The sequence below is a fragment of the Bos javanicus genome, chromosome Y (genome assembly GCF_032452875.1).
Source record: "Bos javanicus breed banteng chromosome Y, ARS-OSU_banteng_1.0, whole genome shotgun sequence".
In the NCBI taxonomy this organism is placed as follows: domain Eukaryota; kingdom Metazoa; phylum Chordata; class Mammalia; order Artiodactyla; family Bovidae; genus Bos; species Bos javanicus.
Window position 1 is genome coordinate 877464 of NC_083898.1, and position 280949 is coordinate 1158412.

Consider the following 280949-nt stretch of genomic DNA (forward strand, 5'->3'; position numbering starts at 1 on the left):
GTACACACCTCCAGCATTCTCAGTTGCTGGGTCATGGACATCACTGCAGCATCTCTGTTGCTGATGCTGGCATGCCCTCTTCACCTGGTCTCCTGGCCCTATGCCAGAGGGGAGTACATTTACTCCAAAGACCCTAACAGTGCCCTTTTAAGATCTGTGTGACTGCTTCAGGGATGACCCCTCATCCCTTTCTCTTGTCTCTCAGACAAGGTACCTAACCCATCTCATCTGGAGTTAATGACATTTTTTTCTTAAAGAGATGGCAAACTATACATGCAGGTGTTAGCAGCAGTGGTGCCCATGTTGGGGAGACTGAACCGGGACAGACCAACGACAAGAAACAAATTATGAAACATACCCTTAGTTCACAGGAAACACCCGCTTCCTGTTGAGTCTTGGAACACAGATGCTCCACGGGAGTATGGTGGTACAGACTAGATAAGTTAGCTGCTAAGATAGGGGAGAGCTTCAGATGGGACTTCTGTAAGAAATGAGACATCATGTCAATGAGCCAGCAGTGAGGACTACATTTCACATACAAGTCGAAATGCCACTGGAATCCTCTGTGAACAACTTTTCTGTAACAAATGTATCCCAAGGAAATGAGCAGAGAAATTACAAACCTGTCAGTGAAACACACATACCCAATGAGATTTATAACTGAACTTACAATGGGGACAAATAGGGAGAAGAAAAACCCAGGCATAGAATATGTACAGTAAACCATTTTATAAACTTACAATGGGACATAACACAACAATTCCACATTGGGAAGAATAAAGAAGAAAAAACTTCCTAGTACTGCTAAGTAAAAAGCTGATTTCAAAAAGACATAGTTAAAAATGCTGGAGAGGATGTGGAGAAAAGGGTATCCTCCAACCCTCTTGGTGGAAATGTAAATTTGTGCAGCTGCTATGGAGAACAGTAAAGAGGATTCTCAAAAAGCTAAACGCAGAATTACTATATGATCTAGCATCCCACTCCTGGGAATATACCCAGACAAAACTGTAATTCAAAAAGATACATGCACCCCTATGTTCCAGCAGCACTACACACAAGACCCAAGACATGGAAACAACCTAAAGTCCAGCGAGAGGTGAATGGACAATGATGACATGATGCCTATTAAACGGAATACCACCCAGCCATAAAAAAAAGAATGAAACAATGCATGAGTGTGGATGGACCTAGAGATTATCATGGGGTTCCCAGGTGGCTCAGTGGTAAAGAATCCGCCTGTAATGCAGGAGACCCAGGTTTGATCCCTGGGTTGGGAAGATCCCCTGAAGAAAAGACTGGCTACCTACTCCAGGATTCTTGCCTGGGAAAGCCCATGGACAGAGAAGCCTGGTGGGCTACAGGGCATGAAGCTGCAAAAGAGTTGGACATGACTCAGTGACTACACAACAACAAAGAGACTATCATATTAAGTGAAATAAGTCAGACAGAAAAAGACAAATACCATATGCTATCACTTATAGTTCCACTGAACTGTGGAAGCCAGTTAAGTTCAGTCACTAGTTGTGTCCGACTCTTTGTGACCTGATGGACCACACCATGCTAAGCTTCCTTGTCCATCACCAACTCCCAGAGCTTGCTCAAACTAATGTTCATTGAGTCGGTAACACCATTCAACCGTCTCATCCTCTGTCGTGCCCTTCTCCTTCTGCCTTGATCTCCTGATTTGATCTCCTTCCAATCCAAGGGACTCTCAAGTCTTCTCCAACTCCATAGTTCAAAAGCATCAACTCTTTGGTCCTCAGCTTTCTTTATAGTCCAACTCTCACATTTGTACATGACTACTGGAAAAACCACAGCTTTGACTAGATGGACCTGTGTCAGTAAAGTAATGTCTCAGCTTTTTAATATCCTGTCTAGGATGATGATAGCTTTTATTTGAAGGAGCAAGCGTCTTTTAATTTCATGGCTGCAGTCACCATCTGCAGTGATTTTGGAGCACAGAAAATAAAGTTTCTCACTGTTTCCATTGTTTCCCCAACTATTTGCCATGAAGTAATGGGACTGGATGCCATGATCTTAGTTTTTTGAATGTTGAATTTTAAGCCTCTACTCTTTCACTTCCATCAAGATGCTCTTTACTTCCTCTTTGCTTTCTCCCGTAAGGGTGGTGTCATCTGCATTATCTGGGGTGGAATCCAGAATATGGCACAAATTATCATACCTGTAAAACAAAGAAAAGACTCATAGAACACACTTGTGGTTGCCAAGAGAGAGAGTGGAAGGATGGACTGTGTGTAGGGGTGTGGTAGATACAAACTACTACATTTAGGATAAACAACAAGGTCCTACTGCAGAATGCATGGAGCTATATTCAGAATCCTGTGACAAAGTGTAAAAGGCTATAAAACAAGAATGTCTGTGTGTATCACTGAGTCAGTTTGCTGTACAGCAGAGATGGGCACCACATTTTAAAGCAACTAAAACTTCAACTTAAAAAAAAAAGACAAAAATATGTAGTTAAGAATCTTGTTTCTTAAAAAAAAAAAAAACAACAAAGAAAATGGAGAGATGTGAGGGGAGAGATGGGATATGCCAACACCTTACCTGACCTGGCATGGTACATCCCGAGAGTCTTGGCATCCTGTCCTGTACAGGGAAGGAAGGACTCAGGCAAAGAAACAGGAGAAGGGAGTACCTGTGAAGGGCGAAAAGGAACCTCAGCTCGCTTGAGTAGATCCTGGTGCTGCTCCTGGGGTGGCTGGAAAACCACAGGGAGAGAGCTCTGAAGAGTGGCCTTAAGGGATACGGGGCGGTCCCCTAGAGGAACAGTGGTCTGCAGCTGGCCTGTCAGTACAGGCAGATGGTTCTTCATCCAGATGAGAAGGCCGGCAAGTATGCATGCACGCAGAGCTCCAGTATTGCTGTAAAACTGTCAGCTAGTGCCATTCACACACATGCATCAGTCTGTACACGTGTGTGTGTTTCCCCTATCTTCTATCATGCCAGAAAAAAAAAAAAAAAAAACATACCTGGATCCGAATGTACACACAAATCACATGTCCAGACCAGGGTCCCATACCGAGACATCACAGGACCACCCTTCACACTCCCAGGGGCCTGGAGGCCCTTGTATCCAACACTCCAAAGAGTCCCGCAATGGCCACCCGGAGTTGCAATTCCCCTGGAACGGTGCCTCTCGAGACATGCGGGAGTTTGATCGGCATTCAATGTTTAATCACAGGGTGCAGGGTAGCACAGGGGGGCAGTGCAGTGGCAGTCCAAGGGCACATGCGTTCGGGAAAACCCCGAGCGTAAGGTTAAAATCTGGTGCCTTGGTGCAGGCTTGCTGGGAAGCGAACTGCGCTCAGACCGCAGGGCGTTTGCGTGCCAGCTCGAGCGCATTACTGCTTTCCAGGAGGAACCATGCTCCCCACATGCTGCCCGACATCCTGGGGTTTTTGAAATGGTGAAATGCCGGCCTCCCTTCCCAGGCTGCCGCCCCGCAACCAGCCACGCCCGGAGTCAGAGCTTTACCTCTTTCTCGCCTCAAGGCTGAGGGTAGTACCCCCAGGCCTGCCTGAGGGCAGACCTGGACATGCACGTCCCCTGCGACACCTCCCCCTCGTCCCCCCAGCATAGAACTGGGACGGTGAAGGAACTGCACCTCTGCCGTGAGGGGCTAGCAATCCTGTGTTTCTTTTCCCCAGCACTGAAATCTGCCCTCTGAGCACCCAGAGCATGGCGTTTGCAGCTTGGTGCACGTGCCCTGCCTCTCCGTACATGGCTTTGAACACCCCACCCCACACCCCTCCCCCAGCCCCCATGGGCTCGCGGCCCACACTCACTCCTCCTGTCAACATCCACTACCTGGACAAGCACAGCTAAGCACCCTCCCCAGCACTTACTGACGGTCTAAAGCAGGAGTCTTCTGAAAACCCAAAAGGTCTAAGGTTCCCAGCTCGGCTCTGGCCTTCCTGTTATGAAGAACTATTTCGAACTCAGCTTTAAAGCTCCCCTTACACACGGGAAGAAAGTGCTCGAGTGAGAAGCCACAGAAGGAAATCCTCCATTGAAATTGTGGAAAGCAACCAGTTGAGCACCTTTTCCATCGGAAAAAACTGTTAGCTTCTGGAAAAAAAAGAGAGAGAGTAGCAAGCAGCACATCTCCACACATTCTTGCAGGAGACCTCAGTTCAATTCCTGGGTTGGGAAGTTCCCCTGGAGGAGAGATAGACTACCCACTCCCAGCGGTCACAGGGCTTCCCTGGTGGCTCAGATGGTAAAGAATCCGCCAGCAATGTGGGAGACCTGGGTTCGATTCCCTGGGTTGGAAAAATCCCCTGAAGGATGGCATGGCAACCCACTCCGGTATTCTTGCCTGGGAAATCCCATGGACAGAGGAGCCTGGTGGTCTACAGTCCATGGCGTGGAAAAGAGTTCAACACAACTGAGCGACTAAATGCCACAACAAGAGCACATTCTTCACCCAAGATTAAACAAGTGGAAATGACACCAGTCACCACACTATGATGCTGGGAATCAAGAAATTCACCGTGACCTCCACTAATTATTAAAGAAATGCAAACCAACAGTGAAGTGACTTATCGCCCATTGTTGCTAGCCGCGTTAGGCATTACTGACAAAATGGAGGCACAGCCCCAACCCCCTCCCCTCATCCCGCAGGCAGGGTCCTGGGATGAAGGAGTTAGGTCTTGTGATTCTGACTTGTTCTTTCCTTTCTTTGGTTGAGTTGGCTGGAAAGAATGTTAAGGTACTTGTTGTTCTTGAGACAAGCATGAGAAAGCACAAAACCTTCTGCAGTTGTGCCCAGAAAATAATGTATAAAGTAACCGTTGACATTTGTTCAAGGACCTTTACAAAGAATATTCCAGGTTGAGCATGTAGGCCGCAGCTCGAGGCCATGGGAAGGATTGTTATCTGAGACCTGTTTGTGAGGGAAATATTTATGGCAAAAGAAGTTTGCTGAGTTTAGGGTTTAGGAGTAATTAAGAATAGTTAGAAGGTTAAAGTTTAAGGAATGTTGTAGTGTTAGCATATTTTACTATAGCTTATAGAGATTAGGAATTTGAGAGATATTAATAGCTAGAAGCTTTTTTAGGAGATAGTAATCTTAAGATGCTAGGGGCAAAAAGGATTTAGAAAGATAAGAAATAAACTGAGGAATGTAGCATAAGTTATAATGTAATCACAAGTTAAGTATAGGACACATAAGAGGAAGTAGATTATAGATAGTAAAGCCGAATAAAGTCCTGGAGCAGGACTCTGTTTGTAGGGCAACCATGATTTCTGGAGACAATAAATCTGGGTGGGGGAAACTAAAAATGTCAAACCTCTGACCTAATGCTTTCCTCAAAGTATAAAAGAAAACCTGAAGCTTAAATAAACATGTAGCCCCACCCCTTGAGTCAGAGGCTACATCTTTGTCCACAGACACCGCTCACCCCTTCAGGCTGATTCCCTGGCTGCTGGAGCTGGACTCCCGCAGCCCATACTGGTTAGAATGGTCATCCTTAAAAAATGTACAAACAATGCTGGAGAAGGTATGGAGAATAGGGAACCCTCCTACATGGTTAGTATGAATGTAAATTGGTGCAGCCATTATGGAAAAGAGTATGAAGGTTCCTTAAAAAACTAAAAATAGAGCTACCATATGATCCAGCAATACCATCCTTGGGCATATATCCAAACAACACTAATTCAAAAAGATACATACATACCCATGTTCATAGCACTATTCACAACAGCCAAGCCATGGACTCAAACAAAATGTTCAGCAGCAAATGAATGGATAAAGAAGATGTGGCACATATATACAGAGAAATTATTACTCAACCATAAATTTTAAAAAATGCCATCTGTACCCACATGGATGGGTCTGATCATACTAAGTCAGCAAAAGCAAGTCAGCGGCAGAAAGACAAATACCATATGATATCACTTAGATGTGGAATCAAAAATACAACAGAAATAAACTTATATATGAAAGAAAACAGACTCAGAGATCAGACTTGTGGTTCTCAAGGGGGAGGGGAGGGAAAGATTGGGGTTTCAAATTAGCAACCATTTATATATATATATGATGGATATGGAGAAGGCAATGGCACCCCACTCCAGTACTCTTGCCTGGAAAATCCCATGGACGGAGCAGGCTGGTGGGCTGCAGTCCATGGGGTCCCTAAGAGTCGGACACGACTGAGCAACTTCTCTTTCACTTTTCACTTTCATGCACTGGAGAAGGAAATGGCAACCCACTCTAGTGTTCTTGTCTGGAGAATCCCAGGGACGGGGAGCCTGGTGGGCTACCGTCTATGGGGTCACACAGAGTTGGACACGACTGATGTGACTTAGCAGCAGTAGCAGCATGATGGATAAACCTATATATACATACATGGGGAAACAGTGGAAACAGTACCAGATTATATTTTTCTGGGCTCCAAAATCACTACAGATGGTGACTGCAGCCATGAAATTAAAAGACACTTACTCATTGGAAGGAAAGTTATGACCAACCGAGACAGCATATTAAAAAGCAGAAACAGTACTTTGCCAACAAAGGTCCATCTAGTCAAGGCTTATGGTTTTTGCAGTAGTCATGCTTTGATGTGAGAGTTGGAATATGAAGAAAGCTGAGCACCGAAGAACTGATGCTTTGGAACTGTGGTGTTGAAGAAGACTCTTGAGAGTTCCTTGGACTGCAAGGAGATCCAAGCAGTCCATCCTACAGGACATCAGTCCTGGGTGTTCATTGGCAGGACTGATGGTGAAACTGAAACTCCAATACTTTGGCCACCTGATGGGAAGAGCTGACTCATTAGAAAAGACCTGATGCTGGGAAAGATTAAAAGCTGGAGGAGTAGGGGACAGAGGATGAAATGGTTGGATGGCATCAGATTCAATGGACACAGGTCTGGGTGGACTCCAGCAGCTGATGATGGACAGGGAGGCTTGGCGTGCTGCACTCCATGGGGTCACAAAGAGTCAGACATGAGTTGAGCAACTGAACTAAACTGAACTGACAAATATATATATATAGGATGGATAAACAAGATGGCTCTGCTATGTAGCATAGGGAGCTAGCTATACTCAGTATCCTGTAATAAACCATAATGGAAAAGAATACAGAAAAAAAAAGTATGTGTTTATATATAAGTGAGTTATTTTGTGGTACAGAAGAAATTAACACAACATTGTAAATCAAGTATATTTCAGTAAAATTAAAAAGAACTTCACATTGACCACATGGTGATCTATACACCTTTTTCAGACTTCTCCCACCACCAGGCTGCTGGGTTCTCTTCTCTAATTAGCTCAGGGAGGGGGGATGGTGGTGGTGCAGATTCTGCGTTGTCACTGTGGTCAGGCATCTTCATTCCCTCCAGTTTTGAGCTGCCCCTCTGGTGGGCTTTCATCGCCTCAGTACCTTTGAAGGGAACCGGTCAGCTATATTTTTTTTAAATAAAAAGCCTCTCCCACACTTTGGGTTTGTCTGATGCATTTTGGAGAGGACAGCTCTGAAGGGAGACAGTGTCCTCTGTTGGCACGTCCTGTGGACAGTGTCCGGCCTTGCTCCTAGGACTGTTGTGCGTGGAGGGCCCCTACCCACAGAGTCCAGGCCTGCTTACATGATGCCATCAGGTAGGCCTCATGCTTGACTTTCCTAAGTGAGTATAAACTAGAAACAGGCTGACCTTGAGCTGAAAGGGGCAGGCCTCCCCCTGCATGACCCTTCCAAGATGGGGGGTAAGAGACGGGGCCTCCAGCGATGTTCCTCTGCCCTAGGCTTTGCTGAGAAAGGAGGGTTCACTGCCAGTGGAAAAAAAAAACACCAAAGAATGCATGTAGCATTTGTATACTTCTTAAAGTCCCTAAGTTCATGAAAATGTTTTAAGGGCCTTTCCTCTTTGCCTTCCTCTGCACCTCATTTCCTAAGTTTCACACAAGGGGAGGGCACCAGAGCCATCATAGGCATTTTGGGGATCTGGTGGAAGAGGGGAATGACACGGGTTGGGGTGTCGTGGGATGTTTTACCTGGCTCAGTGTGACTCAGCACACAGTCTATATGTGTATACACGCAACGTGGGAGGTTCTCCTCTTTTGATGGGAAATGCAGAAAACATTCCCCTCTCCCCCTCCTCCAGAATGCCTGGGCTTGCAGGCTGTGGTGGCCCTGCAGTGGTCAAGCCAACAGGTGTGAGGATGCAGACAGCATCTCCCATGCCCCCATGCCCCGAGACTGATTCAGCATGCCCAAGGTGGCTCACCCTGAAGAAACAGAAGTCTGAGCATCTCAGTCATGGAGCATGGAGTCATGGAGCATGAGGACCACTGGCTCCCACAGCCACACCCCCACCACTCGAGCCTACAACTGCACCTCCGCCGCCCTCATGGACAAATCCCTCCATCCTTTCAGAACTCACAAGACAACCAGGAGTGGCCCTGTAGAAGCCAAAAAAAAAAAAAAATTAATAATAATGTATGTAGCATTTGTGTACTTCTTGAAGTCCCTAAGTTTGTGACAATGTTTATTTCCCCTTGCTGCTACTGCTGCTAAGTCGCTTCAGTTGTGTCCGACTCTGCGACCCCATAGATGGTAGCCCACCAGGCTCCCCCATCCCTGGGATTCTCCAGACAAGAACACCGGAGTGGGTTGCCATTTCCTTCTCCAATGCATGAAAGTGAAAAGTGAAAGTGAAGTTGCTCAGTCATCTCCAACTCTTTGCGATCCCATGGACTGCAGCCCACCAGGCTCCTGCATCCATGGGATTTTCCAGGCAAGAGTATTGGAGTGGGGTGCCATCGCCTTCTCCGTTTTTTCCCCTTATCCCAAATAAAAATTCACCTCCTATGTTTGAGTAGTTCTTACTAAGAACACTCTCTCAGGCTCCCCTGGTGGCTCAGTGGTAAAGAATCCACCGATACAGGAAAGAGTTTGATTCCTGACCTGGGAAGACGCCACCTGCCGCAGAGCAACTAAGCCCACGTGCCACAACTACTGAGGCCCACGTGCAAGAAGCCTGCACACCACATCCAGACAAAACCCCGAGCAGCGAGCAAGAGCCAGAGCAGCCAAAATTCAACAAGCAAAATTATTCAAAAAAAAAAAAAAAGGAAGACTGCTTCTCTCTCAACTGATTAACCTCCGGGTCCCACCAACCTGCTTCGAAAACAGAAGCATTTGTCCGCTGACGACAGAGGAACTGCCATCTGTCCTCTGGTGGTTCCAACAGGGGTGTCTGGGTGCAAAGAAAGCTTTTCCTCCAGACCCAGGCTGCAGTGATGGCACCAGAGGTGCGAACGCCCCTCCCTCTATGTGGCATGCCTCTGATCCGGTGTGGGTTCTAAGCATGTTGACATTATCAGTTCGCTTGCTCTCCCAAGGGCTGGGAAGGAGAAAGCTGAGGGGTGCAGAGGCTAGCGCCTGCTCACAAGCATATGATCTTCAAGTGACAGAGGTGGCTTGGCTCTGGGAACTTGGCTTCAGGTCCTGGACCGCAGGGTGCTACTCCATATCAGCACCCAGCGTGGGAGATGACAGGGCTCCACCAATGGCCCCAGTGTTTCACAGCTCTCTGCAGTCACCGGGTGGAGCACACGCCACACCTTCTGGATTCCAGGTTGGGCTGTGCGATTTGCTGCAGCAATGAAAGGTTAGCAGGTGCAGCAATGGAAGGTTAGCAGGTGTACCATAACCACACCCGGGGCAAGCACCGATGTGACTGGGCTTGTTCTCCGGTCATGTGCCATGGACGTGCCCAGGTCAAAGGCCTGGTCCCGGGAGGCAAATGACAGGTGCGTGGAGCAGAATGATCTACCAATTCCTCCTCTAAAGGAGTTACTTCTCCCTGCACCCTGCTGCGATTTTATAGTGGTTGTTACACAGCATGGCTGTGGCAACAGCTGACTGATACAACCAGTGCCCCTGATGCTTTTCCCCGGCTGCAGACTGACTGGCCTGAACTCAACAGTCAGAAACAGTCGAACACCTGTGTACACAGATTCAACCCCACAATTTATCACTGGCTGAAGGATCTGACATACAAGAAGGATGTTCCAATTCTTAAAAAAGATGCAAGACAAAGACACGCTCCATTCACTGAAAGACACCATTTATTGTATTAAGGTCAAGCAGGATGATCTGTTGAGAGGTAAGTGTTAAGTGTTGAGCATGAAAACAGTACACATCTTCCATGGTGGGCGGCATGATCAGTCTCCGGCAAGGTCCCTGACTGCAACCTTGAGATACAGAGAGCACTTCTCAGCTGAGCAATGACCCGGGGTGAGCCATCAGCCACCACCCAGGAATGCCATGGGAGAAACATTAGCACCAGATTGTTTGCATATGCTGTAATACAGCTATACACAAAGTTGTGCACACTGACTCACTGCAATCTCCATGTCCCCACCACCAGACATTTATGAGGCAGGTGGGGAAATAGACAGGACCGTTGTGATTCTATGGGCTTTGTTGAAAGGACACCAGTGCCCTGTGTATTGCTGTGTAGAAGACCACGTTCTCAAAAGACACCGAAAAGCTGGATACACGCAAGAACTCTTATTTTCACATTTTACAAACGTATCATCAAAATGATCACAATACTGTATGACAAGGGCAAGAATCACAGATGAAAGCTTTGTGAAAATCAAAACACACTGACATCTCTGTGGTTGTCTCCCCAAGGGAGGAAGGTGGCAGGGAGCGGGGGCAGTCCATGGACAGCCACTTTATCTTTTCTGCCATGACCCATTATCACAGCAAGTGACCATAGCGTGTGGGGTGGAGGATGACGCTTCACTGGCAGAAGAGGGGTTTTTCAAGTCAGGAACAGATTAATTTTAGAAGAATAGAAAGTGCAGAAAAAGGCTTTTCTCTTTGCCATGGGTGGACTGCCAAAGGAATTTTTACTGCCAGCATCACTGAAGCTTGCCAGGTCAGTTCCCCCCAGGGCTGCAGAGATATCACCGTGGCCAGTACAGCTTGTCCTTCTGGCTCCGTAGGTGTGGAGTAGTTTCCTTTAATAAGACACTGTGTCCTTCCATCTTTGGTAAGGTGCCGACCACTGGTGACAAAGGGCTATCTCCCTACCTGTCAGAAAACTCCTTTCACAGGCGTAAGAGGAAACAAGGAGTAACTTGATCTGACCTCCAAATATCAACCCAACATGAAGTTAGTTACCTTGGGGCTTCTCCCGCCATTATGCAGGCATCTCACCCAACTGGGACAGAACAAAGACAATCAGGTTAAAAATCAGATCATGAGAACCAAGCTAGGAGGGGGTGAACACCTATCGTGCCTACTGACATGCATATAGCCTCTCTGGTGAAGTGTCTATTTAAAAGTCTCTGGCTCATGGTTTAACTGAGCTGTCTGTTTTCATACTGTTAACTTGGAACGATCTTTATATGTTCTGGATGCAAATGCAACACTCGGGATCTACAAGTTGTATTCTCCTAGTCATGACTCGGGCACTGGAAAACAACAGCTCGACAGTGTTTTTTTTTTAGTGAACAGACTCTCTTGATCACCTTGCAATATCAAATGATAAAATGGGGAAGAGACAGTGGTCAACTCTGTGGCGAAGAAAGACCAGGTCTGGGAGTTGTGTGGTCCACTAGGACCTCTGGAAAGCCAGAACCACGAGTTCTTAGAGGAAACCTGGCCCTGACACTGCCATAACTAATCCAGACAAGCAACAAGAGAGGAGCTGCCAATTATAAGCACGATAATTGGTATATACATACCAAACAAATGTTCTTGGGGTGGGGGGGGGGGTGAGGAGGGGAAAGTAAATGAGGAAAATATCTCAGGGACCTTAAGAAAACAAAAACAAAAACAGAACCTCGGAAGCACATACCTTCCAGACACACTTTCAGCAACGTAATCTCACTTTGTAGGATAAATACCATTTGCACGCGGGAGGTCCCAGAAGAACAAAAGGCGTTATGTCCCTTCTGCGTGCACCCTCCTTAAAACATGCACACTGTGCAAGTGGCGATTTCACCGTGAGTGAAGCTAGAGGGCTGAGAGCTCATTGCACAGCTGGTCTTTAAACCGCATGGACAACTATTCTCCTTTCTAACACATTAATAAATAATGCTCATCCTCATTATTTTTATGCTGGTCAGAGGTCATCCTTATAGGACAGACACAACCAACGATGTAACACTTCTGGCACCTACCGTGATCCACAGGACAGCTCGTGCTCCAGGCGAACCGCGCCCCCCTCAACTCACATGTACCTTCTTAGAGACGCGCTCGTTCCTTCCGGCGTGGAGGATGCAGTTCAGTGCCCGCACGCACGGCGGGCAGAGGCCACGTGGGTGACCCTGGTGCGCAGGCGCGCACGGCGACCTGAGCCCCCTCGCCAGTGGGGATGCTTCTGGGCTACCGCGGCGAAGGAGCGGCGAGAGCCGCTCTGCTCAGCATTCCAAAAGGGAACCCAAGGATTAAAGAACTCATCCCAAACGCAGACATGGAAGTTATTGTTTGCTGACCGCCACCTGGCCGTTAGAGGACCCCCCTCCCCACCTCTCAACCCTCATCGACAGAGCGTAAATACAGGCTGCGGTTTTCAGCTGCAAACACAGGACCTGAGCTGATGACTCCGCCAATCCCATCCGCATCCTCCTCCTCCTCCAGGGAGGGCCGGATGGGGTCGGGGGTGAATGCGCCCTCATTTGCCTCTCTCCGGCTGCAGGCTGTCCAAGAGGCACTTCAGCTGCTCCTCACCCAGGTGTATTTTGTCTTCCAGCTCGCGCTGTTCGATGATGAGCGCTGACTTCATCCTGACGAAGTGCTCGTAGTCCGCCAGGCTCTCGGGGCCCAGGTAGCTGGCCAGGATGTCGAAGACGATGCCCTCCCGGCGGTCCAGGTTCTCCTTCAGCTCCCTGGCGTCCTCGTGCTGCTGGATCAGGACGCGCTGCTTCTCGAGCAGGGATTGCTGGACAGACAGAAGACACACAAGCCTGCTGGGGACCCGGCGGGGGGGGGGGTGGGGTTGGGGGGATTGGTGCGGCTGGCCAGCGCCCCCCACCGCTTGCGCAGCAAGGCACCCGGATACACCCCAGCCCGAGGCATCTGGATACACCCCCGCCCTCACAAGGTACCCAGATACACTCCCGCAGGAGGCACCCAAATACACCCCCCCGACGAGGCGCCGGGATACACCCCGCCACGAGGCGCCCAGATACACCCCTGCATGAGGCACCTGGATATACCCCTGCAGGAGGCACCCAGATACATCTCCCGCGTCCTCGCCACGAGGCACGCAGATACACCTGGCCGAACATTAGAGCCATCCACGCCCGGAAGAGTCCAAAACTGGGAGATGCGTGCAGGCAGCGAAGGATTTGCGGGGTCCGGGAGGCGGGGGGACGACCTGTTGTGCGCCCAAGGCGTTTCCCTGACAACAAGGAGGATGGGGGCAAAGTGGGTCAAAGCAGTGCATTTAAAGAGATCGCCCAGGGCAGGATTGCGAAACTCTTCTGGCCCCAGGAGAGGCGGACGGTGAGGAGGACAAGGGGCTGGAAAACGAGGCGGAGGCTGGGGTGGGTGGGCCGCATAGCTGCCCTGGCTCCTTACTCTGGGGCACACAGACGCCCCCACTCCTAGATAGGGGGCGCACACCTACGGTCCCTGCCCTCTTGTACATAACCTACTGTGAAAACAAGGCAGGGAGTGAGGAACGGCATTAAACAGTCTCCAAGTGGCGGCTGACGCACGCTAGGCAACGCCCCAATCTCGGTCCCAGTTTCCGACTCCAGCAAAGTCTCCCATTCCTCTGCCACCTGGTGACCCGGACGGCCTCCCCCAGTCCCGTCGGAGCATCACGGGGGTGGAGGGGCCCCGAGGAGAGGCTAGAGTCACAGGGCTGCTGCTTGGTGGGCGTGGGGGTGTGGGGGTGTCAGGGCAGTGAAAACAGAAACTGCTTCCCTGGTCTGGAGTCTGGGAAGTATCCCTGGCCTGTGCCATCTTTCAGGGCCATCTGCCCCCTGCTAAAGGACACCGTGACCTGGCAGTTTGAATTAGAGTAGGATTAATTGCAACTGATTAATTCCAATCAAAAGACAAAAGAGACCTCAGTTGATTCTCCGAACAGGGTTATAGAGATCAGTTGGCATCCCTGCAGACTACAAGCTTCCAATTGAAGGGAGGGTGTTCTGGGTCCACGTCTGGCCCATGTGTCCCGCTTTCTATCTGGAAAGACAGGGGGAGCCTCCCACAGCCTGATGCTGCCTCTTTGCCCTTGTTAGCGTGACAGTTTCCCCCAACGCAGTGGGGATTCACAGTGGAGTCTGAGCCCCTACACTGAACTTGGAGGAGGCTGTAGACTATGGCTGCCTCTGGTTCTAGGAAGGTGCAGCTCATCAAGCATTCCCAGCATGGACCTATTGTGGAGAACTTCGAGGGATATCATGAAGGCTCAGGAAGTCCACAGGCACGGTTCCCCGGGAGAACTCCTTCAGTGTCCCCGATGCTAACTAATAAGCCTGTTGATGGCATCACCGATTCAAATGGACGTTGAGTCTGAATATATAAAATAATGCTAGCATGTTCTGGTCACCTGATGCAAAGAACTGACTCACTGGAAAAGACCCTGATGCTGGGCAAGATTGAAGGCGGGAGGAGAAGGGGACAACAGAGAATGAGATGGTTGGATGGCATCACCAACTCGATGGATGTGAGTTTGAGTAAAACTCCAGGAGATGGTGATGGACAGGGAGGCGTGCTGTGGTCCATGGAGTCGAAAAGAGTCGGACCCAACCAGGTAACTGAACAAAGTGGGGAGTCTCGGGGCGACCGCCCACTACAAGAAGGAAGAGAGCCAGAAAGAAGACCTTCTGGGACCAGCTGGACAACCCGCCCAGTGAGGCTTCCAGTCGTTCACTCCGCACCCTGCGGGCCCTACCCCCCATCCATCCATCCCTCCTCGGGGGGAGTACCAGATCGCCCGGAGGCGTGCTGTCGTCCAGGTTGTTGAGGGCGTTCTCCACACGGGCCAGGCGGCCGGCCAGCGACAGCAGGAGGTTCACCACCTTGTCGAGGTCCCCGATGAACATGCGGAACTTGTCAAACTCATTGGGCTTGCACACGGCCTTGACCAGGGCCTGCACCTCGTCGCCCAGCGCGCTGTTGGCCTGCATGTCCTCCAGCAGGCTCTCCCGCACCTCCCGCAGCACCTGCAGCTTGCGGCCAAGGCTCTCAATGAGCTCCTGCTGTGGGTACAGCGTGTGGGACTCAGTCACGGCCCTGCTGACCTGGGCACCCCCCTGCACCCGCCTGCACCTCCTGGCCTGTGGGCCCGTCAGCAGCTTGTTGCACATGAAAAAATGTCAAGGCAGCATCGAAAAAATCTGCAAGCAATAAATGCTGGAGAGGCTGTGGAGAAAAGCAAAACCCTCTTGCACTGTTTGAAACTGAAAGTCGCTCAGCTGTGTCTGACTCTTTGGGACCCCACGGCCTATGCAGTCGATGGGATTCTCCAGGCCAGAACACTGGAGTGGGTAGCCTTTCCCTGCTCCAGGGGATCTTCCCAACGCAGGGATCAAATTCAGGTCTCCTGCCTCGTGGGCGGATTCTCTATCAGCTGAGCCACGAGGGAAGCTCCCTTGCACTGTTAGTGGGACTGTAAATTGGTACATCGATTATGGACAAAAATATGGAGATTTATTAAAAAAAAAAAGAAAAAACTAGGACTAAAACAACCATATGATCAAGCAAATCCCAGTACTGGACATATACCCTGGACGAAAGCATGACTGAAAAAGACACATGTACCACACTGTTCACTGTAGCACTATTTACAATAGCTAGCACATGGGTCAGAGAGGGCAACGGCACCCCACTCCAGTGCTCTTGCCTGGAAAATCCATGGACGGAGGAGCCTGGTAGGCTGCAGTCCATGGGGTCGCTAACAGTCAGACACTATTAAGCGACTTCACTTTCACTTTTTACTTTCATGCATTGGAGAAGGAAATGGCAACCCACTCCAGTTATTCTTTCCTGGAGAATCCCAGGGACAGAGGAACCTAATGGGCTGCTGTCTATGGGGTCGCACAGAGTCAGACACGACTGAAGCGACTTAGCAGCAGCAGCAGCAACAACAGCAGCACATGGGTGGAGAAGGAAATGGCAACCCACTGCAGTGGTCTTGCCTGGAGAATCCTGTGGACAAAGGAGCCTGGTAGGCTGCCGTCTGTGGGGTCACACAGAGTCGGACACGACAAAAGTGACTTAGCATGCACACATGCTTTGGAAAAAGAAACAGCAACCCACTCCAGTGTTCTTGCCTGGAGAATCCCAGGGACGGGGGAGCCTGGTGGGCTGCCGTCTATGGGGTCACACAGAGTTGGACACTACTGAAGCGACTTAGCAGCAGCAGCACACGGAAGCAACCTAGACGGTTGGATAGATCCTAGATGGATGGATAAAGACGCCGTGGTACATATACACAGTGGAATATTACTCAGCTGTGAAAAGGAACACCTCTGAGTCAGTGCTAATGAGGTGGATGAACCTGGAGCCTACTACACTAAGTGACGTAAATCAGAAAAAACAAATATATATTAACATATATACAGAATCTAGAAAGATGATACTGATGAACCTATTTGCTGGGCAGCAGTGGAGATGCAGACATATAGAGAACAGATGGGCAGGGGGAAGGATGGTGGGACTAATGGAGAAAGTGGTGTGGAAACACACACATTACGATATGGAAAAAGCCAGAAGGAATCTTCGGGATGACACCGGGAGTTCAACACTGCCATCCTACTCCTTTTTTCCCCCCACAAATGCCCATCACGGGTCCCTGATGGGCCTCCAACCCTCCTTGTCCACACATCCCAGCCACTGGTCCCTGACCTCCTCCTCTCCCAGCGTCTCTCCTCGTCCTGTCTGCACCGCTCCCTGACCTCAAGTCCCTGAGCACATCTCCCAGCCCCCTTCCCTTTGTTTACGCAGCTGCATCTGGTAGTCAATGACCTTACATGCAAGCCGCCTCCTCCCTGTTCACACAGCTTCCAGCACTGGTCCACCGCCTTGATGTGCAGTCCTCTTCCTCCCTGTCAACACACCTCCAGACACAACCCATGCCCCTCGATCTCATCTCCAGTCATTCCTCTGACGTTCAGCCACAAGTCCCTGCCCTCTGCAACCCTGTCCCATTCGTGTCCACACAGGTCCAACCACTGATCCCAGAATAGTCCACCCCGATAATCCTTTTCTGTGTTCACGCAGCTCCAGCCTCATCCCTCACTGCCTGTAAGCCTGTGTGCGTGCTCAGTCACGTCCAATGCATTGCCATTGAATAATGGGCTGTAGCCCGCCAGGCTCCTCTGTCCACGAGGTTTCCCCAGCCAGAATACTGGAGGTGGTCACCACTTCCTACTTAAGGGGATCTTCTAGCCCCGGGAATTGAACCTGTGCCTCCTGTATTGGTAGGCGGATTCTTTACCAATGAGCTGCCTGGGAACCCCGCCCCCCACCCCCCAACCCCACCCCACTAGGTGTCTGTCTACACAGCTAAACTAGCGGTCTCTGACCTCAACTACTATCCTCCTCATCCTTGTCCACACAGTCCCAGGCACTGGGGCCTGCCTTAATGTACAACAAGCCTTCCCATACTGCTCACATAGGTCGGGCTGCCTGTCCCCGACTTTATCTCAAAACCTCCTCCTACTTGTAACACCCTGTTGCAGCCACCAGTGGCTGACTTTATCTGCGAGCCTCCTCTTCCTCGGACAGAGTTTTCACCAAGGGTCGGCAATTTCTCTTCAAGTCCTCGGCCCCTGGTCTGCACAGCTCCAACCATGAATCCTTGACCTTATCTGCTATCCTCCTGATCCTTGTCCACACAGCCCCCGACCGACTTCATCTACAAACCTCCCCATCCTCCTTCACGCAGATCCGGCCGCCTTTCCCTGACTTCATCTGCAGCCTTCCTTCCACTTGAACACACTGCCCCAGCCACCGGAACCTGACTTTATCTGCACTCCTCCTTGTACAGAGAGTTCTAGCCATGGGTCCCTGTCCTCCCATACAATCGTCTTCCTCCTGGTAGAGAGAGCCCTAGCCACTTGGTCTTTGACTTTGCTTTCTGATCCTCCCACCTCATGTTCCCAAAGCTCCAGCCGCTGGTCCCCGATCTCTTCTCCAGATGTCCTCCTCCTTGTCCACACAGCTCCAGCAACAGGTCACTGAACTCATCTCCAGTCCTCTCCTTCCAAGTCAGCACAGCTCGAGGAACTGGTCCCTGAACCCCCATCCATTCCTGCTTGTGTTCACATAGCTGCACCCATATGTCCCTGGCCACTCACAAATACCCTCTCCTCCTTTTCCACACACAAGGCCAGGAATGGGTCCCTGATCTCCTCTCTCATCAGTCTTCCTCTTTTCCACACAGTTCCATCTTGAAGTCACTGACCTAAACTGCAAACATCCTCACCCTTCAGCTCAGTTGCTCAGTCATGTCCGCCTCTTCAGGACCCCATGCGCTGCAGCATGCCAGGCCTCCCTGTCCATCACCAACTCCCAGAGCTTTCGCAAACTCATGTCCATTGAGTCGGTGATGCCATCCAACCATCTCATCCTCTGTCGTCCCCTTCTCCTCCCGCCCTCAATCTTTCCCAACATCAGGGTGTTTTGTAATGAGTCAGTTCCCAGGACTGATCTCCTTTAGGATGGACTGTTGGATCCCCCTGCAGTCCAAGGGACCCTCAAGAGTCTTCTCCAACACCACAGTTCAAAAGCATCCATTCTTTGGTGCCCAGCTTTCTTCACAGTCCAGCTCTGACATCCATACATGACTCCCTTGTCTATACAGTGCCATTCCTTTCGTCTACACAGCACTGTCCAGCATTGCCATTCCTTTTTGTCTATGTGGCTGTGTAAGTGAACTGATTCAACTGACCTGAACTGCACTCCTCTTCATCCTTGTCCTCACAATCCCAGCCACTGGTACCTAACCTCATCTCCAAAATGCCACATTTTTGTTCACACAGCTCTGGCCTTATTTCCCAGACTTTATACCCAGTCCTTCTCTCTTGTGCTGGGCTTCCCTGCTGGCTCAGTGGGTAAAAAATCTGCCTGCAATGCTGGAGATGCAGGTTCAAACTCTGGGTCAGGAAGATCTACTGGGGAAGGGCCTGGCAACCCACTCCAGTGTTCTTGCCCTGGAGAATCCCACGGACAGAGGAGCCAGGCTGGCTACAGTCCTTGGGGTCACAAAGAGTCAGACATGACTGTGTGACTAACTTTCCCCCGCTTTTTCTTCCCCCTCTTCACACAGCTTCCGTGGCTAGTGCCTGACCTATTCTCCAATCTTCCTCCTGCTGGTCCACACAGCTCCAGCCACTGGTCCCCTAACTGTGCTCCGTGACTACTCCTTGTGTTTTCACAGCTGCCTCTATAGGTCCCTGGCCACCTGTCAAATCAACCTCCTCCTTGAACACAAAGCTCCCATCAAGGGTCCCTCACCTTATCTCTCATGGGCATCCCTTTCCCCCCACATCGCCATCTAGTGGTCAAAGGCACGAAGTGCAGCTGTCCTCATCCTTGCACACAGCGGTCCAGCCACCAGTCCTTGCCTTGACTACGAATCATTTCCTCCCCGAACACTGAGCCCCAACCATGTTTCATGGCCTCCTCTGCGCGCCTCCTGTGCCGAATCCACACAGCTCCAACTTACTGGTCCCTGCCCTCACCTACCATCCTCTTCCTCCTCTGCAAAGAGAGCCAGACACAAGTTGCTGACCTTGTCTCAAATTTTCCATCACCCTAGTCTACATACCTCTGACCTCTCCAATCTATTCTTGCTGGTGTTGGTTTAGTCGCTAAGTCGTGTCTGACTCTTGCAATCCCATGGACAGACGAGCCTGGCAGGCTACACAGTCCATGAGGATTCTCCGGGCAAGAATACTGGAGTGGGTTGCCATTTCTTTCTCCAGGGGGATCTTCCCAACCCAGGAATCGAACCCAGATATCCTGCATTGTAGGCAGATTCTTTACCAACTGAGCTACACGGGAAGCCCATAATCTATTCTTAGTCCATCTCCAATAACTCAAAGCCACTGGTCCTGGCCCTCCTTCCCATCTTATCAAACCCTGTCCACACAGCTCCAGCCAATGGTTCCTGACCTTCTGGTATTCACAAAAGCCACACCCATAGGTCCCTGGCGACCTCACAGACCCACCGCCCTGTGCACGTAACTCCACGCATTGCCTCTGACCTCGTCTCCCACAATACATTGTCTTTTCCACACAGGTCCTTGTAGTGGTTGCGGACCTAAACCGCAGTCCTGCTCATCCTCGTTCACACAGCTCCAGCCACCAGTCCCTGACTTTGTCACCGGAGGTCCTCCTACCTGTACAGACATCTCCAGCCACCTGTCCTTGACGTCCTCTACAATCCTGCCCCAAGTCCACGCCGCTCCAGTGACCAGTCCCTGACCTCATCTGCAATCCTCTTTGTCCGTGTCCACAAAGATATAGCCACGAGTCCCTGACTCCCTCCAGTCTCCGTCCTCTTCTCCACATATCTCCCCGGACAAGTCCTTCAGTCTTTCCTATGCCTTCTCAACACCGGCCAAGCCACTGCTGCCTGACCTCCTCTCCAGCTTCCTGTCCACACTTCGGCCACAAGTCAATGATCTCCTCTCCAACCCCTCTCCTCCTTGTCCACGCAGCTCCAGCCACTGGTCCCTCACCTTGCCTCTCACTCCCCTTTCTCTCTGTCTACACAGCTTCATCTCGGAGATGGCAATGGCACCCCATTCCAGTACTCTTGCCTGGAAAATACCATGGACAGAGGAGCCTGGTAGGCTGCAGTCCATGGGGTTGGGGTTGCGAAGCGTCAGACACGACTGTGCGACTTCACTTTCATTTTCACTTTCACGCACTGGAGAAGGAAATGGCAACCCACTCCAGTGTTCTTGCCTGGAGAATCCCAGGGACGGGGGAGCCTGGTGGGCTGCCGACTATGGGCTCGCACAGAGTCGGACACGACTGAAGCGACTTAGCAGCAGCAGCAGCAGCAGCACAGCTTCATCTGGTGGTCACTGACTCGCACTGCCACAGAATGGACGCTTTTGAACTGTGGTGGAGAAGAGTCTTGAGGGTCCCTGGAATTGCAAGGAGATCCAACCAGTCCATCCTAAAGGAAATCAGTCCTGAGTGTTCATTGGAATGACTGATGCTGAAGCTGAAACTCCAATACTTTGGCCAACTGATGCAAAGAACTGACTCACTGGAAAAGACCCTGATGTAGGGAGAGATTGAAGGTGGGAGGAGAAGGGGTTGACAGAGGATGAGATGGCTGGATGGCATCACCGACTCAACAGAGATGAGTTTGGGTAAACTCCAGGAGCTGGCGATGGACAGGGAGGCCTGGCATGCTTCGGTTCATGGAGTCGCAAAGAGTCAGACACGACTGAGCGACTGAACTGAACTGAGCTGAACTGCACTCCTCCTCATTCACACCCGTGAAGTCCCAGCCAGTGGTCTGTGAGTTATTAATTGATGAACCTCCGCATCCGTGCTCACACAGGCGTGGCCCCCTGTCACTGACATTATCTCCAATTGTCCTTTTTGTAGACACAGCTCCAGCCACTGCTGCCCTTCTTAATCCGCAGTCCTCCGTCTCCCTGGACAGAGAGCCTACCTAGCCACTGGTTTCCTTTCCGCGCCTCCGCTTCCTTTCCAATCCTCCTGCTCCATGTCCAAACAGCTCCAGCAACTGGTCCCTGACATTGTCTATGTGTTCCCTCCTCCTTGTCCACATAGCTCCACCCATTGCCCGACTGCATCTCCTATCTTCCTCCTCCTTGACCAAACAGCATCAGGCACGGCCACCTGAGTGCATCTCCAGACTTCCTCCTCTGTCCCCAAAGCTCCAACCACGGCGCCCCGACTTCCCCTCCACTCCTTGTCAGCCTTGTGCAGAGGGCTTCCAGCCATTGGTCCCTGCCTTTCTTCCTATCCTCCCGCTCCAGGTCAATGCAACTCCAGCCACCTGTCCCCTGACTTTCTCTACAAGAGTCCTCCTCCCTGTCTATACAAGCTACAGCAACTGACAAGGTCCCTAACCTTGTCTCTCAAACCCCTTCCATTCTGCTGACACGGCTCCATCACGTGGTCACTGACCTGAACTGTGATCCTCCTCATCCTGGCTCCCACAGTCCCAGCCACAGGTCCCTGATTTCCTCTAAAAACCCCCCTCATCCTTGTTCACACAGGTCCAGCCACCTATCTATGACTTTATCTTCCCTCCTCATCTATATAGTGACAGCTATGGGACCCTGATCCCTCTCTCCCATCCTGCTCTTCCTTATACACACAGTTCCACTCACTGGTTCCTGACCTCCTCTCCAAAATTCCTCCCCCTTGTCCACAAAGGTCCAGTTGCTGGTCCCTGACCTCAGGCCAAAGCTTCTTTCTAGTCCAGTAGCTCAAGCCACTGGTCCCAGATTGCCTTTCCATTCTGTCTCTTCTTTGTCACAAAGCCCCAGCCCCTGGTCCCTGACTTAAAAATCTCCAAACCTCCTAATCCTTATTAATCCAAGTCTGGCCTCGTTTTTGCTGACTTCATCTCCAGCCTTTCTGCTCCTTGTGCACCCAGGTCCAGCCACTTTGTCCCGACTTTTATCTCCAACCCGCCTCACCCTTCACACAGCAGCAGCCACTGGTCCCCCTTGACTATTGATCACAAATCCTTCCACCTGCTTGTTGAAACATCTCCAGACACAAGTCCCTGACCTCCTCTGGGGTCCTTCTCCTCCTTGTCCACAAGGCCCCAGCCACTGGTCTGGCCACATCTCCAATCATCCTTGTCCACACAGCTCCAGCAACTCACTTTATGTCTCATTCACCTTTGTCTACACAGCTCCATCTAGTGGTCACCGACCTGAACTGCAATCCTCATTCTTGATTACAGGGCTCTGGCACCCTGTCCCTTGCAATTGTCTACAATCCTCTTCCTCCAGCCAATCCTCCGGCTCCGTGTCCACATGGCTCCAGCCAACTGGTCTCTGACTTCCTCTCCAAACCTCTGCATCCTTGTTCACACGGGTCCAGCCACTTGTCTTACGATATTATGGCCAATCGTCCCTCCTCATCTACAAAGCTACAGCTCAAGCAGCCTGACCGTCTCTCCAGTCTTGTTCTTCTTTATCCACACGTCTCCAGTCACTAGTTCCTGACATCCTCTCCAATCATCATCTTCCCCCCTGTCCACACAGCTGCAGCCACAGGTCCCAGACTGTTATCTCCAATTCGCCCCTCCAATCTCCATGGAGCTCCCGCCACAAGGCCCTGACCTCCTGTTCCATCTTCCCTCCTTGTGCACACAGCTTCAGCCACTGCTCCCTGACCTCACCTCCCATCCCCCTTCCTCCTGGTCCACCCTCTGGCTCCCTGACCTACATCTACAACCACCCCTCCTCCTTTCCAGTGTTCCAGCCAGTGGTCTCTGCTGCCTTCCCAACATGTCACATACCTCTTACCCCAGGGCCTTTGTACGTGCTGGCCCAGCCCCCCGGCCCCAACCCAGTCCCTGACAGAACCGGACACTCCCTCATGTCCCTCCAGGTTTTTCTGCATCATGACCTCATCAGAGCCTTCTCTACAATCACACTCCTATTATCTCTGTATGCCTTCACTGTTTTCCTTTTCTGACCGATTACATTATATGTGTGCAAACATTTTCTGTAAAGAGCCAGACAGTGAATATTTTAGACTTCAGAGGCCACACAGCCACTACTCAACATCACTTATAGTATCATAAATGTAATACCATATATAATACAATAGAACCATAAACGTAAAGGCCATATGTAATACAGTATGTTGAGGCCGTATGTAAATGAATGAATTGGCTGTCTTTAAATAAAACTTTATTGACAACAGCAGGTTGGGGGCCGGGTGTGGCCCGTGGGCCGTGTATGGTGTGTTTGTTTTTGTGCTGCAAAAACACAGTGCCTTCAGGGAAGGAATGACTATTTGTGTGTTGCTGCTGTATCCCCAAGGGCCTGGTTAGTTTCTGGAGTTGAACAAGGGCTGCTTTTTGGTTAACACAGCCCTTTATGACCTGCTGTTGAATTTATTACCTGATCACAGGAATTTGAAACTGATACTCAGAGACGGTATGGACCCTGCTGAAGGTGATATAGTTAAGCCCCTTGGGTTTCAACTGGGATAGAAGAGACATTATTACCAGTTGAGCTTAAAATGAAAGAGCCTGGTGGCCACCAAGTTCTCTTGACACTGGATCTTATGACAGAGCGACAGCACAGAGGTCCTGTGGAAAGACCTCCTTAGGACAGTAGACTCTTCCACAAAAGGCTTCACACGCAGGCCCAAATGTTAGCATCGCGCCCAACACAAATGGTGCATGGTGCAGGGCCAGGCTGGGGGTGGACCCGAGGGCCACCATCTGCCTCCCACCAGCACATTCTCATCCGGATTTCGGCCTCCCTACCTTTTTGACTGACAGGTCATGGTCCAAGTCACTGCCTGAGTCCTCCTCTGGCTCCTGCTGCTCCTGCAGGTCCTTCGTCTTTATCAGCAGCTCCGCCTTGGGAGCCGAGGTGCTGTAGTAGGTGGAGTTGGTGGCCAAGGGTGCGGCTGCCAGCACGCTGGTCTCCTCCCTCCTAGAGAACAAAACAGCAGAACATCCACATTAGCTCCGATCATGTGCCCATAGACGCACCTGAAACCTGGGCTGGGACCTGCGAACCATGGGGCTGATGAAAGGACACGAGCCAGAAGAGAGGAGACAGCAGAAGCAGGGACAGAGTGGGCTTCGCTGGTGGTCCAGTGGCTAAGACTCTGCCTTCCAACGCAGGGGACAAGAGTTTGATCCCTTAGTCGGGAAGTAAAGACCCCACATGCTAGGGGGTATGCCAAAAAAAATCAATCAACCAAGCAAACAAAAGTGTGGAAAGGGCAGGTGCTGAGGCCAGAACTACAAAGTTGCTTAGTCATGTCTGACTCTTAGCAACCCCACAGACTGTAGCCCCCCAGGCTCCTATGTCCATGGGATTTTCCAGGCCAGAATACTGGAGTGGGATACCATTTCCTTCTCCAAGGGATCTTCCCAACCCAGGGATCGAACCTGGGTTTCACACATTGCAGGCAGATGCTTTACAGTCTGAGCTACCAGGGAAGCCACCGAGAACTAGAACCCCCTGCCAATGGTACCCAAAGCCCCACCTGCGGGGGAGGAGGGCACAGATCATTTTCTCGGGGAGCCTGAGGTCTATGGGGAGCTGTCTGTTGCCACTCTAAGTGTGGCCACAGGCCCCAAGTTGACTGGGCTTCCTTCCACCAGCAGCCACATTTGCGGCCTCTGAGCCCCTGTCTGCTACACGACATTCGTGCTCCTGCCTACTATCGATCAGCGATGCTCACTGAGACCACGTGCACCAACAGGACAGATGTAAGCAGGTGCACCTTTGTGGGCAGGTGACTGAATACAAGAGGCTAGAGAGGGTCCTTTACAGAACGAAACACGTGAAACTCTTAGTCACTCAGTCGCATCCCATTCTTGGCGACCCCCGGGGAGTGTGGCCCACCAGGCTGCTCTGTGTGATTCTCCAGGCCAGAATACTGGAGTGGGTGGCCATTCCCTTCTCCAGGGGATCTTCCCAACCAAAGATCCCCTGGAGTAGTCTGAAATGATAATATCTCCGGTCGTAACAACAAGCAAGAAATGTCACTGCCATCTGTGACTTCCAGCCTCCAAATGTGAATGTTAAGTGAAAGCAGCTCAGTCCTGTCCCACTGTGTGTGACCCCACGGACTGTAGCCCGCCAGGCTCCTCTGTCCATGGGATTCTCCAGCCAAGAATACTGGAGTGGGTGGCCATTCCCTTCTCCAGGGGATCTTCCCAACCCAGGGATCAAACCCAGGTCTCCCCCATTGCAAGTGGATTCTTTACCATCTAAGCCACCAGGGAAGCTCCTCCCCAGCCCTCTATACAGAATGCTGCTGCTGCTGCTAAGTCGCTTCAGTTGTGTCCGACTCTGTGCGACCGAATTACAGCAAATTCACCCCCTCAGCTAAATACATAACAGAAGGCCTCTTGTGTAAACACATATCCTCCGTAGCCTCAGCTTTCACTTCTCTGTAACAAGCCTCTGCACCTCAGCACTAGTGACCTTTGGCCTTGGACCGCTGTTTGTTGGGGTGGGGGGTCGTCCTGTGCCTCGTAGGTCAATGAGCACCATCCCTGACCGTGTCCACTCACCCAGGGGCGACAACTAGAAGCGTCTCCGACATTGCCAAGTGTCCCAAGGGCAGACAGCAGAGAAAAAGCCCCATGGGCATTGCTAGAAACACGGCTTTTCCCTCTTTGCCCAACTGACGTCACGGGCCCCAGAATGGTTAGAACCGCACTCAGGGAAGGACAGGGGCGGAGGTGGGTGGGGTGGTGTACTCACCTCTCCTCCGCCGTCCTGGGCGAGGGCCCCTTGGGCAGCAGCTTCCTCCGTTGCTGTGCGCCTTCCAGGAGGTGCTCGTCTTTGGGGAAGATGCCCTCCATGAGGTCCATGGTGGTTCTCATCCTCACGCCCGGGTCTAGGATGTCCGCCAGCGACTTATCCCTGCCTGCGATCTCTCGGGCCAGCTCCTCTGACTTGAGGTCGTCGGCGGTCCTGTCTTTGGCCTTCAGGTAGCTGAGCGAGGGAGGGGAGGCCTGGCTTTCCTTGGCGGGTGGCCCTGGGGCGCCGGTGGCGGGCTGGGGCTCGGCACCCTGGTGGCTGTAGGGGCAGAAATGTGAGTAGGACTGCTCGGACGTGCTGAATGTCTTGATCTGATCCCGCTTGAGGCCCCGGGGCAGCGGAGGTGGCTCGGGGACGCGGGCCAGTGCCTGGCGGCTCTCCTTCTCCAGCTGGCTCTCCGAATGCACTATCTTGATGGGCACCATCTTCACTGTGGTGTTGTTGTCCATCACCCGCTCGATTCTGCCAAGACAAGGGTCGTCCTCTAGAGACACGTCGTGGCCCCAGGCACGGCTCAATGATCAGAACTCAGATGAGCCAATTGGCTGGTCCCATGGTTGGGGGAGAGGGGGCCTTCCAGACAGGGAAGCCCAGCTCAAAAGATGGACCCATGCAGGTCACAGGTTCCAGGATTGGGGAGACAAGATCTAGGAGTTCCTGCCCCTGGCCCCTCAACTTGGGTCTCTTGACCCTCCTCTGCCTCAAGGTGTTCAACTTGAGAAGGAAAATTCCAGCATCGCACCCAAGCAGGAAAACATACGCAAGACCCCTCTTCATTGCATGCTTTTCCCTCCACGCATAGAAACCCTCCCCACCTACTAGTGACTTAGTGAAGTGAAGTGAAAGTCGCTCAGTCGTGTCTGACTCTTTGCGACCCCATGGCTATACAGTCCATGGAATTCTCCAGGCCAGAACATCAGAGTGGGTAGACTTTTCCTTCTCCAGGGGATCTTCCTAACCCAGGGATCAAACCTGGGTCTCCCACATTGCAGGTGAATTCTTTACCATCTGAGCCACAATGGAAGCCCAAGAATACTGGAGTGAGTGAAAGTGAAAGTCGCTCAGTCGTATCCGACTCTTTGAGATCCTCTGGCCTACACAGTCCATGGGATTCTCCAGGACGGAACACTGGAGTGGGTAGCCTTTCCCTTCTCCAGGGGATCTTCCCAACCCAGGGATCGAACCCAGGTCTCCCACGTTGTAGGAGGATTCTTTACCAGCTGAGCCACCAGGGAAGCCCTACTAGGCATGTATTTACATCTCCACCCCAACCCTCATTTTGTGGGGAAAGTTGATTGGGGAAAAAACAACAACAAAGCAATATAAACAAGTTCTCTGCAGCCTGTAGATACCCTTTCTGACAAAGCAGGTCTTCCAGGTCATTCCTGATCACAACTACCTCTCCTCTTGAAATCCGTGCAGACTTCCACGTTCAGGAAGTTTGATGAGCTGCTTCCTCTACATGAGGACAAACCACACAGCAGACCAGACCTTACAGCCACCTGGTCGCATCCATTCCTGCCGAGAAGCAGGACCCGGGAGGGGTGGAGGACGCAGTGTGGGCTGGGCCCTGGCCACTGTCCAGGTTCCATCCAAGTGAGTCTGGACGGTTCCGCCCAGAGGGCCTGATCCCCAGCAGCACCCCCAAGAGAGTCCTCAGCCCACGTGCCACCGTCTCATTCTCTCTCTAGTGACCCCGTGGACTGTAGCCCTCTAGGCTCCTCTGTCCCTAGGATTCCTCCAGGCAAGAATACTGGAGTGCGTTGCCATGCTCTCCCCCAGTGGATCTTCTTGGCCCAGGGATGGAACCTGGGTCTGCTGCATTGCAGGCAGATTCTTTACTGCCTATGAGGGAAGCCCCTGGCATGCCACTCTAAGTCTGATAAACCACACTGCTCACAGGCAGATTCTCATAGCCTGAGATGCCCAAGGTGACTCAGTGACCCTGAAGTGGTCCTCCTGGGTCCCTCCTCACAGACACACACACTCCAAACCCACAAATAGGCTCCAGGAAAACTCCTGCCAATGCTTTCGTGTGCCGTCATATCTAAGGCTCGCGCCTACTGCTGGGCAAGGTCCCCACCTTGTAGCAAACACACAAACCAACCTCAGAATGTCCAAGATTTCAAAGGAAGCTTCCTGCTTTCGGAACCAGAGTGGATGCATTTTTTTTATTCCGAGCGAGTGACTACTCTCTAAAATCCCCCCAGGGTGGGAAGGCTGCACTTTCCTGCTCTCTGCATACCTGCCTTGGACTGGCACACAACAAGACTGCATGACCCGCTTGCTGAATTCGAGCAGGCGTGTCTCAGGACAATGGAGATGCTCTGTGCCCTGGCTGGCTCCCCAAGTAGAGGTAACTGCAAGGGGAGAGATATGGGATATGGAGGGAGATGAGGCAGCACTCAGTCAGCAGGCACACAGACAAAAGACGAGTGTCTGTGTCTGTCTATGTTAGTCGCTCAGTCGCGTCCGACTCTCTGTGACCCTGTGGACTGTAGCCCGCCAGGCTTCTCTGTCCATGGGATTCTCCGGGCAAGAATACTGGAGTGGGTTACATTTCCTTTTCTGGGGGGAATCTTCCCAATCCAGAGATCGAACCCACATCTCCCGCACTGCTGCAGGCAGACTCTTTACCGTCTGAGCCACCAGGGGAGCCCTGAGCGTCTCTGAGCTCTGCACAAGCACCAGGCAGCTCGCAGGCCCTGTCCCATGTGTTTTACTCCCTGTCGGGTTGGTAGTTGATGACAGGCATGGAGCAGGTCTCCATTGATGAACCCTGGCTCAGAGTTCATGGTAGATCTCAAAGGCATTCCACTCTCTCAGGCTGCCACCAACCTGTAACATCAGCCCTGGGGACAGGGACACTGAACTCAGTACAGGGTAAGCCACCTTTCTTGGTAGGAAACTCCTGAGTGGCATGGTTACCATCTGCCCCACCACTGTGCTCCTTTGACCAGAACCCGGCCTTCTACAATGGCTAGTGCAGCAAAGGACGCTGGTTCAAGAAAACCTCTGTGGTCCCCAAAAATGACATACAAAACAGGAGACCAGTGGATGCGTCAAGACGCCCCCACTCGGTACTGTCAAGAAGTACTGCCGCTGCTTGTGGAAACTCCTCTCAGACTCTTGGAAAAGACAAGAGTGAGAAAATCCACACTCTCTCAGGGCAAGAAAAAAAATGAAACACCCCCTCCCAACTTCCTAAAGTCAACAGAGGTCAGGAGTACTGAGCACTCACCCACGTTCCTCAGAGGAGCCCAAGTCCCAGACCAGGGCCCGAGAACCAAGAGGCCCACGTCAGCTCATCAACAACATTCCCACAAACTCCACCTTCCACTCAAACCACAGCATCATTTCTCCTCCTTTTCAGAGCTCCTCAATGTGACCAGTAAAAAGGATCTCTAAGTGCCAACTGCATTCAGAATGACTGAGGGCAATGCTGACCCCCAGATAAGCTGTACCTGTAGCTCCACCCATGGGGAAACTGAGGATGCTATCAGTTAACGTCCATGTGGCGCTGTCTTTGGGGGTAAAATAAAGTTCAGGAACCTCCCCAGTGGCTCAGTGGTACAAGAATCCACCTGCTGATGCAGGAGACACGAGTTCGAACCCTGGTCCACAGAGATCACACATCCTTCGGAGAGATAAAGCCAGGATGTGGCAACTACTGAGCTCGAATTCTGTAACAAGAGAAGCCCCTGCTAGCTGCTGCTAGAGAAAGCAAGCGTGACAGCAGTGTTGTCAACCTGACAACCCAGCACCACCATAAAGGCAAGCATCTCAAACGGTAGAGTCAAGACTCTACAGCGGAGACATGCAACAGAATTTTCCTGGGACAATGGAAACAGCCATACTCTGCGCTGCCCAGGGTGCTAGTGGCTAGCCCCACAGGGTGCAATGGAGCAACAGGTTGTATTGCATTGTCATTAACTTTTGACCTGTGGTGTTGGAGAAGACTCTTGAGAGTCCCTTAGACTGCAAGGAGATCCAACCAGTCCATCCTAAAGGAGATCCATCCTGAAAATGCACTGGAAGGACTGTTGATGAAGCTGAAACTTCAATATTTTCTGGCCACATGATGCAAAGAGCTGACTCATTGGAAAAGATGCTGATGCTGGGAAAGACTGAGGGCAGGAGGAGAAGGGGACAAAAGAGGATGAGGTGGTTGGATGATATCACCGACTCAATGGACATGAGTTTGAGTCAACTCCGGGAGTTGGTGATGCAAAGGGAGGCCTGGTGTGCTGCAGTCCATGGGGTCTCATAGAGTCAGACACGACTGAGCGACTGAACTGTGACCCTCATGCTGACCCTCTGGTCCTTGGGGGCCCGGAAAGTCGACACCAAGTTAAAAATCCAAGTGACCACTGGAGTGGGTAGGAGGTTGTGGGGGTCTTCTCGTGTTAGTCCCAGGTACCAGCCTGGGAAGCGGGGTTAAAGCCGCCAGGGAGCGGGGCGAGGCGGGGACGCATGTTCACACCCAGGGAGGATGCACGGGATCCTCCCGCAGTTGCAGGGAGCCCTAAACAGGGCAAGAAGGTAGGGAGAGATATTACCTGGCAGCATTCTCGTCCTGCATGAGCAGCGGGGTCTTGTCCGTCAGCTTCTGCGGCGACAGCGACAGCGAGCGAGAGGTGTTAATGGCGGAGGTCAGCAGGTGCCGGAACGGGGCGGGGAGCTGCGCCTTCCGCCGGGACCAGGCGGCATCCACGCGACGTGCGCTCTGCATATTCATCGCCTCCGAGGAGACCACCGAGGTGCGAGGCCGGCCGGGCGCGCCCCCTGGCGGCGGCTGGAGCTCGCGCTTGGGCGGCGGTGGCCTCTGTAGGGCGGGTCTCCCGGCCGGCGGGGCGGCTCTTAGGGGCGTGCGCAGCTCCGGGTACCGGTAATCGCGAGGGAGAGTGACCGCCCGGCCGTGGGCCTCCAGGGACACCTCGGGCCCTTCCCTGCAGCCAGGGGGTTCAGAGGTTTGCCGGGGGTCCCGCAGGGCTCCTGGGTGGTCCTCCGAACGCTGACCATCTGCTTGTCTAGGGGAAGCAAGGAAGAATAATGAGCCAAGGGTTCCAGGGAACTCTCTCCTCCCCAAACCCGACTGCGCCCTTCCGTCAAGGGCATGCGTAACTTCCTTTCAATGACTTTAAGGAATTAAATCCACCCATGTCTGCCCACGCCAGTCCCCGCTGCAATTGCAAACGGGCAGACATCAGGTGCAAACACACATGAGGCGGTACTCTGGCACGTCATACCAGAGAAGTGGAGGTACACAGACGGCGCACACACATGGGCACACACACTGCCATATGGGGGCAAAATACAATTCACACAAACATTAAACAAAACATGGGTGTGAAAATACTCAAACGGTGATACGGAGAAATACTCATTTCACATTGCAACAGTATTTTTATGGGACTTATTTCAGGAAATTGTTATATACAAAGGGATAAAACCTTTTCTGGGGAGGGAGAAGGAAATGGCAACTCACTCCAGTACCCTTGCCTGGAAAATCCCATGGAAGGAGGAGCCTGGTATGCTACAGTCCATGGAGTTGCAAAGAGTAGGACACAACTGAGAGACTTCACTTTCACTTATACAACTTTTTAAGACAGCAGCAAATACATTAACAAAATCTTTTAAACCAGTAGCCTATGATTAAATATCAGAAAAACAAAGACTGCTTGTTTGGAAGCTTCACCAAGGCATTGATCTTTTTCACACTCTTAGGCATTTGGCTCAGCAGGTAAAGAATCTGCCTGCAATGCAGAGGACAAAGGAGATTCCAGCAGGTAAAGAATCTGCTTGCAATGCAAGATACCCAGGTTCGATCCCTGGGTTGGAAAGATCCCCTGGAGAAGGCAATGGCAACCCACTCCAGTATTCTTGCCTGGAGAATCCCACAGACAGAGGAGCCTGGTGGGCTACACAGTCCACGGAGTCACAAAGAGCCGGGAACCCTTTCACTTTTCACCCATTTCCATATCCAGTTCTAGCTTTCCCTAACACATACTTAACATGCATACAGACACACACATACACACATATACCGTGGCAAAACACACGCAGGAATTCTTGTACATACATATGAAAGTAAAAGTGAAGTTGCTCAGTTGTGTCTGACTCGTTGTGACCCCCATGGACTGTAGCACGCCAGGCCTCCCTGTCCATCACCAACTCATGGAGTTTGCTCAAAGTCATGTCCATTGAGTCAGGGATGCCATCCAACCAACTCATCTTCTGTCATCCCCTTCTCCTCCTGCCTTCAATCTTTCCCAGCATCAGGGTCTTTTCTAATGAATCAGCTCTTCATATCAGGTGGCCAAAGTGTTGAAGCTTCAGCATCAGTCCTTCCAATGAATATTCAGGACTGATTTCCTTCAGGACTGGTTGGGTCTCCCTGCAGTCCAAGGGACTTCTCGAGTCTTCAACACCACAGTTCCAAAGCATCAATGCTTTGGTAGCCGTTCCCCCCTCTAGGGGATCTTCCCAACCCAGGGATAGAACCTGGGTCTCCTGCATTGCAGGCAGATGCTTCACCATCTGAGCCACCAGGGAAGGTGAAGCTTTATGATGTATATTGTACAGGTTTATATGTATCTAGGCCATAATTAAAGCTTGTGGGTGTTACAAGAACCAAATTCCCAACAAATGAGCCAGCCATGCGTCTGCTGCTTTGTCCTGAAACACTCTTCTGGCCTGAGCCATCAAATGAGCCTTGGACGGACCCTTCCGTCCACTGGAAGAGCTGTCTTCTGTTGAGACGACCTCAGGACTGTTAGAGGAGACTCCACGAGATGGCAGTGATCAGCCAGCCAGCAGGCAGAGCATAAGCGCAAGAGGAGCTGTCACCTACTGCCTGACGTGCGGGACGGGATACTTCTGCACACACAACCAGCACCCGCTCAGCGCCCAGGAGGTGCATCTGCTCTAGACCTTGCCATTGCAGCCGGCCCCACCCCATCCAGGCGGCTTCGCTGAAAGCTGAGTTCCCTAGGCATGTTTCTCTTGCTGTGTCCTCCGGAAAAAGGTCCCTTCCGGGTTCCATGGATGATCTACAGGAGACCACCGACTTCCTCCCCCAAGTTCCCCAGCGTCCCCTGTCATCTAGCGGGAGCCGGACTCTGCAACCACCACACTCATGAGCCCAGAGACAGTAGCTCGAAGGGTTCAGTAACTGGATGAGGACATCAGATCACCAGTCACCCCCGGGACCCCACAAATGGGCAGGTTTGTTCTCCACTTCCAGCTTAATTGACTTCCCTGGTGACTCAGATGGGTAAAGAATCTGCCTACAATGTGGGAGACCTGGGTTCGATCCCTGGATGGGGAAGATTCCCCTGGAGAAAGCAATGGCAACCCACTCTAGTACATTTGCCTGGAGAAAATCCCATGGACAGAGGAGCCTCGGACCTCTGTGACCATGGGGTCACAAAGAGTCAGACACAACTGAGCAAGTTCCCTCACTTCTCGATTAATAAAATATTAGTCCAGCTTAGGGAATTTAGTTTAGAACAAGTAGAAAAAAAAAAAGAGGCCAGGTATTCCCTGGTGGTTCAGTGGTTCGGGCTTGGTGCTTTGACTGCGGAGGGCCTCAGTTCATTCATGGTCGGGGAACCAAGATGGCACAAGGCACACGGGGAGGCCAGAAAAACCAATCAAAATAGGCATTATGTTGAGAAAAGAAACGTTCACATATTGAGTGGTCTGGGGAAGTCAGTCTGCTGAAACGAGAGTTAACTTGAATGTTCTGCCAACTCAAACAGCCTAGGAAAAGTACCCTTGTGTATCAGCATTAAATACTAAAAGCAAAGGGCAAGTGGCAGTTGGAAGGTAAAGTCTTTCCTGCTGGGTCCAGGGGTTAAGAATCCGCCCACCTATGCCCGGGACACAGGTTTAATCCCTGGGGGGCCAGGAAGATTTCACCTGCCGTCGTGGGGCAACTAAGCTCGGGAGGCCACAACTACTCAGCCTGGAGGTTCCTCGACAAGAGAAGCCAAGTGTCACACCTAGAGAGTAGCCCCCCATGTCGCTGCAACTAGAGAAAGCCCATGCAACAACGGAGAGCCAGTGTAGCCAAAAATAAAGTCATTGATTTTTAAAAATAAGTCATCCAAACAGCTTGAACAATGCAATGGATGGTTCAGAGGACAATACAGTCCAGCAGGTATCTGCATACAAAAGACAGAACAGCCTGTAGACAACAATCAGAGAAGGGTGACTCTTGGCTCAGATGTCCTGTCACCCACTATCACCTCTGGTTGGCCAGGGAAAAGCCATCCTTGGGCCTGCCTCCTGTTGAAGCCATTGCATTTCTTACAAGACAGTAAAACTTCATTCATGGCAACTCACACACACCAGTGTTTCATTCCAAAGACCAGAGCAAACACTTGAACATTTTTTATTTTCTTACTAAAACTCCTAAAATCTAGCATCTGAAGACCCACTTGAAACCAGCCAGTACCAATTTTTTTGTTTTCCTAAAAAAATGTTTTTTTGATGTGGATTTGTTACAATACTGCTTCTGTTATTTATGTCCTGTATTTTTGGTGGCCAGGCATGTGGGATCTTAGCTCTATGACCAGGGATTGAACCCACATCCCCTACGGTGGAAGGCCAAGTCTTAACCACTGGACCATCAGGGAAGTTCCAGTGGTACCTATTATTTAATAAATATCCACTACCTCACTGAAACAGAGAATTAAAGTAGCTACAATTTACTGCTAGTATCTAAGTGCCTTTGTGCATCTGGATTCACATTTAAAGATTAATTAAAAAGGAGCTCTATTTACAAAGTGCCTTGGGGCTTCCCAGGTGGTGCTAGAAGCCACGAACCTGCCTCTCAATGTAGGAAACACAAGAGACGCAGGTTGGATCCCTGTGTCAGGAACATTCCCCTGGAGGAGTGAACGGCAACCCACTGCAGTATTTCTGCCAGCAGAATCCCACAGACAGAGGAGCCTGTGGGCTACAGTCCATGGGGTTGCAAAGAGTTGGCCGCAACTGAAAAGCTGGAGATAAGTGACTTACTGCACATGTGCAAAGTGCTTTAGACAGGACACTGTCTAAGAAGGCCACGGCAACCCACTCCAGTACTCTTGCCTGGAAAATCCCATGGACATAGGAGCCTGGTAGGCTGCAGTCCATGGGGTTGCGAAGAGTCGGACACCACTGAGCGACTTCCGTTTTTTTCCATTTAGACAGGACATGCTGTGGTCTCCCCAGAGAAGGCAGCGATTCCACCTGTGTGAGCAAAGCTCCTCTAAGAGGGATGTGAGATTAGTATATTTCCTGCCATATCCAGGAAACAAGGATGGCACAGCCATCAGGAATTCCAGCCTTCCAAATGCAAACGTCTGAGCCAATCCTATCTCCTGAATCCCACTTCTCCAATTCTTAACGGTGTCCTGAGGGAACATGTGTGATGATTTTAGACACGTGCATCTAAGCTCTCCTCAAACTTTTCTCCATCACAAAGCCAGGTCTGGGCGGACAGACAGAGTGGACCGGGGACAAAATGCACGCCTGTAGGGGCATCCAGGAGAACGCCCCAAAGCATTTGGATGTCATGCCTCTGTTGGGAGGCTCTGCTTTATGGATCCTTCCTTCCCCAATTCCTTCTCATTTGCTTTTCTACCCACATTGGATATGAAAAGCTACTTGCAGTTTTCATCCTTGGTGTGGCATTGTCTCTCCCCAGCTAGATAGATCTTCATTGTGTAAAAAACACAGTGAGGTACCCCCGGGTACCAAGCTGGCAGGGACCAACATGTAGTCCTTCACTGGGACAGGCTTCCCGAACCCTGGCCCAGGGCCTTGGGCTGGAGTCTGCTGAGCCCTGGTCCAGAAGTTAAGGAAGATATTAATTTCTGCAACATACAAACACACTCCTTTTGGGAGGCACCCTGCAGGCAATGAGGACAATGTTAGGGGAGGGGTTTCATGTGGGGGAGGATCTGGGGAAGTTTTAAAACAACAGTTTTAGTTACTTTTCTGCCCCTCTCTGCTGCACTGCTAGCCGAGAGCAATAGTTCCTTGTGACCATCCACTTGTGAACCAAGTGCACCCCAACAGATTGTCATTCAATGTCCTGACACTCCCAGGGGCAGGGGGGAAAGTAAATTCCCTGGTGGTCCAGGGGTTAGGATTCTGTGCTCTCACTGCTGTGGAAAGTGAAAGTCGCTCCGTCAAGTCTGACTTTGTGTGACCTCATGGACTGTACAGGCCAGAATACTGGAGTGGGTAGCCTTTCCCTCTTCCCGTGGATCTTCCCAACCCAGGTCTCCCGAATTGCAGGTGGATTCTTTACCAGCTGAGCCACCAGGGAAGACCTCAAAGCTATGGCTGGGGGTTCAATTCCTGGGCTGAATTGAAACTCAGATCTTGCAAGTTATATATAGCACTGTCAAAAAAACCCAAAAGCTACCATATGATCCAACAATCCTACTCTTGGGGATATGTCCAGAAAAGATGAAAACTCTAATTTGAAAAGATACATGGACTCCAACAGTAGCACCGTTTACAACAGCCAAGGCATAGAGGCAACTTAAATGTCCACTGGCAGATGAACAGATAACAAAGATGTGCTACACACACACAAACACAGTGGAATATTACTCAGCCATGGAAAAAAAAAAAGAATGAAATGATGCCATATGCAGCAACATGGATGGACCTGGAAATTAATGAAATAAGTATGCCAGAGAAAGACAGATACCATATATCACTTATATGCAGAATCTTAAAAAATGATACAAACAGACTTACTTGTAAAATAGAAACAGACTCACAGACATACAAAACAAAATTAAGATTACAACAGGCCACAGCAGGGATAAATCTGAAGTTTGGGATTAACAGATACACACTAGCATAAACAACAAGGACCTACTGTATAGCACAGGGAAACTGTATTCAATACCTTATAATAATCTCTATGTATAACTGAATCCCTCTGCTGTACACCTGAAACACTGCAGAGCAACTATCAGATCAGATCAGATCAGTCGCTCAGTCATGTCCGACTCTTCGAGACCCCATGAATCGCAGCACGCCAGGCCTCCCTGTCCATCAGCAACTCCCGGAGTTCACTGAGACTCACATCCATCGACTCAGTGATGCCATCCAGCCATCTCATCCTCTGTCGTCCCCTTCTCCTCCTGCCCCCAATCCCTCCCAGCATCAGAGTCTTTTCCAAAGAGTCAACTCTTCGCAAGAGGTGGCCAAAGTACTGGAGTTTCAGCTTTAGCATCATTCTTTCCAAAGAAATCTCAGGGCTGATCTCCTTCAGAATGGACTGGTTCGATCTCCTTGCAGTCCAAGGGACTCTCAAAAGTCTTCTCCAACACCACAGTTCAAAAGCATCAAGTCTTCGGTGCTCAGCCTTCTTCACAGTCCAACTCTCACATCCATACATGACCACATGAAAAACCATAGCCTTGACTAGATGGACCTTTGTTGGCAAAGTAATGTCTCTGCTTTTGAATATGCTATCTAGGTTGGTCATAACTTTCCTTCCAAGGAGTAAGCATCTTTTAATTTCATAGCCGCAGTCACCATCTGTAGTGATTTTGGAGCTCAGAAAAATAAAGTGTGACACTGTTTCTACTGTTTCCCCATCTATTTCCCATGAAGTGGTGGGACCGGATGCCATGATCTTCCTTTTCTGAATGTTGAGCTTTAAGCTAACTTTTTCACTCTCCACTTTCACTTTCATCAAGAGGCTTTTGAGTTCCTCTTCACTTTCTGCCATAAGGGTGGTGTTATCTGCATATCTGAGGTGATTGATATTTCTCCCGGCAATCTTGATTCCAGCTTGTGTTTCTTCCAGTCCAGTGTTTCTCATGATGTACTCTGCATATAAGTTAAATAAACAGGGTGACAATATATAGCCTTGACGAACTCCTTTTCCTATTTGGAACCAGTCTGTTGTTCCATGTCCAGTTCTAACTGTTGCTTCCTGACCTGCATACAAATTTCTCAAGAGGCAAATCAGGTGGTCTGGTATTCCCATATCTTGAAGAATGTTCCACAGTTTATTGTGATCCACACAATCAAAGGCTTTGGCATAGTCAATAAAGCAGAAATAGATGTTTTTCTGGAACTCTCTTGCTTTTTCAATGATCCAGCGGATGTTGGCAATTTGATCTTTGGTTCCTCTGCCTTTAGTAAAACCAGCTTGAACATCAGCAACTATACTTTAATTAAAAAAAAAAATCTAACTCTAACCAACCATCCCTGGGGTAGGAAAGGGTAACCCACTCCAGTATTCTTGCCTGGAAAACTCCATGGGCAGAGGAGGCTGGTGGGCTACAGTCCGTGGGGTGGCAAAGACTTGGACACAACCGAGCATGCACACATACAACCAGCCACCAGTGTTTAGGTTCCTCCAAAAACTAAAAAAGCTAGTGTATGACTGTGTCATCCCACTCCTGGGCATATACCCAGAGAAAAACATGATTTGAAAGGATACACACACCCCAATATTCATTGCCCCACTACTGACAACAGGCAAGACATGGAAGCACCCTGAATGTCCACTGACGGATATATGTGATACATATATACAATGGAAGATTATTTGGTTTAATGAAATGATGCCATTTGCAGTCAGACAGAGAAAGAAAAATCTCAAAAATGATATTGCTTACACGTGGAATCTAAAATAAAAATGGTACAAATAAACTGATTTACGAAACAGAACAGACTCACAGACTTAAGAGAACAAACTTAGGTTGATCAGGGGGAAAGGGTGGGAGAGGGACAGACCGACCGGGAGGTAGGGATGGACATGTACACACAGCTACATTTAAAACGGATAACCGACAAAGACCTATTGTACGGCCCAGGGAACTGTTCAGTATTCTACAGCAACCTAAATGGGAGAAAAGAATTTGAAAAAACAACAGACGCACGAACGTGTATACTGAATCACTCTGCTGTATACATGAAACTAACGCATTATTATTAATCAACTATGCTCCAATATAAAATTAAAAAAAAATAAAGGCCCCACTGTCAGCAGGAAGACAAAGTGTAATGCATACAAGAAAAAATACAAACGTGCAGATAATAACACATGAAGAACTCTGCTAGTCACCAAGGAAATGCAGGTCAACAATGAAACACATTTGCCTGTCAAGTCACAGATTTAAAAAAGAATTTTTTTTTTTAATTTATTTATTTGGCTGCCTGGAGTCTTTGTGGTGGCATGCAGGATCTTCAAGCGCTGTGCATGGGCCCTCCAATTGTGCTCTGGTTTAGCTGCTCTGAGGCAGGTGGCACTCTGTCCCCTGACCAGGGATTGAACCCGCGTCCCCCGGCATTGCAAGGCAGTTCCTTAACCCCTGGACCACCAGGGGAGTCCCAAATCTTTTCCAAAAGACTGCTTGGCAATTCCACGTCCAGACTGTCCTCCTAAGGAAATGAATGAGAGCAGGAGTATTTCACCACGTACGCCTGCTGCGGTATTACTTTCCACTGGGAAAGACTGGGAACACATCCCTACAAGTCCACGGTGTTCCCACTGGGCGGCCAGATCTTAAGAGTGCCAGGCATCACAGGTGTACAAGGAAAAAAACGCTGTTTACATCAAGTATATAAAGGTGATCACATGTCCCAAAGGGGACACACTGCTCTCTCTGGATGTGATCCTGAGGACAATTTTCACTGTCTTCCTTCTGCCTTCCAGGCCTTCCATATGTTTTTATATTTTATACATTCAAATTTTGGGGGGCCATACAACTTAGCATGTGGGATCTTAACTCTTCAACCAGGGATCGAACCTATTCCCACCTGCAGTTGAAGGTGAGAGTCTTAACCACTGGGCTGCCAGGGATGTCCCTCTGTTTTTAATAAAAATGTTCTAATATTAGTAACACAGATTTTTTTTTTCTTTTTTAAAGAAGTAAATGTTACTAAAGACTACAGAACAGCCTAGGGAACCGAACCCCCAGATAAATATAAATCCTGGCTCTCAAAAACAAACCTCAAGCTTATGAAATAATGGGCCACTTTTGAACTCTGGGAAACTGTGTGGGAAAACATATTAAAATACAGATAGGGTTTCCCTGGTGGCTCAGACAGTAAAGAATCCATCTGCAATGTGGGACACCTGAGTTTGATCCCTGGGTTGGGAAGATCCCCTGGAGAAGGGATTGGCAACCCACTCCAGTATTCTGGCCTGGAGAATTCACTAGCCTGGTGGGGGGCTCCAGTTCATGGGTCAGAAAGCACTGAGAGACTAACACTTTCAGAAGAGCGTTAGCATCTCTGTAAACTAAGAGAAAACCATCTGCTTTAAGTGTCTCCCTTTTAGCACAATGCAGGTGACCCCAAATTTCTGAAAATACCATTTCTCAGAATACTGATTGTTTCTCAGCTGAACCATATTTAGAAACATGTTATTTACTCAATAGGGTTCAAATTTATTGTACATGAAAATTTTATTTTATTCCTATATGTCTATCAGTCATATGCACTTATGTGTGCATGAGTACATATACTCACACGCTTGTGTGAATACATATATAACATGCATGCGTGTATACATATAGATGCAGGTGTGTCTGTATGTATACATGTTAAATACTTTCTTTGAATTTCCAGTTATTCTACTTAAAAAAATTGTACACTTTATCATTATTATTATTATTCTGGCTGAGTCACAAGGCATGTGAAACCTCAGTCGCCTGCACCAGGGACGGAACCCACACCCCCTGCCTTGGAAGGCAAAGTCCTAACCACTGGACCACCAGGGAAGCCCCATCGTTATTTTATTGTGAATGGCCTCCAAATATGTGTAAGAGCCCACCGGCTGGACTTTGTTAACAGTCCTTAAATAACACGGGGCATGTAAAGCTGCACCCAAGAGAACTTCATTTGCTAGCAGCTAACTTGATCACAGAACAGCTAAGTAGGTGTATCTGGCAAGCACGCTTGCAATGCATCAAGCACCTCTTGCAGACAGAAAAGCCCAGTCTGCTGACAAGAGCCCATTTTATCTATAATTGGATCTCAAAGAAAACACACACACGTGTGTGTGTGTGTGTGTGTGTGTGTGTGTGTGTGTGTGTGAGATATAAGTCTTCACTCACATGAATATCAGTAGCAACTGACCTCAACAAGATAACCCAGGAATCTGGATGTGTTATGCAAGGGGAATTTAAGCTCCTGGCTTCTCTCCCTGAGAATCGAAAATGATCACGGCTGTATGGGTCCTTAGAAATAATTTAACCCCAACTCCCTACTTCACGGATGAAGAAACAGAAGGTCACATCCACGAGGGCTTGGGACCTGTGTCCGCAGTCTTTCAGCCTGTCCAAGAGGTGTCTGTATCTGTCTCGTCGCCCCGGAAACCCACGTGACAATTCCTCGACACTGCGCTGCTGGTGTGCTGAACTGCTGACCCTGAGACATAACAGCAAGTGAGAAAGCAGGTCTGGCGTCCAAAACAGGTCGACACACAGGCAATGCTGGTGTGCAAGACCTTTCATCACCAGACATGCCAGGAGCCAGCAGGTACCCCCACCCAGACAAATGTCCAGCCTGTGTGAATCCACACCGCCGTATTTGCAATGGATGACCAACAAGGACCTGCTGGACAGCACAGGGAACTCTGTTCAGGGTCATGTGGCAGCCTGGATAGGAGGTTTGCGGAGGGGAGAATGGATACAGGTATATGGATGGCTCAGTCCCTTTGCTGTCCACCTGAAACCATCACAGCATCGTTAATCAGCTATACTCCAGTACAAAATAAAAAGTTAAACACACACACACAGAAGCTGTGTGAATCCACTCTCTTGAGCCCCCGTTTGTTTCCTACAAAGTGAACATGTACTCCACTTTGTGAGGTCCAAGATAGATGGTGAAAAACCTTTGTGAACCTCTATGGAACGAAATCCTGAGGATTCTCAGAGTCTTTAAAAGTGAAAAACTGTCAACTTCAGGCTCTCTTTCAGATATCCAGGGATGTCTACAGGCCCTCCCAGAAATGACTTGTCTGTTGAACCGACTGGTAGGAAAGTCAGAAAACACAACTGGGCACAGACCGGGGAAAGGCAGGCTCACCCTGGCGGACACAAAACTCCAGCTCTTTGTTTCTAGTGCTTCCCCACCTACACCTTGCTAAATTTTCATACGTACAAGAGGAAGAGAATTCAAGGCAGTAAGGGCTAATCAAATGCATGCTGAGGGTCACACGGAGTAGTAGCTTCCCCAACCCGCAAAACCTCACGCAGCTAGAAGAACCGTCAGTTTATGCCAAACACCCACCTGTCGGCATATGTGACAGGGTCACATGTGACCCCAGCTGGGCAGGACAAGCCTTATCCAACCTGTATGGTCAACACCCATATGGATGGTCATTTCTAACACTCCTTTAAAAAAATATAATTATTTTTAATTGGAGGATAATTGCTTTACAACATTGTATTAGCTTCTGCTGGACAACAATGAGAAATCAGCCATTTGCAGTATATATATACATCCCCTCCCTCTTGAATCTCCCTCACTTCCTCCATCCCACCCATGTAGGTCATCACAGAACACCAAGCAGAGCTCCTTGTGTTATATGGTAGCTATTTTACCCATGGTACGGTATACATGCTAATATTCCTTTAATAAATGGCTTTTCTGTGTTTTGTCCATGCATTCATGAATGTCCATGCATGTCATTCATGAATGACAATATCCCTGCAATATCCCCCATTTTTCCATAAGGGGTATATGTTTGTTGGCTTCGTGTTTGTGTGTGTTTGTTGGGTTCGTGTGTATGTGTGTGTGTGTGTGTGTGTGTGTGTGTGTGTGTGTACGTGAGAAATACGGAAAGGATGAAATGTCTCTCCACTATGCTTGACAGAAAGAATCACAGAGACATCCAAGTTTCTGTTAGGGGAAGCACACTGACTGAAACCGCCCACCCTGGCTAGGCACCATAGTAACTATCTGCATGAGTTGTTTTATGACAGGAGATCCTGGTAAGAAATAGGGAAATAATAAGCCACCCCAACCGGAAGAATTCAGGAAAAGTTGAAAGGAGACACTAGTTGTCTGTCCACTTCCCAGAATCCCTCTGGCTAACATCCATCTTGGCTAAGCGATGCGTGCGCCACCAGGAAAGACTGAATTAGAGTGATTGGCCAAAGACCACCAGGAAACTAATCCCATCACCATAGCACCCGAGACTGCGAGCCACGGGGCAGAGCCGTTCTCCTGGGTTCCCTTACCCTACTGCTCTCCAATTGGCTGCCCTTTCCCAATAAAATCTCTTGCTTTGTCAGCACATGTGTCTCCTCATACAATTCATTTCCAAGTGTTACACAAGAGCCCAGTTTCGGGCCCTGGAAGGGGTCCGCCTTCCTGCAACATTTCTACCATCCGGAAAATATGCTTCTGCAAAGTAATGATAAAATATATATATTTCTAATATACACCCTCCAAGATTCTGGTTTCCAAGGGAAAAGAAACTATGTCTATACCATTCATCAAAACTCAACCCAATCTTTTATTTATTTTATGACATGGTAACATATCATTTTTCCTTCATTCATTATGTAGGTCTTCAGACAGTGCATATGGCAGCAGGTTGTTACGAACGTTGCCAGGTAGCTTTCTGAAAACCTTCCTCCAAACCCCCTTTCCCCTTGACGGTTCACCTAGGCATGACCACCACTTCAGGCATGATCCACTTTCAAGAAGACTCCCACCCAGGGGAGTCAGTTCCTGCAGACCCAGACTGCGGCAGTTTCTCTGTAAAAATGGCATCTTCCTGACACACACATCAAAGTGTATTTGAGCAAAGCAAAACCGTTTCAATCAGTTAGAAATATAGCCAAAATTAGTAACATCTTTCATTTATCACAATTAAAAAAGTAAAAAAAAAAAACAAACCAAAAAACCAATCCCACAGCATATATGCAGCAAAACCCTGTAAAGACTGCACGTCTTTCTATGGGCACAATCGAAAAAGAGCACAAATCTAATCACTGCAAAATGCTCACAACCAACCTCAAGCACTTTTCTCTATTTACATTTTATTTTTTTCACTGCAATCAGCAGGCTAGGAGCGAATTCACCCACCAAGCACTTTTTTTCATGACTCAACACGCACATCTGATTTCCCTGCCTTTTCTTTCCCCCCATTCTGCTGCGGCTGACTCACCATTTCCTTTCTGCATCCACATTCAAAGCCTCCTATTGTGAAAACGTTCTTACTGCTATGGAAAAAAACGGCACAGCAAGCAAGTCTTCATGCAGGGCTGGCGCCCTCCCACCAGCCTCCTGGGGGATCCCTGGGGACCCTTGGGCAAGGGAAGCAGGTCTGCAGATTCCACTGAGGCGCTCGTGGCCCCCTGTCCCGCCATGCCAAAGGCTCCCGGTCACCCCGGCTCGCCATCAGCAGCACAGTCCCAAAAGCGCACGTGTACACACACACATACACACACTACAGGCTCGCGTGCCCCAAGAGCGCATGTGCCTACCAACGTGCGTGCGCACACACACACACACAGAGTACAGGCTCGCGTGCACACACGCACACACACACACACACACACAGAGTACAGGCTAGCGTGCCTGCATGCAGACTGAGCTCCAGCGGACTCTGCACCCCCTGTCTGCACGGTTTAACCACCGGGCAGAACAAAACGCAGGGAGAGCGTCTGCCGGTCTCCCTCAGATCCACCCCCTACCCGCAATCCCCGGAGCTGGCAACTTGCTCTTCAAGGCAGAAGAACAAAAGGGGCGCGAGCAGCTTGCAAGCCCGGAAGGCAGCCTTGCCCTGCAGACGCCTGGAGATGGGAGGTAGCGGGGGTACCCGGCTGGTTCACCCGCTCTCCGACCGCCGCGAGCACACCTGGCTGTCCGGCTGCGTCCGCTGCCGCCTAGCGATGGACAAGTCCACGCATGCTCCCTCCGATTGGAACCCCGGGGGGCCTCTGGGCTCCTCGGTGACTTCGCTGGCAAATCCCGAGGCTAAACCCCCAAAGCCTGGCCCTCCCAAGCCTGTCTTGCTCTTTTTATCACTTCAAAGTGATAGGAAACAACAACAAAAAAGCTTCCCTGTTATGCAGCTCTGTCCTCAAACTTGTGACCATTCCTCACAACCTTAAGGTCAGATGGAACAATAAAGTTGAAAAAAAAAAACAAAAACCCAAAGCCAACATTCAATAGCCCATTTCGCGTCTATCTGTGTTTTGGGGGTTTATTACACACTTGGTAGGAATGCGATCAGAACAACTAACAGAGTGTCTCCAGAAGTTTTACTGCCTAGAAGGCATCGTGTGCAGACCACCAAGAGGTCGCAGGCTGACCCTGACCCAACCCGTCCCTTCACAATGATCTGTATTTAAAGTCCCCGCACCACCCTCCCCAGACAGCCTGAGACCTTGGGTGCTCACCACCCCCTAAACACTCAGGAAGTGCCCCCCACCAGGGTCCTTAACAGCCCCTTCCCACACAGACTGCCTTGACCCTCTCCAGCCCAGCACTTACCCTTCAGGTCCAAGGTTCACCACCAGCTTCAACCTCTTCAAAATGCACCCCAATTAACTTTCCATTCTTGCTCAATGAAACAAACAACCCACACCACTTTCAATATCCCCTGAATTGTGGCTATTTTTGGCTCCCCTGGTGGCTCAGACAGTAAAGAATCGCCTGCAGTGCAGGCGATGGAGTTCAATCCCTGGGTTAGGAAGATCCCCCCACCCCCGGAGAAGGGAATGGCAACCCATTCCAGTACTCTTGCCTGGGGAGATTCCATGGACAGAGGAGCCTGGTGGGCTAGAGTCCGTACACTTGTAACAAGTCAGACACCACTGAGAGACTAACACACACATGTGGCTATTTTAACTAAAGGTGACTTTCTTTTTGCACCTGCTTGATCTTAGACACTGTGCTGCTCCATTACTGTTACACACATTAAACTTTCACATGAATCTGCAAGGAAGGTCGTTGCTATGTTTATCTCCAGGCCAGCATACTAGTGAGTGAAAGTCACTCAGTCATGTCTTTGTGATCCCATGAACTATAAAGTTCATGGGATTCTCGAGGCCAGAATACTGGAGTGGGTAGCCTTTCCCTTCTCCAGAGGATCCTCCCAACCCAGGGATCGAACCAGTGTCTCCTGCATTGCAGGTGGATTCTTTACCAGCTGAAGCACAAGGTAAGCCAAATAATGTATTAAGTATGCTATTCACCCCCATTAAATTTTAATAAAATAGAATTAACCAACTGAAATAATGTCCTAATGTCACAGTAAGTTGGGAATTGCTGAGGCAAGCCACAAATATCAGGAAGCAAACTAAAGACAGGTGGGCATGAAAGAATTCTGATGGTGACAAGGCAACCAAGTACGTTAAGTAAGTCTATGCAGATGCTGAATATAAAAGTTAATATCTGGGAACTCTGGGGTTTTCATGTTGCTGTTTAGTCGCTAAGTCATGTCTGACTCTTGTGACCCCCTTGGACTGTAGTCCACCAGGCTCCTCTGTCCATGGGATTTTCTAGGCAAGAACACTGGAGTGGGTTGCCATTTCCTCCTCCAGGGGAATCTTCCTGACCCAGGGATCGAACCTGGGCCTCCTGCATTGGCAGGCGGATCTTTATGGACTGACTCACTAGGGAAACCATGTTCCAGGGAAGACTAGTTATTGGGACGTTATTAGCAAGCTTAGCTGGCTTGATGCAACCACAAAGAAAATAAAAGAGTGGATTTGAACCTGTTTTCTCCCCCCAAAGCCCACATTCTTCACACTTGTTTATTTTTTAAAGTAATTTTATTTATTTGTTTTTGGTGGTGCTGTGTTTTCACTGCTGCAGACTTTCTCCAGCTGCAGTGATCTGAGGCTACTCTCTAGTTGTGGGGTGTGGCCTTCTCGTTGCCGTGACTTCTCTTCCTGCAGAGCATGGGTTCTATGGCACACGAATTTCAGCACTTGCAGCTCCTGGTTTTCATCTCCGTGTATTATTTTACCAAGCCCAGGACCCATCACTACCCGAGGGCGCCATCCTCCCAAGGTCAGCCGCATATCTCAGGGCAGAACCCAAGGCTGTCCATATTAACAGGCATCCACGAAGAGCCTAGTGGCTTTCCTGGGGGCTTCTCTGGGTGGTCCAGAGGCTAAGACTCCACGCTCCCAAGAAAGGGACCTAGTTTCAGTCCCAGGTCAGGGAACTAAGATCCCACATGCCATCCCTAAGAGTTCGAATGTGCCCCACTAAAGATCCCACATGCCACAGTTAAGAGCTGCTGCTGCTAAGTCACTTCAGTCGTGTCCAACTCTGTGCAACCCCATAGACGGCAGCTCAGCAGGCTGCCCCATCCCTGGGATTCTTCAGGCAAGAACACTGGAGTGGGTTGGCATTTCCTTCTCCAAGGCATGAAAGTGAAAATCAAAGTGACATTGCTCAGTCGTGTCCAACTCTTAGCGACCCCATGGACTTCAGCCTAGCAGGCTCCTCCATCCACGGGATTTTCCAGGCAAGAGTACTGGAGTGGGGTGGCATCGCCTTCTCCAGTTAAGAGCTGGTGCAGCCAAATAAATGAGGTTCGCACCTGACATTTACAAGCTAACTCGAAACGCCGTGAGGAAAGCTACTCCAACACTTCCTTTCAGAATGCTTTTAGATTTACAGAAAAATTAGAAGAAGAGAACATTCCCTACACCGGTTTCCCCTGCTGTCAACACATTAGTACATTTGCCATAACTGTATGCCACAATTAGTACAATTGCCAAAATTGCCATTAGTACGTTTGACTAAGTTGCTAAGTTGTATTTGACTCTGAGACCCCCCAGAACTGCAGCACGCCAGGCTTCCTTGTCCTCTGCTATCTCCTGGAGTTTACTCAAACTGAGTCCACTGAGTCAGTGATGCCATCCAACCAACTCATTCTCTGTCGTCCCCTTCTCCTTACCCTAAATCCCATCTTGGTACATTAACTGGTGTTCATACCATATTCAGACTTACTTCATTCTCACCTACTATTCTCTCTACGTTCCAGGACACCCCATTTCATTTACCAGTCACAGGCTCCTCCCATCCAAGTGACAGCCTCTGAGACCATCCTTGTTTTCCATGCCCTCCAGAGTTTCCAGAAGGACTGTGCAGGCATTTGCAGAATGTCTTAGCTGGGATCTGTCTGATGTTTCTGTTGTGATGACTGACCCAGGAATTGTGGATTTGAGGGGCTGGGGGAGTTGGAGAACACAGAGGTGAAATGCCCTTCTTATCCTCAAATACAAGGACTGTGCTGTCAATACAATGATCTCTACGGATGAGCTGGCAGGGTTAGCTACACCAGCTTCTCTGCAGTCACAGAGCCTCACCCCACCATTTTACCCTGGCCCCTGTGGAAGGAGCTCACCAAATGCAGCCTGAAGTATAAGACAGAAGGGCTCTACTCCCCACAACATACCTCATCCCACCCTCCAAGGGCAGAAGACCTACAGAGATTCAGAACTTTTCCGTACAGATCTCTTTCCTCCACTTCTAATGTACTTGATCACTTGTCTATCAGTGTGGACTCAGGAATTGTTTATTATTTTTAATGTTTATTTCAAAATTTGGCTTATTTTTGACTGTGCAGGGTCTTCATTGCTGCACGGGCTTTCTCTGGTTGTGGGAAGCGTGGGTTACTGTCAAGTTATGATGCGTGGACTTTTCACTGTTAGTGGCTTCTCTTATTGGCAAGCACAGGCTCCAGGGCTCCTGGGCTTGAGAGCTCAGTAGCTGTGATGCACAGGCTTAGTTGCTCCATGGCATGTGAGCTCTTAGTTCCCGGACCAGGGATTGAACCAGTGTGCCAGCACAGGAAGGCAGCTTCTTAACCACGGGACCATCAGGAAAGTCCAGGGATATTTTATACACTCCTTCATATTCCACTTGATTTCACAGCAGTTTTGGTCATAGGAAACTCCAAGCTGACTTCTGTATCCCTTTGGCAAATCCTCGTTACAGGGTTTTCTCTGTGTATGTGTGTGTCTGTTTGTTTGAGTACTTCCTTACTTTTTGGGCACAACACACTGCAGACTTCATTTGTATACTGCCAGCCCCAACCCTAGACTTGTCTGTTCCTCCAAGGAGCCCTGGATCTTTTGATGGAAAAGCAGAGACATCACTTTGCCAACAAGGGTCCATCTAGTCAAAGCTACGGTTTTTCCAGTAGTCACCTTCGGATGTGAGAGTTGGACCATAAAGAAGGCTGAGCATTGAAGAAATGATGCTTTTGAACTGTTGTGTTGGAGAAGACTCTTGAGAATCCCTTGGAGAGCAAGATCAAACCAGTCAATCCTTAACAAAATCAACCCTGAGTAGTCACTGGAAGGACTGATGCCGAAGCTGAAGCTCCAATAAGTTGGCCACCTGATGTGAAGAACTGACTCATTTGAAAATACCCTGATGCTGGCAAAGACTGAGGGCAGGAGAAGCAGGTGACAGAGGATGAGACAGTTGGATGGCATCACTACTTAATGGACATGAGTTTGAGCAAGCTCTGGGAGATGGTGATAGACCGAGAAGCCTCGTGTGCTGCAGTCCATGGGGTCGCAAAGAGACTGAGTGACTATCACCTTCACTTTCATATTAGCAACCAGAACCTGGCAGCTGCTTCTGTACTAGGAAATCCATTTTTAAGAGACAGCCTCAATGAATGATTTCTAAAGAGAAAGTATTTTTATCCGGTTGAGGTTTATCATTGGGTTTTCCTACATTCACGTTTCCTACAATGAGGCCAACTTATCAAGCATATAAGATGCTCAGAGCTTACGCGTGGTGAATGCCATTAAGACTCAAAGTTGTAAATTTCTGTAATAAGTGGAACACACATCTGTTTTTACCTGATAAGACATTTGTGCCCTTGAAAAAGTCCACAAGTAAGAAGAGAACAGAACACAGTAAGCACTCTGGTACGCATACATCCCAAAGGAACTGTTGCTCTTATCTTAGCCTCTCAGACGAGCTTGATGAAGCCTCAACCTGTACCCAAGTCACTCCACGTGAACGGAGGAGCCCTTATGGTCTGTAAATCTCAGAAAGGAGATTCCGTTCTCAGCATCTTTAGCTGTCTTATTACACGTCCTTGCTGTGAATGGGCCGTAGCCACATTAACCAAGCCAGAGACCAGTGAGATGAAAATGATGAGAGGCGTGGGTATCAACACTGCAGAGAACAACATCAAAAACATCTGGATAGACGACCACACAGGCCCCACCTCCCGTCCTGGAAGCATCCTCACTGATTCCCATCCTTTAGCCCCCTGGCCAGGTCCCAGGGCTGGCAAGACCTCTCAGCCTGGGCTTTATGGGAGCATAGGCACACCCAGCCCTTCAGGGACCGTCCACACCTGCTCCCAGGTCACAACAGCAGAGCTGTTCACATGCCGGAAACACTGAGTTCCCTGAGGGCCAAGTGTTTACCCGTCTGATCCTTTGCAAAGCTTGTTGACCTCTGAGCTGGAGCCAAGACTCGCAGACTGGAGTCACACACGACCTTGTTTCTTATTTTTGTTTCCAACCTCCCAACAGAAATTTTATACCAAAGCGGGTGTAACTAATTTACATGCTCACGATCAACATGTAGAAATTCTATTGATCTACACAGAACACACAGTCTCAGCTGGGTTAGATGTGCAACAATTTAATGAGTGAAAAGCAGCATTTTTATTGCAGTCTTTCTTTTAAAACTGTATTCAAGGGCAGCTGATTTACCATGCTGTGTTAATTTCTGCTGTATAGCAAAGTGATTCAGCTATACATATAAATACATTCTTTCATATTCTTTGCCATGAGGGTTTACCACAGGATATTGAATACAGTTCCCTGTGCTCTACAGTCAGTTCATTTCAGTCACTCAGTTGTGTCTGACTCTCTGCAACCCCATGGACTGCAGCACGCCAGGCCTCCCTGTCCATCACCAACTCCCGGAGCTTGCTCACACTCATGTCCATCGAGTCAGTGATGTCATCCAACCATCTCATCTTCTGTCGTCCCCTTCTCCACATGCGTTCAATCTTTCCGAACACCAGGGTCTTTTCCAGTGAGTCAGTTCTTCACATCAGGTGGCCAAAGGACTGGAGCTTCAGCATCAGCCTCAGTCCTTCCAGTGAACATTCAGGACTGATCTCCTTTAAGATGGACTGGTTGGATTTCCTAGCAGTCCAAGGGACTCTCTCAAAGAGCTGTCTTCTCCAGCACCACAGCTCAAAAGCATCAATTCTTCGGTGCTCAGCTTTCTTTATGTGCTCTACCACAGGACCCTGTTTATCCATCCTGTATAGAATAGTTTGCATCTTCTAACCCCAAACTCCTAATCCTTTCCTTTCCCACACCGACCCCCTCTGTAACTACAAATCTGTTCCTACATAGCATCATTTTATATTAATTAAAAAACAAAAACATTTTTTGTGGATTTCCAGCATTGATGTGATTTGAAAAACGCTCATATACCCAAAAAAGACGAAGCTCATATACCCAAAAACTCACCCTCTGGCAGTGTCCGGTTTAGCAGCTTTTAGTAAACTCACAGAGTTGGGCAGCATGACCACCATCTCATTCCAAAACGTTCCCATCACCCACACAGGAGCTCCACACCACTGGGACAGACAGCCATCCTCCAAACCTGCACCCATCTCCCCTGTGTCTCCACGGATCTGCCTGTTCTGGGCAGCATCTACACACAGAATCATGCAAGGAGAGGCTTTTTAGTTTTCCTCGTTTTTACAGCTCTTAGACGTGAAACACAAAGTGTTAGTTATTCGGTCATGTCTGACTCTCTGTGACCCCACGGACTGCTGACCGCCAGGATCCTCTGTCCATGGGACTGTCCAGGCAAGGATACTGGAGTGGGTAACCATTCCCTTCTGCATGGGATCTTCCCGACCCAGGGATCAAACCTTGGTCTCCTGCATTGCCGGCAGAATCTATACTATCTGAGCCATCAGAGAAGCCATAAAACATAAAACAGATATGCAAGTGACATTAGAGCAGAGCATTAAGCCAATGTTTATGTAACAGCTTTGCTGGAAATGAACTGTTCCTCTCGTGGCCCCAGACACCCCACTTCTTGGAGATGCAGTTTCCATGGCTTCCCACATGCCATGTAAGGACTCACTGCTCCCCTCTGCAAGGACGGGAGCTACAGCTCTGCTACCAGGGCACCCTGAGGGCTCACCCCTTGTGTGTGGAGACAGCTGGGTTCTTGCGTGAGCCTGGACTCAACTTGTTGTCCCTGCTGGGGACGTCCAGCTCATCACCTCCAACAATGTGACCCAAACACACACAAGGCGTGACTGTGCACACTGTCCAGAACATCCTGGTAATAATTCTAAGATTCCTCAATGGGTACAAGCCTTCCCTTTGGGGTGATGAGAATGTTCTGGAAGTGGATGTTGGTGATGGATTAACTAATTCCTTCAGGGTGATGAGAATGTTCTGGTAGTGGATGGTGGTAATGGATGAATGAATCCCGCTAGGTTGATGAGAATGTTCTAGAAGTAGATGGTGGTGATGGATGAACTAATCCCTTTGGGGTGGTGAGAATGTTCTAGAAGTGGATGGTGGTTGCAGATGAAGTAGGCCTTTTGGGGTGGTAAGAACGTTCTGGATGGTGGTGATGGATGAACTAATCCCTTTGGGGTGGTGAGAATGTTCTAGAAGTGGACGGTGGTGACAGATGAAGTAGGCCTTTTGGGGTAGTAAGAATGTTCTGGAAGTGGATGGTGGTGATGGATAAACTAATCCCTTTGGGGTCATGAGAACATTCTCAAAGGGCAGTGTGATGATGGATGATGAACTAAGCCCTGGAGCCCTCCGACTACCACCCTTACAATGCTCCCTTCTGATTAACAGGGAGTCACAAGACAAAACCAGGCAGTAGGCAAACCTACCCATCCCTCAGCCTGGCTCTGCATTTCTGGAAGTTGCCTGGCTATAAACACAAGGACAGAATGTAGTGACAAATGAAGACATTAAAACCAGCACCAGATGCTGAGCCCAGGACTTTCCCACGGCCGCTGCTTCTCATCTCTGGAAGTCGGTCAGCAAGGCTCCTTGCACAGGAGATGCTGCACCACCCGAAGGAACCTGGACTCTGCCCTGGAAAGTTCAAGCTTGGCCTTCACCTTGTGATCGTCCCAGCGTGACTTCCTAATTACCCGGCATGGTGGTTCAGAAGGGAAAACTTCAACTGCCACCTTAGCTCACTGAATTCAGCCCAAAAAAGCAAGCAGCACATGAGGGTGGAACACTCTCCAATTATGAAACCTTCTCCTGAGCAGCCTGTGAGTGCACACAAGGTCAGTCCTGTGTGTGGAAGGAACGTATGAACACCAAGGGGGAAAGGGTGGCTTGGGGGAACCGGGAGATTGACACACACACACCACTGATGAAGAAAGTGGGGAAAAAGTAGTGAAAGCGTTAGCTGTTCAGTTGCATCTGATTGCAACCCCATGGACTATAGCCCCCAGGCCCCTCTGTCCATGGGATTCTCCAGGCAAGAATACTGGAGTGGGTTGCCATTCCCTTCTCCAGGAGATCTTCCTGACCCAGGGATTGAACTCATGTCTCCCAAGTTGCAGGCAGATTGTTTACCATCTGAGCCACCAGGGAAGCCCATACACTATTGATGGAAAAGTGAAAGTTGCTCAGTTGTGTCTGACTCTTTGCGACCCCGTGGACAGTCCATGGAATTCTCTAGGCCAGAACACTGAAGTGGGTAGCCTTTCCCTTCTCCAGGGGATCTTCCCAATCCAGGGATTGAACCCAGGTCTCCCACATTGCAGGTGAATTTTTTACCATCTGAGCCACCAGGGAAGCCATACTCTATTGATAGTATGTATAAAATATATAACTAGTAAAAACCTATTCTATAGCACAGGGCACTGCCTGCTCTGTGGGGATCTAAATGGGAAGAACTTTTTCAAAGACAGCATATATATCTATCTGCATCTATACACATGGCTGATTCATTTTGCTGTACAACAGAAACTAACACAACACTGTTAAGCAACTATACTCCAATAAAAACTAATTAATAAAAAAGAAGTCAGACTTGGCATTGGTCTCTGGACACCAAGCCACCTCTCAGGGGAAGTCGGACAGGGAGGTGACCCTCAGCTGGATTTAAGTGTGTTGATGGATTTACTATGAAAACATGCTTTTCCCTAAAGAGTGTAAATCACGCTCCACCAATGTAAAACACATTTCACCTTCTGGCTGTTACTGGGCTTAAGGATCCATTATAAAGTCTCCACCGCGACCCCCCCTTCTCCCACATGTCCCAACAAAACACAAGCCTGCAGTTCAGAGCTGGTCTGCTGGCAGCAACTCCTCCTGGAGGGGGCGGAGGGGGCCAGGAGGATCGGGGTGGGAACCTGCCAGAGGCCACAGCGCCAGGCTCCACCCCACAGTAATACTCTGCAGAACCTCCCAGAACAGAATCCTCTACAGTTTTTCCACATACCAAGAGGTGGGGGTGGGGGTGGGGGGTGGGGGGCTGGGGATGGTTTCTGGATGATTCAAGGAGATGGCAAGTATGGTGCACTTTCTTTCTGTAAGTATCCCATGTGATAAATAAAGGAAATATTTTTCTACCATAAAATTTCCTTGTGATAAATAAGGAAATATCTGTATCACTCACCCTAATGTACAATTAGTGGGAGCTGTAAGCTTGTCTCTCTGCAACTAGATGGTCCTATTTGGGGGAGTGATGGGAGATACAGACACCTGAAGGGTGCTGCTTATGTCCAGTCTAGTCCATAACTGAGCTTCCCAGGTGGCTCAGCAGGTAAAGAATCCGCCTGCAATGCAGGAGATCCTGGTTCAATTCCTGGGTGGGGAAGATACACTGGAGAAGGGGTAGGCCATCCACTCCAGTATTCTTGGGCTTCCCTGGTGGCTCAGCTAGTAAAGATTTCGCCTGCAAGGCAGGAGACCTGGGTTCGATCCCTGGGTTGGGAAGATCCCCTGGAGGAGGGACAGGCTACCTAGTATTCTGGCCTGGAGAATTCCATGGACTGTATAGTCCATGGAGTCACAAAGAAACAGACACAACTGAGTGACTTTCAGTCACTCACTCCATATATCTTGCTTTGGTTGTTGTAGGTGACTCAGTGGTAAAAGAATCCGCCTGCCAATGCAGGAAACACACAAGTTCGATCCCAGGGTAGGGAAGATCCCCTGGAGGAGGGCATGGCAACCCATTCTGGTATTCATGCCTGGAGAATCCCATGGACAGAGAAGCCTGATGGGCTATAGTTCATGGGGTCCCAAAGAGTCAGACACGACTGAGCACACACACAACACACTGCAGAAAACCCTGCTTCACAAAGATATTGCAAATGGAAGCAGGCTTTTCAGTGCTTTTACGGAAATTTCAGGATATTCCGCCTTGACTTGAATCTACAATGTACAGACATTTGAAGCTATCTCAAACTTACTTTCAGGGATACCGTTATTTGCTACCTCAGGCAGTAAAGTGAGCAATGTGGAAGGGCTGTAAATACAGATAAAGCTTTGGTCCTTCCCTCCCCTCTCCTGGTTCACTTCCTGCTGTGTGGCTGAGGGAGAGGGGTGGGGGTTCCTATATGATCTGCAGCCACCCTGGGCGTTGGTGACCCCCTGCTCTACAAGGCTCTCATGTGCAAGGAGCAAGAATCCAACATGGTTAAAGCTTACAAGGGTTTGATGCATGGTAGAGGCCAACTTCCCTGGGGGCTCAGATGGTAAAGAGTTTGCCTGCAGTGCGGGAGACCAGGGTTCGAAACCTGGGTGGAGAAGATCCCCTGGAGAAGGGAATGGCAACCCATTCCAGCAATCTTGCCTGGAGAATCCCCTGGATTGAGGAGCCTGGAGGGCTATAAGTCTATGGGGTGGCAAAGAGTCGGACACGACTGAGCGACTTCATTTTCTTTCTTTCTTTAGTGGCCAACAAGTTTATGGTACCAAATTTGACATGCTGATGTCTTCACTCCAAAAAGCAAGGAGAGCCTGCTGCTTCATGTACTGCCAGGTCAACTAAAATCGTCAATACAAGTTCGGCAGTGGGGTTCTGCCAATGGACAATCATCCAAAAGGAGCTGAGTCCCACCTCCACTCATGGTCTGGTTAACAGATCAGCAGTTAGAGAGTGTTAGTTACTCAGTCCTATCCGACCACCTAATATTAAAAAAATTGACAATTATGCGTCATCCCCCCAGTTGTAAGCATGGGTGTCTTTCCTTTCCTCCTATGATAGGAGTCCCTGTGGAGGTGGAACACCTGTCCTACTTGATCCAGAACCAGAATTCTGAACCTCAGAAAAATGTTCTCAATTTGGAGAGTTGGGGGGAGAATGGATACATGCATATGTAGGGTTGAGTCCCTTCGCTGTTCACCTGAAACTATCACATTGTTAATTGCTTACAGTGAAAGTGAAGTTGCTCAGTAGTGTCTGACTCTTTGCGACCCCCTGGACTGTAGCCCACCAGGCTCCTCCGTCCATGGGATTTTCCAGGCCGGAATACTGGAGTGGGTTGCCATTTCTTTCTCCAGGGGATCTTCCCAACCCAGGGATTGAATCCGGGTCTCCTGCATTGCAGACAGGCTCTTTACCATCTGAGCCACCAGGGAAGCCCAATTGGCTATACTCCAATATAAGATAAAGTTTTTTTAAAAGTTCTCAATTTGATTTACATGAATAATTATCTTGGTACTCTTCTGGCACCCTAATAAATACAACAAAAACCAGTTTTCATTATCATGTTCTGGTTAACAGATCAGCAATTAGAGGGCGTTAGTTGCTCAGTCCTGTCTGACTCTCTGCAACCATACAGCCTGCCAGGCTCCTCTGTCCATGGGACTGTCCAGGCAAGAATACTGGAGCGGGTAGCCACGTCCTTTGCAAGGGGATCTTCATGACCCAGGGCTTGAACCTGGGTCTCCCGCATTGCAGGCAGATTCTTTACCATCTGAGCCAGGGAAGCCCTTATACAGATGGTTTTATATTAATTTATGTAAAACACTGGGCATCTTTAAATCTTTGCATTATAGATCTCAAAGGACAGTCCCTTGCCTGCATTTTCATTTATTTTATTCTCAAATTTAAATGTTTCGAGGGCACTGTCTTTGGCCAGTTACTTCAGAAAATAAAACATTTTCCAAAAGCAGCTGACCACACCTTTTCGACATTCCCATTCTAGAATTTCACTTGAGTCTCGCCGCTCTTTAAAAACCCACAGGATGATTCTGAAAATTGTTAGATTGGTCGCGCAAAAGCGGGAAAGCTTGTGGAAGTCATCCTTCAGAGTGGTGAAGTTACCTTCAGAGTGGCAGGTTACAGCCTGCCAGAAGCCAAGTCTTGATGCACATAGCACATGATTCCCTCTTTCCTTCCCACCGCCATCTCCCCCCACCCACCCCCATCCTCTTCACACCCTCGCTGTTGACCATGCCATTGTAACACACACACACACACAGTATGTACAGTGAAGCCATTTATTACAACTCTGAACAGCAGAGGAGCTGAAGTCCAACCAGTGCAGCAGCAAGAGCTCTGCAATTTAAAGGCCCGAGGCCAACGCTGGGCAGGAGGGAAGCCCACCTGGGTGTGCTGCCATGCAGGGAACAAAGCCCTCCCATGTGTGCAGGGATGCCCAGAGCAGCCCCCAGCCTCTCCACAATGCAGCATGCTTGGGACTGCAGCAGGGCGAGGAGCCGCTCTGATCAAGATGACAGTTGGCGCTCTGCACATGATCCGCTCAGAACCCAGGGTCACAAAGCCCCAACCGTACAACTTACTTCTGCAGGTGTGTCCCTCACGGCAGCTGCATCCCACACCAGCACACGCAGACCACTGTGCCTGCCCACTCCGAGCCACCGTACCCTTGTGTGATGCTGCCAGCAGCCAGTTTTAGAGCCAAATGAAATAAGACCCCAGCACACGAGGCTGGCAAGAGCCAATATTCAACTCAGTCGTTTCTGAGACATAACCTTCAATTTTGAGGTTGTTTTAATCTGAGCAACCCCCAGAGACCCTCAAGGCACAGAAAGATCTGTACTCAGTGACCCTACCACGCACGAATCGGCTTCCACTTCTCCATGAGTGTTTTTTTTTTTTTTTTTTAAATATGTATTTACTTGGCTGTGCCACGTCTTCAACTGCGACACACAGGATGTAGTTCTCTGACCGGGGAGGGAGCCCAGGTCCCCCATACTGCAAGCTCCGTGTCCTACCCACTAGGGCACCAGGGAAGACCCTTTTGTCAGCCGTTTTGCAAATAAGGTTAAAGCCCAGCTCCTGCAGTGACCTGCAATGTCCTCTCCTGCAATCCTCAAGGATAAGGGTCCACACAGTGGCGTGTATTTCACCTAAATTTCACCCTCACTGCAGGAAGACTACTACTCCGGACACATTTTAGAATGTGGGCATATAATCATGTTAACACTGCAGCCAGACCATTTTTTCATGCTCTGACCTGCTCTGGGGGAGCTAACTGAGTTGATTTCTATTTTTAAAGCTCAAAATGAACTCATTAAAGAAGGCCTAACCCCCATCCTTTCATTAACAATCCTTCCAGGCAACCTGGATTCCCTGGCTGGCAACCCAGCTGCGCCTTAGTCATTAAAGGGTTCCTTCATTTTGCTGATCTGCATAAAGCACTCCATTCAAGCCCATCACAGTGGGTTTCTCTGTCATCAGAAAGAACTCGACTGTATGCAAAACACAGCAGCTGTCTGATGAACCAAAAAAATGCCATAAGGAAGGCATTCACAATGTCCCTGCCCTGGGTTTGCTGGTCCCACTGGCAGTGGTGAGGGGCCCTGGACAACCCCAACTGGTGACCAGCCACTTCAGGTCTGGCCGAAATCACATGCATGACCACACTATCCAAGTCCTCACCCCCCATAAAGCAGCTCCTCCGTGCCCCCAAGATGCCTCCTCAGTGACACCAAGTAGAAGATTCTACTACCTTGGGGTGGTGCCTCTGTCCTCGGCCAGTGCCACCGAAGAAAGTTCTGTGTGCTCCTCCAGGCCCCTCACTTGCCATGGAGGTTCCATGGAGGCGTCCTGCCAAGGGTGAAACAACAGGACACCCAGTCATTAAGCGGCCTCCCCCCTGAGAACCTCTGCGATCACGAACCCCTTTATTGTGTGCGCGCCCTGTGAGCCAGCACCCCTGAACTGGGTGACATGGCCTGCGGTCAGCTCAGCCCTCGTCAAAATGACTCAAGAAGACCTCAGTCCCCTTGGGCTCCCCAGCAAGAAGAAGGACTCCGACATGAGGGCCGGAAAACTGTGTGACATGGTGGACCCCAACCCCACCCAGTCAAATCAAAACGCTGCTGGTCACACAGCTCACCACAGTCAAAACTCAAGCCCTGGGACCTGGAGTCTGGCAGCGTGGTCTCTTGACCTCAAGAACATGGAATTCTCGAAGGTTACGTGGCACAGGGCACCATGTCGGGGGACACACATGCCCTAGGTGTCCACAGGCCTTTCTGTACTGGGGGCCACACAGAAACCAGCACCTCTCTTCAAACACGCACACCCATGTTCATAAGTGTATAACAAAGCCATCGCTGGTTCTATTGTTTACAAAAGATGCTTCAGGAAATCTTTCCTCTGAAATACACCCCTGCAGAAGGAAGAAGCAGAAAAGGCAGAGAGAGGGAGACTGACTATGAACCCTTAAGCATGAACACAAGCACGGAGATTTTTTTAGAAAGCTTAACGTCAGCTTTCCCCATCAACATGCCTAAGGAAAGTGCAATAGTTTAAAGCATTGCACTTTCAGTTACACTTGACCCAGAGCAATCTTTAAAAATATCTGACCCCATAAAGTAAAAACCAAACGAGAACAGTAAAAGTATGAATTGACATCAGTATTCGAAAAGTGTCTAACATGTGTTGCTGCTGCTGCTAAGTCACTTCAGTCATGTCTGACTCTGTGCAACCCCAGAGACGGCAGCCCACCAGGCCCCTCTGTCCCTGGGATTCTCCAGGCAAGAACACTGGAGTGGGTTCTAACATGTGTTAAGGGTGGACATAAAGCATCCTTTTTCATTTCAGAAGACAACTTAACCATTTTCTATTGTTTCCCCCACTTTCTTCCCTTTTTATCAAGGGCAAGATAATCAAGGGGGAAGACAGCTTCAGCTAGAGATGAGGCTGGGAACTCGAGATGTGAGGGAAACCAGGGCACTTGCAATTGTCATGAATGTGTGGACCTGGTCCCCAGGTACCACTTGCAGGAGCTGATATACTGGCTGAGCCTGGTGCACAGAAACGCTTGGACATCAGGACACAAGTTACCACGACACCGGGTCATGCTATTCCGTGGGTATCCCATTTGTGCCTTGGGGTCCAGGGGGTTGCATCTGGTCCCCTGCAGGATGCTTACCTGTTTGTAGAGGTCCGTGGAAAGCGATGACCGGGCCTTTTCGTGGACGTACTGCGGCCTCTCCTCCTGGTCCACACCCACGTCGAGGATGTTGTCGGCGGAGTCGTACCCTCCGCCACGCCTGGCTTCCGGGACTTTCCTCTGTTCCCTCCAGGAGGCTGGATACTCAGCGAAGGTGCCGAGCCGCTGTGGCGGGATGGGTCTCCCCGCCTTTCCGTCTTTTCCAGGGCCCGCTGTCCACAGCATCTCCGGCTTCTCCCTGGGGAAGGCACAGGGTGCCGGCCTCGGCCCGGGCTGGCGACCCACGGGCTTGCTGGTTTCCTCAAAAAACTTCCACCTGTTGGCAAAGGTGCGCACCGTCTCGTGGCGGGGTACGGGGCGCTGGTCCACTGTCAGTCCCACCACGTTCATCTTCTCGGGCTCCGAGTAGGACTTCAGTTTCTGATCGGCAGTGAAGCGCCTCCGGCTCCCGATGCGCGCGCTGCCGCTGCCACTGCCGGCAGCGCACAAGGGTGGCCTGGCACCCGGGGCCCCCTCCCAGACGCGGGGGGCTGGCTCCGGGTCCGCCAGGCTGAGATCCAGGTCGCGGCGCCGGAACGACGTGGCCCTCAGGACGCGGGCCTGCGCCTCCTTCAGGTGGTCCTTATAGGTGCCACCGGGGAAGGTGGTCTCCAGGGCGCCCACTGGCTGCGCCCGGAAGCCGCTCGCCTCAGTCTCCATGTCGTCTTCCGCCTCCCCCTCCTCCTCCGTGGAGCTGGCCAAGGTGGTCGTACTCCGGCTCTTCTGTAGCCTAGCTTGCAGCTGCTGGATCTCGTTCCTCAGGGTGGTGGCGAAGCAGTTGCTCCTCCGGGGGGGCTTGCCCACCAGGGCTTCAGGCGGCACCGTGTCCTCATGGCCGATGTCGGGCTGGCACGCCCTTTCCCAGCTCAGCAAGTGCAGCACGGACGTCTGCAGAGGGCAGATCTCGCTGCCCCTGTCGTTCAAGCTGCCTGCCACCCTCTTCCTGCTGTCTTTGTCCAGGAGGCCGGCCCCCGGTGGGTCCTCAGGTGCCCTGTCCACCGGTTCCTCCCTGCCTCTCTGCCGTGTGCCCGGGGCGCCCTCATGCCCGCACGGGTAGCAGAGGGGCTGGAGGGCTGGGGCGCCCCACTGGGGACCGGGTCTGGACATCACGCAGTAGTAGTGGCTCTGCGCGCCGCAGTCGCCCCTCTGGTCTGCAGCGCGTGGCTCTCCGACGACAACGGCAGCAGGGCGGTCGTCGGCGAGGCGGTCAGCGGGTAGGGGCACCCCGAGCCACGTGGCGGCCCTGGGGCCCTCGTGAAAGAAGGAGCCCTCGTCGCTCGAGCGGCGAGGGTGTTGGCACATGGTTGAGAGCTGCGGGCGGCGCACGTCGGTGCTCGAGAGAGAAGCCTGCAGCCGGCTGGGGGCCCCCAGGAGGGCCCGGGACGCGCTGTCACAGGCCAGCCACCCACAGTCCACATGCGCCCCTGGCGTGCACCCCGAGCTCGCGGCTCTCTGGCTGTTGCTCAAGCGCGCCAGCCTCAACGGCTGATCAGCAGGTTCGGGTATCTTCCAGTCGCCACCGTGGGGCTGCACGCGGGCTGCGTCTGCTGAGAACGCGTGGCCCTGGGTCTGCTCGTGGCTTCTGGTGGCAGGGAAGCTGTCGTGGCGGAGCGGGGGAGGCGACGGAGGGGCTCGTCTCTTATCTGGAGCATACCAGATGGGCCCGGGGCTGGACCGCCCGCAAGCAGCTAGCTTGGGCTCGGGGCCGTCCTCGGGTACCCGGGGCGGTAAACACCCCAGGGGCTCCTCGGCGCACCAAGTGTCACCAGCCGTCAGGCCCGGCCGGCTGTCCACTGCAGCGGAGGCCTCCCACAGGCCCAGTTTGTAGACGATATTCTCGGCCGAGGACGCGTCCGTCTTGGGCAGGTATGGTCCGGGGTGCTGGAGCACGTGGAGAACGAGCTATAGGCCGAGTCCCGCTTGCTGGAGCCGCCCAGGTGGTTGATGCTACTGCTGGACTTGGCTGCCGAGAGCCGCCCCGATGGGTCGGGCTGGGAGGATGGGTCCAGGCTGTCAATGCTCCCAGCGAGCTGAAGTGGTCCGAGGTGGTGCTGGAGGTTTGCTGGCTCCCAGGCACCGCCCAACAGGTCTTGGGAGGAGGAGCTAGGAAAGGAGAAGAAACCACAGGCAACAGAGGGGGGCTTTAGGGCCGGGTTAAGGCTCAACATTCAGAAAAGGAAGATCATGGCATCTGGTTCCATCACTTCACGGGAAATAGATGGGGAAACAGTGGAAACAGTATCAGACTTTATTTTGGGGGACTCCAAAATCACTGCAGATGGTGACTGCAGCCATGAAATTAAAAGACGCTTACTCCTTGGAAGGAAAGTTATGACCAACCTAGATAGCATATTCAAAAGCAGAGACATTACTTTGCCAACAAAGGTCCGTCTCGTCAAGGCTATGGTTTTTCCAGTGGTCATGTATGGATGCAATAGTTGGACTGTGAAGAAAGCTGAGTGCCGAAGAATGATGCTTTTGAACTGTGGTATTGGAGAAGACTCTTGAGAGTCCCTTGGACTGCAAGGAGATCCAGCCAGTCCATTCTAAAGGAGATCAGCCCTGGGTATTATTTGGAAGGATTGATGCTAAAGCTGAAACTCCAGTACTTTGGCCACCTCATGCAAAGAGCTGACTCACTGGAAAAGACTCTGATGCTGGGGGCAGGAGGAGAAGGGGATGACAGAGGATGAGATGGCTGGATGGCATCACCAACTCGATGGACATGAGTTTGAGTGAACTCTGGGAGATGGTGATGGACAGGGAGGCCTGGCATGCTGCGATTCATGGGGTCTCAAAGAGTTGGACATGACTGAGCAACTGATCTGATCTGTAGGGAAGGGTAAGAGGAGAGGGTGCATGTGGGTGCAGCTGCCCTTGTGCAGACATCACCTGCACTAACCACTCTTCCCCCATGGAGATCCTTGGATGGGAAAGTGAATATGAGTATGCGCAACAGTGTCCCAGTCTTTGCAACCCCCATGGACTGTAGCCCACCAGGCTCCTCTGTTCATGGGATTTTCCAGGCAAGAATACCAGATTGGGTTGCCATTTCCTTCTCAGGGGGATCTCCGGGGGATCTTCTGGACCCAGGGATCAAATCTGCATTTCCTGCATTTGCAGGTGGATTCTTTACCACCTGAGTCATGAGGGCGAAACCCAGGGAAGATGAGCGCACCGCATATAACTTTTCACATTTCAAAGAGCAGCTTTTCCGAAGCAGGCTGAAAGGGTCAGAGTCCTACCCACTGGATGCCTTTTCCCAAACAGAAAGCCTTCAGTGTTGCAGTATATTTCCGGAGACAACACCCACAGGCTGGGCAGAAGTCCGCAGCATGCAGAAGTATCCTGGATAGCAAACCGCAGCCCACAAAGCTAAGGATGGCTTTTAGGTTTTCTAGTTGGGGGAGAGAGAAAATTCAAAGAGTACCACGTGATCCATAAAAATGATCTGAAATTCAAATTTCAGTGCTCATAAATATAGACCTTGAGGGCAACGCAGTCATGGCTGTGTGCAGGGCTCCAAACCCAGAGCTGAGCAGCTGCCAAAGACACCTGCCCGCCAGCTAGAAAGTGTATATGGTCCTTTGCGGAACAAGTTAGTGAGCCTCTAGTTTAGTGCATGAAATAATTCATGCTATGCACTGCTATCATGAGGAGGGCCATCAAAAGAGAAGGATCTTCAACTTAAAATGGCAAGTTCAGAGATAAGATTATATTTGCAAAACCCAAATATTAAATTACAGGCATTCCTCATTTTACTGCACTTCTTTGACACTGCTTCGTCCCTGCCCCCCAAATTGAAGATTTGGGGCAATTCTGCATCAAGCAAACCTATAGATGCCATTTTCCTCAACACCATTCACTCTGCCACATTTTTTAAGTTATTGCAGTATTTCAGAATTTTTTCATTATTATTTCTCATGGTGATTTGTGATTGTTCATGTTACTATTGCAAAAGGACTGCCACTCACTGAAAGCTCAAATGATGATTAGCATTTTTTTTAGTATTTTAAGACCAAGGTGTGCACTTCTTTTTTTTTTTTTGATAGGACAATATTGTACACTTAAGCTCCCAGTGGTGAAACTATTTATCCAGGCATGTAAAATGCTTTCATTAAAACTCAACAAAGCTGGAACATTCATGCTTCAAGGTTGGGGGGGGACACTACATCTACTTGAGGTTTGAGAGATAAGAAAGAGATAAGAAAGAAAAATGTGTGACATGGGAAAAGACAGAAGAGTGTGAACTAGCTAAGTCACGCGACGGGAGGGGGCGTGCAATGAACACTGGGCTCCACACCGTGTCCTCAGAGGACAGACCAGGTCCCCTCCCAGAAACAGAGTATATTTCTTTCCATCCTGTCTCCTCATTCCTGAGTGGATTTTTCCGGGAGATTGTAAGTCGACGCAGACAGAAATAAAACTCAGCACGGTTTCTAAAGGGTACATGGGTGTCTTAGTCAAATGGGCTTCATGGAGATCCTGTTACATGAAGTCACTGTCATAATGCACTCCGCGGCCCACTTTTTCACTTAAGTGTCACCACTGGGATGATAATCTGGGTTTTTCCAAAGTACCCCGGGCTCCAAATACTACCATGTTCTACGGCTGTAAATAGGTAATATTGTACTTATTTATGTAGCTGGGCCATGTCTTAGTGGCAGCCCATGGGCTCCTTAGCTGCGCCATGCCAAGACTTAGTTGGGGCATGTGGGATCTAGTTCCCTGACCAGGAATCAAACCTGGGAACCTTGGAGCTCAGAATCATAGCCACTGGACCACCTGGGAAGTCCCAGGAAGATTCAATTTAAGACACATTTTCCTTTAGAGCAGATATTTATTAATAGTCAAAACCTGACTTTGAGATATTTATGTTAGCTCTGAATACACACACAGACACACACAGTCATGCATATCACACATACGCTCAGATGTGCACACACACATTCACGTACATATACAAACAAATACACGTACACACTCACACAGGCACTTGTGCACACACTCCCAAAGAGGCATACTACTGGCTGTTACCATTATCCTTCTAACAGACTATCAAGGACACTGGCCACTAACCAAGGTGCCTGGTCAGCTCCCTGTGGCCAGAAGCATCTCTAAGCCAACACCCCCATGGTGCTGTCTGGGGGTGGCATTTGCCCTTCTGACCCTGAAATGTGGGCTCCAGGTAAGCCATGTGGACCAGCCTGCCCCCTTCTACCAACTTACAATTCTTAGGCCCTCTGTCTCAAAGTCACCAAGAAACCACCAGGCCAAGGCTGGTCCCAAGCCTGGCACATGGGCTGTGAAGGCCCCTGGTTTCCCCTGTACCTCCACAAAGCAACCTGGGAGAGAGGGTGCTGGTGTAGCACAGAATCCCCTGGGGAGCTTTGGCAAAATACACCTGCTCAACACGTAAGTGACCCCTGCCTTCTAATCTGCAAGTAAACACCTCTAAAGAAGGGTGGTATCACACCATCCCTTGGTGTGGCACAGCCATCCCATTCAGCTGGCTCAAAGGCATTCGGCCAAAACCAACTTATCAATTAGACGACATAAATGAGAAAGCACGCTTGCCCATCCTTTCTCCTGGTTTTTTGTTTTGTTTTCTTTTCAAGTATTATACATCTGCTACTCAGTGAAAAAAAGTTAGAATCGTTCCAGTAATGATGCATCCTATAGACTTTTCTCATCAGAAAAGGAACATCATTCTGAAGTCAAGAAAGGCACCATACAAAATAAAATAATCCACAACCTACGGGATGCAGAAATAGCAGTTCTAAGAGAGAAGTTTACAGCAATGCAAGTTTATCTTAGGAAACAAACAACCTCAAATACTCTAACCCTATATGTAAAGCGACTAGAAAAAGGAACACACAAACTCCAAGAAATCATGAACATTAGAGCAGAAATAAATGAAATATGGACTAAAAAACACTAAGAAAGATCAAACTAAAACCTGATTTTTGAAAAGATGAACCAAATTGATAAACCTTTAGTCAGATTCAAGAAACAAGAGGACCCCAAAAATCAGTAAAGTCAGAAATGAAAGAAATGATAACTGATACCACAGAAACACAAAGGATCTTATGAGATATTTATATGAACTACATGCCAATAAAATGGACAATCTAGAGAAATGGAAAATGTTCAAGAAATGTACAATTTCCCAAGATCAAACCAGAAAGTAGAAAATATGAACAAACTAATTAGCAACAATAAGCTCAACCTAATTTAAAAATAAAAAAAAAACTCCCAAACAAAAGTCCAGGACCAGATGGCTTCACAGGTGAACTCTACCAAACCTTCAGAGAAGAGTTAACACGTTTCCATCTCAAACTACTGCAAAAATTGCAAAGGAAGGAATGCTTCTGAACTCATTCTACATGGCCAACATCACTGTGACACCAAAGCAGAGACATCACACACATAAAATAAAATTACAGGCTAGTATCACTGATGAACATAGATGAAAAGTTCTTAATAAAATATTATCAAGCCGAATAAAAAAATACATTAAAAAGATCATACACCATGATCAAGTGGAATTTATCCCAGGATATACCAAGGATGCTTCCGTATCCGCAAATTAACCAATGTGATACAAAATGTTAACAAACTGAAGAGTAAAACAAACCATATGATCATCTCGAGAGATGCATAAAAAGCTTTTGATAAAATCCAGCATCCATTTTGATAAAAACTCCACCACGTGGGCATAGAGGGGATGTACCTCAACATAATGAAGGCCATATATGCAAAATCCACAGCAAAGATTATACTCAACAGTGAAAAGCTGAAAGTATTTCAGGAACAAGGTAAGGATGCCCACTCTCATCACTTTCATTCAACAGTTTTGGAACTCCTAGCCACAGCAATCAAAGAGAAAGAAATAAAAAGAATTCAATCTGGAAAGGAAGAAGTAAAACTGTTTCTGTTTGCAGATGACATGATATTATTATACATAGAAAATCCTAAAGATGTCACCAAAAATCTCCTACAACACATCAATGAATTTGGTCAAGTTGCAGGATATGAAATTAACATAAAGAAATGTGTTGCATACTAGCAATGAACCATCAGAGAAACTGAGGAAACAATTCATTTACAACTGCAGTAAAAAGAATTAAGTACGGGGACTTCTATGGTGGTCCAGAGCTTAAGAGTCCTACCTTTCACTGTGGGGGGTATGGGTTTGATCCCTGGTTGAGAAACCAAGATCCCACGTGCCCCCCCAGTGTAGACAAAAATAACAATAATAACACACGTATATACATACCTAGGAAAAATCTAACCAAGGAGGTAAAAGAAATAGTCAGAAAACTGTAAGACACTGATGAAAGAAACTGAAAATGCCACACACAGAATGGAAATATATACCATGGACTGGAAGAATATTGTTAAAATGACCATACTGCTCAAAGCAATGTACAGATTCAAAGCTATCCCTATCAAAATACCAACAGCACGTTTCACAAAATAGAATAAATCAATTTTAAAATTTGCATAGTAACCTCAAAGACCCTGAAGAGCCAAAACAATCTTGAGAAAGAAGAGAGATGGAGGTATCAGACTACACTACAAAGCTATGGTCATCAAAATAGCATGGTAGTGGCACAAAAACAGACACGTAGGTCAGGAAACAGAATAGAGAGCCCTGAAATAAACCCACGCACTTATCAACTAGTCTATGACAAAGGAGGCAAGGATATAAGGGAAAAGACTGCCTCTCCAATAAGTCATGCTGGGAAAACTGGATAGCTACATGCAAAAGAATGAAACTAGAAAATTCTCTAACATGGAATTAAAAAAAAAAAAATTTCGAAATGGTTTAAGGATTTAAATTTAAGACCAGAATCCATGGAACTCCCAGAGGAAAACACAGGGAGAACACCCTTTGACATAAATTGTAACAGTATTTTGGGGGATCTGCCTCCTATGGCAAAGTAAAGAAAGGCAAAAATACACAAACGGAACCTAATTAAAATGAAAGGTTTTTTCGGAGGAAAGGAAACCATCAACAAAATGAAAAGACAACCTACTGAATAGGAGAAAATATTTGCCAATGACACGACCAATGACAGGTTAATGTGTAAAAAATAAACAGAACCAACTCTATCTGAAAAATAAATACCTGATTAAAAAATAGGCAGAAGGGACTTCCCTGGCAGTCCAGTGGTTAAGACCCTTCCCTTCCCCTGCAGGGGTGGAGAGTTCTATCCCCAGTTGAGGAACTAAGATCCCACATGACTCACATGGCCCAAAAATACATTAATAAATAATGGTTAGAAGACCTGAATAGACATTTTCCCAAAGAAGATATACAGATGGCACAAAAAGTTGCTCAGCATCGGTAATCAGAGAAATGCAAACCAAATTACAATGAAGTATCACCCTCACACCTGGCAGAAGGTCTGTCATCAACGAGACAACAAATAACAAAAGCTGGTGAGGGTACGGAGAAAAGGGAACCCTTGCTCACTACTGGAAAATAGCATCCAAGTTCCCAGAAATCTAAAAAGAGAACTACCATAGGCTACAGCAATTTCACTCCTTGGTAAATAAACCGCCCCCCAAATGAGAACATTAATTCAAAAAGATAACATGCACCCCATTGTTCATAGCAGCATTATTTACAGTCCTCAAGATACGGAAGTAACCTAAAAGTCCATCAACAAATGAATAGATTAAAGAAAATGTGATATATGATATATACCACACAAACACATACAATGGAATACTACTCAGCCATAGAAAAAGAACCAAATTTTGCCATTCGTATCAACAAGGACGGGCCTGGAAGGCATTGTGTTTGATGATCTAAGGTGGAGAAAAACAAATACTGCATAATGTCACTTATATGTGGAATCAACAACAACAAAGAGAACAGAAGCAGACTTACAGACATACAGAACGAACTAGTGATTACCAGTGAGGGGAGGGAAGGGGGAGGGGCAGGATAGAGGTAGGGCTGCTGCTGCTGCTATGTGGCTTCAGTTGTGTCCGACTCTGTGTGACCCCATAGACGGAAGCCCACGAGGCTCCCCTGTCCCTGGGATTCTCCAGGCAAGAACACTGGAGTGGGCCGCCATTTATTTCCCCAATGTGTGAAATGGGAAAAGTGAAATTGAAGTCACTCAGTCATGTCCGACTCTTATCGACCCCATGGACTGCAGCCTACCAGGCTCTGCCGTCCATGGGATTTTCCAGGCAAGAGTCCTGGAGTGGGGTGCCACTGCCTTCTCCAAGAGGTAGGGCAGTAAAGTACAAACGATAAAATAAATACACTACAATGATATATTGTACGGCACAGGGAACATAGTCAATATTTTACAATAACTTTCAATGGAGTATGTCTGTACTGTGCTTAGTTGCTCAGTTGTATCCAACTCTCTCTGACCCCATGGATAGTAGCCCGCCAGGGTCCTCTGTCCACGGGGATTCTCCAGGCCAGAATACTGGAGTGTGTTGCCATGCCCTCCTCCAGGGGATCTTCCCAAGCTAGGGATCGAATCCAGGTCTCCCATCCTCTCGAATCCAGGTGGATTCTTTACCAGCTGAGCTACCACGGAAGCCCAAAAACACTGGGGTGGATAGGCTATTCCTTCTCTACGGGAACTTCCCGACCCAGGAATTGAACTGGGGTCTCCTTCATTCCAAGAACACTGGAGTGGGTAGCCTATTCCTTCTCTAGGGGAACTTCCCAACCCAGGAATTGAACCAGGGTCTCCTGCATTCCAAGAATATTGGAGTGGGTAGCCTATCCCTTCTCCAGGGAATGTTCCCAACCCAGGAAACCCAACCAGGGTCTCCTACATTCCAAGAACACTGGAGTGGGTGGCCTATCCCTTCTTCAGGGGAACTTTCCAACCCAGGAATTGAACGGGGGTCTCCTGCATTTAGGCGGATCCTTTCCCTGGCTGAGCTACCTGGGAAGTCTATTAGATGGCAGTAGCAGCTAGAAAAATTGGGACTCGCTATGCTGCAAAGCAAAAATGAAGACTACCATAAACGAACTACACTGCAATAGAAAGGAAAAGAAAGAAATGCGTGGTGACAACAGGGCAGGGCTGTCAGCAGTGTGGCAGAAAGTGAAAGCAGCTCCCCAGCCCCCCAGGGGAGGCAGGGGAGAAGGCAGAAGGTGCGCCTACCTGGTGTGGTACCGGCTCGGCTGAGAGAGGCAGGGAAACAGAGGTACAGCTGGCTCGGACTGGCTATCGGAGAATTTGGTGGCATGCCAGGAGTGTGGCCTCCAGCTTAGCTCATTCCTCCTGGGGGTAGAAAAAAAAAAAAAAAGGATGCAAACGACTCAGGGACATCACACCAAGGACCGCTTCGTGCCTAGGAAGGACTGAGAGGCTGCATTGCGGTTCGGCGCGGTTGCTTCCCCTTTAACATCTGGGCACCAGCACTCCTGATACAGGTTCCTTACTGGAGAACTGGTCTGAGCGCAGAGTGACAATCACTGGTTTCCAGGTGCGAATTGGCCCTCGGGCTGCCAAAATGATTCTGTTTCTTTTTAAACATGTTTTCAAAAAAATTTTTTTTTTTTTGGCATAGTGGAATCCTGGTTTCCTGACTGGGGATCAAACCCATAGCCCTTGCCCTGGAAGCTGGGTTGTAACCACTTGACTGCCAGGGAAGTCCTCCAGATTTCTTCAAAGTAAGAAGATAGATACATCTTGCCTTCCCTTTTCCGTCTCCCCACCAAAAACCACAGCAGCATCTTTTGTCTTGCCCATGTCAGTGCAACTTTGCAGACACCCCTGGCCTCCTTGAGGAGAAGGTGTGGGCTGGGTGTTACCGGATTGGGTGCATTTATTTACCCACTCACTTAGGCAAACATGGCTGTCCTGTAGTCAGTGGGCAGTGTGCATGCATGTGTCTGTGTTAGTCACTCGGTCGTATCTGAATCTTTGCAAACCCATGGACTGTAGCTTGCCAGGTTCCCCTGTCCATGGGATTGGGGTGTGTGTGTGTGTGTGTGTGTGTGTTTGTGTGTGTGTGTGTGTCTGTGTCTGTGTTAGTCATTCAGTGGTATCCAACTCTTCGCAACCCCATGGACTGTAGCCCGCCGGGCTCCTCTGTCCATGGGATTGTCCTGGCAAGAATACTGGAGTGGGTTGCCATTTCCTTCTCCAGGGGATCTTCCTGACCCAGGGATTGAACCCGTGTATCTTGCATTGTAGGCAGATTCTTTACCATCTGAGCCACCAGGAAAGCCCTAACAGAGACCAGTGGACACGTATTGCTCTGAGCCTGTCAGAGTTCAATGGGGACTCTGTGTGTGTATGTATGTGTCAGTCACTCAGTCGTGTCCAATCTTTGCAAACCCATGGACTATAGCATGCTAGGCTCCCCTGTCCATGGGACTGGTGTGTGTGTGTGTATTTATGGCTATGTGTCTGTGTTAGTCACTCAGTCATATCCAACTTTTTGCAAACCCATGGACGTAGCCCACCAGCTTCCTCTCTGTCCATGGGATTCTCCTAGCAAGAATACTGGAGTGGGTTGCCATTCCCTTCTCCAAGGAATCCTCCCGACCCAGGGATCAAACCCGGCTCTCTGGCATTGCAGGCAGATTCTTTGCCATCTGAGCCACCAGGGAAGCCCTAAAGGGGATCAGTGGACATGTATTGCCCTGAGCCTGTCAGAGTGTCTGAAGTCATCTAAAGGTCCCCCATGGTGGGCATCACCATGCCCTAGACCAGCGGGCTCCAGTCCATTCCTGCCAGGGCTTCTGAACGTCACAGGCGCCTTCTCTGCCCCCGCCACAGTCACCATCATTCATGAGGGCTTATTAGGGTTTGACCACACCTGCCCAGGTGTCGGAAATCCATGCAGCTGCCATATGAACGTCACAAAGCCTCCAGGGCGAGCTACTACGTGAGGAGATGATGCACACTTGCCTCTCCTGCTCCTGCAATTCAGGACGGACCTAGTCTCGCCACAGGCAACTCCAGATCAGAGCTGAAGGGCACAACTGAGCCTTTAAGTATCTAACAGATGTCAAACATTCTTTCCAACAGGCAAGAACCGTAAAGACTCTTATGCAATAACAAATAGTAATGAAAACCCAGACCTTCTGATGACTCAGATAATTAACAAGGAAAAAAAAACCCATAGGTGGCAAAAATGTGGAAGGTGTTGACTTGATGACAACTGCCTACGAAGTGAAGCATAAGATGGATGAATCCATCCCACCTCAGGAGTAAAGCGATTATAAAAACCAAGACTGTACCTCATAGAGTTTCTCAAGATCCTCGTAAGGAAGCTTGTGGCCACATGAATTTCATTTTCAGAAGGCTTTTTCTGTGCTATAATATCCAGTACATCTTTCATCTTCCTTCACAGGTAATTAATGAAGGGAGGAACTAGACAGACTGCAGGCAAAGGAAAGAGAGGCTGGGAAAAGGAAAGGCCTCACACTGTGTGGTAAATTATTGCAACTCCATAATAGGAAAGAGTGGGAAACTAGCTGGTTTACTGGGGCAGTCCTGCACCCTGAGAGGAGTAATGTCTCTCATCCCATTTTAAAAGATAATATAAGCAGATCTCAGAGAGATAAAGCTAGCCACATGAATGCTTTGGTTTCCTAGTGCATATAAACATTGTGTTTACACTACACTGGAGCAATAGCATATTTACGAAAACAATGTACAGACCTTATTTTAAATTAAAAAATGCTAACTATCCTTTGTGGCACCCCACTCCAGTACTCTTGCCTGGAAAATCCCAGGGACAGAGGACCCTGGTGGGCTGCCGTCTATGGGGTCACACAGAGTCGGACACGACTGAAGCGACTTAGCAGCAACAGCAGCAACAGCAACCACCCTCTGAACCTCCAGAACCTAGTAGTAATGCAAGTAAAATCAAACATCACTGACCACAGAGACCGTAACAAATGTGAGGGCGGAAAAGTTCGAAACACTGTGAGAATTACCAAAATGTGAGACACAAAGAGACAAAGTGAACAAGTACTGTTGGAAAAATGTCACCAACAGGCTAACTAATGGCACTAATGGCTTGAGAGGGCTGCCACAATTTTTAATTTGTAAAAAACAAACAAACAAACAAAAAAACGCCAGGATCTGTGAAGCACAATACAGCCAAGTATGTCTACACACGGGTTTCCCAGGTGGCTCAATGATAAAGAGGCAACCTGCCAATGCAAGGAGACGCAGGAGACGCAGGTTCAATCCCTAGGTTGGGAAGATCCCCTGGAGGATGGGATGGCAACCCACTCCAGGATTCTTGCCTGGAGAATCCCATGAACAGAGGAGCCCAGTGGGCTACAGTCCATGGGGTCACAAAGAGTTAAACCCGACTGAGTGACTAAACAATGTCTATACACAGATACATGTTTCTACTTTGAGAAGACACAGCCAAGGGTCACAGTACTAACTAGGGCTTTTAAAAACAAATGAAAGCACAGTGGAAAGGGTGGTACCCACAAGCTCTAAGTAAGGAACTGGGGCTACTGGGGACAGTGAAATTTTCCTAAAATATGTCTGCTTATGTCAGATCTTCAGACTTTCCTAGAGCATAGTAAACATATTTGGGAATCAAGGGAGGCTCCCTGATAGCCCAGCTGGTAAAAAATCCACCTGCAATGCAGGAGAATGGTTCAATTTCCTTGTTCGGGAAGATCCCCTGGAGAAGGGATTAGCTAGCTACCTACCCACTCCAGTATTCTTGGGCTTCCCTGTGGCTCAGCTGGTAAAGAATCTGTCTGCAATGTAGGAGACCTGGGTTCGATTCCTAGGTTGGGACGATACCCTGAAGAAGGGAAAGACTACCCACCCACTCCAGTATTCTTGGGCTTCCCTGGTGGCTCAGCTGGTAAAGAACCTGCCTGCAATGCAGGAGACCTGGTTCCAACCCTGGGTTGGGAAGATACCCTGGAGCAGCGAAAAGCTACCCACTCCAGTATTCTGGCCTGGAGAATTTTCCATGGACTCTATAGTCCATGGGGTTGCAAAGAGTTGGACACAACTAAATAGCTTTCTCTTTTCAGATAGTTTGCCAGCCCCTCTAGTGGCTAAAACAGCAGGGTTTTTTTAATTTTTCTTTTTTTTTTTTTCTTTTTTAAGAATTTATTTATTTTTTATATTTATTTATTGGGTCTTGATTGTGGCACACCAGGATCTTCATTGCATCTGGTGGGGCATGCGGGCTTTCTTGCTGCCCAGCATGTGGGATCCTGGTTCCCCAACCAGGGCTCAAACTGGCATCTCCTGCATTGCAGGGCAGATCTTTAACCACTGGACCACCAGGGGGTGCCCCCTGAGGTTTTCTGGATGAGAGAGAGGCGGGCGACTGGCTGAGAGCTAATCTCAGGCACCACAGTCTTTGGGAACAGCTGCTGCTGCTGCTGCTAAGTCGCTTCAGTCATGTCCAACTCTGTGAGACCCCACAGACGGCAGCCCACCAGGCTCTGCCGTCCCTGGGATTCTCCAGGCAAGAACACTGGAGTGGGTTGCCGTCTCCTTTCCAACTCTGTGTGACCCCATAGATGGCAGCCCACCAGGCTCCCCGTCCCTGGGATTCTCCAGGCAAGAACACTGGAGTGGGTTGCCATTTCCTTCTCCAATGCATGAAAGTGAAAGGTGAGAGTGAAGTTGCTCAGTCATGTCCGATTCTTAGTAACCCCATGGACTGCAGCCTACCAGGCTCCTCTATCCATGGGATTTTCCAGGCAAGAGTACTGGAGTGGGGTGCCATTGTCTTCTCCGCATTGGGACCAGACTGGGCAGCAAAGAGCAGGGGACCAAACGCTGCTCTGGCTCCACCTGGAGTCCCCAGGTGGAACAGAGAGAGGAGGGGCAGATATAAGATGCTCATCTGAGGAGAAGACTTATGTTTCTTCCTACACAAGATAAACACTTGTGTGGCTTTCAACCACTGGGAGCCTGCCAGCGTGGGGCCATGAGGGGTGCAGAGGCCACCAGTAAGCTAGTGGGGTTGCTCAGTAGCATCCAGCTCTTTGTGATCCCGTGGACTGTAAGCCTACCACCCTACTCTGTCCATGGGATTTTCTCTAGGCAAGAGCACTAGAGTGGGTTTGCCATTTCCCTTCTGTGGGGGAATCCTCCCAATCCTGGGGATGGAACCCAGGTCTCCCTGCATTGCAGGCAGATGCTTTTGCCGTCTGAGCCACCAGGCACGGGCCACGGGATGCGTCAAAACAAGACACCCCAATGTGAGGGAGCAAGGGATACCTGCTCGGGGTTAACTGCCTCATGTGTATGGGTAGGGAAGACCCACACAGCAGCTAAAGTGCCCTGAGCCCTTGGGGACGGGGAGCCCCCAGAAGACATCAAACAGGAGTGGACCTGAGTGCTATGGAAGGAACACCCCCCTCACGGCCCCCATTTCCCCCACCACGGGCCCCAGTCGGACACAAGCCAGCTTGGCTGAGGGAAACCAGCAAGGACGCCCCTTTCCGGGAGGGAGGAGGCTGGCATAGCTCAGCCCAGAGATGCCCAAGGCTGTGCAGGCAGGGATGCTCAGGAGAAAAGAGCCCAGATCTGACCAGGACAGGGGGTGCTAACGCCACACCCCCACCCCCGGTGCTGGGAGCTCTGAACTCCAGCAGTTCCGGAAACGCAAGGGGGCTGAGTCCAAGCCATGCCCACCAGGAGACTAATACTGTGACTGGTCACCCCAGCAAATAGGAGAGACATCCTTTGTACTCCAATGGCTACTGTGGCTAGGACAATTTTTTTTAAAAATATGTGTATTGTAGAAAATGTGGCACATTTAAAAATCAGAAGGCCGGTAAGACAACAAACAGCTTCCCTGATGGCTCAGCTGGTCAAGAATCTGCCTGCAATGTGGGAGACCTGGGTTCGATCCCTGGATTGGGAAGATCCCCTGGAGAAGTATTCTCCAGTATTCTGGCCTAGAGAATTCCATGGACTAGTAGAATAACCCGTAACTTAAAGATGACCGTGAGTAACATCTCTCTGCATTTCTTCCCCTGTTTTAGATAGTTCAGAGTCCTGCAGACCCGGTGGGGCCTTTTTCTCTGCAGCCTACTGGGTTTGGTGGGCATTTCTGCATGTCACTGTCACTCTTCTAAAATGTCTTTTTTGGGGGGCCATGTGGCATACAGGATCCTAGTTCTCTGACTTGGGATCAAACCTGGGCCCTCTGTCATTGGAAGCACGGAGTCTTAACCACTGCACCACCAGGGAAGTCCTGTAAGTGTCATTTTTAATATGGCCTAATATTCCTTCCACGTAAATGCTAAAAAGCTACCGTGTTGGTTAGCAAAACACTGGCTTGTCTAGTTTCCAAATCAAATTATCCATCCTAAGGAAGGTTCCCTGAAACCTTTTCTACCAGGTGCAAACCAAAATTAATCTCAGTTTGCAAAAGAAACTGTAGCCTGTCCGGCTCCTCTATCCATGGGATTTTTCAGGCAAGAATACTGGAGTGGGTTGCCATTTCCTTCTCCAGGGGATCTTCCCCACCCCAGGGATTAAACTCAGGTCTCCCGCACTGTGGGCAGACTCTGCCCTCTGAGCCACAAGGGAATCCCAGTTTACTTCAATATTAAAAATAATTTTATATGGCAGGTAGTCTTTTTCTTTTTTTTTTAAAGAAGAGGTTTAGATCAGAAATATTAAACATGCTAGGATACTACTGAATATTAAGAATGGATCTAGATCTTGAAAATGCATTTTTTAAAACGGAACTTTTTTTGAGTGACATTTCACTTGAGTGAAATATTCACAATCTCAGACAATTCTTCTCTCAAACAAAATCAATAAATAAAAATCACGTGAATGCTGGGTTATTTTCCTAACCTTTCCAAATGCAGCAATCAGCGGCTGCCTCAGAAAATAAACACAGCCTGCATGTGGCCCCTGCAAGCACGGTGGGCCTGAGAATACAGGGTCTGCACGCTGGGAGGCCAGAGGGGAAGGCAGGGCCTTGGCTGGACACCGTGACAGGGGAACCACAGGGTGTGCGGGCTGCAGGTGACACTGGCCATGGGGAGACTTCTGGGGGAATAAAACCCCAAGTGACGCTCGGAGCCATCTTAAAAGCAAGAGCAGGAGTGGACAGCAGTGGGAAGGGCCTGACAGATAAAGGAGAGCCTGGAAAGTCCTGCAGATGCTTCCCACTGAGTACTGGGGTGGCCAAGATGAGCTCCAGGCAGGGAGACCCCAGAGCTTCCGGTCGCAGTGGGACAGAGGTCTACGTGATGCTGATACTGCACCCCAGCTAGAAGAAAGCCAAAACCGTAAACATCCTTTTTATTAAGTTTTTTGAAACCAACACATCCAAAAGCACCACCCTACAAACACTAGGAGAAGACTCTTGAGAATCCCTGGCACTGTAGGGAGATACAACCACTCCATCGTAAAGGAAATCAGTCCTTGGAAGGACTGTTGGTAAATCTGAAACCCCATACTTTGGCCACGTGATGCGAAGAGCTAACTCACTGGCAAAGACCCTGATGCTGGGAAAGATGGAAGGCGGGAGGAGAAGAGGGTGACAAAGGAAGAGATGGTTGGATGGCATCAGAGACTCGTTGGACTTGAGTTTGAGTAAACTCCGGGAGTTGGGAGATGGACAGGGAAGCCTGGTGTGCTGCAGTCCCTGGGGTCACCAAGAGTTGGACACGACTGAGTGACTGAACACAACAACAGACACTGAATGAAGCCTCACCCTGAGCTGCAGCTGCCTTCCTGCCCCGGTTAAGCCTCTCCATCTCCAGAGCTGTCTCTGCCTCCAAGCGCTCTAAGGTCCTTGCAACTCAGCTCTGCAGATCAGGCCCTTGCTCCACAACCCTCAGCGGCTCCCACAGGCCAGGGAGCGACACACAGGGCCCCGCAGAGCTGTCATGTGCTCCCTGGGTGGGCAGCCCGCACTGGCACAAGGCCTTCTGGCCATTCAGAGGCAAACTGGGGTCTAAGATGCACAGCTCTAGCCCCAGGCTAACCACACACCCCTGGAGCATCCCCTTTGCCAGCCTCTTTAGGAGGTCCTGGCATTGCTGACATGGGCCACGTCTCTGTCTCCAACCTGGCTCAGCCTTCATAGGACAGCTCGACGTGGGGTCGGCTTTTAGCCCTCCTTCCTTTCACCTTCCTTCCATCACCGCTTGTCAGAGCTTTCCGGGTCCCTGCCCATCACCCACTCAGCTGCCAGCCCCCAGGAGGGCAGGAACCAAATGGATGACGTTGGCCACCTGGCTGGAGCACTTCCGACATACGTGAATGAATAAAAAACGCATGTCAGGGCATCTGTTGAGTGGTGGACTGTTTCCCCCCACCCCCCACCCCTCCGCAAGCAGTGACCTGACAACACGGAGCTGTGGATGCTGTGGAGCTGTGGACATCATTCTTGATGAAAGGTGACTAAGAGGCCAGTATTTCCTGCCTTTATACAGAAGGAGAAAAGAAGTGAAGATAAAAATTCCCAAGCGACCTCAATGGCTGAAAGTGACGCCAGACATCAAAGCAGCATTTTAGGCAAATGCCGTGGCCGAGGAGTGTCCGCATGGGATCAAAGCTTCAGGGTTCCACTAGACTGGGGCACCTCTTACCTGTCCCCTAGCCAGGACAAGCGCATACTTGTCTCGGCCACTCGTGTTCCCCAGATGTATTCACAGGGAAGACCACACAGACACGTGACACAGTGAACACAGACAGAAGGGGGACAGACCCAGACGACTGGGCTGTCTTTCTGTTAACTTCTGTTAACACCCAGCACCGTTGTTGCTGCTGTTGTTTACTGGATTAGTTGTGTCCTACTCTTTTGCGACCCCAGGGGCTGTAGCCCACCAGGCTCCTCTGTCCATGGGAATTCTCCAGGCAAGAATACTGGAGTGGACTGCATTTCCATCTCCAGGGGATCTTCCCGATCCATAGGGATGGAACCCTGGATTGGCAGGCAGATTCTTTACCCACTGAGCCACCAGTGAAGCCCAACCCAGAACCAGCAATGCTAAAAATGCTTTGTCCAAACCACCACAAATCATAGCGCATATCCCCAGTTGCTGAACACATGGTTTCGTTCAACTTGATGTTTTTATAAAGGTACCAACACAGCTTTCTTGGCTACATTTCAACCCTACAATGGGTATTTTGGTCAAGATACCACAGACACTCAAAGCTGCAACCGTTAACATAACTAAATATAAGTAAAAAAAAGGTACAACCATTAACATAACTAACTATAAATATAAATTAACATAACTAAATATAAGCAACAGAGTTGGTGAGTCTTAAGGGTGTACAAACAAAAATATGTACAACATTCTCTGCCTGCCTTAATATATTAGAAACCATCACCTTTTCCACACCACATTTCATCAACATCACTTGCATGCCTTTCAACGAAACACAAATCTTAACTGTTTACCACTCTCTTCTTGGTTCAGAGTAGGAAACATCTCACATAATTCACCTGATTCACTTGCTTAAGCCATACACTAAATCTACATCTGAAAAGAAGCAACCTTTCCCCAAATAAAGCAATTCAGTTCTGTGTGAGTTCCCTACCCCCCATTTTATTTAATAAAAACAAGTCTGATCTTTGTGGTGTTTTTCTTTTTTAACCCTCCTGGTTTTATGTAATAAAAATGACAGAAAACAGCCCAAGCAATTCAACATCTGTGCAATACAAACCTGTGGGTCTACTCTATTTTAACAAGCAAGCAAGCATAGTGGCTAATGGCCATAAAGCCCCCAAACGCTCAAAACAGAAACTTTTCCACTAAAATGTGAATGATGTCTCTCAGACCACTCTGCATAAGCATCCTGGGTAAGACAGACACCCCGAACACACAGAGTTTCCGCCCCTGGAAGAGCTCTCCAGAAGGGAAAGGGGAGATGGGGGGAGGGGGAGAAGGGAGGGGAGTGGGAGAAGAGAGGGGGAAGCGAGAGGGGAAGGGAGGGGAGAAGGTAGATGCAACAGGAAGAGAGAGGAGAAGAGAGGGAGAAGGGGAGAGGAAGTACAGGGGGAGGGGGGAGGGAGAGAACCAAGAGGAGAGGGAGAACGGGGGAGCGGAGGAGGGGAGGGGAGAAGGGGCGAGATGGGAGGGGGAGAGAAAGAAGGGGAGGGGAGGGAAGAAGGGGTAGGGGGAGAAAGAGGGTAGCATCTCCAGTAAGGTACACATACCCCTGAACAAACAAAGTTTCTGTCCCAGGAAGAGCTCTCAAGTGGGAAAAGGGGCTGGGAAGAAGGGAGGGGAGGGGGATAAGGGAGAGGAACAGGAGAAGGGTCAGGGGAGGGGAAAAGAGGGAGGAGGAGAAGGGGGAGGGGGAGAAGGGGAGGGGGAGAAGGGGAGGCGGGAGAAGGGGGAGGGGGAGAGTGAAAGAAGGGGGAGGGTGAGAAAGAGGGAAACATCTCCAGTAAGATACACATCCCCCTGAACACACAGAGTTTCTGACCCAAGAAGAGCTCTCAAGGAGGGGAGAGGGGCTGGGAAGAAGTGAGGGGAGAGGGGAGAAGGGGGAGGGGAGAAAGGGGAGTTGGGGAGGAGGGATGGGGAGGGGGAGAAACAACCTGCCCAGTCCTAGCCACTCCTCAAGCTCCTCTTGAAGCTTCAGGAGCATCTCTCCGCTCATCACTGCTGGGGCCACGCACAGAGCCGCCTGCTCAGGACAGCTGCCTGCTCAGGACAGCTCCGAGGAGCCAGAGGCAGATGGGAGGCCAGATATGATGCTGGCTCAGTGCAGCCCTCAAGGAAATACTGCTGCCCATATACCTCCCACACCTGCCCATCAGACCCTGTGACCCTTCTTTGTTCCCTGACAACACGACCCTGGGAGGGAGTCAGTGTCAGCACTCATCCATCTGGGAAAGAAGCTTGGCTGCAGACAGACAGTGATCAGGGTTCCGGTCCCCTAAGGCATTGCCCTCTGGGCTCTGGCTTCTAAATGATGACAAGATTTGCAGGGCCCGAGAAACCAGATGTCTCCACTTTGTGACTCTCGGCAAGGAGGAGAAAGACAAACACAGCCAGCAGACATCACCAGCGGGAGGGAAGTATGTCAACCACAATTCCCATTTTGGGACTGCCCTGGTGGTCCAGTGGTGAAGGATCATCCGCCTGCCAATGCAGGGGACACGCGTTCAATCCCTGGTCCAGGAAGATCCCCCAGGCCTAGGAGCAACCAAGCCCACGTGTGACAACTACTGAGCCCATGCTCCAAAACAACAGGAGCCACTGCAATGAGAAGCCCACGCACCGCAAACAGAGTGGACCACCGCCCCCCAGCTCCCCACAACTAGAGACAAGCCTGTGCAACAACAAACCTAGCACAGACCCCTCCCCTCAAAAGAAAACAAAAAACAAAAAGACCCAACCAACCAACCAGAAAAAACTACGCACGGTGTTCACAAAGCCTGTTTCACCTTGAGGTGCATACATGCCTTTCCGCAGATCCTCCCAGAACAACCCAAGCTGCACTGGCCACTCTCACCATCAGGACCCTAAGCTGTCCTCAGTCTTTATCAGAAAAGCCACCTTTTTCTTAAGGTGCCTGGGGTGGTTAGATAATTAAGGGTTAAGGAAGTGCCTCTGCCATCTGGTCAACCTCCAACATTGGATTACTTGTGTGTTGGTGGCTTAGTCAATGAATTCACTGTAGAGTGCCTTTATAATCACTTAAAAAACAAAAAACAAGTATGTGATCTATTGTGGAGTTCTACATGGAATCTGGGTCTCCTGCATTGCAGGCGGTCTCTTTACCTGACTGAAGCACCAGGGAAGCCCAAGGCATAAAACACTAGAAAACTGCTCTTCTCAGACATACAAGTCAAAGTAGTGATTGCCTAGGGATGGAGACAGATGAGAATGGGGAGATTAGACAAAGAAGGATACGGGCTTCCTAGGTGGTGCAGTGGGAAAGAATCTACCTGCCAATGCAGGAGACGCAAGACACTGGGGTTCAATCCCTGGGTTGAGAAGATCCCCTGGAGAAAGGAACAGCAACCCACTGCGGTATTCTCGCCTACCGAATCCCATGGACAGAGGAGCCTGGCGGGCTACGGTCCGTGGGGTGCAAAGAGTCAGACATGACTGAGTGACCAAGCAGAGAAGGATATATGTTATTGACTTAATAACTCAATTTTAAAAGCACTCACAGGACTTCTTGGGTATACCTAGTGGTTAAGACTCCATGTTCCCAATGCAGGGGGCCCAGGTTCAATTCCTGGTCAGAGGACTAGATCCCACATGCCGAGACTAACACCTGGCACAGCCAAACAAATAATAATTTAATTAAAAAATATAACTTAGAATGGAGTTTTAAAAGTCCTTACTGTGTGCACCATCTCACACGCTAGTAAAGTAATGCTCAAAATTCTCCAAGCCAGGCTTCAGCAAAACGTGAACCATGTACTTCCAGATGTTCAAGCTGGTTTTGGAAAAGGCAGAGGAACCAGAGACCAAATTGCCAACATCTGCTGGATCATTGAAAAAGCAAGGGAGTTCCAGAAAAACATCTATTTCTGCTTTATTGACTATGCCAAAGCCTTTGTGTCGATCACAATAAACTGTGGAAAATTCTGAAAGAGATGGGAATACCAGACCACCTGACCTGCCTCTTGAGAAACCTGTATGCAGGTCAGGAAACAACAGTTAGAACTGGACATGGAACAACAGACTGGTTCCAAATAGGAAAAGGAATACATCAAGGCTGTATATCATCACCCTGCTTATTTAACTTATATGCAGAGTACATCATGAGAAACGCTGGGCTGGAAGAAGCACAAGCTGGAATCAAGACTGCTGGGAGAAATATCAATAACCTCAGATATGCAGATGACACCACCCTTATGGAAGAAAGTGAAGAAGAACTAAAGAGCCTCTTCATGAAAGTAAAAGAGGAGAGTGAAAAAGTTGGCTTAAAGCTCAATGTTCAGAAAACTAAGATCATGGCATCCAGTCACATCACTTCATGGGAAATAGATGGGGAAACAGTGGAAACACTGTCAGACTTTATTTTTGGGGGCTCCAAAATCACTGCAGATAATGATGGCAGCCATGAAATTAAAAGATGCTTACTCCTTGGAAGGAAAGTTATGACCAACCTAGATAGCATATTCAAAAGCAGAGACATTACTTTGCCAACAAAGATCCATCTAGTCAAGGCTATGGTTTTTCCAGTGGTCATGTATGGATGTGAGAGTTGGACTGTGAAGAAAGCTGAGCACTGAAGAATTGAGGCTTTTGAACTATGGTGTTGGAGAAGACTCTTGAGAGTCCCTGATTGGACTGCAAGGAGGTCCAATCAGTCCACCCTAAAGGAGATCAGTCCTGGGTGTTCACTGGAAGGACTGATGCTGAAGCTGAAAATCCAATACTTTGGCCACCTCATGCAAAGAGTTGACTCACTGGAAAAGACCCTGATGTTTGGAGGGATTGAGGGCAGGAGGAGAAGGGGACGACGAGGATGAGATGGCTGGATGGCATCACTGACTTGATGGACGTGAGTCTGAGTGAACTCCAGGAGTTGGTGATGGACAGGGAGGCCTGGAGAGCTGCGATTCATGGGGTTGCAAAGAGTCGGACACGACTAAGCGACTGAACTGAACTGAACTGAACTATGTGCATCGTCAGGATTTAAAGCAGGAATTCACCATGTGTCAGGTGACGGTAACAGATTCTAATATTAACTAACTCCCTGGTTTGTGAAATTCACCCGTTTATAAAATTTTATGCATATGTCTAGGAAAAATCTATTTCAGAGTTTTCCAATAGGCAAAATAATACCTCCCTGTGTGTGTGCTCTGTCACTCTGTCGTGTCCAACTCTTTGCAACCCCGTGGACTGTAGCCCACCAGGCTCCTCTGTCCATGGGATTCTCCAGGCAAGAATACTGGAATGGGTTGCCATTTTCTCCTCCAGGGGATCTTTTCAACCCAGGGATCGAACCTATGTCTGCTGCATTGGCAGGTGATTCTTTACCACTCAGCCACATGGGATGCCCAAATAATACCTACACACAGCATTAAAATTTAATATAAAATAACTTAAAATTTTCAAAAATATCTAAGCTTGTCATTTAAAGTGTGTTTAAAAAAAAAAAGCATCTGAATCAACCACTTGTTTCGGTTTTATAACGTGTTACATGTGTTATGTTACTTAGATTCCTAAGTTCAGTCACTCAGTTGTCTCTCAGTCTTTTTGACCCCATGGACTGTAGCCCATCAGGCTCCTCTGTCCATGGGACTCTCCAGGCCAGAATACTGGTGTGGGTTGCCATTTCTTTCTCCACATTACTTAGATTACTAAGCCATTCCGAACTAGATAATCATTCTGCACACCTGTCACTTAAAGAGAACCCGGGTATGCAGAATGCAAAAGTGACAGTCTATACTGGGGGCTCCCCTCCACCCTTCGGAGTCCAAATCTGACTGTGTTCCCACCGTTCTTTGAATATCCACTTGTCCCCACCAGCAAGCAGGCCCCCAGGCCTCTTCTACCTCCTCTCACAACCAGTTCTCATGGCTTGTGCTCCAAACAGAACTCAGATCGTCTTGTTTTAAGACCCTTACATATGTTCCTTGAATTCAGAACAAGCTTCTGAACACATGGAAGGGTGTTCCACCTCACTCCCATGGACAGAAATGCCTATTTCAAGCAATAAAAGCATCTGTCATCTATCCCATCCACAAAGGCAGCGAAAACAAACTTCACAAGGCATGTACTTTCTGACTCAAAACCTCTCACATGAGGAATGGACCACGATGACTTACACACACACGGACTTGGGTGCAAAGGCGCCACAGCACAGCAGTGTCTGCTGCATGAATACTCTGGAAGCACCATAAACATCCATACAGAGAGGATCTGTTACCCACACAGTGGACCATCCAGACCTCGGAGCATCGTGGGGTCATTAGGACAAGTCATGAGTCAGACCTCAGGGCGCTCAACAAACTCCACTTTCATGTGTAAACACATAAGCGCCTGTTTCTCCAAGGAAACCTAAGAGCGTAGTACTGACACGGCCGCTCTCCGGAGAGGCAAAACGAGGGGATGCAGTTGGGTGGGAGAAAGGCTGATGGACTCCATGCAATTCCCTTTTGAAAGTGAATATTGGGACTTGCCTGGTGGTCCAGTGGCTAAGAAACTGCGCTCTGAATGCAGGGCGCCAGGGGTTCCAGCCCCGGTCAGGGAACTAGATCCCAGGTGCCACAACTAAGACCCGGCACACCCAAATAAATAAAAATAAATACTTAACGACGACATGAAAAGTGAAATGGTTTCCCACATCCATGTGTCACTCTCAGTACGGATAAATGCAGAATAAAAAATCACACTTGGAGAAAACTGTAGCTGGTATTCCAGCAGCCACCCCTGAAGAGTGCTTGTTTTGACCACTGCGCAGTGAGCAAACCCTTTGAGGGCACTGCGTAGAACCCTTTGGGGTCACTGCAGCTGACCGCTCTTGAGGGACCAAGCTGCTGCTGACCCTGGGAACACACGACACCGAACCCTAAAAGCTTCTCCTCTTTAAAAGTGCAGAGGTCGATGAGGTGACCCCAAAGAAACGCTACACCACGACAGCATCTCTCTTGTCCCCTCCACCCCAAAGGGCTCAGAAACAGCCATGCCGGGACACTAGTTTTCTGATGTACAAGGACAATCGCCTATTCCACGGAGCAATGAGGCTGCTCCGTTAATGCGGCAAAGAAAACTTTCTCCTTCTTCACTTTCTGAACCTCCTCCATGGATGCTATTTTGCTTCCCCCCCAAAAAAATCCTTTGGGATATGTCTTCAAGTCTGTACTAAAAACTGAAGTGCAAGGGCAGGTCATTTTACTTTTTAAAATTTACAGCCAATCTTGGAAAAGACTGGACTAATTCTGTTTAAAAAAGGCAGGTCAACACTGTACTGTGAATGAGCTAACTGTGAAATACCAAGTGGAGGATTATTTCTCTATATAAAAGCAGTCACGGGAATTTCTTGGCTGTGCAGTGGTTAAGACTCTGGTGCCATCACTTTGGGGCCCTGAGTCTGATCTCTGGTCAGGGAACTAAGATCTTGCAAGAATTCCATGGAATGCTCTAGGCAAGAATACTGGAGTGGGTAGCCATTCCATTCTCCAGGGGCTCTTCCCAACCCAGGGATCGAACCCAGGTCTCCCACATTGCAGGCAGATTCTTTCCAAGCTGAGCCACCACGGAAGTTCAAGAATACTGGAGTGGGTAGCCTATCCTTTCTTCAGGGGATCTTCCCAACCCAGGAATCGAACCATGGTCTGCTGCACTTCAGGCAGATTCTTTACCAGCTGAGCCACCAGGGAAGCCGGCAAGCTTTGCAGCCAGCGTGGCCCAAAACAATCACCAATACCTCTGAGCTGCCCATCTGTACTGTTCTAGTTCCTGCCTGTAAAAGCATCAGGTCCACAATTTCGCTCCCTGACCCCCTCAAATTATCCCAACTCCTATTAACAATTTGCTTTCTAAACTAGTATGCTTGCCTGCCCCAGAGCTCAGCACAGTGCTAGAAACACCTGGATATCTGTGTACATCACTCCACGTTAGCATGAGATCCGAAAATCCAGTAGCCTGCCGCCTTGTGTTAAAACTGGGCCATGACACTTTGATTCATTTAGAGAATCAGCTATTGCCAGGGATAAGATTTAAGGAATCAAAATCACTTCACAAGTCAAAAATTAACACTCAGCAGTAATGAAAGAAGGAATCTTGTAAGAACTGACTGTTACCAGGAACTCTACTCAATACTCTGTGACAAGCACAGGAAAACAATCAAAAAAAGAGTGTGTGTGTTTGCATATATATATATATATATATGTATGTATAACTGATTCAATTTGCTGTCTTTTCCAAAGAGTCCGCCATTTGCATCACATGGCGAAAGTATTGGAGCTTTAGCTAAGTTAACTATGCTCCAACATAAAACTAAATTAAAAAAATAGAAAAAGAGAAGGAAATCTTTCAAATTTGTGAAGTTGGATTCATCCTTGGCCAAGAGATGAATCACTCATATACTTCCTAAGTGTACACGCTCAAATATGTATGCACACACACACACACACACGTCCACATTAGGACTGTCACAGTTGACACAGGGCAGCCAATAGACTCCAAGCTTTGCTGACCTGCTCATCTCTGTCCATAAACAAGGCTTGACGCCTAGGTCTTACCTTTTCACCACCAGCTTCAGGGTCTTATGAGACCCCTTCACCAAGCAGATGGCCTCCTGTCTAAACCCAGACAGACAGATGTCATTGATGCCCACGATCTCGTCTCCGGCCAGCAGTTTGTCCACAGACGCGGCTTTGCTGCCTTCTTCAACCTGCAACGCAGAAAGAGGGTCCATGAGCTCCCCCCACCAAATGAGCAAACCAGTCCTCAGGACTTGACAAGGAGGACGTGTAGCTCCGTGCTACCCACCAGTTCTTGGACTGGCTTTAGGACGACCTAGGAGTGAAAGGATCCAGCTTGGGCCCCAATTCCCTGTGGGAGACCAGGGATCCACCCCTCTCCTGGTCTGTACTCCTCATCTGGTCAGCATCTGCAAAGCCTACCGTTTACAGAAGGGGCAGCAGAGTACAGACACTAAAAAACACACGGGAAACCACAGGTCCAGACGGACCCCTTTGCTTTCTGGATCTCCTTCCTCCAAAAAAACACAAGATGGGTGTTTTAAAATCATTCACAAGTTATGTCTCACCCATCAATCCTGCACCTAGAGCTTCCCTGGGGGTCCCATGGTTAAAAAATCTGCCTGCCAACGCAGGAGACATGGGTCAGAGCCCTGTTCAGGGAAGAGTCCATTTCCCACAGTGCAAGAAAGCTCGTGTACGACAACCGCTGAGCCTGGGCTCCAGAGCCCGGGGGGCCACAACTACTGAAGCCCGTGCACTGAAGAGCCTGTGTTCTGCAACAAGAGAAGCCAGCGCAATGAGACGTCCACAGGCTGCAAGTGGACAGGGGCGCCTGCTCACCACAACTGGAGAAAGCCCACGTGCACCAACAAAAGACCCACCAGAGCCAAAAAAAAAAAAATCTTTTTTTAAAGTCCTGCACCTAGGACTTTTTCTGTAACAGGTTTCTTTCAATGTTGTTGTTGTTGTTGTTTTTTAATTTCTGTAACAGCTCTATTTAGCTATAAGACGAATACAAGCCAATCCGCCCACGTACACATGAATGAATGGACTGTTAGTTGTATTCAGACTCGTCCAACCATCACCACCCACCCAGCTGAGAACAGGCTTCCTAAGCCAGAAGAAACCTCGTACCTGTCAGCAGTCACTCTCCAGCCCTCCCCGGAGACCATGTACATGTACACGTCGTACTGTGGACACTTGATACACACAGTCATACAACAGGTGGGCTTTTGTGTCGGGCTTCTTTCACTCATGATGTGTTTTACAGGTGTGTCCGTGTTGACCCCTGTGTTGGAACTCTGTTCCTTTTTAGGGCTGAGTGATACTCCATCGTACCAATCGACCACATTCAATGTATCTGTTCATCAGGGATGGATATATTTACTTTGTTTCTACTGATTGGGCTATTCAGTCAGTTCAGCTCAGTAGTTCAGTTGTGTCTGACTCTTTGCCACCCCACAGACTACAGGACATCAGGCCTCCCTGTCCATCACCCACTCCCGGAGTTAACTCAAACTCATGTCCATTGAGTCGGTGATGCCATCCAACCATCTCACCCTCTGTAGTCCCCGTCTTCTCTCCCCTTCAGTCTTTCCCAGAATCAGGGTCTTTTCCAATGAATCAGTTCTTCACATTAGGTGGCCAAAGTACTGGAGTTTCACCATCAGTCATTCAAATGAACATCCAGGACTGATCTCCTTTAGGATGGACTGGTTGGATCTCCTCACAGTCCAAGAGACTCTCAAGAGTCTCCTCCAACACCACAGGTCAAAAGCATCAATTCTTCAGCGCTCAGCTTTTTTTAGAGTCCAACTCTCACATCCATACATTTGGCTGTCAGCGCCCCATGAACACTTGTATACACATGTTTGTGTGTGAATATGCATCCTCATTTCCCTTGGGTGTACAACTAGGAGTAGAATGCTGGGGTCATATGGTAACTAGGGTAAACATTTTGAGGACCTGGTAGACTGCTTTAAAAAAAAAATATTTATCTGTTTCGCTGTGCTGGGTCTTAGTTGCAACACGTGCCATCTTCCGTCTCCATGGGATCTTAGCTGTGGCAAGACCACAGGTCTCAGCTGTTCCTGACCATAGGATCAAACCCGTGTGTATAAACACTCCCTACTCAGAGTTAGACACAGTATGTACACAAGTGGACTGACTGACTCCTTAAAAGAATTTTACAACTTTTATCCTGAAAATTTTCAATCTATAAATCCTTAACTCAGCTTTTCTTATATAGTAATAATCCAACTAAGCATCGAGTAAGCCATCAATTAACCACCCTATTTTTCCTACCATGTGCCATGTTTACCCTCTCAGTTGTTTCCAGCTCTTTGCTACTTACTCCATGTACTGCAACCCACCAGGCTCCCCTGTCCATGGGATTCTCCAGGCCAGAATACTGGAGTGGGTTGCCATGCCATCCTCCAGGGGATCTTCCAGGAGATCTTCCCAACCCAAGGATTAAGCCCAGATCTCCTGCACTTCAGGCAGATTCTTTACAGTCTGCACCACCAGGGAAGCCCAAGAATACTGGAGTAGGTAGCCTTTCCCTTCTCCAGGGTATCTTCCCAACCCATGGATGGAACCCAGGTTTTCTGCATTGTAGGCTGAGCCATGAGGGAAGCCCAAGAATACTGGAGTGGGTAGCCTGTCCCTTCTCCAGCGGATCACCCAGGAATCGAACCAGGGTCTCCTGTACTGCAGGCGGATTCTTTACCAGCTGAGCTACCTGGAAAGCCCTATGACCCATGAATCAAACCCAGCCAGCTAGGACTTCCCTGGTGGTCCAGTGGTTAAGACTCCGTGCTCCCAATGCAGGAGGCCTGGGTCCCATCCCTGGTCAGGGAAGATCCCACATGCTAGGTGGTATGCCCTCCCCTCACCCTCCCTGCAAAAAATCCAGCCAGCTGTCTTTTTTTTGTTTGGGGTAAATAAAATTTTATTGGAATACAACCACACCCATTTGTTTATACACTGCTACAGGAGAGAATGGAATAGTTTGGGGCCCATAAAGCCAAAAATATTTACTACTTGGCTTGTTACTTAAAAAAAAAAGCTGCCAACCGCTTTTCTACACCAAAAAGCCATTCTTTTTATAAACTGCTAGGAAAACTAGTGAAAAAGATGACTGTTTATGGGCATGCTGCTACTGCTGCGACTAAGTCACTTCAGTCATGTCCGACTCTGTGCGACCCCACAGACGGCAGCCCACCAGGCTCCCCTGTCCCTGGGATTCTCCAGGCAAGAACACTGGAGTGGGTTGCCATTGCCTTCTCCAGTGCAGGAAAGTGAAAAGTGAAAGTGAAGTTGCTCAGTCGTGTCCGACTCTTCATGACCCATGGACTGCAGCCCACCAGGCTCCCCCATCCATGGGATTTTCCAGGCAAGAGTACTGGAGTGGGGTGCCATTGCCAGGGTACAATTTTGGAAGTTCACTGTGCTCCCACTATATGCCAGGGCTGACCTGAAAATCAGTTCCAAACCTCACCAGGCACTAAAGCAAAGAAACATTCCTCCTCTGGCAGTTGCAGAGCTGGAAATGAAGCCACTGAAAGGCTCAAGGATGAAACCACACCATACTTGGACCCGTCTCTCTGCCTGCACCCGAGGACAACTCAACTCCTCCTTAGGGTAACAGAGTAATTCTTTATTGCAAGTTGACACCATAAACAAAACATAATGAACAAAATGACCATTCCAATCAGAACTATGAAGCAATTCGTTCGGCTAACAACTGGTTTCCAAGTCTAGACTATTTTTAATCCCAACGTAATGACAGATCCCATTACGTTTCAACGCTTCAACCCGGCCAAGATTACACACTCAGCCAGAAACAGCCAAGGTGAAGGATATGTGGTGGAGAGTTTAGGTTTTGACATGCCCCAGCTGGGGGTGGCCAAGGGCTATGTCCAATCAGAGGGTTGGTGGGCAGTTAGCTGGGGTGGGCGGGAGGCGGGAGTTCTTGGAGGAAAAGATGGAGTGAACAGCAGGGGAAGGAACTTAAAAGACTGGAGAGGCAGGAATGGAGGCTGTCCACACAGAAAACAGACCTAGGAACAGCAGAAGAACCCTTGGGCTGCCTGGCAGAAGAGGATGAAAGAGCAGGAGACGGAGGAGAAAGAAGGGATGGATGTCCCCAAAGAGACAACAACCAGACATGCACAGAGCTGGTGAATCTGAGCATCACGTTTTTAGAAAGCCTTTAGGTGAAACCATGATGATGGAGGAACCTGCAGGGTCTTATGACAGGTTCTGAAGGTAGCCCTTCTTACAGGCAACTCATCACCTGTTAACGACTCGGCCATGACCTGGTGAGCTTTTCCATCTCATCCCCTTGAACCCTTGCATGTGAGATTCTCTCAAAGCGCTGTCATTAATGTCTGGCTAAGGGACTCGCCTGGAGGTCCACTGGCTAAGAATTTGAGCTTCCAAATGCAGGGTGCCCAAGGTTCGATCCCTGGTCAGGGAACGAGATTCCATGTGCCACTACTAAAGATTCTGAACACTGCAATGAAGATGGAAGATCTTCAATGAAGATCTGGCTCAGCCAAATAAAATAAAAAATTTTTGAACAAAGGTCTGGCTTCACCCCAAAGCCCAAATCACATTGTGTTGCTTCCCTTCATCTGCAAAGACTTCCCAGCTCCTGCTCCAGCCACAAAGACCACATTCCAAGGCAGCCCGTCTGCCTCGTCCAAACCACACTCCACCTACACTCCCAGCAAAAAAAACTGCTCCAGGTTTGGGAGACAGAGTAGCCGGTGGTGATCTCTGCCTATCCAGGCTTCCTCGCCAAGACAAAGCGTTTGTCCGACATTTTTCATGTTCATGGAGAAGAGAGTTGCAAACAAGGCAGCTTTGAAGACCTCAGGTCTGTACTCTTGACCCCATCAAGCTTCTCCTAAGTCTTCCCTAAGGAAGACTTCATCAGGCTTGAACCTAGTGAAGCCCAGACCTGAAGCTGGCCCTAGGGTCCCAGGAATACGGCTCTGCCCATCAGCTGTGTATGGTCTATTGTGCATTACACGTGATGAGTCACGCCTCGAATGCATCGTGCATTGTACACATGCAGGCTCCTTTTATTGCCATCCTCTGTTTAACAGTCATGATAGTGCTGGGCATTGCCAGTCACAGAGGGCACTGTCTGCAGGAGCCACAAACAGGGCAGTCCTGTTCTACAACCACCGGGCAAAGTTCTCAGTGTTCCTTGCTCAGGGGCAAAAAAAAAGAAAACTCCCTTTACAAAAAGGCAGGCAGGCAAGGACAAAGGAATCCACGCCCACCCACGATGCCAGTCCGTGTACCCCGGTCAGAAGGAAAGCCCCAAGCTCACTCGCCAGGCCGAATATTCCGGTTTGGATTATGCACTGGAATTCTGTTTGGCAAACTCCTGTTGAGTTTTTAGGGCTTAGAAGTGTCCAAAAATGAGCAGACTGCCTTGCTGTCCTGATGGAAACATTTACTCTGGAAACAGCAAGAGGGAGGGAAGGGAAAAAAACAGAACAAAAACTAGTCCATGGAACTCTTTTTGGAAGCAAGCTTTCATATTTCATCCAACAGATGTTGTTACTGATGATTGAAGATGACACCCACCAAGGGCGGAGGGGAACCCTGATTTTTGTGGGAGCTGGGACTCATTCAGGAAGGGACAGTGTCACGGCAGAGTCAGGGCAGTGGGGGTGACAGGGGAGGGGCTCAGGGCTGGAGATGAAAGACCTTCACCCCCAGACAGCAACTTGAAAGGGCCAGCAGAGATGGGGGTGGACATTCCATGGGAAGGGGTCAGGACCCGGGCCTGTCTGAAGAATGTCAGCCTGAAAAGTTGTAGCACCCTGGCAAGGGGAGCCTCTGAAGATAAGGCCAGAAGGAGGAAGATGAGGAATTTGACCTTTAGTTTCATAAGCCTGAATGATATCCTGGAGGCAGTGGTGGGGCAGGTTGGGGGAGGGAGTCCCAGAAGGCCCGGCAGGGAAGCAGGGGAGTGACTCTGTATCAAGTGAGCAAATGCGTCTAGCAACTTCATCCTCTAGGTAGAGAGGAAAAAGCATCTCTACTGCCCAGAACACATCACAGATCAGCAGCCACACATGCTCAAACCAAGACAGGGCAGGGAACACGAACATAAGCAAGGACTCTGGCAGCTGGGAAGGCAGGTCAAGGGACATATTCATTGATGGACATCAAGGGCCACTGCAGGAAAGGGGTGTGCTGTTGCTGCTGCTGCTAAGTCGCGTCAGTCATGTTCGACTCTATGCAACCCCACAGACAGCAGCCCACCAGGATCCCCCGTCCCTGGGATTCTCCAGGCAAGAACACTGGAATGGGTTGCCATTTCCTTCTCCAACGCATGAAATTGAAAAGTGAAAGTGAAGTCGCTCAGTCGTGTCTGACTCTTCGGGACCCCATGGACTACAGCCTACCAGGCTCCTCTGTCCTTGGGATTTTCCAGGCAAGAGTACTGGAGTGGGGTGCCATGTGCAGTAGAGCTCAGATATGGAGCTTAGATGGACTGGGAAAATCGCAACCACTGGAGATCAGAATGGAAATGGGAGAAACGTTTAGGTCTGGGATCAGATTTCAAAGGCCATGAATCATACCCACGACTTATCAGCTATGACTAGAAAGCCATCCAGGGGACAGTGTAAGACATCACTGGCTTCTACGAGCTACAACAATCACTGATGTCACCTCCCCGGTCACCCTCCTGAGTTCCCTTGTCTCTGAAGAGAGTTGAGTCATCCAGGAAGAGGATCTAATTGCGAAGCAATCGGAGAGCACATCTTTGGTAACAAAGAAGCCCGTGGTGGGGGGAAAAAAATAAAAAAACATCCATTGAAATGTATCCAAACTTGCACATACTCTCATCACTGGTCTCTGTCTCCTTGGACAATCTCGTGGAGTATCTTATCAGCGATCTGTGGCATTCAAGCTTCCCAGGAACTCTCAGTTCAGTTCCCATTCTTCGCACTCCCATGAACTGCAGCATGCCAGGCTTCCCTGTCCATCACCAGCTCCTGGAGCTTGCTCAAACTAATGTCCACTGAGTGGGTGATGCCATCCAACCATTTCATCCTCTGTCATCCCCTTCTCCTCCTGCCTTCAATCTTTTCCAGCATCAGGGTCTTTTCCAATGAGTCAGTTCTTTGCATCAGGTGGCCAAAGGACTGGAGCTTCACCTTTAGCATCAGTCCTTCCAGTGAATATTCAGGACTGATTTCCTTCAGGATGGACTGGTTGGATCTCCTTGCAGTCCAAGGGACTCTCAAGAGTCTTCTCCAACACTGCAGTTCAAAAGCATCAATTCTTCGACACTCAGCTTTCTTTATAGTCCAACTCTCACATCTGTACCTGACCACTGGAAAAACCATAGCTTTGACTAGACAGGCCTTTTTTGGCAAAGTAATTGACTTTGTTTACAAAGTAGTTGAGTGGAGAATCCCATGGACAGAAGAGCCTAGCGGGCTATGGTCCACAGGGTCGCACAGAGTTGGACACAACTGAAGCGACTTAGCACAGCACACATGTCCTGAGCGTCAGCTGACTATTTCACTGGGGGTAATTTTTTTTAACACAAAACATACTCAATGGCAATCTGGTGTCACAACTGTGCACAAAATATGTCTTGAACATTTAAAATGACTTTGACTCCCAGGTGTTTTAGAAGACCCACTTCCCAAAGAAAAGTATTTCTTGATCCTGGCTCTTTCTTGTCCCTCATCATGACATTCCAGCTTCCAATAATGTGCCATGAACATGCCATGAAAAATTGCAAATTGAGCATGCAGTGCTTATGATATTAAGCAATGAGTTAATGGGACCTATATGATGGCACAGCCTATCAGTATTTGGTATTCTCTTAAGGAAAAGTAGCTTACACATTTTAGGCTAGAAAAGTAACTGGAATATCTATTTAGAAACTATGTGGTTTTTAAGATCTTTAGTACATATATTAAGAAGGGTGTACACTGTTTACAATAGCCAGGACACAGAAGCAACCTAGATGTCCAATGGCAGACGAATGGGTAAGAAGGCTGTGGTACGTATACACAATGGAGTATTACTCAACTATGAAAAAGAATGCATTTGAATCAGTTCTAATGAGATGGATGAAACTGGAGCCTGTTATACAGAGTGAAGTAACTCAGAAAGAAAAACACCAATATAGTATACTAACGCATATATATGGAATTTAGAAAGATGGTAACGATGACACTATTTGCGAGACAGCTAAAGAGACACAGATGTAAAGAACAGACCTTTGGACTCTGTGGGAGAAGGCGAGCGTGGGATGATTTGAGAGAATAACATTAAAATATGTATATTATCATATGTGAAACAGATTGCCAGTCCAGGTTCGATGCATGAGACATGGTGCTCAGGGCTGGTGCACTGGGATGACCCTGAGGGATGGGATGGGGAGGGAAGTGGAAGGGGGGTTCGGGATGGGGGACACAGGTATACCCATGGCTGTCAACGTATGGCAAAAACCACTACAATATTGTAAAGTAATTAGGCTCCAATTTAAATAAATTAATTTTTTAAAAAAAGGGTGTACACACTGAACTGTGTACAAATCCTCAAAACAGCCACACTTCAATTAGAGAGGAAAATTACTTTCCTTGTGCTTGACAAAATGTTATCTCAAAAAACAAGAAAAGTGGTAACCACCTCCACGTGCAAAAAAAAAAAAAAAAAGCCTAAGAAGAAACCCCCAAACCCACCTCATACATTTCAGATTCAGATGAACAAATCTGCATTTAGTCCCACACATAAGAACATATGGATGCACCCTGAAGATTCTAACACACTTCCTCCACTCATTGCCAAGGTAAGGGCTACATCACATGGGGCCCCAATATCAAGAAAGGCAGACGTGGCCCAGAGAAATGGACAGAGCCAGGCTGATGGACAGAGCAGGCCAAGGAGAAGTCTGAAAGACCTGGAGGGATCAGAGGCTGCAGTCAGCAACCAGAAGTCCACAGAGAAACAGGAAAGATGCTGACTGCTCAAAGACACCTTTTGAAAAACAGAGCGGGGAAGGCGGGGCGGGCGGGGGGGGTCCTTCCCTGGTGGTCTGCTGCTGCTGCTAAGTCGCTTCAGTCGTGTCCGACTCTGTGCGACCCCATAGATGGCAGCCCACCAGGCTCCCCTGTCCCTGGGATTCTGCAGGCAAGAACACTGGAGTGGGTTGCCATTTCCTTCCCAAGTGCATGAAAGTGAAAAGGGAAAGGGAAGTCACACAGTCGTGTCCGACTCTTTGCGACCCCATGGACTGCAGGCTCCTCTGTCCATGGGATTTTCCAGGCAAGAATACTGGAGTGGAGTGCCGTTGTGGTCTAGTGGATAGGACTTGCTTGCCAATGGAGGGGAGGCAGGTTCAATCCCTGGTCTGGGAAGATCCCACACATTGCAGAGTAACTAGTCCCATGGGCCACAACTATTGAGACTGTGGTCTAGAGCCTGGGAGCCACATCCACTGAGCCCACATGCTGCAAGTATGGAAGCCCTAGTGCCCTAGAGCCCATGCTCTGCAACAAGAGAAGCCATCACAGTGAGAAGCCTGTGCAAGAAAAATGGAAAGTGACAATGTTAGTTGCTCAGTCATCTCTTGACTCTCTGAGACCCCGTGGACTGTAGCCCACCAGGCTCCTCTGTCCATGGGATTGGGTTGCCACGCCCTCCTCCAGGGGATCTTCCCCACCCAGAGATGGAATTTGGGTCTCCGTAATTGCAAGCAGATTCTTTACCGTTTGAGCCACTAGGGAAGCCCACCTCAACTACTGGGTAGCCCTTACCTGCTGCGACTAGAGAAAGCCCTTGTGCAACAAGGAAGACCCAGCACAGCCAAAAACAAATACATTAATTGTTGTTCAGTCGCTCACTCCTGTCCAACTCTGCGACCTCATGGAATGCAGCACGCCAGGCTTCCCTGTCCTTCACCATCTCCCGGTGTTTGCTCAAATTCATATCCACTAAGTGGATGATACCATCCAACCATCTCATCCTCTGTTGTCCCCTTCTCCTTCTGCCCTCACAATCTTTCCCAGCATCAGGGTCTTTTCTAATGAGTCAGCTCTTCCTGTCAGGTGGCCAAAGGATTACGAGAGCTTCAGCTTCAGCATCAGTCCTTCCAATGAATATTCAGGACTGATCTCCTTTAGGATGGACTTGTTGGAGTTCCTTGCAGTTCCAGGGACTCTTAAGAGTCTTCTTCAATAGCACAGTTCAAAAGCATCAAATACATAAATAAAACAGTGCAATTTTTAAAAAAGAAATGCAAAGGGAAGGAAATTTGCATCAGGGGGTCAGAGGTAGCAATTGAGAACTCAATCCAGACTTGACAGGGAACCCGATAGGACTGTTCAACTCTGAGCCCAGAGCCCACAGCCTCCTCAGGCGAAGACGAAGCCCAAGGTACATGGCTGCTCTCCAGGAGGGGTGAACATCCAGGGCCTCAGGGCTCTGCGGAGTCCTGACCCTCAGGGACAGCACAGCACTTCGGAGAACACAGGCCAACCCGTGGAGGGGACACTGTCTGCAGGGCAACACTCAGGGGGCATTTTCGGAACACCCCTGCCTGGCGAGGGGAAGTCACAATCCAGGAAAAAGGTGCACAGAGGACACCCTTTTCAGTACCATGCCAGTTAGCAATATAGTGCGTCTTAAGTGCAAATCACCAGTCACCAGCTGAGTGGTGATACTGGGGCTGGACGTGGGGACCTTTGGCGGCGGGGGGCGGCAGCCTGTGCCTCAGGAAGTGTTGTCAGCAGAGGGCACCAGAGGGACACTGGGGGACAGGGCTTCCCTCTGAAACCAGCCCTGCTCCAGAGACAAGGCAGCGTCTTGACTCTTTTCATACCAAAGGACTGCAGCACGCCAGGCTTCCCTGTCCAACACCTGGAGCTTGCTCAAACTCATGTCCATTGACTCAGTGATGCCATCCAACCATCTCATCCTCTGTTGTCCCCTTCTCCTCCCACCTTCAATCTTTCCCAGCATCAGGGTCTTTTCCAAGAAGTCAGTTTCCTGCATCAGGTGGCCAGAGTATTGGAGTTTCAGCTTCAGCATCAGTCCTTACAAAGAATATTCAGGACTCACGTCATTTACGATGGACTGGTTGGATCTCCTTGCAGTTTTGTTGCTCAGTCGTGTCTTGCCTCTTTTCAAACCAATGGACTGCAGTGGGCCAGGCCTCCCTATCCACCGCCAGCTCCCAGAGCTTGCTCAAACTCGCGTCCGCCACGTCGGTGATGCCATCTTCATCCTCTGTCGTCCCCTTCACCATCCCGCCTTCAATCTTTCCCAGCATCAGAGAGGTCACCGGCCTTGAGTCCAGAAGTGGTGTCACTGTTCCTTCCAGCTGCCGTCCTCTTCAGAGCTCTCTTTACCCCAAGGAGCACCTAGTTAATCATTCTTCACTAAGTTAATGATAAGGAATCGTCTGCTGACAGTAATTCTTTACACCCAGGGTGGCAAACTTCTGCACCGAGACAGCCATATGGTAAGTATTTAAGGCGGAGTTGGGGGGGCCCCCCCGCGGTCTTCTGGTCTCCATGGCAATGGCACAAACCCGCCCGACAGAGGAGCCGTAAGGGGTGTGTTGGAATGTGGCCAGTGCCCGGAAGCCTGCCTTCTATTAAGCAGCCCCGGTTCCAATTACTGCGCGCTTTCTGCTTCCCAATGAGACCCTGCTGCTGCTGCAGCTGCTAAGTCACTTCAGTCACGTCCGACTCTGTGTGACCCCATAGATGGCAGCCCACCAGTCTTCCCCATCCCTGGGATTCTCCAGGCAAGAACACTGGAGACCCTGAGGGATAGACAATTCCATGTGACAAGCACAGGGATGGACGCATTCATGGGCCCCAGCATCACAGAGCAGGGAGCAGTCAGACCAGAGGATTCCAGGAGGGGCTGACGATCAGGGATGTTTTCACAGAGATGAGGGGGAAGGAGCTAGGACTTCAGACTGAGCCCTACCACTTCACTGCAAGTTGGAGAACTGAAAACATTCGTGACTCATCTGTGTCCGACTCTTTGCAACTGTATGGACGGTAGCCCACCAGGCTCCTCTGTCCATGGGGATTCTCCAGGCAAGAATACTGGAGTGGGTTGCCATGCCCTCCTCCCCCAGGGGGATCTTCCCGACTCAGGGATCGAATCCAGGTCTTCAGTATCACAGGCAGATTCTTCACCATCTGAGTCCAGCAGGGAAGCCCGACTGGAGAGAACTGGAGAATGAAGCCCACTTTATTGTTCTCGTTCTCAGTTTTCCACTCAAAACAATTCGGACAACAGTTGTGCTGGGGGAGGGGGGTGGGCCTGACAACCCAGGACCATGAGAAGAATAAAAGGGAGACAAATTATGAAAATATGTTGCAAATTCAGAGTCTTATGCAAGTATTATTTACAAAACAGGTTATTTAGAATTTGCTGGCATTCCAATCAGGACTGCAACCCAGGGGAGGATCCTGGACTTTCAAGTTCAGTAACAAATGGTCCCCACTCCTAATTAATAACACGAGGAAAGGAGATGCTTAAGTGGCAAAGAGAGATTGCTCTGTTTACAAACACCCCAAAGCTATTTGGATAAACTGGTTTCTAAGGTCTTGCATACCACAGTGTTTGGGGGGAGAGTAAACCCCAAAGTTCAGTTATCCTAGAAGCTCTTACTGTTTATTCTCAACCTACAGTTTCTTTTACCCGTGATGAGCTACTATACAGCTTTACAGAAAACTTTTAAAATACAACACGTCACCATTCACAAATGGGGGGGGGGTGTCTTACAAGAGTTTCACTTAAATGGGTTATGTGGAAACTAAACCACACGTCCCCCATTTGAAACACAAATGCAATTTAAGTTCTCCGGCTAAGACACAAATGCATCTCTACAAAATGTCATCGTTTATATGTGTATGCTCACGGTTGATCGGGCTTCCCAGGTGGCACTGGTGGTACAGACCCTGCCTAGTTCTTTACTGGCGCTAAAGAACGAAGGAAACATAAGAGACGGGTTCAGTCCCTGGGTGGACAAGATCCCCTGGAGAAGGGCAGGGCAGCCCACTCCAGTATTCCTGCCTGGAGAATCCCATGAACAGAGGAGCCTGGCGGGCTACAGTCCATGGGGTCAGACAGTCACACACGACTGAAGTGACTTTAGCACACACGCATGCATGGCTGACTCAAGTTGCTGTATGCACCACACAACATTGTGGTGCAGTTATCCACTAATTAAAGGGAAAAGATGTTATGGTTTACAGTCTGTGGTTTTTGCAATCAAGGAAAGGGAAAAAAAGCAAATATGCCTTCTCCACAGTTGGCTCTCTGATATATGTGCTATATGCACAGGTCAGGTGTTCCTAACTTGGGCATAGTTCTGGGTCCTCTTGGTTAGAATGGGGACTATGTTTTCTAGAAACTCTATTTCCATATAGTTCATTAGATTGGATACAAAGGAAACTTTGTCCAAGGATAGAAGGCGGAAGCTATGGTTTTCCCAGCAGTCATGCATGGATGTGAGAGTTGAACCATAAAGCTGAGCGCCGAAGAATTGATGCTTTTGAAGTGTGGTGTTGGAGAAGACACCTGAGAGTCCCTTGGACTGCAAGGAGATCCAACCAGTCCATCCTAAAGGAGATCAGTCCTGAATATGCATTGGAAGGACTGATGATGAAGCTGAAACTCCAATCCTTTGGCCATCTGATGTAATGAGCTGACTCATTGGAAAAGACCCTGATGCTAGGAAAGACTGAAGGCAGGAGGAGAAGGGGACGACAGAGGATGAGATGGTTGGATGGCACCACTGATTCTATGGACATGAGTTTAAGCAAGCTGATTTCCTTTATGATGGACTGGATGGATCTCCTTGCAGTCCAAGGGACTCTCAAGAATCTTCTCCAACACCACAGTTTGAAAGCATCACCCGATGTGAAGAGCCGACTCACTGGAAAAGAACCCTGATGCTGGGAAAGATTGAAGGCGGGAGGAGAAGGGATGACAGAGGATGAGATGGTTGGATGGCATCACTGACTCCATGGACCTGAGTTTGAGCAAGCTCCGGGAGATGGTGAAGGACAGGGAAGCTGGGCCTCTCCTGGGAGGAAGATAAACAGTGATGGGGGGTGAAGAGAAACTGGAGGCCACGGGGCACTTCTGCATCACTTTCAACTTCTGTCCTTGTCTGTGGGGTCACAAAGAGTTGGACACAACTTAGCAAGTGAACAAGTTTTTTTAAACTGTGCTTTAACCCACCCCACACAAAATTTATGGTCACCATTTTTTTCAATATACAGAAACTTATTTACTTTCTATACGCTATGAACAAACAACCCAAAAATAAAATGAAGAAAACAATTTCATTTACAGTAGTCTGAAGAGGCATAGACATTCTAGGGATAAATTTGATTAGAGTGAATGTCGCTCGGTCGTGTCCGACTTTTTGCGACCCCATGGACTATAGACTCTGTGGAAAATTCTCCAGGCCAGAATACTGGAGTGGGTAGCCTTTCCCTTCTCCAGGGGAATCTTCCCAACCCAGGTCTCCCACCTTGCAGGCGGATTCTTTACCAGCTGAGCCACAAAGGAAGCCCAAATTTGATTAAAAAGAGGAGGGCAAAACTTGAATCCTGAAAACTACAGAACATTGCTTTGGAAGAAGTTATCTAAATAGCCGACAGGGCATGCCACAGTCATATACGGAATTGCTGACGCTGTTATTTAATAAGATGCGTCGCCCATTTTTAAGCGTACTGTTCAGCAGCATTCTTTATAATTACATGATGTCTAAGTGAGCCCTCGGAGAAGGCAATGGCACCCCACTCCAGTACTCTTGCCTGAAAAATCCCATGGGTAGAGGAGCCTGGTAGGCTGCAGTGCATGGGGTCACTAAGAGTCGGACACGACTGAATGACTTCACTTTCACTTTCATGCACTGGAGAAGGAAATGGCAACTCACTCCAGTGTTCTCGCCTGGAGAATCCCAGGGACGGGGGAGCCTGGTGGGCTGCCGTCTATGGGATCGCACAGAATCAGACACGACTGAAGTGACTTAGCAGTAAGTGAGCCCTAGGAATTCACCTTGCAAAACCGACACCGGGTCCATCAAGCGTTTCTCCCAGTCCTTGGCAAGAGCCATTCTGCCTTTCTGTTTCCAGAACCCGACTCCTGTGGATGCCATGTGTAAGTGAAGTCCCACGGGACTGTCCTCTGGGTCTGGTTGTAGCCCTGGAGGTTAACGCACATGATCAAAGGCCGCGTGGAGCACCCGTTATCTAACACTAATATTCTACCGTATGTATACACCACCTTCCCTTTATCCTTTCACCTGCCGATGGAAACCTGGGCTGCTTCAAACACCGGCAACTCTCATACACAGTTTATTATTGTTCTGTTAGTCTCTCAGTCATATCTGACTCTTTGCCACCCCCATGGACCGCAGCCCGCCAGGCTCCTCAGTGCATGGGGCGGATGCAAAAATTGCTATGACCAGTTGGGAAAACAGGTGGAAAAACCTTCAAGTCTCCTGAGTGTCCACCAAAAGACCTGTTTAAGAATGACCACACCAGCACCACCCATACCAGCTAAAACACAGAAAGAAGCCAAATGTCCAGCCAAAAAAAAAAAAAAACCATGGGATACAGACTTCCCTGGTGGCCCAGTGACAAAGATTCTGAGCTCTCAATGCAGGGGGCTAGGGGTTTGATCCCCGGTCAGGGAACAAGGTCCCACATCTCACAACTAAGATCCAAGATCCTGTGTGCCCTGCAACTAAGACCCAGGTACAGCCAAATAGATAAACATTTTTCTAAAAAATAATAAAATAAAATATGGATGAGCTAGCTGAACACTGGGATACCTCAGAACATTTCTTCTCTGGGTACCAGTGATGTTCAGGGCTGGATATTCCTCTGTGACGGGGCTGTCCCCTACCTGGAGGATGTCTACGATCGCCATTCCTAGTCTCTGCCCACTGGATGTCAGCAGCATCCCCCACCCCCACCACTGCCCCAATAACATCTGGAATGTCCCCAGATACTGTGCAGTATATACTATGAGGGACAAAAGCTATCATTCCCAACTGGGAACCTCCGCTTGAAAAAGGATAAAGTGCCTGCCACACTCATGACAACCCTCGGTGGAACACACCAATAGGAGACGGGACAGCTGTGAAACGCCCTTCCGACCTCCTGCCCTGTGAAGATGCATCCACCACGGCAGGATGCCAGCAGCCTCCTGCCTCCCACAGAATGTCTTGCGAGAATTCCCCTGGCAGTCCAGCGGTGAAGGCCCCGTGCTTCCGATGCAAAAGGCATGGGTTCGACCCCTGGTCAGAGAACCAGACCCCACAGGTCACGCCACTGCCATGCAACTTGGCCCCCAAAATCAAAGATCTCCCACCAGCAACGAGAGAGAGGCTGGCTGATCAGGCCGAGTGGAGGCCCTGCATTCAGTCCAGTCCCACCATTGACCAGGAAAACTAACCACTGTCGCCTTGCTCTGGACACCGTGCATGCGTGCTAAGTCACTGCTGCTAAGTTGCTTCAGTCGTGTCCGACTCTGTGTGACACCACAGACGGCAGCCCACCAGGCTCCCCAGTCCCTGGGATTCTCCAGCCAAGAACACTGGAATGGGTTGCCGTTTCCTTCTCCAGAGCAGGGTCTTCCCGACCCAGGGATCGAACCCCCATTTCCTGCATTGGCAGGTGAATTCTTTACCACTGAGCCACCTGGCAAGCCTCTGCACATTATGAGCTTTTGCCTGAACATCAAAGGCCGGAGACAAAGAAGCATCTGTCATTTCTCCCCAGAGAAATGGTCCTTTCTTGCCTCCCGGCTGTGTTGGGCTGGGGTCCCTTCTACTCACACCTGCACCCCGTGTCTGGCTCACTTCCACTAACCCTCCTGGGCCCCCAATACCACATCCACTCTGGAACCAACGGCCACCTCCCAGCCTCCCGAATACCCTGCTACATTACCACTCGGGGCTCCAAACTCTCTGCTCCCCACACCCCACCCCCAGGTGGCATGCAGGACCTTAGTTCCCTGACCAGGCTTCAAACTCATGCTTTCTGCAGTGGGAGCTCGGAGTCTGAACCAGGAGACTGCCTTGGCAAGTCCCCTGAACCCTGCTGACGGCTCTCTGCTTAAGCTACCAGCCCCAGTCCAAGACTCTAGTCTCCTGAAGGCCAAAGCCCAATGGTTATCTCTGTTACTTCCCCTCCGATACCAAACTCTGTCTCACAACATGACAGGCAACGCTTCTGGCAAGGACGAACTGAGAGGAGGAGGGGAAGAAAAGACGTCAGCAGGGGACAGCAGGGTCCCTTGTCCAAAGCCTGCTTTCATCCCATACCATGGGAGGAACACAGCATGGCCTGCACCCCCTTTCGGGGTTGGTTTCACGCCTTATCAAGTCAGGGTGAACGCAAGCAGGCTCCCCAGCCGTCTGGGAACACAGTTCTGCCCTCAATTGCAACTCTGTTCTCAGACACCTGAAGGAAACGAGTAGTGGGGATGTTCAAGCACCGGAATGACTGGAACCACTTAATCATTCAGTTTTCAAAGCAGAAATGCAGCCTGCAGGAGCTGATAGGCCATCAAGAGGCAGGAAGAGGAACTGCTGGACACAAGAACAAAAGTGCCCCCGGCTTGGGAGACGGGTGGCTGTTTCCTCTGCAACGGATGGACGGACTGGCCCCAGCCTCGGGGCCGCTTCAAAGAACCCAGGGCACTTGTTCAGATAAGGCTGCCTCTCTGTGGCACGACGGATACTGATCAGGGGCGGGATCCAGCAGAGGAGGCCACCTCACCTTCCCTTGCGATGAAGTCAGAGCTCCTTGCAAGCCTTCATCTTTTTATCAGGTAAACACATGATCTCACCCATCACAAGGGCTGTGCTTCTGGAACAAGTCCTTTCATGGATATTGCCCCAGGAAAAATGTCCTCCTGAACCCCAACTGCACTGCCCCAAGGCAGTTCCCTGGTGGTCCAGGGGTTAAGACTCCCGTGCATGCAGTGCAGAGGGGTGCATGGGTTTCATCCCTGGTCAGGGAACTAAGATCCCATATGATGAGGCCAAAAAGGAAACGAGAAAAAGAAACCCAACCCCTCCAGTGTGATGGTCGAAGGGGCTAGGGATTGTTGGGAGGAGACTGGGCCATAAGGGTGGAAAGTGAAAGTCGCTCAGTGGTACCTGACTCTTTGTGACCCCATGGGCTATACAGTCTGTGGAATTCTCCAGGCCAGAATACTGGACTGGGTAGCCTTTTCCTTCTCCAGAGGATCTTCCCAACCCAGGGATCAAATCCAGGTCTCTTGCATTGCAGGCGAATTCTTGACCAACTGAGCAATCAGGGAAGCCCAAAAGTAGGGCTGTTTAATTGCTTTAAGTAATCAAACATTACTTCTGTTGCTTTGTACAATGGATCTTCCCAACCCAGGAAATCGAACCTGGGTCTCCCACTCTGTAGGAGGATTCTTTACCAACGAGTCACAAGGGAAGCCCATGAGGGTGGAACCTTCAGAGAAATCGGGGCTGTTATATTGCACCAAACATTCCCAAGACCTTCCTGACGCCTTCCACCATGTACGGCCACCAGCAGATACCGCCTATGAAACAGGTCCTCACCACACATTGAATCTGCCAGCAACCACATGGACTTCCAGACTCCAGACCATGAAAAGTAAAATGTTTGTTGTTTACAGGTGTTTTTTTTTTTTTCCCCAATCACAGCCTAAATGTTACCACCAACTCAAATGACATGACTTTGAGCAAACTCCAGGAGATGGTGATGGACAGGGGGAGCCTGGCATGCTGCAGTCCATTGGGTAGCAAACAGTCGAACAGGACTGAGCAGCTGAACAACAACAACAAATTGGACAAAGACAGACGTCAAAGGTGCAGCTCAGACAGCCTAGCTAAGCACTGCGGCGAACACAGAAATTTCATGATTTCTACATGCTAGTGCTCAGAGCGTAGGGAAGGCTCCGGGTACAAAGACACCAGCCCTCCAGAGGGGCCCTGGGGACGGGGCAGGGCGCTCGTCACTGAAAGCACAGTGCTATCCGGGCCTGGCCTCTGGTTCAGGTCAGTTCAGTCGCTCAGTCGTGTCCTGATCTTTGAGACCGTGAACGTCAGCACGACAGGCCTCCCTGTCCATCACCAACTCCTGGAGCTTGCTCAAACTCATGTCCACTGAGTCGGTAATGCCATCCCACCATCTCATCCTGTGCTGTTCCCTTCTCCTCTTGCCTTCAATCTTTCCCAGCATCAGGGTCTTTTCCAATAAGTCAGTTCTTCGAATCAGGTGGCCAAAGTACTAGAGCTTCAGCATCAGTCCTTCTAATGCATATTCAGGACTGATATCCTTTAGGATGGACTGGTTGGATCTCCTTGCTGTCCAAGGGGGACTCAAGAGTCTTCTTCAACATCACAGCTCAAAAGTATCAGTTCTTCGGCACTCAGCTTTCTTTATGGTCCAACTCTCACATTCACATGTGACTACTGGAAAAACCATAGGTTTGTCTACACAGGCCCAAAGTGGGCAGATCCTCTAGTTGTTGTTACTGTTCTTGAAGAGGCTGGACATGTGGATTTTTTATGGGGAGTATCCCTGTGTCCTCAAATTGTTGGCATGCTTTATATTTCAAGACTTGTGGAGGTCCAGTCATTAAGCATCCACCTTGCAAGGCAGGGGATGTGGGTTTGATATCTGGCCTGGGAAATAAGACCCCACACGCCACAGAGCAAGTAAGCAGGCACACGGCAACTACTGAGCCCTTGGGGCACAACCAGAGAACCCAGGCACCACTACGAAAGATCCCGCGTGCCACAACTAAGACCCAGTGCAGCCAAGTAAGTGTGTGTATGTGTGTGTGCGTGTGTCAGTCACTCACTTGTGTCCAACTCTTCAACCCCATGGACTGTAGCCTGCCAGGGTCCACGGGGATTCTCCAGGCAAGAATACTGGAGTGGGTTGCCATTCCCTGCTCCAGGGGAATCTTCCTGACCCTGAACCCAGGTCTCCCACATTGCAGGCAGATTCTTTGCCATCAGAGCCATCAGGGAAGCCTTGATGCAGCCAAATAAGTATATAAATGTTACCAAAAAACACAACAAAACTCGGTGAGACTCTTCCCCCACCCCTCAGAAAAAAGTTGCAGGGAAAAGTCACATCCATGTAGCCCTCAGTGGGCAGCCTGTGGCTTGGGTCGTTCCCATTATACCCGCCTTGTCTCTGCAGGTAGAACCCCCTGTCAGTGAAGTGCCCTGCACACCAAGGCGACCCCCTCAGCACCCAGCCTCCAGTTCCTCTCTGTCCCTCCCCTACTCTGCCTGACTGACCTTCAGGGACCTGCTTCTGCCCAGATTCCTTGGGATTCTTTGGTTTTTTTTGAGGGGGGGCACCCTCTGTTACTGCCAGGATCAGGCCGTCTGCTATGGCTAACAGCCCTGCTGTGCCCCAGCCACCATCCATATGGGCACGGGGGCAGAACACAATCTCTGACCAGCGAGTGTGTGGGGGCCAGGCTGGTCCTAACCAGAGATGGGAGCTGGCCGAAGTGGACTGAAGCAGACGTCAGCTAGATGCCTCTGGGGAAAGCCTTTGTCTCTGCATCAAAGGGGCAGAAACATCCGGTCTCACCCTTTCTTGGGGCACTGAACAAAGACCCTTGCTGTGGATGCGGCAGCTGGCGTGCAGCCGTGGGGCTGCAGAGACCCTGAGGGTCTCGGGGCCCTTAGAACACCGTACCCATTCATCCAGAAGACGGCGTACTTCAGAACGAGCCTGAACTCTTTATAAACCCAAATCATTTCTCCTTTTAATGCTTATAAGGTAAAAAAAAATTTTTTTAACATCCCAACATGGAAAAATAGTTTAAAACAATAAAACTTGGTTGAGCTTTCTTATTCAAAAAGTATTAATGGGGTACCATTTATTTTCATGTCTGAGAAACAGGCTACAAAAGCCTATAATGTCTTGCTATGCTCATCCTTTTATTTACAACCAAGACATACTGTGGCTTCTCCGGTGGCTCAGATGGTAAAGGATCAGCCTGCAACACGGGAGACCTGGGTTGGGTCTCTGGGTCGGGAAGATTCCCTGGAGAAGGGAATGGCTACCCACTCCAGTGTTCTTGCCTGGGGAATCCCATGAACAGAGGAGCGTGGAGGGCTACCGTCCATGGGGTCCCTAAGAGTCCGACAGGACTGAGCGACTAACACTTTCACTTCTTTCAAGACATACTGCATGTACTCTAGAAATCTATCAGCTTCAAGTCATTACATTTTTCCTCATCTAATCCCCATACTGCTGACAGACGAGTATAATGCATTTGAAAAATATATCATGGGAGGGAGGGGGACATCCGTGGAGGTCCAGTGGCTAAGACTCTATGTTCCTAATGCACAGGGCACAGGTTCAATCCCCAGTCAGGTAATTAGACCCTGCATGCTGCAACTCAGATCAAAGATTCTACATGGCACAACTAAGACTCAGTACAGCCAAATTAACAAATAAATTTTATAAAAAAAAATATATATATATATATACACACACATACATATATGTCTTGGAGGAGGAGAGTAAGGCATTCCCAGGTAGCACTAGTGGTAATGAACCCTACTGCCAATGCAGGAAACCTAACAGAAACCTAACAGACCCAGGTTTGATCCATGGGTCAGGAAGATCCCCTGGAAAAGAGAATGGCAACCCACTCCAGGATTCTTGCCTGGAGAATCCCTATGGACAGAAGAGCCTGGGGGTGCTACAGTCCATGGGGTCACACAGAGTTGGACACGACTGAAGCAACTTAGCAGGCAGGCACACAGGGGAGTGAGGACTGATACTTGTAAAATCTAGATAGTCTAAATCAATGAGACCACATGAACAGAGATTTTTCACCAAACATACTCCACACCTCCACAGTAATACTATTTCTCCACACTGAATTAAAGTTTAGAATCAAAGCAAAATTGTTAAATTATTATGCATCTAACTAGCAATCTTCCTCTGCCATCTAAAAATAGAAATAGAAAACTTTTTAACTACTCCATGCACCAAGATAATCAAAGCAATGCTGTACACAATTAGCCAAGACACAGAAACAGCCTAAATGTCCATCAACAGAGTGGTGGATAAAGAAGATGTGGTACACATACGGTGGAATACTACTCAGCCATAAAAAAGATTGAAATGATGCCATTTGCAGCAACATAAACGATCTAGAGACTATCGCATTAAGTCAAACATCATATGATATCACTTAGCATGTGCGATCTAAAATACGGCACGAATGAACTCATCTACAAAACAGAAGCCAACTCACAGGCACAGAGAACCGACTGGCTGCCAAGGGGGAGAAGGGGTGGGGAGGGGCGGACTGGAAGTCTGGGGTTAGCAGACGTAAATTACTAAATATAGGATGATAAACAACAAGGCCCTGCTGTAGAGCATGGGGAACTATATTCAATATCCTCTGATAAAGCGTAATGGAAAAGAACATAAAAAACAATGTATATACATATGTACAACTAATTCACTTTGCTGTACAGCAGAAGTGAACCCACCACTGTAAATCAACTTTAGCTCAGAAAAAAAAAAAAATTTAAGCTATTCCAATTATGATGAAACCCCCCCCAAAAAAACAAGCAACTTTTTGCTGCCTTTTCAGCAGCCAACTTTCACAGGCGAAACTCTCATTCCTTAACATTATGTTTATTTCTCCCAGGTTCATTCAAAGCTTTGGAGGTGAGAGGAATGAGAACATTCCTTTTTTTAATGCCTATGTATTTATGTTTAAAAATTTATTAATTTTAATTGTAGGCTAATTACTTTACAATATTGTCGTGTTTTTTGCCATACATTCACATAAATCAGCCATCGGTGTACATGTGTTCCCCATCCTGAAGCCCCTTCCCACCTCCTTCCCCATCCCATCCCTCAGGGTCATCCCATTGCACCAGCCCTGAGCACCCTGTCTTATGCATCGAACCTGGACTGCCCATCTATTTCACATATCCGCTGGATCATTGAAAAAGCAAGAGAGTTCCAGAAAAACATTTATTTCTGCTTTATTGGCTATGCCAAAGCCTTGGACTGCATGGATCAAAATAAACTGTGGAAAATTCTGAAAGAGATGGGAATACCAGACCACCTGATCTGCCTCTTCAGAAACCTATATGCAGGTCAGGAAACAACAGTTACAACTGGACATGGAACAACAGACTGGTTCCAAATAGGAAAAGGAGTACGTCAAGGCTGTATATTGTCATCCTGCTTATTTAACTTCTATGCAGAGTACATCATGAGAAACGCTGGGCTGGAAGAAGCACAAGCTAGAATCAAGATTGCTGGGAGAAATATCAATAACCTCAGATATGCAGATGACACCACCCTCATGGCAGAAAGTGAAGAGGAACTAAAAAGCCTCTTGATGAAAGTGAAAGAGGAGAGCAAAAAAGTTGGCTTAAAACTCAACATTCAGAAAACGAAGATCATGGATGGCATCTGGTCCCATTGCTTCATGGGAAACAAGATGTGGAAACAGTGTCAGACTTTATCTCTGGGGGCTCCAGAATCACTGCAGATGGTGACTGCAGCCATGAAATTAAAAAACGTTTACTCCTTGGAATGAAAGTTATGACCAACCTAGACAGCATATTCAAAAGCAGAGACATTACTTTGCCAACAAAGGTCCATCTAGTCAAGGCTATGGTTTTTCCAATAGCCATGTTTGGATGTGAGAGTTGGACTGTGAAGAAAGCTGAGCACCGAAGAATTGATGCTTTTGAACTGTAGTATTGGAGAAGACTCTTGAGAGTCCCTTGGACTGCAAGGAGATCCAACCAGTCCATTCTAAAGGAGATCAGTCCTGGGTATTCTTTGGAAGGAATGATGCTAATGCTGAAACTCCAGTACTTTGGCCACCTCATGTGAACAGCTGACTCATTGGAAAAGACTGATGCTGGGAGGGATTGGGGGAAGGAGGAGAAGGGGACGCAGAGGATGAGATGGCTGGATGGCATCATCGACTCGATGGACTGAGTCTGAGTGAACTCTGGGTGTTGGTGATGGACAGGGAGGCCTAGTATGCTGCAATTCATGGGGTCACAAAGAGTCGGACACGACTGAGTGACTGAACTGAACTGAATATCCATGGGGAACATGCTCTTAAGTTAAAAAAAAAGAAAAAAAAAAAAAAAGACTCAAATTAAAATAACTTAACTCTTATGACCCAGCCGGGTTTCAGCCAAGACAGAACACATCAAGAGATTTTCCAGGGCAGGGCGGGGTGGGTTCCCTGGTTGGCTCAGTGGTAAAGAATCTGCCTGCCAATGCAGGAGACACGGGTTGAATCACTGATACGGGAGGATCCCACATGTCACAGAGCAACTAAGCCCGTATCCTAGAGTCTGTGCTTTGCATCAAGAAAAGCTAGTGCAATGAGAAGCCAGACCACAACTAGATAGGAACCCCCACTCACCACAGGTACAGAAAAGTCCTCGAAGCAACAAAGACCCAGCATAGCCAAAAATAAAAAAAAAACTTACTTTTTTCTAAAGAAAAGAGAGGTTTTTGGTTGTGTTCCTCGGGAAGAAAGGTAAGCAACCTTTCATCAGGGTGTCAGAACTTGCTTAGTTGCCCACTTCTAATTCTTCCCCAGGTAGACTATAATATTCACCAGTTAAGTGAAATCAGTTAATCATAAGCCAGTTTACACTGGGCTCTACAAGTGGCCCAGTGATAAAGACACCTGACTGCCAATGCAGGAGACAAGGGTTCAATCTCTGGGTTGGGAAGATCTCCTAGAGAAGGGCATGGCAACCCACTCCAGTATTCCTGCCAGGAGAATTCCTCCGACAGAGGAGCCTGATGGGCTAGTCCCTGGGGTCGCAGAGAGTTGGACACGACTGAGCAACTTTCACTTTCATACATTTATCTGCTAGGAATGATGTGCAACCACAGGGAATTTTTATCAATATGCTCAAAAAAGGAAGGAGACAGTTATGTCCCATGGCAGGCTATCAAGACATGCTTCTATCCAGAATACCACATGGCGTCACTGATACGTGGGGTCCAAAACATGACACACATGAACTGACCGATGAGACAGACTCCCAGACACACAGGCTTGTGGCTGCCCAGGGTGGGGACTGGGGTGGGGAGAGAAGGACTGGGAGTTTGACCTTAGCAGATGCAAGCTGTTATACAGAAAATGGGGAAACTAAATAATAAAGATGGCAGAGGAGTAGGACGGGGAGAACACTTTCTCCCCAACAAATTCATCAAAAGAACATTTAAATGCCGAGTAAATTCCGCAAGGAAAATGGGGACTTCCCTGGTGGTCCAGTGCCTAAGACCCCAAGGCAGGGGGCCCAGGTTCAATCCCTGGTCAGGGAACTTGATCCTACATGCTACAAGGGAGACCTGGCACAGCCAAAGAAATAAATACATATTAATAATGGAGAAGCAACAAGGACCTGCTGTCCAGCGCAGGGAACTCTGCTCAATACTCCATAATAACCTTATGATTACCAGGCATGGATGTGGACACATGGCTGTGTTTAACACAGAGAACCAACAAGGACCTGCTGGACAGCACAGGGAAGTCTAGTCAATATTCTGTAGTAACTTATATGCAAAAAGAATCTGAAAAAGATGAATAACTACCATTCCAATAAAAATAAAAAGATGACACTTATATTCTAAATATACACATACACAGCAGCAAAAAATACCATTTGCCCCCAATTCCTATGACAATTGCGTAAGAACTTCTTATGGCACCCCACTCCACTACTCTTGCCTGGAAAATCCCATGGACGGGGGAGCCTGGTAGGCTGCAGTCCATGGGGCCACTGAGGGTAGGACACAACTGAGCGACTTCACTTTCACTTTTCACTTTCATGCATTGGAAAAGGAAATGGCAACCCACTCCAGTGTTCTTGCCTGCAGAATCCCAGGGACGGGGGAGCCTGGTGAGCTGCCATCTATGGGGTTGCAGAGAGTCGGACACGACTGAAGCGACTTAGCAGCAGCAGCATGCAGTTTTTATGCAACTTCTTGCAAAGAGAACAGAATTTTCCATTTTCCAACTGAAGTTATTAGGAAATGCTGCGGGGGATTATTAGGAAATGATGCAGGAAATGCATACCTACAAGTAATTTTAGCCTCGATTATTCACATATTTAAATTTTTTTGCAACTGCAGGTGTACAATCATTTATGCTGTGGGTCTAATTCAACACTTCTTAAAACTGCAATTCATAGAGATCTGTGTACTTAGTAAGGTATGACGTGTGTCCCAGGGGACACTAGGCCTAACAGAAAAGAAAGTCTTTGCCGGACTCAGTTCAAATACCAATTCAAGACAGCAGGGCATTAAGAATGAAGCCTCAGGGACTTGCCTGGTGGCCCAGTTTGGCTAGGACTCCAGCACTCCCAATGCAGGGGGCCCGCAGTTCGATCCCTGGTTAGGGAGCTAGAAATTAAAAAGATCCTACATGCTACAATGAAGATTGCAGATCCCGAGTGCCGCAACTGAGTACCTGGTACAGCCAAACAAAATAAAAATAAATAAATAAATATATATGAGGGCTTCCCTGGTGGGTCCAGTGGGGAAGAATCCACCTGCTAATGCAGGGGACACAGGTTCCATCTCTACTAGTCTGGGAGGATCGCACACGGCCTGGAGCAACTAAAGACAGGGCACCAGAACTACTGAGCTCAGAACTAGAGCCCACGAGCCTCTACTAACTGAAGCCCTCGCGCCCTAGAGCCCACGGTCCAAGAAAAGACAAGTCACTGCAGTGAGATGCCCTTGTGCCATCAACTAGACAGGAGCTCCAGCTCGCCACAACTAGACAAAAGACCACACAGCAGCCCACCAGAGCCAAAAATAAAAATCGATCTTTTTCTTTTTTTTTTAATAAAACAAACCAGAAACTGAAGGGTCAAAAACAAGATGCTCATCACCTGGGAAACATCCCAGGCTCTACATTAAATCCCAGGTGAGACGGTCCATCGATGACTGCCAAAAGTTTTACTGCAGGATAAGGTTCGGAGCATTATCGAGGTGGCTTTTCATCTTCATCAGAGCAGACGCTGAAAGAGCACAGAGTCAGAAGAAAGGGCAGGAGGCAGTGTACTGACAGAGCAGAAGGAAAAAATGAGTCTGTTCCTTGGTACTTTTCTGTTTTCCACGCCTGAGACAGCAGCACTGTCTGCACACAGAGACTCCAGAGAGAAAGACTGCAGGACCCTCGGAGGAACAGCAAAGATCTGACTTGGCAGGCAGCCTGCAGAGTTTTCTCTGAGGTCCAGTCTCCCAAACGGCCACCTGGCTCAAGGTGGGGCATGTATGATCACGTAATTACTGGGTTCTGGATCCTTGCAAGTACTGATGGAGAGACTCTTGGTTCTTCAACAGGAAATGGAATTTATGACAGGGAGGTGGAAACCAAAGGACCGAGAACTGCCCCAGTAGGTTCCAGAGCCGGCAAGGACAAGGAAAACCACCAACAGCTCCAAGGCAGAAACCAGCCAAGGAGCTGGAGGCACCTGCTGGCCTGAGTCCCAACCCCTCCCCTTAATTCCTCATGAAAGGACAAAAAAGTCCTAGGATTTGAGAGATGAGAAACTGGCCCAAGGTCACTCGGGGAGGGGAGTGATCAGCATGGAATACGACTTGGCAATAAATCCAACTACACACATGCCTGAGATCTCAGTCATGTCTGACTCTTTGCAACCCCATGGAGTATAGCCCACCAGGCTCCTCTGTCCATGGGATTCTCCAGGCAAGAATACTGGGGTGGGTTGTCATGCCCTCCTCTAGGATTCCTGACCCAGGGATCGAACGTGTGTCTCTTAAGTCTCTTGCATTGGCAGGCAGGTTCTTTACCACTAGTGCCACCTGGGAAGCCATATATATGATATATGTATGTGTGTCTGTGTGTGTTACTAACTCTGTGTCTGAATCTCTGCAACCCCTTGGACTGTAGCCCAGAATACTGGAGTGGGTTGCCATTCCCTTCTCCAGGCTATCTTCCCAATCCAGGGACTGAACTTGTATCTCTTATGTCACCTCCAGTGACAGGCAAGTTCTTTACCACTAGTGCCACCTGTTTTATTTAGCTAAAATAAAACAAACAAAAAAAAAACACGCAGAGACGGGCTTATATGGCCACCCATGTTGCCCCAGGGGCCGAAGTGAAGGAATCTGGCTGGCTGATCCTTGAAGGCTATGGGGACTGGTAGGGCCCCCCAAGCCAAGACTTAACAACGGGGAAGCGATTTTGATAAACAAATCGGGGTGCTCCAAGGAAGGGCAATGGGAGTCTGGAACTCAAATGCCAATGTCCACTCATCTAGGGACATGAACTCTCACCCTGCAGCCATCAGCAGGCCACTCACTTTATGATCTGAAGCCACTTTAACAAGTTTGAGAAAAACCACTACCCCAAGTTCTATTGCTGCAGCCTGCTCAGTACTTCCACTCAGTAGCAGACAGTCAGCAACTCAGCCCAAGGAAGAAAACTGGCACTTACAGAGATCAAAAGCAACAGAGTGGTGCGGTGGTTAAGACTTCAGCTTCCAACACAGGGGTTGCAGGTTCGATCCCTGGTCAGGGAGCTAGGATCCTATATGCTTCATGGCCAGAAGGAAAAAACAAAACATAAAACAGAAGTAATACTGCAACAAATTCAATAAAGAATGTTAAAAACGCTCCATATTAAAAAAAAGTCTTTATAAAAGAAGAAAATTGAAAACAGACGGGAACTGTAAGCATGTGGAACACAGTGCCTTCCTGTCTACAGCCATCCTAGGCAGACAGAGAACTTGGGTTTAAATCTGTGTCATTAAAGGCACTCAGCATCTATTACAAGCAAGTATATCTTCCATCTTGACAGACGGCTAGACACTGACATCACTTACACTTCACTGATGTGAATTCATCTAATTCACTTAAACAAAACCCTGGGAATAAGATGCAGTGTCCTTCTGCACTTAACAGAACCATACGGTATCTATATGGTATGAAACTGGCAACTATACACTCATTTGAGCACATAAGTTAATGCGCAGTTTTTAAATGAACAGGCCCTTGAGGTCAATGAAAGAAAATCAGGTTTGTCCTGGCTTCTTTTGGGTTGACTACTAAAACAAACATCCTGATGGTCAGCTCTGAAATAACAGCCGACCGCCGAGGTCAGGACACAAATTTCAAAGTGAGGCTGCTTTGTGATGACATACCCACATGAGAGGGCTTCCGTTGTGGCTCAGTGGGTAAAGAATCCGCCTGCAATGCAGAAGACCTGGGTTCCATCCCTGGGTTGGGAAGATACCCTGGAGAAGGGAAAGGCTACCCACTTCAGTATTCCTGGGCTTTCCCTTGTGCTCAGCTGGTAAAGAATCCGCCTGCAATGTGGGAGACCTGGGTTCCATCCCTGGGTTGGGAAGATCCCCTGGAGAAGGGAAAGGCTACCCACTCCAGTATTCCTGGGCTTTCCCTTGTGGTTCAGCTGGTAAAGAATCCGCCTGCAATGTGGGAGCCCTGGGTTCCATCCCTGGGTTGGGAAGATCCCCTGGAGAAGGGAAAGGCTACCCACTCCAGTATTCTGGCCTGGAGAATTCCATGGACTGTATAGTCCATGGGGTCACAAAGAGTCGGATACGACTGAGTGACTTTCATTCACATCAGAACCAAGCCCTCTTCCTAGAAGTCTCCTCAAACCTTCCAGCACTGAACCTGGGTTATAGGAAAGTGTTAGTCACTCCATTGTGTCTGACTCTTTGCGACCCCATGGACTGTAGCCCACCAGGCTCCTCTGTCTATGGAATTTCCCAGGAGTGGGTTGCCATTCCGTTCTCCAGGAGATCTTCCTAACCCAGGGACTGAACCCGTGTCTCTTACATCTCCTGCATTGGTGGGCAGGTTCTTTACCACTAGCGCCACCTGGGTAGCCCAGCTTATGGAAAGGGCCCACCTATTTTCTGAACAAAGACCTCAAACGGTGTATGACTGAGGGGTCACCCCCACCATACTCAGAACCCACAAGCAAGTCTTTGTGTGGAGCATTTTGACAACAAGCCTCTTGAAAAGGTTCAGTGTAAAGGCCAAGTTCGAGAATCAGAACAACCACATTTCCGCAGTCAGGGTTGGAGACAAAGGCAAGGTCACGCAAAGCTATCTTGAGTTCAGCTCACCAAACGTGGACTCATCTGGAACCCTGAAGACATGTGCTGCAAAGGCCTGAGTGGGGTTAACCTCCTTAGAACAGAAGTCCTTCAACACCACAATATACTCCTGCTTCCAGTCCTTCCCTGCACTCAGGAGAAACGCAGGCCACAGATGCCAGAGATTAAAGAGGAGCAGTGTTTTTAAACTGATCGAGTCACAGGGACTCGGTTAAGTCGAATGGAAGAAATCTTTAGAAAGAACAAGGTGGGAACTTCCATGGTGATCCGCTGGCTTAAGACTCCTTTGCTCCCAGGCTTCCCTGGTGGCTCAGTGGTAAAGAATCCGCCTGTCGAAGCACGGGACGGGGATTTGATCCCTTGGTCCAGGAAGATCCCACATGCCTTGGAGCAACAAAGCCTGGGAGCTGAAAGTACTGAAGCCCGTGTGCCCCAGAGTGCAGGCTCTGCAACAGGAGAAGCCACCGCAATGGGAAGCCCGTGTTCCGCAACGAGAGGGTAGTCACCACCTGCCCCAGTTACAGGCCAAAAAAAAAAAAAGCCTGAGCAGGAACAAAGACTGAAAACAGCCCAAAAATAAATAAATAAAAATGAAGTCTCTGTGCTCCCAAGGCAGGAACGTGGGTTCCATCCCAGTCGTGGAACTAAGATCTTGCATGGGGGCTCACAGTGGCCAAAAGTAAATAAAAATAAAAAGCAGAGTTTGTCAGAATGGATTAAAAAAAAAAGGGCAACTCTTGTGCTGTCTGCAAGAGGGGGGAAAAAAAAAGACCCAAACAAGGCAACACTGAAAATGGAAACGTGGACTTTGCTACAGCAGTCTGCACACCGAAGTTAACACAAGCAGGTCCCCTAATCACTTTCTGAGGACAAGAACACCTATGAGAACAACCCCCAGAGAACACTCATTTTGGGACTGGCCACGCCTCACCCCACGGACTTCTTAGGAATAGCGTCTTTTATAGAACTGGATACTGGATCAGTTTTTCTCACAACAAAACTTGTTTGGTTATTTTAAAAGAAATGTTTACTTATTTATTTGGCTGCACTGGGTCTTAGCTGTGACATGTGGGATCTAAGTTCCCTGACCCGGAACTGAACCTGTGTCCCCTTGTACTGACAGCACGGAGTCCTAGCCACTGGACCAGCAGGGAAGGTGTTCTCCAGGTGAATCTTTCACCAGATGCTTCCTGCAGCCCGCTCATATCGCTTTCCCCAACTCCTCGGTATGCAGACGCCCCGGGGCACTGCGGCTCTCACGTCCATCTGTGCTGAGCCCCTTGGCAGTACGCTGCTATGTTCCCGCCACGTCTGGGTTCACACGGTTACTGTGACTCCTCTTCCTAAAATTCCTACAGTCCTTTGGTGCATGCTGCTTCTCACCACACCACGGCTTAGGAAATAAGACTTCTCACCCAGAAGACCAGGAGGCAGCCCCAAAGCCCCCCAACATGACCATCACACGCCAAGCACTATCTCGTGATCAAACCAAAGTCCTGACCAGTGACGGGCCCAGAGATGCATGTACAATTTCAAGGCCCCATTCCTTGCCCTTGGCCTGCAATGCTATCATTCTGGCGTGCTGGGCTTACTCTATGAGATTGTCTGGTTCAACAACACTGATCTGAAGTCGAGGGAAGCACAGAACCATTAACACAGTTGCTCAGTCGCTAAATCTTGCCTGACTCTCTGCGACCCATGGACTGCAGCACACCACGCCTCCCTGTCCATCACCAACTCCCGGAGCTTGCTCAAACTCATGTCCATTCAGTCAGTGATGCCATCCAACCATCTCATCCTCTGTCATCCCCTTCTCCTCCCGCCATCAATCTTTCCCAGCATTAGGGTCTTTCCCAATGAGTCAGCTCTTCACATCATGTGGCCAAAGTACTGGAACTTCAGCTTCAGCATCAGTCCTTCCAAAGAATATTCCCAGTTAATTTCCTTTAGGATGGACTGGTTGGATCTCCATGCAGTCCAAGGGACTCTCAAGAGTCTTCTCCAACACCACAGTTCAAAAGCATCAATTATTCCATGCTCCGCCTTCTCTATGGTACAATTCTCACATCCATAGATGACCACTGGAAAAACCATAAACACGGTAAACAGCCTTCAGAAATCCAAGTGAGGACATCCCACAGGTCCAAGGCCATCTTCTGATAGCTGGAGTGGGAAGGTAATGTGTACTGGAGAGCAGTCTTCATTTCTGAGGGCCCACGACCTCCAAACCTTCACACAGCAGCAGCTCGCTTTAACTCCAAAGGCTCTAGTGGGACTGTCACTGCGCGGCTGTGGACAACAATGAGTCTTCTGGAAGGCAGACACCAACCGCAAGAGCAGCCAGGCACAGGGTCTAAGGGGACACAGATGACCAATCTTTGTGCAAGACGGCTCGTCTACAGGGAAGGATATAAAGGACCACAACAAGGTCGAAGCCACTAAGAATTTCCACCAGCACCCTTAGAAAGACAAACACTAAAGTTCAACAGAGGACAACGGGCCAGGACTGCCAACGGCAAGATCAAGAGCGGATCTCACCAAAGACTGAGAGTAAAAGACGCCAGACGCAAATGAGTGTCCTATTATTCCATTTACATAAAGGTTCAAGAGCGGCTGATCTGGGGAACGAAACGGTGAAGACAGTGGTACCTTCGATGGGAGACGCAGGGGGACCTCTGGAAGACTAGGACATTTCTAGAACAGAGACAGGAATGTTCCACTTCTTGATCTAGACAGTAGGTCACACGGGGGCTGATCCCATGAAAATCTACCCAGCTGTTTATCATTTCAAGGTCACTTTTCTGAATACAAGTAACATTACCAAAACCATATACATTAAAAAAAAAAACAGACGGTGATGCTGAGGCTGAAGCTCCAATCCTCTGGCTACCTGATGCCAAGAGCCGATTCATTGGAAAAGACCCTGATGCTGGGAAAGATTGAAGAGGGGACGAGAAGGGGACGACAGAGGATGAGATGGTTGGAGGGCATCACCAACTCAATGGACATGAACTTGGGTAAACTCTGAGAGTTGGTGATGGACAGGGAGGCCTGGCATGCTACAGTCCATGGGGTCACAAAGAGGCGGACACCACTGAGCAACTGAACTGAACTGAAGGACCAGAAACCTCAGGGCCAGAGAGAATCCTGCCAGCTTCCATAGACTTCCTCATGATGGGAACCCTTGGAAGCCTGGAATGAACCAAAGGGTGTGGTGAGCGCCATGATATGACACACAGCCTTCAGACTCAGCCAGAAGGGGGCCTCCTTCTGCCCTGTTAAGGGCCCACCATGCTTAAGAGTTTAGGACTAAAAGTCACCCCCCGGCAGCAACAATTCTCTACAGAGGACCCCAGGATAGGCGTCTGGCTGCCCACATTCCAAGGACAAGTATGAGGAGATTTTCACAAACCGCTCAGAATTCCACAGGGACCCTTCGGAATTCCTTTAAACACGTTATCAGTCATCAACCGGAACACTAGGTCAAGACGAAGAAAGGTCCAAACTCCCTAAATATACGCTGCTTTAAGAAGAGCTGAAAAAATCTCAGGAAGTCATAAATAATGGACATTTTACAGCACAGAATGTTTACAAAAGAAGTTGCCAGGACTTCCCTGGCAGTCCGGTGGCTAAGACCCCATGCTTCTGATGCTTGGGACATGGGAGTTCAATGCTTGGTCGGGGAACTAACATCCTACACACCACTGGACAGATAGATTTCAGGAAAAAAAAAAAAAAAGCCAAGTTTCAATTCCATGCAGAAACACACACACACACACACACACAGCATCCGGATATCAGATTCAATGACTATAGTCCGTTATTGAAAAGGCTCTGGTGTTTTGTGCACATAACTCATGGGGCTTGATTACTTAGTCGTGCCCAGCAATGTCTCCAGCAAACACTGGGGCAACTCAGAATCTACTGCCAGCGCCCTGCCCAGCTGGGTGACCTTGGGTCAAAGGGGAGTACTGACTTTGGGGGGCGCAGGATGGTGCAGAGAGCCTCCTGCGTCTGGTACACAGAAGACCAGAGAAAGAGGAAGACGCCATCATTCCACCCTCTCTCCCTGCTTCTTGTCTCTCATGGACTCCCCATTCCCTCCCTAGGAATGCACCCTGGCCGCAGCTGGAAACGCCACGGGGTTTTCGTCATTTATGACATCAGCCAAAGGGAGAAGGCAGCAAACACATCAAAGGCGTGTATGATAATTTATACTTCAGTTATTTACTGCATCATAAAAAAAAAATCCTTGCATACACATTTTAATTATAATCACTTTTAAGGTGTCCATCTGCAAGGAACTCTTAGTTGGAAAGGCCCAGTTGTGCCAAGCAGGCTGTGTATAACACATCTTTGCTTTCTTAAAAATTAGTATCCAGGGAACTTCCTTGGTGGTCCAGTGGCTAAGACTCTAAGCTCCCAATGCAGACAGTAAAGGTTCAATCCCTGCTCAGGGAACTAGATTCCATATGCTGTAGTTAAGACCCAGCACGGTTCCAAAATAAGTATTTTTTAAAAAATTATTCACTACAGAAAAGTTTTAAATACATAAATACATGTATTTAAATATAAATATATAAAGAAATAGGGAGAGCGGAGAATTCACCAATATTATGCAATCGAAAGACAAACACGTAACATCTTGCTGTACTTTTTCTTCCTACATTGTTGTGCAGTCGCTGAGTTGTGTCTGACTCTTTGTGACCCCTGGACTGCTGCACACCAGGCTTCCCTGTCCTTCACCATCTCCTGGAGTTTGTTCAGACTCATGTGCATTGAGTCAGTGATGCCATCCAGCCATCTCACCCTCTGTTGCCCCCTTCTCCTCCTCAATCTTCCCCAGCATCAGGGTCTACGTTGCACATGGAATTTTACACTCAGTTATAACCACCTGTCCTCCTATAAACTCTTCATAGCTGTGAACTGCTGCAGACTACTCCACGGGCTGAATATTTGCAAAGATTTCTGAATGTGTTTTCACTCAACAACCCTGCAAACAGCAGATTTTAACCCTGAGGTTCACAAATTTTTGTTTTCTAATACATAGTCACAGGAATTTAAGATAGGAATCAACTATTCCCATGAGTTCAACTGAGAGTATTTTCTGTATGAAAGACTGCCTTTAAGTGGATCTACAGACATTCTTTTAATTTTTTAAAACAGAAACTAGCATAGCAGCAGGGCTTGGGAATGGTACCTGCAATGGGTGTGCAAGGCTCTGTGAAGAACCATATTCTCCTCCCAAACCAGCATCACGCCCTTTAAGGGTCACCTAGCAACCTTCCACGGGGGACTTCCTGGTGGTCCAGTGGCTACAAACTCCCAATATGGAGCTTCGAGCTTTGATCCCGAGTCTGAAGCTCCAATACTTCCGCCACCTGATGAGAAGAGCCGACTCACTGGAAAGACCCTGATGCTGGGAAAGATTGAGGGCAGGAGGAGAAGGGGACAACAGAGGATGACATGGTTGGATGGCATCACTGACTCGATGGACATGAGTAAATTTTGAGTAAAGCATTGTAAATAAACCAGGGAATTGGATGAGGCAGAGATACCCTTCTCGCCTTCCATCAAGAGCGGCAAGTCTTCACACACACGTCAAGTCGGCTCTGTTCTCAACAATTCTTTCAACCATTTCTAAAGATCATCCTCTAATATTAAAATATATATACATTTCCACCACCATGTAACCTACAACTTGCAGTGCAGGAACCACTCAGCCAAAAAGACAAATGAACTACTGGTATAATCATCAACATGGGAGGAAAAAAATGTCTACTAATTATTCAGTGAGAGCAGCCAGGCTCTCAAGTACCAACCAAAAAGTCCATTTATATGAGATTCCAGAAGATACACACTCACCCAAAGGGGCAGAAAGTGGGCCAGCTTCGGGGCTGGGGGATGAGGCTGGAGGAGGAAACTGGGAAGATACAGTGAGACGACACTTTCTGGAGGTGGCTGCTACTCAGCATTTTGAAGCTGATTGTTTCAAAAATGTTTATGTGGGCATTCTGTTTACATACATTCATGTACCGAAATACATGCATGGATATAATATATATATATATAAAAATATATATATGGAGAGAGATATATATATATATTTATATATATGTATATAAAAGCAATTCCCTGATGGCTCAGATGGTCAAGAATCCACCTACCAATGCAGGAGATGCGGATTCTATCCCTGGGTTGGGAAGATTCCCCTGGAAAGGGAATGGCAACCCAATCCAGTATATTCTTGGGCTTCCCTGGTGGCTCAGATGGTAAAGAATCCACCTGCAATGGAGGAGACCTGAGTTTGATCCCTGGGTTTGGAAGATCCCCTGGAGGAGGAAATGACAACCCACTCTAGCATTCTTGCCTGGAGAATCCCATGGAAAGAGGAGCCTGATTAACACTTTCATATATATATATATCAGCTCAGTTCAGTTCAGTCGCTCAGTCGTGTCCGACTCTTTGCGACCCCATGAACTGCACTGTCTACAGCATGAACCACAGGCCTCCCTGTCCATCACCAACTCCCAGAGTCTACCCAAACTCATGTCCATTGAGTCCAAGATGCCATCCAACTATCACATTCTCTGTCGTCCCCTTCTCCTCCTGCCCTCAAACTTTCCCATATGATACCAAAACAAACAAAAAATGAAACCTCCATTGACTCATTCAACTGAATTCTATTCCTTCAAGCCTTTTATCTTATTGTTTGGCTGTACCCCTTATCTTATTGCAAAGAGTCAGACATGACTGAGAGACTGAACTGAAATGAACTGAACCACTTATGTTACAGAATCTCAGTTCCCGAACCAGGGACTGAACCCAGACCAGGGCTGTGACCATTTAGAATCCTAACCACTACATCAATGGGGAATTTCCCTTAAAGTCTTGAAATAAATCTTTTTTTTTTTTTTTATTGACGTATAGGTGATTGCAATGTTGTGCTAATCTCTGTGTAGACCAAAGTGACTCAGTTATACATATATAGGTGCTTTGGGTTTTTTTTCTATATTCTTTTCCATTATGGTTTTCACAGGATACGGAATCTGCTTCCCTGTGCTGTACAGTAGGATCTTGAGTCATAACAAGGTCCATTAAAGCCTTTCAGAAGAATTCCACTTGGGACTTCCCTGGTGGTCCACTGGTTAAGACCCCTGCATTTCTAATGAAGGGAGTACGGGTCCGATCCCTGGTCAAGAACTTGCAGCGAGGCAGGGTGAGTATGAGGGACCTGGTTAAGGGTGGGGAGAGAATTCCTCTCCAAGGGCATCTACAAGGCCTGGTGGTTGGGTTGCAAAGCCATTAGGAAGCACAGAAAGCCCTAGGAATGCCAGCTGTGGTTTTCAAAGACTGACCCTCAGTCACTTGTTTTCTGTGGGGACTGAGTGGGGGGAAGCTCCCAAACCTCAGATGAACACACAAGGTTTCCTTTCTGGCCAGATTCCAGACCACAGCCAAGAAACTCATCGCTTGAACACGCTGCAACCCAATCTGCAGCAGAAAACCCTCCCCCACCCCTAGCCCGGATGTTGCTATGGAAACCCAGCATCCTTGAGCCCAGGAGGTGGGAAAGGCTGCCAGCCTCAGGCACACCTAGGGAAATGACAAGAAAGCATCACTCTTCGGGTGGAACCTGACACCGCGCTCTCTGTTCAGCGATCTCAACACCAGGAGCCACCTGGTGAAATTTCAGTCTCAAAAAGGCTGCCCGTTCCACGCATCCAGGCTTCCACGCATCCAGCCCTCAGCTATGTCTTCTGTTTCTCCTCCACAGAAGACTCATGTTGCATCTCAGGGGCCAACTGCTCCCCTGAGGTCCCAGGACCCAGACAGCTCCAGGACAAAGCACAGAGAGCCCTCTCTGACCATCCCACATGGACGTTCTCCAAACTACACTGAGGAAGGATGTGGAAGACATTTTAACATTCTCTAAAGTTTTGCTTCCTTCCGGCTTGCTTGTTTTTTTGTTTGTTTGTTTGGCTTGTTTGTTTCACTCTTGCAGGCTTAGGTTTGCACTGGACTCGACGTGACAGTTTTCTGAAGAGGGGCTCCCCTGGGGGTTCAGTGGCTAAGACTTTGCACTCCCAGGGCAGGAGCCCCCGGGGTTCAATCCCTGGTCAGGGAACTAGATGCCACATGCTGCAACTAAGACCCAGAGCAGTCAAATAGATTAATTAAATACACTTTAAAAAAAAAAGTTTTCAGAAGTAACAGAAAATGTTCCAGAATGAGCTGCCGGCTCGTGTGGAAACTTGCAAACATTCAAATGACTCTATGCCCTTCCCCAGTGGTCAAGACTAGATTTATGCTGCAGGCTTTGGACACCCACAGGCCCCCTCAAGGCACACGTGCAGCCTAAGTCGACCCAGTCATGTCCAACTCTGCGACTGTAGCCCATCAGGCTCCTCTGTCCTTGGAACTCTCCAGGCAAGAATACTGGAGTGGGTGGGCCATGCCCTTCTCCAAAGGAATCCTCCTGACCCAGGGATCTAACCCACCTCTCTTACATCTCCTGCATTGGCAGGCGGGTTCTTTACCACTGGAGCTACCTGGAAAGCCCTCGAGTCTCAACCGATCAGAATAAAAGCAGTTTCCAGCTGTGATGAGTACGAGTCAACTCCAGGCAGCCCCCCACTTCACTCCAACCCCACTTTGCACCCCTGGTCCCCTGGCAAGCCTCCGGGACCACCCAGTTCCCATGCATCTATTAATGAATCGTGCCCACCATCTCCGGGTGGCCTGATTGACAGCCCGGAGACAATTGTAACACACCGACCTGGGCTAGGGACTTGCTCGAGGCCCCTTATTGCGGAGGAGCAGGACTGGGGACACAGTGTTCCTGACCACTACGAGCCCCGCTCCTCGCGGCAGAGAAGGCACAGCAGGAGAGCAGGAGACATTCAGTCTGCAGGCACCCTCCCACCCTCCAGACACTCCGAGACCCGCCTCCACAAGGCACACATTCCACACTCGCACAGACAGGACCAGACACGCGTGCTGCGCGCTTTATCCCAAGAAGAACGATCCACCAACAATGCCTCCCAAAGCCCGTCTCCACTGAGCTGTCAGCTTAACGGAGCCAGGGATTTTTCCTCCATGTTACAGGAATTCAGAGGTGCTTCCTGAGGGTCAGGCAGACACAACACGGAACGCATTTTTCAAATATTTGGTCTATTAAATTTTTCCCAACGCGTTTGTGACATTTTCTAGAAGGCCTGCTCCCAAGTAACAGAACTGACAGGCAGTCGGAGGAAAGAACCGAGCTGCCTGCCCCGCAATCCAACCCCGCGCTGCCCCGCCCACAGAGCCTGACCACGCCTCCAGGTTTCCGCAGCAGGAGGTGGGGACACGCCAACTCGGAGAGATGGTGGGGCACACACAGGGAACCGAGAGAATGTCCACCAGCTGATGAATCAATGAATGAACAAATGCAGTCTGTCCACACCATGGGCTCCTGTTTAACAAGAAAAGGCAATGAATGACTGACACAGGCTACTACACCGGTAAACCTTCACAACATCAGCTGGAAGGAATGGAGCCAGACGCAAAAGGCCACAGGCTGTACCTTTTATTTGATTCCCACAGAACCCGTTTATATCAAGTGTCCAGAATGGGCGAATCCAGAGAGACGGAGAGGAGAGCCCTGGTTGCCTGCGGCTGGGGTGGGACTGTGGAATGAATGGAGGTGTGAATGAATAAATGCATGGGTGTGCATGCTCACGTGTGCTCTGTAGCTTCAGTTGCATCCAACTGTTTGCGACTCCGTGGACTGCAGCCCGCCAGGCTCCTCTGTCCATGGGATTCTCCAGGCAGGAATACTGGAGTGGGCTGACATTTCCTTCTCCAGGGAATCTTCCCGACCCAGGGATCAAACCAAGGTCTCTGGCATTGCAGGTGGATTCTTAACCATCTGAGCCAGAAGGGAAGCCCAAGAATACTGGAGTGGGTAGCCTATCTCTTCTCCAGGGGAATCTTCTCAACCCAGGGTTCGAACCCACGTCTCTTGCATCTCCTGCACTGGCAGGCGCGTTCTTTAGCACTAGCACCACCTGAATGGGCACAAAGGATCTTTTTCAGGTGAGTGTTCTGAATCACTGGATTGTCGGAATGGACGCACAAGTCTGACTTTACCAAAAGTCACTGCACCAGACACTTGAAACAGGCCATTATCTAGCGTGGAGATGACACACACCTACTGAAACCTGCAGAAGAAAGTTGGGAGGAGGAGGAACAGAGAGGAAGAGGAGGAGGGAAAGGAAAACAGAGGTAAGCAAGGAAGGAGCCAGCACCGAGGGAAGACAGACACACAAATGAGGATCAGAGACGGCCCCCATGCCTCATGGTTTCAGGCTCCGATCCCCTGAGCACTGCCTGTGTGTAAGGCAAACACATCAGGCGGCCCTGTGGGTCCCGGAAACAAGGCCACAGGGAGGGTTTTCCACCCATTTTACAGATGAGCAAACTGAGGACTCTCCAAGGTGGCTCAGTGGTCAAGAATCTGGCTGTCAACACAGGAGACGCAAGTTCAACCCCAGGGTCGGGAAGAGCTCCTGGGATAGGAAATGGCAACCCACTCCAGGATTCTTGTCTGGGGACATCCCATGGACAGAGGAGCCCAGGCAGGCTACAGTCCCATGGGTTGCAAAGAGTCAGACATGACAGAGCACGCACGCATAAACCGAGGCAAGTGGTGAGCTATTTTACCTGAGTTCACCTGTCAAGAAAAAAAAAGGGGGGGGTGGGATGAAGGCACCAGAACCCAGGAAGAGGAGAGGGCTGGAAGTGGGGAGACAGACAGACTGGTGCCCAGGCATCTGCCAGCTGCACAACTACACAGGACAGTATGATCCACCCTCCTTCCTACGGACTCCAGGTCCTCCAATCAGCCACAAAGTGCACGTGAGATGTGTTACCGAGGTCACCTGCCAGGGATTAAAAAACGAGCTGCACTTAAAGCTCTCCCATTCCCCAGTTTGGGCCTAGTAGCAACCACTGTAGGTCACCATATTTACAGTAAATATTGGGATTGTCCTGTTTCCATCAGTGAGCTATTTCCAAGGCTGAAGGGATCCAACCAGCTTTCCGTAACAACAAGCTCTCCACAAGAAGGGAAAAAATAATAGATGGGGAAACAATGGAAAGTGTGACAGACTTTATTTTCTTGGGCTCCAAAATCACTGCAGATGGTGGCTGCAGACATGAAATTAAAAGACACTTATTCCTTAGAAGAAAAGCTATGACAAACCTACACAACATATTGAAATGCAGAGACATTATTTCACCGACAAAGGTCAGTCTAGTCAAAGCTATGGTTTTTCCAGTGGTCATGTATGGATGTGAGAGTTGAACTATAAAGAAAGCTGAGTGCTGAAGAACGGATGTTTTTTAACTGTGGTGTTGGAAAAGACTCTTGACAGTCCCTTGGACTGCAAGGAGATCCAACCAGTGCATCTTAAAGGAGATCAACCCTGAATATTCATTGGAAAGATTGATGCTGAAGCTGAAACTCCAATACTTTGGCCACCTGATGCGTAGAACTGACTCATTGGAAAAGATCCTGATGCTGGGAATGATTGAGAGCAGGAGGAGAAGGGGACGACTGAGGATGAGATGGTTGGATGGCATGACCGACTTGATGGACATGAGTTTGAGTCAACTCTGGGAGTTGGTGACGGACAGGGAGGCCTGGCGTGCTGCAATCCATGGGGCGCAAAGAGTTGGACATGACTGAGCAACTAAAGAACGATAACAAAAGTCTTAAAAAACACCCAGGAATTCCCTGGTGTCCAGTGGTTAGCACTTGGTAGTTTCACTCACGAGGGCCCAGATTCAACCCCTAACCAGGGAACTAACATCCCACAAAATTTTAACTGGAAAAAAAGATGCCACATAATAAAGAGACTCAGAGCAGGTAAGTGTGCATCTATTTTGCACAACTCCCTGAAATCTCAGGCTGAATATTTAATCAATATCCACCACCAATGTTTTTATAACTCTTTAGAAGTAACTATATAACTCTGTGTCATTCATACTATATATTTTTTTAAAGAAACAGCTCCCAACCAAACCTTTTCAGCCTCCTTCTGTTCATGTAAGACATTATCCTGCCCCAAACCAATGGTGGGACCTTGGGGAGCAGTCTTTACTTCTCTGGACTTGGGTGTTTCTTCCGTCCCAGCAGAGTGGGTATCCCCAAGTCCCTTCTTGCTTCGAAGATATCACCAGGGTCTGCAGATGATACATGAAGAAAGGGAGAGAGTTAACTAAGAAATGATACCTACCAGGCAGCGGGAAAAAAGTGGGTGTAGAAAATAGCTGACAAAGGAAGTGACAAGTCAGTACAAACAAAACCAAGGTGGAGAAAGGAGACTGGGGAGGGTACTGATGAGCACCATCAGCTGACTTTTCGGAACTCAACAATCAGGGCTTCCTTGGTTGTCCAGTGGTGAAGAATCCGCCTGCCAATGCAGGAGCCACGGGTTCGATCCCTACCCCAGGAAGATGCCACATGCCAAGAAGCAACTAAGCCATGTGCCACGACCCCTGAGCCTGCCTTCTGGGGCCTGTGAGATGCAACTACGGATGCTCTCGAGCCTAGAGACCATGACCTGCAACAAGAGAATCCACCGCAATGAGAAACCTGCACACAGTGAGAGTAGCCTCTGTTCACCGCGACTGGAGAAAAGCTCACACACAGCAACGACTCAGCACAGCCAAGTATAATTAACATTTTTTTAAAAAGAACTATCACCCTTGCCTGATCTCTCAAATATGTCCTCAAACACCTAAGCCCTGAGCCCAGCAGTAAACGCTGCGCGATCTCACCCTGTCTGGAGAACTCTACATGCACTCACAACTTTCAGATTTTTTCCAACTGGACTCAGATTTCCTGACTTAGCTGTTAATTTCAGAAAAGACCCTCTTTTGTGATTCATCTTCAGACAAAAGCAGCTTCTCAACCCTGAAGTTCTCTGTTTCAGTTCTCATATTAGAAAAAAAAGAAATCTGGAGACTTCCCTGATGGTCCAGTGGTGAAGAACTTCACCTTCCAATGCAGGGAATGCTGATTCCATGCTCCCGGAGCAAGCTAAGATCCCAAGAGGCCTTCTGGCCAAAAAACCCAAAACATAAAAGAGAAGCAACATTATAACAAACTCAGGCTCCCCTGGTGGTTCAAATGGTAAAGAATCTGCCTGCAATACAGGAGACCTGGGTTCAATCCCTGGGTGGGGAAGATCCCCTGGAGGAGTAAACAGTAACCCACTCCAGTATTCTTACCTGGAGGATCCCATGGACAGAGGAGCCTGGTGGGTTATACAGTCCGTGGGGGTCACAGAGTCAGACACGATTGAGAAACTGAACAACCCAGCCCAATGCACAAGGAGGGGTTGGGGTCCACTTCCTAACTCAGACAGAATTCTACCTTCTTTATCCTACCCCTGCTGAGGTCTCCTATTTGCCTGTTGAAATGGAAATAACCAATTGCTTTACCCTCTGCACACAGACCTGTGTATGTGTATACACAGGCCACGGTTTTGTTTAAAAAGCCCCAAGTGCTACAGTCGGGCATAAAGCAGAAAGTAAGTCCTACCCACCAGCGCTCGGGTAAGTGTTACTTAAAAGCTGACACCTACTTTGGCCACCTGATGCAAAGAGTCAACTCACTGGAAAAGACCCTGATGCTGGGAAAGACTGAAGGCAGGAGGAGAAGGGGATGACAGAGGATAAGATGGTTGGATGGCATCACCGACTCAACGGACATGAGTTTGAGCAAGCTCCAGGAGTTGATGATGGACAGGGAGGCCTGGTGTGCTGTGGTCCGTGGGGGTCGAAAAGAGTCGGACACGACTGAGCAGCTGAACTGAACTGACACCTATGAACACCAACTGCACGCTTTCATACTCACCTTTTATTTCATCCTGTAAGCTCAGGAAGGAGAGGTGGCAGAGGTTGAGAGACTTGGGGTTCACCAACTTCACAATAGGGCTCCCCAAGTCCTGGAGCTTGAATGCTGAGCCTCAGGGCACCCCGCCGACTCCTGCTCCACCATCCACTAACACGGCTACCAACGGATGCCCAAGCCTCCATTTCCATCAGCAAGGACCGGGAAAAGCAAGATTGCCTTAGCTTTAACAGGTTGAAAAGTAAAAAGGGCTTCTACAGAGCAGGCGTGAGGAACAAATCAAAGACAGAACATATGGCTGAGGTTCCCGACTTGAACCACCAACATGAGCCTCTGGAGGGGACTTAAGGGCACCTCTCGGAGCTCCCCCCAGGGCCTCCCAAGTGTCTGCGGCAGCAGGGGGATGAGCAGGCCTGATACTCTGCATTTCTGACAAGCTCCCTGGAGAGGAAATCACTGCTGGTTCAGAGATCCCTTCCCCCAACCTGGAGAATGCCCCCTGGAAAGCATTTGCCCCAGCACCTCCCAGGTCTGCAACTGCTAAGTTAGTACCCCAAAACACAGCTCACAGCCCCATCTCTCTGTCTGAAGTTCCCTCGACTGTGGCCTCAGCACAGAGGCTGCCCCTTCCCTTCCCAGGACCCCGTGGCCTCCAGAGCCCAACCAAACCTGGACTTCATCTCCCTGCCCTGGCTGAAAACATGCCTCCTTTTGGGCTCTGAAAATCACACCTGTCAGGGTACCCAGGGACCCTCTTGCTTGATTGACTGAATTTTATTTCTGAGTTTTGCAGAGAGCTCTTGGTGCTGTGCTGAGTTACTCAGTCATGTCTGAATCTTTTCGGCCGCATGGAGTGTATAGCCCACCAGGCTCCTCTGCCCATGGGATTCTCCAGGCAAGAATACTGGAGTGGGTTGCCATGCCCTCCTCCAGGGGAATCTTCCTGACCCAGGGATCGAACCGTGTCTGTTGCATGGATTAGAGGTGGATTGTTTTCCACTGAGCCACCAGAGAAGTCCTGAATTAGCTCTCCGTACACATTTATCCTCCCTTTCTTGGAGTTACCTCTCTGTCCGTCTGTCAAATGCATTGGTGCCTTTGCTTGATTACCAAAAACTTCCTCATCTTGTGAAAAACGGGAATCTATGCAGTGATTTTATTATTGTTATGGTGTTTAAATGATTCAATAAGAGCTGGAAATACAGTTATTCTTAGAAATAAAGATCTGAAGCAAGGAAACTGATAGCCATCAAAGAAAGAGAAGTCATTTGGAATAAACGTTAGATGTTACAACTGATTACTTTACATTGTTCACAAAGCCTTTCAGTCTCTTCTGTCACCTGAGCCCAGCAGTGATGCACGAAAGTGCAAGTGAAAGTCGCTCAGTCAGAGTCCGACTCTTGGCGACACCATGGACTGAATTCACCATGGCCAGAATCCTGGAGTGGGTAGCCTATCCCTTCTCCAGTGGATATTTCCAACCCAGGAATAGAACTAGGGTCTCCTGCATTGCAGGAGGATTGTTTACCAACTGAACTACCAAGGAAGCACACGGTTAGGTTATTCACAAAAAGCTCGGTGTGGATGACCACAGAGCTGCTTGGCAAGAGCTCCCCTGCTGGTACAATGGATAAGAAACTATCTGCCAATGCAGGACAATATGGGTTCGATTCCTGGTCCAGGAAGATCCCACAGGGCAACAAAGCCTGTGCACAACTACTGAGCCTTTCCTCTGAAGCCCTTGCTCTGCAATTACGGAGCCCACGAGCCACAACTACTGAAGCCCGAACACTCTAGAGCCTGTATTCCACAAGAGAAGCAGCCACAATGAGACACCCGCCCACCACAATGAGAAAATAGCACCCTCTCACCACAACTAGAGAAAAGCACACACAGCAACAAAGACCCAGCACAGTCGTAAGTAAATAAAATTATTTTTTAAAAAAGACACGTTGCCACACCCAACGTGCAAGGAGAAAGGCACAGAGAGACTATGCTCCCGACCTGGACAAAGACCAATGCATTCCATACTCCCCAAGTCGCTAAAGCATCCTCAGGCGCAGGGCAGTGGGTGAGGCGGAGATGCTGACCCAGGGGAACGCTCCCCACAAGCCAGGCCCTGGAGATGCTAGGGCCGAGAGCTGCAGGAGGCCACCAAGGAGGACGCACCTGGAGAGCTTCAAACACACCTTCGGGTTCCTCCCAGTGGGAACAGAGCCTTACTTGATCTGCTGAACACAGCCTGAGCATCCAGGGGTGCAACAAAAGCAGCTAAGGAACATCCGCTTCTCCAAGACTGTGCAGACAGTCCCCAGCACGCGACGCCTGAACGATGAGCTGGGATGCATCGTTATCCAGGTGGATATAATCACAGGAAGACAAGAAACTGTGAGATATCACAAGCTGAGTCACTCAGTCATGTCCGACCCCCACAGACTGTAGTCCTGCCAAGCTCCTCTGTCCCGGGGATCCTCCAGGCAAGAATACTGGAGTGGGTTGCCATCCCCCATTCCAGGAGATCTCCCCCACCTTGGGATCGAACTTGAGTCTTCTGCATCTCCTGCAACAACAGGACTATTTCTGAGCCCAGGGATCAAACCCACATCTCCTACATTGCAGGCAGATTCTTCACCCTCTGAGTCGTCAGGGAAGCCCGTTCTAAGTCTTCCCAAAGTGCCAGCCCATGAGTTTTCTCATTCAGTCATGTCTGACTCTTTGCAACCCCGTGGACTGTAGGCCACCAGGTTCCTCCGTCCATGGGATTCTCCAGGCAAGAATACTGGAGTGGGTATTCTTCCCGACCCAGGGATAACCAAGTGGACTATGGGAAGAAAATACCAAATTCTCATCCCTTACTGAGAACCCCTCATAACTATAAAAACTAAAATGTCATGCTACCAGGATCATATTTGTACAGATGATATTCTTGAAGCAAAACCTAATACATAATGCATAAGCTCGCTACTCAGGAGAAAGAGTCATGGGGTAATTACCCCCAGTGAATGAGGCATGCTTTAAAGACATTCCTGGAAAATTCCTTTTACTCTGTTCAAGAGCAGTCTGCTTTTTTTTTCTTTAACACAGAGTGAAGAGAGAAATTTTTTAAAACTTTACATTCCTTGAAAATTCCTTTTATTCTGTTCAAGAGCAGTCTGCCTTTTCTTTTTTTCTTTAATACAGAGCTGCAGAGAGAAATTTTTAAAAACTTGGAAGTTTCTAGATCGAGCCTTTAAAGCGATTCCAAGCACATAGTTTTCCATAAACTCTGCATTTTGATAATGAGGGGTGATTTTTTCGAAAGCTCCAGGTGTTAAGAACGGCAACCTTTCCTTCAGGAGAAATCTCTCCTGCTTTTAAGTCCATCACATCTGAAAACGATCCAGAAGTGATAAATTGCCTCACTGCTTTCAGGGCACCATCTCCAGCAGCGGAGATGCTAGCTGTCCCGGGGCAGGGAGGTGTTGCTCCCTTGCACCCCACCTTCCCCCTGTACCCCACCTGGGATGTCTGGGAATGTTTGGCTTGGAGCATCTTCCCCACACCTCCGACCCTGCCCAGGTTCTGAAGCCTGGTACAGCGTCCAGGGATGAGGGGGAAAAAACAGCCCAAATGAACTGGCCGGCAGGACCTAGCCAGACCCTGCTGGGTTCAAAAGGGCAGAATTCTTGTGTGCTGGGATCACAGAAGCACAGCGGGGCTATTGATCTGCTGGCGCACATTCCTGTCCACAGAATCCAACTCTGCTTCCCAGCATTGTTCCCTGGACTCAGAGGCTCCGACTCCTGGGACTAACAAGGGTTTACGGCCATTACGTCAGCCATTACACCTGTCATTACTTGGATGGATGGAGAATCGGAGGAAGCCGTCTAAGTTTTCTGCATCTGAACTTACAGTGTTTTTTCCTCCTCTCTGTAGAAATCAATGTTTTTTGCTTTTTTTTTTTTTTTACTGCTTAAACAATTAAACTGGAAAGAGTGGAGGGAAGAATCCAGAATGCACTCACCGCATTCACCTAAAACCTAAATATTGTCTCTCCCTTTGCAGCTGAAACTTGGTTTTCTGATTCCTATCAAGTGTTAGTCACTAAGTCGTGTCTGACTCCTTGCAACCCTGTGGACTGTTCCCCACCAGGCTCCTTTGTCCATGGGGATTCTCCAGGCAAGAACACTGGAGTGGGCTGTCATGCCCACTTCCAGGGGATCTTCCCAACTGAGGGATCGAAGCCCCGTCTTCTGCATTGCAGGCAGATTTCTTACTGTCTGAGCCACCAGGGAAGGGCCATTACTACCAAGAACGCAAAGCAAAAAACCCCCAAAAAACTTTATACAGATCCTTTCCTTTTCTTAGAAAATACCTGATTACGTTTTCACGCCACGTCACCTAATTTTACATGAATGGAAGGCATAACTACAAAACTATAACAGTGACCGTTCAATCACAATCTACAACTGATATATAACAAGAAGGACTTCCCTGGTGGTCCAGTGGCTAAGACTCCGCACTCCCAATGCAGGGGGCCTGGGTCTGATCCCTGTTCAAGGAACTAGATTCCACATGCCACAGCTAAGAATCAGTGCAATCAAATAAATTAATTAAATAAACAAACATTTTTTTAAAAAAGAAGAAACAAAGAATAACAAGAAAGGTAAAAGAACAAAGCGTGGGAAAGATTTATTTGATATAGTGTTGATTTTTATCCTAGAGTGCAATCAGTTTGGCAGTAGTAACATGTGCTGTGGTTATCCGCTCAGTTGTGTCTGACTCTGTGGGACCCCATGGACGGTAGCCCACCAGGCTCCTCTGTCCATGGGATTCTCCAGGCAAGAATACTGGAGTGTGTTGTCATTCCCTTCTCCAAGGGATATTCCCAACCCGGGGATCAAACCCAGGTCTCCCGCATTGCAGGTGGATCCTTTACAGTCTGAGCCATCAGGGAAGCCCAGGAATTACATAACCAGAGTGGCTGATAAACTGTGCATAATTAGGCAATCGACTTGATGAGTGACAGTTCTGTGGTGATTAATATTATTTATACTGGGCTGCAGCTTGGGGCTCAATTACCAGGAAGGTGTGGTCTTCAACACTGCTACTGGAACTGGGTCCCCAAAGCACAGGCCACTCAATCCAGTGCTGTTTGATATTTACTGAACTTTTAAGTTACATTCTTTTCTATTCCACACAAAGGTGATTTCTACACACAGTCTGTAAGCCCCTCAATGCAGAACACACGTCCACGTAGAGACATTCGTCCTAACTTCTTTAATGACAGGGACATCTCACCTTTCGGCTACCTGTCACTTCTCAGTTCAGTTCAGTCGCTCAGTTGTGTCCACTCTTCGCAACCCCATTGACTGCAGCACACCAGGTTCCCTGTCCATCACCAACTCCCAAGTTTACTCAAACTCATGTCCATCGAGTTGGTGATGCCATCGAACCATCTCATCCTCTGTCATCCCCTTTTCCTCCCACCTTCAAACTTTCCCAGAATCAGGGTCTTTTCCAATGAGTCAGTTCTTCACATCAGGTGGCCAGAGTATTGGAGTTTCAGCTTCAACATCAGACCTTCCAATGAACACTCAGGACTGATCTCCTTTAGGATAGACTGGTTGGATCTCCTTGCTGCCCAAGGGACTCTCAAGAGTCTTCTCCAACATCACAGTTCAAAAGCATCAGTTCTTCAGCGCTCAGCTTTCTTTATGGTCTAACTCTCATATCCATACATGACCACTGGGAAAATCATAGCTTTGCCTAGACAGACCTCTGTTGGCAACATGTCTCTGCTTTTTAATATGCTGTCTAGGTTAGTCATTTCTAGAGTTACTGAAATTAATCATTATGACATTGAATCTTCACTAGGAATCACTGATATTTTCAAACTGTGGTGTTGAAGAAGACTCTTGAGAGTCCCTTGGACAGCAAGGAGATCAAACCAGTCCATCCTAAAGGAAATCAACCCTGAATATTCATTGGAAGGATTGATGCTGAAGCTGAAGCTCCAATACTCTGGCCACCTGATGTGAAGAGCTGACTCATTGGAAAAGATCCTGATGCTGGGAAACATTGAGAGCAAGAGAAGAAGGGGACAACAGAGGACAAGATGGTTGGATGGCATCACCAACTCAATGGACATGAGTCTGAGCAAGCTCTGGGAGTTGGTGATGGACAGGGAAGCCTGGCGTGATGCAGTTCATGGGATTTCAAAGAACTGGACACAACTGCTCGACTAAACAACAACAAGGAATCACTGGCTGCTTGTCATTTAAAAAAATAAAAGGAAAGGACTTCCTTGGCAGTCCAGTGGTTAAGACTTCACTTCTCAATGCAGGAAGTGCGGGTTCCATCCCTGGTCAAGGAGCTAAGATCACACGTGTTTTGAGGCCAAAGGAAAAACAGAACATAAAACAGCAGCAGTAATATAACAAATTCAATAAAGACTTTAAAAATGGGGGACTTCCCTGGCCGTCCACTGGTTAAGACTTTGCCTTCCAATGCAAACTGTGTGGGTTCATACCTGGTCAGGCAGCTAAGATCGCACGTGTCAAAAAACCAAAATATAAAATAGACATAATACCGGAACAAAGTCAATAAATACTTAAAAGAAATAGTCCACATCAAAAAGAAAAAAATCTTTAAGAAAAAAATTCAAAAATGGTCCACATCAAGAAAAAAAAAAAGGAAAACGTCTATTCTTCCCTTCCCAAGAAGCCCAACCAATAAGGAGCCTCTGTTGTGACAGGATTACTTTGGGCAATGTTTCATAAGGAGAAAAGTTGACTCTAAGTGACTCATGTGGTTGAACTAGATAACTACATTTCAACAGTCATCACTCAAGAAAGAAAAGAAAGTGAGGTCACTCAGTCATGTCCGACTCTGCAACCCCATGGACTGTAGCCCACCAGGTTCCTCCGTCCATGGGATTCTCCAGGCAAGAATACTGGAGTGGGCTGCCATACTGTTCTCCAGGGGATTTTCCCGACCCAGGGATTGAACCCAGGTCTCCCGCATTGCAGGTAGATGCTTTACCATCTGAGCCACCAGGGATGTCTTATCACTCAAAGGGAGGTTCCCCCCACCACCCCAACTGATTCCCTTACACACAGCTAGGACCGAGCAAGGAAAATAAAGCAGCAAAAAGCAAGTCAAGTGTCTGCAGGGAGCCCTCTGGAAGAGACAGAGACTCGGGAGGGCCGTGCCCTGAGCACACCTGCTCCACGTGGCCCCCAGGGGTGAGTGGAACACCTGCCCATCACCCCCAACCACACCTGGGCGAGGAGGAGCTGCCGGGTCTGCCCTGGAAGCAGCTGCTCCCACCCCTGGGGCTTTCTGGAAGGGGCCACGCGCATGTGGGAGCTGGGTCTCCCATCCCTGCCCAGCCCTGGGCCCCCGCCAAGTGGGAGGGGAAGAGGCAGCTGGTACCTGCAGCCACATCTCCTGCATCCTCCAGCCAAGCGCTGGGATGGGGGAGAGAGGACCCTGCCATGCCTTGGGGTACCACCCAGACCCCTTGCCTTTTCTCTGTTGGCATCAGCCCCAGGAGCTTCCAGATGGCTCCAGAAACTCCTGCAACCATGTGCCTTCACTGCAGAGAGACACCCGCTGCCAACTCCTGCTTCACAACTCTCCCTTGGCTCACAGGGGACCACTGCACCCACTGTGGCCCCCTCCTGGGGTAGCTGGGTACCCCCACTCCAGACTCTCCCTGGACAGGGAACACTGACTCTCTTCCCCAGGCTGACTTCCACCAGTAGGCCCAGCCAGTTGCAGCAGAGAAAGACCTGTGACAGCAAGGCATCCCACCCGGAAGACGAACCTAGAAAGGCCTTGTCATCAGCCTCCTCCCAGCTGCGTCTGGGCGACTCCAGGATAAGGCGGAACACCTCGATCAATTTCCTTATGTTAAATTACGACTTTATTGAGCTATGAGCCACATACCATAAAAATTCACCCTCTCTAAAGACTGGTTGGTAGTCAGGGATTCTCTGGTGGCTCAGACACAAAAGAGTCCACAATGCAGGAGACCTGGGTTCAATCCCTGGGTTGGGATGATCCCCTGGAGAATGACATGGCAACCCACTCCAGGATTCTGACCTGGAGAATCCCATAGACAGAGGAGCCTGGCAGGCTACAGTCCATGGGGTCACACAGAGTCAGACCACATACTGTAAAATTCACCCGCTAAAGTGTAAATGCATATATAAGTTAGATAACTAACAAGGACCTACTGTACAGCACAGGGAACTGTACTCAAAACTCTGTAATGGTCTACACGGCAAAAGAATTCAGAAAATCCAAAAAGTAGTAGATACCTATATAACTGACTCACTTTTCTGTAGATTCAGTTTCCTGTACCACTGAAACTAACACAATATTGTCAATCAACTACCCTCCAACAAAAGTTTCCAAAGTTTTTTGTTTTTTTTTTAAGGAGCTTTAATACACGTCTGCCTCAAAGGCCCCGGCTATAAACACAAATGAGCCTCCCAGCAGGCTTGTTATACAACAAGGAGGAAGAGAAAAGACACAACAGAAAACTTGATAAACTCCACCATGAGGCATGCAGATACATCAAGGCACTCCCAGCCCCGGCAGAGTTAAGTTCATTGACGGATTCTCCTGCAGTCTGGGTTCCTTCAATAATGGTTTTTGAGGGGCTTTCCTGCCGGGGCAAGGGTTAAGAATCTGCCTGCCAAAGCTGGGGACACGGGTTTGGTTCCTGGTCTGGGAGGAGCCCACAAGCCCACACCGAGCAACTAGGCCTATGACCCAAACCCACATGCACTGGAGCCCGGGAGCCACAACAGGAGAAGCCGCCCATAATCAGAAGCCTCCGCACCGCAACTAGAGAGGAGAACCCGCTCTCACCAACCAAAGAAACCTCCTGGGCAGCAAGAAGACTCATCGCGGCCAAAAATTAACTAAAAAAGAGTTTAAAAATTCAAATAATGATCATGGTTTGAGACCTGGAGGTTTTCATTTTTTTCATTCGCAGTTGGGTTGCCTGCGAAGAGAGGAGAAAAGGGAAACAGAGAAGCTCATTTGTCAAAGGGCTGGTCGAGGGGAAGGTTGGCTACAGAGAAACCCTGGCTCTGCGTCTGCACCCCATGTCTCCCCGCCGTCGCACCCTACCCCAGACAGGCACAGGGCAGCCTCGACAGAAGAATTGAATCAGCAGAGTGCCACAAAGGAAAGACGAGGTCTTCCAAGACAAGAGGTTCACCATGGCTTGGGGTGCTGTGGAGGCTGGTATGTGGCAAGTCCAGAGGTCATGCAAGGAAATGACAGGTCCTGTGACTGTCCTGGGCAGGCTTTCATACACAACTGTCCTCAAAGGCCCCGGCTATAAATGCAACTGCCCATGGTCAAGCCTCCCAGCAGCCTTGCTACACAACACACAGGAAGAGAAAAGACTCAACAGAAACTTGATAAACTACACTATGTGGCATGCAGATACATCAAGGTACCTCCAGCCCCAGGAAAAGTGCAGTTCACTGAGGGCTTCTCCTGCAGCCTGGGTTCCTTAAATAATGGTCTGAGGCCACGAGGAGGCTGTGTGACACCACGGGGTTAAGAGGGAAGCTAAAGACACGGGATGTGTAGGCTCCAGGGACTAGGTGATCGGTCAGCCACACAAGTTCAAGGAGAGGCAGGCAAGCATCCTGGATTTGGGGAGAAACCAGTTGGGCCAGCCCCGGAAGTGCAGGAGAATTAGGGAAGTTTATGGAAGATGTCCATCCATATCAGGCTGAGTGGGAAAGGGCTCAGGGAAGCATCCACTGGGCGGGTCTGGAAGCTGGGAAGGCAGCGGAAACCTGAGAGCATCAAGCAAGCACTGGAGACCACCTAGAGGAGAGAGGAGGAGTCTGTAGCAGAAACCAACTCTGCAGGTGAGGGCCAGGAGAAAGGGCCAGGACTGGACACTTCCCTGAGGGTCGCCAAGAAAGAGAAAGCATTGCTGTGTGAGAGGGACGTCTACGTAGATGGCCCATCACCGCACAGGTAACCGAAGAATTATACTCTGGGAATTAGTTCCCTGTGGTCCAGTGGTCAGGACTTGGGACTTCCAACTGCAGCGGACACGGGTTCGATCTCTCGTCAGGGGGAATTAAAGTCTGCAAGTCAGCAAGCTCGGCCAAATTAAAAAAAAAAAAAAAGAACTACACTCTGTAAAAGCAAACCCAGTCCCTGCCAGGAGCATATGAAGAAGTGTCCTTACTGACCAGCAGAGAATGTAAATTTCACCTTTGGGAGTAAAAATTTCACCACATACGCAATGGTATGAGGTTCTAATTACTTTTCTGCAAAATACCAGCTTCCCTAGTGGACCTCCCTAGTAGTCCAGTGGTTAAGAATTGGCCTTGCAATGAATGCAGGAGACATGGGTTTGATTCCTGGTCAGGGAAGATCCCACATAAAGAAGGCTGAAAGCCAAAGAATTGATGCTTTTGAACTATGGTGCTGGAGAAGACTCTTGAGAGTCCCATATGCCAAGGAGTCAACTAAGCCTGTGCTCCAACAACTACCAAACTCTCTCGACCCCTATAGCCCAAGAAGCACCTACTCAGCCTATACGCCCTAGAGCCTGTTCAGTTCAGTCGATCAGTTCAGTCGATCAGTTCAGTCGATCAGTCGTGTCCACAGACGTGTCCAACTCTTTGCAACGACATGAACTGTAGCACGCCAGGCCTCCCTGTCCAGCACCAACTCCTGGAGTTTGCTCAAACTCATGTCCATTGATCCGGTGATGCCATCCACCCATGTCATCCTTTGTTGTCCCCTTCTCCTCTTGCCTTCAATCTTTCCCAGCATCAGGGTCTTTTCCAATAAGTCAGTTCATCACCTTAGGTGGCCAAAGGATTGGAGTTTGAGCTTTAGCATCAGTCCTTCCAATGAATATTCAGGACTGATCTTTAGGATGGACAGCTTGGCAGCAAGAGAAGCCAGTGCAATGAGAAGCCCACATACCTGAAATAAAGGCTAGCCTGCAATCACTGCAACTGGAGAAAAGTCCATGCAGCAACAAAGACACAGTACAGGCAAAAATAAATGGACAAAAACAAAACAAAACCCCAGGCCCCTAAAAATGGGGAGTGAGAGAGGGAAGACTTCCCCCACCTCAGCTTGCAAAGTTGCAGCGGCCTAGGTTCTGTGTGATCCCCATGCTGAAATCACCATAGAATAAATACAAGTCAAGCAGCAACAGGCCTGTCTTTTCAAGTCCAGATGCTTCCTTTCCAAACTTTGATTCGAGATTCAGGGCATCTAAACATGAATGACAATCAAGAGCAAAGCTGCACGTATCAAAAAACCCACACAGCTGTTTTAAAGACCGACCTATTTGATTAATACGAGTTAATTATTAAATATTAATTATTCATTTTCCAAGGCTTCCCTGGTAGCCCGGCTAGTAAAGAATCTGCCTGCAATTAATTGCAACAGGCCTGGGTTTGATTCCTCGGTTGGGAAGACACCCTGGAGAAGGGAACGGCAACCATTCCAGTGTTCTGGCCTGGAGAATTCCAACAACTGTGTAGTCCATGGGGTTGCAAAGACACCACTGAGAGACTTGCCCTCACTTTGCAGTTCTGCAGAAGTTAAGGTTTTCTTCTTTGTTATATGCCTGTCTAAAAAAAGCTAAATGATAAAACTCAGTACATGCCACAATTAACAAAATATATCTTTTTTAAAATTCCAAGTGGCATACACAAAGCTAAGCTTCCTCTTACGCTTGTATCTGAGTCCAAAGACTGTTGACAATGTAACTCTTTTTTAAAATATTTTGGCTACACCAGGTCTTCCTTTCAGCATAAGGGATCTTTCAGTTTAATCACGTGGGATCCATTTCCCTGATTAAGGATGGAACCTGGGCCACCTGCATTGGGAGGAAGAAGTCTTAGTCACCGGACCACCAGGGAACTTTCTTTTTTTTTTTTTTTTTTTAATTCTCCTTGGTGGCTCAGCTGTGAAGAATCTGCCTGCAGTGCAGGAGACCTGGGTTCGATCCCTGGCTTGGGAAGATCCCCTGGAGGAGGGCACAGCAACCCACTCCAGTATTCTTGCCTAGAGAATCCCAGGGACAGAGGAGCCTGGCGGACTACAGTCCATGGGGTCACAAAGAGTCTGACACAACTGAGCAAACTTTCATCTCACTTCATAGTTGCTTTATAATGTTGTGTTACTTTCTTCTGTACAGCAAAGGAAATCAGTTACACATATACCTATATCTCCTCTTTTTCAGGTTTCCTTCCCATTTGGGTCTCTAGAGACCACTGAGTAACTCTTAAGAGAATTACCCTCAAACAACGTAATTAGCTCTATAATGGTACAAAGCAAAGAATTCCAGACTGGGGAAGGGGGAGCGGATTCAATGTAGCTTTCCAACCAAAAACAACATTATTACGTGCTTTGGGCTGCTGACAATCTTTTCCTTTACTTTCAGTTTTTTCAAGATGGTTTGACTGTTTTTGCAACAAGAAAAAAAAGTTTCACTAAGCCAGTAATTGACAAGCACATGGACAATTAGCACACATAAATATCATTGTGTTTCAGTTCAGTTCAATCGCTCGGTTGTGTCCGACTCTTTGCAATCCCGTGGACTGCAGCATGCCAGGCCTCCCTGTCCATCACCAACTCCCGGAGCTTGCTCAAACTCACATCCATCGAGCGGGTGATGCCATCGACTGTGTGTACACTTTTACAAACCTGGCACAGTTCACAGAGACAGAAGCAGAGTCGCCCCGGCAGCATCGTCTCGTCAGCTGGCAGCATTGTCTCATCAGCCTCGGCATTTACAAGCCACAAGCAAAGAACCTCTTCACCTCCTCTGAAACTCTAGGACCTTGAGGCCCCTGAGCTGTTATTTTCTTCATTAGCAATGATACATTGACCACACCCCCAAACGCCTTGGTGATGGTTACTAACTCATCCCGAGTCCATCATCCTTGAGTTTTCAAACTGGACCCTAAGGTTCTGGTCAGCCTAGATCCTCTCTCAGGGTTATGACTTTTTAACACATCTACCATCTTCTCCTTGGCCCTTTTTTTATGTGAGTCCCCTCTTCCTCCCATCCTTCTAACCTTCAGGGGTTCAATGACATATTCACATGTCCACCTTCCTTCACCTTCCCAGGCTTCCCTTAAGCATGTCAACAGAAGAGGCTCTCCCTTGCTCTCTCCCCTCATCACCGCCTGCCCCTAACCCTTAAGGTGCCCACCCCAATGCCACCTTCCTCTGGGCACCCACTTTACTCTGCACTAGTCGTTATCTCCCTTTCCTTGACAGTCTATTTGGCATCTACATTCCATTCCCTGGGAAAAAAAACAAGCTGCCCGTCAAGATCATCATTAATTAATCTGATAGAGGTAGCCCGGTTAATGAGGATTGAAATGCACAGTCCTCCCCAGGCAACACCGTCTGCCCTGGAACCTACGTGCCTGCTAAGTCATTTCAGTCGTGTCCAACTCTGTGATCATATAGACTGTAGCCCACCAGGCTCCTCTGTCCATGGGGATTCTCCCTCCAGGCAAGGATACCGGAGTGGGTTGCCATGCCCTTCTCCAGATCTTCTCAACCCAGGATCGAACCCGGGTATCTTGCATTGCAGGCAGATTCTTTACCAGCTGAGCCACCAGGGAAGCCCTAACAGGGACCAGTGGACACATATTGCTCTGAGCCTGTCAGAGTTCAATGGGAATTCTGTGTGTGTGTGTGTGTGTGTGTGTGTGTGTGTGTGTGTGTGTGTGTGAGAGTCAGTCAGACAATGGTATCTGAATCTTTGCAAACCCATGGATTGTAGCCTGCCAGGCTCCTCTGTCCATTGGATTGATGTGTGTCTGTGTCTGTGTTAGTCATTCCGTCATATCTGACTCTTTGCAACCCCATGGACTGTAGCCCGCTGGGCTCCTCTCTCCATGGGGATTCTCCAGGCCAGGATATTGGAGTAGGTTGCCATGCCCTCCTCCTGGGGATCTTCCTGATTCAGGGATCAAACCCATATCTATCTCCTACAATGGCTAGACGTGCCACGTGCACTTGAACCAAAGCAATTTAGTAAAGGACAACTCAGCCAGGTAGAAGGTGAGCTCCCTAACATCATGGCAGCCACCCTCCTCTCCTCTGGCCAGCCCTCCCTGAGAGCTAAGTAGCTGAACCAGGGATTCTCTCTGCTCTGACTCACCACCATCCCCCTGAACAGTTCCCAAGCAACTGTGTGCAAGAAGGGGAAGGCAAAGCAACCCAGTGAAAATTAAATTATTGGTGGAGGGAAAAGCTAAGGTGGAAAGAAGCTGAATCTTAGAATGTGCACGTCTCATTTTTACATTCATAAATGTGCAGGAAATAAGCTACGTGCTAACTGGACACCCACGGTGACCCCTAGGACAAGGTAAGTGGTCATTCCCTTTTGCCAAGGGTGTAAATTAGGCATTACATTAGGAGAAGGAAATGGCAACCCACTCCAGTATCCTTGGAGGAGCCTAGCAGGCTACAGTCCATGGGGTCGCAAGAGTCAGACACGACTTAGCAACTAAACCACCACCACCAAATTAGGCCTTATTTACTTAGTTTCTTAAGGCTAGGTGCATTCGTTATAAAGAACACATCTAGGGATTTCCCTGATGGTCCAGTGGTGAAGACTCCGAGCTCCCAGTGCAGGGGACCCAGGTTCCATCCCTGGTCAGGTAACTAGATTCCACATGCTGCAACTAAGACCCAACTAACAGCCAAATTAAAAAAAAAAATTAAAAACAAAAAAGGAAAACTTTTGGAAACAATTTATGGTTACCAGGGGGCAAGGTGGGGCAGGGGCAGGATAAATTAGGAGACTGGGATTGACACATACACACGTATTAATACATATAAACCAGATAACTAATAAAGACCTCCTATATAGCACAGGTAACTCTAGTCAATACTCTGTGATGGTCTATTTGGAAACAAATCTCAAAAAGAGTGGATATATTAGTATAAGCATAAATGATTCACTCTGCTGTACACCTGAAACCAACACAATATTGTAAACCAACTGCACACCAGTAAAAAGTCAAAAGGAAAACTTCCAGTTTCTCTCCAGATTTCCTTTGTTGGAACAGTCTAACTCTTATAGCAAGTAACTGAAGAAACATGCAATGGTCCAAACACAACAGAGGCTTATTCCTCACTCACGTCCTAGTACTACTGGGAGGGCAAGGGGCACTGTGGACAGCCAGCTTCCTCCCCAGGTGTTCAGGGACCTGTGCCCATGAGGCTCTGCTCCGGAATCATGTGCATCCCAGACAACTAGGAAAGGGGAAAACAGTACAGGTTGGAAACAGTCCTGCCTGCATCACTTCTACTTGCATCTACTTGCATCTGATTGGGTAGAATTGTCACATGGCCTCATAGCCCTCAAGGGAGGCTGGGAAGTGTAGTCCAGCAGCACATTCAGAGGGAAGAGGAGACTCTGTCTTCAATGAGCTGATAGCATCACTACCAAACCTGTAGGTCCAACTCCATGCCGTCAAACATCTTCTACTACCAGAAACCCAAGCAAGTAAAGAAATGGAGTTTGCTGTCATGGGAATAGTTAAACTTCATCTTTCCTATTTTCCCTTCCCAAACCACTTTTTTAAAATCCCATTTTTATGGGAGGGAAGTTCAGGATGTACACCCATGGTTGATTCATGTGAATGTATCGCAAAAACCACCACAATACAGTAAAGTAGTTAGCCTCCAATTAAAATAAAATATAAAAATAAATTTAAAAAATCTCATTGGTATTGAATATCATATTGGTCTGAAAGAGCTACCTTTCAAGAATATTACAGAAAGAAAAAAAATCTATTTTTCTGAACAAGTTTTGGTGGAGAAGAGGGAATAATCACTTGCAGCGAGCTGTAAATGGCACAACTAATGTACTGGTGTTGGGCATTAGATGAGTTTCTGAATTAAATGCTTTTCTACAAATCCAATACTAAATGGTCAAAATCAGTAACAAAATCTCTAGGAGACCTACTAAAATGCTGCCACACAAAATCCAGGTTAAAGCCTTTCCATGGTAAATTACCAGTTCAATACATTAACACTACTTTCCATAGCTTTCCAAATTCTTTTTTTTTAAAAAATGTTTTATTTTGTATTGGAGTATAGCTAATTAACAAACAAAGCTGTGATGGTTTCAGGTGAACAGCAAAGGGACTCAGCTATACATACACACGAATCCACTGTCCCCCCAACACCCCTCCTATTCAGGCTTCACATAATACTGAGCAGAGTTCCCTGTGCTGTACAGCAGGTCCTTGTTGGTTCTTCATGTTAAATACAGCAGTGTGTCCATGTCCATCCCAAACTACCTAACTATCCCTTCCCCCATCCTAACCCCTGGGAACCAGAAAGTTATTAGAATACTGAGCAGAGTGGGACTGCTGTACAGTAGGTCCTTCTTGGTTATCCATGTTAAATACAGCAGTGTGTCCATCCATGTCCATCCCACAGTTTTCCAAATTCTGAATAAAGCAGAAAGAGGTGGGAAGAAGGGAAGAAGAAGGAGGAGAGATGGAATTTAAATCTACCACAACTAGCTTTCTTTACTGCCTCATTTCATCCCCATGTTAATAATATACTTAAGTGGGAGTGATTCTAGTTTGATGGCCAGAACAATTAAGGATCAACAAAGGTTCAGGATGAACAGTAAGATCTAGCTATGCCTGTAAGACGTTCCCTCCCAACTGGAACCACCGTGGCCAGGCCAGCGACGACCACTCTGACCTCACCAGGCAGGGCAGGGTTCCTCTAAACTGGCAAACCTCAGGTCGACTTTCGAACCTGCCCTACACCAGAAAGCTGTTCTCAATGGAGGAAAATAGTATCTGACAGGGATGTGCCTGGCCCCAAAGAAACAATCAAAGCAGTGGCCTTAAAAGAGAGCCCTGGGAAGCAGCCTGGCTAGATCACTCACCTGGGTGTGGGTGACTCACCCTGAACCAGGTGGTCACCCTCTCTTACACGCGGGCAGACAGCAAGGTCCCTCCACTAGACATTCAGACTGAGCCTCCAACAGGGCAGACAGAAGCCACACACACACACAGCAGCAGAGCTCAGAAATGGAATCTACGCAGAAGACATTTTTAAAAGCCAGTTTAATATACTCACAGATGTGAAAGAAGAACCGTGAAACAGGATCAGTATGGTATCAAAAAGGAACATTCGAGAGCAATAACACAGGGCTTCCCCTGGTGGCTCAGCGGTAAAGACTCCGACTGCAAATGCAGGAGACACGGTGCAATCCCTGGGCTGGGCAGAACCCACAGGCGGTGGAGCAACTAAGCCCAGGCACCACAGCTACTAAGCGTATGCTCTCAAGCCCACACTCTTTTAAAAGCACACATTTAAAACTTATTCAAGGGGCTTCCCTGATGGCTCAGTGGTAAAGAATCTGCCTTTCAATGTGGGAGTCACAGGTTCAACCCCTGATATGGGAAGATCCCACTCGGCGTCTGAGCAACTAAGCCCGTGAGCCACAGCTACTGAGCCTGTGCTCAGCAACAAATCATCGCAATGAGAAGCCCACACATCACAACTAGAGAAAACCCAACGCTGCATCAAAGACCCAGCACAGCCAAAAATAAATGAAATTTTTGAAAAAGAAAGAAAAAATACTTGAGAAAAACTCAGTGGTTTGGAAGACACAGTTGCATGCCATCTCCCCAGATGAATAGAAGTAGAGAGAAGAGCTTTTCATGAAGATGGCGCCAAAGGCGAAGAAGGAAGCCCCTGCCCCTCCTAAAGCTGAAGCCAAAGCAAAGGCTTTGAAGGCCAAGAAAGCAGTGTTGAAAGGTGTCCACAGCCACAAAAAAAGAAGATCCGGACGTCGCCCACCTTCCGGCGGCCCAAAACACTGCGCCTCAGGAGGCAGCCCAAATACCCTCGGAAGAGCGCCCCTAGGAGAAACAAACTTGACCACTATGCCATCATCAAATTCCCCCTCACCACCGAGTCAGCCATGAAGAAAATAGAAGACAACAACACACTGGTATTCACTGTGGACGTCAAGGCCAACAAGCACCAAATTAAACAGGCTGTGAAGAAGCTCTATGACATTGACGTGGCTAAGGTCAATACTCTGATCAGGCCTGATAGAGAGAAGAAGGCATATGTTCGACTGGCTCCTGACTATGATGCTTTGGATGTTGCCAACAAAATTGGCATCATCTAAACTGAGTCCAGCTGGCTAATTCCAAATATAAAAGTTTTCACTATAAAAAAAAAAAAAAAGAAGTAGAGAGAAGAGAAAAATAAGACAAAAAAAATCAGAGCCAGCCCAAAGGATGAAGAGACAGAAGGGCTTGTTGTCTTCCCAATATTACTGCACACCAGCAGAGATGAGAACACCAGCTGCAAAGAAAGTGCAGAGGGAAAACTGTCTCCAGCTCAGGCCTCTACACCGAACAATCCCATTACTGTCAAGGTACGTTAATGACATTTTCAAACAAAGAAGGTCTCAAAAAACGCTCCCCCACCCCTGTGTGTCTGAATATAGAAAATGATTTTTCGCAATTCAGGAAGATGAGGAGAATAAATTAATGATAAAGCACTCAGGAAATTAGGCAAAGAAACAAAACCTATCATTAACCTCAGTGATAATGAAAACTTTGTGCAGGGAAAAAAAATATTCAGAGTTTCCACCATAGGTTCAGCAGTGTTGGCACTGGCATTCAAAAACCATACCCAGTGAAAACTGCTAACCTGGTGCTTCTCAAAGTGGGAACTTTTTGTGCCCCTGGCAGGGGATACCCGGCGAGGCTTTTTTGATCATCTCAACTACAGGAGATGGAGATGTGTGTGTGGGCGTCCCATGGGCGATGTCAGAGGTGTTATTCACCAGCCCACACTGCACAGGACAGTGCCCACCACAAAAAAATTATGTGGCCCCAAAGGTCAACAGTGCTAAGGCTGAAAAAAATCCCTCTTCTGTCCAAAATTATGATCGTAGGTATCTGGGAAATTCGGGGCCCCAAGATATGTGTCTGTGTACTTGGTGGGAAGGAGGTGCATGGAAAAGAGACCACATCCCAAGTGGGAAGTCGACAGTCACCCAGAAACGGAACAAACAAAAGCAGCAGCAAAACAGAATGTAAGCAAATGCCCAAAGAAATCAGCTGAAAAGTTTCAACAGCTTCTCTAAAGGAAGAGGAAACGGCAAGTGGGGAACTGCTGGGTTTAATAACAAGCCCCGAAGAACTATTTGATTATTTAAGCTGTGCAAGAGTCACTTTGATAAAAAATAAAAACAAAACTCAAAAAAGATACACTAACAACTGCGGCCCTTTCCTTCCTGAAGAAGTAAAAATGTTGCCTTTAGAGCCCTGGCTGTAATCTACCCTTCCTGGGTTCTCTTTGACCTTCACAATTCGCCTGTGATCTGAAAGTCTTGGTCACCTTTGATGCTACCCCAACTCTTTCCAATTCATCCAACCAAGGTGGTAGATACTGCCTCCAACCAATTTTATAGACAGGAGATTAAAATGTGACTGTGCAATTCAGAACATCCTGGTTTTTCACAACAATCTGATTTGTTCAAACCTGAAATAAAGTTGTTGTTCAGTAAGCCGTGTCCAACTCTTTGTGACCCCTTGGACTGCAGCATGCCAGGCTTCCCTGTCCTTCATCAGCTCCCAGAGCTTGCTCAAACTAATGTCTCTTGTGTCGATGATGTTATCTATCTCATCTTCAATCACCTCCTTCTCCTCCTGCCTTCAACCTTTCCCAGCATCAGGGTCTTTTCCAATGAGTCAGCTCTTTGCATCAGATGGCCAAAGGACTGTAGCTTCAGCATCAGTCCTTCCAATGAATATTCAAGGCTGATTTCCTTTAAGATGAACTGGTTTGATCTCCTTGCTGTCCTGGGGACTTTCGAGAGTCTTCTCCAGCACCACAGTTTTAAAGCATCAATTCTTCAGCGATTAAGCCTTCTTTATGGTCCAACTCTTATGTCCAAACATGACTACTGGAAAAACCATAGCTTTGACTATACAGACGTTTGACAGCAAAGTGATATCTCTCTCTTTTTTTTTTTTTAATGAGATTTATTTATTTATTTGGCTGTGCCAGGTCTTAGTCATGGCATGTAGTTCCCCATGGGGGATTGAACCCAGGCCCCCTGCATTGGGACTGCAGAGTCTTAGCCACTGGGCCACCAGGGAAGTCCCTCTGCTTTTTAATACACTGTCTAGGTTTGTTATAGCTTTCCTTCCAAGGAGTAAGTGCCTTTTAATTTCATGGCCGTAGTCATTGTCTGCAGTCATTTGGGAGCCCAAGAAAATAAAATCTGCCACCATTTCCACTTTTCCCCCCATCTATTTGCCATAAACTGATGGGACCGGTTGCCATGATCTTAGTTTTTTTGAATGTTGAGTGTTAAGCCAGCTTTCTCACTCTCATCTTTCACCCTCATCAAATGAGTCCAATTATTTTTTCAGTGATAACCTAGTGTGCTTGTACTTAGACAAGTTCCCCCAAAGAGGGGCCTTAATTAACATCCCTACTGGTCGATGCAAGAGGTTCTGTGTATCACAGAGCCATGCAGATATCTGATCCACCCAGGTAACAGGAAAACAATTGTTCCACAAGTTACACCCTCCCTCTCTGGGACACTGGCAAGTTTTTTTTAAAAAGAGACCAAAAAAGAACCACGCAAACCTGAGCACTTTCAAAGTCCTTCGTGTGGGTGGAAGGGTCAGCCTGGGAGAGCTCAGCTTGCAGAAATGTCTCCTCAAAGGATGGCCTGACTTCGGTGTGTGAAAAATAAAAGAGGTAATGAGACTGAATAAAAAGTCTGTTCAGCCTTCAAATCCTGAAATAATTTTGTTGGCTGTTTACACTGTGCCCAGTGTACAAGGAGCAAAGCTCCCCAGGGCCCCAAAGAAATCCACAGACCCAAGTTTATTTGCACGCTGACACAAAACAGCTTTTGCAAGAGGACTGCTCCAAAATGCTTTCACCAAATAGAAAAACCAGCCGTCTCCAAGCTGGGAGCCCAGTTTCTTCAGCTGCAAAATAGAAAGGTGGGTGAAGAAATCTCAGCTTGTTAGGACAAGGTGAGAACCACTAATTTTTTTAAGTCTTTCATTCTCCTTTTCCTTTCTACATTTAGCTTTCTTTTTTTTTTTTTTTCCAAAGGGTGAACGTTAGGACATGTTCCAAACTACTCATAACTGGACCAGGAAGGGCAAAATCCTTCCCGGTGGGGAAGCGTGATGCAAACCTAAAGTTTACAGCTTTTCACGCTTAGAAGCCTCTGGGTTTATGGGTGAGTCAAGATGAGTTGGGAATTCCGAGGTGGCGCTAATATGTTAAAGGACCCGACCACCAATGCAGGAGACTTAAGAGATGCAGGTTCGATCCTTGGGTCAGGAAGATCCCCTGGCAACGCAAATGGGTAACCCACCCCAGTATTCTTGCCTGGAGAATCCCACGGACAGAGGAGCCTGGCGGGCTACAGTCCATGGGGCTGTAAAGAGTCGGACATACTAAATGACTAACACATAACAAGCTGAGTTAATTTCTTGGAGAGGAAGAAAACACACACCCTCCTCCTCCATCCTCTGCACCTCAAGCTCCAGCACCAGAGCTGGGGATGGGACCAAAGGTTTTTTGCCCAACTTCCCATCCCCACATGGAAAACACGTCATGAGGATCAGAGGTGAGAACTTGCAGGACCCAGAGAGGAAGAGGCTGGCACAGGGGGAGAAAGACACACCTGAAGGCCAGTTGGCAGGCAGGTCTACCAACTGCAAACGTATTTCAGCACAATGGTGGTGGTCGGGGGCGGGGGGAACCTCACCCCCTTCCCCGCTTTTTTTTTAAACCACACAGTGAATTTTTCAATACAAACGTGTGTTTGGAACTCCACTCTTCTTCCAAACAGACGCAAACTGCAGCTAGCCTCAAAGTGGCCAGGACCTCACCATGCCCAGGAGTTGCCCTGGCTACCAGAGTACCTGAGCTAGCTAAAGTAGGGGTGTCCAGCCTTCATCCACCCACCTTTTCTGTCTATGGAGCCCTGGTAAAGTGGCTGTGGGATTCTGCTTCAACACAGACATCAAGCAAAATGCAGAGAGGCTGAGATAAATCAGCTCCCAATCCATAGCTCGGGGCTTCCCAGGTGGGCTCAGAGATAAAGAATTTCTCACCTGCCAATGCAGCAGCTGCAAATTCAATCCCAAGGGTCAGGAAGATCCCCTGGAAGAGGAAATGGCAACCCACTCCAGGATTCTAGCCTGCAGAATCCCACGGACAGAGGAGCCTGGCGGTACGTGGGGTCGCAGACAGTCAGACAGAACTTGTGACTAAACAAAAATTCACAGCTCACTGACATGAATGAATCAGCCATGGGTGTGCATGTGTCCACCATCCTGAATCCCCTCCTCCTACCTCCCACCCCATCCCAACCCTCTGGGTTGTCCCAGGGCACCGGTTTTGCGTGCCATTTCACGCATCAAACTTGGACTGGTCATCTATTTCACATATGCTAATATACATGTTTCAAAAACCACCACAATATAGTAATTAGCATCCAATTAAAATAATTTTTTTAATGAAAAAAAAATTCACAGCTCACGTCTACAGCTGCCCTGTTTTCAAAACCTTCAAAGGTCATTGACAAAGAGCTTGGCTTTTGGTGGGGCAAATATGGGGGCATCAGTGACAACAGCTTGTCTGGTAACCCAGAGGTTACGGGGCCATTGATCAGCATGACTCAGCACAACCCATAAAAAACGAAGCCCCTTTCAGACACAAGGTGACCCACCAATGGCTCTGAACCTTCAGTATCAGAAAGACCTCTGAACTGGGACATCATTCACCTGGGTGTGTGGGCCAACTGCACCCACCTCGATCCCCCAGTGTGTGTCCTGATTCTCCCCCCATCAGCCTGCCTTCGGCTTGCAAACCGGGAAGGACATTTAAAGATGTAGCCTTGCGTCCAGCGAGGGGTTTAAGGGTCTGGAGACCCGGGAAAGGGGGCACACTGGCCAACTCCCTGCCCCCGCACCTCCCCAGGAGGTCCTGGTCCCCAAGAGGCAACCTGAAACTCATCAAGGTCCCAAGGGAGCCGCCCCTGGGACCGGGGAAGGCCCGGATGACTGTCTTTCTTCTGGGGGCGCTCACGGAAAGGCTCCGGCATTCTCAGTTGGAGGGAAAAGGGGAAGGAGGGGAATCTAAGACGCGATGAGAAGGAGAAGCAAGGCTTCATGCCTTCCCGAGGTTCACAAACATTCCTGAGGCCGCAGGACACCCAGCTGGTGCGCTTCCGGCTTCCCAGTGAATCCCCCGGGTGGCCCTTCTGGAATCCGAGCTCCTCTGCAGACATTTCAGAAGTCAGGCCCTTCCCCAACCTCCCCCCACCGCCCTGCCACACCCAAGTCTTCCCACTTGCTGAGCTGAAGGAGAGAGGAACTCCCACCAACTGCAGCACTCAACCTACTGACAACGGTCCTGAGAGGGCCTGCATCAAAACACAGCCTTGGAGACGCAGACACGTCAAGGTCTCTGGAGTTCCTTAGGGCAGGAATGTTATTTCTGCTGCACACACACAAAAAATGGCCTTTTGTGTGTTTTTTTTCCAGCTCTGGTAAACTTCAAGCTTACAAGTCAGTGTCAAGGTGTTGAACGGTTACAAATCTTGCTCAGTGCTTTTCTAGGGGACTGACTCCATGTGGCTCAGCTGGTAAAAATATCCACCTGCAATGTGGGAGACCTGGCTTCGATCCCTGGGTTGAGAAGATCCCCTGGGGAAGGGAACGGCTAACCCACCCCAGTATTCTGGCCTGGAGAGTCCCGTGGACTGTTTAGTCCAGGGGGTCACAAAGACTCAGACACGACCAAGCAGCTTTCACTCCGCTCACTACGCATGCACTTGAGATTCCAACAATGCCACTCTGTGGGAGTCAGGGTCCCTTTAACCTCAACTCCAACCCAGAGAAAAGGCAGTTCCTCGGCCAGCAGCCCCCACCACCGAGTGCCCATGAAACACAGCTCTCAGGAGTTCCTGCTCCCATTTCCTTTTTTCCAGCCTCAAAAAATGCAGATGAAGCAAGTATTTGTTTGAGTTTTACTATGTAAATAAAGCCTATTATCAGGGCCAGCGCCAAGAAAGAAAACAGCCTTCCCCACGCAGGTTGGCTAGGCTAGTGGCCTCCCGAGCACCTTCAGAAAGAATAAAGCACAGCTTTCCAAGCTAAAATCCTTTCAAAGCAAAAGTGGAGTGCAGTTCATCTGCTGCTGCTGCTGCTAAGTTGCTTCAGTGTATCTGACTCTGTGCAACCCCATAGACGGAAGCCTACCAGGCTCCCCCATCCCTGGGACTCTCCAGGCAAGAACACTGGAGTGGGTTGCCATTTCCTTCTCCAATGCTCTGTTGAGGACTATTTTGTACCAGGGGGCATGCGGCAGTACAAGACACTTTCAGTTGTCACACATGGGAAAGGGGGTTAACACTGCCAATGGGTACAGGCCAGAGTTGCTGCTAGGCACCCTACAATACACAGAAAAGGACCACCCCACATCCCACTCAGCAAAAAAGGATCCAGCCCAGAACATCAGACATACCAAGGCTGAAAAGCCCCTGTGGTGGTGGTGGTGGTGGTGTTGATTTCACCTCTCAGTCGTGTCCGACTCTTTTCGACCCTGTGGCTTGTAGCCCCACTAGGCTCTTCTGTCCCTGGAAATCTCCAGGCAAGAATCCTGGAGTGGGTTGCCATTTCCTTCTCCAGGGAGATCTTCCCCACCCAGGGATAGAACTCATGTCTCCAACTGGAGAAGAAGCAGAGATATGCAGGACCAAGATATGACCCTCAGGGCCCTTCTCAAGATGTGACCTCAGGGCTGTTCCATCTATAAAATGGGCTAATAAAACTCCATCAGGAAATCAGGGACTGAGCTGGCTTTGTTCTTGGTATCACCACCAGCTCGAAGTTGTACACTCCCAGGAGGCTTTCAATCAAGACACTCATCATCATACATCTTACACGGGATCAGGCTTCTTCCAAGTCAGATTCTGTTAGAAATGAGCTGTAAAATACCTCAGTGCTCTAATTTGTAACCATGTAATTTCTTAAATGCAAATAAAACTAGTAGAAGACCCATTATTTAATGAACCCTAGAGATGTTTCAGTAGCTACTGGGAAAGAAAAGATTCAAACCTTGGATTAATCCAAATTCTGGTGGTGGAACATGCTTCCTCAGTCTCTATCACAACCACCTACTTTCATTTCTTAAGAGATTATAATGGGCACACTTTTCTCCGTCCTTTCCCAATAAAGTGACAGTTAATTAGTTGTTAACAACCAGCTGTTGGATCATGAGCAAACATCACTGATGACTTAACCCAGGAGAAAATGCAAGCGGGTGAAACATTGCCAATACCACATGATACAACATGTGGTTAAGAAACACACATGCACATGTGTCAGCATACACGTGTGCATGTATATACACAAGTGTGCATGGAAATTTAGCACGGGCATCCAAACTGTCCTGAATCCTCTCCATCCTAAGCAAAGAAACCACATTATTTCCAGTCACAGTATAACACCTATAAAAACCAAGCAGCAGTTTAAGGGAGGGACATAGGAGCATGTCAGGTTAAAATCACAGGCAGCTTTATTTCTGCAAAACCCTGAAGCACGATCTGGAAAGGCAGAGTGCGTACACTGCCACCAGTCTAGCCACACACAGACACACACACAGACACAGTGTGTACACTGCTACCTGTCTAGCGACACAGACACACACATACACACGCAGAGTGTGTACAATGCTACCAGTCTAGCCACACAGACACAAACACACACCCCCCCCAAGGCACACACACAATCCCACACCAGACACACACACACCCATACACCCAAACCATAGCAACTACCTGGAGAGCCCTGCTGCTGCTGCTGCTAAGTCGCTTCAGTCGTGTCCAACTCTGTGCGACCCCAGAGATGAAAGCCCACCAGGCTCCCCTGTCCTTGGGATTCTCCAGGCAAGAACACTGGAGCGGGTTGCCATTTCCTTCTCCAATGCATTAAAGTGAAAAGTGAAAGGGAGTTGCTCAGTCGTGTCCAACTCAGCGATCCCATGGACTACAGCCTACCAGGCTCCTCCATCCATGGGATTTTCCAGGCAAGAGTGCTGGAGTGGGGTGCCATTGCCTTCTCCAGACGCAGGAGAGCCCATCAGGGGCTAAATCAGGAGCCAACAGCCCCCAGTGGTCTGCACAGGCCCTGGTTTGTGTCCACAGGCTCTACCGCCCCAGTCCATCGGTTTGTAGAAGGGTGCCCTCTTGCACAGGAAGATGTAACGCCAACAAGAACTCGGGGGAGGGGGTGTTACAACTTGGGGTACAGAGAAAGGAGGAGGTACTCCGAAATCCTTTTCCCCAGCTTCCAATAAAACAACTGAATTTTTAGGCCAGTTTCTTACCCAGTGGAAGCCCCCAAAGCAAGATGCTACCTTAAACAATGTTGTATCACTTATTAGATCTGCTCTAACAACAGATCCCAGGAAGACAGCTTGAATTGGATCTGCGTGTGCTCTTTTTTAAAAGAAACACCTAAAGTTCTAAAGGTTTGGGGGATTCACCTGGTATCTTTTTAACCTTTACCATCCAAAATGTCTGGTAAAACTCATTTAAAAGGCTCAAGCTACTATGCTGTAAGGTATGCAGGGAGCATCAGACCTGCACAAGATCTGCCCACTAAGCTGCCTCCCACTTTTCAAATAATTCAGTGTATTAATAGGTTGCACCTGGGTGAAATTTACAACAAAGACAGCCTCAACCCCCAGTTAAACAAAAATTCAGTGCACGTTTCCCCTCAGAGTCTCTAGTTTATACCCATAAAAAAAATAAGAGAAAATAAAAAGATTAGTTCAGTGTCTCATTTGTTATCTAGGTAACAAACCCACACCACCTCCTAAATTCAATCCGGTGGGGCAGGTTAGAAGTCAGTTCAGTGCTTCCAGCCACGGTGAAGCAGGAAAGCAGAGAAAAAAATTGTAACCTTTAAACCCTTCTGAGAGCCAAGAATTTTTTTGCATTTTAAAGAGAACTTTGTTCCCAGGAATGGCACAGCCCAGACATTCCAAGAGAAACTGACCAACAGACAGTTTTAACCAGGGGAAAACCAAAGGACTGGTTTTGTGTTTTTACGGGTTTATACAGGCTCGGCTGCTAAGTCTCAATATGGGTTTTCTATTTCAAGGCAAAAAAAATTCAAAGTTCTAAAGTAAACCCTACACACACACACATACACACACACACACACACATACACACACACATATACACACACACATACACACACACATACACACACACACACACACACACACACACACACACACTCAGTTCAGTCGCTCAGTCGTGTCAGACTCTTTGCGACCCCATGGACACACACACTAGCATTTATTATCAAATCCCACTTCTATAAAGGACTTTGAAAACCTTCAGGTTTTTGTTTTTTGTTTTTTTACAAGTATCCAGGGCGCCGCGGATCTAGGGCTGGAAGCCAAACGTCAGTAAATATTGATGGGCTTTTGGGAATGGAGAAGCTGGCCTGCCGGCAGCTGCTCGCCCACACATCCTAGAGATAAGGGGTGCGGGTCCAAGGCGAGGTACAGAAACAAGCATCCAGACAGGCTAACACAGGAGGAGCAGGCTCTGTCCACCCGGCGCACGTGGGAACATTCCCCCCAGACCTCTGGGCTGGTCCACAGGTACAGGCCGCCACTAGGGAGGCCAGGAGTGACAGGGGACCTGGCCGGGCCCCTTCCAAGAGGGGGAGGGGAGAGATCCGAAACAGGAGCCAATGGAACTATCGGCGGCGCCGGGAGCCAAAAAGAGCTGGGAAAGAAAGCAGGGCGGCCCAGGTGGCGCCCGGACCAGACACCTAAGGCGGGTCCCAGCGCCCCACGTTCTCTAAGGGGACCCAGGCAAACGCGAGTCCCGGGCCCCGGGCGCCACCCGCAACCCCCCCAACCTCGCCCGGCGCTCCTGACCTCGACGAATCCCCCGCCCCCCGAGGCCACCTCCCGGCTATCACCGTGCAAGTCCCGCGCTCCCCCTCACCTTGGTGATGACCAGCGGCTCGCCGTGCTCGCGGCCGCCCTTCAGGGTGAAGCCCCAAGGGGCGCCGCCGCTCAGCTGCACCTCCACCAGACGCCCGCCATCGGCCGCCCGTGCCTCGGCCGCTGCCAGTCGCTCCGGCCACGCGCGGGGCTCGGCGCCCTCCATGGCGCGGGGCGCAGAGGCGGCGCTGCCTCTCAGGTCCCCGGGGCGCCCGACCCATACGTAACGGAGAAGCCCAGCTGGCCGAGGGCGAAGAGGCTCTCGGTGCCCCAGTCGTCTGCCGCAGGCAAACTTGCACGGCAACTTGCAAGGAAAGTGCCGGTCCGGGGCGGGAGGGAACACTGATATCGCGCAGCGCTACGCTGCGCACTGGGGAAGGCGGGCCCCGGAGGGGGCGGACCCAGAGGGAGGAGGCGGGGAGGGAGCGGGGAGGAGGCGGGGAAACGTGGGAAGTGGGAGGGCCGGCTGGGAGCTGCGGGGCCAGGCGCGCGCTCTTGGGAAGGGAGCGGGCCGCGTGAGGCGGGGTTTGGCTCGCGCCGCGCGCGAAAGAAGGGGGGCTCGCGCCGCGCTCGCAGGAAGTGGGACTCTCGTCGCGCCGCGCGGAGACCTAGACCCCCGGGCGCAGGAACCGGGGTCTGGCGCCGCGCGTGCCGGGGGGAGGGCTGGCTAGCCGCACTCAGAAACGGGGGGACTCACGCCGCGGCAAGCGCCCAGAAACTGAGGAGTCGCGCCGCGCGCGCAGGAAGTGGGGGATTTCTCGCGCCGCGCGCGCAGGAAGGGTGGGCTCGCGCCGCGCGCTCCCGGGAGAGGGCTGGCCCCGCGCGTGCAAGAACCGGGGCGCTCACGCTGGCGGAGGAACGGGGGACGTTCTCGTGCTGCGCGCACCGCGAGCACCGCGGGGAGGGCTGGCCCCGCGCGCTTAGGAACGGGGGTACTTGCGCCTCGCGAGACGGGAAGCTCCGCGCGCGCAAGAAGAGGGGGCTCGAGTCGCTCCGCGTGCGCAGGAAGGGGCGGGGCTAGCTCCGCGTGCTCCCGGGGGAGGGCTGACCCCGCCGCGGCGCGCGCCCAAGAAGCGGGGTCTCGCGCTGCCCATGCCGCATGTGGCTCCGGGCACGTAGGAAGGGGCAACTAGCGCCGCCGGTGGGGAGCAAGTCGTGCGCGCAAGAGGGGAGGCTCGCACTTCGCCGCGTGGGTAGGAACGGTGGGGCTGGCACCGCGCGCGCTGGGGTAAGGAAGGGTTGGCCCGCAGGAACGAGGGTGCTCGCGCCGCGCCGCGCGCAGGAAAGGGTCGTGTGTGTGTGTGGAAAGGGTGTGTGTGTGTGTGTGGAAAGGATGTGTGTGTGTGGAAAGGGTGTGTGTGTGTGTGGAAAGGATGTGTGTGTGTGGAAAGGGTGTGTGTGTGGAAAGGGTGGGGGGGAAACTGTGTGTGTGTGTAGAAAGGGTGTGTTTGTGTGTGTGTGGAAAGGGTGTGTGTGTGTGTGGAAAGGGTGTGTGTGGAAAGGGTGTGTGTGTGTGTGTGGAAAGGGTGTGTGTATGTGTGTGGAAGGGTGTGTGGGTGTGGGGAAAGGGTGTGTGTGTGGAAAGGGTGTGTGTGTGTGGAAAGGGTGTGTGTGTGTGGAAAGGGTGTGTGTGTGTGTGTGTGTGTGTGTGTGTGTGTCCAGTCTGGCCAAGTAGTCTCCCCTTTCTTCAAAGATTTGCTGATTTCAAGCAAAAGTCCTAGCTCTCTGGGAGAGATTTCCCAGGCGGAGAGGGGCCATAGAGAAGCAGTATTTTAATGCAAATCATGGCTCAGTCACATTTTATGAACTGGCAATGGATCAAAATGAAGGATGTCAGAGACCCAGACCGGTCAGACCTGGCAAGAGCGCGTGGTTTCTGGGGCAGATGGATTAAGATGAGACAACACTGTTGAGGGCTCCAGGTTCTGGAGAATTAACCCGCCCCCTAGGAAGGCCCGAAGAAGGCGATGGCACCCCACTCCAGTACTCTTGCCTGGCAAATCCCAAGGATGGAGGAGCCTGGTAGGCTGCAGTCAATGGGGTCGCAAAGAGTTGGACACGACTGAGCGACTTCCCTTTCACTTTTCACTTTCATGCACTTGGGAAGGAAATGGTAACCCACTCCAGTATTCTTGCCTGGAGGATCCCAGGGACGGCGGAGCCTGGTGGGCTGCCATCTATGGGGTAACACAGAGTCGGACACGACTGAGTGACTTAGCAGCAGCAGCAGCAGCAGCTGGGAAGGGCTGCTGACGGGCAGAGAGCGGACTTCCCCGACCCTGAGCTCTCCGCACCTCACCCCTCCTCGCTGCAAAGCATCACCCTCGTGAGGCCTCGTGGCGTTCCGCGGTGCCGTCACCGAGCCTGGTGCCTTTTCTGCCAGCGCGGGCGGAATCCCGCGGGGGCCGCGGGGAGGCCCAGGGCACATGACGCCCCCTTCCCGCGGTCTCCGCGTCCAGCATATAACCCAGGTCGGTCGGCAGACCCGAGCCGCGCGCGTCCCCAGCACGACCCGTGGCCTCCCCGCGCCTCGTCGCCTTCTGCTGCCCCACGAGGGACGCCGCCACGCAGCTGGTGCTGGGCTTCCAGTCGCGGGCCTTCCACGCGTTGTGCCTGGGCAGCGCTCCGGCTGGCGCTCGGCCTTCTGCAGCTGCGGCCGGAGCGCTGGCCCGCGGGCCCCGGGGTCGCCTGGGTCTCGCCACCAACCACGGCCCGCGGCCCCGCCTCCTTGGGCATCATGCGCGCCGCCACCACTTGCGACGTGTTCGGCTGCCTGGGTGAGCGCGCGACCCGCGCTGGCGGGTGGCGACCTGTCGGTGTGTGAGAGAGAACGCCCGGGCCGTGGGTGGGGACTCGAGCGTGCGTGGTTCAGGGCGCGGGGCCCGCGGGTGGGGACCCGACTATTAGTAGTTGAGGGCCCATGCCCCGCGGGTGGGGACCCCCTTCGTGGTAGGTGAGGGTGCGCACGGCTCGCGGGTGGGGACCGCTCCGTGCCCAGTTGAGGGCGGGCGGCCCCCGAATAGGGCTTCCTCTGTGGGTGAGGACATCCGGTCCCCAAGTAGGGACCTGTCTGCGTTTTTTCAGGGCGCGTCTACCTGCGCGGTTGAGAGCCCGTGGGGCTTCGTGCGAGGTTGATGGGATGCGGCCCGCGAGTGGGGTCCCCTTCGTAGGAGTTGTGTGCGCACGGCCGGTCGAAGGTGGGGACCACTGGGCGCGGTTGAGAACGCGAGGCTCAACGGTGGGGACCCCTCCGTGTGAGAATGAGGACGCCTGGCCCTCGAGTTAGGGACCCGTCTGTGCGTTTTGCAGGGCTCCCATACCTCGGTGGGGACCTTGCCGTGGCCAGTTGAGGGCTCGTTGCCCGCGAGTGGGGACCGATCTATGCGTTTTCAGGATGCGGGTAACGCCGTGGGGACCCTTCCCTGTGCGACCCACGGGTCTGGACCCCTCTGTGCCCAGTTGAGAGCCAGCTGCCTGCGAGTGGGGACCCCTCAGTGCGCGGTTGAGGGTGCACGACCCACGAGTAGGGTCCTCTCCATGTGTGGATTAGGATGCCAGACTCACCAGTAGGGACCCATCTGTGCATTTTTCAGAGATCGGATCCCGCGGGTGAGGACCCTTCCGTGCCCAGTTGAGGGCGCGCTGCCCGCGAGTGGGGACCCCTCCGTGAGCTGTTGAGGGCCCAGTGGGGACGCCCTTCATGGGCTTGGAGGGCGCACAGCCTTGTGGTGAAGACAACTCCGTGCACGGTTGAGTGTGCAGAGTCCACGGGTGGTGTGAAGTTGAGGGCGCGCGTACAGCCTTGAGGACCCAATCGTGCGCTGTCGATGGTGCGTGGCCTGCGAGTGGAAACCACTGCGTGAGCGGTTGAGGGTGCACAGCCTTGTGGTGGGGACCACTCACTCACTGCATGCGCAGTGGAAGGCACACGCCCGCGGGTGAGAAGCCCTCCGTGTGTGCTTAAAGGCGCACTGCATGAGCGTGGGGATGCCTCTGTGCGCGGTTAAGGGCGAACGGCAGGCAGGTGCAGACCCCCTCAGTGTGCTGTTGAGGGCGCACAGCCCAGTGGAGGGGACCACTGCACACACAGTTAAGGGCACACGACGCGTGGGTGGGGACCCCTGTATGTGCCGGTGAGGATGACAGGCCCGCGAGCTGGGATCCGTCTGTGTGTTTTCCTGGGAGTGCGCAGCACGGGTCGGGACCCCTGTATGCCCAGTTGCGCCCCGCGGCCGGCGAGTGGGGACCTCTCCTTACGCGGTTGAGGGTACACGGCCCGCGGATGGGAACCCCTCCATGCCCAGTTGAGGGCGCGGGGCCCGCGAGTGGCGACCTGCTTCTTGGGAGTTGAGGGAACACGGCCTTCAGCTAGGGAACTCTTCGTGTGCGGGGAAGGACACCCGTCCCAGGAGGCCCCGCCCACGCAAGAAGTGGGGGCTCGCGCCGCGCCCCCACGAAGCGGGGGCTCGCGCCGCGCAGCGTGAGCAGGAGGAAGGGCTCGCGCCGCGCGTGCTGGGGGGCCCCACGCGCGCAAGAAAGGGCGGCTCCGGCCACGCATCCAGGAAGGGGGCTCGAGCCGCGGGTCGCAGGGGCCCCTGAACGCGCAAGAAGTGAGGGCCTGCGCCGCGAATGCCGGGGGACCCAGCGCGCACAGGAAAAGTAGGCTCGCGCCATGTGCGTAGGAAAGGTCCAGCTCGCGCGGGGGAAAGGGCTGGCCCCGCGCGCGCAGGAAGTGGGGGCTGGGGCCGCGCGTGCCGGGGGTCCCCGCGCGCGCTGGAAACGGGGGACTCGTGCCGGGTGGCGGGGCGAGGGGCGGCGCACAGAAAAGGGGGTCGCCCACAATGGGGGAAGAGCTGATCCCGCGCGTCGAGGGTTGGGGACTCGAGCCTCTGTAGGTCAAGGGGCGGGACGCTCTGGGGCTGCCGTGAGGTGCCCAGAGGGTGTGAGGAACGGGTAGAGGCCGGCGCACGGTGGTGAGGGGCCCTTGGGTGGAGGCGCGCTTGGGACTTCCTCCCGCCCGCGGGAGGTAGGAAGCTGCGGGCTTGGCGGCAGCTCTGGGCTCACGGTGACATGGCGGGGGCGGGGCGGGGCGGGGGAGGGGGCGGGTAAGTGAAGGGGGAGGGGAGGCGGGGCGCGGAGGGTAGTGGCGCTCACTGTCGGGCCAGAGGTCTGGGGCGGCGGCTCGAGGCCCAACCCTTTTCGCGCCCGGACAACAGGCAGGAGACACCGCGGACACTAAGTTTCATCCCTAGATGGGAAAGACACCCTGGAGGAGGGCATGGAAACCCGGTCCAGTATTCTTGCCTGAAGAATCCCTTGGACAGAGGAGCCTGGTGGGCTACAGTCCATGGGGTCGCAAAGAGTCGGACAGGTTGTGCGATTGAGCACACGATCAACCAAAAGATGAAAGACCATATAAATGCACCTACAGTTTTTGGATGTGCCCTGTCCCAACACCGGGCCTCCCTTGTGGCTCAGCTGGTAAAGAACTGGGCAATGGGGGAGACCTGGGTTCCATCCGTGGGTTGGGAATATGCCCTGGAGAAGGGAAAGGCTACCTACTCCAGTATTCTGGCCTGGAGAATCCAATGGACTCTACAGTCCATGGGGTCACAAAGAGTCCAACTTTCACTTTCACAACACAGTGCTGCTCCCCTCACCCTCCCACTGGTCGCCCCCAGCCCAAAAACTGGTGTTGACTAAAAAATCTCAATTTAAACCTTATATCTTACCTAGGGCTGAAATTCAGACCACTCAGTCCACTAAAGCATGAAATCCTTGTCTCCATAAATCACAGCAGCAGTGGTCTATCACATTTTCATTCACTTCATTCACTGTGTAATCCTTGTCTGATCACCCATCTGCCACTCAGAGGGGTTATACTGTCATTCCTTGAATTCAGGTGTAATTTTACCTACATCCTCACTAAACATCATGCTGCTGAGCTTTTGTGTTTTAATCTTCACATAAGGCATTCCTTCCAGCTTCATTCAAGCAGTTCAGTCATTCAGTTATGTCTGACTCTTTGCAACCCTATGGACTGCAGCACGCCAGGCCTCTCTGTCCAACTCCTGGAGCTTGCTCAAACTCATGTTTATTGAGTCAGTGATGCCATCCAACCATCTCATTCTCTGTCATCCCCTTCTCCTCCTGCCCTCAATCTTTCCTAGCATCAGGGTCTTTTCCAATGTTTAAGTTCTTTGCATGAGGTGGGTTCAGCTCAGTATTAGAGCTTCAGCTTCAGCATTGGTCCTTCCAGTGGACATTCAGGACTGATTTACTTTAGGATAGACTAGTTTAATCTCCTTGCAATCCAAGGAACTCTCAAGAGTCTTCTCCAACACCACAGTTCAAAAGCATCAATTCTTCTGCACTCAACTTTTTTCATGATCCAACTCTCACATCCATTCATGACTACTGGGAAAACCACAGCTTTGACGAGACGGACTTTTGTTGGCAAAGTAATGTCTCTGCTTTTTAATATGCTATCTAGGTTGGTCATAACTTTCCTTCCAAAGAGTAAGCTTCTTTTAATTTCATTGCTGCAGTCACCATCTGCAGTGATATTATAGCCCAAAAGAATAAAGTCAGCCACTGTTTCCCCATCTATTTGCCATGAAATGATGGGACCGGATGCCATGATATCAGTTTTCTGAGTGTTCAATTTTAAGCCAATTTTTTCACTCTTCTCTTTTACTTTCATTAGGTAACACTAGTCCTGCAGTAAAAAGTATCATCATTCCTAAAAACCCTTCACATCTGCTATATGTTGCTGTGTGCTCAGTCACTCAGTCATGTCTGACTCTTGGCAACCCCATGGACTGTAGCCTGCCAGGCTCCTCTGTCCATGGGATTCTCCAGGCCAGAATACTGGAGTGGGTTGCCATTTCCTCCTCCAGGATCTTCCCGGACCAGGGACTAAACCTAAGTCTCCTGCATTGGCCATTGGATTCTTTACCACTGAGCCACCAGGGAAGCTCATCTCTGCAACCTCATCCCTGGACTGACATCCATGTGATGCAAGGACAAGAGTGATGTTGAAAAGCAGGAATTCTATGGGATGCACAGACCAGGGGGGTGGGGATCTTGGGGGCATCTGTATAATTCCACAGCCTGCAGTTATGGGGAAAAAAAACATCAGATCTTCTCCCACAGATATAACTGTAACAAGACTGTGAAAAGTGATTTGTCTATGACTTAGGCAATGCCAATTCAGTTTTAAAGGTCATCTTTCTTTTTACCTTCACACCAAATACTTAATTAAGCTGCGGATACCTCTGAGAGATTTTGTTCCTGAATGAGAAATGACAAGTGTGGAATAATCGTGTTCCTCAGTTCAGTTTTTTTTTTTTTTTTAATTATGCCACAGGCCCCTTTGCTTTATTCTCTGTATAGTTAAGTCAGGCATTCAGGGCAACAGAGAGAATGCCTGTGCCCGCCCCTCAAATTCATATGTGGGGTCCTGACTCACATGAAATAGAAAGAAGGGGTGGGGTCTGTAGGAGGTGATCCGGTCATGAGCCTCATGAATGGGATTAGGACTTTAAAAGGAGACCCCAGAGAGCTCCGTGAGTTTCCCAGGTGGTGCCAGTGGTGAAGAACCCACCTGCCAATGCAGGAGATGTAAGAGATGAGGGTTCCATCCCTGGGTCAGGAAGATCCCCTGGAGGAAGGCATGGCAACCCACTACAGTATTCTGCCCTGGAGAATCCCCGTGGACAGAGGAGCCTGGTGGGTTACAGTCCATGGGGGTCGCAAAGAGTCAGACACCACTGAGTGACTTAGCACACACAGCGAATACATGATGGTTAAAAAATATACACACACAGGTATATAAAGCAATACCTAACTATGCAGATCAATAGTCCTTAAAAAATACAAGAGTACTTAGATGAAATTACTATTGCAAAAGTTTTCATTGATTTCTTTTTTTGACTGGGCGCTGTGGCTCCTGGGATCATAGCTCCCTGACCTAGCGCCAAATCGTAGCCAATGGACTGGCAGGGAAGTCCCACACATTTTTGTATTTTAAAGTACATTTTTTAGAAAGCTATTGGTTATTTTTCAATTTTTTTTTTCTTCGTTTAGTTAGGTAGCCAATGTATTTTTGAGGACTTTTGACTTGTCCAGCACCAGGGAGGACTTGTGAAGGAATGTAAAGGATGCAAGAAATATGAAACATTCACTCTGGCCATAAAGAAAATGTCGTTGGCTTCCATGAAACAATGAGGGCACAATTAATGTGCAAAATGGCTTTTCCCTGCAAAAGGTTCATTCGCATCAGAGAAATCCAAGTAGAGAAGAAAAGAAAAAAGAAATAAATAGACCTCTGTGTTTCCTTCTCATCCACTTTTTCTTCCCCCTCTGAAGGCTTTGAAAACACATCCTGGAAGGAATGACTGAGCTAGTATGCTGCTGGCTGAGAGGAGGTGGGGTGATGGTTCAGGTGGGGACCCCAAGGGCAAAGAAAGGATTGTTCTCTGTGGAGAAGTTGCGAGCATCAGGACTTGGTGGCAGCCTAGCTCATGAGCTCAGAGTTCATTTTGAATCTGTCCCGAGTCTCCGTACCCCACCTCCCCTAGGGCTGGTGTATATCTCGGGGGTTGCTGCTACTACTAACTCACTTCAGTTGTGTCCGATTCTGTGCAACCCCATAGATGGCAGCCCACCAGGCTCCCCTGTCCCTGGGATTCTCCAGGCAAGAATACTGGAGTGGGTTGCCATTTCCTTCTCCAGGGTTGGAGGCCTTCAAAAACAACTTCCTGGGTTTTTGGCTGAAGTTAGCTGAGTTAAGGGGCTCCTGAAAGGAATTTCAGGTAGACGCATACTTGAAGGGAGGCAATTATGAGTTTCATTTGGGTGGGTGGAATCTGAGATGCTTTCCTGATACTGTCTTACCTTTCTGAGGGCTATAGTAATAACGTAACATCGCTAGTGAAGAGCTATTCTTTCCCTTCGGGAGGTCTTAAGTCTGGAATCAGGGTGTCAGCAGAAGGACTTCCCTGGCGGTCCAGCGGCTAACACTCTGCACCCCCAGTGCAGGGAGCCCAGGTTCGATCCCTGGTCGGGGAACCAAGATCCCACAAGCCACAGCTAAGATCTGGCGCAGCCCAATGAAGAATAACCCAATCCGGGATTCTTGCCTGGGAAATCCCATGGACAGAGGAGCCTGGTGGGCTGCAGTCCACAGTGTGGCAAAGAGTCGGACACGACTTAGTGAGCACACACACATACATTTTTTAAAAAGGTGTCAGTGGGGCCATAACATGTCTGGAGGCGCTAGCAAAGACTCTGCTCCTCCCACCTCCCACCTTCAGATGGCTATAGGTGCTTCTTGTGATTGCCCTAAAGTCCCACCTGAAGAATCAACTATCACTTCTGCATCTCAAAATCCTTATTGTAATCACATCTGCAAAGAACTTTTTCTTTTTTTTTCCAAATAAGGTAAAGTTGACGGGTTTTCCAGGATTCAGACCTGTCACCTTTGGGAGACATTTAGTCAGCTTACTGGAGAAATGGAAACCACTCATAGGTGTCCTGGAAAATGAAGGGGACTTTGCCACTTAGTTTGGAAGAAGCCTGGCTAAAGCCCCACAGCTGATTTCCACAGCTCCCCTTCGTGAGGAACAGGAGTCAGGCTAACAATCCACTGACCTCAGGTGGTACTTGCAGAAGCCTAGTCCCCAGCCTTCTGCCAAGGGAGGACTACCCCCCAGGGAGGCCCTCACATAAAGATTTGGCATGTCTCAGTCGCTCAGTCGTGTGCGACTCTTTGCCACCCCATGGGCTGTGGCCCACCAGGCTCCTCTGTCCAGGGAATTCTCCAGGCAAGAACACTGGAGTTGGCTTGCCATTTCCTTCTCCAAGATCTGGGATACCTACCAGCAGAAGACCTAGATAGACATTTCTGCAAAGAAGACATACAGATGGCCAACAGGCCACATGGAAAAACGCTCAACATCACCAATAAAAGGAAATGCAAATCGAAACCACCATGGGGTATTGTGTCACACCAGTCAGAATGGTATTAAAAAGTCTGCAGATAATAAGTGCCGGAGAAGGGGTGGGGAAAAATGGAACCTCCTATGCTATTGGTGGGAATGTAAGTTGATGCAATTACTATGGAGAACAGTATGGAGGTTCCTTTAAAAACTGAATACAGAAAAAAAAAAAAATGAATACAGAGTTACCATATGATCCAGCAATCCCATTCCTGGGCATATATCCAGAGAAGAACATGATTCAAAAAGATAATGGACCAAAGTTCATAGCAGCACTATTTAGAATAGCCAGGACATGGAAGCAACCTAGATGCCCATCAGCAGATGAATGGATAAAGAAGATGTGTGAAGTAGCCCCCAGCCTGGGCCACAGTCACCACCCTATGCGTGACCCTCAGCTGAGGTCAGGGTCTGGAGATCACAGCATTGGCCAAGGGGCAGGCTTGAGGCTCCTGAGAGCACAGGAGCTCTGACACCCACCTGGCACCCTTACCTTCATCCTTAGTATTATATTTGGGAACGTCTTTTTCAAATCTTGAACGCCTTCTGAGACCCAACCTACTTGTAACTTGGGGATAGTTCTGCCAATGAAATTGCAGGATGAAAATGCTACACCGGGATCATCAAGGCGGGTCAAGTGGAAACCAAGGCAAGCGATTTTGAAGCTGCAAAAAAAGATTCCACATGTGAGATTTCAGCAAGATAACCTCAAATGTACTGCTTTGCCCAAAGGCAGAATGAAATTTCTGCTTCTTCGCTATGGTATCACTTGGGTGATTATGCAATAAATGCCTTTCTAGCTTCATATGGCACATTTTAAGGGGAAAAACAAAAATAGTGAGTGCATGTTCATTCAGTAAGTTGTGTCCCACTCTTTGCGACCTTATGGACTGTAGCCCGCCAGGCTCCTCTGTCCATGAGATTCTCCAGGCAAGAATACTGGAGTGGGTTGCCATTTTCTTGTCTAAGCAATCTTACCGACCCAGGGATTGAAACTGTTTCTCCTGCAGACAGATTCTTTACCCCTGGGCTACCTGGGAAGCCAAAAAATCCAATAGAGATACTTGTAGGAGATTCTTAGATGGGACTTCCCTGGTGGTCCAGTTGTTAAGACTCCATGCTGCCAATGCAGGCGGCACAGCTTTGATCACTGCTCAGGGGAACTCAAGCTCATGGCAACCCACTCCAGTATTCCTGCCTGGAGAATCCCATGGACAGAGGAGCCTGGCGGGCTACGGTCCATGGGGTCACAAAGAATCCCGACTTAGCACAGACACACAAAGTTTCTCCTTCTCACTCCCAGTACAGTCACAGCCACACACACACACACACACACACGGCAAAAGGGACTGGTCATCTGTGTATCCTTAAAGCTGATAATTCAAGGGCTTCACAGGAAGCAGGACGCTGAAAAGGAAGCCTCTGCTTCTTTGGTGTTTGAGGGCTACTGCTTTGGGTGCTGGAAATTCCTCACTGGCCACTGGCCAAAACATTTCTTTCAACTGAGTCTATATGACCCCTTCAAGGAACGTAGAAGTATTTCACTAGCAGTAGAAATAACAGGGAGTGACGGAGGACTGCTGTCTGAAAGGTGGTGGAGTTTTTACTGCAACGGAGAGACTTCTTCTGGCACACATAGCATGTTTCTAAAAGTCAGATGGGTTGTCATTCCTTACCTCTGCACAATTAGACTTGTAGAAAGCCTGCAGGAACTACTGTGTGATTGGCTTTTAAAACAATACAGTTGCTTACATTTCAGAATAATCTTAGATTGGGACTCACCTGGTGGTCCAGTGGTTCAGACTCTGTGCGTCTACTGCAGGGGGCCTGGATTCCCTGGCAGAGAATGTAAGATCTCCAGGAAACTAAGCTCCTACTGTCCTGTGGCGTGTGGCTGTCTCCTTTTCTAAATAAAGCTTTATTGGTACCATGCCTCATCCATTCACTTACCTTCTGCCAGTGGCTACTCTGGGGCTCCCAGGGCAGTGGTGGGTAACTGCCACAGACACCATGCAGCTTGCAAAGGCTAAAATATGTACTGTCTGGCCTCCTCAGAACAGGGCTTCCCTGGTGGCTCAGCTGGTAAAGAATCTGCCTGCAATGCAGGAGACATGGGTTCAATCCCTGAGTTAGGAAGATCCCCTGGAGAAGAGAAAGGCTACCCACTCCAGTGTTCCTGGGCTTCCTTGGTGGCTCAGCTGGTAAAGAATCCACCCGCAAAGCGGGAGACCTGGGTTTGATCCCTAGGTTGGGAAGATCCCCTGGAGAAGGGAAAGGCTACCCACTCCAGTATTGTGGCCTGGAGAATTCCATGGACTGTATAGTCCACAGGGTTGCAAATAGTCAGACATGACTGAGTGACTTTCACTTGCATTTTTGAGCAACTTTCACTTTCATTTTTCTCTTCAGAATAAAGTTCTCTGACCCCTTAATAGACTCAAGTGCTGTCACTGGTTTGAGAGACTGGGGTTACGTACATGGTTCACTGTGGATGTTCAACCAAGGGCATCACAATGAGACCCAAAGACCGGGAGGGAAGCGCCACCATGTTCAACTCATGGGCCCCCTCAAGGGGCGGACTGACCCACACTTTCTCTGTGAGTGCATTTTGGTCCCTCTGAGACAGAGCTGTTGCTCTGGTCTGTGTATCAGACACACGTTTCCACCGACTGTGCAACCAGCGGCATATAAATCTGTGTCATCTGCAAACACGAGTTCTTGCCACAAGCCAAGCCCTTGAAGTTCATGTGGATTTCCTATTGCCTGCTCTTGGCTGCTTCCATAAGCACTATAGCAGTCATTTCGAAGTTAGAGTCTGTTGTTAGTGAGCAGACTGCCTTTTTGTTAGATATCTGAGCTCTGACGTCAGAGCACGTGGCTGCCCAGAAACAGTCATCTCACTTTACTATGTTACTATACTGTGCAGCAAGGAAAAGGAAATGGCAACCCACTCCAGTGTTCTTGCCTGGAGAATCCTGTGGATGGAGGACCCTGGTGGGCTGCCGTCTATGGGGTCGCACAGAGTCGGACACAACTGAAGCGACTTAGCATTAGCATACTATGCCGCAGAAAGAAACATAACATTTAAATGAAGGTTGAAATACGTAATGTGTGTATATGTGTCAATGGACACATGAGTTTGACTAAACTCCAGCAGTTGGTGATGGACAGGGAGGCCTGGCATGCTGCAGTCCATGGGGTAGCAAAGAGTTGGACACGACTGAGCAACTGAACTGAACTGATACATGTGTCCATCCTATAGACCTCCCTGTTGAGCCCTATACCAAGGTCACAGACATGGAGCCCTTGGACCAAGGTCACAGGATAAAAATCTCTGGAACTGATCATGTCCTATAGCAACTATTGCCCTGAGCCTCCAGATCTAAACTGGCCACTTTCCTGACCCCATATGAGCTAAAATACCCACTCTGTTATCCACCCAATAGCATCCTAGGGGGTTCTCAAGTGGCACTTGAGGTAAACAAACTGCTTGCCAATGCATGAGACATAAGAGACTCGGGTTCAATCCCTGGTTTGGGAAGATCCCTTGGAGGAGGGCATGGCAACCCACTCCAGTATTCTTGCCTGGAGAATCCCAGGGACACAGGAGCCTGGCAGGCTACAGCCCATAGGATCACAGAAAGAGTCAGACACAAGTGAAGCAACTTACCACACATAGCATCCTAACTAATCAGCTAATGCCATCATTCTAGTAGGAATTTTCTGTCTTGAGACTATAAAAATGGGCTGCTAGCCCATCAAAGGGGTCGGCTCTCCCTTGAGCCAGCCCTCTGTTCTAACAGCATATCCCATACTGCACTCTGATACACTCTTTTCTCCTCTCATTCTGCCTCATCTCTGGAAACTTTTCCAACCGGTGCACAGACCACAACACTCCCCCAAAACACACTTCCTTCAAAGTGCCGTGACATTCAGATGCCATCACATCTGAGACCACCTGCGACCTGCCTCCAGCCTCTCAAAAGTGGACTTCTTCTTGCTTCGAGATGCTGAGTCACAGAGAGCGCTTCGGTCCGTCTGAGCCCTTTGCAGACACTCACACTGACAGTGCGTGTGTTCCCTGCTGGAGCTTAGGGAGTGACCTGCCTGGATTGAAGTCTCAGCTCTACGACCTCTGTGAGCTTGGACACGTCACTTGTCTTCTGCTGCCTTGGACAGAAACTAGAGATAGAAAGGTGAGCCACCAGGATAGGGGGTGCCAGTTAAGCCAGACTTGAAGTTATCCAGTGCAGCCAACACTGCACTGGAAGGCAGTCGGATAAGGATACTCGCGTTAGCTTGGGTTCCTTCTTTGTCTCTGACACAAACCCCACTCTGTCCTTTCCAGCCTGGGCTCGTCTCTTTGGAGGCTGAGAAATGGAGCTCAAGACTTAGTCAGATGGCTCCAGCATTGAATGTTCTGCTGACTGCTCTCTTAGGCACTATTTCTCAAGCCATCCATTTCTGCTATCTCTTCAGAACAAAGACTGGGTTTCCTTCAGGAAGCCAAGTCAGGTGAGGTTAATTCCCCATAAAAACCACAAGTCAGACTCTTTGGCTTATAAATCTCAATAGCTCACTCATAGTCTGACTCTTTGTGACCCCATGGCCTGTAGCCTGCCAGCTCCTCTGTCCACGCAATTCTCCAGGCAAGAATCCTAGAGTGGCTAGCTGCTGTTCCCTTCTCCAGGGGATCGTCCTTACCTCTGATGGAACCCTGGTCTTCCACATTGCAGGCAGATTCTTTACTTTCTGAGCCACTAAGCCCAGGTTCAAAACCCACCCACTGTGTGCAATATTTACAGATCTACTGAATTCTCCCCGGGGAGGGGAGGAGGGGGCAGAAAAGAAGTTGCATGCCAAGCTGTAACCCACAGCAACACTTTTTTATCTGCTTAAAGCTCTGTAGGCAACCTTGAGCAGTTTTGTCCGTTCTGGAGACACTGGGCAGAAACAGAGGCCGAAATGCAGTGACGCTGTTGCACGGATCCACCCCCCAAATCTTTGGCATCAGGGCAAATGGACAAACGCGGCATTTTCATCTTTTAAGGCACGTTCCACACGCGATCTTCCAAAAGAATGTTCTGCTTTCCAGGAGCCAAGGAAATAGAAGATCAACTGTTCCAAACAGGTATTGAGATCTCTGCTCTCTGAAGCAATCAGGATCTCGGGAGTAGTCCTACGATGGTTTGTCCTGTGTTTACAAGCAAGTGCGAACTCTCCAAGGGTGGTTAAGGTTTCAATATCATCAGTCTGTATTCAGACTTCTGTTAGAGCAGCTGCCCTTGCTTCCAGACAAGCCAGCCTGGATCTTTCTGAAGTGGTAGTGTTTGCAGCTCTCGCAGTGACCTCCCCTCTGCCTTCCGCCCCAACAGAAGCCCAGTCCTGTGGTTTTCCAGGAGGAAGGCTGAGGAGCTGAGGCCAAACTCTGTCTTACTTAAAACTGCAAAGCTGGTGGTGGAAATGGAGATGAGCCCCTGGCCTTGGAGAAGATGGAGGAAAAGCATAGGGATGCCTTACCTCTGGTTGGGAAAATTCTGAGACGGCATGCTTACTACCATCTGGGAGGCAGGGAGGAGGTCCAAGACTGTCTGCTCCTGGATGCAAATGGACCTGTTAAATTTCCTGATGATAAGTATGATGGAGCTGGTGTTTTTCTTTCTTTCTTTCTTTTTTTCAAATTTTTATTAGTGAACAATCTGCCTGCAATGTGGGAGATCTTGGTCCAATCGCTGGGCTGGGAAGATCCCCTGGAGAAGAGAAAGGCTACCCACTCCAGTATTCTGGCCTAGAGAATTCTATGGATGGTATAGTCCAAGAGGTCGAAAAGAGTCGAACACAACTGAGCAACTTTCACTTTCACTTTTAGTAAAGCCATAACTTAGATGAGGCTCTTATATTTTCAAGCTTGAAGAGTTGTTTTTTTTTTAAAGTCCACTCAGTATATTACCAATAGTACTAGTATAATTTTGAAACTTTTATGCATATAGAATTCAGCATGATTTTCAATGTCTAATGCAAAGCAGTTGAGCTTTCCTGGTGGCTAACATGGTAAAGAATCCACCTGCAATGAAGGAGACCTGGGTTCAATCCCTGTGTCTGGAAGATCCCCTGGAGGAGGGCATGGCAACCCACTCCAGTATTTTTGCCTGGAGAATCCCACGGACAGAGGAACCTGGCGGGCTACAGTCCACGAGGTTGCAAAGACTCGAACACGAATGAGCGACTAACGCACTTTAAGAAAATCTGAATAAACTAACATTGGGTTTTTTTTTTCTAAACAGAGTTACTCTTGAAAGCTAACATACAGTGTGAAAAATCTAACCCTACATTGTTGAGATGAGTATAAATGGAACGGACCTGAAGGTATAAAACGTGTGTGTGTGTGTGTATGTCCAGTTTGGCAAAAGAGTTTCCCCTTTCTTCAAAGGTTTGTTGATTCCAAGCCAAAGTCCTAGCTCTGTGGGGTGATTTCCCTGGCGGAGGGGGGCCACAGAAAAGCAGTATTTTCATGCAAATCACGGCAGGGTCACTGTTTATGAACTGGCAACGGATCAAAATGAAGGATGTCAGAGACTCAGACTGCTCAGACCTGGCAAGAGCGCTTGTTTTCTGGGGGAGATGAGTTAAGATGAGACAGCACTGTTGAGGTCTCCGGGTTCTGGAGAATTAACCACTCCCACCCAGGAAAGGCATGCTCTAGGGCAAGAGCGGACTTCCCCGACTCTGAGCTCTCTGCCCCCACTCCTACTCCTGGCTACCAAGCATCACCCTCCTGAGGCCTCATGGCGTTCCGCACTGCCCTCAGAGCCTGGCGCCTCTTCTGCTAGCGCGGGGCGGGGATCGAGCGAGGGCAGCGGGGAGGCCCAGGGCATATGACGCCCCCTCCCCGCGGCCCCCGCGCCCAGCACGTGACTCAGGCCGGCCGGCCGGTCCGCAGAGTCCTGGCAGACCCCAGCCGCGCGCGTCCCCAGCACGACCCATGCTCTCTCTGAGACTGGGCACCTTCTGCTGCCCCACGCTGGAGGCCGCCACACAGCTCGCGCTGGGATTCCATCCGCTGGCCTACCACGCGCTGTGCTTGGGCAGCCGCGCTCCGCCTGGCGCTCGGCCTCCTGCAGCTGCCGCCCGGGAGCAGGCTCGCGGCCCTGGGTCGCCGCGGCCTCAGCCGTGATCTCGGCCCGCGGCCCCGCCTCCGTGCGCATCATGCGTGCCGCCACCGCTTGCGTTCTGCTCGGCTGCCTGGATGAGCGCGCGACTCGTGAGGGCGGGTGGGGACCCGTCGGTGTGCGAGTGGGGAGGGCCGGCCCACGCGTGGGGACCCGTTCTTGGGACGTCAAGGCGCACGGCCAGGGACCCCTTCGTGCGTGGTTCAGAGCCCGCGCGTACTGTGCGTGTGGGGACCCTTCCGCGCGCAGTTGAACGCGCGCGGCCCGAGAGTAGGGCTTCCTCTGTGGGTGAAGACTTTGGGCCCCTATGTAGGGACGCGTCTGTGCCTTTTTTTAGGGCGCGCTTAGGTGCGCGGTTGAGAGCCCGCGGCCCACGGGTGGTCCTCCGTGGGAAGTTGACGGGTTGCGGCCCGCCAGTGGGGACCCCTTCGTGGGAGTTGGGGGCGCACGGCCGGTCGTAGGTGGGGACCACAGAGTGCGCGGTTCTGGATGCGCGTCTCAATGGTCGGGACCCCTCCATGTGAGGATGAGGACGCGTGGCCAGCAAACAGGGACTCGTCTGTGCGTTTTCTAGGGCGCACGCACCGCGGATGCGGACCCCTCCATGCCCAGTTGAAGGCCCATGACCCGCAAGTGGGGACCTCTCTGTGCCCAGTTGAGAGCGCGCATCCCGTGACGCGCCATCGTCCCGTGGGGACGCCCTTCGTGGGAGTTGAGGGCGCACCCCACGAATCTCAGCATCTGCCAGGCCTCCTGTTCATCACCAGCTCCCGGAGCTTGCTCAAACTCATGTCAATGGAGTGGGTGATGCCAATTAACAATCTCATCCTGTGTGGTCCCCTTCTCCTCCTACCCACAATCCTTCCCAGGATCGAGTACCGCGGGTCAGAATCGTCCGTGCCCAGTTGAGGGCGTGCTGCCCGAGAGTGGGGACCACTCCATGCGCGGTGAGAGCTCACGGCCTGCAGGTGGGAACCCTTCCATGCCCAGTGCCCCTCCGCGCGCACAGAAAGTGGGGTTCTGCACCGCCCGTGCCAGGAGGCCCCGCGCACTCAAGAAGTGGCGGCTCGCGTCGCGCCACACGCTCACAGGACAGGGCCGATACCATGGGCCCAGGAAGAGGGGCTCGTGTCGCCTGCGCGGTGGGGCCCCGCGCGCGCAAGAAGGGAGAGCTCGCTCCCTGCAGCTGGGCAGAAAAGGGAGGACCTCGCGCCGCGCGTGCCTAGGGATGGTGGCCCGTATGCGCAGGAAAGAGGGTTTTGGCGCCCCGCCGCCGCACAAGAACGGGGGTGGGGTGCTTGCGTCGCCTGGGCAGGAAGCGGGGTTTCGCGCCGCGCGTGCTTGCGGGGGGTGGAGGGCTGACCCCCGGCGTGCAGGAACCCGGGTCTCGCGCCGCGCCGTGCCACGCGCAGGATGTGGGGCCACGCACCGCAGGTGGCGGTGGGTGGGGAGGGGCCAGCGCGCGCACGAAGGCAGAGCTCGCGCCCTGCAGTGTGGGCAGGAATGGGGGTCTCGCGCCGCACGTGCCGCTGGACCCTTCGCTCACAGGAGAGGGGTGGGGCCTCACCCCGCCCGCAGAGGAACGGGGGGCACGCGCCGCGCGCGCGCGGCTTGGGCTCCCTTCCACCTCCGGGTGAGGGGGCGGACGCGCTTTGGCTGCTGCGAGTTGTCAGTCAGGAGGTGCGAGGGGCGGGGAGAGGTGCGCTAGGGACCTCCCGCCGCCCATGGGGAGTAGGGAGCTGCGGGCTACGGCTGCAGCTTGCGCGCGGCTCCCGGTGACCTGGAGGGGCGCGGGGCTGAGTGGCGCTCTCCGTGGGGCCAGAGGTCTGGTCCGGGCGGCGGCTCGAGGCCCAGCCGTTCCCTGCGCCCCCGGGCAACAGTCTCGGCTGGTGAGGCGGCGGGAGCCGCGGTGTTGGCAGCCGGGGTCGGCCGGCGCCGCAGACGTTGTTCGCGCGGAACCCTGGAGGCCGGCGAGCGCGCAGGTGACGCCGAAAGCGCCCAGGAGTCCCCGCAGCGGTCCCAAGCCCGCCGGCCATTCCCCTGTGCTCCTAGCAGCGGGCCCGGCATGCCGGGTCCCGGGAGCCCTGTGCGCGCGCCCCCGCGGCGTGGCCAAAGCGCTGGCCGTCAGGGGGTGCTCGGAAATCGGGCGGTAGGAGAAGGGGTCTTGGTCTTCCACGGGGACTGCCCGTACACCCTCAGATTGCCCAGTGCGGCGCGCAGCCCAAAGGCGGAATGGCCTCTGTTGGCGCTACTGTAGTTATCGCTCAGCGAGTCTTTGCGCTCAAACCCTGTTGTTGCTTTGGCACAAGTGTACGACGAGGACGTCAGCTGGTATACGACTGTTCTGCAGCCGGGCGCTGGTGAATACCTGATCCTCGCCAAGGAGCTTCAGCCATGTGTTGTGCAGGAAGAAGGTAGCAAGGTCAATCCGGGAGAGCACAGACAGGACAGGGAGTCAGAGGGCCTGGCAGGTCCCAGAGGAGGACGTGCCAGGACCTGCATCACAGTAGGAGTGCCAGTGTCTTTAGGAGTCACGAGCGGGTTTTGTATTCTCCGGTTCTGTGGCATCTTACGCCGACCACTGGGGAAAGACGGCCTGGACAAGTGGACAGGGGGACCGCCGCATAAAGGACTCCAAGCTTCAGTGACCGCAGGTCCCCCGGGTAGAAGTATGAAATGACTTCTCCTTTGTAAAAGGAGTCTCCAGGAGGGCGCCTGTGAGAAGCAGGCTGTGGTGGACTTTGGCTGTGGCGGGTCCATTCAAGTGCACAGAACTAAATACAGGCACGTGGTGGATGGTCGCAATGTTCACATCCTAGTTGGGAGAGTGTGCTCTATCATTCCGCTCAGTGTTCCCACTGGGAGAGATGAGGCACGGTAAAAAGAGATCCTTTTTTTTTTTTTCCATTTCTTATGTTAGAATGCCACCATGTGGACTTTGTATGTCATTGCCGTTCAGTTCCGTTCAGTCGCTCAGTCGTGTCCGACTCTTTGCGACCCCATGAATCGCAGTACCTGCCAGGCCTCCTTTTCATCACCAACTCCCGGAGTTTGCTCAAACTCATGTCCATGGAGTGGGTGATGCCAACCAACCATCTCATCGTCTGTCGTCCCCTTCTCCTCCTGACCTCAATCTTTCCCAGGGTGGAGTACTGCGGGCTCGGGACCCCTCCGTGCCCAGTTGAGCGTGTGCTGCCCGCGAGTGGGTGCGTCTTCATGGGCGGTGAGGGAACAGGGCCCTCCTCTGGGGAACCGTTCGTGTGCGGGGTGTGTGTGTCTCTGTGTGAAAGTGGTCTGTGTGTGAATGTGTGTGTGTGTGTGTGTCTGTTTGTGGAAGGATCTGTATGTGGGTATGCCTCTGTGTTGGGTGTGTGTCCTTGTAGAAGGGGTCTGTGTGTGGGTGTGTGTCTTTGTGGTAGGGGTCTGTGTGTAGGGTGTGTGTGTGCGCATGTGTGTCTCTCTGTGTGGAAGGAGTCTGTGTGTGCATTTGTCTCTTGTGTGGGTGTATGTGTTTCACTGTGGAAGGCGTCTGTGTGTGTCTTTGTGTGTGGGTTTGTGTCTGTGTGTGTAAGGGGTCTGTTTGTGGGTGTGTTTCTGTGTTTGGTTTTGTTTCTGTTTGTAGAAGGGGTCTTCGTGGTTGTGTGTCTGTGTATGAGAGTGTGTCTTCTTGGTGGAAAGGATCTATGTGTGGGTGTGTCTCTAATGTGGGTGTGTATCTCTCTTTCTGGGAAGGGTCTGAGTGTGGGGTGGTTTAGTGGGTGTGTGTCTGTCTGTGTGGAAGTTCTCTGTATGGGTTTGTGTCTCTCTTTGTCAAAGGGATCTGTGCGTATGTGTGTGTGTGTGTCTCTCTCTCTCTGTTGAAGGGGTCTGTGTGTGTCTGTGTGTGATGCGTGTCTCTTTGTGGAAGTGGTCTCTGTGGGTTTGTGTCTGTGTGTGAGTGTGTCTCTAGTTTTTGAAGGGGTCTCTGTGTGGATGTGTGTGTGTTTGTGTGGAACGGGTCTGTGTGTGCATGTGTGTCTCTCTTTTGGAAGGGATCTGTGTGTGTGTGTGTGTTTCTGTCTGTGAATGTGTGTCTCTGTGGAAGCAGTCCGTGTGTGGATGTGTGTCTGTGTGTGGATGTGTGTCTCTTGTGGAAGGGGTATGTGTGTCCGTGTGTGTCTCTTTTTGTGAAGGGGGTCTGTGTGTGGGTGTGTCTCTGTGTGTAGGTGTGTGTCTCTCTGTGTGAAAGGGGTCTGTGTGTGAGTGTGTGTCTGTGTGTGGGTGTATGTCTCTTTGTGAAAGGGGTCTGTGTGTGAATGTCTGTCTGTGTGTGGGTGTGTGTCTGTCTCTGTGGAAGGGGTCTGTGTGTGAGTGTGTCTCTGTGTTTGGGTGGGTGTCTATGTGGAAGGGGTCTGTGTGTGGGTGTGTGTCTCTTTGTGGAAGGGGTATGTGTGCCAGTGTGTGTCTTTCTTTGTGAAGGGGTCTGTGTGTGGGTGTGTCTCTGTGTGTAGGTGTGTGGAAGGGGTCTGTGTGTGGATATGTGTCTGTGTGTGGGTGTGTGGCTCTTTGTGAAAGGCGTCTGTGTGTGAGTGTGTGTCTGTGTGTGGTCTCTTTGTGGAAGGGGTCTGTTTATGGGTTGTGTCTGTGTGTGGGTGTGTGTCTCATTGTGGAACGGGTCTCTGTGTGTGTGTCTATGTGTCTGTGTGTGGATGTGTGTCTCTTTGTGGAAGGGGTCTGTGTGTGGGTGTGTGTCTGTGTTTGGGTGTGTGTCTGTGTGTGGAAGGGGTGTGTGTGTGGGTGTGTGTCTGTGTTTGGGTGTGTGTCTGTGTGTGGAAGGGGTGTGTGTGTGGGTGTGTGTCTGTGTGGGTGTGTGTCTCTTTGTGGAAGGGGTCTGTGTGTGGGTGTGTGTCTGTGTGTGGGTGTGTCTTTCTCTGTGGAAGGGGTCTGTGTGTGTGTGTGTGGGTGTGGGTGTGTGTCTCTCTTTGTGGAAGGGGTTTGTGTGTGGATGTGTTTCTGTGTGTGGGAAGGGATGTATCTTTGGGAGGTCTGTGGGTGTGGGTATCTCTCTGAAGGGGCATGTCTGTGTGGGTGCGTGTGTGTTTGTAGGTGTGGTGTCTCTGTTTGTGGGGTCTGTGTCTCTTGTGGGGGGGGGTGGTCCGTGTGTCTCTGTGCGTGCCTCTGTGTGTAGGTTTGTGTGTCTGTGTCCATGTGTGTGTTTCCAGTGGGCAGAATGTGCAGAGCATTCACCGCTGTCTAGCTCCAGAACATTCCTGTCACTCCAGAAGGATACCCCTTACTTGTTAAGAACGTGCTCTCTAGTGCCCCTCTCCCAGCCCCTGACAACCCGGTCTCCATGATTTGATCCATGCGTGTCACCTCCTCTGAGCCGGCCGTGTGTGCCATGGACAGAGCAGACCGTGGCAGGTGAGCCTGCTGGATTTCTGTCGCGTTTGGCGTGAGCCCCCTTTGGAATTGCAGCCTCATTACAGAGGATAAGACCATCTCGAGCTTTGTTGTAGGGAAGGGACTCAGTGATGGGGCAGAACCCTGCCAGAGTTCTGATTCTTTGTGCTGAGCACCACTGTGCTCACTTGATAGGGGAGATGTCTGTAACACAGACAGCTCTGGCTTCTGATTTTTTCAAAGGGGAATATGCCCATAAGTTTCCTGTACCAGTTTTCTTCCTGAGGACTCTTGTATTGAGTCTTTCAGCAGGATGTAAATTTTCCCCAGAGTATTCCCAAGGTCCCAGGCTTTCTGTCCCATGGACCACATGTCTCTTCTGCCCTCAGGGAGCTTCTCACCTGTGGTGTTGCTGGCCACGGGGTCGACCCATATCCAGTTGCTGGATTGGCTCTGGGTGTTATTTGCTCTTTCTCTATACTGTGAAGTTGTGTGGTAGACACTGTCCAAGATGGAAGACAAGGGAGCGTGCTATTTTCAAGCTGCAGGGACAACTGTCCCTCAGCATGTGATATGTTAATAATCAACAGTTGCCTTGCCTCTCTGGAGGTGTTCCCCATGAAGGCCTGGTGGGAGTGCCCTTGGTCAGCAGAAAGTGTTAGGCCTCAGAGCTTAACAGTGTTCCACCGCTCAGCTCAGCAATGAGAAAAAACAGGTTAAAAACAAGTGCAGGAGCTTCCCTGGTGGCTCAGACAGTAAATAATCTGTTTGTGATACAGGAGACCCAGGTTCAATCCCTGGGTCGGGAAGGTCCCCTGGAGGAGGGCATGCCAACCCGCTTCACTATTCTTACCTGGAGAATTCTGCAGACAGAAGAGCCTGGTGGACTACAGTCCATGGGGTCCCAAAGAGTCAAAACTAAAGAGCTGAATTTTTTCTACAGTGTTCTGCCACTCAGACATAAGAAGGAATAGATTATCAATAGACTTAAAAAAAATTTTTTTTGATAGACTGTTGATAATACTGCCTGAGCCACGAGGGTCAAATTGTGGCTCAGACAGGACCTAAAAGTGGCTCAGATGCTAAAAAATCTGCATGCAATGTAGGAGACCCAGGTTTGATCCCTGGGTCAGGAAGAATCCCCTGGAGAAGGAAATGGCAACCAGTGTTCCTGCATGAAGAATCCTGTGGACAGAGGAGCCTGGTGTGCTATTACAGTCCTGCTAAGTCACTTCAGTCGTGTCCGACTCTCTGTGACCCCAGAGACAGCAGCCCACCAGGCTCCCCCGTCCCTGAGATTCTCCAGGCAAGAACACTGGAGTGGGTTGCCATTTTCTGCTCCAATGCATGAAAGTGAAAAGTGAAAGTGAAGTCGTTCAGTTGTGTCTGACCCTTAGCATGGACTGAAGCCTACCAGGCTCCTCCATCTATGGGATTTTCCAGGCAAGAGTACTGGAGTGGGGTGCCATTGCCTTCTCCGCTATTACAGTCCATGGGGTCACAAAGAGTCAGACACAACCGAGTGACTCATAAGGTGGGTAATACCCAAAGGCTTGGATAGATCTCAAGGGGCTTCTGAAGTTTGAGAAAAAAAAAAAAAAAAGTCACACTCCCAAGGATCACATCCTGGGTGAGATACCATTTATATCTCAGTCCAGGGATGGGATGGTGGGCCAGTAACATGGCCCAAGGGAGGTCCTGGTGGTGCTGGAACACGCCTGTGGCTCTTGACCATGGTGGTGGTTACATGGATCAGCCCTTGAGATCAAACCCTATGACACTGCATACACAGCTGCGTCTGGACCCATTTACCTTCCAAGTCCAGCCAGGACTGAAGGATTGAAGGTAGAGCCTTCCTGTAACATCTCTGCACCTTCCTGGGATTCTATTTGTTGTTACTGTTCAGTTGCTCAGCTATGTTCAACTTTTGCCACCTCATGGATTGCAAGACACCAGGCTTCCCTGTCCTTCCACCTTCAATCATTCCCAGGATCAGGTCATTTCCAATGAGTCAGTCCTTCCGATCAGATGACCAGAAGTATTTCAGCTTCAGTATGAGTCCTTCCAATAAATATTCAGGGTTGATTTCCTTTAGGATGGACCAGTTGGATCTCCTGGCTGTCCAAAGGACTCTCAAGAGTTTTCTCCAGCACCACAGTTCCAAAGTATCAGTTCTATAAGCTATTCTCAAGTAAAAGTTAAAAGGAAAAAGCTAAGTGAAGCTTGCCTGTACCTAGAGCAGTGCTGATGGTCAAATGTCATTGGCCAAGTGTCAGCAGGGTGGTCACCCACCCTGCTCGAACAGCTGAGCCCTGGATTGTGACTAATCAGGGCAGGGCAGGGTCCCAGCAGCACAGTGGACACAGACCCAGTCAGCTGAGTACACAGCATTCTCCGTTTAGATGGCCGGGGCTCAGCACACATTAGTTTTTATGGCCAGGTACAGCTAACCATCACCAACTGTGTGCCAGATTGTCACGCTTCCAGGCATATTAATTGCATGACCGAATGCAGAGGCCTGCCCGGGAAATCTGTGACTTGGCTCGTGTGTGTGGTGTTATAAACAAGGGCAACTGCGCGCTTTGCTTCCTCGCTACCTGGATCGTCCTGCTGACAGAGCGAATCTGGCTCCTTCATTCCACTGGGCGCGTGTGGCAAATTCAGCAAGAGCTGTGGACCTGTGCTGAACCACCGCTTCGTGGGTGGTTGAGAAAAAGCCAGCATTGCCTCTACATGAAACCCTCCCACCACAGGCTCTGTGAGGGGATGGTGCTAAGACGTGGAAGCTGATGGGATCAGTCCTGCAGTTCTGGAAGGCAGGAAGGTGGACAGGGTGCACCTCTGGTTTGAAGGTTAAGAACAGGGGCTTCCCAGGCGGTCTGGTGGTTAAGAGTCTACCTTTGCAAGGCAGGGGACTCGGGTTCAATCCCCGATCGGGGAACATACCATGTGCTGAGGAGCAAGTAAACTCGTGCCCTATGACTACTGAGTTCTGTGCTTGCGGACAAGAGAAGCTGCCTCAATGAGAAGCCTGCACACCTCAGCTAGAGACCACACACACACAGCAGCTAAGACCCAGCACACCCAGAAATTGTCCAGTCGCTCAGTCGTCTCCGACTCTTTGTGACCCTATGAACCGCAGCATGCCAGGCCTCCCTGTCCATCACTAACTCCCGGAGTTTGCTCAAACTCATGTCCATTGAGTTGGTGATGCCATCCAGCCATCTCATCCTCTGTCGTCCCCTTTTCCTCCTGCCCCCAATCCCTCCCAGCATCAGAGTCTTTTCCAGTGAGTCAGCTCTTCGCATCAGGTAGCCAAAGTACTGGAATTTCAGCTTTAGCATCATTCCTTCCAAAGAAATCCCAGGGCTGATCTCCTTCAGAATGGACTGGTTGGATCTCCTTGCAGTCCAAGGGACTCTCAAGAGTCTTCTCCAACACCACACTTCAAAAGCATCAATCCTTTGGCACCCAGCCTTCTTCACAGTCCAACTCTCACATCCATACATGACCACAGGGAAAACCATAGCATTGACTAGATGAACCTTTGCTGGCAAAGTAATGTCTCTGCTTTTGAATATGCTATCCAGGTTGGTCATAACTTTCCTTCCAAGGAGTAAGCGTCTTTTAGTTTCATGGCTGCAGTCACCATCTGCAGTGATTTTGGACTCCAGAAAAATAAAGTCTGACAGTGTTTCCGCTGTTTCCCCATCTATTTTCCATGAAGTGGTGGGATCGGATGCCATGATCTTCCTTTTCTGAATGTTGAGCTTTAAGCCAACTTTTTCACTCTCCACTTTCACTTTCCTCAAGAGGCTTTTGAGTTCCTCTTCACTTTCTGCCATAAGGGTGGTGTCATCTGCATATCTGAGGTTATTGATATTTCTCCCGGCAATCTTGATTCCAGCTTGTGTTTCTTCCAGTCCAGCGTTTCTCATGATGTACTCTGCATATAACTTAAATAAACAGGGTGACAATATACAGCCTTGATGAACTCCTTTTCCTATTTGGAACCAGTCTGTTGTTCCATGTCCAGTTCTAACTGTTGCTTCCTGACCTGCATACAAATTTATCAAGAGGCAGATCAGGTGTTCTGGTATTCCCATTTCTTTCAGAATTTTCCACAGTTTATTGTGATCCACACAGACAAAGGCTTTGGCATAGTCAATAAAGCAGAAATAGATGCTTTTCTGGAACTCTCTTGTTTTTTCCATGATCGAGCGGATGTTGGCAGTTTGATCTCTAGTTCGTCTGCCTTTTCTAAAACCAGCTTGAAGATCAGGAAGTTCACGGTTCACGTATTGCTGAAGACTGGCTTGGAGACTTTTGAGCATTACTTTACTAGCGTGTGAGATGAGCACAATTGTGCTATAGTTTGAGCATTCTTTGGAATTGCCTTTCTTTGGGATTGGAATGAAAACTGACCATTTCCAGTCCTGTGGCCACTGCTGAGTTTTCCAAATTTGCTGGCGTGTGCAGCACTTATATGATGTTCACTGCAATATCTTTCCCCCCATCATCCTAGAAAATCTCTTTGAGCTCCTTCCACCCACTGCCCTTATCCCATGCAAATCCTGTGCTCAGTTCTATAAATATAGATTAGTTTTGCCTCAACTAGGCCTTCCTATAAATGGAGCCTACAGTAGGTACACGTGTAGTAGCTTTACAATGTGTTACTTTCTGCTGCACAGAAAAGTAAATCAATTGTGTGTATATGTGTGTGTGTATATATGTATATCTCCCATTTTTAAAATTTCCTTTCCAGGTAGTTCACCAAAGAGCATTGAGGACAGTTTCCTGTGCTACTCAGATGGTTCTCATTAGTTCAGTTCAGGTCAATCACTCAGATGTGTCCGACTCTTTGCAATCCCATGTACTGCAGCACACTAGGTTTCCTGTCCATCAACAACTCCCAGGATTTTTCTCAAACTCATGTCCATCGTGACAGTGATGTCATCCAACCGTCTCATCCTCTGTTGTCTCCTTTTCCTTCCACCTTCAACCTTTCCAGCATCAGGGTCTTTTCCAGTGAGTCACTTCTTCTCATCAGGTGGCCAAATTATTGGACTTTTAACTTCAGCAACAGTCCTTTCAATGAACATTCAGGACTGATTTCCTTTAGGATGGACTGGTTGGATCTCCTTGCAGTCCAAGGGACTCTCAAGAGTCTTCTCCAACACCACAGTTCAAAAACATCAATTTTTTGGCCCTCAGTTTTCCTTATGGTCCAACTCTCACATCCATACATGACTACTGGAAAAACCATAGCTTTGACGAGATGGACCTTTGTCAGCAAAGTAATGTCTCTGCTTTTCAATATGCTGTACAGGTTGCTCATAGCTTGTCTTCCAAGGAGCATGTAACTTTTAATTTCATGGCTGCAGTCACCATCTGTTGTGATTTGGGAGCTCCAAAAATAAAGTCTGTCACTGTTTCCGTTGTTTCACCATCTATTTGCCATGAAGTGATGGGACCGGATGCCACAATTTCAGTTTTCTGAATGTTGAGTTTTAAGCCAACTTTTTCACTCTGCTCTTTCACTTTCATTGAGGGGCTCTTTAGTTCTTCTTCACTTTCTGCCATAGGGTGGTGTCATCTGCATATCTGAGGTTATTTATTTTTCTCCCAGCAAACTTGTTTCCAGCTTGTGCTTCGTCCAGTGTAGTATTTCACATGATGTACTCTGCATATAAGTTAAATAAGCAGGTTGACAATATATAGACTCAGTGTACACCTTTCCTGATTTGAAACCAGTCTGTTGTTCGATATTCAGTTCTAACTGTTGGTTTTTCACCTGTGTACAGATTTCTCAGGAGGCATGCCAGATGATCTGGTATTCCCATCTCTTTAAGAATTTTCCACAGTTTATTGTGATCCACACAGTCAAAGGATTTGGTGCAGTCAATAAAGCAAAAGTAGATGTTTTCCTGGAACTCTCTTTCTTTTTTGATGATCCAGAAGATGTTGGTAATTTGATCACTGATTCCTCTGCCTTTCTAACTCCAGCTTGAACATCTGGAAGTTCACGGTTCACGTACTGGTGAAGCCTGGCTTGGAGAATTTTGAGCATTACTTTCCTAGCATGTGAGATGATTGCAAACGTGTGTTAAAAGGCAGTGACATTACTTTGTCAACAAAGGTCCATCTAGTCAAGGCTATGGTTTTTCCAGTGGTCATGTATGGATGTGAGAATTGGACTATAAAGAAAGCTGAGCATCAGGAATTGATGCTTTTGAACTGTGGTGTTGGAGAAGACTCTTGAGAGTTCCTTGGACTGCAAGGAGATCCAACCAGTACATCCTAAAGGAGATCAGTCCTGGGTGTTCATCTGTAGGACTGATGTTGAAGCTGAAACTCCAATACTTTGGCCACCTGATGTGAAGAGCTGACTCATTTGAAAAGACCCTGATGCTGGGAAATATTGAGGGCAGGAGGAGAAGGGGACAAAAGAGGATGAGATGGTTAGATGACATCACTGACTTAAGGGACATTCATTTGGGTGGACTCTGGCAGTTGGTGATGGACAGGGAAGCCTGGTTCGCTGCAGTTCATAGGGTCACAAAGAGTCAGAAACACCTCAGCGACTGAACTGAAGTGAACTGATAGCCTGAGCATTCTTTGGCATTACCTTTCTTTGCAACTGGAATGAAAACTGACCTTTTCCAGTCCTGTGGCCACTGCTGAGACTTCCAGATTTGCTGGCATATTGAGTGCAGCACTTTCACAGCATCATCTTTTAGGATTTGAAATAGCTCAACTGGAATTCCATCATCCTCACTAGCTTTGTACATCATGATGCTTCCCAATGCCCACTTGACGTCACATTCCAGGTTGTCTGGCTCTAGGTGAGTGATCACACTATCGTGTTTATCTGGGTCATGAAGATCTTTCTTGTATATTCTTCTGTGTATTCTTGCTTCTTCTTCTTATCTTCTGCTTCTGTTAGGTCCATACATTTTCTGTCCTACATTGTGCTCATTTTTGATGAAATGTTCTCTTGGTATCGCTAATTTTCTTGAAGTGATCTCGTCTTCCCCATTCTAGTGTTTTCATCTGTTTCTGTGCGTTGATCACTGACAAAGGATTTCTTATCTTTTCCTGCTAGTCTTTGGAACTCTGTATTCAGATGGGTATTATCTTTCATTTTCTCCTTTGCTTTATTTTCTCATTTCTCTTCTTTTCTCAGCTATTTGTAAGGCCTCCTCAGAGAATCATTTTGCCTTTTTTTTTTTTTTTGGGGGGGGGCATTTCTTTTTCTGGGCAATGTTCTTCATCACTGCCTCCTGTATAAAGTTACAAATCTCATTAGTTATCAAGACATTAGTCTGCAAAATATAAAAACAGCTCTTGTAGGCCAGTATCAATAAAAGAGAGAGAGAGAAAAAGAAAACTCAATCAAAAAAAAAAAAAGGGGGGAGCTCTAAATAGACATTTTTCTAAAGAAGACATACAGATGGTGACCATACACATGAAAAGATGGTCAACATGACTATTAGAGAAATGCACATCAGAACCACAATGAGGTATTACTTCACACCAGTCAGGATAGCCATCATCAAAAATTCTACAAAAAATAATTTCTGGAGAGTGTGTGGTGAACAGGGAACCCTCTTGCACTATCAATGGGCATGTAAACTGGTAGAGCCACAATGGTGAACAGTAGGGGAGCTCCTTAAGAAAACTAAAAAAGGAATTACCTTATGACCCAGCCACACCACTCCTGGGCATATTCCTGGAGAAAACCTTAATTCCAAAAGATACATGGACTCCAATCTTCATTGCAACACTATATACTGTAGCCAAGACTTGCAACATTTTAAAAATCATAATGAAAATGGAAAAAGAAAAAGAAAAACAAAACATTGAAGCAATCAGTCTCTGAACAGGGGATCTAATTACTAGGTATTTGTAAAACTAAAGGCTTAAAGATAAGCGAACCAAGCAAGAATCAAGCATCAAAACCAAGTTGAATGTTAGCATTCAAATAGCACAAAAGATGATTTTATATTAAAAGAAGTAGCACAACCTCATCTCCCCATTATAGGAAGTCAGAATTCTGAGCCAATGGTAAAGTGAGACCATAGGTGATTTTTTGTATTTTTCTGGCAACTTTACATTTCCTGGTATAAACATGTATCAATTTTTAATAAAGCTAGCCAGTATCTTTTCCCCATGTGAAGAATATATCTGAATTTTATAAATTACATACATAAGCATTCTTCTATATCTCCATGAGAGGGCAGGAAAAGCACAGTATTTATTCATACACATATATACATATGAGAGAATACCTCTGGATTTTATAAATTTCATTCGTGAGCATTCTTCTTTTTCTCCACAAGAGGGCAGCTAAGCACAATAAATATTTATTCTTACCCATATACACTCTGCAGTCACTTGGACCGCAAAGAACTCAAACCAGTCAATCCTAAATGAAATCAGTCCTGACTATTCACTGGAAGGACTGATGCTGAAGCTCAAACTCCAATATTTTAGTCACCTGATCCAAAGAAAGGACTCATTGGAAAAGACCCTGATGCTAGGAAAGATTGAAGGCTAGAGGGGAAGGGGATGACAGAGGATGATATTAGATGGCATCACCCACTTGATGGACACGAGGCTGAGCAAGTTCCGGGAGTTGGTGATGGATAGGGAAGTCTGGCGTCCTACATTCCATGGGGTAACAGGAGTCAGACATGACTGAGCGACTGAACAGAACTGACTGACATACACATATAAAATCCTAATATAGCCTCAAAATCAACGTACTATCCCGAGTGGTATACTAAACACATTTTAATAACATATTCATAAAAATAACCACATATGAATATCCCTATGTATGGTTAAAAGGATCCAAGAATCTGTGCAGCAAAACAATAAGGCCTTTTGAGGCAACATGCATGGGCTGAGAGATGATCTTACTAAGTGAAGGGAGTTACACAGAGAAAGACAAACACCAAATATCATTAAAAGTGGAACTGAAGATATGACACAAATGAACACATGTATGAAACAGAAACACCCTCATGGACTTAGAGAACAGATTGTGGCTTCCAAGCCAGAGAGAATAGTGGGAGTAGAAGACTGAGGTTAAGATATATAAACTAGAGTGTATGGAATGGATGGACTAGTTACTTCTGTAGAGTACAGAGAATTGTATTCAGTATCCTATGATAAATCATAGTAAAAAAGAATATATGCACAACTTCCCTGTCAGTCCAGTGGTTAAGACTCCACACTTCCACTTGAGGGGATGCAGGTTCAATTCCTAGTCAGGCAACTAATGCTGCATACCACACAGAGTAGACAGAAAAAAAAAAAAAGAAAGAAAGAAAAACCTAAATAAAAGAATGTGCGCACACACACAATGTATACATACACATGCATGTGTATAACTGAATCACTTTGCTGTAAAGCACAAAGTAACACAACATTGTAAATCAACTATACCTCAATTAAAAAGTAACATGACTGGGGGGAAAAAAAGATTGGTGTGTTTCATTGTATATAAGCTTATATCCAAAGAAAATTGCTGTAAACAAGCATGGCTCACTACTTAATGGCAGACTTGCTGAAATACTTATGGAGAGACATACTGATGTCTGCAGTTTACCAGTAAATGCACCAAGGAACTAGATCGATTGATGATTAGATAGAGGGGTGGACAAATGGATAGAATGTTGACAAAGGAAATATTGTAAAACAGGTACAAACACAAGACCCTTATATATTCTGTCTACAAGAGACCCACCTCAGTCCAAGGGACACATACAGAGTGAAAGTGAAGGGCTGGAATAGGATATTTCATACAAATGGAGACCAAAATATAGCAGGAGTAGCAGTACTCATCAGATTAAATACACTTTCAAATAAAGGCCTTGAGAAGATACAAAGAAGGACACTACATATTGATCAAAGGATCAATCCAAGAAGAAAATATAGCAATTATAAACATATATCTTGCTTCTCCCTAATGTTTGACTTGCTAATAAAATATTAATCAATAGATCTCACCTACAGTTCTCATTACTGAGGAGTACTAACAGCGATTTTTTGGATCACCTGCCTTCTCTAAATTTTATTTGAAATTCTTATAAAATAACGATGCCCATTTTATTCAATTTTCTGTTTTTTCAATCATGTATGTTTTACTTCTGGTTTCAAAGATGTGTGGGTGTTTATTTTATTCTTTGACTTATAATAAACAAAGGTGCGTCTAGTCAAGGCTATGGTTTTTCCAGTGGTCATGTATGGATGTGAAAGTTGGACTGTGAAGAAAGCTGAATGCTGAAGAATTGATGCTTTTGAACTGTGGTGTTGGAGAAGACTCTTGAGGGTCCCTTGGCCTGCAAGGAGATCCAACCAGTCCATCCTAAAGAAGATCAGCCCTGGGTCATGGGGTCGAAAAGAGTTGGACACGACTGGGCGACTGAACTGAACTGAACTAATCTGAACTGAAGCACCCAACATAGGAGCACCTCAATACATAGTGCAAATGTTAACAGGTATGAAAGGGTAAATTAGCAGTAACACAGTAAGAGTGGGAGACTGTAATAGCCTACTCACACCTATAGATAGATTAACCAAACAGAAAATTAACAAGGAAACACAAACTTTAAATGATACAATCAACCGGTTCAGTTCAGTCATTCAGGTGTGTTCAACTGTTCGCGACCCATGGACTGCAGCATGCCAGGCCTCGCTGTTCATTACCAATTCTCAGGAGCTTATTCAAACTCATGTCCATCTAGTCAGTGATGCTATCCAATCACCTCACTCTCTATCGTCCCCATCTCGTCCCACCTTCAATATTTCCAGCATAAGGGCCTTTTCAAATGAGTTATTTCTTTGCATCACGTGGCCAAATTATTGGAGTTTCAGTTTCAACCTCAGTCCTTCTGATGAACACTCAGGACTAATCTCCTTTAGGATGGACTGGTTGGATCTTCTTGCAGGCCAAGGGACTTTCAAGAGTCTTCTCCAACACCACAGTTCAAGAATATCAATTCTTCAGCGCTCAGTTCAGTTCAGTTCAGTCGCTCAGTTGTGTCCAACTCTTTTCAACCCCATGAATTGCAGCACACCAGGCCTCCCTGTCCATCACCAATTCTTGGAGTTCACCCAAACTCGTCCATCGAGTCGGTGATGCCATCCAGCTATCTCATCCTCTGTTGTCCCCTTCTCCTCCTGCCTGCAATCCCTCCCAGCATCAAGGTCTTTTCCAATGAGTCGGTTCTTCACATGAGATGGCCAAAGCGTTGGAGTTTCAGCTTTAGCATCAGTCCTTCCAATGAACACCCAGGACTGATCTCCTTTAGAATGGACTGGTTGGATCTCCTTGCAGTCCAAGGGACTCTCAAGAGTCTTCTCCAACACTACAGTTCAAAAGCATCAATTCTTCAACACTCAGGTTTCTTCACAGTCCAACTCTCACATCCATACATGACCACTGGAAAAACCATAGCCTTGACGAGATGGCCCTTTGTTGGCAAAGTAACGTCTCTGCTTTTTAGTATGCTCTCTAGGTTGGTCACAACTTTCCTTCCAAGGAGTAAGCGTCTTTTAGTTTCATGGCTGCAGTCCCCATCTGCAGTGACTTTGGAGTCCCCCAAAATAAAGGCTGTCACTCTTTCCACTGTTTCCCCATCTATTTGCCATGAAATAATGGGACCGGATGCCTTGATCTTAGTTTTCTTAGACTCCTAGCTTAGCTATCCTTAATTAGTTCTCGTTAGCATAGCTCAACTCTACTTAGTATTGCTCTCCTTAGCCAAGCTCTCCTTAATTAGCTCTCCTTAATACTCTTGCCTGGAAAATCCCATGGACAGAGGAGCCTGGTAGGCTGCAGTCCATGGGTTCGCGAAGAGTCGGACACGACTGAGCGATTTCACTTTTACTTTTCACTTTCGTGCATTGGAGAAGGAAATGGCAATCCACTCCATTGTTCTTGCCTGGAGAATTCCAGGGATGGCGGAGCCTGGTGGGCTGCCGTCTCTGGAGTCGCACAGAGTTGAACACGACTGAAGCGACTTAGCAGCAGCAGACCTCCTTTGCTTTGCCCTCCTTAGCTCAGCTCCCCTCAACTAAGCTTTCCATAAGCTCCTCTTAGCTCAGCACTCCTCAGCTTAGCTCTCTTTAGTTTTCATTAGTTCACCTCTCCTCACTTCAGTGCTCCTTAGCTCTCCTTGGCCCAGCTCTCCATAGCCCAGCTCTCCTTAGGTCTGCTTGACTCTGTTTAACTCAGCCCTCCTTATCCCTCCTTAGCAGTGAAAAATGAAAATGGAGTGGCTCTGTTGTGACCGACTCTTTGAGACCCCGTGGACTGTAGCCCACCAGGCTACCTATGTCCATGGAATTTTCCAGCCCAGAATACTGGAATGGGTTGTCATTTCCTTCGCCAGGGGGTCTTCCCAATCCAGGGATCGAACCCAGGTCTCCCATATTGCAAGCAGATGCTTTACCTTCTGAGCCACCAGCGAAGCCCAAGCCCTCCTTAGCTCTCCTTAGCTTTTCTCTCTTTAGCTCAGCTCTCCTCAGTTCGCTCTCCATAGCTCTCCTCAATTAGCTTTCCTTAGCAGAGCTCTCTTTAGCTTAGCCCACCATAGCTCAACCCTCCTTAGCTTAGCTCTCCTTAGGGTAGCTCAGCTGTCCTTAGCTTAGCCCCCGTTTCTAAGCTGTCCTTAGTAAACCTCAGTACCTCTTAGCTCCTCTTAGTGTAGCTCTCCTTAGCTTACCTCTCCTTAGCTTAGTTCTCTTTATCTTAGCTCTACTTAGCTATCCTTAAGTAGATCTCCTGGAGAGCTATGGAGACATGTACCCCAATATTCGTTGAAGCACACCATTCACCAAGACATAGAAGCAGTGTAAATGTCCATCAGACAATAGATGAATGGATAAAGATGTGGTATACATGTACTCTGAGACACTCATTGTTGTTCAGTCACTAAGTCATGTCCCACTCTTTGTGACCCTATGGCGTCTACCCCTACAGACTCCTCTGCCCAAGGAATTTTCCAGGCAAGTCTACTCCAGTCAGTTGCCACTTCCTTTTCCAAGGGAGCCACCAAGGAAGACCTATGGAATGCTACTCAGCCATAAAAGGAATGAAATGCCATTTGCAGCAACATGGAAGGTATAATACTCAGTAAATTAAGAAAGAAGAATACTGCATGATATAATTTATAGAATCTTAAAATATCACAGAGTAGAGACTATAAAAAAATATAGTCTTACAGATATGGAGAACAAGCTACTGGGTAGTGGGGAGTGGAAGGTGCAATACAGAGGTTGGGGAATGGGGCGCATAAATTGTTAAGTGTAAGATGAGCTCAAGGTTGTATTGTGCAACATGGGAGACAGAGTCAGTATTATGTAATAACAATAAATGGAAAGTTAAACTTTAACAATTGTATAATAATAAAGAAAAGGAAAGAAAGAGGAGGAGGTAGAAGGGAAGAAAGGGAGGAAAATAGTGGTGCTTTTTGGAGGTCACACAGCCAATATTGACTAGGTCCTTTTTGGCTAAGGAATTTAGAATGATGCAGTGGTCTCCTACAGGTAGGGTAGGGGGCATGGCACACATCCAGTGCAGCCAATCCTGGGGGGCGTTGGCCACGAAAAATTTTATTACAGGAACAAAATCAAGTAAAATTTTATTACAGGAACAAAATCAAGTAAAAGCTGGTTCTGTTTTTATTACCATCTACATCTCCAGTATTCTAAAATAATGTCAGTAATTAAATATTTTTCCCTGCAAATCAAATTTTTTTTTGGTGTAAGTTTTAAAAGCTTAATGTCATTTCAGTCAGGTTTTAATATTTTATTATTCACAAGGTAAAATATTTTATTATATACATACATATATATACATATATATGTATATATCATGTATATATTTTATGTATATATGTATATATGATACATATATACATAAGAGACTCCTGGAGTAACAGGCAAATTTGACCTTGGAATAAAGAATGAAGCAGGGCAAAGGCTAATAGAGTTCAGCAAAGAGAACACACTGGTCATAGCAAACAACCTCTTCCAGAAACACAAGAGAAGACTCTACACACGGACATCACCAGATGGTCAACACTGAAATCAGATTGGTTACATTCTTTGCAGCCAATGATAGAGAAACTCTATACAGTCAGCAAAAACAAGACCGTGAGCTGACTGTGGCTCAGATCAAGAAGTCCTTATTGCCAAATTCAGACTTAAATTGAAGAAAGTAGGGAAAACCACTAGAGCATTCAGGTATGACCTAAATTAAATCCCTTTCCATTATATGGTGCAAGTGAGAAACATTTAAGGGTCTAGATCTCATAGACAGAGTGCCTGATGAATTATGGATGGACGCTGTACAGGAGACAGAGATCAAGACCATCCCCAAGAAAAAGAAATGTTAAAAAACAAAACAAAACAAAACAAAAAACAAATGCCTCTGAGGAGCCCTTACAAATGCTGTGCAAAGAAGAGAAGTGAAAAGCAAATGGGAAAAGAAAGATATACCCATTTGAATGCAGAGCTCCCAAGAATAGCAAGGAGAGATAGAAAGCCTTCCTCAATGATCAATACAAAGAAATAGAGGGAAATAATAGAATTGGAAAGACTAGAGAAAATTAGAGACACCAAGGGAATATTTCATACAAAGATGGGCGCCATAAAGGACAGAAATGGTATGGAGCTAACAGAAGCAGAAGATATTAAGAAGAGGTTCCAGGAATACACAGAAGAACTGTACAAAAAAAGATCTTCACGACCCAGATAATCAGAATAGTGTGATCACTCGCTTAGCACCAAACATTCGGGAATGTGAAATCAAGTGGGCCTTAAGAATCATCACTATGAACAAAGCCAGTGGAGGTGATGGAATTCCAACTGAGCTGTTTCGAATCCTAAGATGCTGAAAGTGCTGCACTTACTATGCCAGCAAATTTGGAAAACTCAGCAGTGGCCACAGAACTGGAAAAGGTCACTATTCATTCCAATCCCAAAGAAAGGCAATACCAAAGAATGCTCAAACTACTGCATAACTGCACTCATCTTGCATGCTAGTAAATTAATGCCCCAAATTCTCCAAGTGAGTCTTCAGCAATACGTGAACTGTGAAATTCCAGATGTTCAAGTTGGTTTTAGAAAAGGCAGCGGAACCAGAGATCAAATTGCCAACATCCACTGGATCATCGAAAAAGCAAGAGAGTTCCAAAAAAATGTCTATTTCTGCTTTATTGACTATGCCAAAGCCTTTGACTGTGTGGATCACAATAAAGTGTGGAAAATTCTGGAAGAGATGGGAATACCAGACCACCTGACCTACCTCTTGAGAAACCTGTATGGAGGTCAGGAAGCAACAGTGAGAACTGGACATGGAACAACAGGCTGGTTCCAAATAGGAAAAGGAGTACGTCAAGGCTGTATATTGTCACCCTGCTTATTTAACTTATATGCAGAGTACATCATGAGAAATGCTGGGCTGGAGGAAGCACAAGCTGGAATCAAGATTGCAGGGAGAAATATCAATAACTGCAGATATGCAGATGACACCACTCTTACGGTAGAAAGTGAAGAAGAGCTAAAGAGCCTCTTGATGAAAGTGAAAGAGGAGAGCAAAAAAGGTGGCTTAAAGCTCAATATTCAGAAAACTAAGATTATGGCATCTGTGTCCATCACTTCATGGCAAATAGATGGGGAAACAATGGAAATGGTGGCTGACTTTATTTTCTGGGGCTCCAAAATCAATGCTGATGGTGATTGCAGCCATGAAATTAAAAGACACTTACTCCTTGGAAAGTTATGACCATCCTAGAGAGCATATTAAAAAGCAGAGACATTACTTTGTCAACAAAAGTCTGTCTAGTCAAGGCTATGGTTTTTCCAGTAGTCATGTATGGATGTGAGAGTTGGACTATAAAGAAAGCTGAGTGCAGAAGAATTGATGCTTTTGAACTGTGGTGTTGGAGAAGACTCTTGAGAGTCCCTTGGCCTGCAAGGAGATCCAACCAGTCCATCCTAAACAAGATCAGTCCTGGGTGTTCATTGGAAGGGCTGGTGTTGAAGCTGAAACTCCAATGCTTTGGCCAGCTGATGCAAAGAGTTGACTCATTGGAAAAGACCCTGATGTTGGGAAGGATTGAAGGCAGGAGGAAAAGGGGACGACAAAGGATGAGATGGTTATATGGCATCACCTACTCAATGGACATGAGTTTGGGTAAATTCTGGGAGTTGGTGATGGACAGGGAGGCTTTGTGTGCTGTGGTTCATGGGGTCGAAAAGAGTTGGACACAACTGAGTGACTGAACTGAACCAAAAGAGAAAAAATGAAGTGGAGACGGGAGCACTCTGGGAAGCCAGGATGGGTGGGGCTGCACCTGGGACTCCAAACAGATGAGTCAGCCATAGGGTTGGTCAGCCCTGTGCAGCCAATGGTAACATGTCTCTAGAGCTATAATTGGAGGACTCTGGAAGCCTCCGCAGGTGCTCAATGCCAAGATCACTAGGAGGGGAAGACAAGCAGGACAATGCTGCTGTCCTGTAGGCCTGTCTCTTAGGCCAGATGCAAGTTGATTCTACTTCTACTATGGAAAATGTAATCTGTGGGTATTGGGAAAGGAACTTGGCCAGTACACGGAGTGTGAAAAAATAAATAAAAACCATGTTTAATTTCACTACACTTCATATTTTGTGGCTTCCTTGGTAGCTCAGTTATAAAGAACCTGCCTGCAAATGTAGAAGTCAGGAATAGAAAAGATCCCTGGAAGGTCCCATGGAGAAGGGATTGGTACCCCCTCCGGAATTCTTGCCTGGAGAATCCCATGGAGACAGTAGACTGGTGGGCTAAAGTTGATTGGGTTGCAAAAGAATCAGACACGACTGAGGGACCGAGCATACAATATTTCAGCCTATGTCCTCTGCATCTTTTTTCAGCTCATATTTTTAAATTTGAAATTATACTTCATGTGCATTATGACTTTCATTGTTTTTCGCTCTGCTCTTTCCTGAATACTTTATTATAAAATTTTCCAAACATTCGACGAGGTGAACATGTTTTCTAGCTAAAACAGGGAGTTCCCACCTAGATTCTACTGTAAGTATTTTACAATACTTCCTTTTTCATGTGTCTATCCATTGTCCATCCCCCTATCCATCAACCCATCTTATCCCTTGGTGTATTTTGTGATCAATTGCAGACACAAGTATGCATCTCTGTTAGTATTTCAGCAAGCCTTCCATGAAGTAGTGAGCTGTATTAGTTATAACACTTTTCTTTGGATATAAAGATTACGTACAATGAAATACACCAATCTTTGTTTTTCCCATTCATGTTATTTTTTTTATTGAAGTATACAATGTGTTAATTTCTGCTTTACAGCAAGGTGATTCAGTTATACACATATATGTGTGTATATACATTGTGTGTGCGTATATATATATATACATATATATATATATATGCATTAAAAATTTTTTTTACAATGCTGCAGGATACGTGGGGTTAGTTCCATGACCAGGGATTGAACCTGCATCCATTGCAGTGTAAGTGTGGAGTCTTACCACCAGATAGAAGGGAATTCCCATGTATACTAATTTTTATATTCTTTTCCAATATGGTTTATCATAGGATGGTGATTATACTTCTCTGTGCTCTGCAGAAGGACCTTGTCGTTTGTACATTCCATATGTAGTAGTTTACATCTGTTAAACCCAACCTCCAATTTCTCACACCCCCATCATCCTCCTTCTTGGAAACCATAGGTCTGTTCTCTCTTTCCACGAGTCTGTTTCTCTTTTATAGATATGTTAATTTGTGTCATACTTAGATTCCACATACAAGTGGTGCCATTTGGTATTTACTTTTCTCTTTCTGACTTATTTTTCTTTCTATGATAATCTTTCAGTCCATCCATGTTGTTTAAAATGGCATCATTTCCATTTTTACGGCTGAGTACTATTCTGTTTTATATATGCACCGCTTCTTTATCCATTCATCTGTCAATGGACATTTAGGATCTGTTTAGGTTTTGGCTTTTGTGACTAGTGTTGCTGTGAACATCAGAGTGCATGTATCTTTTGGGATTTTAGTTTTGTCTGGGTTTATGCCTAAGAATGGAATTTCTGGATCTTATGATAATTCAATTTTTACTTTTCTGAGGAACTTTCATAATTTTCCATAGGGGCTGCGCTAACATACACTCCCACCAACAGTGTAGGACGGTTCCATTTTTATCCACATCCTCTCCAGCATTTGTTATTTGTAGACATTATGATGGTGACCATTATGACTGGTGTGACATGATACCTCAGTGTAGTTCTGATTTACATTCCTCTAATAATTAGGGATATCAAGCATCTCTTCGTTTCCCTCTTGGACATCTTTATGTCTTCTTTGGAGAAATGTCTTTGTAGGTTTTCTGCCCATTTGTTTAACTTTTATTTATTTATTTTTGACTGCACTCTATCTTCCTTGCTGTGTGTGGGCTTTTCTCTAGCTTTGGTGAGTGGGGGGCTACTCTCTAGTTGCAGTATTCAGTTCAGTTCAGTTCAGTTCAGTTCAGTTCAGTTGCTCAGTCGTGTACAACTCTTTGAGACTCCATGAACCCCAAGATGCCAGGCCTCCCTGTCCACCACCAACTCCCGGAGTCCACCCAAACCCATGTCCACTGAGTCGGTGATGCCATCTAACCATCTCATCCTCTGTCTTCCCCTTCTCCTCCTGCTCTCAATCTTTCCCAGCATCAGGGTCTTTTCCAGTGAGTCAGCTCTTCACATCAGGTGGCCAAAGTTTTGGAGTTTCAGCTTCAACATCAGTCCTTCCAGTGAGCACCCAGGACTGATCTCCTTTAGGATGGACTGGTTGGATCTCCTTGCAATCCAAGGAACTCTCAAGAGTCTTCTCCAACATCACAGTTCAAAGCATCAATTCTTCTGTGCTCAGCTTTCTTTACATTCCAACTCTCACATCCATACATGACTATTGGAAAAACCATAGCCTTGACTAGACAGACTTTTGTTGACAAACTAATGTCTCTGCTTTTTAATATGCTGTCTCTGTTGGTCATAACTTTCCTTCCAAGTAGTAAGTGTCTTTTAATTTCATGACTGCAATCACCATCTGCAATGATTTTGGAGCCCAGAAAAATAAAGTCAGCCACTACTGCAATATTAGGAGTTCTCATTGTTGTGTCTCCTCTTGTTGCAGAGCAAGGGCTCTAGGGCACGCAGGTTTCAGCTGTTGCAGTGTGTGGGCTCAGTAGTTGTGGTTCATGGGCTTAGTTGTCCCTTGGCATGTGTAATCTTCCCAAAGTAGTGATCAAACCCACGTCTATCCCACTGGAGTGGGATTCTTAACTACTGGACCACTGAGGGTGCCCTTGCCCATTTTTTTTGATCAGTTGTTTGGTTATTCTGGTATTGAGCTACATGAAATGTTTGCGTACCTTGAAGATGAATCCTTTGTCACTTTGTTTGCAAATAATTTCTCTCATTCTGAGGGTTGTGTTTTAATTTTGATTACAGTTTCCTTTTTTTGTGCAAAAGCATTTAAGTTAAATTATATCAAATTTGTTTGTTTTTATTTTCATTACTCTACAAGGTGACTCAAGAAAGATATGTAATTTATGTCAAAGAGTGTTTTTCCTGTTTTTTCCAGCTATAAGAATTTTATGGGGTCTGGACTTACATTAGATCTTTGATCCATTTTGAGTTTATTTTTGTGTATTTTGGCAGGTAGTGTTCTAATTTCATTCTTTGGCATGTAGCTGTCCAGTTTTCCTGGCACCACTTATGGAAGAGACTGTCTTTTCTGGATTGTACATTCTAGACTCCTTTGTTTCAGATTAGGTGACCAAAGGTGTATAGACTTATCTCTGGGCTTTCCTTCTTGTACCATTGATCTATATTTGCATTTTTGTGCCAGTATCATAATATATTGATTACTGTAGCTTTGGAGTCTAGTCTGTCGATAGGGAGCCTGATTTCTCCAGCTCTGGTTTTATTTTTCAAGATTGCTTTGACTAATTTGGACCTTTTGTGTTTCCATACAAATTGTAAAAAGAAAAAAAATGTGCTAATTCTGTGAAAAATGCTGTTGGTATTTTGATAAGGATTGTACTGAATCTGTGGATGCCTTTGGATAGTATAATTATGTTCACAATATTGATTCTTCCCATTCAAGAACATGGTATATCTCTTGTTGGCTGAGTGGGGACTACTCTCGACTTCTCATTATATGACTTTTCTTGTTGCATAATGTGTGTTCTAGGCACACAGGCTTCAGCAGTTGCAGCTCTCAGGCTCTATAGCAAGAGCTCAGCAGGTGTGGTGTATGGACTTATTTGTACCACAACTAAAGAACTATTATATTATTTTTAAAATTCTGTTTCATTATAGTTTATTGTAAGATATTGACTATAATCCCTGTGATAAACAGAAAGTCCTTGCTGTCTATTTTATATATCATAGGGGGTATCCATTAATGCCATACTCTCATTTTATGTCTCTCCCTCCTTCCGGTTGGTATGAATCTTTGTTTTCTACATCACTATTTCTGTTTTATAAATAAGTTCATTTCTACTATAGGCTTATTGTCTGTATAAATGATATTATATGATGCTTATCTTCTCTGTTTGACTTACTTAGTATGATCATCTTTAGGTCCATCCATGTTGAAAAAATAGCATTATTTCATTCTTTCTTATGGCAAATATTCCATTGTATGCATAATATATCTGTCTTTATCCATTCACCTATCTATGGGCATTTAAGGTTGTCTCCATGTCTTTGCTACTGTACACTGTGCTACTATAAACACTGTTGTGCATGTCTCTTTTCTGACAGGAGTTTTCATCCTAACTGGATATGTGACCACTAATGGGATTGCTGGGTCATATGGTAACTTTGCTTTTTTTTTTTAAACTTCATACCAGGGAGGGAGGTAGGAGGGAGGTTCAAAGGGAGGTGATATATGTATACCTATGGCTGATTTTTGCTGAGGTTTGCCAGAAAACAACAAAATTCTGTAAAACAAGTATCCTTCAATAAAAATTAATTAATTAAAAAAGAGCTGCATACTGTTTTCCATAGTGGCTGCATCAGTTTCTTGACTTTCATGTCTAGGATGTTGTTAATCTTCCTCTAGTTGATGGTTGCCTTACATGTGTTTTTCAGAATTTTGGGCTTTTTTGTTTTTGTTTTTTTCTGAAATACTCTTAGAAGTGGAACTGCCAGATCATATGGTCAGTTTCTTGTTATCATTAGAAGGCACTTTCGTAGTGATGTTTATAATGTCTCCTACCAAATATATGCCACTAGTACTGTTAAGAGTCCCTTTTAAAAATGTTATTCTACCATGTCTTCTTTGTACAATATTTGATACTTTTTCACTACTCATATGTGATACCACATTAGTATAGTTTTTGTATCTCTAATAATACATTGGGCTTTCCAAGTGGCACAGTGGTAAAGAATCTGCCTTCAAAGGCAGGAGTCAAAGGAGATGCGAGTTGGGAAGATCACCTGGAGGAGGAAATGGGAACTCACTCCAGAATACTTGCCTGGAAAATTCCATGGAAAGAGGAACCTTGTGGGATACGATTGCTGGGAGCACAAAGAGTTGAACACAAAAGAGTTCACAGTAATTCACGATAATGAGTGAACTTCATGTGCTTTTAAAGAAATACTAAATATATTTTTAAAGAAATAATACTGCTGTTAACTTATTCCAGATACAGTGTGCTATTTGACATTTTTAATTCATAGGAGACTGTAGCAAGTTTTGAAGCCTAGGTATCTTTTAAAGCCCACCAGCCTTGGGAATATGCATTGCTTTTGGTTTTTTAAAAAGCACTTTGAGCTGTATTTAACTGTTGATGTGTTCTTCCTGAGAATGTCCTGGTTTTTCTTTTGCACTTAAAAAAATTTTTTTTTTTGGTGAGTGACCCCTGACATGTACAAGGATAGGTGTCATGTCGAGTCCAGCGGCCTTATGAATGTCAGATGTCTATCCGCAATAGTTTTAAGGCTGCGGTTACAGAGAAAAGCCTTCATGCTGCAAGGATTCTTTATTCTCTCCTCTTGTAGGGTGGCCTCTGATGCCTGAAAGTTTTTTTCAGGCATAGTTGTACATTAGAGTAGAACGAGCCAGAGGATACCACCAAACGTGTGTCTCCTCACTCTTAGATTTTATCTTAGGTAAAAGTTCCTGCTCTATTTAAGTTGATTGATGAAGATGCATTTGTTTTACATGTACAGATTCTGGTTCTGTGGCACTGAGAAGACTAGATGGATTCAGCTGTGCTTGTTCTCACTTACGTGTTTTTGAACGTATTTCGTCTACCACTCTTTTTGAAGTAGGTTTATGTGGATTCTGTATTTTTTATGTGTCTGCTGGAACAAATAAATGCCAAGATCCAGATGTATCCCTTCCATCCACCAAGGTCCTTTGCTAGCCATAAGTTTGTTGCCCAGTTGGATGTCCACATCACTTTTGTGTGGATGATTACTGCTGTGCATTTTTCTTTCCCTTTCTGATTATGTATGTTTGTATTTTTTCTTGTTTAACCACATCTGGGTAAATTGAATTCATCTTGACCTTTCATCCTTAATTCTTCAACATCTAAGCATAAGAAAATCCACCCATTAACTACAATTTCTTTCTCACACCTAATAGAAATAATGATTTAATGACATCACTAATACAAATCACAAGACAAATTTCCCCAATTGCCCCCCCAAAATATTTTAGAGCTATTTTATACTAACTCTCCCTCCTCAGTCAGCACTTCATCAAATTACATGCTTTGCAATTGGTTTTGCTTGGTTTTATTTTTGTTTGTTTGTTTATTTTTTGAAGATTGCGGTCCAGGCTGTCCTAATCCCAAACATCCACTCATTAATCACAATGTATCACTGTCCCATCACCACCTTGACTCTCACATGGGAGAGATGACTGCACATCTGACCCTGTCTTTATTTTTTTTTCTCAATTGTATATTTTATTTTATTTTTACTTTACAATATTGTATTTGTTTTGCCATACATCAACATGCATCTGCCACAGGTGTACACGTGTTCCCCATCCTGAACCCCTCTCCCACCTCCCTCCCAATACCATCCCTCTGGATCATCCCAGTGCACCAGCCCCAAGCTTCCTGTATCCTGCATGCATCGAACCTGGACTGGCGATTCACTTCTTATATGATATTATACATGTGTTAATACCATTCTCCCAAATCATCCCCCCCGCCCCTCCCACAGAGTCCGAAAGACTGTTCTATACATCTGTGTCTCTTTTGCTGTCTTGCATACAGGGTTGTCTTTACCATCTTTCTAAATTCCATATATATGTGTTAGTATACTGTATTGGTGTTTTTCTTTCTGGCTTACTTCACTCTGGATAATAGGCTCCTGTTTCATCCACCTCATTATAACTGATTCATATGTATTCTTTTTGATGGCTGAGTAATACTTGATTGTGTATATGTACCACTGCTTTCTTATCCATTCATCTGCTGATGGACATCTAGGTTGCTTCCATGTCCTGGCTATTATAAACAGTGCTGCGATGAACATTGGGGTACATGTGTCTCTTTCAATTCTGGTTTCCTCGGTGTGTATGCCCAGGACTGGGATTGCTGGGTCATATGGAAGTTCTATTTCCAGTCTTTCAAGGAATCTCCACACTGTTCTCCATAGTGGCTGTACTAGTTTGCATTCCCACCAACAGTCTAAGAAGTTTCCCTTTTCTCCACCCTCTCCAGCATTTATTGTTTGTAGACTTTTGGATAGCAGCCATTCTGACTGGCATGAAATGGTACCTCATTGCGGTTTTGATTTGCACTTCTCTGATAATAAGTGATGTTGAGCATGTTTTCATGTCTTTGTTAGTCATCTTATGTCTTCTTTGGAGAAGTGTCTTTTAGTTCTTTGGTCCATTTTTTGATTGGGTCATTTCAGTCTAGTACAGTCTCTCAGTTGTGTCTGACTCTTTGCAACCCCATGAACTGCAGCACACAAGGCCTCCCTGTTGTTCATCACCAACTCCTGGAGTCCACCCAAACCCATGACCATTGAGTCAGTGATACCATTCAACCATCTCATCCTCTGTTGTCCCCTTCTCCTCCTGCCCTCAATCTTTCCCAGCATCAGGGTCTTTTCAAATGAGTCAGCTCTTTGCATGAGGTGGCCAAAGTTTTGGAATTTCAGCTTCAACATCAGTCCTTCCAATGAACATTCAGGACTGATTTCCTTTAGGATGGACTGGTTGGATTTCCTTGCAGTCCAAGGGACTCTCAAGTGTCTGCTCCAACACCACAGTTCAAAGGCATCAATTCTTTGGTGTTTAGCTTTCTTTATAATCTAAATCTCACGTCCATATATGACAACTGGAAAAACCACAGCCTTGAGTAGATGGACCTTTGTTGGCAAAGAAATGTCTCCAGTTTTAAAAAATATGCTGTCTAGATTGTAGCTGTACTTATTATTGTATCCTTTTAATCATACATAGATGTATCCATTTGTGTTAATTTCCCAGATATAGTATTAAAACATGTGGTGCACCACTCTTGGGATAGTATGACCATTTTGAGTCTCTAGTAGGATTTTATATGTATATGTCAGTCAGTTCACTTCAGTTTCTCAGTCGTGTCCAACTCTTTGTTACACCATGGACTGTTGCATGCCAGGCTTCCCTGTCCATCACCAACTACTGGAGGCTGCTCACACTCGGGTCCATCGAGTTGATGATGTCATCCAACCATCTCATGATTTATCGTCTGCTTCTCCCCCTGCCTTCAATTTTTCCCAGCATCAGGGACTTTTCCAGTGAGTCAGTTCTTCACATCAGGTAGCCAAAGAACTGGAGTTTCTGCTTCAGCATCAGTCCTTTCAAAGAATATTCATGGCTGATATCCTTTAGGATGGACTGGTTTGATTTCCTTGCAGTCCAACGGACTCTCCACAGTATTGTGGATATGAATAAATACTTATTGTGCTTATGCTGCCATCTCTTGGAGAAATAGAAGAATGGTTATGAATATAATTCCATGGGGTTGCAGAGTCGGACACAACAGAGTGACTTCACATAATTCACAAAATCTTGTACTCTCATATGTACATGGGTAAGAATAAATGTTTACTATCTATATGATAAGTACCTCAAGGAGAAACAAAAATGCTAATGAATGTAATTTATAAACTCCAAATGTATGGTGCTTATGCTGCCATCTTGTGGAGAAATGGAAGAATGCTTATGAATGTTTTTCTCAAGCCTGGTTAGAGCAGGAGTTAGGGGATGCCACAAAACCTTGTGTCTTCTCACTCTTGAATTTTTGAAGTAAATGTTACTATTCTCTTTAAGTTGAAGACAGGAATGAGTTGGTTTTACGTGTACAGATTCTGGTTCCATGGCACTGAGTGTACTAGATGAATTCAGCTGTGCTTGGTCTCATCTACATGTCATTAGAGCCTGCTTTGTCTACAACACTTACTGAAGTAGGTTTAGGTGCATTCGATATTTTACATGTATCAGTGGGAAGAAATTAATGCCAAGCTCTAGATGTATCCCTTCCACCCATCAGGGTCCTCTGTTACCCATAAGTTTCTTGCCAGGTTTTATGTCCATATCACCTTTGTGTGGGTGCTCACTGTTGTGAGTTTTTGTATCCCACCTCTCAGTTGATCCTATGCTGTCTCTTGAGTTGACCCTTCTTCACTCAGTATGATGATCTGTACATTTATCTCAATCTCTGAAGATGGCCTACTTTCATATTTCAATCCTTGATTCATAATTCATTCTAGACCTCTGTAACATTTCTTTATCCATTCCTCTGTCCAGGTATGCTACCTTCACTTTCATCACTTTGATGTTCTGAATGGTGCCTGGGACCCAGTCTGGGGTGTGTGGTGTTCCAAATCTGTTCACTTCTGAAATATTCTTCTTCCAGGAGAAGGCCTGGTTTATCATACTCATTCTGCCTCTTTATTTACTTTGTTTTCTCTCAGGAGAGTACACTTTTCTAGTCACGCTTATAGTGGCTCTTACCACATACATCCCAACAGTACGCTAAAGCATCCACTCTACTAATGTTACTCTACCATTGATGCCATGCCCAGCTTTTGACAGTTGCCTTTTCCCATGCTCAGGCAGAGGTGATAATGTCCCCGCAGCTTAGATGTTTGTATCTCTTAGAATTCACCATATGTGCAAATGGTTACATTCACCATATGTGCAAATGTTTTAAAGAAACACATAATTGTATTTACCTGTTCCTATCCTCTTCCTGTTAGATTCCCCTGTGTTTACTTTAGTTTTTTCCCCTATGTGACCCCTGGCAATTCGTTAATGGTGGGTATCTGTTAAAGCTCAGCACCCTTGTGAATAGTGTATCCACAGTTAGTCTAAGGTTGCTGTGAGAGAAAATGTACACAAAGCAGCAGCATTTCTTCATTCCCTCTAGTTCAGCACCCTCTGTGGTTATCCCAGGCCTGGTGGTAAATCAGAGTAAAATGAGATTCAGGAAGTCACCAAAAGCTTTTGTCTCTTTACTCTTTGAGATTTTTCTTTAAGTGAAACTTTGTTTCTTACTTAAGAATATTCACACTGTTGTAGTTGTTGTAAGAAAACAGTTTCTCGTTCCCTTTCACAGCTACCTGGATATATTCAGCTGTGGTTACTGTCACAGCTATGTTTTTAGAATCTGTTGAGTATATGTCTCTTGATGCAGGAGTTCCATGTGGATTATGAATTGCATATTTGTGGGTATAAGTTTATTCCAGCCTTCACCTTTTGGCCTCTCATCCACTGATACTCTTTTCTAACTATAATTTTCTTACTAGGAGTGTCAGTCCATTTCACTTTTATTTGGGTATCACCGCCATCCATTTTCTTTTTTAATCTCCTCTGGAAGGTATATGATGTGATATCTCTTTAATCAGCCCTCCTTTACTTAGTATGATTTATTCTAGGTTTTTGTGTATCCCTGAAAGTGGCTTTTTTTTTTTTTTTTTGCATTTTGATAATGTTAGAGTCATATTTTATTGTGTATCTCTGTCACATTTCTTTCTTTTCCATCTGCACCTAAAGATTTTCTTTTCTTTCATCTCTTGGGCATTGTGAATGCTGGTGCAGTGCATGGTTGTGGGGATGTGGGTGTGGGTGTGTTTTCCAGGATCTTTTTATTTCTCAAGTACTCTGGCAGTGAAACCACCACATGACATTATCTGTCTCATTTTTTAATTCCAAAGCACTTTGACAGTCATGCCCATAAAGGCTCCAACAGCTTACCACCCACCAGTGACACGTAAGGTCCCCTTTACTAATATTAGGTTAGTAAATGGACTTCCCTGGTGGCTCAGATGGTAAAGCATCTGCCTAAATGCCGTAGAACCAAGTTCAGAAAAATCTGACCCAGAGAAGTAAATGGCAATCCACTCCAGTATTCTTGCCTGGAAAATCCCATGGACGGAGGAACCTGGTAGGCTACAGTCCATGAGGGTCGAAGAGTCAGACTCGACTGAGCGTCTTCACTTTCACGTTCACTTACTAATATTGCTCTACTGTTTCTTGTCTCTAGAATTTGGGATAGTTGCCATTTTAATTTCTCAGTAATGATGTCGCGTTTCAGTTTAAGTTTTCCTATCAAGGGTAAGAAATCAAAGGAGGCATATTTCTAGAGGCTTCTAAGTATTGAATTGCATTTACCTATTGATTTTTCCTTACTAATCGTGTGGTTTGCTCTTGATTTTATTTAGGTGTGGCCAAAATAAAGGATAGATGGCCATTTTCAAAGGGCAGATGTCATTTGCTGCTGCTGCTAAGTCACTGCTGTCGTGTCCGACTCTGTACGACGGAGGCCTTTTAAACCTTATGAATAAGTCAGTGTCCATCAAGGTTTGTGATTGCTGTTCCTAAAAGCGGCCACAAGGTGGCAGCATTTCTTCGGGTTCTCCTCTTATTACTATGGTAACTGTATCCAGAGGTATGTACCATTTCTGTTTGTAAATGAGAGTAGAATGAGCTAGAGGAAGCCCCTGGAAAGCTTGTGTCTCCTTCCTTCTCGGTTTTATTGTAGTTCATGTTTCTTGTTGGAAGAAGCAGATGTACAGTTGCCTTTGTTGTCGTGAAAGGTTGTTGCTGACCCACGAAAAGATGCGGGGATTCTTGGCCTCTGGAAGAGAAGAATTTAATCCGGGGCCAGAGACCAAGCTTGATCGCTCAGAGCTTTTGTGCAATAGTTTTATTAAAGTAGAAAAGGGATAGAGAAAGCTTCTGACATAGACATCAGAAGGGGGCACAAAGAGCACCCCCCTTGCTAATGTTAGCAGTGGAGTTATATACTCTCCAATTAGCACAATGAATCAGAAGAATGTCTGCAGGTTGCAAAGATCTTACTAGACCCACTCCCATAATATACATTCTAATATTTCAGGATTGGTCAGAAGGTTTTCAGGAAGGAGAAACTGTCCTCCAGCCGGATACATTGTTGTTGTGTATTCCCTAGAGTTTAAACTGAGTTGTGCAATTGACTAAGACTAAGGAGAAGGAAATGGCAATCCACTCCAGTACTATTGCCTGGAAAATCCCATGGACAGAGGAGCCTGGTAGGCTACAATCCATGGGTCACAAAGAGTCAGACACAACTGAGTGACTTCACTTTACTTCAAGGAATGTAGAGGAAAAAATGTTTGTCCTTTTCTCCTTCTTGAGAATTCCAAAACCCCCAGTCTCCACTTCAAGACCCCAGACCCCCTTCTCCTCCTTGGGGACCCTGGACCTCTTATCAATCTGCCTAGGAGTTGACTCCCTCAATAGCTGTACCGATTCTTGCTCCCTTACACTGATACACAGAGGCTATCAGCAGCAGTTGTGTCTTCCAACCTGCTCTCAGAAAGGGTACAGTACATCACTCTTGCTAAATTGGTCCCTGTGGATTATGAACTTGACAGGTATCTGTGGGAATCCATTAATTTCAGCCTTCCAGTGTAAGCCTCCCTGTCAGCCATCGTCTTTGCTAAGCATCAGGGAGTTCCCAGCACTGGGTGTCCATTTTACCTCTGGCGGGTTACTCAATGCCAGCAATACTGTCTGTCCACTTGAAAGGTAAATCAGATGACCTGTCTCTAATCTGCCCTTCTTCACTGACTCTGATTATCATCACACTTATTTGTACCATTTACAATGATATTATTTCCTTGTTTCAGTGCCTGAATCATATTCCTTTGTAAACCTGTATCCCATTTCTTGATCCATTCATCTCTCTGTCCCTGTGCACTTTCTTTACTTTCATCTCTGGGAGTTAGGAATGCTGCTGCAGTGCATGCTCTCTTGCATGTGGTTTTCAAAAGCTGTGTATTTCTGAGGTGTCCTAGGTGTGGAAAGGCCATGTCATACTTTCTGTCTCTTTTTGTCTATGAAGTCACGTGGACAGTAATTCTTATACTGGCTCCTCCAACTGATATCCCCCAACTACTATAAAAGGATCATCCTGACTAATGTTAATCTACCATTTCTGGTCTTGAACATTTTCCCTGGTGGCCTTTACCAGTGCTCAGAGTTTGTCTCCTGGCAGTTTGGATTTTGTATATCTGATAAGAAACCCTATGGTGCACTATTCATGGGCTTTTTGCTTTTTGAAAGCACTTTCAGTTGTATTTACCTGTTGATGTTGTCTTCCTGAGTGTGTCCTGATTATGTTTTGTGTGTTTTTGTTATTATTTTTTTCTTTATTTTTGGGTGTGTGACCCCTGATGTGTTCAAGAGTAGGTGTCATTTTGAGTCCAGATGCCTTTTGGATATCAGATATCTATCAGTGATAGTTTTAAGGCTTGGGTTATAGAGAAAACTCTCCACACTGGAAGGTTTCTTTATTCCCTCCTCTTTTCTGATGGCCTACACTACCTGAGAATTTCTTTTTTTTTTGGTCAGGACTGGTACATTAGTATAGAATGAGCCAAAGGATGCCACAAAAGCTGGTGTTTCCTCACACTTAGGTTTTACTGTAAGTAAAAGTTCCTATTCTTTTTACGTAGATTGACAAGGATGCTTCTGTTTTACATGTACAGATTCTTGTCCCATGACACTGAGATTATCAGATGTATTCAGTTGTGCTTGTTTTCACCTACATGTTATAAGAACATGGTTTGCCTACCACTCTTTTTCAAGCAGGTTTACATTGATTCTGTATTTTATTTGTGTCTGTGGGAAGAAACTAATGCCAAGTTCCAGAGGTACCCATACGTTTTGCTACCCATATGTTCCTTGCCAGGTTGGATGACCACATTACCTTTGTGTGGTGCTCACTGCTGTGCCTTTTGTATCTGACCTCTCCATTTCATTCCATGATGTTTCTTGAATTGACCCTCTTTCGCTCAGGGTGATGATCTCTGGATTTATCTTTAATTACAATGAAATGGACACCTAGTGCTGGGAATATACTGTTGTTTAGCAATGGGGATGGGTGAGAGGAAGGCTTACACTGGAAGGCTGAAATTCATAGATTCCCACAAATACCTGTCAAATACATAATCCACAGGGACCAACTTAGCAAGAGTGATGTACTACACACTGTTTGAGAGCAGGTTGGAGGAAATAACCACTGAATGCCAAGTGTGTATTGGTGTAAGGGAGCAAGAATTGGTAGAGCTACAACAAAGGCAACTCTGTACATCAGCTTCGTCCGCCAAGAAATATGAACTACAATAAAACCGAGAAGGAGAGGCAAGCTTTGGGGGCCTTCCTCTAGCACATTCTACTCTCATTTACAAGCAGAAATTGCACATACCTCTAAAGACGCAGTTACCATAGTAGCGAGAGGAGAACCTGAAGAAATGCTGACATCTTGTGTCCACTTTTGGGAGCAGAAACCTGAAACCTTGGGGTAATTCAGTTCAGTTCAGTTCAGTTGCTCAGTCGTGTCCTACGCTTTGCGACCCCATGAATTGCACCATGCCAGGCCTCCCCATCCATCACCAACTCCCCGTCCATCACCAACACGCAAAAGCATGTTCATGGAGTCGGTGATGCCATCCAGCCATCTCATCCTCTGTCATCCCCCTCTCCTCCTGCCCCCAATCCCTCCCAGCATCAGGGTCTTTTCCTATGAGTCTGGACAGTGATTGTTCACAAGTTTTAATTCACTGCAGTCGCTCAGTCGTGTGAGACTCTTTTCGACCCCATGGACCGCAGCCAGGCCTCCCTGTCCATCACCAACTCCAAGAGTTTACCCAAACTCATGTCCATTGAGTCGGTGATGCCATTCAACCATCTCATCTTCTGTTGTCCCCTTCTCCTTCTGATCTCAATGTTTCCGAGCATCAGGATCTTTTCAAATGAGTCAGCCCTTCATATCAGGTTGCCAAAGTATTGGAGTTTCAGCTTCAATATCAGTCCTTTCAGTGAACACTCAGGCCTGATCTCTTTAGGCTGAATTGGTTGGATCTCCTTGCCATCCAATGGACTCTCAAGAGTCTTCTCCAACACCACAGTTAAAGAGCATAAGTTCTTCACCACTCAGCTTTCTTTATAGTTCATCTGTCACATCCACACATGACTAATACAAAAACCATAGCTTTGATGAGACGGACCTTTGTTGGCAAAGTAATGTCTCTGCTTTTTTATATGCTGTCTAGGTTGGTCATAACTTTCCTTCCAAGAAGTAAGTGTCTTTTAATTTCATGGCACCAGTAACTATGTGCAGTGATTTTGTGGCAGGGCTCTAAATGATACCTCAGTTTATTTCAGTTCAGTCGCTGAGTCGTCTCCAACTCTTTGCGACCCCATGAATCGCAGCACACCAGGCCTCCCATCACCAACTCCCGGAGTTCACTCAGACTCACGTCCATCAAGTCAGTGATGCTATCCAGCCATCTCATCCTCTGTCATCCCCTTCTCCTCCTGCCCCAAATCCCTCCCAGCATCAGAGTCTTTTCCAAGGAGTCAACTCTTTGCATGAGGTGGCCAAAGTACTGGAGTTTCAGCTTTAGCATCATTCCTTCCAAACAAATCCCAGGGCTGATCTCCTTCAGAATGGACTGGTTGGATCTCCTTGCAGTCCAAGGGACTCTCAGGAGTCTTCTCTAACACCACAGTTCAAAAGCATCAATTCTTCAGTGCTCAGACTTCTTCATGGTCCAACTCTCACATCCATACATGACTACTGGAAAAACTATAGCCTTGACTAGACAGACATTTGTTGGCAAAGTAGTGTCTCTGTTTTGAATATGCTATCTAGGTTGGTCATAACTTTCCTTCCAAGGAGTAAGTGTCTTTTGATTTCCTGGCTGCACTCATCATCTGCAGTGATTTTGGAGCCCAGAAAAATAAAGTCTGACACTGTTTCCACTGTTTCCCCACCTATTTCACATGAAGTGATAGGACCAGATGCCCTAATCTTCATTTTCTGAATGTTGAGCTCTAAGCCAACTTTTTCACTCTCCTCTTTCACTTTCATCAAGAGGCTTCTGAGTTTCTCTTCACTTGCTGCCATAAGGGTAGTGTCATCTGCATATCTGAGATTATTGATATTTCTCCCAGCAATCTTGATTCCAGCTTGTGCTTCTTCCAGCCCAGCATTGCTCATGATGTACTCTGCATATAAGTTAAATAAGCAGGGTGACAATATACAGCCTTGATGTACTCCTTTTCCTATTTGGAACCAGTCTGTTGTTCCATGTCCAGTTCTTACTGTTGCTTCCTGACCTGCATACAGATTTCTCAAGAGGCAGGTCAGGTGGTCTGGTATTCCCATCTCTTTCAGAATTTTCCACACTTTATTGTGATCCACACAGTTAAAGGCTTTGGCATAGTCAATAAAGCAGAAATAGATGATTTTCTGGAACTCTCTTGCTTTTTCCATGATCCAGCGATCATGTTGGATCATGTTGGCAATTTGATCTCTGGTTCCTCTGCCTTTTCTAAAACCAGCTTGAACATTAGGAAGTTCATGGTTCACATATTGCTGAAGCCTGGCTTGGAGAATTTTGAGCATTACTTTACTAGCATGTGAAATGAGTACAATTGTGCAGTACTTTGAGCATTTTTTTCATTACCTTTCTTTGGGATTGGAATGAAAACTGACATTTTCCAGTCCTGTGGCCACTGCTGAGTTTTCCAAATTTGTTGGCATATTGAGTGCAGCACTTTCACAGCATCATCTTTCAGGATTTAAAATAGCTCAACTGGAATTCCATCACCTCTACTAGCTTTGTTCGTAGTGATGCTTTCTAAGGCCCACTTGACTTCATTCCAGGATGTCTGGCTCTAGATGAATGATCACACCATTGTGATTATCTGGGCCGCGAAGATCTTTTTTGTACAGTTCTCTTGTGTATTCTTGCCACCTCTTCTTAATATCTTCTGCTTCTGTTAGGTCCATACCATTTCTGTTCTTTATCGAGGCCATCTTTGCATGAAATGTTCCCTTGGTATCTCTAATTTTCTTGAAGAGATCTCTAGTCTTTCCCATTCTGTTGTTTTCCTCCATTTCTTTGCATTGATCGCTGAGGAAGGCTTTCTTATCTCTTCTTGCTAATCTTTGGAACTCTGCATTCAGATGCTTATGTCTTTCCTTTTCTCCTTTGCTTTTCACTTCTCTTCTTTTCACAGCTATTTGTAAGGCCTCCCCAGACAGGCATAGCCTTACAAAATGGCCAGGTGTCGCACACCAAAATAAAAACAAGAACAAACCACATGATCAGGAAGGAAATTTGCACAGGTAAATGCAATTCAGTAAAGAAAGATGCTTAAGGAAATATGCCTTATTTGCTTTATTATGAGTGACATGAAAAGTTAAACTGCAACATGATATCACAATTGAGAAATCAAAAAAGGCCACTAGTAATATTTTCTGCTTCTGTTAGATCTAGACCATTTCTATCCTCTATTGGGCTCATCTTTGCAAGAAATGTTCCTTTTGTATGTCTTTTTCTTGAAGAGATCTTTAGTCTTTCTCATTCTATTGCTTTCCTCTGTTTGTTTGGATTGATCACTGAGGATGAATTTCTTATCTCACATTCACATCCACAACTGGACATTGTTTTTGCTTTGGCTCCATCTCTTCACTCTTGCTGGAGTTAGTTCTCCACTGATCCTCAATAGCATTCTGGGCACTTACTGACACGGTGAATTCATCTTTCATTGTCCTATGTTTTTCCCTTTTCATATTGTTCATGGAGTTCTCAGGGCAAGGGTCCTGAAGTTGTTTGCCATTCCCTTCTCCAGTGATCCACGTTTTGTCAGAACTCTCCACAATGACCCATCCATCTTTGGTGGCCCTGCATTGCATTGCTCATAGTCAAACCTGTGGTCCATGTGATAAGATTGGTTAGTTTTCTGTGATTGTCGTTTTCAGTATCTCTGTCCTCTGATGGAGAATGATAAGAGACTTATGGAAGATTATTGATGAGTGGGACTCACTCAGGGAGAAACTGGGTCTTGTTCTGATAGATGGGGCCATGCTCAGTAAATCTTTAATCCAATTTTCCATTGATGGGTGGGGCTGTGTTCCCTCTCTGTGATTTGAGCTGAGACCAAACTATGGTGGAGGCATAATGAAGAAGATAGTGGTCTCATTCAATGGTCCCATGCACACACCAGCATGTACACTCAGTGCACACTCTGCTCAGTACCCTGCAGCGGGCCACCACTGATACACACCTCTGCTGGATACTCATGGACACTCATGGGCAAGTCTGGGCCAGTCTCTTGTGGCTTCACTGCTCCTTTCTCTGGGTCCTGGTGTGCATAAAGTTCTGTTTGTGCCCTACAAGAGTATGTTTGCCAGTCCTGTGTAAGTTTTGGTGGTGGCTCTATGGTGGGGTTAATGGCGACCTACTCCAAGAGAGCTTATGCCATACCCAGGTCTGCTGCACCCAGAGCCCCTGGCTCTGCAGCAGTCCCCTGCTGACCCATACCTCCACAAGAGACACTCTTACACAGTTCTGTCTTAATCTCCATGGGGTGTCTTGGTCCTGATGCACACAAAGTTTGTTTGAACCCTCTCAGCGTCTCCAGCAGTTATGGAGTTTGGTTCTAAATGTGATTTCGCCCTTCCTACCATCCTGCTGAAGCTTCTCTGTCCTTGGACTAGGAATACTCAGGGATACTTAGGACTGATTTCCTTTAGGATTGACTGGTTGTCAATTGACTGGATTGATGTCCTTGCAATCCAAGGGTCCCTCCAGACTTTATGTGGGTGTGAATAAATATGTATTGTCCTTTTGTTGCCCTTTCATGGAGAAATAGACGAATGCTTATGAATGTAATTATAAAATCCAGATGTATTCTTTATATGTTGAAAAAGATACTGTATAACTTAATTTAAAAAAATTACACATGCTCATAACAGAAAACTTAAAGTTGCCAGAAAAATATAAAGAAAGGAAAAAAATCACCCATGATCTCACGTGACCATTGGCTCAGAATTCGGAGTTCCTGGCTTGGGGAGATAAAAAAAAAAGATAAGGATGTGCTAGTTCTTTTAGTATATCATCTTTTCTGCTATTTGAATGCTAACATATAACTTGGTTGTGATATGGGATTCTTGTTTTACTTATCTTTAACCCTGTGCTTTTACAAATATCTAGCAATTTGACCCCTTGTTTAGAGACTGTTTGCTTCAAGTTTTTTTTATTTGTTTTCCGTTTTTGTTATGATTAAAAAATGTTGCATGTCTTGGCTATGTAAATAGTGCTGCAGTGAACAATGAGGTGCATGTATCTTTTTGAATTAACATTTTCTCCAGGAAAATGCCCAGGTGTTGGTCATATGGTGATCATATTTTTAGTTTTTAAGCAGCTGCCATATTGTTCACCATAGTGGCTGTCCCAATTTATATGCCCACTGTCAATACAAGCAGCAGCAGCAGAAGAAGTCAATACAAGTGGGTTCTCTTTTCTCCACACCCTCTTCAGGAATTATTGTTCATAGAATTTCTGATGATGGCTATTCCAACTGGTGTGAAGTGATACTTCATAATCTTTTGAACTCCGCATTATTAGGTAAATTGCCCTTTGTTACCTATCTTCAAAATATTTCCCAATTTTAATTTTATAATTCCTTGTTTATTGTTTATTTGCCCATGCAGGAATTTTACTACAAAATATAAAATTTCCCTTTTTATCTTTTGGACAAAGATTCTTAAATTAAGCAATTTAAATAAATGAGTAAAATTCCAGGGAGCTAGAGGATGTAGGTTGAAAGATTGGTGGGTGTGTATCTCTCTGATTTCACCTGTATGCCTTTCCACATGCACTTTTCAACAAGCTTTTAACTTTACCCTGAAATATATCTATCTATCTAGATATAGATATAAACGGAAAAAATAAAGTGGAGGCAGGTATCGTTATGATGGGCCAAGATAAAGCCAGGATGGATAAGGCTGCACCTGGGACTCCAAAGAAATGAGTCAGCCACAGGCTTAGTCAGCACTATGAAGCCAATGGGGACATGTGTGGGGAGTGAGGTCCGCCCCTGGCAAAGGTCATGAGGAAGGAGGCTTGGCATACGCAAAGGCGGGATCAAGCCTCAGGAGTCTCCCTGGAAATTCTCGAGCAATCTACCCCCAAAACCAGAGTCTGCCTACTTTCTGCTTTGTGCTTTCACCTGTCCCCCACTACCTCTCTCTGAAAAAGAGTTAGCTTACAGCTCCAGTTAATAATTCCTGGGTGTGACAGTGTTTCAACCTACAACTCCCTTGGAAGTCCTCTAGCCTGCCTGAACAGGTTTTTCCGGCCACATGTGATTTCTCAGAGCCTCCAAACTGTGAGAGGCATGAGATGTTCTAAACTGTCTAAATACAGATTCCTTTGAGCAGTCAAAAGATTGATTAGAAATTGTATTGGTGAAGGGATTTTCACTTGTTGGGCCAATATTTGCTGCTAAGTCTCCATATCCCTTACCTGCTGTGTCCCTGGCAGTGTATTGATTAATATAATTGGTGTAAATAGTAGCTTTAATGTTTGTAACCTGGGACCCTTGAGTTAATTCTTTTTCTTGTTATAGCCCACCACACCTTTGCTCTGTAGGAATGCAACTTTAATACTTTTTGGAGGCTGGCGCCTGACTTTAGAATAATCACCTTTAAAGGAAAAGGCCTCCGGGCCAGAAGATGATGCAAATCACCTAAACTTTTGCATATGATACGTTTGCAGGAAGAAAGCCTGGCTTACTGCATGACTCTACCCCTTCCCCCATTATCCTCTATGCATAACTTAAGGTATAAAAACTACTTTGGAAAATAAAGTGCGGGCCTTGTTCACCGAAACTTGGTCTCACCATGTCGTTCTTTCTCTTACCTTCTGGCTGAATTACTCAGCCTCTTTTCTCCACTGAATTTCCTCACTGAGCTATACTTATTCTATTACTCTTTATATCCTTAATTAACGTTTAATTAAGCAGTTGTTTCCTGATCCTCGCCAACGCCGTCCCCGCTTCGAATTCCCTGGATCCACTGGGGCTGGACCCCGGCAGACATGTCTTTAGAGCTGTGATTGGAGGTCTCTGGGAGCCCCAGCAGGTGCTCAAAGACAAGGACGAGGAGGGAGGAACAAGCAGGGTAGTAGGTAGTAGGCCGGTCTGCCTTGGGCCACAGGGAAGGTGATGCTACTTTTGTTATGGAAAAGTGTAGCTTGTGAATATTGGGAAAAGAACTTGGTCAGTGCATGGAGTGTTGAAAAGTAAGTAAAAACCACAATTACTTAAATTACAGTTCATATTTTAGCCTATTTTCTCCCCATAATTTTTTTACCTCATATTTTTAAAATTGGAATTACACTTCGTGTGCATTTTGGTTTTCATTGTTCTTTGTTCTGTACTTCTCAAACATTTTATTATAAAAATTTCCAAACATTCAACAAACTTGAAAAATTTTTATAGCTAATACACAACATGGGCTCAATAAAGGATAGAAATGGTAGGGACCTAACAGAAGCAGAAGATATTAAGAAGAGGTGGCAAGAATACACAGAAGAACTGTACAAAAAAGATCTTCATGACCCATATAATCATGATGGTATGATCACTCACCTACAGCCAGACATCTTGGAATGTGAAGTCAAGTGGCCCTTAGGAAGTATCACTATGAACAAAGCTAGTGAAGGTGATGGAATTCCAGTTGAGTTATTTCAAATCCTAAAAAAATGATGTTGTAAAAGCGCTGCACTCAATGTGCCAGCAAATTTGGAAAACTCGGCAGTGGCCATAGGACTGGAAAATGTCAGTTTTCATTCCAATCCCAAAGAAAGACAATGTCAGGAATGCTCAAACTACTACATGATTGCACTCATCTCATACCCTAGGGGCTTCTCTGGTAGCTCAGACAGTAAAGTGTCTGCCTGGGTTGGGAAGATCCCCTGGAGAAGGAAATGGCAACCCATTCTAGTAATCTTGCCTGGGAAACTTCCATGGATGGAGAAGCCTGGTAGCTTACACTCCATGGAATTGCAAAGAGTAGACACAACTGAGCAACTTCACTTCACTTCACTTCACACACTAGTAAAGTGATGCTTAAAAGTCTCAAAGACAGGCTTCAGCAATACGTGAATGGTGAACTTCCAGATGTTCAAGCTGGTTTTAGAAAAGGCAGAGGAACCAGAGATCAAATTGCCAACATCTGCTGGATCATTGAAAAAGCAAGAGAGTCCCAGAAAATCATCTATTTCTGCTTTACTGACTATGCCAAAGCCTTTGACTGTGTGGATCACAATAAACTGTGGAAGATTCTAAAGAGATGGGAATACCAGAGCACCTGATCTGCCTCTTGAGAAATCTATATGCAGGCCAGGAAGCAACAGTAAGAACTGGACATGGAACAACAGACTGGTTCCAAATAGGAAAAGGAGTACGTCAAGGCTGTATATTGTCACCCTGCTTATTTAACTTATATGCAGAGTACATCATGAGCAATGCTGGGCTGGAAGAAGCACAAGCTGGAATCAAGACTGCTGGGAGAAATATCAATAACCTCAGGTATGCAGATGACACCACCCTTACGGCAGAAAGTGAAGAGGAACTCAGAAGCCTCTTGATGAAAGTGAAAGAAGAGAGTGAAAAAGTTGGCTTAAAGCTCAACATTCAGAAAATGAAGATCATGGCATCTGGTCCCATCACTTCATGGCAAACAGATGGGGAAACAGTGGCTGAATTTATTTTTCTGGGCTCCAAAATCACTGCAGATGGTGACTGCAGCCATGAAATTAAAAGACGTTACTCCTTGGAAGGAAAGTTATGACCAACCTAGAGAGCATATTGAAAAGCAGAGACATTACTTTGTCCTCAGCTTTCTACAAGCATCCTTCTAGTGGTCATATATGGATATGAGAGTTGAAATATAAAGCTGAGCACAGAAGAATTGATGCTTTTGAACTGTGATGCTGGAGAAGATTCTTGAGGGCCCCTTGGACTGCAAGGAGATCCAACCATTCCATCATGAAGGACATCAGTCCTGGGTGTTCATTGGAAGGACTGATGTTGAAGCTTTGGCACCTGATGCAAAGAGCTGACTCATTGGAAAAGACTCTGATGCTGGGAAAGATTGAGAGCAAGAGGAGAAGGGGACAATAGAGGATGAGATGGCTGGATGGCATCACCTACTCAACAGAGATGGGTTTGGGTGGACTCCGGGAGTTGGTGATATGCAGGGAGGTCTAGCCTGCTGTGGTTCATGGGGTTGCAAAGAGTCATACACGACTGAGTGACTGAACTGACTGATTGAATACACAAAGACTTCCCACCTAGATTATACTTGGCCAGAGAGAAGGTGATGCCACTTTATATATGGAAAATGCAGTCTGTGGATTTTAGCAAAAGAACATGGTCAGTCCACAGAGTATGAGAAATAAAAGAAATGTTCAGTTTTACTACAGTTTATATTTTGGGGCTTCCTTAGTTGCTCAGTGATAAAGAAGCTGCCTGCCAATGCATCTGCAGGAGTCAGATCCCTGGGTTGAGACGATCCCCTGGAGAAGGCATTGGTAACCCATTTCAGTATTCTTGCCTGGAGCATCCCATGGAGAGAGGAGCCTGATGGGTTACAGTCTATTGGGTTGCAAAAGAATCAGACACCCCTGAGTTACTGAGCACACAATATTTTAGCCTATTTCCTCCACATCTTTTTTTCAGCTCATATTTTTTGAAATTTGAAATTATACTTAATGTGCAGTTTGGTTTTCATTGTTGTTTGCTCTGTACTTTTCCCAACACTTTAGTATAAAAGTTTCCAAACATTCAACAAGGTTGGACATATTTTCCAGCTAATACACAAAGGCATCCCACCTAAATTCTACTGTAACTATTTGAAAATACTTCCATTCTGATGGGTTTATCCATTTGTCCATCGTAGTATCTGTCAATTAATCTCTTATTCCTTGGTATTTTTGACAAATTGCAGACATCAGTATGCATCTCTGTAAGTATTTCAGCAAGCTTGCAATGGATTGGTGACCTGTATTTATTTACAGCACTTTTCTTTCATATGAACTTTATATACAATGAGATATAACAATTGTTTTTTCCCCAGTCATGTTATTTTTTTATTGAAGTATACAGTATTGTGTTAATTTCTGCTTTATAGCAAAGTGATTCAGTTATACACATATATGTGTGTATATACATTGTGTGTGTGGGTGTGTGTGTATCACACAGATATATACATATACATATTACATACATATGTATTAATCTTTTTTTAATTTTTTTGCTATGCTACAGGTTATGTAGGATTAGTGTCCTGAACAGGGATTGAACCAACACCCCCTGTAGTGGAAGTGTGGAGTCTTAAACACTCTAGCACCAGGAAAGTCCCATATATATTATTTCTTATATTCTTTTCCAATATAGTTTATCATAGGATACTGATTATACTTCTCTGTACTCTACACAAGGGCCTTGTTGTTTATGCATTCCATATGTAAAAGTTTACATCTGCTAAAACCAACCTCCTTTTCCTCCCTCCGCCTACCCACTCCTTCTTCTAAACCACAGGTCTCTGTTTCTGTTCCTATGAGTCTGTTTCTCTTTCATACATATATCCTTTTGTGTCATACTTAGATTCCACATATAAGTGATATCACTTGGTATTTGTCTCTCTGTGTCTGACTTGCTTCACTTTGTATGATAATCTCTCAGTCCGTCCATGTTGCTGTAAATGGCACCATTTCAATTTTTATGTCTGAGTACTATTCCATTTTATATATGTACAACTTCTGGCTTATCCATTTATCTGTCATTGGACATTTAGGATGCGTTTATGTTTTGGCTGTTGTGAATAGAGCTGCTATGAACATCAGAGTGCATGTATCTTTTGAGATTACAGTTTTGACTGGATTTATGCCCAGGAGTGGAATTTCTGGATCTTATGATAATTCAATTTTGACTTTTCTCAGGAATTTCCATACTGTTTTCCATAGTGGCTGCACCAACTTACATTCCCACCAACAGTGTAGGAGGGTTCCCTTTTATCCACAACCTCTCCAGCATTTGTTATTTCTAGATTTTGATGGTGACCATTATGACTGGTGTGACATGATACCTCATTTTGGTTTTGATTTGCATTTCTCTAATAAGTAGGATATCAAACATCTTTTCATGTACATCTCGGCCATCTGTATGTCTTCTTTGGACAAATGTCTATTTAGGTCTTCTTCCCATTAAAAAATTTTTTTTAATTTATTTATTTTTGGCTGCACTGCATCTTCCTTGCTGTGTGTGGGCTTTTCTCTAGCTTCAGTGAGTGCAGGCTACTCCCTAGTTGCAGTATCAGGAGTTTTCATTGTGGTGGCTTCTCTTGCAGAGCAAGGGCTCTGCGGCATGTAGGTTTCAGTTGTTGCCATGTGTGTGCTCAGTAGTTGTGGTGCATGGCACAGTGCATTGCCCCTTGGCATGTGGAATCTTCACAGAGCAGGGATCAAACCCATGACCCCTGCACTGGCAGTGGGATTCTTAATCATTGGGCCACTGGGGTTCTCCCTGCCCATTTTTTTGATTGGGTTATTCAGTTTTTTAGATATTGAGCTACATGAAATTTTTGTGTATTTTGAAGGTGAATTCTGTGTTACTTTGTTTGCAAATAATTGTTCTCATTCTGAGGGTTGTGTTTTCATTTTGTTTACAGTTTCCTTTTTGTGTGCAAAAGCTTAATTATGCTGACGCTTAATTATGTCCCATTTGTTTGTTTTTAGTTTCATTACTTTAAGAGATGGCTCAAAAAATATCTGTGTACTACATCAAAAAATGTTTTTCCTATTTTCTTTCAAGAGTTTTATAGTGTCTGACCTTACACCATATCCATTTTGAGTTTCTTTTTGTGTATGATGTCAGGTAGTGTTCTAATTTCATTCTTTGGCATGTAGCTGCCCACTTTTCTTGGAACCAGTTATTGAAGAGACTATCTTTTCTTTAGTGTGTGTTCTAGCCTCCTTTCTTATAGATTAGGTGGCCATAGTTGTATAGATTTTATCTCTGAGCCTTCCTTCTTGTACCATTGGTCTATATTTGTGTTTTTGTGCCAGTATTATACAGTATTGGTTACTGTAGCTTTTGAGTATAGTCTGTGGTCAGGGAGCCTGACTCCTCCAGATGTTTTTATTTCTCAAGGTTGCTTTGACTAACTGAGGTCTTTTGTGTTTCTATACAAATTGTTGTAATTCTGTGACAAATGCTATTGGTGATTTGATAAGGACTGTACTAAATCTGTGGATTGCTTTGGATAGTATAGTACTTTCCCCAGTATTGATTCTTCCCATCCATGAACATGGTATATCTCTCCATCTGTTTGTGTCATCTTTGTTTTTTTCATTACGGTTTTCTGAGTACAGGTCTTTTTCAAGGTAAAGACACACAATGTACTTTGATTTATGTCTAAATCAGTGAAACAAAGTATTCGCTGAAAGATACAAACTTTTTTAGTTTGAAAAGTATAAAATCTTCTTATATAAGAACAAAAAAATCTTAATTGTCAGTTATTTAGAGATTATGGACCAAAGAAAATAAAATTATGTTAATCAGGGCTGCTTGAACTGAATCTTTCACAGATATTTTTTCTTACACTTTAACATTATAATTATAGTCATTATAATTTCCTTAGGGTTTTGATTATAATTCGAAAGATGTTCTTTTGAGTGGGTGTTAAAATTTACTCCTCTCTCGTGTGTAGAACACACTGTTTACACTACTGTTGGGAGACTTATTGCTTGAAACCATTTACAATTCAGCTCCACTCTCTAGGTTGTTTTGTTGTTGTTGTTGTTGTTGTTTTTTGTCTAGGCTTTTTGTTCTGCTTTGTTTAGGCTGAGGATTTTCTCATCTATTTCTAATATCTTCAGAGTTTCTGTTAGGAATGTGTCTGTTGTTGTTTAGTTTCTTAGTTGTGTCCAACTCTTTGCCACCCCATGGACTGTAAGCCCTCCAGGCTCCTCCTGGAGAATGAGGATTCTCCAGGCAAGAATACTGGGATGGGTTGCCAAGCTCTCCTCCAAAGGATCTTCCTGAACCAGAGATGGATCAAATGTCTGCTATGGCTCCTACAGTGCAGGTGTATTGCTTATCACTGAGCTAAAATATATGTTGTGTACAAGAAGTCCATGTTAATTATGAAGATTAATAATCAGTGAAAAGTAAAAAAAAAAGTGTTTTCATTTTCATTCATTTCAATGCATATTTTGATTTCTTTTTTTATTTCTTCTGTGATTTGTTGGTTATTCAGCAGCATGTTGTTCAGCCTCCATATGTTGGAATTTTATAGTTTTTCTCGTGTAATTGACATCTAATCTTACTGCATTGTGGTCAGAAAAAGTGCTTGGAATGACTTCAATTATTTTGAATTTACTTAGGCTAGATTTAGGATGCAGGATGTGATCTATGCTGGAGAAGGTTCCGTGTGCACTTGAGAAAAAGGTGAAGTTTATTGTTTTGGGGTGAATGTCCTATAGATATCAATTAGTTCTAACTGGTATATTATATCATTTAAAGTTTGTGTTTCCTTGTTACTTTTCTGTTTAGTTGGTCTATCCATAGGGGTGAGTAGGGTATTAAAGTCTCCCACTATTATTGAATTATTGTTAATATCCCCTTTCATACTCGTTAGCATTTGTCTGACATATCACAGTGCTTCTATATTGGGTGCATATGTATTTATAATTATTAATCTTGTTTTTGGATTGATCCTTTGATCATTATATAATGTCCTTATTTGTCTCCTTTCACAGCCTGTTTTAAAGTCTATTTTATCTGATATGAGTATTGCTACTCCTGCTTTCTTTTGGTCCCTATTTGCGTGGAATATCTTTTTCCAGACTTTCACTTTCAGTCTGTATGTGTCCCTTGTTTTGAGATGGGTCTCTTGTAGACAACATATATAGGGATCTTATTTTTGTATCTATTTAGCCAGTCTTTGACTTTTGGTTGGGGTGTTCAACCCATTTATGTTTAAGGTAATTATTGATAAGTATGATCCTGTTGCCATTTACTTTGTTGTTTGGGGTTCGAGTTTATACACCTTTTCTGTGTTTCCTGTCTAAAGAAGATCCTTTAGCATTTATTGAAGAGCTGGTTTGGTGATGCTGAATTCTCTCAGCTTTTGCTTGTCTGTAAAGCTTTTGATTTTTTTTCTTCATATTTGAATGAGATCCTTGATGGGTATGGTAATCTGGGCTGTAGGTTTTTTCTTTCATCACCTTAAGTATGTCCTGCCATTCCCTTCTGGCCTGAAGAGTTTCTATTGAAAGATCAGCTGTTAACTTTATGGGAATCCCCTTGTGTGTTATTTGTTGTTTTTCCCTTGCTGCATTTAATATTTGTTCCTTGTGTTTGATCTTTGTTAATTTAAATAATATGTTTCTTGGGGTGTTTTGCCTTGGGTTTATCCTGTTTGGGACTCTCTGGGTTTCTTGGACTTGGGTAGCTATTTTCTTCCCCATTTTAGAGAAGTTTTCAACTATTATCCCCTCAAGTATTTTCTCATGGTCTTTCTTTTTATCTTCTTCTTCTGGGACTCCTATGATTCAAATGTTGGGGTGTTTAACATTTTCCAAGAGATCTCCGAGGTTGTCTTCATTTCTTTAAATTCTCTTTTCTTTTTCCCTCTCTGTTTCTTTTATTTCTACTGCCTCACTTATCCTATCTTCTGCCTCAGTTATTCTATTGTTGCACCTCCAGAGTGTTTTTGCTCTCTTTATTGGATTATTCATTATATATTGACTCTTTTTTATTTCTTCTAGGTCCTTGTTAAACATTTCTTGCATCTTCTCGATCCTTGTCTCAAGGCTATTTATCTGTAACTCTATTTTGTTTTCAAGATTTTGGAACATTTTTGCTATCTTTATTTGAAATTCTTTACCAGGTATATTTCCTATGTCTTTCTCTTTTGTTTAGTTTGGTGGGCATTTATCCTGTTCCTTTACCTTCTGGGTATTCTCTGCCTTTTCTTCTTGTTCATATTGCTGCGTTTGGGTTGGCCTTTCCATATTCTGGCAGTGAGAATTTTACTTCTTTTCCAATCTGGATGCCTTTTATTTCTTTTTCTGTTCTGACTGCTGTGGCCAAAACTTCCAAAACTATGTTGAATAGTAGTGGTGAGAGTGGGCACCCTTGTCTTGTTCCTGAGTTTAGGTTAACAAACACATGAAAAGATGCTGAACATCACTCATTATCAGAGAAACGCAAATCAAAACCACAATGCGGTACCATTTCACGCCATTCAGAATGGCTGCAATCCAAAAGTCTACAAGCAATAAATGCTGGAGAGGGTGTGGAGAAAAGGGAACCTTCTTACACTGTTGGTGGGAATGCAAACTAGTTCAGCCACTATGGAGAACAGTGTGGAGATTCCTTAAAAAACTGGACATAGAACTGCCATACGACCCAGCAATTCCACTACTGGGCATACACACTGAGGAAACCAGAATTGAAAGAACGTGTACCTCAATATTCATCACAGCACTGTTTATAATAGCCAGGACATAGAAGCAACCCAGATGTCCATCAGCAGACAAATGGATAAGAAAGCTTTGGTATATACACACAATGGAGTACTACTCAGCCATTAAAAAGAATACATTTGAATCAGTTCTAATGAGGTGGATGAAACTGGAGCCTATTATCCAGAGTGAAGTAAGCCAGAAAGAAAAACACCAATACAGTATACTAACGCATATATATGGAATTTAGAAAGATAGTAACAATAACCGTGTATGAGAGACAGCACAAGAGACACAGATGTATAGAACAGTCTTTCGTACTCTGTGGGAGAGGGTGAGGGTGGGATGATGTGGGAGAATGGCATTGAAACATGTATATTATCATATGTGAAATGAATCGCCAGTCCACGTTCTATGCATGATACAGGATGCTCGGGGCTGGTGCACTGGGATGACCCATGGGGATGGTATGGGAAGGGAGGTGGGAGGAGGGGTTCAGGATGGGGAACACGTGTACACCCGTGGTGGATTCATGTCAATACATGGCAAAACCACTACAATATTATAAAGTAATTAGCCTGCAATTAAAATAAATAAATTTATATTTTAAAAAAGATATAACTATATTTATTCATACGCCCAAAGCTATCAATTGCAAGCATAGTATATATTTGGTTTTATTTTTATGCTGAAATTTATGAAAATGTTGTAATTCACACCATAAATATCCCTTTTAAATGAAATTACTTTTCATCTTGAAAAAAAGAAAAAGGAATAAACATACAGAGACAAACAACACCATTACTGAAATTAAAAATACTCTAGAAGGAATCAGTAGCAGAGTACCTGAAGCAGAAGAACAAGTCAGTGAGCTAGAAGATAAAATGGCAGAAATAACTTCTAAAGAGCAATAATAAGTACAAAAAAAGAGAAAAGAATTGAGGATAGTCTCAGTGACCTCTGGGACAATATCAAAAGCACTAACATTCGAATAATAGGATTCACAGAAGAAGAGAAAAAGAAAGAGTGTGAGAAAATTCTTGAAAAGATAATAGTTGAACAATTCTCCAACATGGAAAAGGAAATAGTCAATCAAATCTAAGAAACACAAAGAGTCCTATACAGAATAAACCCAAAGAGAAACATGCCAAGATACAAACTGACAAAGACTAAACACAAAGAAAGATTATTAAAACCAGTAAGGGAAAAGCAACAAGTAACATACAAGGGAAACACCATATGCTTAACAGCTGATCTTTCAGCAGAAACTCTGCAGGCCAAAAGAGAATAACAGGATATATTTAAGTAGTGAAAGTGAAAAAACTACAACCAAGATTACTGTACCCAGCAAGGATCTCATTCACTGGATGCTTGTGGCTGGTGCACTGGGATGACCCAGAGGGAGGGTATGGGGAGGGAGGAGGGAGGAGGGTTCAGGATGGGGAACACAGGTATACCTGTGGTGGATTCATTTCGATATTTGGCAAAACTAATACAATATTGTAAAGTTTAAAAATAAAATAAAATTTAAAAAAAATTTTAAAAAAATTGATGGAGAAATAAAAGCTTTTCAGACAAACAAAAGTTAACAGAATTCATTACCACCAAACCAGCTCTACAACAAGTGTTATAGGAACTTATATAGTCAATAGATACAAGAAAAGAAAAAGATCTAAAAAGTCAACCCCAAGCAATTATGAAAATGGCATAGGAGCATATATATCAATAATTACTTTAAATGTAAATGGATTAAATGCTCCAACCAAAAGACACAGAATGGCTGAATGGACACAAAAACAAGACCTATATATATGCTGTCTACAAGAAACCCACTTCAGACCTAAACACACATATAGACTGAAAGTGAGAGGAAAGCTATATTCCATGCAAATGGAAAGCAAAAAAAAAAAAGGTTAAAGTAGCAATCCTCATATCAGAGAAAATAGACCTTAAAATAAAGAAGATGTAGTGGTGGGACACATGTTTCAGATTTCAAGCTCAATAGTTGTGAAATGCCAATTCAAGAGTAGGGTCCTGGAGGTGGTCCTAAGACGGTGGAGGAATAGGATGGGGAGAACACTTTCTCCTTGACAAATTCATCAAAAGGACATTTAAAGGCTGAGTAAATTCCACAAAACAACTTCTATATGCTGGCAGAGGACATCAGGCACCCAAAAAAGCAGCCCATTGTCTTCAAAAGGAGGTAGGAAAAAATATAAAAGACAAAAAGAGAGACAAAAGGGTAGGAATGGAGCTCCGTCCCAGGAAGGGAGTCTTAAAAAGAGAGAAGTTCCCTAACACCAGGAAACACTCTCATTGCTGAGTCTGTGGTGAGCCTTGGAACCACAGAAGGCAACATAACTGGGAGGAAAAATAAATAAATAATTAAAACCCACAGATTACTGTGACCAACGGTAACTCCCCCAGCGGAGAAGCAGCACAGACGCCTGCATCCACCATTAGCAAGTGGGGACTGGGCAGGGAGGTGAGGGCTGCATTGCTTAGAGTAAGAACCCAGGCTGAATGCCCTGAGGGCAATCTGAGGGAACTAACTTGAGATAGAAAGCCAAACTGTGGGTTAGCTACCACGCGAAAAGCCCTAACCTAAGACACCGTCAGGCCTGATCACAGAACAAAGGACTGAACACAGCTAGCTGGCTGCAGACCATCCCCTTCTGGTGACAGGCAGCCAGAGCTGGAAGGGGGCAATCGTGGCCCCAGAGAGGCATTATCTACCAAACTGCAAGCAGGCTTCGTTCCTAACTAAGACTTCTTAGGATTCTGGATGGTCAGCATCCACCAGTTGTACACCCAGAAAACCAAGCAGCAGGGATGGGGGAGGCGATAAGTCAGATCGACCATGCTCGCCAAGCACCTGATCACCTGACCTGCTCGGACATGGGAAGGGCACAAAACGCAGGCCCAACTGAATCTGTGCCTCTGAGGACTACCCGAGTGCCTAAACCTGAGCAGCTTAGACTTAGGAAGTGCATACAACCCAGGGCTGGCCTCAGACAGTTCCTGGCAGAGCAACCTAGAGCCTAAGCAGTGTAGACAGGGAAAGCACACACACTGTGAGTGGGGGCAAACCCAGAGTGGCTGAGACACTGTGAGCACACGCCAGTGTTATTTGTTTGCAGTGTCCCGCCCTCCCCACAGCGCGATTGAACAAGTAACCCTAAAAAGTGTCTACCACCGCCCTCTAGTGTGAGGGCAGAAATTAGACACCGAAGAGACCAGCACATAGAAGAAACTAAAACAGAGGGAACCGCCTTGGATGTTCTAGAGTGTGGGCTCAGTACTGTCCTGGCATTTGCTCCAGAGTCCAAACTCAAGGGTGATTAGAGCACAGGGACAATATTTATAGGATGCATACTATAGACGGTGGGGTTACTACTAGTGTTATACATTGCAGAATGCAAGCTCTGTATCTCTGAATAGTCAACTCAAGAGCAGTGTCCGAGAGATCCTTATTATGTGCTATGAAACACAAATCAATAGCAGAAAAGCATGCTTCTGAGTACAAGCTCTTTACTTCTGGAATGAAGGTTCCAGAGTGGAACATTAAAAGACACTTACTCCTTGGAAGGAAAGTTATGACCAACCTAGATAGCATATTAAAAAAACCCAAAAAAGCAGGGACATTACTTTGCCAACAAATGTCCATCTGGTCAAGGCTATGGTTTTTCCAGTGGTCATGTAAGGATGTGAGAGTTGGACTGTGAAGAAAGCTGAGTGCCGAAGAACTGATGCTTTTGAACTGTGGAGTTGGAGAAGACTCTTGAGAGTCCCTTGGACTGCAAGAAGATCCAACCAGTCCATTCTGAAGGAGATCAGCCCTGGGATTTGTTTGGAAGGAATGATGCTAAAGCTGAAACTCCAGTACTTTGGCCACCTCCTGAAAAGAGTTGACTCCTTGGAAAAGACTCTGATGCTGGGAGGGATTGGGGGCAGAGGAGAAGGGGACAACAGAGGTTGAGATGGCTGGATGGCATCACCGACTCGATGGACATGGGTTTGTGTGAACTCCAGGAGTTGGTGATGGACAGAGAGGCCTGGCGTGCTGCAATTCATGGGGCCGCAAAGAGTCGGACATGACTGAGCGACTGAAATGAACTGAACTGAATTCAACTAAATGCTGCAGAATGCAAGTACAGGATTTGCCAATGGATGCACCAGAACATCAGTTAGTATGGCAGGACAGGAACTCCAGAATGCATGCCATTTGCTGAAGCAGGTCTGCTGTAGAATGTAGGCTCAGTGGTGGGCCTTGGTGGCCAATATATTGCAATCTAGTAGTTGTGGAATGCCTACTCCAAAGTATGGGCTCAATAGTGGTGTAAAGCATGCTCCATAGTGCAAGCTAGTAGCTGGAGGAAGCATCCTGTATACAGAGGGCATGCAGTGGTGGGATGTGTGCCCCAGAGTTCAAGTTCAGTAATTATGGCACACATACTACGGAGCTCATGCTCAGTTGTGGCAGGACATGTGCTCCAGAGGGCAATCTCTGTTGCTGTGGTCCACATGCTCTGTAGTTAGTGATCAATGTTTATGGGATGCATGCTCCAGAAGCCAAGTTAGTAGTTGTGCTCTGATACTCTAGAGTGAGAATTCAGTAGGGTGAACCATTGTAAACTCAGCAGTTGCAATACACGTGCTCTAAAGAGTAGGGTCATTAGTGGCATAATGCCTACTTTAGAGTGCAAAGTTAAAAACTGGGCATGTGTACTCAATAATACAGTCTCAATAGTGCAGATACGTGCATTCCAAAGTGTAAGGTCAGTATTTCTTGTGCACCTACTCTAAAGCACAATCTCAGCAGAGGCAAAGCATGTCCTCCTGAGTGCAAACGCAATAGTTGTGATACAGCTACACTTGAGCATGGTGTCAGTATTGATGGCATCCATGCCTTTAGAATGTAAGCAAGTAGAGTTAGGTTGCCAGCTGTAGTGTGCAGAGTCAGCAGTGGCATGATACATGCTCAATAGTGCATGCTAAGTATTTGGAAGAAGAAGTGAAGTGAAGTTGCTCAGTCGTGTCTGACTCTTTGCGAGTATTTGGAGCATGGGTGGTAATCGCATGGGCAAAATTTTGCAGTTATCAACACTCTAGAGTGAAATGTCAGTAGTTGCTGGAGGCCTGCTTTAGAGTGTGCTCCAAATTGTCATAGGATGCATGTTCCTGAGTGCTGCTCAGAACTTGGGTCCACCTCCTCCAGAATATGGTCAGAGTTCTTACAGTATGCATGCTCCTGAGCTCAAGCTCAGTAGTTGTGACACATCTACTTAGAGCACTACATGCCAGGAATAGTGAGATTCATATTCAATGATGCAGGCTCAGTAGTCTTATGGCATGTGTCCTGGAGGAAAAGCTCAGTAGTTGCAACACACGTGCTCTGGAATTACATTCAGTAGTGGCAGGAGGTAAGTTGTATAGTACAAATTAAGTAATTCTGCCTTGCTTGCTTGAGAAGACAAGCTCATGGCAGAAGAGTGGGTTGCAGAGTATAAGTTTAGTAGTGACAAGTGAAATCACATGCTATAGTGGCAATGGTGTGTGTTTCAGAATATACAGTTGGTGGTGGCATGTGTGATCTACAGCACAGAATCAGTAATGTTGGAACGTGTCACCCAGAGTGTAAACTCACTAGTAGGGGCACTACTCACCTCTATAGAGCAGGGTCTGAGTATTTATGACACATGTGAACTAGAGCATTAGCTCAGAAATCATAAGACCTGCATTCCATAGGATAATCTCAGTAGTTGTGGCTTGACAGCTCTTAAGCACATGGTCAGTAGTGATGTGACTTGTGTTAAAGAGAGGAAGCACAGAACTTACAGCACATGTGTTATAAAATGAAGACTCACTTGTGGAGGGCCACTTTTTCCAGAATGCATGCTCTTTAATTGTGGTATGTCTTGTCTAGAGCATGAGCCCAGTAGTTGTGGAACATGACTTTTGAATGCAGGCTCAATAGTGGTAACATGCCTCTCCTAGAACCCAAACCTGGTAGTCTCAGTTCAGTAAGTCAGTTCAGTCACTGAGTCATGTCCTACTCTTTGCAACCCCATGAATCAAAGCTCACCAGGCCTCCCAGTCCATCACCAACTCCAGGAGTTCACTCAGACTCACGTCCATCGAGTCAGTGATGCCATCCAGCCATCTCATCCTCTGTCGTCCCTTTCTCCTCCTGACCCCAATCCCTCCCAGCATCACAGTCTTTTCCAATGAGCCAACTCTTCGCAGGAGGTAGCCAAAGTATTGGAGTTTCAGCTTCAGCACCAATCCTTCCAAAGAACACCCAGGACTGATCTCCTTTAGAATGCACTGGTTGGATCTCCTTGCAGTCCAAGGGACTCTCAAGAGTCTTCTCCAACACCAATTCAAAAGCATCAATTCTTTGGCGCTCAGCTTTCTTCACAGTCCCAACTCTTACATCCATACATGACCACAGGAAAAACCATAGCCTTGACTAGATGGACCTTTGTTGGCAAAGTAATGTCTCTGCTTTTGAATATGCTATCTAGGTTGGTCATAACTTTCCTTCCAAGGGGTAAGCGTCTTTTAATTTCATGGCTGCAGTCACCATCTGCAGTGATTTTGGAGCCCAGAAAAAATAAAGTCTGACACTGTTTCCCCATCTATTTCCCATGAAGTGATGGGACCATTTTCTGAATGTTGAGCTTTAAGCCAACTTTTTCACACTCCACTTTCAACTTCATCAAGAGGCTTTTTAGTTCCTCTTCACTAATGCCAGGACACTTGCTGGACACTTCAAGATGAGAAATGGGGCACATTGACTCTAGAGCAAGGGTGTAGTGGTTATGGTTCAGGTTAGATAGAGCATGGGCTCCATACTGTCAAGATGTGTATTTCAAAGTATAAGCTCTGATGATGAAGCATGACTCCTCTAGAGAATGGGCTCAGTAGTGGCAGAAGATGTAATCCATTAGGGAAGCCCTAGTAGTTGGTACAGGTATGCTTAAAAACTTTCACTCAGTAGATTCAGACGGCTTGCATCCTCAATAGCTGTGACATGCCTGCTCTTGAACATAGTCTCAGTAGTGACAAGATGTATGTTCAAGAACCAAGACTTAGTAGTATCAGGACAAATGCTTTGGAGAACACGATCTGTAGTTTCAGCAAGCATGGTCTAGAGTGAGTAACTGTAGTGTGGCAAAGGGTTTTCCATAGTGAAAACAGTAGTCGTGGCAAGGGCCTGCTCTAGAATGTGGGGTCAGTAGTAGCAAAATATGTGCTCCATATTGCAACCTAAGTTATTGAAGCATGCCTGCTCTCAAAAGCAAGTACAATAATCATGAGACTCATGCTCCAGAGAGGGAGCTGAATGTTTGCTGCATCTCTGAGCTAGAATGGATGTTAGTAGTTTTGTAGTTTATGAACTCAAGTTTCAGTGCCCAAGCTCAGAAACTGTGGCATGTTTACTGTACATGCCACATGTAGAGGCAGATGTGAGCTTCAGAGTGCAAGCATAGTAGTTAAGGCACACATACTCTGGACACAGCTCCTTGTTGGCAGGACATTGGTGAAGACATGCATTGTCCAGAGTGCTGCTCAGTATTTGTGGAATGCCTACTCTAGAGTGCAGGGTCAGTAGTGGCAGGATACATCTTCAGGAATGCAGGCTCATTCATCTTGGGACATGTGCCCTACAGTGCACTGTCAGTACTCACAACAGGTGTGCATTAGAATGCATGTACATAGTGGTGGAAGGCAGTTTTACGCTGTGAATATCCTACTCTAGAACACAAGCACAAGCCTAGGAATACATGATCCATGGTACCAGTTAAGCAACTGTGGAAACCTGCCCTAAATCATGGACTTATAGTAGAAAGGTGGGCACTGCAGGTGAAATTTCAGTAGTCAGAGTACTAGAGCATTAGAGCACTTGTGCTTAGAGACAGGCTTAGTAGTTTGGGGATACTTACTATACAATTGGTGTGTTAGTCACCCATTCATGTCTGACCCTGTGATTCCATGAACTACAGTCTACCATATTTCTCTGTCCAAGAAATTCTTGAGGCCAGAATACCTGAGTAGGTAGCCATTCCCTTCTCCAGTTGTTCTTTCTTACCCAGGGATCAAATCCAGGTCTCTCTGCTTTGGAGTCAGATTTTTACTCTCTGAGCCACTATGGAAACCATTATAGTTGTTTTTGCTGTGCACACTCAGGCACTTTCATCCTGTCTAACTCTTTGTGACACTATGGACACTAACCCCACCCCCAGGCTCCTCCTTCTATGAGATTTTCTGGGAATGAATACCAGAGTGGGTTCCATGCCCTTTTTCTGGAAATCTTACCCACCCAATGATATGAACCTGCATCTCCTTTGTCTCCTATATTTCAGGAAAAATCTTTATCTCCTGAGCTTCTTGGGAAACTTATATAGAAGATGTGCTTGTGTGTTCCAGAGTGCAAGCCCAGTAATTGCAGCTGTCTGTTCAAAGCAGTGTTTCAGAGTGCCCCAACACACACTATGGAACACAACTCAGTAGTGCTGGGAAGCATGTTCCTGAGTGCAAGCTTGGAAGTTTTGGCATGCAGACTTCAGGCTGTAGTCTCATTACTGGCAGAATATTTGCTCAGGGTTGCAAGTTCTGTAGTTGCCAATGGATGCGATAGAACATTAAATTAGTAATAGTAGGATGCAAGTGTGCACGCTTAATAATTGTAGGCTCTAAAAAGAGGGATCAGTAGTGGTTGCTGTTGAGCCCCATAGTGTAAATTAGTGCCTTACACTAGAGTGGAATTTGTTACACTCTAGTGGAATGCCTCCTCTAGAATGCTGGCTTAAATGGGGCAGAACCTGTGCTCCAGATTACAAGCTTAGTAATTCTGGCAAGTATCCTCTATCACAAGGGAACTTAGTGGTGGGACACATGTTTCAGGGTTCAAGATCAATAGTTACAGCATGCCTGATCTACAGTATGGCCTCAAAAGTGATGTGTCCTCTAGAACTCGGGGTAAGTAGTGGCCAGCTGCATGCTCCAGACTGAAAGCTGACTAGTTATGGCACCTAGCCTTTAGAGCACATTATAGTAGGGTACTTGCTACCAGGTTCAGGCTCCGAAGGAAGGCACACCTACTCTAGATCAAGTGCTCAACATTTATAGGATGCACAAGCTAGATCATTGGCTCAGTAGTTACAAGGCATGTATTCCACAGTGGAAGTTCAGCAGTTGTGGCACCACAGATATAGAGTTCGGACTCAGAATTGGCAAGACATGTATTTTACGGTAGATGCTCAGAAGCTGAAGTACTTAAACTCTAAAATATTGGCTTACTAGTGCAGGGATGGTTGCTTCAAAGTGCGATTTCAATAGTTATGGCAGGCCAACTCTAGCAATAAGGCTGAGTAGTAGCAATATTCATGTTCTAGAATGCAGGTTCAGGAGTTTTGGAATGTTTGTTCCAGAGTGCAATATTAATATTTGCTGTATAAATGCCCTACAGCATGGGATCACTAATGGTGGGATTTGTGCTCCAGAGTACAAGATCACCAGTTGCAATATGTGATCTCTTGGGTGGCTTCTCAGGAGGGCTATGGTTCATACTGTAGAATACAAACTCAGTAGTCTCAGAATGCATGCTTCCAAATTCAAGCTCAAATATTGTGCTCTCCAGTTCCAGCGTCTAAGCCTATTGCAGCAAGTGTGCTTAGATTAAGCATCCAGTCATTGCCGGATGATTATCGTAGAAGCTGGGCTCAATAGTGCTGGGATACTTGTCAGCGAGTGCAAGCTCTGCTCTTGTGGGATGACAAGAGCTCTGCTCTTGAGAATGACATCCATCAGGTCCTTGATTTGTGCTATAAAGCACAACTCAGTAGTAGCCAGAACCATGCTCCTGAGTGTAAACTTAATTCTAGATGCACCAGAAATGCACTAGGTGCATTTGTGGCAAGTGTATACTCGAGAGTGCAAGTGCAGGAGCTGCCAGTGATTGCACCAAAACATGGGTCAGTAGTGGCAAGACAAGAGCTCCAGAGTGCACACTCATTAGTTACGGCAGACATGAAATGCAGGTACAGTAGTGGGTTTGGCAGGCATTATACTGAAATCAGTAGTTATGAAATGCTCTAGAACATGCTCTAGAACATGGGCTCTACAGTGCTGGAATGAATACACAGTGAAAACTTAGCAGTTTCAGGGAAAATGAAAGTGAAAGTCACTCAGTCCAACTGTGTCAAAGTCACTGAGTCCAACTCAGTCAAAGTGTCCAACTCTTTGAGACCCCATGGTCTATACAGCCCATGGAATTCTCCATGCCAGAATACTGGAGTGGGTAGCTTTCCCTTCTCCAGGGGATTTTCCCTATCCAGTTTTCAAACCCAGGTCTCCCACATTGCAGGCAGATTCTTTACCAGCTGAGCCATAAGGGAAGCCCAACAATATTGCAGTGGGCAGCCTATCCTTTCTCCACCAGATCTTCCAGACTCAGGAATCAAAGGAGGGTCTTCTGCATTGCAAGTGGATTCTTAATCAACTGAGTCACAGGAAGTGTCCTCTATATACTGGGCATGCAGTGGTGGGATTTGTGCTCCCAAGTTCAAGATCAGTAGTTACGACATATGTGCTCTAAAGTGTGGCCTCAATAGTGGCAGGATATATGCTATGGAACTCAAGGTCAGTGTGGCAAGACGTGTGCTGCAGGGTGAAGTCTCATTACTTGTGGAACTCTGGATCTCTAGACCAGGTCAGTAGTGGTGGGACATGTGCTCCAAAGTCAAGACAGTAGTTATAGAATGTATGCTCTGGAGTGTAAGCTCACTTGTTCCAGAACACATATCCCAAAGATCCATATCAGTAGTTTGGTCCACAAGCTCTTGTGTGAGGGGTCAATGTTTGAGAGACGCATGTTTCAAAGTGCAAGAGAGTATTTGCAGCTCTTGTTTTCTAGAGGGAGATCTCAGTAGTGGTAATCCACATGTTCCAAACTGTTAAGTCACTATTTGCAGTACATTTGCTCTTAAGTGTGAGGTCAGTAGTGGCATGATGCCTACTCTAGAACACAAACTCAGAAATTGTGCCATGTTTACATCATAGCACAGGCTCAGTTAGTGTAGTTATGCATTTTCCAGGGTGCAATTTAAGTTTTTCTGGTGCATCTGTTCTAAAGCACCATCTCACTTAGTGGCAGGGCACATCCTCCTGGGTCGAAGCTCAGTAGTTGAAGTATAATTGCACTAGGGCATGGTATCAGTACTGACTCAATTGATGCTTCAAGCACAATCTCTATAGTTGCACATTGCAGCTCTAGTGTGTGGAGTCAGTAGTGGCATGATGCCTGCTCCAGAGTGCAAACTCAATTTTGTAGTCCAAGTACTCCATAGCATGGGGTCAGTATTGCAGTCATATACACTCCAGAGTAAGAGTTTAGTAGTAAATATTATTCGTGTTCTAGGGTGTGGTCCTGGCAGTGAAGGTATGTGTGCTCTAGAGTGCTGCTCAGTATTTGTGGAAACCTGCTCTAGAGTGCAGGATCAGTAGTTGCAGGAGACTTGCTCAGGAAGGCAAGATCCTCATCTCTGACATGTGCCCTAAAGTGCAAACTCATTAGTTGCAATAGCTGGACAATAGGATGCAGGCTCAAAACGGGTGGTGGCAGGCTCTATAGTGCAAGTTATATAGCTGTAGCACTCCTGTTCTAGAGCACAAGTTCAAGCCTAGGAATGTGTGCTCCAGGGTGTAAATGTAGTAACTGTGGCAGAAGTGCAACAATCACATGCTAGTAGCAGCAGGATGTATGCTCCAGGTGTAATTGCACTAGTTAAGGCACTCATGTTTAGAGCCAGGCTCAGTAGTCATGGGACACTTTGTAAGGAGTTGGTATATTAGTCACCCAGTTGTGTCTGACTCTTTGCTACACTATGAAAGATAACCCACCAGGCTCTTCTGTTGATGGAATTTTCAAGGCAAGGATACTGGAGTCAGTAGCCTTTCCCTTCTCCAGGTGATAGTCTTGAGCTAGAGATTGAACCAAGGTCTCTTGCATTACAAACAGATTCTTTACTGCCTGAACAACCAGAGAAGCCCAAACACATTTTAGTTGTTTGTTGCATGTGTGTTGAATCACTTCAGTCATGCCTGACTCCTTGTGATTCTATGGACTGTATAGCCATCCAGCCTCCTTTATCCATGAGATTCGGTGGGAAATACTGAAACAGGTTTCCATGCTATTTTCCAGTGTAGAAGATGGACTCAGTAGTGGAGGGACATATACTCTACAGGGCAAGCTCAGTAGTTGTGGTATATCTGCTTTAGCAAACAGTCCTACAGTATAGCAATGGGTGCTATGAAACATAAGCTCAATAGTGTTAGGAAGCATGATCCTGAGTTTAGGTTTTGAAGTTCAACATGCGGGCTCCAGATTGTGGGCTCATTACTGGTAGGATCTTGCTCAATATTGCAAGCTCAATTCTTGCAAATGGATACATTAGAACATGGATCAGTTTAATAGGACAGGAGCTCCAGAGTCTATGGTCATTCTTGGTGGCATATTTTCTCTAGAATGTGGGCTCGGTGTGGCAGCTTTGAGCCTCATAGTTAAGTCACTCTGGAATGACTCCTGTAGAGTGTAGACTCAAAAGTGGTAGAACCCATTCTCCAAAGTGCAAGCTGAGTACTTGTAGCAGGCATTCTTTAATGGAGGTCACTTGGTGGATGGTGTGTGCCAGAGTTCCAGATCAGTAGTTACAACATGCCTGGTCTAGAATGTGGTCCTAATAGTGATGAGATGCATCCTCAAGAACTTGGGCTCAGTAAGAGGCAAGATGCATGCTCAAGAGTTAAAGTCCACAGATTGTGGCACCTAAGCATTACAGCACATTAGTTCTTATCACCACTATAGTGTGGTCTAAATAGTTGTGGCTTGTGTGCTTTGGAAAATGGACTCATTTCTTACATGATATTTTACATGTTTCAATGTCATTCTCCCAAGTCTTCCCACCCTCTCCCTCTCCCACAGAGTCCATAAGACTGTTCTATACATCAGTGTCTCTTTTGCTGTCTCGTACACCGGGTTATTGTTACCATCTTTCTAAATTCCATATATATGCATTAGTATACTGTATTGATGTTTTTCTTTCTGGCTTACTTCAGTCTGTATAATAGGCTCCAGTTTCATCCACCTCATTAGAACTGATTCAAATGTATTCTTTTTAATGGCTGAGTAATACTCCACTGTGTATATGTACCATAGCTTTCTTATCCATTCATCTGCTGATGGGCATCTAGACCACTAGTTTCTTTGCAGTGGTACATGTGCTGAAAATTGCAGGCCTACCTGAGGGATTGAATCCTTGAAAACATGGGCTCTTTGGTCAAAAGGCACTTGCTCCTGAGGGTAAAATGAGGATTTGGGTATGCTTGCTGTAGAGAAAATACTCATACCTTGTAGAGTCAGGACCATACTCCAGTTTACAAACTCATCCGTTGTAGAATATATGCTCTAGAATGTGGCCTGAGAAGTGGCCATTGTGATGTGTGCTCCACTGCTTACTCAGTTCATGGGATATTCCTTGTCTAGACTGTGGGCTTTTAGTGGCAGGATGTATGCTCTAAAATAATGGGTCAGTAGCTGGGGAACCTACTTCAGAGTGCCAAAGAGCTGGGCCACACGAACTCTGAAGGGCAATCTCAGTACTGGCAAGACACATTCCTGAAGTGTAAGCTCCATACTGGGGGAATGCATACTCTAGAACAAAGGATGAGTAGTTGTGGCTCTTGTCCACTAAAGCCTGAGCTCAGTGTGACAAGACATGAATTCCACAGTTTAAGCTCAGCATTTAAAGAGGTGTGCGTTTAAACATTGACTCAGGAGTCATAGGATGCTTTCTCCAGAGTCCAAATTAGTAATTGGGAATGCTGTCTCTAGAATAGAGACTTAGTAATGGCAAGGTTCATGTTCTAGAATGGGCGCTCAGTACTAAAAGCATTTGCTCCAGATTCCAAACAAGCAATTTTAGCATGGTTGCTTAGAGATTGGATCCATTAGTTGCAGGCTGCATACTACACAAGGTGCACTCAGTAATTGTGGGACACTTTACAGAGTGAAAGCTCTGTATTTGTGGGATTCCAACTCAAAAGCAAGGTCCAGGAGGTCCTCAATACATGTTATGGAACACACCTTAGTAGTGGTTGGAAGCAAATGTTCCTCAGTGAGAATTTCCTATTTCTGGCATGTAGGCTCAAGACTGTTGGCTCATTAATAAAAAGGAAATGTTCAAGAGTGCAGGCACAGTAGTTACCCATGTCTACATTGGAACACAGGTCAGTAGTAGGAGTAAAGGAGCTCGAGTGCATACTCATTAGCTGTAGCAGGCATGCTATGGAATGCAGGCTTGGTAGTTGCTGTTCAGTTTAGTTCAGTCGCTCAGTCGTGTCCGACTCTTTACAACCCCATGAATCGCAGCATGCCAGGCCTCCCTGTCCATCACCAACTTCCGGAGTTCACTCAGACTCACGTCCATCAAGTCGGTGATGCCATCCAGCCATCTCATCCTCCGTCATCCCCTTCTCCTCCTGCCCCCAATCCCTCCCAGCATCAGAGTATTTTCCAAGGAGTCAACTCTTCCCGTGAGGTGGCCAAAGTACTGGAGTTTCAGCTTTAGCATCATTCCTTCCAAACAAATCCCAGGGCTGATCTTCAGAATGGACTGGTTGGATCTCCTTGCAGTCCAAGGGACTCTCAAGAGTCTTCTCCAACACCACAGTTCAAAGGTATCAATTCTTTGGCACTCAGCTTTCTTCAAAGTCCAACTCTCACATCCTTACATGACCACTGGAAAAACCATAGCCTTGACTAGACGGACCTTTATTGGCAAAGTAATGTCTCTTCTTTTCAATATGCTATCTAGTTTGGTCATAACTTTTCTTCCAAAAAGTAAGCGTCTTTTAATTTCATGGCTGCAGTCACCATCTGCAGTGATTTTGGAGTCCAAAAAAATAAAGTCTGACACTGTTTCCACTATTTCCCTATCTATTTCCCATGAAGTGATGGGACCGGATGCCATGATCTTTGTTTTCTGAATATTGAGCTGTAAGCCAACTTTTTCACTCTCCTCTTTCACCTTCATCAAGACGCATTTTAGTTCCTCTTTACTTTGTGCCATCAGGGTGGTGTCATCTGCATATCTGAAATTATTGATATTTCTCCCAGCAATCCTGATTCCAGCATTTCTTGATTACAGCATTGCTCATGATGTACTCTGCATATAATTTAAATAAGCAGGGTGACAATATACAGCCTTGACATACTCCTTTTGCTACTTGGAACCAATCTGTTGTTCCACGTCCAGTTCTAACTGTTGCTTCCTGACCTGCATACAGATTTCTCAAGAGGCAGGTTGGGTGGTCTGGCATTCCTATCTCTCAGAATTTTCCAGTTTATTGTGATCCACATAGTCAAAGGCTTTGGCATAGTATATTAAAATCTCAATACTTGGAAACTATCTGCCAAGATTGTGGGCTTAATAATGATGGAAGGTATTCTCCAGAATAAGCTTAGTAGGGGCAAATGTCCTCTATATGATGGGCATACAGTGGCTGGAAGTGTGCTGCTGAGTCCAAGATCAGTAGTTATGGTACACAGAGTGTGGTCTCAATAGTGGCAGTAAGCATGCTATAGATCTCTGGCTCTATATGGCAAGATATGTGTTCCAGAGTGCAAGCTCACAACTGTGGAACTGGACTTTTAAGCCCAGGCTCAGTAATGGTGGCACAAGTGCTCCAGAGTTTGAGATCAGTAGTTATGGCATACTTGCTCTGAGTAAAGCCTCAGATGTATCAGGGCACATGCTCCAGAGACCCATCTCAATAGTTGTGGATTACATGCCCTGGAGTGGAAATGTGGGATGCATGAGCCAGAGTACAAGTTAGTAGTTATCGTCCTAGTGCTCTAGAGACAGAGCCCATTGGAGAGAGTGAGCCACATGTTCCAGACTGTAAAATCAGTAGTAGCAGTAACACCTACTATAGATTATGGGGTCAGAAGTAGCATGAGGTCTACTCCAGAGTCAAAGCTCAGAGACTGTGCCATATGTACTCAACAGCACAGGTTCAGTGAGTCAGTATTTCTGGCACACCTACTTTAGAACACACATCTGGCACATCCTCCTGCGTCAAGCGCAGTACCTGTGGCACACCTACATTAGACAATGCATCAAGCAGTACTGAGATCTGTATTTAAGGTTCTAGTAGTCTCAAGGCCTGTGCCATATGAGGCAAGCTCAGGAGCTGAAACATACATGCTCTAGAATTGTAGTCATAGGAGGCAGTTTCTATAGTACCAGTTCAGTAGCTCTACCATGCTTTGTGTAGAAGGCAGGTCACAGGCTCCAGAGTTTAAGCTTAATAGTGACAAGTGTGCTTTAGATCCCATACTGTAGTGACAGGGTGTGTACTGTAAAATATAAGTAGTAAGTAGTAGCAGCAGCAGTGACATATAGAGGGGCTTCCCTGATAGCTCAGTTGGCAAAGAATCAGCCTGCAAAGCAGTAGACTCTGGTTCAGTTCCTGGGTTGGGAAGAGCCACTGGAGAAGGGATAAGCTACCCACTCCAGTATTCTTGGGCTTCCCTTAGCACAGCTGGTAAAGAATCTGCCTGCAGTGTGGGAGACCTGGGTTTGATCCATGGGTTGGGAAGATCCTCTGGAAAAGGGAAATACTACCCACTCCAGTATTCTGGCCTGGAGAATTCTATGGACTGTACCATCCATGGGGTCACAAAGAGTCAGACTCAACTGATTGACTTTCACTTTCAGTGACATGTAAAGCTCAGGATCAATAGTAGTGATTTGTGCTAGCCAGAGTGCACACACACTAGTAGGGGAATGTCCACTGATAAAGTGGGGGCTCAGAAGGATGATATACATGAAGCAGAGTGTCTGCTCAGTGATTGCAAGACATGCATTCCATGGAGTAACCCCAGTAGTTGTTTCATGACAGCTTTTATATACGTACTCAGTAATGGTAAGCCTTGTACTCCAGACAGCAAGCACAGTAGTTGCAGCACACATGCTATAGAATGATTACTCACTAATTGTGAGACACTTGCTCCAGGGAGCAAGCTCTTTAGTTATGACTAGTTTTCTCAGACCTCAGGTCCAGTAATGGTGGAAGATTACACCTAAATGTAGGCTTTGTAGAGATAAGATACCTGGCTTAGAACCTGGGCTGGTAGTCTTGGCACAATTTCTGTAGAGTTCAATCTCCCATGTTGCAGCATGCATGCTCACAGCACATCCTCAGGAGTTGCAGGATGCATAGCATAGAACATAGGCTCAGTAATGTCTGATGTATCCTCAAGAGAGCAAGCACCATAGTTGCAACATGCCTGCTCTGGAGTAGGCATACAGTAGCTTCTCAACTTGTGCTCTTGGAAAGTATCTCAGTAGAGCCAGGGTGAATTCCAGTACAGTGCAAAATTAGTAGTTGGTGAATGCAGGCTCAGCTGTGTTGATACATTAGTGCAAAATATGTTTTATTGTGTATTCTCAGTAATTGTGGCCAGCCTGCTCTAACGCATGGGCCCAGTACTATGGGGTTATGTATGTGGAAGCACAGAGGGTTCAGAAGGTATGCTTTAATAAAATGATGGTTCAAAAATTTCACCACACATGTGCCAGACTCCAAGCTTGGGGGTGGGGGCACATTCCATAGTGTAAGCTCAGCAGATAAGGCATGACTGCTCTAGAGCATGGGCTCAGCAGTGGCAGAACATGCATTTCTGAGAGTTATACCTTTAGTTTCAACAGGTATTCTATAAATCTTTGGCTTTATAGAGGAAAGAAGCTTGATCTAGACTGCATGCTTAGTAGTTGTGAAGTTTCTTGCTCTAAAATTTAGGTTCAGAAGTGACAAAATGTGTGTTTTAGAACCCAAGCTTAGCATTTGTTGAAACAAATGCTCCAGAGAGCATGATCAGTAGTTGCGGGAAGCATGCTCTGCAGTGTGGTATCTGTAGTGGTAGAAAGGGTGCTTCAGTAATACAGTGTGGTCAACAGTAGCAGTGATTGTGCTCCAGTTTGCAAGCTCAGTTCTTTAAGTATGCTACTCTCAAGAGTAAGTTCCATAGCCAGGATTCTTGTGCTCCAGACTGCAACCAGAATAGTTTCAACACTTCTAAGCTAGAATTCTAGTTAGTAGTTTTGTAGTTTATTAGCTAGTACTTCAAAGTACAAACTCCGTGATTGTGGCATGGCTCCTCTAGAGGGAGGTCAGTAGTGCCAGATGTCAGCTCCAGAATGCAAACAGAGTAGTTGTGGCCACATTAGCTGGACCATGGGATCATTGGTGGCAGGTCATGTTTTCCAGAATGCAAGCTGGAAGTGGTAGCATGGGTGCTTTTTCAGTATGGTTCAGTTATGTATTGGGTGTGTGCTCCAGAGTTCAAGCTTAGTAGTTGTGCTATGCCTGAATCTAGAGCATCATTCTTGTAGTGAAGGTTCACATGATCTAGGGGACTTCTGTGTTTGTTGCACTCGGCTCTAGAGTGCAGTTTCTGGAGTGGCAGGATGTGTGCTGAGAAATGCATGCTCAAACATGTCAGGAAATGGGCCCAACAAAGTAAGCTCAATAGTTGCAAAACGTATACATCAGAATGTGGGCTCAGCAGTTGTGGGAAATGGACTCTATAATGCAAGTTTATAGCTTTGGTTCTCTGCCTGTAGGCCGCTGCCTCAAGGCCAGGAATGCAAGCCCAGGGGCAATTTTAGGAACTAGCAACCGTGCCTAATATTATGTGCTAACAGTGCCAAAACTCATTCTCCAGGTGCAATTTCAGTAAGTGGGACACTTGTGTTTAGTCAGCCTCAGAAGTTGTGGGATGTTTCCTATAATGTCACACAGTCACATCTGACTGTGCAACCCAGTGGACTGTAGCCTACTGGCCTCTCTATCCATGGAGTTTTCAGGGCAAAATACTGGAGTCAGTAGCCATTCTCTTCTCCAGGTGATCTTCCTGACCTAAGGATCAAGCCAGGTCTTGTTCATTACATGCAGATTTTTGACTGAGCCACCAGGGAAGACCAAAGACATTAGCTGTTGTACATGCTCAGTCATTTCAGTCACGTCTGACTGTTTTTGACTGTATGGATTGTCACCTGCCAGGTTTCTCTGTCCATGAGATTCTCTAAGAAAGAATCCTGGAGTGTGTTGTCAAGTCACTTTCCAGGGGACTTTTCACGCCAAAGGATACAAACTCAACCTCTCCTGTGTGTCCTGCGTTGCACACAACTTTTTTGCCTACTGAGCCACTGGGAAGTGTATATAGAAGGTGAAGTCATTAGTGGTGGGATATGTGCTCCAGAATCCAAACTCAGTAGTGCAATATGCATCATAATACTCTGGAACACATGCTTATTGGTGGCCGGACATGTGTTCCAGAGTTCATGCCCAGAAGTTATGGCATGGGTACTCTCATAAGCTAAGTATCTGGAGATGTCTGCTCCAGAATGCAAGCTTCATAGTCATTTAAATCTGTTCTAGAACATAGTGCTTGTAGTGAAGTTATGCATGGTCCAGAGTGCTTGTCAGCAGTCAGAATGACTGCTCTAGAATGCAGGGTCATTAGTGGCAGTATACCTGCGCAGGAATGAAGTCTCAATAGTTGTGAATGGATGCATTAGAACATGAGATCAGTAGTAGTGGGACACAAGCTTGAAAGTGCATGTTCATTACGTGTGGCATGCATTCTCTAGAATGTGGCCACAGTAGTGTTAGCTAATGGGCCCTATAATGTAAGTTAAGTAGATGTGAAATACCTGCTTTAGAGTGCTGGTGTAAAAGTGGCCAAACCAATACTCCAGAGCACAAGGTAAGTAGTTGCAATACATGAGCTCTATAGTGGTTTCTCAGTAGTGCTATGGTGCATGCTGTAGAACACAAGCTCAGTATTTTTGGAAAGTTTCCTCCCAAGTGCAAACTCAGTAGCTGGTAAAAGGGTTTGCAGTCAGTATTGGCAAAGCATTCCAGAATTTAAGCTCAGTAATTGTGACAGACATGCTCCAAAGCATGAGCTCAGTAGTAGCCGGACACTTACTGAAGGGTGCAAACTTAGTAGTTTTGGCAGGCATGCTCCAGAGTATGTGCTCATTAGTAGACGAATAGACATAAGAATTAGGGCTTGGTAGTCGCATTATTGTGTTTTGAATGGGGATTGAGTACCTGGAATATTTGATCTAGAGTATAAGTTCCATAGTTGTGGAACACAAGTTGAGACTGCAGGCTCACTACTGGCAGGAAACTTGATCTGTTTGCAAGCTCAGTAGTTGCAGGATATGTGCTGTAGAGCACAGGCTCAGTAGATCTGGCATGCATTTAATAGAATACATGTTCAGTCGTGGCAGAACACATGCATCAGAGTTTAAGCTCAGAAGTTGTGGCACTAGTTCTCTAAAGCATGGATTCAGTATTTCAGGTACATGTGCTCTATAGTGCAACCTCAGTGGTTGCAGTGTACCTGTTGTAGAGCTGGTCCGACTAGTGAAATGATTGCATATTTGATGCTGTTCATTATGTGTTGAAGGTATAATCTAGATCACAGTTACAGTAGTGGTTGGACATGTACTGATGAATTTAAGTTCATTAGTGATGACATCTGTGCCCTATAGTGAAGGGTCACATGGGAGGGTGTATCCTCTACATTACAAGCTCTTGGTGGAAATGCGTTTGCTGCAGAGTACAAACTGAGTAGTTGTGCACCCCTGCTCTAAAGAGTAGGATCTGTACTGTCAGGCCCCATACTCCAGTTTACAAGCTTGGCAGTCGTGGCCTAGGTGCTCTATAAGTGAGGGGGTAACAGGTAGGAAGGCTAGGGTTCCCCAAGTGGAAGGAGTAAATAAACTTCAACTGGCAATTGTTTTTTTCTCTCCCTTAAGCGGCAGGAGAAAACAAACTGCAAGTGGCAGACTTTTTTTTCCCCTTCTCTATACAAAATTAAAGGTTTCTTTTAAATTATGTTATCATGACAATATCAGGTTCCTCCTGAACTTAACTTTTCTCAAATATTGAGCTAACCAATGCATTTCCTTATGAAAATGTTCTCTTAAGCTATGTTAATAAAACTATGTATTTGCTTGTGAAATCTGCCTTTCCACAAGATTCATGACTTTTTTATGACTGGGTTGATTCACCTTGTGCCAATGCTGTCTCAAAATGCATGTTGTAGGAGAGTGACCTGGTGCAACTCTCTCAGTTTTGAGGTATTTCTTTATCTGATTGGCAATATATATAACTCTTTGTTAAAAACTAGAAATGGGGTATCTTTTTTGCCCTTTTCTGATGTCTATGTCAGGAACTTTCACTTTTTTATACTTTAATAAAACTTTATAAAAACTTTAATAAAACTCTAGACAAAAGCTCTAAGTGATCAAGCCTTCTTTCTGCCCCCAGACAGAAATCCTCCCCTCCAGAGGTCATGAATTCCAGTGTAGATCATGGCTTACGGCAGCAGACTTTCAGAATGTGGCCTCAGTGGCAACAAGATGTGTGCTCAATAGTGCACACAAAGTTCAAGGGGCATTCCTACTCCAGAGTGTGGGGGTGGTGAGATGTGCACTTGAGAATAAGGGATCAGTATGGTGGACATGGGACCCAGAGTGCGACAGATGTCATTTAGGTCCCAGGAGTTCTAGAGTGTAGTCTCAGTGGCTGCATGATGCATCCCCGAATGTGCAAGCTCAGTGGTGAATGCATGCCTACTCTAGAGCTGAGAAAGACTAATTGTGGCACATGTGCACTAAAGTCTGAGTTATGTAGTGGCAATATCTCACTCTATCAAAGTTTACACAAACCACTGGGCCAACCTTAGGAGGGCAGAAACCAAAAGGAAGAAAGAATTCAACCTTCTTAAAGAAAGAATTCAACTTTCCTTGAACCCTGGGAAAAGGAGATCTCAAACACAGTAAGTTAAAAAAAAAAAAAAAAGAAAAGGTAAAGAATTACTACACAAATGAAGAAACAAACTAAAAACACAGAAGTCCAAATAAAGAGAAAATAGGCAAATGACCTGAAAAAAGAATTCAGAATAATGTTAGTAAAGATGATCAAAAATCTTGAAGACAAAATGGAGAAAATGCAAGAATCAATTTTAAAAGACCTAGGAGAATTAAGAATATACATACAGAGACAAACAACACAGTTACTTAAATTAAAAGTACTTTGTAAGGAATCAATAGCAGAATATCTGAAGCAAAAGAATGAATCAGTGATCTGGAACATAAAATAGTGGAAATAACTTCTGAAGAGAAGAATAAAGTAAAAAGAATGAAAAGAACTGAAGGAAGTCTCAGAGACCTCTGGGACAATATCAAATGTACCAACATTTGAGTTATAGGAGCCCCAGAAGAAGAAGAGAAAAAGAAAGCGTATGAGAAAAAAATTTAAGAGATTACAGTTGACAATTTACCCAACTTGGAAAAGGAAATAGTCAATCAAGTCCAAGAGGCACAAAAAGACCCATGTAGGATAAACACAAGGAAAAACTCGTCAACACACATCTAATCAAACTAACAATGACTAAACACAAGAAGCAATATTAAAAGCAGCAAGAGAAAGGCAACAAGTAACATACAAGGGAAACCCCATACACTTAACAGCTGATCTTTCAGCAGAAACTCTGCAGACCAGAAGGGAATGGTAGGATATATTTAAAGTACTGAAAGGGAAAATCTACAACCAAGATAACTATCCAGCATTTAGCACTGAAGGAGAAATTAGAAGCTTTTCAGACAATAAAAGGTAAGATAATTCACTACAACCAAACCATCTTTACAATAAACGTTAAATGGACTTACATAGTCTAGAAATACAGGAGGAGGGAAAAAGATCTACAAAATCAACCACAAACAATTAAGAAAATGGCAATAGGACCGTATATATTCATAATTACTTAAAATGTACATGGATTAAATGCTCCAACCAAAAGATATAGACTGGCTGAATGGATACAAAAACAAGACCATATATATGAAACATACAAGAAACCCACTTCAGACCTAAAGACACATATAGACTGAAAGTGAGAGGATGGAAAAATATATTCCATGCTCAGTTCAGTTCAGTCGCTCAGTCATCCGACTCTTTGAGACCCCATGAATCGCAGCACGCCAGGCCTCCATGTCCATCACCAACTCCCGGAGTTCACCCAGACTCACGTCCATCGAATCAGTGATGCCATCCAGCCATCTCATCCTCTGTCATCCCTTTCTCCTCCTGCCCCAAATCCCTCCCAGCATCAGAGTCTTTTCCAAGGAGTCAAGTCTTCTCATGAGGTGGCCAAAGTACTGGAGTTTCAGCTTTAGCATCATTCCTTCCAAACAAATCCCAGGGCTGATCGCCTTCAGAATGGACTGGTTGGATCTCCTTGCAGTCCAAGGGACTCTCAAGAGTCTTCTCCAACACCACAGTTCAAAGGCATCAATTCTTTGGCGCTCAGCCTTCTTCACAGTCCAACTCTCACATCCATACATGACCACAGGAAAAACTATAGCCTTGACTAGATGAACCTTTGTTGGCAAAGTAATGTCTCTGCTTTTTAATATGCTATCTAGGTTGGTCATAACTTTCCTTCCAAGGAGTAAGCGTCTTTTAATTTCATGGCTGCAGTCACCATCTGCAGTGATTTGGGAGCCCAAAATAATAAAGTCTGACACTGTTTCCACTGTTTCCCCACCTATTTCCCATGAAATGATGGGACCAGATGCCATGATCTTCATTTTCTGAATGTTGAACTTTAAGCCAACTTTTTCACTCTCCACTTTCACTTTCATCAAGAGGCTCTTTAGCTCTTCTTCACTTTCTGCCACAAGGGTGGTTTCATCTGCATATCTGAGATTATTGATATTTCTTCCGGCAATCTTGATTCCAGCTTGTGTTTCTTCCAGCCCAGCATTGCTCATGATGTACTCTGCATATAAGTTAAATAAGCAGGGTGACAATATACAGCCTTGATGTACTCCTTTTCCTATTTGGAACCAGTCTGTTGTTCCATGTCCAGTTCTAACTGTTGCTTCCTGACCTGCATACAAATTTCTCAAGAGGCAGATCAGGTGGTCTGGTAATGGGAACCAAAAGAAAGCTGGAGTAGCAATCCTCATGTCAGACAAAAGAGACCTTAAAGAATATTATAAGAGGTAAGGAAGGACACTGCATAATGATCAAGGGATCAATCCAAGAGGAAGACATAACAATTGTAAATATCTATGCACCTAACGTAGTAACACCACAATACGTAAGACAAACACTAACCAACATAAAAGGAGAAATTGACAGTAACACAATAACAGTAGGAGATTTTAACACCCCACTCACATGAATGGGCAGGTCATCAAAACAGAAAATTAAGGAAACATGTCTTAAATGACACATTAGATGAGATGGATCTCATTGATCCTGACATTCCATCCAAAGGCAGAAGAATACAACTTCTTCTCAAGTGCACGTGGAACATTCCCCAGGATACACCCCATCTTGGGCCACAAATTAAAACTTAGTAAATTTAGGAAAATTGAAATTGTATCAAGCACCTTCTCTGACCACAATGCTATGAGACTAGGTATTAATTACAAGGGAAAAAATCTGTAAGAAAAACAAATGCATGGAGATTAAACAAAACGTTTCTAGATAAGCAGGTTACTAAAGAAATCCAAAGGGAAATCAAAAACTTTCTAGAAACAAATGGTATTGAAAACATGGCAACTTAAAACCTATGGGATGCAGCAAAAGCAGTTCTTAGAGGAAAGTTTATTGCAATACGTTCCTACCTCAAGAAACAAGAAAAACATCAAATATACAGCCTCATTTTACACCGAAGACAACTGGAAAAAGAAGAACCAAAAAATCCTAAAATTAATAGAAGGTAAGAAATCATAAAGATCAGAGCAGAAATAAATGAAGACAAATTGAAAGAAATCATAGTAAAGATTAATAAAACTGAAAGCTGTTTTTTTGAGAAAATAAACAAAATTGACAAGACGTTAGCCAGAGTCATCAACAAAAAAAGAGAAGAATCAAATCAACAAAATTAGAAATGTAAAAGGAGAGGTTACAACAGACAATGCAGAAATACATAGGATTTTAAGAGACTATTATGACAATAAAATAGATAAGCTGGAGGAAACAGACAGATTCTCAGAAAAGTTTGATCTTCCAAACTGAACCAGAAAGCAATAGAAATTATAAACAATCCAAATCCAAGCACTGAAATTGAAGCTCTGATTTAGAAAAACCTCTCAAAAACAAAAGACTAGGACCAAATAGTTTCAAGGATAATTCTGTTAGAGAAGAGCTAATGCCTATCCTTCTAAAACTTTTTCCAAAAATTTCAGAGGAAGGAACACTTCTAAACTCATTCTACAAGGCAGCCATCACCCTGCTACCAAAACCAAAGACAACAACAACACAAAAAACTACATGCCAATATCACTGATGAAGATAGATGCAAAAATCCTCAAAAAAAAAATTTAGCAAATAGAATTCAGAAACACATCAAAAAGCTCATACACCATGATCAAGTTGGGTTTATTCCAGGGATGCAAGGATTCATCAACAGATGCAAATCAATCAATGTGGTACACAATATTAACAATATGAAAGATAAAAAGCATATGATAATCTCAATAGATTCAAAAAAATCTTTGACAAAATTCAACACCCATTTATGATTCAAACTCTTCAAAAAATGGGCATAGACGGAACCTACCTCAACATAGTAAAGGCCATATATGATAAGCCTACAGCAAACATTATTCTCAATGGTGAAAACCTGAAAGCAATCCCCCTAAGATCAGGAACAAGACAAGCATGTCCACTTTCACCACTATTATTCAATATAGTTCTGGAAGTCCTAGCTACTGCAATCAGAGAAGAGAAAGAAATAAAAGGAATCCAGACTGGAAAAGAAGAAGTAAAGCTCTCACTGTTTGCAGATGACATGATACAGTACATAAAAAACCCTACATATAATATCAGAAAATTACTAGAGCTAATCAGTGAATTTAGCAAAGTTGCAGGATACAAAATTAATACCCAGAAATCAGTTGCATTTCTTTCTGCTAACAGTAAAAATCAGAAAGAGAAATTAAGAATCAATCTCATTCACCATTATAACAGAAAGAATTACATATTTAGGAATAAACTTACCTAAGGAGACAAAAGTACACAGAAAATTATAAGACACTAATGAAAGAAATCAAAGATAACATAAACAGATGGAAAGACATTCCATGTTCCTGGTAAGAAGAATCAATATTGTGAAAATGACTATACTACCAAAAGTAATCTACAGATTCAATGTGATCCCTATCAAATTACTAATGGTATTTTTCACAGGACTAGGATGAAAAATTTCACAATTCATATGGAAACACAAAAGACTCCAAATAGCCAAAGCAGTCTTGAGAAAGGAGGATGAAGCTGGAGGAGTCAACCTTCCTGACTTCAGATTATACTATAGAGCTACAGTCATCAAGACACTATGGTACTAGCACAAAAACAGAAATATAGATCAATGGAACAAGAAAGAAAGCCCAGAAATAAACCCATGCACGTATGGGTATCTTATTCTTGGCAAAGGAGGCAAGAATACACACTGGGGCAAAGGCAGCCTCTTCAATAATGGTGCTGGTAAATCTGGACTGCTCCGTGTAAAAGAATGAAATTAGAACACTTCGTAACATCATACACAAAGATAAACTGAAAATGGATTAAAGATCTAAATATAAGACAAGAAACTATAAAACCCTTAGAGGAAATATAGGCAGAATACTTGATGATATATATCAAACAAGATTCTCTATAACTCACCTCCTAGAGTAATGGAAATAAAAACAAAAGTGGGACCTGATTAAAGGAAACTAAAAACAAGATGAAAAGGCAACCCTCAGAATGGGAGAAAATAGTAGCAAATGAAACAACTGAGAAATAATTAATTTCCAAAATATATAAGCAACTCATACAAATCAATCCCAGGAAAATGAAGAACCCAATCAAAAAGTGGGGAAAAGACCTAAACAGACATTTCTCCTAAGAAGACATACAGATGGCTAATAACACATGAAAAGATGCTCAGTATCACTCATTATTAGAGAAACGCATATCAAAACTAGAGAGAGATATCACCTCACACCAGTCAAAACGGCCATCATCAAAAAGTCTATCAAACAATAAATTCTGGAGAGAGTATGGAGAAAAGGAAACACTCTTGCACTGTTGGTGGAAATTAAATTGATACTGCCAATATGGAAGACGGTATGGAGATTCCTTAAAAATCTAGGAATAAAATCACCATATTACCCAGTAATCCCACTTCTAGGCATATACCCTGAGGAAACCAAGATTGAAAAGGACACATGTATCTCATTATTCATTGCAGCTAGTTTTTACAGTAGCTAGAACATGGAATAAACCTAATGCCCACTGACAGATGAATGGATAAAGCTGTGGTAATGGAATATTACTCAGCCATAAAAAGGAACACATTTGAGTCAGTTGTAATAACTGGATCAACCTAAAAACTATTACACAGAGTGAAGACAATGACAAAGAGAAAGATAAATACATTCTAATGCATATATATGTAACCTAGAAACATGGTGTGGAATAATATATTTACAGTGCAGCAATGGAGAACAGAGAGAGAACAGACTTGTGGACATGGGGAGAGGGAGGAGAGGGTGAGATGTATGAAAAATAGTAACATGGAAACTTATATTCAGTTCAGTTCACTCAGTCATGTCCGACCCTTTGCGACCCTATGAATTGCAGCATGCCAATGGCACCCTACTCCAGTACTTTTGCCCGGAAAATCCCATGGATGGAGGAGCCTGGTAGGCTGCAGTCCACAGGGTCTCTAGAGTCAGACACGACTGAGTGACTTCACTTTCACTTTTCCCTTTCATGCATTGGAGAAGGACATGGCAACCCACTCCAGTGTTCTTGCCTGGAGAATCCCAGGAATGGGGAAGCCTGGTGGGCTGCCATCTGTAGGGTCGCACAGAGTCAGACACGACTGAAGCACATTAGCAGCAGCAGGCCTCCCTGTCCATCACCAACTCCTGGAGTTCACTCAAACTCATGTCCATTGAGTCAGTGATACCATCCAGCCATCTCATCCTCTCTCGTCCCCTTCTCTTACTGCCCCCAATCCCTCCCAGCATCAGAGTCTTTTCCAAGGAGTCAACACTTCGCATGAGGTGGCCAAAGTACTGGAGTTTCAGCTTTAGCATCATTCCTTCCAAAGAACACCCAGGGCTGATCTCCTTTAGAATGGACTGGTTGGATCTCCTTGCAGTCCAAGGGACTCTCAAGAGTCTTCTCCAACACCACAGTTCAAAACCATCAATTCTTCGGCGCTCAGCTTTCTTCACAGTCCAACTCTCCCATCCATACATGACCACTGGAAAAACCATAGCCTTGACTAGACGGACCTTAGTTGGCAAAGTAACGTCTTTGCTTTTCAATATGCTATCTAGGTTGGTCATAACTTTCCTTCCAAGGAGTAAGCGTCTTTTAATTTCATGGCTGCAGTCACCATCTGCAGTGATTTTGGATACCATATGTAAAATAAATAGCCAAAGGCATTTGCTACATGGCTCAGGAAACTCAAACAGGGGCTCTGTATCAATGTAGAGGGGTGGGGAGGGAGATGTGAGGGAGGTTCAGAAGGGAGGGGGCATATGTATACCTAAGGCTGATTCATGTTGAGATTTGACAAAACAACAAAATTCTGTAAAGCAATTATTCAATTAAAAAATAAATACAATAAAAAGAAAGAAAAGGAAACAATCTCTTTTAAAATCAAACAAAACACTTGGGAATAAACCTTACCAAGGAGATAAATGGGGCTTAATTTCCAAAATACACAAACAGCTCCTATAATTCTATAACAAAAAGGCAAGCAGTCCAAGAGAAAAATGGGCAGAAGACCTAAAGACATTTCTTCATAGAAAACCTACAGATTACACATGAACAGATACTCAGCATGACTGATTATTAGAGAAATGTGATCAAAGCTATAATGAAGTATCACTTCACACAGGTCAGAATGGTCATCACCAAAATGTCTACAAATAGCAAACACTGGAGAGGATGTAGAGAAAAGGGAACCCTCCTACAGTGTTTATGGACATGTAAATTGGTGTAGTCACTATGGAGAAGAAGAGCATGTAGATTCCTCAGAAAACTAAAACTAGGAATACCATATGATCCAGTAATCCCATAGCAGGGCGTATACCCAGACAAAACTATAAATCAAAGATACATGCACCCCTGTGTTCATAACACCACTATTCACAAAAACCAAACATGGAAAAAATCTAAATGTTCATCAATAAATGACTGGATAGAGAAGTGGTACATCTAGTACCGTCATATAAAGGAACATAATAACGCAACTTGTAGCAACATAGATGTAACTAGAGATTATACTAAGTGAAGTGAGTCAGAAGAGAAAGACAAATATTATATGATGTCATTTAGATGTGGAATCTAAAATACAATGCAATGAATATTCTACAGAAAAAAAAACCCAAAAAAACAGACTTATAGACGTAGAAAATAGACCTGTGAATGCCAGGGTAAGTATCAGTGAGGAAAGGAAGGATTGGGTGTTTGGAGTTAGCAGATGTGAACTAATTAATCAGGGGATGGAAAAATGACAAGGCCCTACTGTAGAACACAGGCATTTATTAAATACTCTGTTATTAACCATACTGGGAAAGAACATGAAAAAGAATATATATGTGTAATTGAGTAACTTTTCTGTATAGAAGAAATTAAACACAGCATTGTACATTATCTATATGACAATAAAACTTTTTTTGTATTTTTAAATATAAATTTATTTAATTGGGGGTTAATTACTTATTAAAGGTGAGATTTGGGACTTTCCAGTGGTTAACACATGCTTCACTGTAGGATGTGTGGATGCAATCTCTAGTCAAGGAACAAAGATCCTGCAGGCCATGCAGCATGCCCATAAGAAATCAAAACACTGAGATTTGGTAGACAATATTATTCAGTCTCTCAGTTGTGTCTGACTCTGTGTAACCCCATGGACTGAAACATTTCCAAGCTTCCCTATTGTTTACCATCTCCCAGAAACTCTTAGAATTCATGTCCATTCAATCAGGGGTGCCATTCAAGCATCTCATCCTCTGTCGTCCCCATCTCTTCCTACTTCAGTCTTTTTGAGCATCAGGGTCTTTTTTAAAGAGTTGACCCTTTGCAGCAGGTGGCCAAATTATTGGAGCTTCAACTTCAGCACCAGTCCTTCCAGTCAATATTCAAGACTGATTTTATGATTCATTGGCTTGATCTCCTTGCTGTCCAAGGGATTCTCAAGAATCTTCTCCAACACCACAGTTCAAAAGCATCACTTCTTTGGTATTCAGCTTTCTTTATGGTCCAACTCTCACATTCATACATGACTACTGGAAAAACCATAGCTTTGACTAGATGAAATTTTGTCAGGTGATTGAGACTGATTACGCAAGCACCAACAGACTAGTCTGCCATTTGACTGAGACCACGGAATAGGGCAGGACCTCCCAGGCTATTCTGCCATTTGATTGAGAGCACTGCTTAGTCCAGGCCCACTCAGGAAGTCTGCCTTTCAATTGACACCACTGATTAGACTAGGGCCACCCAGGCTAGTCTGCCATTTGATTGGGACCACTGCTTAGGCCAGGCCCATGCATGCTAGTCTGCTTTTTGATTGAGACCACGGATTAGGCCTGTACCAATAGGCTAGTCTGTCTTTGAATAAAATCATGGATTAGGCCAGGCCCACTCCAGCTAGTGTTCCATTAGACCTTTTCTATGGACTAGGCCAGGCCTACCCAGGCTATTCTGCTATTTGATTGAGAACTCTGCTTATGCCAGGCCCACCCAGGCTAGTCTGTTGTTCAATTGACACCACTGTTAGGCCAGGCCTACCCAAGATAGTCTGCCATTTGACACGATGGATTAGGCCAGGATAACCCAGGCTTGGAGAAGGCACTGACACCTCACTCCAGTACTCTTGCTTGGAAAATCTCATGGATGGAGGAGCCTGGTAGGCTGCATTCCATGGGGTCACAAAGAGTTGGACATGACTGAGCAACCTCACTTTCACTTTCCACTTTCATGCATTGGAGAAGGAAATGGCAACCCACTCCAGTACTCTTGCCTGGAGAATCCCAGGCACGGGGGAGCCTGGCTGTCTGCCGTCTATGGGGTCGCACAGAGTCAAACACAACTGAAGCAACTTAGCAGCAGCAACCCAGGCTAGTCTGCGGTTTGACCAACACCACGGATTAGGTCAGGTTCACCCATGCTAGTCTGCCTTTCAATTGACACCACTAATTAGACCCAGCTCACCCAGGCGAGTCTGCTTTTTGATTGAGACCATGGATTAGGCCGCCCAAACAGCCTAGACTGCATTTGACTGAGACCACAGGATTAGGCCAGGCACACCCTGGCTATTCTGCCCTTTGATCGGCACCATGGAATAGGCCAGGCTCACTCAGGCAACTCTGCATTTTGACTGACACACTGATCAGCCCAGGCCCACAGAGGCTAGTCTGCCTTTCATTTGACACCACGGATTACACCAGTACCAACAGGCTAGTCTGCCATTTGATTTACACCACTGATTAGGCCAGGCCCACACAGGCTAGTCTGTTTTTCAGTGACAACACTGGTTAGGCTAGGGCCACCCAGGCTATTCTGTCATTTGACTAAGACCACAGATTAGGCCAGGCCCACCCAGGCTCATCTCCTTTCGATTGACACCACTGATTATGCTAGGCCCACACAGGATAGTCTGCCATTTGATTGAAAACACTGATTAGGCCAGGCACTCCCTGCCTAGTCTGCCATTTGATTAAGACCACTGCTTAGGCCAGGCCCATGCAGGCTAGTTTGCCTTTGAATTGACACCACTGATTAGACCAGGGATACTCAGGCTAGTCTACTTTTTGATTGAGATCACAGATTAGGCCAGTACCAACCAGCTAGTCTGCCATTTGACTGAGACCATGGAACAGGCCAGGACCAGTCAGGCTAGTCTGCCATTTGACTGATAGTACTGCTTAATCGAGGCCCACCCAGCCAAGTGTGCCTTTTGATTGACACCACTGATTAGGCTGGCCCACCCAGGAGTCTCCTTTTGACTGAGACACAGATTTACTAGGCCCACCTAGGGTAGCCTACAATTTGACTGGAAGCACTGCTTAAGCCAGGCCCATACATGCTAGTCTGCCTTTTGAGTGACACTGCTGATTAGGTCAGGCCCACCAGGGTAGTCTGCCTTTTGATTGAGACCACGGATTAGGCAAGTACCAAGAGGGTAGTCATTTGATTGAGACCACAGAATAGGCCAAGACCACACAAGCTACTTTGCATTTCAATTCACACCACTTGTTAGGCCAGGCCCACCCTGGCTAGTCTGCTTTTGATTGATACCACTGATTATGCTACGCCCACCCAGGATAGTCTGCCATTTGATTGACAACACTTACTAGGCCAGTCCCTCCTTGGCTAGTCTGCAATTTGGTTGAAATAATGCCTCTGCTTTTTAATATGCTGTTTACACTGGTCTTAGCTTTCCTTCCAAGGAGCAACTGTCTTGTAATTTCATGGCTGCAGTCGCCATTTGCAGTGATTTTGGAGCACAAGAAAATGAAGTCTATAACTGTCTCCATCGTTTCCCCATCTATTTGCCATGAAGTGATGGAACTGAATGCTATGATCATAGGTTTTTGAATGTTCAGTTTTAAGCCAGGTTTTAAGCTCTCCTCTCTCACTTTCATCAAGAGACTCTTTAGTTACTTTTCATTTTCTTCCATATGGATGGTGTCATCTGCATATCTGAGGTTATTGATATTTCTCCCAGCAATCTTGATTCCAGCTTGTGCTTCATCTATACCAGCATTTCTCATGATGTACTCTGCATATGGAGAAGGCAGTGGCAACCCATTCAAGTACTCTTGCCTGGGAAATCCCATGGATGAAGGAGCCTGGTAGGCTGCAGTCCATGGGGTCACAAAGAGTCAGACAAGACTGAGAGACTTTACTTTCACTTTTCACTTTCATGCACTGGAGAAGGAAATGGCCACCCACTCCAGTGTTTTTGCCTGGAGAATCCCAGGGACGGAAGCCTGGTGGGCTGCCATCTATGGGGTCACACAGTCAGACACGATTGACATGACTTAGCAGCAGCAACTCTGCATATAAGCTAAATAAGCAGGGTGACAATATACAGCCTTGACATACTCTTTTTCTTATGTGGAACAAGTCTGTTATTCCATGTCCAGTTCTAACTGTTGCTTCCTGACCTGCATACAGATTTCTCAAAAGGCATGACAGGTGGTCTGGTATTCCCATCTCTCTAAGAGTTTTCCAGTTTGTTGTGATCCACACAGTCAAAAGCTTTGGCATAGTTAATAAAGCAGATGTTTTTCTGGAAATGTCTTACTTTTTCAATGATCCAGCAGATGTTGGCAATTTGATTTCTGGTTTCTCTGCCTTTTCTAAATACAATTTGAACATCTGGAAGTTCATGGTTCACACACTGTTGAAGCCTGGCTTGGAGAATTTGGGGCATTGCTTTAGTAGTGTGTGAGATGAGTGCAATTGTGCAGTAGTTTGAGCATTCTTTGTCATGGCTTTCTTAGAGATTGGAGTGAAAACTGACCAGTTCCAGTCCTGTGACCACTGCTGAGTTTTCCAAATTTTCTGGCATATTGAGTACAGCACTTCTACAGCATCAGTTTCAGGATTTGAAATAGCTCAACTGGAATTCCATCACCTCCACTAGCTTTGTTTGTAATGATGCTTCCTAAGGCAGATGACACCACCCTTATGGCAGAAAGTGAAGAGGAACTAAAAAGCCTCTTGATGAAAATGAAAGAGGCGAGTGAAAAAGTTGGCTTACAGCTCAACATTCAGAAAACAAAGATCATGGCATCCGGTCCCATCACTTCATGGGAAATAGATGGGAAACAGTGGAAACAGTGTCAGACTTTATTTTTAGGGTCTCCAAAATCACTGCAGATGGTGACTGCAGCCATGAAATTAAAAGACACTTACTCCTTGGAAGGAAAGTTATGACCAACCTAGATGGCATATTCAAAAGCAGAGACATTACTTTGCCAATAAAGGTCCATCTAGTCAAGGCTATGGTTTTTCCAGTGGTAATGTATGGACATGGAGTTGGACTGTGAAGAAAGCTGAGCACCGAAGAACTGATGCTTTTGAACTGTAGTGTTGGACAAGACTCTTGAGAGTCCCTTGGACTGCAAGGAGATCCAACTAGTCCATTCTAAAGGAGATCAGTCCTGGGTGTTCTTTGGAAGGAATAATGCTTAAGCTGAAACACCAGTACTTTGGCCACCTCATGTGAAGAGTTGACTCATTGGAAAAGACCCTGATGCTGGGAGGGACTGGGGGCAGGAGGAGAAGGGGACGACACAGGATGAGATGGCTGGATGGCATCACCAACTTGATGGACAGAGTTTGAGTGAACTCTGGGAGTTGGTGATGGACAGGGAGGACTGGTGTGCTGCACTTCATGGGGTCACAAAGAGTCAGACATGACTGAGCGACTAAACTGACCTGAAGGCCCACTTGACTTCACACTCCAGGATGTCTGGTCTAGATGAAATGATCATATCAGCGTGATTATCAGGTCATATCTTTTTAATAGTTCTTCTGTGTATTCTTTCCACTTTTAATATCTTCTGCTTCTGTTAGGTCCATATCACTTCTGTCCTTTATTCTGCCCATATTTGCATGAAATGTTCCCTTGTTATCTCTAATTTTCTTGACAAGATCTCGTCTTTCCGATTCTCGTTTTCCTCAATTTTTTTCCCATCAATCAATTAGGAAGGATTTCTTAGCTCTCCTTGCTATTCTTCATAACTTTGCATTTAGATGAGTCTATCTTTCTTTTTTTTTGTCTTTCACTTCTTTTCTCAACTATTTGTAAGGCCTCCTCACAAATAGCCTTTGTGATTTCTTTTTGCCTTTTAGGATTTCTTTTTGTTGGAAATGGTTTTCATCATAGCCTCCTTTCAGTCACAAACCTCCATCCATAGTTCTTCAGGCACTCTCTCAGATCTAATCCTTTGAATGTATTTGTCATTTCCACTGTATAATAATAAGGGATTTGATTTAGGTCACACCAGAATGGTCTAGTGGTTTTACCTACTTTCCTCAATTTAAGTCTAAATTTTACAATAAGGAATCTATGTCCCAGCTGTTGTAAATAGTGCTGCAATGAATTTGGGGGTTCATGTGTCTTTTCAACTATGGTTTTCTCAGGACATAAACCCAATAGTAGGAGTTCTGGATCATATAGTGGTTCTACTCCTAGTTTTTGAAGGAATCTCCATACTGTTTTCCAAAGTGGCTGTATCAATTTACATTCCCAGCAGTGCAAGATTTCCTTTTCTCCACATCCTTCTCAACATTATTGTTTGCAGATATTTTCATGATGGCCATTCTGACTGGAGTGATGTGATACCTCATTTCAGTTTTCATATGCATTTCTATAATAAGGAGTGCTGTCGAGCATCTTATTGCCATCTGAGTGTGAAAAATACAGAATTGAAATGGCCACATCCCACTTGGATGGAAGGACTTTTTATTAGGTACTCTAACTAGCTCATGCACAGTGAAGGTTAAGGGAAATTGATTCTTGGATTAATTCCCACTTCTAAAGGCCCTAAAATGGACTGGTCTTTAAACAGGACTGTTGATTTCACACTCATCTTAAAACAACACTCAAATAGAAGACACTATATCTACAGCAGGGTGAGAAGACAGTATCAGTAGACAGCTGACTCAAAATTTGACTGGTAGATAAGTTTGACTGGTATGATCAATTCTTTTTCTTACTTTTTGGACTTTTTCCTATAAATTAAATACTTTCTATCTTGAATATGATCTTATGCTAGTTTAAAACAGTCTCATAGTGTGTTATTGTCAATTACCTGTATCTAGTATTGCTGTTATCTAGTGGGTTTCTTCATTCCTAGGCTCTAATTGGATGGCCCTTAAGAAATTTATTTCAGAAGAAAGTTCAGTCCTGATTAGGTTACTCTTAATATTACTAGGTGGGATCCTCTCACCTGGTGAGTTAACAATGCCTGCTCTCATCTTGTCTATAAACATAAAATTTCCTCTAAGCTACTAAAGCTCAAAATTACTAAAACCCTAAGAAAAAATTTAGCCAAGGTGTAAGATTCCCTCACAATTCTGAGATGGTTTTATGCAGTTTACACAAAACTATGGACAAAATAGCCTTTGAATTTAAGGTTTTAAGTTCATCTTGGGATCAATTAAATTACATTAAGAACAGCCATGAAATTAAAAGACACTTACTCCTTGGAAGGAAAGTTATTACCAACCTAGATAGCACATTGACAAGCAGAGATATTACTTTACCAACAAAAGTCTGTCTAGTCAAGGCTATGGTTTTTCCAGTAGTCATGTATGGATGTGAGATTTGGACTGTGAAGAAAGCTGAGCACCAAAGAATTGATGCTTTTGAACTGTGTTGGAGAAGACTCTTGAGAGTCCTTTGGACCGCAAGGACATCCAACCAGTCCATTCTAAAGGAGATCACCCCTGGGATTTCTTTGGAAGGAATGATGCTAAAGTTGAAACTCCAGTACTTTGGCCACCTCATGCAAAGAGTTGACTCATTGGAAAAGACCCTGATACCGTGAGGGATTGGGGGCAGGAGGAGAAGGGGACGACAGAGAATGAGACGGCTGGATAGCATCACTGACTCGATGGACATGAGATTGAGTGAACTCTGGGAGTTGCTGATGGACAGGGAGGCCTGGTGTGCTGTGATTCATGGAGTCACAAAGAGTCAGACACGACTGATCGACTGAACTGACTGAAGGATAGTCAACCTAAAAACACTATGAAATTGGGATAGGAGACTTAAAAACAATGCCAATACAAAATTTAACTAAAAGATAAATACCAGAACAGAATAGACTGAAGATATACTGGACTACACCTAATTCTTAATTAGAATTCTGGCTTAATTCTCACTTATGACTTTGACAATACTGCCAGCTGTATTAGCAATACTTGTTTTTACAAAATTATTGTTTCTTGCATCACCAAATGTGTGACAGTCTCCAACAAAAGTATCCAGTACCAGCACATTGAGTTCCTATCAGCAAATTTACCACTGGACCTAGGAATGATTTTCCTAGCACTGTGGGACAAAACAGGTCATGAAATGCCTGCTAAAGTATGAACAAATAAGAGGTCCTATCAACTACAAATTGGCACCTTTCATCAACCTCTACAAGGATTCAATCACATGGTGCTGCAGCTGCTGACCTTCAACACCCTGTTAAGGGAGTTCAGGGTGGAGAGCAGAAATGAAGCATCTGTGCTCTGGAAAATGACTGACAGTACAGGTTTTCAGGGAGTTAAATATTTTCAGGTGCTCATTTTATAAGCATCATGAGATTTTACATATTGAAAAAGACAATTTAAAGTACTAACTTCCAACTGAACAAAAGGATTTTAATGGGTGCTTTTTTAAATGCTGTTTTTATTGGGGTATATAGTCTATTAACAATGTTATGATAGCTTCAGGTGGAGAGCAAAGGGACTCAGCCATACCTATACAGATATCCATTCTCCCCTCCCATTCAGACTCTCCTATAACCTTGAGCAGAGTAGCATGTGATATACAGATTTTTACTAGTGATCCACTTTGAATATAACAGTGTGTACATGACCTAAGACTCCAAGAAAAGGTGGCAGATTACTCAGCAGGTAGAAGAGCCTGACCTTCAGAGAAGAGAGGAAGCCAGTGGCCAACATATAGCATGCAGTACCACGTGGCCACAATTCATGGCATGGGCTCCAGTGGAATGTGTTACAAGCAATGAGTTCCTGTTTGCCAAACAAGGCAGCACCATGCAGTGGGTTTTTCTGACTGTTCTGAAGGTGAATATGGATAGTGCTTTCCATGCTGCTGCTCAAGTACATGAACTACAGAGAGAACACCTACAGCAGTGTATACACACACACTGGACCAAGAGATGTGTGGCTTTGATGAACCCAGGACCTCTGTCAGTGAAGTAATGAGGGACAAGGAACACTGCAAGACTGCGTGTCCCCACTTGGCAGAGAGGCCTACTGTGCAGCAGAAAGTGAAGAATAAGCAGCCTATGGCCCAGGGTGGGGAGTGGCATCCTCAAGGGGCCCTCAATGTGACTGAGTTCGTGACAAAAAAACCATATACTCAGGCAGAGTTGGTTGATTTGGCTGTAGAATAAGGCCCTCCATATGCAGCAGGTGGCTCTCTTAGCCCCATGAAGGCAAGGACTGCAACTTGAGTTTGAGGCGATAGCTGGTGTTGTTTTTACTGTTTTGAGGATACAGCTTGCACCCTAGTAGTCTGTTGTGGTAGCCTCTACTGTCATTGCAGGATGTGGGTTCAAGGGGCAGCCCTGTGCACTAGAAAGATGCTGCAGAAGGCAAAACTTGCATAATCTGTGGATCAAGAGATTCTGAGGGGACAGAATGTGGGGAAAGTAAGAAGATGGTGCCAGTCAGGCTCTCTCCCCTCACACTCACATGCCCTCTCACCTAATGTTCTGTAAACAATGATTTGGCACGGCTATACAACCGCTGAAATCACAGTCTACTTTTTGCAGTACACTTGTATGAGTCTCGCCATGAAAGCCTTGGCTGCTGCTCCAACAGGGCAACACTGAACCAATATCATGGTTATGTTACATGAGATTATGTATGGTTACACTATGGCTGCCATGGCTGCTGCATCAATCAGGGAGAGACACTGTGTTTACCTGCTATGCTAGCCAGGAGAGAATAAATGTGTTTGCAGTTCCTACATTAAGATTCATACTCCTCGATTCTTCTTCCAGCCTCTTAGATTGTGCCTTGTCTACACTAAGTTCAGTGAACAGTGCAAACAGTGTGAGCAGTAAGACAACTGGCATCACGAACAGGATCAGCAATATAACTTTGCTGTGCTAAAGCTTTCAAGTTTAAGTGGGTTCCATTTCTTTATATTTATTTCTGCTATTCTGGGAAATAGACTGAAAAGATTTGTGTCAAGAGACTGTTCTCCTTGTTTTCCTCCGGGAGTTTTATAGTGTCTGGCCTCACATTCAGGTCTTTAATATATTTTGAATTCATTTAATACATTTGCTTTTGAACTATGGTGTTGGAGAAGACTCTTGAGAGTCCCTTGGACTGCAAGGAGGTCCAACCAATCCATCCTAAAGGAGATCAGTCCTGGGTGTTCACTGGAAGGACTGATGCTAAAGCTGAAACTCCAATACTTTGGCCACCTCATGCAAAGAGTTGACTCATTGGAAAAACCCTGATGCTGGGAGGGATTGGGGGCAGGAGGAGAAGGGGACGACACAGGATGAGATGGCTGGATGGCATCACCAACTCGATGGACATCAGTTTGAGTGAACTCCGGGAGTTGGTGATGGACAGGGAGGCCTGGTGTGCTGTGATTCATGGGGTCGCAAAGAGTCAAGACACTACTGAGCGACTGAACTGAACTGACTTTTGCATATAGAGTTAAAGAAGAATCTAATTTGTTTGTTTTTTACATGTAACTGTCCGGCTTTCCCAGCACCATTTGTTGAAGAGACTGTTTCCCCAATATTGTGTAGAACTGTCTTGTCATAAATTAACTGCCCATGAACAGTATGAAAATGCAAAAAGGTATGAATACTGAAACATGAACCCCAAAGGTTATTAAGTGGGGTTATGCTACTGGAGAATACCCTACTCCAATATGCTACAGGAGAAGAATGGAGAAATACCTCCAGAAAGAATGAAAAGTCTGAGCCAAAGTGGAAATGACGCCCAGCTGTGCAAGTGTCTGATGGTGAAAGTAAAATTCTCATGCTGTAAAGAACAATACTGCATAGAAAACTGGAATGTTAGGTACATGAATCAAGGTAAATCGAAAGCAAGAAGGAACGATGCCATTTTACAAATCAGTGCACTAAAGTGGACAGGAATGGTTGAACTTAAATCAAATGACCATTATGTCTACTACTGTGGGCAAGAATCCCTTGGAAAAAATGGAGTAGCCCTCATAGACAACAAGAGTTCAAACTGCAGTACTTCAGTGGTACATCAGAAAGGACAGAATGATTTCAGCTTATTTCCAAAGCAACCATTCAATAACACAGTAATTCAAGTCCATACTCAACCATAATACTAAAAAAGCTTAAGTTGAATGGTTTTAGGAAGACCTAAAAGACCTAGAACTAACACCAAAAAAGATGCCTTTTTCATCATAGGGGACTGAAATGGAAAAGTATGAAGTCAAGAAATAGCTGGAGTAACAGGCAAGTTTGGCCCTGGCGTGCAAAATGAAGCAAAGGCCAAAAGAGTTTTGCCAAAAGAATGCACTGGTCATAGCAAACAGCTTCCTCCAACAACACAAGAGATGATTCTATACACGAACTTCACCAGATGGTAAATACTGAAACGAGAGTGATTATATTCTTTGAGCCAAAGATGGAGAAACTATATACAGCCAGCAAAAACAAGATCTGGCTATGACTCAGATCATGAGCTCCTACTGCACAATTAAGACTTAAATTTAAAGTAAGAAAAACTACTAGGCTATACAGGTATGAGCTAAATCAAATCCCTTATTGTCAGACAGCATAGGTCCTGGGTGCCCTACTTCATGCATCCAACTCACAATGGTCATCCATTCAACGCAATGTACATGTTTCAATGCTATACACTCAAATCATCCTGCCCTTGCCTCCCACTGAGTCCACAAGTCTGTTTTCTACATCTGTCTCCTTTGCCCTGCATGTACTATTACCAGTACCATTTTTCTAAATTCCATATATATAAGCAAAAGCCATCAAAATATTCCTCCAATTAAAATAAATAAAAACCCTTATGATTATACAGCAGAAGTGACAAATAGATTCAAGGAACCAGATCTGAGACAGTGCCTGAAAAACTATGGACGGAGGTTCATAACATTGTATAGAAACAGTAATCAAAACCATCCCCAAGGGGAAAAAAATGCAACAAGGTAAAATAATTGCCTGAGGAGAACTTACAAATAGCTGAGAAAAGAGAAGTAGAAGGCAAATGAGGAAAAGAAAAATAAACTCATCTGAATGCGGAGTCCCAAAGAATAGCAAGAAGAGGTAAGAAAGCCTTCCTCAGTGATCAATGCAAGGAAAGAGGAAAACAACAAAATGGCAAAGACTAGAGATCTCTTCAAGAAATTTAGATACCAGTGGACATTTCATGCAAAGATGGGCACAATAAATGACAGAAATTGTATGTACCTAACAAGCAGAAGGTATGAAGAAGAAGTAGCAAGAATACACAGAACTGCACCAAAAATGTCTTAATGGACCAAATAACGATGATGGTATGACCACGCACCTAGAGCCAGACATCCTGGACTGTGCAGTCAAGTCGGCCTTAGGAAGCATCACTCTGAACAAAGCTAGTGGAGGTAATGGAATTCCAGCTGAGCTATTTCAAATCCTAACAGATGATTCAGTTAAAGTGCTGTACTAAATGTGCCAACAAATTTGGAAAACTGCTCAGCAGTGGCCACTGGACTGAAAGAAGGGCAATGCCAAAGAATTTTCAAACTGCAGCACAACTGCATTCATTTCACATGGTAGCAAGATAATGCTAAAAATCCTTCAAGGTAGGCTTCAATGATACATGAAGCAAGAACTTCTAGATTTACAAACTGGATTTAGAAAAGGCAGAAGAGGGATATTTCCAAGATGATGGAGGAATAGGACAGAGAGACTACTTTCTTCTCCCCCTCTGCAAATTCATCAAAACATCATTTGACTGCTAAGCAACTTCCACAAAAAACTTTTAAATACTGGCAGAGGACACCAGGCACTCAGAAAGGCAGCTCATTCTCTTCGAAAAGAGGTAGGACAAAATATAAAAGACAAAGAGAGAGACAAAAGACTTAGGGACAGAGACTCATCCTGGGGAGGGAGTCATGCAGGAGGAGAAGTTTCCAAACAGCAGGAAATCCTCTCACTGGCGGGTCAGTGGGGAGTTTTGGAATCTCAGAGGAAAACATAACTGGCAGGAAAAAAAAAAAACAAAACAACACACAGAACAGGCGCCTAACTGGAACTCCCAACAGAGAAGTAGCCCGGATGTGCATGACCTCCACCAGTGAGTGGAGGCACAGGTTGCATGCTTAGGGTAAGGAGCCAGCCTGAATGCCCTGAGGACAATCTGAGGGAGCAAACGAGATGCAACCCAAACTTTGGTATAGCCAGAGAGAGAGAAAAAAAAAAAAAGAGAGAGAGAGAACTTTCCTGAGAAAGGCTCCAACTCAACGCACAGCCTGGCCTGCTGATAGAAAAAAGGACTGAGCAAATACCGAAGAAGAGCTAGTCAGGTGTATACAGGCCTCTCCCCTACTGCCAGAGGCAGAGAGATGGGCGAGTAGCAGCCAGAGCCGAAAGGCAAGGGGCAATCTTGACCCCAGGGAGTGACATCCTCTGCCAAACTGTGAGCAGGCTCCCAGTTGCCAAAATTCTTCCTCGGATCCTGAACAGTTGACATCTGCCAGGAGGGTTGTGGCCTGAGATCAGATCCTCAGAGGAAACACACAACACACCTGAGACAGTGCTTCTGTGGTGCATCAGGGAAACTGAGTGGCCTGGACCAGGGAGATGATTAAGATGCACGGCCCACCTGGGATAGTGTGCTGGCCAAGAACCTGGTCTTCTGAGCTGCTCAGACCTGGGAAGACACAAAACGCATGCACAACTGAGTCCGTGCCTATGCAGAGTACCTGAGAACCTGAACCTGAGCAGCTTAGACTTGGGAAGTGCACCAAGCGCAGGGCTCACTTTGGACAGTACCCCTGCAGACAACCTGGAGCCTGAGCCATGTAGACCCAGAAAGCACACGCCACTGTGATCTAGGGCCAACCCAGTGTGGTCCACACACTGTGAGCACTCCCCCTGCCTTCCCCCCCAACCCTCCCCCCACACACACTCCAGCTATAAATGTTTTCAGTGTTCTTCCCTCCCCACAATACAACTGAACAAGTGACCCTAAAAATGTGACCACCTTCACCCCCTTGAGTCAGGGTGCAAATTAGACACTGAAGAGACTTGGAAAGAGAAGATGCCAAAATAAGAGGGAAAAGAAGAGGGAACTGCTCTGGAAGTGACAGATAAAACAGTTTAAAACCCTGTAGTTAACACTGTCTAGGCATTGGAAGGGGCCTGCAGACCTTGAGAAGTACAGCTGGAACAAGGAACTATTTAAAAGTGAACTGATCCTACACCGCCCACAACAGCTAGAGAAAAATTCCTATATATATACTATTATAATTTTTAAATTTTTTTCTATTTTTAAGTTATTTATTACTTTTTCATTTTTATAACCTATTACCTTGCAAAAAAAAGACCCTATTCTTAAAGCAAATTTCATATATATATTTTGTAATTTTTGTTTTGTATTGTACTTTTGAGAGTCTAATCTCTACTCTAGATTTTTAATCTTTCCATTTACTTATTTGATACCAATTTTCTACCTTTAAGAATCAAATCTTCAGTATCCATTTTCACCTAGGGATGTGATTACTGGCTTGATTGCTCTCTCCCCTTTTGACGCTCCCTTTTCTCCCACAGGTCATCTCCATCTCCTTCCTCCCCCTTCTCTTTCCTCTTTAACTCTGTGAATCTCTCTGGGGTTCCAGGCTGAGAGCACATAACAAATTGATTACTGGCTAGCTTGCTCTCCCCTTTTGACTCACCCTCTTCTCCTGGTAACCTCTATCTCCCTCCTCCATCTCTACTCCACATAACTCTGAACCTCTCTGGGTGTCCCTCACTGAGAATCTTTTCAGTATTAACCTAGACGTTTTACATCTGTGCTGTATGGATCGAGAAGTCTTGAGTCTACAGTAAGAATAAGACTGAAAGCCAGAGGCAGGAGGCTTAAATACAAAACTCAAAAACACCAGAGAACTCCTGATTTCAGGGAACACTAATCGACAAGAGCTCATCCAAAGGGCGCCACACCTACACTGAAACCAAGTTCCCCCAAGAGCCAACAAGTTCCAGAGCAAGACATACCACACTAATTCTCCAGCAGTGCAGGAAGACAGCACTGAGCATTAATCCAGGCTGCGCAAAATAATGCCAAACCCATAGACATCCCAACACTACTGGACACTTCATTGCAACCCAGAGAAAAGATACAGTTCTACCCACCAGAACACAGATGCAAGCTTCCCTAACTAGGAAATCTTGACAAGACTCATCCAAACCCACCCACAGGGAGCACAACCTCAATAAAGAGGAACCGCAAACTTCCAGCATACAAAAGGCCACCCCAAACATAGCAATCTAAACAAAATGAAAAGGCAGAGAAATATTCAGCAGGTAAAGGAATATGATAAATGCCCATCAAACCAAACAAAAAGAGGATATAGTCTACCTGAAAAAGAATTCAGAATAATGATAGTAAAGATGATCCAAAATACTGAAAACAAAATGGTGTTAACATACAAAAAGACTGGAGACAAGGATTGAGAAGATGCAAGAAATGTTTAAAAAAGACCTAGAAGAAATAAAAAAGTCAATCAATTATGAATAATGCAATAACTGAGATCAAAAGCACTCTGGCGAGAACCAACAGTAGAACAAGGGAGGCAGAAGATAGGATAAGTGAGGTAGAAGACAGAATGGTGGAAATAGATGGAGAGAGGAAAAAAGAATTAAAAGAAATGAGGACAATCTCAGAGACCTCCGAGAAAATGTTAAATGCCCCAACATTCGAATCATAGGAGTCCCAGAAGAAGAAGACAAAAAGAAAGACCATGGGAAAATACTTGAGATAATAGTTGAAAACTTACCGAAAACAGGGAAGGAAATATTCACCCATTTCAAAGAAATCCAGAGTGTGAAACAGGATAAACCCAAGGTGAAACACCCCAAGATATATATTAATCAGATTAACAAATATCAAACACAAAGAACAAATATTAAAAGCAGCAAGGGAAAAACAACAAATAACACACAAGGGGATTCCCATAAGGATAACAGCTTATCTTTCCACAGAAACTCTTCAGGCCAGAAAGGAAAGGCAGGGCATACTTAAAGTGATGAAAGAAAATAACCTACAACCCAAATTAATGTACCCAGCAAGGATCTCATTCAAATATGAAGGAGAAATCAAAAGCTTTACAGACAAGCAAAAGCAGAGAGAATTCAGCACCAGCAAACCAGCTCTCCAACAAACGCTAAAGGATCTTCTCTAGACAGGAAACACAGAAAGGGTGTATAAACTCAAACCCAAAACAATAAAGTAAATGGCAACAGGGTCATACTTATCAATAATTACCTTAAATGTAAATGGGTTGAATGCTCCAACCAAAAGACAAAAACTGGCTGAATAGATACACAAAAACAAGACCCTTATATATGCTTCAAGACACCCACCTCAAAACTAGGGACACATATAGATAGAAAGTGAAGGGCTGGAAAAAGATATTGCATGCACATGGAGACCAAAAGGAAGGAGTAGCAGCAATATTCATATCAGTTAAAACAGACTTTTGAAATAAAGGCTGTGAAAAGTGACAAAGAAGGTCACTACATAATGATCAGAGGATCAATCCAAGAAGATTTAACAATTATAAATACAAATGCACCAAGCATAGGAGCACTGCAATATGCAAAGCAAATGCCAGCAAGTATGAAAAGGGAAATTAACAGTAATACAATAATAGTGGGAGACTTTAATACCCCACTTACACCTATGGATATATCAACCAAAAGAAAATTAGCAAGGAAACACAAAGTTTAAATGATACAATGGACCAGTTAGACCTATTGATATCTATAGGACATTTCACCCCAAAACAATGAAGTTCATCTTTTTCTCAAGTGCACACAGAACATTCTCCAGGATAGATCACATCCTGTGCCACAAATCTAGCATTGGTTGAATTCAAAAAAACGGAACTAATTTCAATCATCTTTTTTGATCACAATGTGGTAAGATTAGATGTCAACTACAGGAAGAAAAAAAAAAAAAAAAAAATATATATAAAATACAAACATATGGAGTCTAAACATCATGCTCCTGAACAACCAACAAATCACAGAAGAAATCAAAATATACATAGAAACAAATGAAAACACAATAACCTAAAACCTACAGGATTCAGTAAAAGCAGTGCTAAGGGGAAGTCATAGCAATACAAGCTTACCTCTAGAAACAAGAGAAAAATCAAATAAATAACCTAACTTTACATCTAAAAAAACTAGGGGGAAAAAAAAAAAAAAGAAAAACCCCAGAGTTAGCAGAAGAAAAGAAATCATAAAAAATTATGGCAGAAATAAATGAAAATAAAGGAGAGACTAACAAAAATCAACAAAAGTAAAAAGCTGGTTCTATGAGAAGACAGAGACAAACCATTAGCCAGACTCATCAAGAAAAAAAGGGAGAAGAATCGAATCAAACAAATTAGAAATGAAAATGGAGAAATCACAACAGACAACACAGAACAACCCATCACAAGCATAGAAATTGAAACTGTAATAAAAAAATCTTCCAACAAACAAAAGACCAGGACCAGATATCATCATGGGTGTATTCTACCAAAAATTTAGAGAAAAGCAACACCTATCCTACTCAAATTCTTCCAGAAAACTGCAGAGGAAGATAAACTGCCAAATTCATTCTATGAGGCCACCATCACCCTAATACCAAAACCAGACAAAGATGCCACAAAAAAAGAAAGCTTTAGGCCAAAATCACCCATGAACATAGATGAAAAATCCTCAACAAAATTCTAGCAAACAGAATCCAACTACATATTAAAAAGATCATGCATCATGACCAAGTGGCAGGGGTGCAAGGATTCTTCAATATTCACATCAATCAATGTGATACACCACACACTGTGTGATACATTGTATGACACACCACAATGTATGATATACCACAAATCAATGTGATACACATTAACAAATTGAAAGATAAAAACTATATGATTATCTCAAGAGAAAGCCTACATAGATAGATTTAGAGAAAGCCTTTGACAAAATTCAACACGCATTTATGATTAAAAAAAAAAAAACCTACAGAAAGCAAGCATAGAAATAACACACCTCAACATAATAAAAGCCATAAATGATAAACCCACAGCAAACATTATCCTCAATGGTGAAAATTTGAAAGCATTTCCCCTAAAGTCAAGAACAAGACAAGGGTGCCCACTATTATCTTTATTATTCAACACTGTTTTGGAAGTTTTAGCCACAGCCATTAGAGAAGAAAAAGAAATAAAAGGAATCCAGATTAGAAAAGAAGTATAACTCTGTTTGCAGATGGCATGATCCTATACATAGAAAACTCTCTAAAGACACCACCAGAAAATTATTAATCAATTAATATAGCAAAGCTGCAGGATATAAAATTAACACACAGAAATCTGTTGCATTTCTATACACTAATGAGAAAACAGAAAGAGAAATTAAGGAAATAATCCCACTCACCACTGTGATGAAAAGAATAAAATACTTAGGAATGTATCTACCTAAAGAAACAAAAGACTATATATAGAAAACTATAAAGCACTGATGAAAGAAATCAAAGATGACACCAACAGATGGGAGAAATATACCATGTTCATGGATTGGAAGAATCAATATAGTGAAAATGAGACTACTACCCAAAGCAATCTATAGATTCAATGCAATCCCTATCAAGCTACAATGGTATTTTTCACAGAGCTAAAAGAAATAATTTCACAAGTTGTATGGATATGCAAGAAAATCTCAAATAGCCAAAACAAACCTAAGAAAGAGTGTATCTGGAGGAATGAACCTGCCTGACTTCAGGCTATATTAAGAAGTTACACTCATCAAGACAGTATGGTACTGGCACAAAGACATAAACATTGATCAATGGAACAAAATAGAAAACCAGAAAGCCCACAGATGAATTCACTCAGCTATTTTTGCCTTATTTTTGACAAAGGAGACAAGAATATACAATGGAAAAATGACAATCTCTTTAAAAAGAGGCCCAGGAAAATTGGTCAACCACCTGTCAAAGAATAAAACTACAACACTTTTATACACCATACACAAAAATAAACTCAAAATGGATTAAAGATCTAAAAGTAAGACCAGGAACAATAGAACTCCTAGAGGAAAACATAGGCAAAACACTCTCCAACACAAATCACAGCAGGATCCTCTATGACCCACCTCCCAGAGTAAAGGAAATAAAAGCAAAAATAAATGGGACCTAATTAAACTTAAAAGCTTTTGCAAAACAAAGGGAACTACAAGCAAGGTGAAAAGACAGCCTTCAGAATGGGAGAAAATGATAGTGAATGAAGCATCTGACAAAGAATTAATCTCAAAAATATACAAGCAGCTCAATTCCAGAAAAATAAACAACCCAATCAAAAAATGGGCCAAAGAACTAAACAGACATTTCTCTGAAGAAGATATACAGATGGCTAACAAATGCATGAAAGGTGCTCAACATAGCTCATTATCAAGAAAAGCAAATTAAACCCACAATGAGGTACCATCTCATGTTGATCAGAATGGCTGCTATCAGAGTCTACAAACAATAAATGCTGGAGAGGATGCAGATTGGTGGGAATGCAAACTGGTACAGCCACTACGGAGAACAATGTGGAGATTCCTTTAAAAACTGGAAATAGAACTGCCATACGACCCAGCAATCCCACTGCTGGCCATACACACTGAGGAAAACAAGAACTGAAACAGACACATGTACCTTAATGTTCATCACAACACTGTTTACAATAGCAAGGACATGGAAGCAACCTAGATGTCCATCAGCAGATGAATGGATAAGAAAGCTGTGGTGCATATACACAATGGAAAATTACTCAGCTATTAAAAAGAACACATTTGAGTTAGTTCAAATGAGGTAGATGAAACTGAAGCCTATTATACAAAGTGAAGTCAGAAACAAAAATACTGATACAACATATTAACATATATACATGGAATTTAGAAAGATGGTAATGACGACCCTATATGCAAGACAGCAAGAGACAAAGATATAAGACTTTTAGACTCGGTGTGAGGTGAGGGTGGGATGATTTGAGAGAACAGCACTGAAACATGTATATTACCATACATGAATTAGATCACCAGTCCAGGTTGGATGCATGAATCAGGCACTCAAATCCAGTGCACTGGGGCAAACCCTGAAGGATGGGATGGGGAGAGAGGTTCAGGATGGGGGTACACATGTATAACCAAGACTGATTCATGTCAATGTATGGCAAAAATCACTACATTGTAGTTAGCCTCCAATTATAATAATAAAAACAGGGAATGCAGTAAAAATTTTACTAACCTGAATCTATTTTTAAGCAAATAAAAAAGTAGCAAAAAAAAAAAAAAAAAAAAAAGGCAAAAGAACCAGATCAAAATGCCAAAATCTGTTGGAACACAGAAAAAGAAAGAGTTTCAAAAAAGCATCCTCTTCTGCTTCATTGACCAGGCTAAACCCTTTGACTGTGTGGATCACAACTGTAGAAAATTCTTTTTTAAAAAGAGATGTGAATACCAGACCACTTTACCTGTCTCCTGAGAAACCTGTATGCAAGACAAGAAACAACAGTGAGAACCAGGGGACAACTGACTGGCTCAAAACTGAGTAAGTTGTTTGTCAAGGTTATGTTTTGTCACCCTGCTTATTTAACATATATACAGAGTACACCATGTGAAATGCCACGATGGATGTAACAGAAGTTGGCATTAAGACTGCCGGGAAAAGTATCCATCATCTCAGACATGCAGATGACACAACTCTAATAGCAAAAGTGAGTCACTCAGTCATGTGCGATTCTTTGCAACCCCATGGACTATACAGTCCATAGAATTCTCAAAGCCAGAATACTGGAGCGGGTAGCCTTTTCCTTCTCCAGGGAATCTTCCCAAGCCCGGGATCAATTCTAGGTCTCCCACCTTGCAAGTGGACTCTTCACCAGCTAAGCCACAAAGGAAGCCCAAGAATATTGGAGTGGGTAGCCTATCCCTTTCTCCAGCAGATCTTCCTGACCCACAAGATCTAATAGCAGAGAACAAGTAGCAGAAGAGTGGACTAGAGTCCCCGGATGAAAATGAAAGAGGAGAGTGAAAAAGCCCGCATAAAACTCAACATTCAAAAGAAGATTATGGCATCTGGTCCCATCACTTCTTGGAAAATAGATTGGGGCTGGGGGTGAGGGGGCAGATCGAGAGATGGACCATAAAGTGGACTGAGCAGCAAAACTTTATGCTTTCCAACTGTGGTGCTATCTTAAGACTGAGAGGCAATCAAACCAGTCAATCCTAAGGAAATCAATCCTGATTATTCATTCAGGACTGATGCTGAAGTTCCAATACTTTGGCCCTCTGATGTGAAGAGCTGACTCAGTGGAAGACATCCTGATGGTAGGAAAGACTGAGGAAAGAAATAGGCAACAGTGGATGAGCTGTTTGGGTGGTATCAACTCAATGGACATGTCTAACTTAATTCTGGGAGGTAATGAAGGATGGCAAGCCTAGTGTGCTGCAACAAGTCCATGGAGTCACAGAGTTGGACATGACCTGATTACACAACATGGTTCTAGGTAATGTTGATACTAGACATCTTAGCTGGCAGTTCAAAAATAACTGTTCTGAAATAGTGTATCTTTTAAGATATCAACTGGTTGTGATTTTCTATTTCAGATAATACAGCTATAAATTGTCTGGGAAGTAGGGATCTGAAAAGCAAAACTGGCTCAGTTGTGTCCAACTCTTTGCAACCCATGGACTACACAGTCCATGGACTTCTCCAGGCCGAAATACCTCCGTGGGTAAGCCGTTCCTTTCTCCCAGGGAACCAGTGCAGGTGTCCCGCACTGCAGGTGGATTCTTTACCAATTGATCTACTAGGGAAGCTGAAGAACACTGAGTGGGTAATCTTATCAGGTGTTACCTATAAAGGATGTATGTGTGTCTGTCTACACGTTCAGTTTTGTACAACTCTGGGATCCTCCAGACTATAGCCAGCCAGGGCCTCTGTCCGAGCGGTTCTCTAAGCAAGAATACTGGAGTGGGTTGCCCTACCCTCTTCCAAGTGATGTACCTGACCAGAGATCAAACCCAAGTCTTCTCCATTGGCCAGTGGATTCTTTGCCTCGGAGCCACCTGGAATGCCCATTTATAAAGTAGTGTGTTATAAATAAGTTATTCAGTTGCCATGGTCTCATCTGACTTATGACAAAGTAACATTCACCATTTCAATAATTTTTAACTCAAATTTTAAATTTTTATGGTTTGAGCTATCAGGGAAATACATGTTCCTATAAAGCGGAAGAACTACAAGATCCTTATCTTCAAAATCAAAGACTTTTGAAACAAAATAGAGGTGATGGTTGCAGAGACTGTTACTGAATTAAAGGCCAACTGTACACTTTAAGTGACTTAGGGACATCCCTGGTGGTCCAGTGTCTAAGACTCTGCACTCCCAATGCGGGGGCCCAGGTTCCATCCCTGGGCAGGGAACTAGATCTCACATGCCCCAACTAAGAGACAGCACAGCCGAATAAGTAAATAAAAATAAATATTAAAAACAAAAACAAAAACAAAAAAACCTGACATATATTGGGTCAATTTTATCTCAATAAAAACTGAATATCCCAATCATTTTTAAAAATTCCCCTTAACTGTGAAAACATAAAAATGTTTTCATGTGCTAGCTAATTCCAATGTGATGGTATTAGTAGGTGGGGCCTTTAGGACCCAATTTGGTCATGAGGATACAGCCTTCACAAGTGAGAATATACCCTCCTTCGTATCTCCCTCATTCCACCATCATGTGAAGACATAAACAGAAAATGGCAGTCTGTGAAGAAGCAGCAGTCAGTCTCTGTCTTGACCTTGAACTCCTCAGCCTCTACAACTGTGAGAAATACTTACCTGTTGTTTATGAGTATTCCATAACAGGATTCTGAATGGACCAAGACAACTCCTGATAATTCAGAGTCTAGCTTCTAATTTTACCATGACAATAACCCATTCTGTCAGTGTTTATAACACACCTCCAAACTGGGCACAAAAGGGTAACTTAAGGATAGGCTCTTTGCTAAGAATATAGTAATCATCACCACTGATTCTTGTGCTCTCATAATGAAATGAACTTTAAGTGCTCTAAAACAATTTTATAAAAGGGAAACCTCA

At 46.6% G+C, this 280949-nt stretch overlaps 1 protein-coding gene and 1 pseudogene across 1 annotated transcript; one reads left to right on the plus strand and one right to left on the minus strand.

Moving 5' to 3' along the window:
• Nucleotides 1-10071: 10071 nt before the first annotated feature.
• On the minus strand, nt 10072-160412 carry LOC133243835 (protein Shroom2-like). The gene is given in 11 exon segments (XM_061410559.1): nt 10072-12920; nt 14923-15195; nt 24453-24624; nt 26416-26937; nt 31035-31505; nt 59414-59511; nt 60845-62769; nt 62772-63007; nt 71056-71175; nt 88049-88200; nt 160210-160412. Coding segments are annotated over 11 exon segments (4401 nt in total). The 5' UTR covers nt 160375-160412; the 3' UTR covers nt 10072-12653.
• On the plus strand, nt 149835-150378 carry LOC133243883 (large ribosomal subunit protein uL23-like; annotated as a pseudogene).
• Nucleotides 160413-280949: the final 120537 nt, after the last annotated feature.